At 49.7% G+C, this 284127-nt stretch overlaps 1 protein-coding gene, 3 long non-coding RNA genes and 1 other non-coding gene across 6 annotated transcripts; 2 read left to right on the top strand and 3 right to left on the bottom strand.

The window, feature by feature from the left end:
* Positions 1 to 22836: 22836 nt before the first annotated feature.
* On the bottom strand, positions 22837 to 58488 carry LOC144317556 (uncharacterized). Of its 2 annotated transcripts, XR_013383552.1 has the most exons (3): positions 58105 to 58488; positions 57815 to 57927; positions 22837 to 23743 (listed from the first exon to the last, which is right to left on the bottom strand). It is a non-coding gene; the product is annotated as an uncharacterized LOC144317556 (long non-coding RNA). The 2 variants fall into 2 exon arrangements; XR_013383551.1 differs by having other exon boundaries at positions 57815 to 58488.
* Positions 58489 to 59138: 650 nt separating this feature from the next.
* Positions 59139 to 237138, top strand: LRFN2 (leucine rich repeat and fibronectin type III domain containing 2). Its single transcript, XM_077904129.1, has 3 exons — positions 59139 to 59669; positions 197785 to 199209; positions 235446 to 237138. The coding sequence occupies exons 2-3, from the start codon at positions 197810 to 197812 to the stop codon at positions 236422 to 236424; spliced, it is 2379 nt and encodes a 792-aa protein (XP_077760255.1). The 5' UTR covers positions 59139 to 59669; positions 197785 to 197809; the 3' UTR covers positions 236425 to 237138.
* LOC144317914 (U6 spliceosomal RNA) lies at positions 222244 to 222347 on the bottom strand. The gene has a single exon (XR_013383799.1). It is a non-coding gene; the product is annotated as a U6 spliceosomal RNA (small nuclear RNA).
* Positions 237139 to 248393: 11255 nt separating the features above from the next.
* On the bottom strand, positions 248394 to 251304 carry LOC144317558 (uncharacterized). Its single transcript, XR_013383553.1, has 2 exons — positions 251016 to 251304; positions 248394 to 248907 (listed from the first exon to the last, which is right to left on the bottom strand). It is a non-coding gene; the product is annotated as an uncharacterized LOC144317558 (long non-coding RNA).
* A 21224-nt stretch (positions 251305 to 272528) lies between these two features.
* LOC144317559 (uncharacterized) lies at positions 272529 to 280287 on the top strand. The gene is made up of 2 exons (XR_013383554.1): positions 272529 to 272656; positions 275924 to 280287. It is a non-coding gene; the product is annotated as an uncharacterized LOC144317559 (long non-coding RNA).
* Positions 280288 to 284127: the final 3840 nt, after the last annotated feature.

Below are 284127 nucleotides of genomic sequence, written 5' to 3' on the forward strand. Positions count from 1 at the left end.
AAATCTCAAGCATGTAACAATTCATAAAGAAAAGCAAGTTTTAGAAGCATTCGATTATTATGCTGTTCCTATAAATCATGAGAACATGTAAGCCAGTGCTCTGTGTTGTTTATGGATATGTGACTGCAGAGCAGGCAAACCCACACAGGAGTGGGTACGATGGATGCCAGATTTGGGAGTGTGGCCAGGGTAGGGATCAAGACTGGGTCAAGTTTATAAGGGCTTCAGCTGAAACTGGTTGTCGGCTACCTGATGTTCACTGTATTATTAGTTATGTTTTACGTCCAAAATATTTTATTTTAAAAGATAGGAGATCAAAAGAGAACTTAAGGTGTGTGTTTATCCAGAATTCCTCTGTGGTCAGAGTTAGGAATCCTATTGGAGGCAGTATTTCTTCACTTGATTTGTCTTCAAGTTTCAGGTAAGTTATATTTTTTTTTCCAGATAAGAATCTTCCATTTAGAGAAAATGACTGGAGTTTCTTGCAGAAGATGGCCATGATTGTCTGTGAGGCGTCTGAATCCTTTCACTCCTGTTTGGCTTTCAGTTTGCTTTGTTGCTAACCGGTGCTAACACTACAACAGCCAGTATTTCCCGCCTGGCTGAAGTGCGTGGGATGCATGGCGTGGGGGATGAGTGGTGTAGGAGAAACCTTTTCCTGTGGCTTCTTGGCTGGCCAGGAGGGTGGGGCCAATCCTCTTTGAAACCGAACCTGTAAAACCCTTCCATGTGTGCAGTCTCAATCCATCATGCCAAGTGCAAAAGCCTGCAACCTGACTTGTGCCCCAACTGGCATCACTCCGTGTCCCTCCCTCACTGGAGCGCACCGGTCCAATGTCCCAGCCCATCCGTGTCCTGCCGTCTCCCAGGGCACCTGGTGAACTAATCCTACCTAAGGATCCTCATGAGGACAGCTTCTGAAGGTATGGCCTTATAGAAAGTGGAACAGACAGATGTGGGGTGTGGTCCTGGTCTTGCCTCCTCCGCCGGGGTCCGAGGTTGAGGATTACATTTACCCTCTCAGCTTGGCTGCCAGACAGTTTGGGGGATAACAAGGGGTGACAGGGAGAAGTACATTGAGAGGGGCCCTGGTTACTAGGGAGCTCCTTCTGCTGCCCCCAAGCCCGCCACTCACCCACCCTTCTCCCTCTGCTACCAAGAGCCGTAATCCATCTTCTGCAGCCCCTCACATTTTTGTTATCAGTGAGCATCAAATCTGGCAAAATGGCAGGAAAAGTGCTTGCATGGGGCTTTTCAGCAAAACTCAATTAAAGTGGGAATTGGACTTGAAAATGAGCCACTTTGCTCACTCCTCTACTCAGAACATTCCCTTCCTCTCCACATATGCTGGGCACTTCCACAGGGTCTCCCAGGCCTGGGATGCAAACAGCAGTCATTGAGAGAAGCTCTGGCACCTGCACCCAGTGCTATGCACTACTGTGATGAAGGGGCTGTGAGTTCCAACTTTCTTTTTGATTATTATTATTTTATTTTATGTGAGTTCCATCTCTCAGTAGGGAAACTGTGGCATGTACCCATTAAGCACATTGCCGAAGGCTGCACAGCTGGTCAAGGGCAGAGCCGAAATAAAAATCTTAATATGTTTGGCTCCCCAGCACAACATGCTATGCCATGCAGCCTTGAGACTTTTCTGTCCTGATCTTCTGGGATCTCAACCCCACAGAAAGCTAGGCTTCCTCTTGCCATCTGAGCAAGACAAGCGTAGACTCAGCTCCACTCCAGAGTCTGCCCCCCAAAAGGACCGAGTGGCTCTCCCAGGGGTGAGTGCCACCTAGAACTGCTAGTGCTCAGCCTGGATGCCTCCATGGACAGAGCCATCTCTTCCCTTCAAGCTATCTGAGGTGGCCACTATCTCCCCACTGGGGAATTTGCAGACTTCTGTTGAAGATCACCTTCTCTGAAGTCTGGACAGTGTCAGAACATCAGTGGTAGCTGCAACTTCCTAACTCCTCCTCCTCCAAGCTTCCATTGTCACAGCAAATCCACTGTTTCCATTTTACTCTTGGGTGTGCTGAAGCTCAGGGAAGTGCTGTGCAGGGGTGTGTGGAGGTGGAGGGGGGTGCAGTTACACAGCTAATGTGGATCAGGAATTCAAAACCCATGCCTATCAGTCTTGGAACACCTGAACAGCACTGCCACTCTGTTCCAAGGGTTAGGTCTGTGGGGACTGCCCCCCTTCCCAGGGAGGAACTGGCTCATCGTCTATGCATCTTCTCTCGTCCTTGTCAAGGCAGCCTCCTGGGTATAAAGTGCTGTCCCTTCCACACATCCCAACACCTCCCAGGGCCCTGCAGACCAAGTTTCTTCAAGTTCCATCTGTTATTATCCCCACCTGGAACAAAAGAAAAGAAAGTGTCAACCTGTGCATGGGGGAGTTTTCTATAGGATATTATTAGAATTTTGTCTCCCTGGGAAAAGAGAAGTCATGTGATTGTATTTAGGGTTAGATAGTGAATATACTTTGATTTGAAATGAATCACAGTTAATTGTGTGTTGGTCATTGAGACCTGGCCCAAAGAATGTTTTCAATCCTTGGTTATTACCAAGGTGGCCTTCCGAAGTGTGGGAATATAGTTACTTCAGTGCTGATTGGATCCCCTGCCTTACTCGGTTTTAGGAAGAAATAAGGCAGTGAGAACTGATTTTGACAATTTTTTTAGACAGTAAAGGGATCAAATACCTGGCCAAAGTGGTTTCACTCATAGGGGTTTATTCAAGTCACATAACCAGAGGTTCACATGAGATTTGGGGCTGCTCAATGATATTATCAAAGCCCAGGCTTTTCCTGTCTGTCCACCTACCCGCTGGCCATGCCTGCCCTTAATATTGCAAGAAGGCTGCCCAGCTCCTAAGCAGCCAGACTGGGAGGAACATTCCTTCTGAGGAGGAATATATTTCTCAGTGTCCCACCCCTGGCAAGCTTCTTTGAGGTCTCATTGGCCAGAGCAGGGTTACATGCCCCATCCTAGACCAATCACTGGCAAGAATGGCACAGAATGGGATTATCACAGCTGAGTTGGACCAAACAGATCTCCTCCTCTGGGGCTTGGCATAGTCCCATCCAAAATAGAAGGGAAGAGAAGGCAACAGCTGCTGGGGAGCCGTGAACAGCAGGGTGTACCTCAAGAAGTCAGCATCTGCTTCTGAGGGAGCCAGCAGAGCTGGTCTTGAAATGATAGAATGGCAGCTGCAGATGGAGCTGGAGACCAGGGCCTGGGGATGAAAGGGGTCTGGGCACAGCGGGGTCTGATGCCTTTGACGTGTTATAGCTACCTTGTTCAAATGATGTGCTGGGATCCAACCCTACTCCCGAGTCTCCCCAAGATGGGAGAGGTGGAGACTCACAGAAGAGCCAGATTTCAGGGAGGAACAATGTCATGTTTGTGGTGTGCTGTGGTGGTGAGCTATGGAGCTGTGGTTTGGGTTTGAGTGGGCTGTGTAATCCTGGGCAGGTACATTAATTTCTGAGTGCTTCCGTTTTTCTCATCTGGACGTGGGGACAAGAGGATCTCCCTTTTGCAGACCCAGGAGGACCGCACCCTGGTTTAAAATTTCTGCTTCTCATTGCAAAGCCCGTGGCATTTGATCACTTTGTAGAACCCCTCAGCAAACAGTTTTCCCAGAATGAGTCATGTCTTCTCAGAGTTCTGGGAGACAAGTTCATGCAACCCTCCTCTTGCATGCAGCCTTCCTGGATTGCCTCAGGTGGTGAGCCCGATACCTCCTTGATGATCTAGACATGGTCCATTCAGCTCTCTTACCCTTCTTCCTCATCTCTGAGTGCTGTCCCTCACTTAGTGATCCCCGAGAAAAGCTCATGTTTGCACAATTGTGGACGGTTGTAGTAAATGTGTCCATGTGTATTAATACACTGAATCCCCGCAACAACTCTATGACATAGGGATATGTTTATACAAGAAACTGAAGCCTGAAAAAACTAAGCACCTGGTTCAAGAGGTGGACTTGGAATCAGATGGAAAGAAATTCAAGCTCTGTAAAAGTAATAAACCGCACGTATGTACTGTTCACGATATGCCAAGCCCTTTTCTGTTATCTCATCACATCCTCACAGCTCACCTAGGAGGTAGGTGCTATTATTAGTCCCATTTTACAATTAAGAAAACTGAGGCACAGAGAGGTCAAGTAAGTTCCCCAGGTTATCACAGCTTGTTGGTTCTGGAGCCAGGTTTCAAACCCAAGCCATATGATGCCAAACCTCATGGGCATAACCATTATGCTACACTCCAAGCCTGGTGTACCCATCATTCCAGGTTATGGGGGGGCTCCGTTTCTCTATTACCCACCCTTTAATCACTAATGCCGGAACAAAGGTGCCCTTCCCTTAGGCTGCTGCACGTTGTGAGTTATTCACCGGTCAGATCACATTCCAGGCCTTTCAGGACTTATCTCTCGACCCCCCCTGGCCCGTCCACTTCCATTTGGCTCTTTGATGCATTCAGTGATGTATTCTTGTACAAAACACATGGGCAAGAATACGATCGATCTGACCAGATGTCTGTACGCCATGCTACTGAGAAACCCATTGCTCAAGTCTCAGGGTTATCCCATCAGATTAGGGAGTCTCAGAGCATCATCAGAAACACTTAGGAGCTCCCTACCACCCTTGGCTTGGCCCAGGGGGAACCCCATGGCCTCATCCTTGATCTCAGCCACTGGGGCCTCCAGAGAGCGTCAGCCCTGTCCCCATAGCTTGACCAGTGATCTCTGCTGACCCAACCGTGGGAATGGGGTATGTTGAGGCTGTGCCCAATCTGCCTAGCAGGACAGGGAGACCCCTGCCATGTCATCTGGGGGATAAGGGATAACAGAGACCTTAAAGAAAATCTGGTCACAGAGGGGTCTGATGTCTCTGACATGTTCTTGCCACCCTGTTTGGATGGCGCTCTGAGGTCCAACTGCTCCCCAAAGTAGGAGAGGCGGGTATACTTGCAGAGGACCTCCAGGGAGGGGAGGCCATGGTGAGGCCAGCCAACACCTCCCTCTGTCTTTGCCTAGCCCCTGGACCTGCTCCAGATCACCTCCCCTGGGGCGTGCTTTCCCTTGCTCCCTGCTCTCAGAGCTGGAAACACACAGGAAATCCGAGCCAGTGTCCACTCTTCAAGGTCAGCCTGAAAGGCGAGTTGAGCCGGGGAGGATGACAGGGTCTCTCCCAGCATTCCTCCCCCTCCAGCTTCTCCCTGAGTGGCCTGGTTTTGGCTGGCGCTTTCCCTCACCGGCCTTTCAGCTTGTTGAGAAGAATGAGCCGCTTGAAGGACACTTTACAACTCCATAAATAATCAGGATGTTGAGCACACAGGATGGGAGTCGCACCCTCCAAGTGGGCGGAGGGGGCTGGGCACTGGCTGGGGTTCTCATCCCAGGGCCCATTGTCCTGGCACTGTTTCCTCCAAGGAGCTGCCTTTAGCTCACTGGGGGGTGTCAGCACCTCCTCCCATCCCTGGCTGATTTTCCTCCTGGGGGGCGGAAGCCAGTGAACAGCAGAGCTCTTGTTGCCCAATGAGAGCCAGCGGGTCCAGGCCGAGTGGGGAAGCAGCCACTTTACAGAGTTTTTCTGCAGACGCAGAGATGGATGCCCAGGAATCGATCCCTTCTGAAGATGAATCACAGCGAGATGCACAAAGAAAACCCCTTTGGTCTGAACAGCCAGATAATGTTCCTGACAGGGCCTCCACTCCGTGTCAATTTGTTGTGATTGGTGGGAGGCGGGGTGGGGGGCGGGTGGAGAAGGAGAGGGAGCTCCAGATAGCTGGACAGTGACAGGGCTGCGGACTCCCAGAGATGTATGCATACGGAGAGACGTTGAGGCAGTGAAGCAAGGACGGGGGGGAGAAGGAGAGACAGAAACACAGAGAAAATGCAACAGTCGTGAGCAGATTCAGAATGGAGGGCAGAGGTGTTTTCTTAGATTTTTGGTCGGGGGAGGGAGTGTGTTGGGGGCTGGCAGACTCTCAACCGTTAACCAGGCGTTCAGGTCATATTAGACTGTGTTCATTGCTAACGATTAATTAAAACAATTGGTCAGCTCTCAATTACCAGTGAACTGCTCCAGGGTGTAGCTTCTCCGTGGGTCCATGGGGGTCTCCCTTCTATTATAGATGCTTGTGTGGGTGGGGGAGAGGCGAGACAGACAGAGAAGGAGATTCACGGTGCATGTGAGGGCCAGCCAGATTCAGTCTGATTCATCTTTTCCTTTGGAATTAGCAATGCTTGCCTATACTGTTCAGGTAATTAAGAGGTAACTGGGGGAATTCATAGCGTGCACTGCCTATCCTTGATGCACGACAAGATCAGACTTTTTCTAATTATAATCTTAGAGCTGGAGAATCTCAGAATGTGGTTTATCAGAGTTGGGCAGAAACCCTACATGTCTTCCAATTCAGCCCTCTCCATGGTATATAGATGGAAGGACAGATGCACAGGTGCCTTCTGCGTCTACCTCACAGGTGAAAGATGGAAGTGCCCACGTCCTTCCAGGGGCAGAGGGAGAGCATTCCCATGGCAAGGCTTTGTCACTTCAGAATCCTCCTCTCTATGCTACCTCTCGCTGAACCAGTGCTAGAGCTTTTTATTTCTAGCCTCTACCAGACCCTGCAGTGTGTCTGAGAGGAGTGGATCCCAGACACAGATGAAGAAAAGCATCTGTCTTTGATGTCTATACAAATTGTCTCCTAGTTGGTGCTATTGGAAGTGCATCATCACACCTGGAGAAAGGGTGGAGGATACACATCGAGGCCAGCTTATGAGGCGCATCGTATTGAGACCCAGGCAGGTAGAGTGGCTATTTCTATAAACTCATTTCAGGAAGTGAATGGCCCCTACAGCAGTGATTCTCAGCCATGGGCAATTTTGGCAATGTTTGGAGACATTTCCAGTTGTCACACTGGGGGGTTCTATTGGCACCTAGTGGGGAGGGGCAGGTGATTCTACTAAGCACCCTACAATGCAGGATCAGCCCCCACAACAAAGAATTTTTCTACCCTAAATGTCCCCTCCATCCCACTCTGCTTATCTGACAGGATGACCCATCCAAAAAGAAGAGATTCATTTTTCAAGCGCACAGCAGGAGTTGACTTGTCCTCTAGAACCCCAAACTAGTTCCCCAAGGTCACTTGTAGTAGACATGTTCACTAATTGGGGTGGCTCTCAGTGAGGGCTGTCCCTTTCTACTTGAGCTCAGGAGTGGGGCAGTGGGGTGGAGGTCAGCCTGGATGTGCTGTCCTCTTAAACTGCTTTCCTCTTCATTCTTCCCTTTTACAGACTTACCCTCTCCTCCTCCTTATCCAAGTTCTTTTGTTCCAGCTCCTTCTGATTTAGGTCCTTGCCAAATGTTGTCTGATTTTCTTGACAACTCTCTCTTGCCCAAAGCTTAAAAAAGCAAAAGGTTTCATCCTTTCTCCTTGGAACTTAGACCCCACATAGAAAATTGCCATTCCCTACAGTTTGGTGTATTGTGTCAAGAGTGCTGAGATCCTGATGAAATTGGCAGGGTCCCCAGCACATCCCTCGTGCTCCAGAGCATAGCCCCAGGGTGGCTTCATGGTGCTGACCCTTCCCCTGACCACTCCACCTGTTGACAAGAAAGAGACTCAAAGAACAGAGGCCATAAACATGAGATATGTGGATCGATGGTTATACTATTTACTGGCATGTGTGACTCAGGCAGCAAGAATGCGAACATTTGTCACATGGAGTGGCAAAGGGATGGCTAGATGGGAACAGTTTTTTTCTCCATCCTTGTGAATACAAAGTCTGCTTCCACCAAAGGCAAGCTTGGTTGAGAAGTTGGAAGAATTGGTATTCGCACAGCTTAGACCCAAACACTCATTTTTGCTCATTTTTTATTCTGGTCAGGGCTATATGATTCCAGAGAGGTGGCTTGTGGAAGTAAAAAGAGCACCAGGAGGAGCGATGTGGGGAGGAGGCACTTCCCAGGAACCTTTTCATACAACCAACCAATAATGAGTATCTTCCAACTAATAATGGATATTCAGGTAAAAAACCTAGGGACAGCATCCAGGAATCTCCTGGCCTTTCCTTCCCCTCTCTCTTCTGCCCACTGTCTCTACCTCCCTGTGAGATATACCACCCTATCCTCATCACTTGTCTTCTTCTAAGGTCCTCTTCAGAGCCTCAACTGTGTGTGTCTATATGCATGTGTGTGTTGATAGGTATATGTGTATGTGTATAAAAGCAAATGCAAAGGGCTCCCTGGAAGATAAATGGGCTTTCTCCCCTAGACATGCCTGTGTGTGCAAACCTTACCATTTCCACAAGGGCTTTTGAGGGGGAGAATGAAATGAAATTAAATGGAGCACAATGTAGCTACATTCTATCATGCAAATACCATATCAGCTCACACAATGCTTTCATGTTTAAGCACCAGAACATCCTGTGAAGTACTCTTGTTAACTCTGAATTACAAATAGGGAAACTGAGGCTCAGATAAGATAAGCCACTTTGCCTGAAGATCCACCACTGGTGAGTGACAGAGGTGGGCCTGGAGGCCACCTCTTGTGACTACCAGGTAGAAACTCTTTCTGTCACACAAAGAGTTGGTAAGAGCAGAGGACTAGGTGTGCCCAAACATCCAGGACAAGAGAGCCTCTGTGAGTGAACCAGGAACAAGCTTCCATTTGGAAAGCCCAGACCAATGGCTGGGAGAAGGGAGGGAGCGGGCAGGACAGTTTCTGAGAGTAGAAGGGCAAGAGTAGTTGTGGGGAGCAGGCATTAGGAACATAGGGGCTTTAGGAAAAAAATGTGAAAGTCCAAGGGGGCTTCAAGGTAGAGCATCCTGGAGGAATGAGGATAGGGAGAGATGCCTCCATCTGCTCCCTCTAAGGGCCTCTCTCTTTCTATCTTTGCCTCCTTTTCTTGGTATTTGTCCCTCCTAGAGCTGGTCATTGGCACCTCCCACCCCAGATGCACATACTTTAGGAAGCTCTCTGGGGTGCTGGGAAGATCACAGGAAGCATGAAAATGCCTAGTCCAAGACTCTGGCCCAGAGCTCACGCTCTCCCATCATTCACTCCTGTTCCTCTGCTCTCTCCACCCTGACCACCAGCTTCCTGTGGTATGACCACAGGAGACCTCATCTACAAGGACCACAGAATGATACAGGTCATCTGGTCAACCGTCAGGACAAAGCAGAGGAAATAGACCAAGAGAGGGGATGGGGCTTGCCTGAGAACACATACTGGCATGGGGTGGGGGGGGGGGAGGTGTTGGCATACTGGTCCTCTGAACCAGGCCAGACTCTTTCCCTGCTGCAAAGGCAGGGGCTGGGGACAGCGCTGGCACTGCCAAGGCACAGCCAGCAGGGCTACAGCTTGAAGCACTGCCTGCATCTCCCAGAGTTGGTCCCAGCCACTCTGTCTCCAGGGGCTCCCCTCCTTCCCTTGTTTACTGTTTAGTGTTCTTAAAGCACATCTCAGTTCAGTGCTTTGTGACAGTAAATATCTAATAATCATTTCAGACTCTATTACTTGTCTCACAAAATAGTGCCTGGAAATGATGCTTATTTAATTGTGTGCTGAGAGAGAAAGACTCAGAAAAGGCCTGCAAAACGCCTGTCTCATCTCAAGTGGGGTTACCTATTTGTGATCCAGAGAGGAGGGCTGGCTCTCAGACCAGCACCTGGGGCTGATGCTTGTTCTAGCTGTGAGGATATTGGTGCTTTTATTAATCAGATTCAGCCAGCTTTGCCCCTCACAAGAGCTGTTGAGATAATGTGTGAGAGTGAGAGAGGGACAGACAGAGACACACACAGAGAAAACTTAAACATTTATGATTAAAGCAAATCTCTGACTGTAAACAGAAAAGCATATATGCCGCAAGTCACCTCGCTGGTGTGTGTATATGTGCACATATATATGTATCCATAAACATAATTGTGTCCATGCTTTTCATTCACAACCAACTAGTAGTCCCAGAAGTGGTGCCTGCAAAGGAGAGCACAGCTGGAATGACTGGTCATACCTATCATAGTTTGCTTCACCATTTGCTCTCATATTCACTGTTTCTTTTGAACCAACATGGATATTTTCATGCCCATTTTACAGATGAGTATCCTGGGGCTCAGAGAGCTCAGAGAAGAGACTGTAGAAACCCCCCCCCCCTCCTCGCCCTGGGTCAACCATGAGCTCACTATATTGGCAGTCCCCAAACCCTTCAGTCACAGGACACCTTTGCACTGTTGTATGCTACCGAAGACTCCAGAGTTTCCACTTAGTGAGTTACTTCTACTTTCCTCAACTGAGAAATTTTAAAAATGTCTATTATTTTAAAATAGCAAAGGCAAACCCATCACTAGTTAACATAAATCATATTTTATGAAAAATAACTGTATCTTACAAAATAAGTTTGTGAAAAGAGTGACTGTCTTGTACATTTTTGGAAATCTCTTTAATGTCTGCCTTATTTTGAAGACAGCTGGATTCTCCTGTTTCTGCATGCAGTGTGCTGTGAGATCAAATTTCACACAGCCTCTGGAACACATTGCTGAACATTTAAGAGAGAACAAGAGTGGCAAAGGCAAATCACATCTTAGTTTGACTATAAAAATAATTTGGACCTCACAGTTCCCCCAGAGGTCCCAGACCATGCTTTGAGAACCCCTGTATGAACTGATCACTGAGCTCCCTCCCTGCTCAGGCAGGCTGTACTTCTCTACACTTCTGTGACTGTCCCTGAAAAATTAAGATTGACTAAGACAAACGCAAGCCATTGCTTCCTCAGATTTCTCTCCGGCAGCACACGCTCATGGGCCTAATATTGATAACTAAGGTTTGGTGACTTCTAAGCTGAGCCATCAATTGTTACCAGCTACTCTGATGACATCCACCATTGGCCTCAGACTGAGGCTGTTGATTGATTGATATGATATGCTGTGTCTTGGATGATGCACTTCGATGTAAGAAACAGAAAATCAAGCTCAAAATGATTGCAACCATAAGTGAATTGATTATATCACATAGTGAGAAGTCCCAAGGTTAGGAAGTAGTAGAGCTGCTCGTTTCAGAGGCTCAACCATAATCATCAATGCCCCGGGTCCTTTTCATCTTCTTTCACCATAGGTTGATTGTATCAACCTTGTGTCTTATTTTCACAAAATGGCTGCAGCACTCCCCACCATCACAGGCAGACACAACAAAATCATCATCAGAAAAATCCTTCGTTCCTTGTTGTTTCTTTGTATTTCGCCCAGCCAACTTTCCTTCTGATGTTATTGGCCCAAATGGGATCAGATGCTGGATCAGTTTCCTAGGGCTGCTGTAACAAACGACCACAATCTAGGGGGCTTAGAAATACATTGTCTCATAGTTCTGGGGACTAGAAGTCTAAAATCAAGTTTCCAGCAGAGCCACACTCTGTCTGAAGCCTGTAGGGGAAGGATCCTTCCTTGTTCTTCCAGCTCCTGTGGCCCCCACCCTTCCTGGGCTTGTGCAACATCTGTCTGATTTTCACATGGTCCTCTCTCTGTTGCTCACATTGTCTACCCTCAGTGCATTCTGTGGCTATGTCCAAATTTCCCCCTTTTTACAAGGACACATCACACTGGATTAGGAGCTACACTAACAACCTCAACTTAGTCATTTGCAAAGACCCTATTTCCAGACAAGGTCACATTCACAAGTATAGGGTGTTAGGATTTCAGCATATCTTTTGCTGGAGACACAATTCAACCCCTAACACCTGCCTTCTCTTAAACCACTGGCAACAGGAATGAAGTCATTGCTGTTGGCTTCTAGTGACCCTCAACCAAGACATAACAGCTTCACTCAGGGGTTTGGGGGCACGTAGGAGAGTTTTTATTTTTTTATTTTTTATTTATTTATTTTTTCTAGGAGAGTTTTTAGAAGTCCTAACATCTGGGGCCTCCCTGAGCACACAGTCCCTGAGGGAAGAAATGCTTCTCATCCCGTAATTGGATGCCAGTAATGCCCCACTGAGCAACGCTGGGGACCTAGCAAGGGCATGAGGCATCTGCCCTGTGCACTGGCCCCCTGGGAATAGGGCAAATATGGGAATAAAAGTTCTGCCAGAGACACAAAGAGGGGAACAGATTCAGGAAGGCCATTAACAAGGCCTGCCGACTGTTGCATTGATTTCATGGTGTGTCCTCCCAAAGGCCTCTGACCCAGACCCAGAGCATCAGATAAAGCAATAATTATCTTCCTCTCTTCCTCCTTTTCCTCTTGATGAGGGTGAGGGAGAAGGGCAGGAATGATTTTCTTATTTGTTTGAAATGCCTCTCTCCCCTTCCTCACCACGTCCACACTTACCCTGTACCCTCAGTGTTAATAATGTGGCTGATTTGGGGGGGTGGGAGTGGTGGTGGAGAGGGAATGGAAGAAAAGGAAAAAAAAAATCACACATAGCTTCGAAACACAGTCACTATTACTTTTTAATTTAATTTTACTTTTTAGATGTTTTGCCATGTGTAAAGTTTTGCTTACTAAAAATTAGGATTCTGTTTGTCTTGAAAACTGGGCCTACTACTTTTAGGAGAAGAATGCCTATTGTTCTAATAAAATTGAGGGGATGCAGAGAAGTATAAATCACAATTAGCCACACTTAATTCCCCAGTGACAACCACTGTTATTCCATTGGATCTGTTCTAGTTTTATTTTTTCCTCCCTAAACATTCTAAAATAAAATATTTGAAATTATACTACTATATACATAGGTTTTTGTTTGTTTGCTTGTTTTTACCCGGGTTAACCAGTACATTTAGAAGTTCTACAAAATGATAGTATAAAAAGTGTCTTGGTGGCATAAAAGATCTGCCAGTAGACTCTCAATTTAAAAATATAATGATTCAGAGCGTTAGTGCTCCAGTTGCTGGAAGTGATGGGGCCTCTTCACCCAGGCAGCGTGGTCTGCTTGGCATCATGTGACCCCGTGGGATTGTGGGGAAAGCCCCAGGCCCAGGTAGAGGCAGGCGCTTCCTTCTCTGGGGTCTGCTCTGACTGTTGTCCTGGGAGGCCTCCAGGACAGAAGTGACAGGTCCAGGAGGGTTGTCCACCATGCCCTCACAGAGCACACTCTCACCCTGTTTCCTTGGGCACCCACCTGCTTGCACCTCAAGCAGGGGAAGATGCCGCTGGTGCTGGTTGGGTAACTGACCTAGGAAAGCGCCTTCCTGGCACTAGACCATCTCCTCCTGTGGAGGAGGATGGAGATACAGACCTTCCTCTTTCCTCTGCAGCTCTGTTCATCTCTCTGTCCTCCTCTCTGCTCCCAGTTGAAGGCAGAGTGACTGTCAGCACCATCCTTGCTTATGGCTGCCTCTAAAGGCCCCTCCTGAGCACAGAAGAACCAGGCTTTAGAGCCTCCAGACAGGCTCTTGGACTGCAGATTGTCTAAGCACCCACTTGCCCAGCCCTCTGGGAGAGAGAGGGCAATGCTGAGCCCCAAGGAGATCATCCATGGCTCTGTGGGGCCCTTGGACCACCCTGGTCACACCAGCTCCCTTGTCTTCTAATGCTGTCTTGGAAATGCTTGCCCCTGCTCTGCAAATCCTGCTTTCCAGGCTCCCACCATGCTGCTGTGCTTGCTCCTGCTCCCTCTGCCTCCCCCAAGGCATCCTCACCGTCCCTGCGTGGTCCCTCGTCCACTGCCCTAGCCTACACCCCTTTCCTTCCTGTGTGAAGGGAAAGGTTAAGTGGAGACACGCTCACCCTGACTGTTGCGATAGAGACGTGGCAACTTTCTCCCCTAATCAATCTGTCAGGCATGATTAGGCTGCTATGAGACTCAGGCCAGCCAGCTCAGCAGGCTGATAGCTCTGGCACTGCCCACCCAGGTGCATGCACACCTACACACCCCCACACCTGCACACACCTAAGTGTGCATACATACGCACTCACACACGTACAGACATGCACATACCTACGTGTGTGCATACACACAGGCACACCCTGGGTCTGCAGCCTCACTTTGTGACTGGGAAAACCTGTTTAAACAGAGAAGACACCCCTCAGGGGACAAACCACCACCCAACCATTTCTTCTTTCACCCCACAAGCATGCATGGAGTGGCTCCCATGTGACAGGTCCTCCTCCAGCAACTGGGAAGTGCCTGGCCTCAGGGATCCTGCAGGCTAGCAGGGAGCACACACAACCACTGGTAAGCTTAAAAGACAAGTGAGGGTTGTAGCATGGCCAAAGATGCTCAGAGCTTGGAGGAAGGAAAGGTGAGAGTGGTTACTGGGGTGGCAGGTGGTAGGGAGACTCTGAATCCCCTGTTACCACCAGGAGCAGACAGCCTGGTGCAAGTATCCTCTGCCACTGGTAGCTGTGTGACCTTGGGCAAATCACTTCCTTTCCCTGTTCCTCAGTTTCAGAATCTTTAAGATGGGGTTACAACCACTATTAGGTGGTTATGAGTTAGTGTGCATGAGCTGCTCAGGACAGAGTCTTGTGAAGAAGCTCAGTGAGAGCTTCCCTGGGATTGATCCAATTAAGGAATTGTCTCACCAGCAGGTGATCATCTGGAAGACTCAGTATTAGCATAAGGTGGCACAGACTAACAGAACAGGGCGCTGAGGTTGGAAAACATAGGGCATGGAGAACAGGCAGGCTACACCCTGCAGTGGAGGGCCTAGAGAAGTAAGGCCTGTAGCCAGAAACATGTCTTACCCACTTCTGATTTGGGCCAGGCCAGGCCTCCAGGCAAAATTGAATTTCATCTTCCAGAAATATATCTTGTACCAAAACCTTCTTTATAAAAACATCATGCAAAATGGCACAACTTGGCCCATATAGCTCTTGTGGGAGCCTGGGAACTGGGGGGTCCAGGGCACAGTTCCTTAGCCACTGTCCTGGAGACCCTCCTCTCTTTCCTTCTCTGCCCCACCCCTCTTTTTGCTCCCCCAACCCCTGCCCCCACGGAGATCCCTAGATGTGCCTGGACCACAGCCAGTAACTCACTCAGTGTGGATACCTATAAATAAGTCAAGTGGAAAGTTACACAAACAGAATTAGGACATCCTCAGTTAACACTTGGACTCTGCTCCTCATCAGTCCGGGTCAAGATCCCAACCTCCCTATTCTCCAGTTCCCAGAGCTCCTCAAAGTTCCCAGATCTGACATAGGATTGTCCAACCTAAGTTTTCTGCTACAGCTGCCCATGCTCATGACTAATATTGGGATTGTTGGGAGGGGGAGACACAGTCCTGTCCTCAGGGACCCCAGTCTGTTGGAGAGATTTTATTTTAGTTTATTAATTTTTTGTAAAGGTTTAATTTATTTATTCGAGAGAGAGAGAGAGAGTGAGAGATAGAAAGAGAGAGAGGGCACAATCACAGGGAGGAGCAGAGGGGGAAGGAGAGAGAGAATCTCAGGCAGACTCCCCAATAAGTGTGGATCCTGACATGGGGCTCCATCTCAGGACCCTGAGATTAGGATTTGAGCCCAAATTAAGAGTCTTTAGCTTAACAAATCGAGCCACCCAGGCACCCCATGCAGGGGAAATTTCAAACAAAGAAATAAACAAACACAAGAAAGACTAGGACATTAGAAAAGAGTGGAGCATTTCTGGAGAAGAACTTCCCAGAACTTCTGGAGAAGAACTCGGTGTTGCTTTGGGAATTGGGAGAGGCAGGAACAGGGATCTATATCTCATCTCACCTAGATAGAATCCCCATCATGAGAGCTGAGAGCAGCTGCCCTGGAGAAATCAGTACGCTCTTCATCCTTTCTTTTCACATTGAGCTTCATTCTCTCCTAAGGCTTTTCATGCCCTTTATGCTGTTGAAGCTTTATAACCCCTTTATAATAGCTCTACAAGGCCTGTGAGGAGGGCAGACAAGGCACCATACAATGGTAAAGGGAGGGGAAACTGAGGCTCTAGCCCTGTATACTGACCAGCTTGGTCCAAAGCTGGGCCTGGAATCCTGGATTTTGGCCAAAGGTCTTCTGTGCCAGCTTCCCCCTAGTGATTCTATGTTCTCTTTCTCAAAGTGGAAATAGTTGCAATCTTTAGCCATTGTAGAAACTGAATGCATCATGCAAGTCAAGCAACTCAAGAGAGACCTGGCATATTGTGAGTTCTCACTGTGCTATTACCACTACTACTTGTTATGTTTATTCAGGGCTCTACCCAAAGTGGACCCTAGAACAAGGGTTTGGATGCCATTAGTTTATTTGGGAGGGGAGCTCAGGAAGTGCCAGCAGGGGCATGGGGCAGTGACCCAGGGGTGGGGAGAGAGCCATTGTTGGGTGTTAGTGAGCAGCTACCACTAAGGAGAAATGGGTCTCCATTGCACTGAGGTCCTCTTGGCCATGTGTAGAACAGGCCACAGTAGTGGTCCCACCTGAAGGCAAGGAGGCCAGGAAATTCACCCCCCAGCTCCCACACAGCACTGCCCACTACTGCCCCACTAAGGCCCTGGCAGTTGAGGCCCATCACACATGCCAGGTGAAAACCCCAGGCCAACCCACAGGTGCTATCAGTGGGGTCTCTTGGCACAAACTGGGACAGTGAGTCCCGAGAACACCTACCTCCACTATTTACACCTCCAAACCCCCTCAGGGAAATGTAACTCTCCTTATTGGATCACACTATACTCAAAAGAATTCTATAAAAACTTCTGGCTGAAGCTCTCAAGGGCAGGGACTTGATCTGCTTTGACCACTGCTGTTTCCCCAGTGCCCAGCACACCACTCTGCACCAAACAGATGCTACAAGAAACATCTTTTGGAATATGAAGACTCCCCCATAATAACATTGTATGGTACATCTTCCCTTCTACCCATGCCTCGCAATTTCACATGCGCACCCCTCTAGGACAGGCCTGGGACTGTGTGCCCTTGTGCCTAGCACTGTGCCAGGGACATGGCCAATAGGTAAAACTCAGGTGTTGACTGAATGTGGATTCCTGGAATCCAGGGCATAATAGAGCTCCATAATGGGCAAGACATAGAGACCAGAATCCAAACCACTTAACGAGCACAGAAGCTGGAATGGGGGGCAGACAAGGTGTGGAGAGCCATCCGGAGAAGGCTGATGGATGAAAGATTACAAGTGTCAGAGCCACCTGGAAAAAAGACAGGAGACAACGTGCCCTTCCTCGCCAAATTGGCTGGCCTGTGGAACTTCCAACAGAGCGGGCCTCTGGCTTGGGGAAGCTTCCGTGAAACCCATGTTGTACAAAGAGAGAATAAATAGGAATTTTTAAGAAAGGAAGGTCTGCAGAGGAGGCTTTGTGAGCAACAAATGAGGAGGCCCCGCCAGAGAGTGTGCAGCTTTGGCAGTAATAAGGAGTCTGAAAATAGCAGATAGGGCAGGAAAGTTGCCACAGCATGAAGGTGGATGGAAGCTGATGGGCCGGGGGAGGGGGGGGGGCTCCTGTGGGCTCCTTCAGTCTAGTAGGTGATCCATGGGGGGAAAACCACAGGAGGCAGGGAGGTCCCCTCGAATGTCCTTTCTGTAGTGCCTTTTCCTCTAGACTAGGCCAACCTTGCAATAGTGGCTGACTCCCTCCGCAGGATGTGGTTTGCAAGGTGTCTCAGTAGGGCATCATCACAATGATGTTGTATGAGAAGACCACCCCGAAATTCACTTGTCTAAGACAAGAGTTATTTACTTTCACATTTGTTTGTTTATTTTGCTTCTTACATTTGTTCACATTACTCCACCAAGACATGGGGTCTGTGTCCTCTTCTCCTTGAATCTGAGCTCAACCCAGGGACTGCCTGTAACCACCTCTGAAATGGCCTATCTCTAATTTTTGTTGTACAAAGTATTAGTTTAATTAGATATTCTAGTACTGACAGCTGAAAACACCCTCTTAGGTGCCAAGATACTTCAAGAGAATTTTAGCCTGGGAGGCGGCTATCCCCTGGGGCCCCAGAGACAGGCCTCCATAGGCCAAGCTGTGGATTCAGGAGAAATACGTCTTCTCTCTTACTGCCAGTCCTCAAGCCCCGCCCCCCCATCTCCATCTCCAACCAGCTAGAAGAGTCTCCTGTTCTCTCTCACCATGACTTGCACGTCTAGTCCCATATTTAGGAACTGTAGTTGCACCAGCGTCCCCTCTCCCAAACCCAGCAGGGTTGTCCAATTCAGGGATTTAGGGAGGATTGTTGTTCTGCCCTTGGAACCTCGGGGAACCACCACCCAGTCGGCGCTGTTGTTCTCATCTCCCTCCCCATGTGGGCTTAGCCCCACGCACCTCAGTTCTGATGGTTAAGAAGCGTCAACCCCAGCCAAGTGGGTCTGCATGCAAAATTCACAGGGATTTGGAGAGTTACTCATCATACCCTAGCACAGCTACCAGGACAGGGGTCTGGAGCAAGGGAGAGGAGAAGCAAAAGGCTCTGGACCAGTGGGCCCCGCAGGGGGTGCGGCCAGGGGATCCGAGTGCTGGAGAAGTGGTCATCTGTTTCCCTGTGCTGTGAATGACTCTGTCATCCTTCCCCGTGTATTTATAACTTGCTCTGTGGGCACAGGATGCTGTTGCTCCCTCTCTCTCTGCTTCGAAGGGCTCTCCTTATCTTCACTTCTTATTGGGCGTGTGTGTGTGTCAGTTGTTGTCACTTCGTGTGTCGCTCTCTCTGTACCTGGTCCCTAGTAGTCTCTTTTCCAGCAAAGCATTTGCTGACCTTCTGGAAGTATGTGTTTGTCTCTACCAGGTTTTCACAAAGGCCTTCAGTTTTTAAACTCAGAAACCCCTGAGATCCAGGGGTAATAACACAACTCCACATGGCATTTGGAGGGCGGATGACATTTTCTTCTCACAGCTGATAAGTGCTTCTCCTCTTCTGGCCATGGCAGGACACAGGTTCCCTTGTCTCTCAGAGCCATGCTTTGCAGCTGAAATTGTGCAATGGATTTTCCCTTAACTTCAACAAATAGAATACATTTGCTTGTGGGCTGCGTTGAGGACTTGAGGAAGATTATGCATGGCCAGTCACCAAAGGCAATGACTTGCTTTCACCCTGGGCCCTCCCCAGCGTCAGGGGCCGGGCCTGGGGCAGTGTTAAGGTCTCTGACCACCACCCACACTTCCTCCAGAGAAGGTAAATGATGAAGGGCTCACCTCCCAGACATCTGCTCTATCGGCTGATTGGCAGTCGTCCCCCACTCCCCTATCTGGGAGCTGAGCTGTCATTTTCTTAAACATCCCGATGACTAATGTTGGAGCAAAATCCTCAGAGAACTCAGAGGGGGCGGGGCAGGAAACTTTTGAGCTTGGCCCCCTGCCCCATTCCCTGCTAGGGGGATGCAGAATAGCTCTGCAACATCTGCATACTGGCTTCCTTTGGCAACATTTCTGCTTGCTTCATGGAGCTAGAACGTTCCAGTTAAACCTGTGGGGTTCCAGGGTCTCCGCCTGGGTACAGTCCTTGACCCCTGGACGTGGGTGGGGAAGTGAAGAATGCATATCTTCCCCGCATCCCCATCCCCAGCCGGCAGAGCAAATCCAGAACTGAAGGTCTTTGGGGTTCAGCCTAGGGTGCTAAGAATCAAGGGCTGAGAAAGATCCCTGGGCAGAGGGGAAAGCTGGCCTTCCCTCATGTGTTCTTTGCCTCACCTGGTTTCCTAGGCAGGAGAGCTAGGAAAGGACAGGCAGGGAAGTCGGGCTTATAAAATCAGTATGTGCTCCCTTCTCTTACTTGAACTTCAGCAGAGGCACCATTTGACCTCCATGGAGCATAGAGACTTCCAGGCCCGAGGGGACCTACTCTGGTTCCATCAGCTGAAATGGCTCTGCCTTGACATACAGTACTCCTGGATGTGGGATGGGGATGGGGGACATGGCTGTAGCTGTAACAGGTCTTCAGAGGTCCATAGTGGCACCTCCTGAATGCCAGAGTCGCACAGAACATAGGCTCTTTTGTCCCACTCATTCATGTTACCCTAGGGGAAACTGAGGCACCACCACAGATCCAGATAGACTCCACAACTCACATAAGCACATTTGTGGAAGAACTAGTCTTCTGAGCTTACTGCCTATGACTCCAAACCCCCACCCTCAAAATCCAGGATTCTCTGGTCTGGCTGCATGTTCGAACTTTAAAATACCCATGCCAGGGCTGAAGCCCAGACTAATTGAATGAGAATCTCTAAAGGTAGAGTCTGGGTATTGAGTTTTTTTTGTTTTTGTTTTTTTTAAGATTTTATTTATTTGTTTGAGAGAGAGGAGTGAGAGTGCACGAGTGGGGGGAAGGGGCAGAGGGAGAAACAGACTTCCTGCTGGGCAGGGAGCCCAATGGAATGCAGTCCCAGAACACCAAGATCATGACTTGAGCCAAAGTCAGACCCTTAACTGACTGAGCCGCCCAGGTGCCTCTGGTATTTTTTTAAGTCTGTTTATTGAATAACATCCTTCTAGAAAAGTCTATAAATCCTAAATACACACACTTGACAAACATTCACAAAACTAATATGCTCATATAACTAGCACCTGGCTCAAGAAACAAAGCATTGCCGGCTACTGGGAATCCTCCATGTGCCCCCTCGCAGTCTCCCCCTAAAGTTAACCAATAGCCCCACTTCTGATGTCTGAGATTGGTTTTGCTTGTTTGCGAACGTCATGTAAATGGAATACAAAGGTACGTACATTTTTGCATGTCTGGCCTCATTCAAGAGCATTGTGTTTGTGGGAGGCATCCACGCTTTGCCTGTCATTACATTTGTTCATCGCATTGTGCTCTAGAATCTCATTGTGTGAATGTGCCAACTCTATCAGTTCTCTGATTGATGGGCAGAGGAATCATTTCTGGGTTGCCTCACTGTGCAGAATGCTGCTATGAACATGTTTGCATGTGTTTTTGGTGGAGCTATGCATGCCTCTCTGTGGGTACACACCTAGGCAAGTGCTGGGTCAGGAGGCATGTACGCCACTTAGTTGAGATACTGCCAAGTAGTTTTCTGGTATGATTGTACCACTTTTACTCCCACCAGCAGTGTATGAGGATTCTGGTGTCTTCACACCCGGCTAGGACTTGGTATCATCTGTCCTCTTCACTTGAGGCAGCCTGTGGGGTGTGCAGTGGAATCCCGCTGTGGTTTGTTCCGCATTTCCCTGATGGCTAAGGAAGCTGAGCACCCGGACATATTTATTGTCCACTTAGGTAGCCTCTTTGGTAAAGTGCTCGGTAAAGTTTTTCTCCAGACATCTGTATTTTTTTAAAGTTCCCCTGGTGATACTAATACATAATCAGGTTTGAGAACTTCTGTGTCTTAGCCATTACAGTAGGAAGCTTCTGGCTTGGGGAGACAGAATTGGTGAAGCTGGGGCAGGCTCTGTGCACGCGTGCGTGTGTGTGCGTGCGTGTGTGTTTGTGTGTGTGTAGGTGCAGCAAGGGCACCTATAGAAGCCATAATCCTGGAGTCTAGGATGCCCCTTGGGGGCAGCTGAGCTGGAACATTCTGGAAGGCACACTTACCAAGAGAAGGTAAGATACTCCCATCCAGGGGAGAAGCAAGGACCACGTCACAACCACAGAAACACGATGCAACCATGGCCAGAGCAGCAGGTGGCCAGAGCCCCACAAAGCTGACCCCAGGAGTTCCTGGCTGTCCCAGAAGTCTCCCTCTGATTTAACACCCTCTGAATTAAAGGGCTTGTGGCGGGCTCGGCCCCACTGGAGCCATCTTTATTAGGAACAAAATAAAGGAAGGTCATTGAGCCACATAAACCAGAAAAAGTGACATCAGATATCGACTGTAAGAAAGGGGGATTAATGATGGTTTGTTGACAGGAAGGCAGGAGCCGGCCCCAGTCGCCCCCCCAAGTAGGGACCTGGAAGCAAACATTTCATTTTGACGTCTGCCAGCATAGCCCAGATAATCAGATTTCTCTGGGAGGACAAGGCGAAAGCATCAATAAAAAAGGGCAGATTTATCCTCCTAGCCTCCCAAGCTTAGTATGTATGTACTGGACCACTTATCCAATCACAGCAAGACTCAGATGTTGTCACTGTCACCTTCACTCTCCCCGGTGCCCCCTTGGCTTGTTTGTGCAGTGGGCAGGGTGATATCACAGACCCCTGCCCTCCTTGGCTCCTCTGGGAGCTTGGGGTCTCACCCCAGGTCACAGCTCCTCAGAGCCATCTGTCTATGCCCTGGGCACCCCGTGGTCCCTCACACTAAGACCGACTAGGGCTTGATTATCCCATGAGCTCTAACAACCGTGCTCCACAGAGTGAGGACCCATCACAGGACAAACTCCAGACCAGGCAGCAGTTGTCAGCTCAGAGAGATGAAGCCCAGGACGCCGTGTCAGAAGCACCTGAGGACTCCCTGGGCCCGGACTTCTCCCTTTGGACTTCCCAAATGACCTCCCCCACAAGTTTTACTCTGTAACCAACTTGCAGAGAAGTTTTGTTATTTGTTTGAGCATGTTGAAAACAGTTGTTGATTGGGTTTCTAGTTGGAAATGTTTCTAGAAGGATTATCTAGTCCCTCCCTCTCACTGTGTATCATCATCACAATGATGCTTTTTGCAGAGAACTTGATATGTGCCAGGCACTGTTCTAAGTGCACGCCACACTTGAGTGTATTTTATCTAACAATAATCCTACAACATAAGTGCTTTTGCCAGGGCCCCTCTACAGATAAAAAACCTGAGGCACAGAGAGGTGATATAATTTATCCATGGCCACACAGCCACAGTATATAAAGAAATAAAGACTTGAAAAGCACAATAATATTGTCATCATAATTTACTGAGTGCATATGTTAATGTCAGAGGTTTTATGTATTTTATTCTCAAGTCTTAAAAAATTCCTGTAGGGTGGTGTATTAGTTTGGCTAAGGCTGTCACAACCAAGTACCACAAACTGGGTGGCTCGAACAATAGAAATTTATTGTCTCATTGTTCTTGGAAGCCAGATGTCAAGGTCAAGGTGTCAGCAAGGCCGCATTCCCTCTGATGGCACTAAGGAAGGGTCTGGTCTGGGCTCCTCTCCCAGCTTCTGATGGTTCCTGGGCTCGTGGCAGCAAAACACCAATCTTCATATGGCATTCTTCCTGTGAATAGCAGTGTCCAATAGTGTCCTTTTATAAGGACACTAGTCATATTGGGATTAGGGATCCACCCTCATGACCTCATCTTAACTTAATTATATCTGTAAAGACTTCAGTTCTAAATATGGCCGCATTCACAGGGGTTAGGACTTCAACATCTTTCCAGAGCACCTCAATTCAACTATAGCAGGTGGGCATTCTCCTCTGTTAGCAATGAGAAAAGTAAGATTAAGAAGTGAAGTGACTTGGCCCAGGCAGCAGAGCTGGTCGGGGGTGATGCCTACACCCACACCCAAGGCTGCACATGGGGCTCACATGGGGAGCTTTCAAAAGCACTGCTCCCTGCTCCATTTGAAGAGATTTATTGCTGCCCTCCTCCACCCAGTGTTCTATGTGTGGCCAAGGTTGAGGCCATCAGAGTTCAAGCCTGGGCAGCCTGCCATACTGGTGTTGCCTGTGTCTTGGGTTGGGGAGTGTCAGAACTGCCCGGATGGCAACTTGTTGGCACCACCACCACTATCCTCTCCCGAGTGCCTTTCTGCATAATTCTTCCATTAGCCAGCTCTCTGGGGACACCTTTAGCTCATGTCTACCATCCTTAAGTGCCCTTTGCTTTCCAGGTGGGTGCTTGGCTCTGCGGTTTAAAAGGAAGCTCAGCACCTTTCCTCCTTTTCCAGGGAGCTGAGGCATCTCTTCCTTACTCATTTCAATGATCTCTTAAGACCTACCAGGATATCAGCACAAAAGTACAGGATTAGTGTAGAGAGACAGTCATGCAGTAAAGATGCACAGAAGGCATCCTCACACCAACCAGGGGATGCCCATCACAGGCAGAATGGTAGCTTCTGTCTCATAGGAATGCAGGGAGATTTTCCTCCTCCCGAAGACTGTCACTAAGGAGTCAGTGAGTTTGGGGTTCAGGTCCAGCCGGAACCACAGCACAAACTAGAGTTGTAAAGAGCTTTACCTGTGAAGAGCCCTCCAACATCCAGTCCTTTGTGCAGAAGGTCTGTAAGGCAAATCTTGCAAACTTTGCTGTTTAGGTAGATGCTTTAGAGATGTTATGTGACTTACTTCCATTACAGGTGGTATTCGTGGGGATAGGGTAAGACCTGGGATTCCTTCTCCAGTTCTTTATGCTTATCTCTCATGCAAAATACTATATATATATATATATATAGTAATTAGGAAGCACAGATAAAGGGGAAAGGGGGTAAAGGAGAAAAAACTAGGGGGGAAGGTTGTAGCCGAAAGGTACCCTCTTAAGCCTGGCTCCTCGTGAAACAAGGTCTGGGGACATTAGCTCAAGAGGTGCTCTTGGGACCATGCTTATGGAAGGAAAGGGCAAATGGCAGGATGGGACAAGAGTAGAAGCTGGGCCAGGATTCATCACTATAACAGGAAGTGGAGTGAAAATGGAATTGGGGCAAGGCCAAGCTGTTCCACTCCCACATGGATTAGTCTTTGGGTGTGAGCTACTAGGGGGAATGGTGTGACCTTGGACAAGCCATATCTCTTTGGCCCAGGGTAGAATTGTTAAGTTGAGCAAATAAATATAAAAGATGCCCAGTGAAATTCAAATTTCAGATTACCAACAACACCTTTTTAGTGTAAGTATGTCCCAAATATATCACATGGGACATACTTATACTTTTTTTATTTTAAAGGATATGTTGTTCATCTGAAATTCTAATTTAACTGAGTGTTCTGTATTTTATCTGAAAATCCTAGGGGAAGATTAATTTGTGAGCAGCTAGTCCATAACACTGAGCAGCTAGGAGAATGGATGTCTGAGCCCTGGAGGTAGGATCTGCTCAGCACAACATTGCATCTACTACAGGTGCTATACATTTGCAGTGATGGAGTCCAAGGCCAAGTCTCAGTTTCCTGGCAGCCAAAGAACAATACATTTTAACTTTAGCAGTAGCCTAACATTTCTGAATCTTGGGACATTTTGCTTAGGAGAAATGCAGATTGTTTTGGTCATGAAACTTCAAAAATTTCTCCTTATGCTTTGTCATAGTGGGAATAAGGTGATATAGTTACTACAGTCATTCTAACTCCAAGGGATGGTGGTCTGGCTAACGTTACATCTTGCGAAGGACAAGGTTTATTTATTCATATATTTGTTCAGCATATATCTATTAAGCCCCTGCTGAGACTCAGCACTGAGCTGGATACCAGACATTTAGTGATGAACAAGGCAACTATTGCTCCTGGTCTCAGAGAGGTGACAGTCTACCCACCTGGGATATACAGCTTAAATCAGGATGACAAATAGGTCTCCTTAATGAAATGCTAATCTGTTGGTGGAGGCTGGCTGCATCTCTGAGGTGGGAAGGCTTTATAATCAGTCAGAATTCAGGTTAGACCACTGTAGCAAAGAGAACCCAAAATATAGTGAGTTAAATAAGACTGAAGTGTATTTGACAGTAGGTCACCTGGGGGAGGTGAGACTGCCTTGTGTCCCTCGCTCCCAAAGTTGCCAAGGATTCAAACTTCTTCTATCTTGATGCTCCAAGATGACAGCTCACCAATACCTCATCTGCATTCTAGCCAGAGGAAGGCAAGGGGAGCTCATAACTCTTCACTGTAAAAGCATTATAAGAAACTTGCACACATTCCTTTTCTCCACTTCCATTGGGCAGACCTTAGTTACACAGCCACACCTTCCTGCAGAAGAGGTTGGGAAGTGATGTAGCCCTTGTCTGCGAGGCCACCTGTCCAGCTAAGGGTGGAGTGGATCTATTTTAATAACAGATTAGTAAAAGGAGGAGGGAGTGGCTACTGGGGACCACCCACAGATTCTGAGAGGAAGGAAGTGCTAGGTCTTAGTGATATCTGTCATGGAAATAAGATATAGAATTAAGGTGTTTATGGCACCTGCAACTCACAGTGCTGAGGCTCGCTGGCCCCAGGTTCCTGATGTATCCTCTGATACTCTACTCAAGTATTTTCTAACGCAGCCAGGCTATAAGAAAGGATCACTTATCAAAGGCTAGTGAGGTCAGATTCTGATGGCTGGGGTGAGGGAGCAGGGGCCAGGAAGAGCATACCTCCATTTTTGGAGCTCTGTCTATTCATTAAATTCATTTTGACGGATTATCAGACCTCAGGATAAAGCTGGCATAGGGCGCAGGGGCCACAAGAGAAAGGTAACTGGCATTTTTTAAAAAAATTGCATGTACCAAGCTTTATACATTTTTACATATTTATGTAATGCTCACAAGCAGCTCAAATTTTGTTTTTGTTTTCAGTCCCCTGGTCTAGGCAAGGAAAACAGAAGCAAAAATCAGAGTTGAGTTTGAAATAGCGACCACCTTGACCTAACTGATATTTATAGAATATTACCTCCAACAACCGTAGAATGTACATTCTTTTCAAGCACACCAAGTATGTTGTACAAGATGGAAATGTTCTGGGCCATAAAATAAGTCTTAATAAATTTAAAAGGATGGGAGGTATACAGGATATGCTTTTTGACCACTATAAAGCCAAATTAGAAATCAATAACAAGGGGTGCCTGTGTGGCTGGGTACATTAAGCATCTGCCTTCGGCTCAGATCATGATCTTAGGGTCCTGGGATCAAGCCTCACTTTAGTGAGGAGTCTGCTTCTCCCTCTCCCTCTGCCCCTCCCCCTGCTTGTGCTCTCTCTCCCTCTCAACTAAATAAGTAAAATCTTTTTTAAAAAATCAACAATGAATACAAAACTATAAAGATTTAGAAGTTGAGCATTTTTCTAAAGGATCATAAATTAAAGAAGAAATCATGGAGGAATTACAAAATACTTCCATGAGTAATAAAAAATACACCATATCGAAATCTGTGGGAGATAGCTAATGCGGTTCTTAGAGGGCGGTTTATGGCTCTAAACGTTTATATTAGGAAAAAAGAAAAAAAAAAGGAAAAAAGAAATGTCTGAAATCAATTATGTAAGGTCCCACCTAAGAAAATAGAAAACAGGGGCACCTGGGCGCATAGTTGGTTGAACGTTGGACTCTTGATTTTGGCTCAGGTCTGACCTCAGGGTCCTAAGATGGAGCCCTGCATCAGGCTCCACTCTCAGTGTGGAGCCTACTTGGATTTCTCTCTCCCTCTTCCCAGCGCCTCCTTCTCTCTCTCTCAAATTAAAAAAAAATTTTTTTAAAGAAGCTGGAAAACAAAGCAAAGCAAGCACAGAGTAAGTAGAAGTGAAAAAAGAATAAAGATAAAAGCAGAAATCAGTGAAGTCAAAAACAGATGACAGAAATAAATCGCCTGTCAAAAACTACAACAAAACTTCTAGCCAGATTCATTAAGGAAATAAATACAAATGACTAATCTCAGGAATGAAGTGAGAACATACTGTAGATCTTAAAGATATTAAAAAGATAATAAGAAAATATGAATAACTTTGTCCCAATAAACTTAACAATTTAGATTAAATGGAATCATTTCTTGAAATAATCAAATTGCATAGCTGATTCAAGAATAAAATAGAAAAATGTTAATAGCTCTGTATCTAGTAAAGAAATTGAATTTGTAATTAAAATATTTGCATAAAGAAAACTCCAGGTTCAGGTGGTTTCATTGGTAAATTCTCTCAAGCATTTAAGAATGAAATAATACCAATTCTACTCAAATGCTTCAAAGGACTGAATTGTACCCCCCAACCCCATCCATATGTTGAAACCCTGAGCCCTAATATTGGTATTTGGTATTTGGGGATGGGATCTTTGAGAGGTAATTAGGTTTAAATGAGGTCATGAGGGTGGGGCCCCAGGATGGGATTAGTGTCCTTATAACAAGAGACACCATAGATCCTCTCTCTCTTTCTCTGCCTTGGGAGGATGCAGAGGAGACGTAGACATCTGCAAGCCAGGAAGAGAGTTCTCATCAGAACCTGAAGAACCGGACCATGCTGGCACCTTGATTTTGGACTTCCAATCTCCAGAAATGTGAGAAAATTAATTTCCATTTTTTGAGCCACTATGATATTTTGTTATGGCAGCTTGAGCTGACTAATATAAACTTATCCACACAACAAAGAAGGTGAGAAAACTCTCTAACTGATTTTATGAGGTCAGTATTAGTACCCTAATACCAAAACCAGAAAAAGACAGTATAAAAAAATGTAATGGACCAATATCCCTCATGAACATAGATTTCTTAACCAAAAAAAAAAAAAAAAAAGATTCTTTAAGATTCTTTAACCAAATATTAGTAAAATGTGTACAGCGATGCATACATATTTATGTGACATCATGACTAAGTAAGGTTTATTCCAGTAATGCCAGATTGTTTTAATATTCAAAAATCAATCAATATAATTCTCGATATTAGCAGAATAAAGGGGAACAAATGACCACATCCAGCAGATGCAGACAAAGCATTTGACAAAAACGCAACACCCAATTATGTTAAAAACTCTTAGCAAATTGAAAATAGAGAATTCCTCAATTTGATTAAAAAACTCTGGGAAACAAACTAGGGGTGGTGGAAGGGGAGGAGGGCGGGGGGTGGGGGTGAATGGGTGACGGGCACTGAGGGGGGCACTTGACGGGATGAGCACTGGGTGTTATTCTGTATGTTGGTAAATTGAACACCAATAAAAAATAAATTTATTATAAAAAAAATGTCTACCAAGGGCAGTCCAGGTGGCTCAGCGGTTTAGCACCTGCTTTCAACCCAGGGCACGATCCTGGAGTCCTGGGATCTAGTCCCACATCGGGCTCTCTGCAGGGAGTCTGCTTCTCCCTCTGCCTGTGTCTCTGCCTCTCTGTGTCTCTCATGAATAAATAAATAAAATCTTTAAAAAAATGTCTACCAAAATCTTATAGCAAACATTATACTTAATAGTTAAAGATTTAATGCTTTCCCTCTTGTCAAGAAATATGAAGCATATGAATTTTACTCTACTTGCAAGCTAACAAGTTAGCCTACCACAGTCTTATGGATATTGTATTGGTTGGCTGGTGCTGCCATTAACTATCACCCAATTGTGGCTTAAACAATAGAAATTTTTTTTCCCCAGTTCTGGACGATAGAAAGTCCAAGGTCAGTTTTTTTTTTTTTAAGATTTATTCATTTATTCATGAGAGACACAGAGAGAGAGGCAGAGACATAGGCAGAGGAAGAAGCAGGCTCCCCGCAGGGAGCCCAATACTGAACTTGATTCCAGGACACTGGGATCACGTTCTGAGCCGAAGGCAGACACTCAACTGCTGAGCCACACAGGTGCCCCCAAGGTCAGGTTTATGGACTTACTGGCTTGTGGAATGTACTTGGTCCTCACATGGCCTTTCCTCTGGGTGTCGCAAAGAGGGGGCGGGGGAGAGATAGGGAGGGAGAATGAGAGAAAAGATGAACGAGGGTGGAGGAGAGAGAGAGAGAAGCAAATTCTCTGATGTCTCTTCTTATAAAAAGACTAATCCTAAGGTCAAGGTCCCATTTTTATGATCTCGCTTAACCCTAGCCATCTTCTTATAGGCCCTATTTCTAAATTCATTGGAGTTAGTCATATTGGGCTTTAGTGCTTCAACATATGAATTTTGGGGTACACAATTCAATCCATAGCAGATGCTGACAGATGACATGACCTCTGTGTCAGAAACAAAGAGCTTAATTCCTCACAGCACAGCAGGTGGCAGGAACTTCATGTTCTCATCATTGTCCCCCAGGCCCTATTGGGCCCTATTGGGCCTAAATGGGTATTTTGCACAAAATAGTTTTGTGTCACAGATGAGGAATGCTAAGCTTAGGGAACTCTAATCTTTTATAAGGTGTTGCATGCAAACTTGCCCAGCTTTTGCCCTGAAAGGATTATTCTGGACAGCAAACAGATTGTTCCTCTTTTGCAAATGGAGACACTATCTCTGTCTTCCTGGGCTATTTACAGTACAAATACTCTTGAAAAGATAATCCAGAATAAAAGATAGTCCAGAAGCTTGTATCTCTGTCTGCCTGCATTTCTTTTACAGAAGAGAAATCTCTTGCACAAATGTGTAAAATCCATGGAGAATTATTTTCCAACATTCCTCAGATAGAGAACATGGGAAGGATACCCATCTCACCACTTTAATTCAATGATGTACTAGACATGATGGCCAGTGAGGAACCCAAGAAAGGCATAGAGATTGGAAAGAAAGAAATAAAAATGGATGACCATTTGTAGATCATCTGGCTGTTTATATAGAAAATGCCCAGGAATCAGGATTTGTACTACAAAACAATTACTAGAATAATAAATGACTTTAGAAAGATAACAAGAAGTAAGGTCAAATACTAAAAGCAACTAGATTTCTACATAGCAATAAAAAAAAATTCTTAAAATTCTACTTTTAATAGTAACAAGTCATAAAACACTTAGGAATAAATTTAAGAAAATAAATGCAAGCCTGAAAGGTACAAAACATGTCGAGAAAAAGTCAAGAAGATCTAAACAACTGGAATGATATTCCATGTTTGTGAATTGGAAGACTCAAAACTGGTATGATGTCAAGTCTCCCTGAATTAAATTCTCCCCTTAGATTCACTGAAATCCCAATCATAATCCCAACAGGTATTTTAAAAAGGTACTGACAAACTAATTTTAAATTTTATATTGAAATGCAAAAGACTTAGAATATATAAATCCTTTTAAAAAGAACACAGTTGGAGGGCTTATGCTATTTGTCTCCAAGACTTATTATAAAAGCTATAGGAATCCAAACGGTATGGATTGACATGAAGATCAGCAAATAGGTCAATGGGATAGCAGAGAGAGCCTCAAAATAGACTCATGTATCTGTAAATATTTGATTTTCACCAAAGGCACCAAATCAATGTAATGGAGAAAAGGAAAGTCTTTTTAGCCAACAGCACTAGAAGAACTGGATATTAACACAGAAAAAAATAATCTCAGCCCTTGCTTCAAACACACACACAAATTAATTTGATATGGATCATTAACTATAAAGCTGCCAGCAGAAACTGGGAAAAATATCTTTGTTACTTAGGGATAGCAAAGGTTTCCTAGACAGGATTAAGGAAGACAATAACCATCAAAGAAAACGTTAAATCAGATTTTGTGAAAATTCAAAACTTCTGCTTATCAAAAAACACTATTGAGGGGGAACCAGGCAAGACCCAGATTGAGGGAAATATTTGCAAAACATATATCTGACAAAGGACTAGTGCCCAGAATATATACATCATTCTGCAACTCAATAATAAAAAGACAAACAATCCAATAAAAATAGGCAATGATTTGAATAGACAAAGAAAGATAAATGAATGGCCAATAATCACATGAAAAAGATGCTCAATATTGTTAGTCATCAGGAATATGTAAATTAAAACTATACTGATATACTACTGCACACCCATCTGAATGCCCTGAGTTAAAATAACTAACAGCACAACTGTTGGTAAGGATGTGAACTGGAGTTCTCGTATATTGCTGATGGGAGTGTAAAATGGTACAATTACTTTGGAACATTTTGGCAGGTTGTTGTTTTGTTTTGTTTTGTTTTGTTTTGTTTTGTTTTTATGAAACTAAACATATATCTAACCTATGACCCAATAAGTTCATCTGTGGATATTTATCCATATGAAATGGGAGCATATGTCCACAGGAACTGTTGCTCATAGCAGCTTTATTTATAATTGCTCAGAACTGAAAGCAGTCTAGGTGTCCATCAGCAGGAGAATGGGTAATCAAACTGTGATATATTCATTCAATGAGCTACTACTCAGCCATCAAAAGGAATGATTTACTGATTCACCCAGCATGGAGGACGCTCAGAAACTAAGTGAAAAAACCCTTATGCAGAAGAGTATGTACTGTACGCTTATGCTTCCATTTACATAAAATCTGGCAATGATGCTATGGTGAAAAAAATCAGAACAGTGCCTGTGTTGCAAAATTGACTGGAAGAGGTAGGAGGGGACTTTCTGGAGCTATGGCAATGTTCTAGGACTTTGGGTTACACAAGCATGTGTATTTGTCCAAACTCATCAAATGGTGTATTTAAGGTTGAAGCATTCACTGTATGTAAATTTCACCTAAAAAGAACTGTAAACAAATATCAAACTCTAGTTAGTGACATGTATACTGAAGTATTTAAAAATGAATTGCACCGATGTCTGGAATATGCTTTCAAATGCATAAAAAATAAGATTTATTGATGGATGGATAGATGATAGGTAGATGAGAAACCAAATATTCTAAAATATTGTAGAATATAGGTGATAAGTATATGGTACTCATGATAAATCCTTTTCCCTTTTCAGTATATTTGAAATTTTTCATTTAAAAAATATGAGGAAAATACGAAGAAAGTATCATTGAAAAAGCATTTGCATATGCCCCCAAATTTATGGAGAATAAAATTTTTTTCCTATAATGATATATGCAAGGAGGCTTAGCTTTTAAGCAACAGATTTGCAGCAAAAGGCTGCCCCAAAGAACAGAGATGACATGCATTAATTAAAGAACTTTCATATAAACGTATAACCTCAAGGCTAATCTTTTCGGTTTTTAGTATGATAGTCTGCCTTCATCAAAGTCATTAGTGGGAATGAGAATGTGATTATGTCTCTGCACGTCTGTTTGCATTTCACAGCTGCTAGTGAGGCTCAGTCAACACTCTCACGTGCTAATAATTGTAATCAACCCATTTGTTCATTTAAGACAAACAAATGATTACTCTGTGAGAAAGAAATACCTTGAGTCCTAATTTGCTAATTATTAGTTCTTACGAATATTAGCCAGTTATTCTGCTCCTCTCCTCAAACATATAGAACCTTGAAGCTATTATTTTTTTCCCTCCTGGAGGATTGTTCTGGGAGTTTTTCTATGTCCCACCTGGTTTATAAATGCCCAGTTAAAAGAAATATGCAGTGGTTATTTTATACACATGTGCATACACACACACACACACACACACACACACACACACACGATAATGGAAGGGAAAGCCTTTAAAAGTACACTGTAATGAAAATCACAATGTGCATGCTAGAGCCATGTCAGGTGGTGGAAAGGACACCCAATCACATCACATCTGAGGATTGATGCACCCATTCTGCTGTGTGTGGGCCCTGTCCTCAGGAGCTCTGTCCCTCTATGTGAAAGGTCCAGGTTAGAAGATACATATCCTTCACCAACTTGGAAACTGGAAAAGAACCCCTTAATCAAAGATGTACATGTATCTCATTTGAAAGTGAAATGAAGACTAATGGAAGGTCATTGAAACTCCTCCTTTTGGTCAACTTCATGTAAAAGGTGAGCTCCAAGATCAGCTGAGAATGAGAAAAAAACACAGGAACCAACAAAGGGAGGAAGAGGTTGCCCTGGAAGGCTATGCATGAACAAGAGCATAAAGAAAGGACATAAAGACACTGACTGTCATGCATGTCGGGGAGATGGCACATCTTCCCACACACACCAGCTCACTGTAAGCTCCCAAGTCCATGGTATCCCTCTTCACAGCTGGGTCTTCACTTTGAGGTCCTCTGGGATGAGCAGTGGGCAACCTTGATAAACTTGTAAGGTCAATGTCACAGGCCCCATCGCCCTGGTCAGAGCACTGCTTCTCTAGAAGATAGTCAGCTTCCTCTTCTTTCTAACACACCTCTCATGGGTGCTGTGAAAGCTAGCATTGCTTGGTTTCAGCATTTGTAGGCTGTGGCCCTGGGGATGTTATCTACCCACTGATTTCTCTAGTACGCCCCCTTTAGCCTCTATGCTGGGACAAATGCTAAACAGGAAACTTTTCATTCAGAAAGATGCTTAAAGAACAAGAAGGGAGGTTGGGAACCAGGAGCAAGGAGCTCCTAACAGGTGAGACAAAGCCATTCTCCAGGGTAACCAACTCGTCCTTTCTTGCCTGGGACTTTGCCAGTTTTAGCACTGGAAGTCTCACATCCAGGGAACCTGCCCCTCCACCTCAGTCCTGGGCAAATTGGGATAGTTGGTCACCCATAGCTTTCCTGTGCCCTCCAGAGGCCAGGCAGGACATTACTGTTCTACCTACCTGGGGGATTCCAGACAGAGCAGGAGTGGTATAGCTAAAGTTCTCTTACACAGGAGTGCCGGATTCCTGTCTTAAAGGAGTCCAAAATCTCTAGCTTAGAGCTATTCCCTCCCCTTCCCTCTCCACCCCAGGTCTGTCCTGGAGATTGAGGAAGGGATAGTGATTCCTGCAGTGGAGGGATCTGAGAAGTCACAGTTCCACCCGAGCTTGGGTCACTTTGCATTCTGGGCAGTTGTTCAGAGAAGGGGGCCTTCCATTCTGGCCATCCTCAAAGATCAGCCCTAACTGCTTGGCAGTCATCCTCACAGCTCCTCAGGGTGCCTGGCAGGAGTGTGACAGTTATGTTAGCTTCGTGTCAGGCCCGCCTCTCTGGCTTTCTACTCTGACCACTGCAGCAGCCTGGAATAGTGCTGCAAGGCACCAACAACCTGGAAGCTGGCATGCAAGAGAGGGGCGCGATACTCATGGAGACACACTGTCTGGGTGTGCCCCCTGCCCTTTATAATATAGCCTCCATCACCTCTTCCACCCACCTCCAGATACTCATCATCTTCTCTGGTTCAGGGTAGTGAGTGACTTTGAGCCAGTGTCCCAGGCTTTCCCTGTGCCAGCAACACCATCTGGAAAATGGATTTGTAACCTAATAATAGAGGGCTCAAGAAATGAGCTTACTGATGGGAACTTTGGGCTGTAGAAGCTGGGATGTTAAGCTGTGTACGAGGCCCAGAGCCACTGTGCTAGCTGATTGTTATGGGCAGGTTTACAAATCACAACATTTGGTTATAGATATTCATTTAACTGACATCCCAGTAATGGGGCACCCAAAATGTGCATCCAATCTGAGCCCGGCGGAAGAATCACAGGGAAGTAGAATTTGTCTTTGGCAACCAACAATTCCCAGAAAGTAGAGTGGATCTAAAGCCAAGAGGTAGAGATTGAGATTTTGTTAAGGACTGGTACAGTACATGGCATGAATGGGGCCCTCTATAAAAAGGCACCATTATTGTTGCTTTAGAGAAAGTGTGAGAGGCAGAAATTGACAGGAGAGTCACAGGAGGTGGGAAGAAAAGGGGAAGGGGAAATGGCCACCAGGCAGACATTTTAGAATCCTGCCAAGGGCTTGCTTAAGGGAGTAACAGTTAAAACTTTTCATGGTGCCTCTCTGGATGCAGGTTACTAGGAAAAGACAGGAGAGGACACCCCATTTCATAGATAAAGACGCCGGTTCAGATTGGAGCTGGGATTTATTGTTCATTAGCCAGACCCTTAGCTCCAAAGACCATTTGCCTTCCCTCTCTATCATATCGCCCTGTAGTGTTCTTTAAGTATTGGCTGAGGGTGCTGTTAACCTGAGAACGCCTTGAAGGTAGGGGTTGTGTTGATTCCATCAGACAAGAAGCTCTTTGAAAGTGTGAACTATATTGGCTCCATCAAACTGGGGAATCCTTGAAGCCAGGAACTGAGTCTTCCTCTTACATTCTCGGCTTGTGGCAGCTTGTCACAGAAGGGGATAGAAGGCAGGGGTGGTCTAGCTTGGCCATGGAAGCCACTCCTGAGCTGGGCTCAATTTGGAGTTTTTTGTTGGTTTATTTAAATATTTTATTTATTTATTTATTTATTTATTTATTTATTTATTTATTTGAGAGAGAGAGAGAGCAAGAACAAGGAGGAGGGACAGAGGGAGAGGAAGAAGCAGACTTCCCGCTGAGCAGGGAGCCCATCCTCATCTGGGGGTGGGGGGTAGGGCTTGATTCCAAACCCTTGAGATCATGCCCTGAGCTAAAGGCATACACTTAAGGGACTGAGCCACCTAGGTGCCCTAGGGCTCAGGATATTTGAACCCTCTTTGTGTAGGGATGATGGAGACTGTCCTTGGTACTGGCCAAGTGGTGGGACTCAGTCACACCCCAAAGGGAGGAGATAGGTGTGACAGATAGGGAACAAAGGATCAGGTCACAGCTCTGTCACAACCTGCTGCTTTCACGCCCCTCAGGGTTATTTTCTGAGTCTTATACCTCATGCTCAGTGCTCTGGGAGCAGGCCCTGCATGCAGGAGGAGCCGGCCCCAGTGAGCTCCATGAAGACTACAAATAAGTGTGTTGTACTCCCTGCTAATGCCTGAATTATTGCTTTCCCTTCTCCTCAAATGAAAGGAGCATTTTATTGGCTTGGGTTTAGAAACAAAGCATAAAAAGTGGCTTGTTTTTCTTTTCTGACATCATGAAGCTCAGGCTGGAGAGAGAGGTACTGTGGAAGAATAAGGAGTTTTGAGGGAGAGAAGCGGGAGGGAAGGGAGGTGGGGCCAGTTAAGGAGAAGAGGAGGAAATGATGGTGAGGAGGGCAGGAGAACTCTGCAAGGGATGTAACCTGCATTGGAAGAGGAGAGAGGAGGTATGAACGCAGCACTCTAGGACATGCATCCATCTCCCTTCCCAGGGTGGGAAGGTGCTAAGAGCCAAAGGCAGCAGAGTCAGTTTCAACTGAAAAAGCTTCAACGCCCTGGAGACATTGTCCAGCTCAGGCACTGGGGTTACAGAAAGTGGCTTGGAGGTCAAGGGAAGGGGAGTGTTTTTCTCAGCTCATTCTGGTCCCAGGCCACCACTCAGGCTTCCGCAGGGTTTTGTTTGTGGTTTGTGTTTGTTTTTAATCCCTGAACTGGGATTTGAAGTCTCCAGGGATAGGGCTTGATGCTTCTCTCATTTTATGAAGCAGAAGGGAGAGAGGTTCTTAATTTAGGGTGCCTTAAACTGGTTCTTCTCCCTTGATGGGCTAATAGTGCCACATGATGTTGGGAGTGGAGATGGTGTGCTGTAGAGATGAAGGGGGGTGGGGCGAGACTCTCCCTGCACCCATTGCTGCCCTCCAAACCCAATGCACTCTCTCAATTTTCCCTGACTTTCCCACACTGCTCCTCTTGCTGATTGCCATCTCATGCCTTGATGACCTGTCACCTGCTGGTCACCCTTTCTGTATTTACTCAAACTTTGTGTCCTTTCTGGAGTTTTTCATGCCACCCCTGGGATATGTTCCTACCTTACCCTCTATTTATTTTTTATCCTTGTGTCATACTGTATGTATTTTGATTATCAGTTAATGTTTTCAGTTAAGCATTAACTGGGAGGTCTTTAAGAGCACCAACGGAGTCCTATTTACCTTTGTATGCTTAGCACAGGGTCAGAAACATGGTAAGCATCCATTTGGGTGCAAGGAAAGAGGGAAGGCAGGAGCTGCAGGAAGGCTACAATGTTATTGGTGATACATAAACTTTGGGTTGAGACAGCTGTAGAGGGCAGCCCTGGTGGCTCAGCGGTTTAGTGCCACCTTCAACCCAGGGCCTGATCCTGGAGACCCGGTATCGAGTCCCACATTGGGCTTCCTGCATGGAGCCTGCTTCTCCCTCTGCCTCTCTCTCTCTCTCTCTCTGAATAAATAAATAAATCTAAAAAAAAGAGAGACAGCTGTAGATGAATATCTTTCCTTTGTAACTTATAAGCCATGTGGCCTTGAGAAATTATTTTTCAAGATTGTCATGATGACTAGATGTAACACATATAAATTACTTAGGATATAGCCTGGCACATAGTAGGTGCTCAATAAGTAGTAGTGATTATATGTCAGTTCTCCTGAGTGCTTGAGTCCATCCTTAGATGCAATCCTACAACCGCTTTATCCTACCATTAGGTCCTTCCACAGAATCTCTGGACCATTTTTTTCCAGGAGCAGACACGTTTTTTTTCATGGGAGGAAATAGTCTTCCTGCATCTTTGCCAGCGTTGTCAGCGTGTCTGCCACAGGACTGTTGATAGGAGGTGCAAATGTATTTCCTAATTTGAGATGATGGTGTTTGGAATGCCTGGAACTGGGCTATATTTAGCTCTGAATTCCCCAAATAGCAGCATGGAGGAAGAGCCTCCCATCCAAACATCCCATCCAGCTGGAAAATACAACAATCATAATGATTATTTTTATTATTGTTATCATTTATTGACTAAATGAATTAATGGGACTTGGATATCCACTGGCATCAAGAATAATGGGGTTTTATTTTTTATTTTTATCAGTAATCTCTACACCCAATGTGGGGCTCACAATCTCAAGATCAAGAGTCACATGACCCCCTGACTGAGCCGGCCAGGTGCCCCTAGAATGATGGAGTTTTAAAATACCAAGTCTCTTGGGATCCCTGGGTGGCGCAGCGGTTTAGCGCCTGCCTTTGGCCCAGGGCGCGATCCTGAAGACCCGGGATCGAATCCCACATCAGGCTCCTGGTGCATGGAGCCTGCATGGAGCCTGCTTCTCCTTCTGCCTATGTTTCTGCCTCTCTCTCTCTCTGTGTGACTATCATAAATAAATAAAAAATTTAAAAAAAATAAAAATAAAAAAATAAAATACCAAGTCTCAGAGGCCTTCAAATTCCATACAACCAAAGATAGTGTGCTCTACAAATAAGGAAACTGAGGCTGAAAGAGATCATGTGATTTGTACACTCAATATCTGAGTCCAGACTAGACCAAAGCCAGATCTTTGGACTCAATGTAATGGTTTTTGCTATTAAGTTTAAGGCATTTCATCCAAGGACATTAAACTGGCTTTGACCAAGAAGTTACTCATTCTCTAGTGCATCTCTATGTCTACCTCTGCCCTTAAAGGCTTTCTCTCAGTGCTATGAAGGACCCGTGGAACATGGGGTGGAGAGTCAAAAGACTTACATTTTAGTCTCAAATCTGCCCCAAATTAATTGTGTGACCATGGGTAGGTTATTGAACTTCTCAGGGCTTCTGTTTCCTTATTTGCTGCCCATTATTTATCCATCCATCCATCCATCCATCTATCCATCCAACAAGTGTGCATAGAAAACTTATATGCAAAAAATAAATAAATAAATAAATAAAAAGGGGGAAAAAAAAGAAAACTTATATGCTCAACTGGTGATGTTTAGGGATCCAAAGGAAGTACCAGTATGATTCCTGCCTTCCAAACCTACATATAGCCATCAGTAGGTGGTAGAGAACTATCTGATATGTTCACAGAAAAGAGTAATGAAGAACTGGCCACATTAAGGAGGGGCAAAAGAGGCATGGAAAACCCAAAGTAATAAACATCCTATAGACCCCTTCTCCCTAGAATTTAAAGGTAATGAGAGATGGCCAGTGGACTTCTGCTTGCCCAGTGTGCTCATGTGAACACACACACATGTGCACACATACTCCTGACTGTCCCTAGCTGTCTTTTATGAACCTGAGTAGAGTTAAGAAAGGAAGGGCCAGAGTTACATCTAACCTAGAGCAAGCGTGCTGCTGGTCATGGAAAACTGATGCTGCAGGCTGCTGGAAGGAGTGTGTTCATTGTCATTCAGGTGTCACTTCCCCGGTGGTCAGGGACTATACTGCAACACTCCTCCAAAGCTCCAAGAACATCAGGCATGGGGCACCTCACTATGTGTCAATGATTTATTGAATCCAACTAAGTAACCTTGGGGAAGCCTATTTCCTTCTTGGGCCTCCAGTTCTACCTCAGGAAAATGGAGAAGATGCCACTTGAGGCCATTCCCAACATTAAGAATCTGCTATTTCATTAAAGAGTAATTCTCAAAGACCTTCCCCTTTGACTCTTAATCTGATTTTTCTTTTTATGTTTTATCTTCAGGTTCCAAGATTTGATGTCCCAATCATCTGATCCTTCATCCTTGATCCTCCATCTTCCCTTATTTATTGTCTCTATCCCAATCCCCTAACCTCCCAGTTCTGCTAACTCTAGTTCCTTTCTAATCTCCTAGAATATGTTAGTCAAACTAGAGCTCTTCAGCTATGGTTGGCAGGGATGCACTGGCCCTCCCCTCTCTGCTATGTGCACATATACACCTAAACCCATCTGTGAAATGCAATGAGCCAAGGGTCCCAAGAGGGATTCCAGCTCTTGTCCGAGTTAATAGGAGAGGGGATGAGAAGAGAGGGACTGAATTTCAATCACAATGTGATTATTGGCCTTTTTGAAGTTTTTCTGAGTTTTTTTCACCTGGTTGGCTCGATATCACTAACCAAATGCTTGTCTCACAAATCGGCTTTGGCCGCAGTTCAAATTTAATTACATTCTAGCTAAGTAAAAGCAAGAAAGCAAGTGCGCGAGAGAGAAGTAGGGAGGGGGGGTGTATAGCTTATGTTTATAGACCAGACAACTCTATCCTAAATCTTCAAATCTTCCCAAGTGCAACAGTCAATGTAAGCCAGACACAGATGGGTCAGCCCTGAGATAGATGTGAAGCAATAACAAGCTTCTTGTAATTTGAAGCTAGTGAAATTACAATGCCAAGACTGAAAGAAAATTGAGAAGTTGGCAGAGTTTGGCTTAAGTGTGCCAACTGCCTGGTTCTGTACCTAGGAGTGCCTCTTTGTTCTCTGTTTAGCTACCATCTAAGGCACTCAGCCTTTATCCTGTGTCCCTTATCATATTCTGTTAGTAAACTCATTCACACTAAAGTGTAAATGACTAAAGACAAATTGCCTTTTTGCTGCCTAAAATTGTGTTTTACTAAGGCTAAAACAAGAACAGACAGCCAAACACACATGCCAGCACCTAAGAATCAAATTAACAGCAAATAAATTAAACAGCAAATAAATAAGGATGTTTTAGGCAACGATGAGAAGAGGTACAGGGTAACTACAGACTTATAACCTATGAAATATTAGTATAGGAAGGCATGGGATAGAAGCAGGGGTGACTCAAGTTCTTTGCTATAGAAAATAAGAGAAGAAAGCCACTTGTGGAGGAAAGGTGATGATTTCTGTGGAGGATAGGATGAATTTGAGGTGCTTATGGGCATCCAGTGGGGATATTCATAGACCTTTGTATATTCTTGTCTCATTTAGAGGAGAGGGCTGTTCTGAGTCATGTGTTTGGGAGTAATTAACTCAGGAAAGAGCACAGGTAGGTTTACCCAGGAAGAATTCATAGAGCAAGAAGAGAAGATGATCAAAAGCAGGAAGCATACTGGGGAACACCAAAAATTTTGAGTGCTCAAGAAACTGAGAAGGTATGATCCAAGAGGTAGGAGAAAAACCGCTGTGGTCACAAATAAGGAAGAAGAATGATTTTTAAAGTAATAAAAAATGTGAAGCAGTGAGGAGAAACTAAATAAGAAAATGATTGTGGGGATTGGAGTGCACTGGACATTGCAATTATGAGGTCATTGGTGTCTTAAACAAAGGTGGTTTTGGTGGAGTGATTTGGCTATAACCCACAAGCAGTGGGTTGAGGGATGAATGGGGTAAATGGAGGTGTGAATAGGGAATGTAAGTTACTCTTTAAGAAAATGCGGTTTTCAAAGACGGTGAGAAAGAAAATGTAAGACAGAAGGAGCCTTTATAAAATGGCAGAAACTTGAACCTGTTTCTGCACTTAAAGGGATGTCAGCAGGAGGGAGAGGTTGATGAAAAGAGGTTGGATTATTGATAGAACAAGATCATCACAGAGATAGAAGGAGAAAGGCTCTACATCATGGATGGAAGGGTTTCCCTTGGGCAGGAGAAGGAACACTTGCTCCTTTATGAGAGAAGGAAAGAGGGAATGTATAATTGTGAGAGCAGATGGATTTTTAATGGGGTCGAGGGAATCCATGTCTGATGACCTGTTCTTCATTGTTAACAGGGATACCTTATCACTTACTGAGAGGAAGTTGGAGAAGTTTAAAGGTTTTCAGAAAAGTTGAGGGAGGTTAGCACAGTCACTGCAGAGAATGAGAAAAGGAGATTACTCAAACCCAAGTCTCAAGAGGGGATAAGGGGCCAGACTGAGGCATGAGATCCAAACTCTGGTCCCGGTTCAGCCTGCACATATTCTCCCCAAGGCTCAGCAGCAGTTATAGGGGAAAATGGTTGAATGGACCAATTTGAAGGATTTCAGAGTGCATGTGTCAGACTGGCAAGGAGATGAGGATGTTGGAGATTCCAGAAAAATGTGGTGAATGTGACACTTTTTGGAAGCTAGATATTAAAGCCTTGCAGAGTATGTGTGTGTGTGTGTGTGTATGTATGTGTGTGTGTGTGTGTGAGATGCGCACGCGCATGTGTATATATGTGTAAGGCAATATTGTAAAGACTGGTGAAAAATACAGTTGTATTAATGGAATAGTGTAGTTTACCCCCATGTAGACTTTCTACAGGGCCTCCTTAATCCTAGGCTGGCTACTTCCTGACTTTTCTCCCTACCTTTTTCTTTCTCTTGACTCATTCAAGAAGGGCTCAACATGATTACACAGGTACACCTGCAAACCCTTCCCTTTTTTCAAAATGGCTTCTAATTCAATTTGCGCTCAAAAATAGAAATTATTTTGTATTACATACTATTTGGAATTCTATGAGCTTCCTTTTTCCTTCCATTGACACAGGTAATCAAAACCAAGTTATATTTGATCTTCTTAAATAGCAAGTATAATCATGCCAATGGAGCACTCCCATCCCACCCCCCACCCCACCCCCCAGTCTCACGTATCCCACTTGCACTATAAGAGTAGTGAAATAAGTGGCTCCAATTCTCCTGTCCATCTCTGATGATGTTCTGAGCCTATAACTCCTATTAGCCTAGTCTAGCTCAACCCAGTCCAGGCCACTTAGCTAGACCAGCCTGAGTTCCAGCACCAAGACTAATCCTCAGTAGCACCAGTGGCTGCTTGAAAATGTCATACAGCAGCCAGGACATAGATGCAAAACTTGTTTTAACCTCTCTGGTCCCAAAGTCTCAGGAGAGCTGTGTCACTAACCTGGGTTGGTGCTGTAGATCCCAATTGCCTATAACTGCCCAGATATGCAGAATGATGTGAAATTGTTGACAAAGTATAGGGGTGAATCATAAGGAGATTTATGTGGTTTTTTTGCACTCACTCACTTGCCCCTTGCCCTCCTTACTCCACTCCCCAACCAGTTCCACCAGTTCCTGGTGGTACATTCCAGGAATAGCTGCCAGGGTCGCAGGAGGGATCCCAGGATGGAATGGAAGCTGGATTAAGAGTTGGAGACATCTGTGGCTCCAGCCCAGCTCTGCCAGGTGTGACCCTGTACAGGTCACCTCCCTTTCTGGGACTTAATTTAGTCATGAGATGGTTGAGACAGATGTCCTCTAAGATTCGAAGCAGATTGTCTTAGTCTGGCTTTCCCCAAAAGCAGACACTGAGTCTAGGATTCAAGTGCAAGCAGTTTATTTGGGACATGAGCCCAGGAAGCACCAGTAGCAGAATCAGGAAGTGAGATGGGGAAAAAGCCAACAAAGTCTGTAAATGAGCAGTTTGCCACTGTGGACAACAGGGGCTCAATTTCAATGGGAACTTTTGGGAGATGGTGTAGGACATGTGCTCCAGAGTTGTCCCTCGCTAGGGGTGACAAGGTAATTAATCACCAAATCCCCACTTGTCATTCATTGGGGACTTCTCTCAGGGTGCTAAATCCCTATCATTTACAGCTTTTTCTGGGGTTAGAGAAGAGGGAAGCATGATCTCACGGATAGAGAAAGCCCTCAGGCAGGGAGATGCAGGTGCTTGCAATAAGAGACTCTCAGCAGGCACAGAACCAGTGAGTGCTAAGGGGATATAAGCAGGACACTGACAGCATTTGCCATGCATATTTAATATCCTTAAAATTCTATGACTTCCTTTGACCAAACCAAGAGTGAGAAGAACCATCCATCTTGAAAGGACTATTAGGAGAACAGTTCTTTTTTGCTTTGAATATCTGACCCTCCCTTTCTCTAAAGCTAAAAGCTCACATATTCTGAGAATCTTTCCTATGCTAAGAAGGCTGATAGCCCATGTTATAGTCTCAAGGCTACTAGTTACTAGGGGAGAATTAGTCAGCCTCCATGAGCTTCAACTTACACCTCCAAAGAACGAATGCTAATACTTACCTTGAAGAGTTGTCGTTATAATTCACTGTAATGAGCAAGTGGGGAAAAGAAGGTCTGAGTTGGGTTGGGACTGAGGGAACTGATGGGCACACATTTAATTTTTCCAGTAGAATGTCCAGTGGTCCATGTTACAGCATAGGAAGCAGACTCGGGAACAGGAACTGGATCTGAACTGAACCATGTTCCTTTTTTTTTTTTTCTTTAAAGATTGTATTTATTTATTCACGAGAGACACACAGAAAGAGGCAGAGACATAGGCAGAGAGAGAAGCAGGCTCCCTGCAGGAAGCCTGATGTGATACGGGGTTCTATCCCAGGACCCTGGGATCATGACCTGAGCCAAAGGCAGATGCTCAACCACTGACCCACCCAGACACTCCCTGAACCAGGTTCTATATCCAAGGAAGCAACCAATGTGATGGTGGGACACAACAATGGGAGTTTGTAGCAAAGGAAGTACACTAAGTTCTGTGAAAGATATACTCTTGATCTAGATAAGACTTCTGCTTTGGAGCATCAGACATAAAACCAGATAAGCTGATAAGGGAAACAGAGCTTAGACTCAGAGAGAGGGAATCACCAAAGTTGGGAAGTAATTTCCAGGATAGTCTCAGGAAGGAAGTCAAATACGAGTCATGATCTGTGGAGTAACTGGAGGAACTCTAATGGTAGTGTGTAGGGCTCACATCAGAGACTTTCCTTAGAACTGCCACAGAAATATTCATTCCAGACCTTACTTAATAAAAGCAGAAGATGTGTCATAAAAAGTATGGCCATTATTGGTGAAAATTGATCAGTCGGGAATCAGGGTCATGCAGAGGAGTAACAAAATCACTTTGACTAAAAAATTGTCAGAGTAGGGATAAGGGATTCTTGTGCCTTCTTATTGCATGCAGGGACTTGTATGGACCATGAGAAATTGGTAGCTTGAATGGAAGGACCTAGAAGAGGGTGTCTATCAGAGTGACCTAGTAGATAAAAGGAAGTGTTTGAGTTTTCAGAAATAGATATGTCCGTAGAGTACACAACTGAAAATGGTTGTCCAAAGCATCAGGTCAATGAGGACAGATAAAAAAAAAAAAAAAAAAAAAAAAAAAAGGCAGTAACAGGATACCAGCTGGTGAATGGACAGAGGAGAAAAAGCAAGACAAACGGGTAGAGGATGGAAAGGTTTAGTACTTGCCAAGGGGTGAAGGAGACTTGTGTGTAGACCTCTGGGCAAGAGGGAACTGTGATCAATGCTGAACCAGTTTGGTTGCGGTTGCTGCTAGAGACTTCTATTGTTAACTGAGGCCTGCTTTGCCGATTCTACTACCTTAGCACCAAGCTAGCCCAAGTGTCATTGTGCTGAGGTCAAATGTCATCCCACCCTCACCATGTGTTGTGATAAACAATCCAACTCCATCTCTTCAAGGAGTTCCCTCACTTGCTGCAACTACAAACCACCCTCAGCCTAGATGGCATCTGGCAGCTAGAGACAAGAAATGGAGTTGGGGGAAAGGAGACTCTCTGATGAGGTGGGTGGTGGTGGCTACTAAAGTGGAGACAGGTGGCTAGGGAGAGAGAGAGGAAGAAATTGGAGAAAGAGGAAGGCAAAGAGGAGAAGAGAATACAAAGAGAACCATTGTGGTGCAGAAGACTAGGTGGAGGGAGCTCTTTCGGCAAGTTAGTGGTCCCCGGGGATTCCGTGATGAATGAGCAGAGCAATTATCGCTCCACTTGGCGGCATGCTATATAACGCACAGATGGAGAGCTGTCCATGATACCGAGGTAACTGTGCATGAAAAACCCGCGTGCAGCAGGTCCACGAGAGTGACACCCTGCCCAAGGGTGGCAGCCATCTGCCCCACTGTATGAGCACACAGCATGAGCCTACACATCTGTGCTTCCATGGCACTCAGCCTCACACCCTTGCTGGGGCCCTTATCACTCTGTATTACAGTTAGCTGTCTGCCTGTCTCTGAGAGTAAGGCCTCTCTGAGAGCAACTGCCTTTTCTTATAGATTGTTTATCTTGGAGAAAACTAAGGTCTCCCTGGAACATAATGAGTGCTTTGAAAGTTTAGGGTATAAATAAGTCATTTGTGCACAGGGATGCTGGTGTGTGTGTGTGTTGCACAGATGTGAGGGCAGGGCAAAATAAAAAAAAATCAGAGAGGTGCTCTAATACAATATTTCTCAAACTCCTCTGACTCATTTGGGAGAGTCAACCAGGATACATACAAAATACACACTTTGAAAAAAACAAACAAAACAAAATACACACTTTCCTAGTGCTGCCCCTGAATCAGAACTCCACAGTTGGGCCTGAGAATATGCAGTTTGTCCCTTCCACAGGTGATACTGATGGTCAGCCAGGTCTGAGAACTGCTGCTCTAACAGGCCTCTATTGCACTGATAAGCAATTGATTGCTAGGGGAGTAGTATCCTGAGGGTCCTTTGGCAGCAGCCAGAACAAATCCACACGTTACACATGAAAAAAGTCGAGGCCCAGTGAGGAGACTGGCCTCACCCAACTCCCCGCTGCGACCTGGTGCTTCTTCCTGCTGCGGAGAGGTCGCCCAGATTTCCCCCATCCCCCCCCAGCAATCGTCGTGGTCTAGGGGGTCTAGGTGCTGTGACTGCTCGGGGAGGTCCTAAGAGCGGGCGCCCCTGGCCAGAGCGCTCCGTGCGTTGTCCAGCACCGCGTGCTCCCGAAGCGCGGCGGCCCCCGGCGGCGGCCAACCCCGCGCCGGGCAGGGCGGACGGCGGCCCGCAGTGCGGACTGCAGCAGTGCCCGCCCGCAGCGCCTTCCGCAGCGCCCCCGCCCCGCCCCGCCCCTGCACCCGGCCGCGCGCCTGCACCTCCCGCCTCCCGCCTCCCGCCTCCCGCAGCCGCAGCCGCAGCGCCCGGGCCTCTCGCCGCCGCGCGGTCCCCGAATTCAGGCCGGTTCTAAAGGACTGCAGCGTGGACACGGCGACCCGGGCCCTGGCACATTAGCTCGCGGCTGGCTAGCCGATTCCCCTGGTAAGGGAGCGCGCAAGCAGAGGAAGTAGATCAAAATATCATGTATTGCACTGAAATGCAACGCAGTGCTGTACATAATATTCAGCCGGGTCTGCATATTCACGTGCCCCCCTCCCCCGCCCCGTTTTTTTCCTGGAGAGTCCCGTCGGCCCTTTCTTGTTAAGCTTCTGTCGCTGTCGGACAAAGAAATTTAATGACTTGAGGGGCTGGAAGGGCCTTCAAAATGTCATCTACCCAGCTCTCTGTGTCTGGACCAGGAATATTGAAATCCTGAACTCTGCCCTTAAACTTGGTGAAGAGGGAAGAAGGAAGGCTGAAATGGACCTGTCGGGTGGTTTCCATTTCACCTTTGACCCACTCCATTGTGTCTCCTTCTGGCTGGCCTTTCATCCGCAAACCTCCTCCTTTGGGCTAGGAGAAACCAGCTGGACTTTTTTATTTTTTTATTTTTTATTTTTTTTGCTCTCCTCCAACCCCCTCCCTTACCTCTCCCTCAACTGATTTCCTGGCCTCAGCAACAAGCCCCACCCTTCTATTTTCATTAGCATCCTTCTCACTTGATTGGGAGCCCAGCTTATAGGGGATAATGTTAGATAAATGCCGAGTCCCCAGAGGCTTCAAATGGTGGTAGGACAAGTACCTGAGAAAAGAACTCAGTGTGTTGAAAAGAATGACAGCCAAAGAATCCCATTTAATTTGATGGCGCGATGAATATTTAAAGTTTTATAAAGAAATACAGGAAAGCAATCAGGCTTATTCAGTCGTGTGCTCCGGGGAACAGAGTACCGCTCCCCATGTGTTGGCAATATGGGGATGGGAGATGAGAATGAGGGTGGGGGTGGGGGACATACACATAAATAGTCCATATTCTCCGGATTCATTGTATTGAGGTGAAAAAGAGCTTACCAGTGCAGTTCAAGAACAAGCAGGGGGGAAAAATCCTCTCAGATAATTATCATAACGTGCTGACACCCTAAACAGTTCCTTTTTAAAATTGAATTTCTAATATCATCGCTTTGGAGATTATAATATTGAGACATGAATCCCTTGGCAAATGATTCAGGAACCATACACGCTGTGATAAAGGCACCTGCCAGAAGAACAGGAGGGGCCATAAATCTCCTACCTTGTGTGTGGAGTGCCTAATGGTGCCACCCTTTTGGCAGAGTGGGGTCATCAGAAACCTCCAAACTGCCATTCCAAGAGCTGTTAATTCATTATAAACATGTACTAGATATTTTCATTTTGTATCAGCCACTATGCCGAATCCGGTTATCAGGGAATTAGCAGAAGACACAATCCCTGCCTTCAAAAAGCTCCCAGTCCTCTTGGAGACAGGTGTGTGTGCACAGGACACTGTAATGCTAGTCCAACACAGAGCAAAGAGGACAAGCTAAGGGCTAATGAGACAGGGAGTGTGGAATCTGTCAATGCTGATAGTGGGGATAGGGGAAGGCTTCTTATTACTCACTGTGCCAGTCACGGTCGTTGCCCTGCTCTTATCTCTTGGACATTCAACCTTTACACAACTAAGTTGCTACTATGAACACCTGAGACTATGTCTGAGGGTTTTTTCCTGGCCAAGGGAGTCAGTTGTGCTGGAGAGTTAATGTCCCTAAAAGCCCTCAGCCAATGATGGATGGCAAGTAGATGGCTAAACACTCCACTTCCTCACCCCTGGAGGGGGCAATTCAGAGTGTGTTTCATACTGTAACCCACAGATTCCGAGGGGAATGAGCTCCAATTGAAAATACTTGCTTGATGATGCGTCCTTTTGGGGTTATTTCCCTTTCTTCACTTCTGACTCCTCTACTGACATTTTCTGGGTCACCTCCCAGATCAAATACTTGTACTCAAACCACTATCTAAAGGTCTGTTTCTGGAGGAACCTGAACAATACCAATAGCTACCTTGTGTGAAAAGTCAACCACGCCAGGTGCTGTACTGGCTTTTCTACTGTGTCTAATCCTTACAATAATCCTGAAAGGCAGAAATTATGTTTTCATTTTACAGATGAAAAACTGAGACCCAGAGAGTGAAAGTGTCTTTTTTCAAGGTCACAGAAAATGTTCAGACTTTGAGCCAAGGAATTTCCTAAGACTCATCAGTGACCGTTCTTTCCCTTTCCCTAGAACCACACTCAAGGTGAAGAGAACAAGGATACCTTTGAAAGTGTGATAGATGTAATAGTCTCTCTCTCTCTCAAGGGGAAAAAGACCATACACATATACATGTGAAATTGGCTACACAATTTCAGGTGGGTCATAGTCCCCCTTAGAATCACCCATGGGCTCCAGATTAAGAAAATCTTAAGAAGGAACAAAATTCCCAAAACTGTGCAGACAAAATACATTCCTGGTGATTTGGGTAGGTGGGGAAACTAGAAGGTAACCTAGTTTGCAAGGGAGAGTGGATGACAAACATATCACAGTTTGATCCATTGGTGGATCCCATAGGAGTACAGAGGAAGAAAGTAACTTGGGGAGCTGGGTGGAAGGAGCGTGTTCTCTGGTTCAGTGAAAGCTGGGAAGGTATGTTGGAGGAATCTTCAGATATTCCAATAGAATCCAGAGCCTGGAGGAAGGTGTGAGAGTTCCTCTCTAGCCTCAATTACAGATTCTTATGCTTAGCCTTTACTTCCCTGGTATCTCAGTTATTTGACCTCAGTACTCTCCCTCCCAAGGCCTTTATCTCCTTCATCTCTTAACTTCAGCCATTCATACAACACATGACATCCTGGGCTTTCCAGCAGGTAAAACTGTATCACCTGGAAAACAGAAATCACCCTAGGTATTTCGAATAGAGGGGAATTTAATACAAGGCACGTGTATTCAAGGTGTTGGTTGGATTTTAAAAAAACAAAAAAAAAGAAAGAGTTTGACAGCTTCAAGAAGCCATTACTGCCCCTACAGCTGAAAGAGTACGTAGGGGGGAAATATCACATTTCAGATCCCAGGGTCCTGCATTCTCTGACATGGTGGTGACATGGCAGAACCACCACTAACACTGGGAAGAATCCCTGAGCCCACATCCCTGCCAGTGCTGCCACCAGAAGCAGAAATAGCTTCCACCTTCTTCATGCCTTCTAAGCTCACTTGAGTGCTTCCCATCAGTAGACCCTATGTGGAATCCGGCTAGCAAGGGAGTCTTGGGAATGAGTTTTGTGTGTCTAGACCCCTGTGGTACAGGGGGGAGTAGGAAAGAGCAGGTTTGGGTCTCTTGCCAACAGGCAACATCCAGCACAATCGTAAAAACTTTAAAGTCTGTATTCTCCTTTGCTCTGGCCACAGATGTTTATCCTTCCACCTGTCACTCCAAGTCTGTTAAACCCCAGTTCCCCTTCAAAGCAAGCCCACCCCACTCCCAATCCTATCCTTACTAGCCTGCTTATCCAGGACCCCACAATCCATCTTTCACAAGGACTCCAAGTTTACTACATAGTCGATACATCCCCACTCCCTTCCTAGAGCACATACATGCTGGTTCTTTCTGCTGTTTCCAGGTTGTTAAAGTGCAGGACAAAGTCCCATGCCCTCCTTGAGCTTCCCACCATAGCAAAATAAAAGCAATGGGCTTCACTTCTGCCTGAAATACCTATATTCATCGTCTGGCAGACTGCCAGTTTCATCCCCAAGGGGCTGCTCCAACCTCCCTCTCCCTTCAAATCCCACTTCCTCTCTCTGTACCATGCAACTTACAAGATCCAGACCACATATCACTTCCCTCCACCTCAAAATCGTCTCCTTTTCCTTTGTTTATTTCCTCTGGTCTCTGCAGAAGAAGGACCTCTTTCTCTTTCTAAGGTTCATGCCTGAACCTTTCCTGCCCTTCCCTTCCCCCAGGACAATCTCTTCTTGCTTTCTCTCTACACCGGCTGCTTCACTCTGGCTTACACCCAAGTGTTTCCCACCCCCAAGAAAGTCTTTCCTCCATTCTCATTTCTCCTGAGCTTCCATCCCACCTTCCACCCTCCTTTCACAGCTAAACTTCTCGAAAAAGTATTATATGCTCACCGCCTCTACTTCCTCACCTCCCACTCAGTCCCAACCACTAGCAATCTGGTTTCCATACCCATAACACTGCAGAAATTGCTCTCTTAAAGGCCACCAATGACCTCTGAATCGCCAAATCTAAGCTCTTGACTTTACTAGTTACCATCCTCATACATCTAACCCTTTGCCAGGTCAGATATACCATGTAACCAAATTCTGAGCCAGTGGTCCTAGTCGGTGTGTCACAGCATATGGGTGTGCTGGATATTGGTCACAGGCAGGCCAGAGATGCACCATTCAGCCATGTGGGTGATTAAAATATGGAAATATTTCTGAACCACTGCCGGAGTCCCCTTACCCCCACCTGACTGCCAAAGCCCCTGGTCTAGGACCCTGAGACAGACCTCGTCATTATGTAACAATGAGGCAGAACTATATCTGGTGTGGCAGGGGGCTTCTGCTCCTATTGGTTGATACCCGTGTGTACTAGTTGTTAGATATTTTCAATATTACCATGCTTCATGCTGTGCTGGGATATTGATTACTTCAGTACTGGGAACAGCAATGTGGAGGCAGAGGGCCGGTTTCTGAGGGGAAATCATCCCCCCCCCGCCCCATGAAGAACAGCCTCTCTGTTTACCCTCCATGTGCCATATAAATACCATTTCCTATGTGAGCTTCACATGGGGGCATTGAGAAGCAAAGCTCTTAGCCCCTCCCCTTCCTTGATTCCCATGATAGGGGTCTGTTCTTCTACCCCTCTGCAGGCTGCTTCTCTATTTCCTTGCCTGACTTCTCTAACAGAGTGACCTTGGACAGCTACTTAATCTAGTAGAGCCACAGCAATTTCTGCATAACATGGGGCTATCAGATTTCTGCTTTGCAGAGAGGATTATGGGTAATACGTATAAAATGGGTAGTGTAGGACCACATGTGGAATAAAGCTGAGTAAGTGTAAGTTCCTAACCCCCACTCCTTCTCACTCTACACTTTCTCCTCTAGGGATTTGCTCCACCCCCATGACCTTCCAACTCCATTCTACAGAACTCTATATCTTCCAAACCCATTTATTGCATTATATCCAAGGGTCCCCACACTTCCAAACTCCAAACACCCAGTGTGGAACTCATCATTCCCTATCTCTCACTTTCTCCCATCTTCCCAATATCTCTCGAGGATACCAACCACTCTTCCAGTTGAGTAGTCTTCATAACATGAAGATGGCTTTGACCACGATCCTCCTTCCCCTCAGAACTCCACAATCTTGTCCCCTCTGGGGTCTGGTCCATTCTACATCCACCGTCTTTTATTGTCATTAAGATAGCCTTCGATCTGACCCCCTTTCTCCCTTCCTGGACTATTTCAATACATTTATAAATGCTTTTCTGTTGTTCAGGCCCTTCCCCCATCAGTTCAACTACCAAGCCCTTACATGGATCTGTTCAAAACACTACAGTTGTTTACATAGAGGAACCCAGATCCATTATCTTCATAGCCAAGTCTGCTCTTTCTCCTGCTTTGCTTTTATAAAATAATAACAGTAATAACAACAACTAACACTTCTTAAACACTAGTATGTGCCACTCTAATATTCTACAGTTGTGTATATCATTCAGGCCTCTCTTCCAGCTTGTGACATTGTCACTGTTTTAATCTCACTTTACCATTGGAGAAATGGAACCACAGAGAGGCTCGGCAACTAGCCTAAAGGCATTTTCCCTACAGGCAGGGGATTTGAATTTAAATCAAGGGTCTATATGCAAGAGCCCGCATTTTTTACCACCGTGACTTCTGCTTTTGCTTTGGTTACACCAGAAAACCCACACTCACTTTACTGCTCTGCCTCCCTGCCTTCATCCATACTCTTACCCCTACCTGGACCTCTTGTTTCTCATCTCCTTAAAATGCCAACCAACCTTCAAGTGTCATTCAAACGTCAATGCCTCCTCCAAGTCTTGTCTGATTTCCTTGCTTGCAAGTGATCGCTGTATCCTGGAAATAGAGAATTTCCCCAAACTTTTCATTTTTACCCTATTCTCTTATAGGATAAGCATTTGAAGACACAGCTGGTCAGCTCTGTCAGAGTGTAGAAAGGGGCCACAGCTGTTCTTTCCCTTAATCCTTCTCTGTAGTTTTCACATGAAACCTACAAAGGCAGTTTTATCAGAGGAGGTTGAATTGTTGTCCTGCTCGGGACCAGGAATGGGTCAGTTTCTGCTCCACTCTCCAAATCCCTTTGAAAGAAAAGCCAAGGGCTTGATGAAGGGACGGAAAGAATTTTGTAGTCAGTCAATTCCTGCTGCGATAAATCTCTTGGGTGAAGGATGCTAAGTCAGGAACATAAATGACAATAGCTATGCTTCCACAGTTGACTGGATTATAAAACAAACCACATACTTATGACTATATACTCCAAACAATACATAAAAGAAAGCAGTTAGAGATACTAAGAAGTGGTGTGAAAGCAGGAAGTCTACTCTGTCCATTTGGGAGCTTGGGATGGTGATTTTTCCTTACCTTGATTCTCCTTAAACACATTTTTTAAAATTTTTTTTTAAATTTTTATTTATTTATGATAGTCACACACAGGGAGAGAGAGAGAGAGAGAGAGAGGCAGAGACATAGGCCGAGGGAGAAGCAGGCTCCATGCACCGGGAGCCCGATGTGGGATTCAATCCCGGGTCTCCAGGATCGCGCCCTGGGCCAAAGGTGGGCGCCAAACCGCTGCGCCACCCAGGGATCCCCTTAAACACATTTTTATTTTACAACCAATCACTTCTAGTACAAGGTCTGGAGTTTGAGTGCCAGGGTTAGGATGCTGGCTCTGCCACCTGCCAACTCTGACCTAGCAAGTTATACAGCCTCTCTGTGCCATGGTTTCCCTATCTGTAAAATGGGAATAACACTACATGCCTCATAGGGTTTTGTGAGAATTAAATTAAAAAAACCATTATTCAGGCAAAGAGGAGTGGCTGGCACACAGTGTGCCATACGTGTTGCCTGGGAAGCCTGCTGTTATATGCCTGATGGGAAGAGAAGAGGTGGGGCTGGGGGTGCAAGATGGTCCCATGAAGCACTGGCGGGGGTGGGGGGTGGTGGCGGTGTGCTGGGGCAAGTGCCTGGGTGGAGTGAAGAGCTCTGATCCTTCCCAGGTCCCATCGGACACTTGCCACAGCCCACAGAGTTTCTGCTTCAATACTACCCTTAGGGTTTGGGGATTCCTTACAGGAGGCAAAAGCCAGGGAACTCAATGGCATTGGTCCACTATCCACTGCCCATTGAGTCAAAGCAGCTCGATTCCAACTCTGGTTGACTATTTTCTTTCTTGTTCTTCATCAGTTCCTAGAGATCATTTAGCCCTGATTCTCCCATTTTAGAGATGGAGAAGCTGAGTCCCAGAGAAAGGAAAAGCTGCGCAAGGTCACACTAAGGAACCAGAATCCAGATCCTCTCCCTTCCCTTCTGGTGCTCTTTCTCCCACACTATCCCACAAGCCCAAGGCCTCTTGACTCTGCATTTGCCAGGGTGGTTCTCCCCGACTGAAAATCCCCACCTAGCTGGCCCTGGTTACCTTGGCCTTCCCTTTGCCAGGTGCCTACTGAACCTCAGACTGAACCAGAAAATTTGTCCCAGAATGGCATTCAGGGATTGCCTGAATGAAATGCATTCAGAATGGCATTCTCTCAGTCTCAGAGAGGCCCCTCTGTACAAAGGAAGGGGTCTGGGATGTGGAGTCAGGTGATGTGGTCTGCAATCCCAGGCCATCCATTCAGAGCTTCAAACTCTTGGAGCCATCATGTTCCCCATATAGGACTTAGTGTCTTTGTTGGTAAAATGGGGATGATGATCTATTTCATGCAATTGTTGTGAGGAACAAGTGAGGTAGCATTTGGGAATGCTCTTTATAGACTGCAAGGCACAGTGCCAGAGTTGGTTTGTGTCCTTTCTCTCTGGGAAGAGACTGCCTTCTCCTTCCCTCCCTTCTCCCTACAATATTTAGCGGAGGGCTAGGTGGTGCATAGGGATACTCAGGGAGACATCTCTGTTGATTGAATATGATCTCCCAGGACCCTCTGACCTGTGGATGCCTCAGACACCCAACCCCAGACCTGGTGTTGAGGCAAGAGGGTGAGGCTGTGAAGGGAGCCCATGGGAGTAAACAGAGGGCTTGCTGATGAAAAGTAAACTGGATTTAGAAAACATACTCGAGCTAATGGCTGTAGGTGGTGTTAGTCATGCTGTTAAGGAATTTGGGAATACATATGCATACTAATAGGGATTTATTTGGGCTGCTTCTTACTCTAGCACTTGGGAAGGGAGGAGGGGTAGAGGGTACTGCAGGATTAAGATACTGGTCTTTGACTCCAGAAAGTACACTCCTGGTAGGGGTTGGGCCTCAGCTATGATGATGCATTTGCCCAAGTTCCACAGGCCTGTGGGATAAGCTGGGGTCAGGCTGGCTGTTGGTCCTAGGGGAAGCAGAGTGAATGGGGTGCTGAGAATTTAGGAGTGGTTCCCTGCTTCCAGCCCCTTAGGGTGATAGACTATAGTGGAGGGGGATCTCATGTCTTTATGAGTCTGTGCGCCAGTATCTATCTTATTCCCCTAGCCCACAAAGTCACTCTTTAGGCCACGATGTGCCATGGGAGACTCTGAGAAGTGTCTAGTATATTCTTGGGATTACAGATTGTACCTCTTTCATGGAGCAGGCTCCACGGTCCCTACCCTGTGACTTCATAGGCTCAGGTACCTGGCTCTGTCCTGCCATCTAATCTGAATCCCTCACTGCTACTTACACGGGTTTCTTCTCTCTTTTTCATGCTTGGTGGGTAGAGAGAAGAGAGGCTCCCCATGGTTCTTTGCATGGGGGCCCTTCTATTGGTTAGGAAGGCCTAGGCCAATGTGGCCTTCTCTTCCTCATGCTGGAGGCCTCCCTGCTCCAGCCCCTCCTGAGAATTCTTCTGGTCAGGTGCTGTGATCCTACCCAGCAGCGGGGTATGGGAAACCAGCCATGTGCCCAGAAGGGTGCTGGTGGTGGTGGTGGTGGTGGTGTGGTGTTGGTGCCTAGAGTCCAGCCAGAAAGCCAGGGGCTGCAGATAATAAGGTGAGGCTGGTCACAAGTGCCCAGCAGAGCAGGGGAAGATGAATCATGGCTGCAGGTCAGGGGGAGCTTGGGCTAAATACAGTTTGGGCTATTGGAGCTATATCCAAGGGCACAGTGTGGCTCTGCTACGCAGCATGAGGCCCAAGGCACAGTCACCCTCTGCCACACAGAGACATAGAGAAAGAGCGCATGAGAATATCCTTAAGCACCTGCTGCGAGCTCTCTGGACTCTCAAACTGAAACAAAGTAGTATGTACCAAGAGCCTGAAATATATTCATGCCCTTTGGCCCAGTAATTCTACTTCCAGGAATCTAGTGCAAGCAGAGACACAACAAGAATGTGGGTGGAGAGTCAGACACAAAGATGTCCATTACAGGGTTATTTAGAAGAGCAAAACTGTGAGAAGTAGAAGAATCCCAATGCCCATCATTAGAATGGCTTGTGTACCAGCTTTCTCTTCTCTTTGTTCCTTCAGCCCTACCCCCACCCTACCTTTTTGGGAAGCCCTGGCTCTCCTCTGTGGTCAGCAATCAGTAAAAGCGGCCAGGTAGTTGGCCCAACAGTACCCCTATCCAGCCCTTCTGGGTTTGCTCAAGTAATCAGAAAAATCCACCATCATTCACCTTTCCATTATTGAGATGCAGATTATATTCTGGGGGTTTTCCACTGTGAATGGTGACTGCAGACTGACTTTCTCTTGGCCTCCCAAGGTACATCTGGGTCCCCACCCTGCTCCAACTGCTGAGGTCACTCAGGGGTTCCTAGAGCTGGGCAGCTGTATATGAAGGGAACTCCTCTGAGGGGAAGGGACTGTTATATGGCTTGTTAATACAAAGCCATCGTGAGCATCCAAGAACCTGACTCCTAGTCCCATGCTTAGCGGATAGGTGAGGCAGACATAATTTGAAAAAAAAAAAACAAAAAACAAACAAAAAAAAAACACTTGTCCTCAGAATTACCCAAAGTGCAAGAAAGGAACCATTCATTTAAATAAATTCCATGCATATGCATTAAAAAAAAGACATGAAATTATCCAAATCCTGGCTCTTCATGAAATGTCCATTCCCTTCTCCGAACTGCAAAAAACTTTCTGATGAGGCATTGGGTTCACTTTGGAGCAGGGATTGGGGCATCTGTCCAGAATCCCTGGGCGCACTGGCCCCTCCTCCACACCATCCTAATGCTTTAGGGGTCTCCAAGAGTAGCTCCATCTCGCTCTGGTGCAGCTGGGTCCTATCCCTGCCACTAGATTTTGGTTTTCTCATGGGTGACTGTAGGGTAGAGAGGTAACCTAGCCCTCTGCCCCGTTCTCTTGGGGCAAGTCAGAGACTTGAGCCTGGGGTATAGTTCCTCCTTCCAATCCTAAACTCCCTCCCGGGAAGCCCCTACCTGTGGTGTGCAAAACCACAGGTAAGCAAGGGAGCAAACTCTGGCCATGCTCATCTCCCCCTCCTTGGTCTTTCCCCCTTCCTCCTCCCTTCCCCCTCTCCTTTCTACCCCCTATCTCCTTTTAAGCACCTCCTCCTTCCTCTCCTTCTCATTTCTCCTCTTCTCTATCTCTACCCCCTGTGTCTGCCCTTCTCTTTTGTTAAGCCAGCACACTCTGATATACCTTGACTTTCATCCTGGTCATGCCCTTCTCCCCATCCCCCTCCCTCCCCAGGCTTTCCAGAATCTCTGCCAGGAAAGGCCTGTTTTTCAGGGTCTGCAGTAGGCTGATCTGGCAGTTTCCTCGGATGCAAGCATGGAGAGGGTGCCCAGAACATGGGCCTCGGTGCCTGGGCTTCTGCCAATCTGTACCCACCTGTGTGCACAGACAGGTAGGAGGCAGGGTCTTGTATTACAGATTTATCCAGCTGAGCCAATCCTGGGCTGCAGAGACACATCCACATGCCACACGTGCCTCCCCGTGGGTATCTAGGACAGGTGCATGGAAGGTGTGAGCCACTAGGAGAGAAGAGCTGGATTGAGACATTTCCCCTGCCCCTGGATCTATAACCAGCTAGAGTACAGGCAGGAATCTCAAATTTTTTCTTTCTTTCTTTCTTTCTTTTTTTTTTTTTTTTTTTTTTTCAGTGGGACAGGTGCATGTACCTCTTGGGAAGCCCAGTAAAGCAGAGCCCAGTCCAGCCCTGCCAGGAACTGGTTGTTGATCCTAGTGGGGTGGACGACGAGAGCCGGGCCGGACCCAGACCCTCTGCGCTAGGCCCGCGGTCGGCCTGGGGTAGGGAGGCCCTGGCCCGTGCCGCCCACAGGTCGCTTCAGTCTGTTGGTCCTCGGCTCCCTGCGCCGTCAGACCGGGGTTGCCGGGCGGATCCGACGAGGCCGGAGTTGCAGAGGTGCTGCGCGGACGGCGGGCGCCACGGCACAGCTCACGGAGCCCGCGGTACTCACGGAAAGTCTAAGTCCGTGTGTGCGTGTCCCCGGCGCTCGTTCGTCCCGGGTCCCCCGCCAGGATGCGGGGCCGGCGGCTGGCCGGCGCGGGGCGGGGCGGGGCGGGGCGGGGCGGGGCGGGCGCGACGGCCCAGCGCCCACCCGAGCCGGGGCCCGCCGGCGGGGGTCGGTCCTGCGGGCGGCGGGCCGAGGGCTGAGGGCCGAGGGCTGCACGGCGCGCTCCGCACGGGAGGCGGCAGCACCGGCGGCAGCGGCAGCGGCAGTGGCCTCGGCGCGGTCCCGGCCGCCGGCTCGCCTCGCGCAGGGGCCGCCGCGCCCGCCCTCCCGGCTTCCGGGGCTCGCCGCCCGCCCCCCCGCCTCCCCGCCCGCCCCCCCGCCCCCCCGCCTCCCCGCCTCCCTCCCTCCCTCCCTCCGCGGCGGAGCCCGCTGGCCGGCTCCCGGCGTCTCCGCGCCGCCCGGGGGGACCGCGAAGCCCTGCGGACCCGCGGCGGTGTAGGTCGCGCGGAAGGGGCTGCGCTGGGGCGGCGGGCCCGGGGCCTGCAGCTCCGCCGGCCGCCACTGGGGGCTGCGGCGCGGCGAGCTCGGCGGGGACGGGGCGCGCGGCCCGGGGCTCCCGGGCGCCGCCGGCCCCGCGCTGTCCCCGCCGCCGGCCCGGCTCCCTCCCGGGTGTGCGCGTGCGGTCGCCGCGCGCGTGTGTGTCCGGGGGCGCGCGTGTGTGCGCGCGCGGGGGGCGGCGTGCGCTCGGGGAGTGCGGGGGAGTGTGTTTGTGTGTGTGCGTGTGGGTGTGAGTGCCTGGCTCGCTCTCGCGGAGACACACACGCGCGCGCGCACACGCACACGCACACACAACCCGGCTGGCTCGTCTGAACTTGAAGACACCCCACATTCCGAGATGCCCCAGGCCCCTGGGAATGCCCGGGGTTGCTCGATCTGGAGAATCCTACCGGCGTCTTCCTAGGGGGGAATTATCTTTTCCTTGTTGTTGTTGTTGTTGTTGTTGTTTTAACCTGGAGGAGAAGAGAACAAGTTGTGCTTTTTCCTCCCTTCTCTTCGCTGAATGCCATGGATATAACAGAATAAGCGGCTCAGGGCTCTCCCCGCGCGGACGTCCGAGGCCACCATCTGCCTGCGTTCGCCGGAGCCGGAGGGCTTAGCTCGAGCCCGTCTCGGGCGGGGAAGGATGCGTGGCCGAGCCGGGGAGCCCGGGCGCCCCGCGGAGCCGGCCTCGGAGCCTCCCAGCCGGGGGTAGATGCTGCCTCGCCCAGGTGAGTGGCCGCCGCCGCCGCGTCTCCGCGATCCGGGTGTTTGCGGGGAGCTCGGCGCGGGGCCGAAAGCGCCCCCGGGGGCGCGGGGGAGGACCGGGAACTTTGCATCCCTTTCTCTTTCACTTGAGCACTCCCTCACCCAGGCACTCCTGCGGGCACTTTCTCTTTTCGCCCATCCTTTCCTTTCCGTTCTCTCATTCCCCGGGAGTGGGGGGTGAAACTCTGGCGAGCAGCGGGGAGCGTGGGTCCGTGCGAGGCCGGCGAGCCGGAGGGGGAGACGGCAGCCTCAGGTGTACCGCAACGTTGAAAGCAGCAGGAGAACTTTGCCGCCAGACCACTCTGTTGCATCTCCCCGGAGGAGAGGCCTGGCTCGAGCTGTCGCTGGGGGCTGGGTCGGACGCCAGGGCTCCCTGCGCTCCGTGGGCTGGGTGGGGTGGGGTAGAGCTGGGTTGGGTGCCGAGGGGTTGCTTCAGCGCTCGTGGAGGGAAGGCAGGCATCGTTGCAGTTTGGGGAGGCAGGGGGGGCAGGCTTAGGGCCCTGTCCTGGCCTCAGGCAGAAGGCGGGGAGATCAGGGGGGTTGTGTGTGAGCAGCTAGGGGCATCAGAATGGCATGATGAAGCAATATGGAAACTGGCATTAACCAAGCCTGGTTGGTAGGTCTGTCTCCCACCCAGCCCTACCCGGGTTCTGAGGTTGGCCTGAGTGGGGAGGAAGGAGAGGGATGGACTGCTCTGTGCTCCAGCACAGACCCCAGGTAACGCCGCCCGGGAGGTGTCCTGCTCCTCTTCCCCTCACCCCAGTACAAAGGACATAGGCAGCAAGTTCAAGGGAGATCAAGCCCCCCGAAAGCCAAAGCCTGAGAAAGAATGAGGAGTGAGCCTGAGCAGAGACTGCAGAGGGACAGAGCCAGGCTGACAGCAAGTGCACACTGGGAATCACAGACACCACAGACAGACAGACAGCTAGACATTTGGTGGGGAGAGGGAGCTGGAGTCCAAGGCAAGGCTGTCGATGCCGACCCCCTGCCTTCCCACAGTGTGTGTGTGTGTGTGTGTGTGTGTGTATGGGGGGTGGCGCTGTGGCTGCAATGGGCTGATTGGCCTTGTGGGGCTGGGGGAAGGTGCAGGCTGCTTCTGGAAACTGACCCCCGCGTTGGGGAGGAGTAAGGCTGGGGAGGGAACTGCCAGGCTCTGAGCTATGAAGTTCCAGGGAGCAGGCGTGAGGTTCTGGGTGGGCTGTTGTTCATACGGGGGGGATGGGGAGCCCTTTGGAACTAATGGTAGGAGGCTGAGGGAAGGCACTGTGCAGAGACTGGGAGTGTGGGTCCCGGGGTCTTGAGGTCTTGGGGTTGTTCCCCCCAGGCTGGTTGCCGCCCTTGGCTTCATAGAGTCACACACATGGTGGAACCCAGCCAGCTTGGGACTTGCGTGTGGGGTACTCTGGAGGCTGAAGAGGGTCAGGCTTGCACAGGAAAGCTCCTGAGGGCCTCCTGGTCTTGGAGCTGTCAGCCTCCACGGACCACACCGGCTGCCGGACTGCCCGGCTGCCCGGCTGCCCCGCTGCCCGGGCCCTTCTGCTGATGCTGGGATGTCGTCTTTCCCTTCTGACTCTGGCTGGGATGCTGCCTTCCGGCAGGCTCTCTCCTCCAGCTTCTCACATGTGTCTGCTCAGACCCCCTGCCCAGCCCTCAATTTAGAGTTTCTGGTCGAATTCCTGTTCAGGAATATGGATACTTATCTTCCTGCCGTCACCCTGGGGAATACAAACAGCAAACTTGGCATTTGGGTCTCAGCCTCTGGCGCTGCTTCTGCACGAGGTCGGCTCCCAGCTGCAGCTCCTGGCCGGTTGGACTGGACGGGGTGCCCGCCTGGCGGCTGCTGGGCCTCAAATTCCCTGCTTCTCTGAGGCACCAGTTTCTTCCCCAGGCCCAGACATCTGGGAAGCTGGGGAGTGTGGCCTTTGAAAGGGTGAGCCGGGAGCTTTCCGGAGGCTAGACTGAGGAGGGGTTGGATGGGGTGGGAAATGCAGATGAGGTAGGTGGCGCCACTGGGGAGATTTGGCAGCCTTTTGGCCACCCAAGCTCTGGTTTGGCTAGAGTGGGAATCCGCTTTCTTGGCTCAGCGGCAGCTCTGAAGTAAAACCAAGGATCCAGAGGTTCTGGGCCCCAAGTGTCAGGCTTGTCCAGTCTCTCCAGCCAGCAGATAGAGGAGGGCCTCTCCTCCCTTCGGAAAGGCCCTGGGCTAAGGTGGAGATGAGCACCATTATTGGTATGGGGGGGGCGGGGCATTCTCTATCTGATGGGGGGTGGGCCGCCAGACTGAAAACAGAGATGAGGAGCAAAATACCCACCAGAGATAGCCAAGTGGAATTGGACCCCTGACAAAAGCAACAATTTGAGTGTTTTGTGATTTTCCTTGGGACACTATTGATGTTTTTAGGGCCCAACTTATTTGAAGGGATAGAGTTGGTGTTTAATGGAATGGAACCTTTACCTAGAGGCCCTGGGTTCAAATTCTGACTCTGCCACAACTTCGTTAACTACTGGAGCCTCTGTGTTCTCCTTTGGTGAAAGAAAATAATAGTACCTTGCTCGCAGATGTGTTACAACCTCATATTTGTCCCTGTGCTCCCCAAGCCCCTGTTCAGATCTGGAGGAGGGTTTGGTTGGAGGGGAAATGGGCCCTCAGAGACATGAGGGTAATACCCCTAGCTTTCCCCAGCCAACTAGCAGCCAGGTTTTATGCCATCACCTGTAAACTGATCATTGAAAGACTCTAGAAAGCCCTCCAGAAAACTTCGGCAATTGATATTCGGAAGGCGAATTTCACCTCTGGGGCTGTGGCACCTGCTTCTCTCTCTTCCTTGTTTGCTGTGGATTTTTACAGTCATGCCCGTTTGCTCAGGAAGCACAGGCTCTGTGTTTTACAAGTGTCATCTGTCATCCTTCTCTACCCGAGGCTTGAGTGTGAAATATCTCCAAGAACCTGCCTGGCCCCTGCCTTCTCTTCTCTGCTTTTGCCTCTTGCTGTTCCAAGAATCACCTCACCAGGATAGTGTTGGGTCCAGACCCAGTGAGTGGGCACAGCTCTTGCTGAGGTCTGTACAGGGCCTATGATTTGACCTGGGTCCCATCCGCAGAGTTGGGGTCACATCCAGGCGAGGAGAGAGGCTCAGACCCAGTATGTATTTAGCAGGGTCTGACTAATAAACCAACTAGATTAGGAGTGGAGAAGAAGCTCTAACCATAATGCGCATGCCTAAGGAAAGGTATTTTCAGGGAGCAAGCAGTCATATATGAAGATGGGGACCAAGGAGATTAGCCATGTCCAGCCTACTCAGAGTCAGGGCTATCAGGAGGGCTCCTTGGAGGAGGTAAGGATTTCAGGAACAGCAAAAGCCCATAGAAGTCCATAGAAGGCAGATTTTGCTTTCTCTTATAGTCTTAGAGGTTATTGGGGATTCAGGAGGCTTCAGGAGTAGGGTACTGAACAAGCAGAATGAATATTCTGAGAAATTCTGTCAGGACCAGATCCTTGAAACAATTTCTTGGTTGCTTATTATGTGCCAGGCACGATGCTAAGAGCTTCATATTATTATCTCATTGAATTCTCCCAATTCTAGGAATTTGCCGCTATTGCTGCCTCTACCTTACAGAGGAGAACACTGAAGTTCAGAGAAGTTGGGACCTGCCAGGTCATTAATACATGACAAGAGTGGTCGCTTGACTCTCATGTCTATCTGAATTCAAAACCCACGCTCTGAACTCTTCTGTGCTGCCTTTCCCTGCAGGTGAGGCACAGGGCACCATGGGCCCATACCTCTCCAAGTCCTGCTGGCCTCCGGGGGAGGCTGGCTTCAGAGCCACCATTGCAGACCCTGTGAGCCCAGCCTGCTCTGTGGGCCTCTCTGCCCACTCACTCCCACTTGTTTATAAGCTCCCCTGAAACAGGCAGCACCGTCCTTGTGGGTAGGACCGAAGATGGGACCTTAGAATGAGCACCAGACAGAGAGTCAGGGGACTCAACTCTGCTGTATGTGTGACTTGAGCGAGGAGCAAATCTCTTTACGCCCTGGGGCCTCATTTCCTTACTGATGAATCGGGATGCTAATGCTTATGACATGTGTGAATGTACTTCATACAGTGAATAATAGCTTTGGCACTCGGGTTGTATTTGTGACCCCTTCCTAATTGAGACCAAGTAACTAAAATGTTACATGTAATACTTCTTAGGGAATAGAAGGTGGGCTCTAGTGTATCAGTTTCATATGGGACTAGGGTTAACCAATCAAGCCACAGCCCAGCCAGGTGGGCACTGTGCTTTTTGGGAAAAGGGAGGGTACAGAACCTGCAGAAGGGCATGTGGTCCAGAAGGGATCAGTGGCAGGCAGCTAGGAAGGGACACACTGACAAACACTTCGTTTACTTTTGTAATCCACCAGCTATCAGTGTAGCTTTGGCATTGGATTAGACAGAAGGCATTTTCCTTAAGCTGATGTTTCCAGACCTTCTTTTTACTATTCCCCTCTCCGAGGAGCCTTCTGAGGCATTTTTTCCCTAATTGCACCTCTGCATGCATTTTAATACCACAGGTATACTGTATACTGTATATGTGTTTATGCACTGCAGGTGTCTCTGTGCCTTATATACAAAAAGTAAATAAAATCTATTTCACCCCTCTCAAGAACAAATTTTTCCCCCTTGGGGGCGCTGTTGCCCCCGTTGAGAAATGCATGCTTTAGGGCTAACAGACCAGGATTAGAAAAAAAGTGTATTATAATGAGGCTGGGAGAATCCAGGAGGTGGTGAGGAAGGCAGATTCACTGTGACAGTCACTACTCCAGGTGTGGCCCATGGGCCAGAAGCATCAGCCTCTCCAGGGAGCAGGCTAGCAATGCAAACCCCATCCCATCCCAGATCTCCTGAATAGGCATCTTTATTTTATCAAAAGTGGAGGTGGGGGCTGGGTTGGAAAAAACTAGCCAAACCCAAGGCTAGTCTTTGAACAGAAGGCCAAAAGATGAGAAGTAAGAAGGCAAGGAGCAGAGACAGCCATGTGCTGGGTCAGTAGTTGTTAAGCCATCTAGACCAAATGCAGCAGGCAAGTTTAAGGAGCAACATTGTCTCTATCTGTCGTGATCTATCATCTTTACTTTTTCTCAGGTGATTTCCGTGCATTGTATCTGCAGAATGTATAGACGGGGTGGAGGTCCTGGAGAAGAGACACAAGGCTATACGTGGCCTTGCTTCCAAGCAACAGAAGGCCAGGATGCCTTAGGTTTGAACAGATCTGTGCTTGCTTTCTTGAGTGCCCCTAAGGGCCAAGGCTAATGGGGACCAGGTCAGCCTGAGGGACAGACTGAGACTGGAGAGACAAGGCTTAGGTCTTAAAGCTGTGTCAAGCTGGATTAAGTAACTAAACTGAGCTCTTATAATTTATCAATCTGCATAGGATTGTCTGCCGTAGACAATGGGAATCCTTGCAGCAGTCCTGTAGGTACGGGGCCACGTTGGGACATGAGAGGCTGCAAAATCCCAAAGTTGGGCTCTTTAGAGTTCAATGTGTTTATTATCAGCATGTCCAGCATTAGTCTATCCGCCGGAAGGAGCTGAGCGCCAGTCAGTCTGCCCAGGTGCATCCAACAACATGAGAAGCAGGATGCTGGGTGTCTCTCTTCCTCCCTTCCTCTGGGTCATCTCTCCCAACCCATCCTTTGTTCTATCCCACTCTGCCCTAGGCCAGCACACAGTGGTCTTCCTTCTTGTCTGAACTCAGATCCCCAATATCACTTTGGTCCTCCCATCTCTCCTTCCCTAAGACTCACTGCCTATTCCCTCCTCCAAAGCTGGTGCTCACCTCACCTACCCCTCCCAATCTAGTACCCTGTTAAGGCAGCTTTACTAGAATAAACTAGGGGAGAGCATTTATTTTGGTTCCCAAGTAAGTCTGTGAAGGGGATTTACTTTGGTCCCCCAAAGGAGTCTGAGTACCTAGTATAGCTGACCCTGGAACAACAGGGACTCCAACTGTACCAGCCTGTTTATACGCAGATTTTTTTTCAATAAATATGGTATAGTACTGTAAACATATTTTCTCTTATGAGTTTCTTAATAACGTTTTCCTTTCTCTAGCTTTACTGCAGGTATACAGCATATAATGCATGTAACATACAAATATATGTTCATCAGCCATGGATGTTATCAGGAAGGCTTCTGGTCAACAGTAGGCTATTTGTAATTGAGTTTTGGAGGTAGTCAAAAGCTGTACATAGATTGCCAACAGTGTGGCGAGAGAGTGCCCTTAGCCTGCATGTTGTTCAAGGGTCAACTGAGGCTGTAAATGGGGTCTTGCTGTTACATGACTCTCTCTGGTACTCAAAATGAGTGACATATGGTCACTCAGCCTGTAGGACTTGGAGGAGCTGGGGAAGTGAGCTCAGCTCAGGATCCAGCTTAGATCTCAGAGTCTGATGAAAGAGAGATGTAGGAGTGTCCAGAATGATGGCCGTGAGGGTAAAGGCATTGTTGACTCTGAGCTCCTGGACCCCCCTGGAAATTCCCAAACAAGGGCCATAAGATGAGGCCCTGCCCTTCTAAAAAGATATTGAAGATTGCAGGGTGGGCAAAGTTGCTACCTCGATTCAGTGTCCTCCCCACCTTCCCCCCACACACATATAAAGGAGCCATCGTTACACCACATAGGTCCTGCTGGGGCAGAAAGGCAGGAGGGTGGATAGTGACTGGGGTCATGGGGTTAAAGGTTAGAGGTCCTCTTATAGCACAAACACCAGGGCTGGTCGTATCAGACTTCCCACTGAGCAGGGGAGCCTAGAATGAGTTTTCTCCATTCAGACCTGCCAAGATCTTGCCCAGTGACTTGGGCCGCCCATCTCCCTTTCTGTTCTTGCCTGTGTGATGAGGCCTGAGGCTCCTCTAGTCCCTTATGGTTTAGGTATTTGATCTTTTGATTTATAAGTCCCTGGATCTGCCCGAGTAAAGATACCTCTGCTGAGCCACCCAGGCTCTGGAAATGACTTGTCCTCCAGCTTCCTTCTCATGGGGAGCTCACAGATAGTGCTGACCTGACGTTTCCCTCTGCCCGCTGCCCTCTGCCTGCTGCCAACCTGCCCCAAATCCCGTTACTAGGTTACTGAGTTCAGTGCTGAATAACCAGGATGCCAGGGCTTCAGTGCGAATGCCAGTGCCTCCTTCCTCCCCTACTCCAGCACATGCATGCGTGCACATGCGTGTGCACACACACACTCTCTCCTGCATACTCACATGTGTACACACAACCACAAGCAGGCCTGCTTATATGCACACTTGCACATACACTCTCAAAACACTCATACATCTGCACACCTATGCATTCACACACATAAACGTATGTGTGTGCACATACAATGCCATACTTATATATACATACAAATGTGCACACACAGACACACCTGCTGTGCACGCATTTACATACATATCTGCACATGCACACATTCATACATGTTCACATTCCCACACTCGTACCCATGTACAGACATGCACATGTATAGACACACATTAGCATAAGCTCCCTTTGTCTACTGCTGCCACTTCTCCATCAAAGACACGGACACAGGCCATCCAGTGTTGGCAGAGCACTGGCTACTTGACAAAGAACATTTCTGTGCATGGTCTCCTGTAGTCCCTATGGGTCTCTGAGCTGGGCAGCACCTGGTTTTGCCCTCCTCCCTGTTTGGACAAGGAGCGAGGCTCAGAGGGGGAAGGCCACAGGGCTAGTCTCTCATCTCAAGATGAGAACTCAGACCTCAGATGCCATGCAACATTTCACTGTCACAACAGAACTGCCACAGTGCACTCACATCCATCCCTGTGCCTGCTGTAGGACATCCCTGGGAAACAGAAGGCTCTGTCTATCCCTGAGTGAACCATGGAAAACGGGGTCCCAGGGATGCTTACATGGGGTGATGGAACTGGCACTGGAGCACCCTGTCCTTTGCTGGGACGTGTGTGCACTCATGTGGCTGTTCACTGATCCGTCCTTCACCTGTCAGTCGGCTCTTAGGAGCTTTGGTTCACACAAACCTCCAGCAATGGACAGTGGCGCCCCCCATCAGCCTCATGGGCACATCAGCCCCCATCTGCCTCTTTTCCACATAACTAGGAGAGGGGGCAGGATAGAGTCCCAACTCGCTTGCTTTTGTGCTCCTGAGGCTGTAGGTTCTGGGCTTTGCTGCCTGCCCTGGGAATGAGGCTTCCTTTCACTTGTTCCAGCGTGCCCCTCCAGCCCCCTCCAGCCCTCAGGTGAACCTGGGAATTTAGCATCTGGTGACCAAGCCCATGCTCAGTCACCCAGCCCTCTCGTGTCTGGCTGGTCTGCAGTCCTCGCAGATTTCAGTGCAGTTCTGCAAGTGGCTACTGAACGCCTACTGTGTGCTGCCCAGCAGGCCGGGTGCTGCAAAGATGAATCATCTCTCCAGCTCGCATGTACACGCAGCCCCCTCACGTCCGCCATCTGAGTGATCCTCTTATGCTTTTTCCAGCCCTGCCTGTGACCTCCAGGATGCAGTAGAGATGGGGGGGGGGTGTCCCAGTCTGGCTTCTTTCTCACCTGCATTCCCATCACATGTGTGTGCACATGTGTGTGTCTGCATAGGACTCAGCTGAGGGTCACAGGTGATCTACACACCTTCAGACCATGATGATGGTGATGGCGGGGTGGGGGGAGGGTGATGAAGACCACTTAAGAAATGTTCTTTGACACTGAAAAGAAAAAAATGTTCTCTCGCACTGCTTTCCCAGACCCCTCCTCCGCCCCATGACCAAGCTGACATCTTACCATCTCACCCAAATGCAGACTAACTGGATGAAGAGATTTGGCAGTTGTGGTCCTGTGTAGGGGCAGCTGGCCCGAAAGGAACCATGTAATCTTCCTCCTGGCCTGCTTACCTGCGTCACAGGGGCTGAGCTGGCAAGAAGGGGAGGTGAGGAGAGGCCTGAGAATAGACATAAATCCTGGACCCTCTGTCTAGTCACGGCTTCTAAGCACATGACAGATGAGGGCCATCACACTGGGGGGAGGACAGTTGCCCAGCCTTCCATGGGCAAGAATCTGGGCATTGACTGCTGGCAGTAAGGAGCACAGAAAGAGTTGCAAGTGGGCCAGGCAGCTTCCTTACACTTGAGAAGCCTTCTCCAATGGGGAAAGGCCCGCTCCTTGATCTGGGGCTGCTTGCATCAAAGAGGAGGAGGCTGGAGCAGATAAACATGGCACCTTATGTTGGGACACTTAGCCACTACACCATGGGGACACAGCATCCTTTTTGTGTAGGAGCATGTGTGTACTTGTCCCCCTCCCCCATCCATAGGGTTTATGCTATATCCTGTTTCCTGCTTGTGTGAACTCAAGCTGGCTCCTCTCTGTCCCTCGGTTTCCTCATCTGCAAAATAAGGGTAATAATAGTACCCACCACATAGGGTTGTTAGGAACGTTTAACAGATTACTATATGTAGAGTGTTTGGAGCAGTGCCCAGCACACAGTGCTGTAGAAGTAGATGTCATTATTCATAGTGGGTATAATAATGGCATTCTCCTAGGAGTGGAGAAGAACACTATAGACCAACTTAATTGATACTCTTTTCAAATGAGCGCCCCTTAAATATTATAGCAACTTGGGGAATTTCATAATACTCTCCGCATGATCCCATGGGACCCTCCTGGAAACCCTACTAGGCAGGCAGGACAGACATTACGATTATAGCCATTTCACATGAGGAGAAACTGAGACACAGAGGTTACTAAAGTGGTTGCTGGTCCAGTTAGGGGTTTCCATTCTACTTCATGGTCACACTGTGTTCAGCTGAGGGGTTAGGGGAATTTGGTGGGGGAAGGTTTGGGTGAAGATGGCTAGTGGGTTCAAAACTGGACCTCCCACCTGGTCCTTATAGGTGTTGGGATCAGATCACCGGGAAATGAGGCCCAGTGTGGGGTGAAGTTCACGTCATGTTCCATGCCTGCATGTTAGACTGGGTCTACATAGCATGGCTCAGGGGAAAGCAGATAGTATACCTCAGGGGATGGGAGTTAGTGGCAGGGCCACAGGACATACTTATTTGGATCTTTTTGAGACAGTTATGAATGCCCTGGGATGGGATGGAGATGGGATCGGATGGGAGTCCTAAGGGGTTTGTGGAGCCTGGATTGGGGAAACTTCTGTCAGAAGGAGACCCTTCATTCAGCCTGGTCTATATGTGAAGAGAAAACCCGAGAGAGACACTTCCCTGGGCCATGATTCTTGTCCCACCAGCCTCTGATACCCATGCCCCACGGCCCACCCTGGTAGTAGGAAGAGGGAATCTCCTGGATCCTTTGGTCTGAAGGAGCTGGGAAAGCATGTGGGGCAGGAAAATGAGTCTTGAGCCCAGATACAGAAGAATGAATGAAGACTTCCAGCGGGGAGAAACCAGCCCCAGAGGGATGCTTGTGAAGTGGGGTTTCAGGAGCTCTGGGGAGGTTGATATATGGGAATAGTTGATGGGGTCAGTGTCTAGAGTGGGACATGGGATGATGGTGGGGAGTGGGTGCGTGACCATGAGGAGGGGATGGGAGTCAAGGAGGTAGTGAAGGCCAGCAGGGGGTGAGAGCCTCAGGAAGAGAGCGGGGATTGGAAGCCAACTGGGGCCTGGGCCTCCGGGCTGCTCCTGCTGCAAAACCTGACTGCCTAGAACCAAAGCCCCATCCCAAGCCCCCTCTCTCCAGGGAAGAAATCCAGGCCCCAACCTCATTTCTAGGCCTATGTGATCCACTGGGTCCATAAATCATGTGCCATGTAAATATGGCACATAATTGGGAGGCGCTGCAGGTGTGGATGGATGGTTCCAACGTGAGCAGGGAGAGAACAGTGGATCATGAGTTTCAGGGGAGGCTGGCGGGGCACTGGTGGCTGGCCCAGCTTGGTCTGGGAGGACTCTCAGGCCCGCCACCCTGCCACATGGCTGCTCTGTGGTGCCGGGCTGCTATTTACTGTATATTAGTTTTTAAATTACAGTACAACATTGATTCCCCGATCTTCAGACCCAGGCCTCTCTGGTGGTCCCTCTCTCGCTCCGCCACTCTCTGCCTCTCTTCTTCTGTCTTGTGTCTTTCTGCACCTGGTTTTTATTTTTTATTTTTTTAAAAGATTTTATTTATTTATTCATGAGAGACACACAGAGAGAGGCAGAGACATAGGCAGAGGGAGAAGCAGGATCCCTGCGGGGAGCCCGATGTGGGACTCGATCCCAGGACCCTGGGATCATGACCTGAGCCTAAGGCAGATGCTCAACCACTGAGCCACCCAGGTGTCCCCTCTCCACTTGGTTTTTAATGAAGGGTATTACCTTACATCATATTGTTACCTGCTAGTATTATGTTCATATTACCTTATATTTATTAGAGCATATACTGTATTCACCCCTGCCACATAGACACGGCACTTGATAGTTTTTAAAGCTTGGCTTGCAGCTCTATTTATCTGCTTTGGACCCCACAACAGCGAGGAAGTACGGCAAGCAGATCTGTCTCTACCTTAAGGTGGGGAAACAGGCTAGTAGAACGACCAGGTCATGCTTGGATTGCATTATATGACATTATACCATCAGGATAATGGCTTCTGGGTATTGAATGTTTAGGATGGGCCTGGCATTGTTCTAATGTAAGCTTTATAGACTCGTTTTATCCCCCACATTGAATTCTGTGGGGTAGGTGCTGCTATTAGTTCATTTTATGGGTGAGGAAATGGAGGCCTGGGGAAGTCAAGTAGCTTGGCCAGGGTCAAGCAGATGAGAAGAAGGCGGAGCTCGGATTTGAGACCAAGCACACGGCTCCTGAGCTTACACTCTTGCCTGCAATTCAGGTTGTCACATGCTGTGATCCCTGAGCTGGAGGGTGGGGACGGGGGTGAGGTGGCTTCTCCTTGTTACTAGAAGCGTTCGTGACCTCACACACCTTCAATTTCTGTAATCATTTTGCTGCACCTGAGGGAAACACAGGGACCCTCGCGGCACCTGGAAATGCCCCCAGAGTGTGTATCTGTAATTTGGGCTGCCAGGCGAGGGCAGGAGGGCAGGAAGGCAGGAGGGCTGGAGGGTGGTGGAAGCCCCGGCTGGGTGGCTCACTGGCTGCCTGCCTTCTCTTTTTCTGTGTTCCTGGAAGCAGGCTGCCATCCTGACCTCCATGGGCCCTGATCGACTGCCTTTGTGCACTTATCCTCCTGCTTTGGGCTTCAGCTCCGATCACAGGCAAAGCTGCTTGGCGGCCAGGCCATCTCCACGCTGGACCTGGCTCTCAGGGGCACGGCAGGCCGGCAGGCATCGGAGGGGTTGCTGGTAGTGCCGGGGGGCCCTGCATGTTCAGCTGCGTCCAGCCCCATCCCTGACTGGGGGGCTGCTGCTGAGCATTTCCCTCTGCAGCCTAAGATTCCTGTGTGAGCAGAAGTTTAGAAGGTGTACAGGCTTTACTCTGGACTGCAGCCACAGGCCCTTCTTCTCCAGACTCCTCATAGTTCCAGCCTCCTGCCTCCATCCTGAGGGGATACTGCTGTGGCTTGTGTCTGGGTCACATGGCAAAGCTGGCCAAGGCTGGGAAGCTCAGCTCACTGTCCCCACTCTTTCTCATGAGGAGGAGGAGGCAGGCTTTCTAGGACAAGCACAAGTGCCCTGTGCCATCTGCATCTACATGGCCCCTCATAGGGGCAGGGAAGAGAGTGAGCAATGGGGCCTGAGCCTGAGGATGTCGCTGTGACCTTACTTCCTGGGAATAAGCTATCCCTGGGGGAGGGCGGCTTATTATTATTATTATTATCCTCGGGGGAGGGCTTGCCTGCACATCTGCCTTTCCGTGGGCCTGCTGTTTCAAAGCTGAGCTTTGGGTGCCAGGACCGCTTTGCCAGGTTTCACACCCTCTGCTCCTGCTAAGGGCCCTCTAGCAAAGGAAATGTCAAGTATAAGGTAAAGGGATCTTTCCCTTCCCTCCCCTGGGCTCAGAATCATCAACTCACACCCCATACTGAACACAAACTGGGAACATCATTCAGAGGGGTGATGCATTTTTTTTCTTATTTATTGGTATAATTTATTGAGCACTTGTTACATAAGAAGAAGCCTAGCAGAGTGATTGAGGCCCAGGAGCCAGACAGCCTGGGTTCCAATTTCAGTGATTGCACCTGTGAGCTGTGTGACCTCGGGCAGGCCATCTCCCTCTGAGCCGTTTTCTCCTCCATGAAATGGAGCTTATACCAGCATCGAATCCTCAGGGTTGTGGCGGGTATGAAATGAGTGAAGAGCTTCAAAGCACTATGGTGTCTGGCCTAGGGCGTGTATTAGGTGTCTGCTGGTGCCGTGCTCTACATGGTTTCTCTCCATTGGTTTCCTCACTACCTTTCCAAAGTAGGTATTACCACTCTTTTTGTGCGGATGTGGAAACTGAGGCTCAGAATGGCAACGGGGTTGTTTGCCCAGGACTGAGGAGATTTCCGGGATGCAAGACTTTCACTTCTAAATCTGGGGAAGTCCCAGACCTACTGGGATGAGTCTTAGGTCCAGAAGAAACTGCACGGCTGAGCCAGGATTTAAACCCAATTGTGTCTGATTCCCACTGCCCTAAACAACCACACTAGCCTCCCTTGGGGCCAGTGCTTCTCTTAGCTGTTCACATTTGCTGAGCTCTGGCAGGTTTTGGAGGCAGTCTTCTATTTGATCCTCACCTAACCTTGTGAATTAGATAATCTTACCTGAAGTGTAGCAAAGAGGAAACAGACAGACACAGAGAGGTAAAGTGACTTGCTCAGGGTCACTCAGCCAGGAAGTGGCTGAGCCAGGATTCGAGCCTGGGCTATCTGGAGCCAGTGCCCTATGCTCCTGGCCACTCTGCTCCTCTCCCCTTGTATCTTTTCTTAGTTCCCTCCATGGTGCATGGTCTCGTTTCTTCATTCCAGTGGCCTGTGGAGTAGACAGAGTAGGTACTTTTGCCCTGTTTACGGGTCAGAACACAGAAGTTCAGAGAGGTCAAGTTACTTAGCTAACGTCACACAGCTTGTAAGTGACAAATGCAGGATGAGGTTTCATCAGAGGTTCTCAGCTGGCACTTCTTGTTGTGGTTTCCTTGTTCGATAAGTGGGAGGAGGCCCCCAGCCGAGCCGAGTCCTGTTCGGATTCCTAGAAAGCAAGAGATCTATGTCATCACTGGGTCCCCACATGCAGAGGGCTGGTTCTCATGCTCAGGCTCTGGGATGTCATTTGATGGCCTTGGCAGGTAGAGGAGGTGGCCTACCGCAGGGTGGACACACTGCCAGCCACACAGCTCCTTCCTCTTGCCGACTGGGGACTGAATGCATCACAGGTTGTGTTTTCCTGGAAGGGCAGCAAAAGCTCTATTAACCCCAGGCTTGTTTCTGAAGTAACTAAATAAAAGAATTGGGAAAGACAGTGACAAGAGTCTATAAATTCGGAATGATGTTCAGGAAAGTGGCCTGAGCCTTAGAGCCCATAAAACCCGGGCAGCCTGCGGGTTGGGGGTGATTTATGGGACCCTTCATCTGCCTTGGGGTCACCTGCCCATCAAGCTTCCTACTTGTGAGGTACTTTTGTTTTTAACTTCCAAGCTCTTTTCATAGTTCTGGGCATTTTGTGGTTGTCCTCAAGCCATGCATAGGGATGAATTACTCCCCCATATAACAGATGGGGAAACTGAGGCATGGATGGATTGGTGAATAGCCTAGGTGTGCATAGTGACCCAGGTCCCTTGATTCTGTCCTGCTAAGTTCTTACTAACATTTATACTGATTAGCCCTTACTACCTGCCGGGAATCATTCTAAGCAGTATAAGCTTATTAACGCATTTAACCCTCACAACCACCCTAGGACACAGGACTATTGTCACTGGGGTTTCTCTATTGTAGCTGAAGCAGAGACCGTTTAATAACTGGCTTAGAACCACACAGCTGGGGTGTCGCAGGGCCAGGACTTGGATCTACAACCTTTAGCATCATGCCCATTAGCAAAACATAAATGCAGAATGGCCTGTGAGGGTGAGAAGGGGCCTGTGCTGTCCCTGGTGGAGCAGGCTGGCTGGCTGCCTCTGCCTGGGAGGTGGTGCTCTGTGCTCTGGGCAGTTTCAGTGCCATCAGATAAGAACATTCCTAAAGGAGCAGTGAGGGTGGGCAGGTGCTCCGAAGAGTGGTGGCAAAGTGCCATGGAGAAAGCCCTGGGCTGGGAGTCTGGAAGCCTGGATGCCTCGCCCCAGCTCTGCCACCTGCTGGCCATGGACCTGGGTGACCCCACTGTGCCTTTTACCCCTTTGTCTCTGCCCTCCTCTGATCTGGACTGAGGTGGGACATCACATGGTTTTTGGGACCCCCTTGCAGTGGTGATGGCGGCAGCAGGAAGAACACAGAAGCTCCAATGCCAGACCTGGCTCTACACTCACTGTGGAAACCCAGAGCAGCAGCCGGTGTCCGAACTACCAGCTTAACACCTGGGCTATTTAAAGTGTCTGGCACTGCCTAGAACTTTGAGGTTCTATTCTTTTAGGAGGGGTCTGGGCTGGGGCCACCTCCCTCCACATTGCCCTGCTGGAGATCGAAGGGAGAGATGGGCTTGGCCATTGCCGATTACCTATGGTGCTAACACTGCTTCCCCATTGGGTGCTCATCCATAAGGGTGGGGTGAGGGGCTTTGCTGGAGGAAGTGGGGGTACAACATCCTCTTCTTCTGGTCAAAGTCTATGAAACCCCAGATCTATGGAGGAGAAAGCAGAGGGACCTCTCCTGGTTCCTTTCCTTCTTTTTGACCTTCTTTGGCACGCGGCCAGCCTGGCATGCCTCCATTCCATTCACTTGCAGATGACAGGTGTTTCCTGAGCACCTAGTATTGGACAGGTGCTGGGTTACACGCATCAGCTAGACCTGGTCCCTACCCTTAGGGTGCTCCCCGTCTGTCAGGGGAGGCCGAGAGGTAAACAGGCAATTATAGTACACTGTAACAGAGCTCCACTAGAAGTGAGGAACCAGGGGAGCTTCCAGGAAGAGGTGATTCTGTTCTACTCCACTGCCTTTCGCTAAATGGCCACAATATCCTCCTGAAGGCCCTGCCTCCCCAGGCTCCCCTAGCCCACCCTAGACAGTGAGCATGCCTTGCTGAAGACTCATTGACCTCAGGATAAAATCCTAACTTGTTAGATGCCCCTCAAGGTGCTGGTCCCATCAGCTTTCCCTGGTCTGTGCCCACCACCCCAGCTCCCTACTGGACTTCCAGAGTTCCCAGAGCGCATCATGCTTTTTCCCACTTTTGAGCCTTCGGATTCACTGGGTCTCCTGCCTGGAACACCATTTCCCCACACCTGGCTTGGTTGGATCCTTCTCTCACTTTAGGTATCTGCTGAAATATTGCTCCCAGAGGATGGTCTGATCCACTCCCCACCCCAGGCTAAAGTTGGTTCCTTACTGCTTTCATTCAGAATGGCTCCCCCCCCCCGCCATATATTTTTCCCCACTTGGCATTTGCTTGTTTGTTTATTGCTTCTCTCTTGCAGCCTGTGAACAACGTGAGAGCCACAGACTCGTGCTTAGACCGCCAGCCTGCAGGTCCTACTGCAGGGCTCACCAGCTGTACAACCCTGGGGAAGTCACTTCCCCTCTCTGTGTCCCACTTTCTCCATGTGTAGATGGAGGTGGTCTTTACCTCACAGAGGTGTTGTTCTGGTTTAATGAGTTAATATATGTAAAGCCCTTAGAACAGTGTCTGGCATGTGGCAAGTGCTCAATAAATATTAGCTATCATCATTATTTTTATATCCAGTGCCCAACTCAATGAATATTTAATGATTAGATGAGACACCTGGGCTGAATCTTCAAGGGAGTAGGTTGGGCCTGGTTAAAGAGAGAACTGGCGATGTCGGTCCTGGCTATGCACCGAAGTCACCTGAGGGGCTTTAAAACCCAGGATGTCTCCACTCCGGCTCCCAAGAGAGTCTGATTTCATAGTTCTGGGTGTGGCCCGGCCATTGGAATTTCAAGCTCTCCCAGGACTCCGATTCTCAGGGCTTCAAACCTTGGAGATGGGGAGAAATGGGCATTCAGAGCAGCGAGGATGTTCTGCAGCTGGGGAGGCATTGCAGGGCGAAGGCTTTCAAGAGGGCTAGCAAGAGAGGCCCGGGGCAGGGAGTTGGATGTGCCCCAGGCAGGCAGGGCCAAGCCAGGATGGGCCCCCACCTGCCATATGAAGGAGCTCAGGTTAGGCTTGGTGGGGAAGCTGGAGGATGGGGCATGCCTGGAAGGCTTCTACACTGGTAATGACATGGTCCGATTTGCCTGTAAGGAAATTGGCCTGGGTGGATGTGTGGAGGATGAATTACAGGGAGTGGAGTTGAAGGCACGCAGATCAGAGTGCAGAGGGCCGTCTGCCACTGCAAGAGCAGTTCAGGGCCTGGCTTGTACAGGGAAGGCCACTTACTTGTCCCCCATTTAATGGCTTAATCCTCCTTGGCATGTCTGAACAGTGAAATCTGGTCGGTGCAGGATTCCTGCCTGTCACCCTGCCCCTAGCTACAGCCACATCGCATGTGGATGTAACCCAGGCTGATGTAAATAATTCCTATCTCCTGACCAGTGAATGGCTTCTTCTGTCTGGGTTCTAAGGCAGACTCCCAGGACATCGTGACAAGTCTCTATTCCACAGCCCCTGGCGCCGCCCACCCTCATCCATGATGCCCTCCCAGCCTGCGATCTGAATGTACCAGTTTTTGCTCACATTCCAGGCTGGTTCACTCTCAGAGCACCTGACTCCCATCCTTGAAGCTTCTCAGCAGCCCCTCGAGCAGATGCCTTAGTCTTCCCTTTACCTGCTCTGTAGGGGGAGGTCAGGCTTCCCGACTCAATGCCCTGGCCACCGCGCTGTTCCCATCCTCATGTTCATTTGTCCTCCTGCAGGTGGATGCAGGTGGATGTGGATCCCAGAGCTGCCTTTGGATGGCAGGGCTCTCATAAAGTGATCCACGTCCTTCCCACTGTATCATGCTGTATGCCACCCAGTGTAGCTGGGTGCCCCAACCTGGCTCCTTACTGGCTATATGATCTTGGGCAGGTCATTTGACCTCCCAGTGCCTCAGTGTCCTTCTCTATAAAATGGGGTGAAAACTCAACAAATAGTCCAGAGCCCCCAGCCATGGTCATGGGTTTGAATTGGCTATCTGGGTTCAGAGGATACAACAGGCTTTATTTACCACCATGTTTCTTACTGTTAGGGAAGGATTCGGGACAGAATAGGATATAAAGCATCTGCATTTTCATCTTGTGTGGGGCCCTGCAGCTGCCCATGTGAACAACTTTTTTTTTTTTTACCCCACACCTACATAGCAGCCTGTCAGCTGCTATGGCTATGAGTTGAGATACAGGTGAGTCTCTGTGCTACAGAGAAGCTGCAGCCTCAGTTGTCCACCATCTGTATACCATCTTAGAGCTCCAAGATCTGCCTGCTGGCTCATAGTCCCCTGGTCCCATGGATCGGGGGTTTCACAGTACACAACAGACACCGCAGAGTGGGGTCTTACCTGTGCTGTGGAAGGACAGCCTGAGCTGTTTTCCCAGGGAGGCCTAGGTCAGGCCAGCTGCTGGCAAGCCTCTGCTCTATCTGTACCTGACACTTCTTGTAAGACTGGGACAGTCAGGAGACTGCTGTCAACGACCAAGGTAAGAACTGGATTTATAAAAGAGAGGAGAGAGGGAAAATAGCAGAACACCTGGCAAGAGTGAATCTTGTTTCACATTGTGGGGGTAAACTGATCAGCTGGCAGCTGGCAGACTGGTTAGTCTGGGCATCTCTGTTCCCGAGCAGGTTGTCTGGGGCACTGAAGAACACAATGGCAATTGTTAGGGATTTTCCAGAAGAACCCCAGGATTTCACCTGGGGTGGGAGCAGAGTCTTTGGGGGATGCGTGCCAGTGGTCCCTCACCAGCACCTCCACCATAGCCAGGCTAGGCTGCACTCCCTCCCCACCCCCCGCCATGGGCCACTATAGGATTAAATGGGTCAAGGCACGCAAAGGCCTCAAAACAGTAAATAATCAGTGCTCACATGGAAATAAGTGCATGGTATGTGTTTAGTAAGTTCCACCTCTTTCTCTGGTTTCCATATCTTTGGCCTCTCTAGCTGCTGTTGCCTAATGTCCCACATCTCTTTTGGAACTGAGATCAGGAGGGGAGAGGAGGAAGATGGGGACCCAGAGAGGATGCCAAGAACCCAGACAGCTTTGGAGCAGTTGGTTTTAAGCAATAAAGTGGTCAGGTTCTTCCCCTGGAGCCCTTTAGGACCTAGAATTGGGGAGAATTTCTTTTGTCTCCTTTTGGCCAAGGCAGCCTCAATCAGCAGCTCCCATAATTTCATGCCATTGGCCAACGCAGGCTGTGTCCATCATTTTGTTTTTCCTCTCAGCATGGAGGATAACTAGAAGTCTGGAACCCAGAGAAAGAGTGTCCTGCTCTCTTCTCGCTGGGACGTGGGGAAGAGGACCCTGGTGGCAGGACGCTGTTCTATTCCTGAATGTTTTACTTCTGTACTTCCTTTTCTCTAGAAAGTCAGGTGGGCTAAGGGCTGGGGTCTCAGAGGCTGACTGTGGAGCCTGGCTGTCCTAGGGACTTGTAGTATGACATTGATCAAGAGGAGACCCTCTTCTGTTTCCTCATCCTTAAAGCTGGGAGCTTTAAGGAGATGGGCCTACTTCTTTCTACTCTAAGCATACTCTTCATGTTTCTCTTTAAAGCCACTCTCAAAGGTCATTATCCCAAGGTTTGGCTGGAATATAAGTGTTAGGGGGTCCACCCTTCAGGTGGCCCTGGCTGTTACACATCTAGTCTTGGGGCAGGAAGAGCACTGCTTCCTTTCACTATGGGTTGGGAGCTTTTCTTAGAGATGTGGGAAAGCTAGAAACTCCAGATCCATCTTGAGGCTTTCACTTGAACAGACAGATGCCATGATGATGTGTTTCTGAGTCCATGTCTCAAATGGTTAGCACTTTGATGGTGGGGTGCTTGTTTCCATTATTGCACATAGCACCTGGCGTGGCCACACACCTGGAGGGGGTGTTTTAAGACTCATGCTTCTGTGATGGTGAGGGCTGCAGTAATGGGAACAAAGGTAGTGGAGGAGGTCAGGAGGATTGTGGGATGGACATTATGATTGCAGGGATGATGGAGATGGTTGCTGAGGTCATGGGATAGGGAAAGGCTGGAGAGATGATGTAGGGCATTAGAGGCAGTTAAGAAGTATTTTTGCTAGGAGTATGGAAAAACTCATTGAAATCTTGTAATTTAAGGGAAGGGGGACCAGATTTATGTTTTGAAAAGCTCACTGCGGACAGCCCGGGTGGCTCAGTGGTTTAGCGCCGCCTTCAGTCCAGGGCCTGATCCTGGAGACTGGGGATCAAGTCCCACGTCAGGCTGCCTGCATGAAGCCTACTTCTCCCTCTGCCTGTGTCTCTGCCTCTGTGTGTGTGTGTGTCTCATGAATAAATAAATAAAATCTTAAAAAAAAAAAGAAAAGCTCACTGTAATTGCATGGTGGAAAGCTGCTCGAAGGGATGGTGGGGGTGAGTGATGCAGACCAGTGAGGAGACCATGGGAATAATTCAGGAGAGACAGAATGGTGGCTGGGACTGGGGTGGTAGAGGTGGGATACAGAGAAGTGGGCAGATGCTGGAGCTGCATAAATGGTGGAATCAACAGGGCGTGGTGATAGTTACACAATACCTGGATCAGATTGGAGGCACAGTGAGTGGGAAGGTCTCATCAGCGATACAACTTAGGAGTCTGGCTTGGGCAACTGGATAGATCATAGATTAATAAGATCCATGGGGCCAGAAGCTTTGTCTTGTCTGCCTGTATCCCCAGGTCCTCAGGCAGCAGCTCACAGAAGGTAGGTCCTCAGTAAATGTTCGTTGCATGACTATTGCTGTTGCCTCTTGGTCATGAGCATGATGGAAAGCATATATTGTGTGTCCTCAGCTGGACACCAGGCACTCTTGGAGCTGGCTCACAGGATGGTTGATGGCCATGGGGCTGGACCTAAGAGTCAGATAAACCTGAATTTGGATCCTTCCTTTACTGGCTGTGTGATTTGGGAGAGTTACTTAACCTCCCTGAGCCTCAATATATTCACCTAACAAATGGGGACAAAAAAGAGGTCTTACCTCACAGATTACGCTGATGAAATGAGGTCCTATAATAAGATACATTGTACAGTGCCGAGCCCAGCTCCTGGACCTTGATTGCCAAGTGTGATGGTGGTCATTTAATAAAATTACTCACCTGAATCTCATATCCAGCACCTTGCTGGACACAGTGTGGGGTGACGGGGAGGAGGTGAGTGAGGGCAGGGGAGCCGTTGAGGTCAGGACTGGACATACCATGGGAGAACTGGTGCTCTATCTGCAGCCATCCTATTGCTTCCACTCTGATTTCTATTCTTGTTTCTTGGCAGTCCAGGAGATGAGACTGTTTGTGACATGGCCTCCAGGGTTCATGGCAGGCCCTCAGTGCTGACAGGGAAAGCAGACCGTCTGGGGACTCAGCTGCTTCCCTATCTACCTCTGCCTTGGCTTAATCCCAGCTTAGTCACAAAGAAGTGTATTTTAAAAATAGCAACAGGTGCTGTTCATCCAGATGGAACCCCTTAAAAACCACTGCTCCCTAGTGGTCTTTGCACCTTGATAAATGACTACAGATTGACAGGGAGCCCCTGGCAGCGGCTGATCCCTGCACTTTTCTTCCCTTTGATAAGAAAGCAAGGACTCAGCAAGCCTGAGGACCCTCGAGGGCCCCCCAGAGGAAGAGGCAGTAGGAATTCACGGGCCCCATGGCTGACCCTGCTGCTGTCTTCTTTGTGTGTCTGGGCTAGGGGGAGAGGGAGATAGAATCACAGACCCTGAGCCATTGATGGGATGCCGAGTGGTAGACATTGCAAGAGCAGGAGAGAGAGAGGCCCCATCTGCACCAGGGTCATCTGTGGGTACTGTGCAGATGTCAGGGAGGGGTCTCTACAGAGTCAACCCTTGGGGAGAGACAGGTGGGGCCAAGAGCGAGTTGGTGGGCAGGTCATCAGTACTTGGTCAAAATCTAGACTTAGGCTATAGGGAGACACCCATATGATACACACTCCTCCACATACAGAGACCTGTGTACCAACCCTCACACCCTCCGTGGCGAGCCCCTCCGAGACTCATCTGCAGTCCCTTGATGGATGCAGCCAGGGGCAAGCTCCACCTTGGGCCTGATGGGGTAAGTGTGTGTGTGTGTTGCATGTGTGCGGGGGCCTTTGCATGTATAATGGAGGCTTAATGTCAGTTCCTAGAAAAGTCTTTACTTCTAAGAGGTGACAGAGGCAGACTAGACTTTTTTCCAGAGCTTTCTGGAAAGGCCAGTGTGTCATCCCTTCTGCTTGATGCAGTGGCTGAGGTCCTTCAAGCCTCAGAGGCAGTAGAGGGAAACTCCAGCAAGCTCTGCCCCTGGCTGGAACCACAGGGTCCTGGTGGAATAACACCCTCTCTGGGTGGACCCTGTGATGATGACCCTGGGGGCCGTCAAATTGGAAGCCATGCCTCTTCTCTTCCTTTGCACCTAAATGAGCTGCGCCTGAACTCTACCTTCCCCTAATCTCTACCTCCAGGAAGTCCTCTTGATTGGTCCAGCCCAGTCCAGCCTCGCCTCCAGCTCCCACCTCATTCCTCATCTGTGCCTCTTACCTGTCTCTCATCATATGTTCAATTTTAAATGATTTTCTCCTACTTCTCTGTCATCATGCCCAAGCTGGGCTATCCTCTTCCAGAGGGCAAGTTCTGGGCTCCTTAGCCTCTGCTCTGTTCATTCATTCATTCATTCATTCATTCATTCACTCTCATTCTTCAAATACTTCTTGAACTTCCTGTCTGATAGGTAGGTGCCAGACACTGGACTGGGCCCTGGGGCTATGGAGGTAACCAAGACTCAGGTTTCCTGCCTAGGGGCTCCTTGACTCCAGCAGGTGGAGAGGAGACACCCCAGACTCCCTGCAACCCGAATTAGAGAATGGAGGTGTGGAGGAGGCCTGCTCTGGGAGAAGGGTTTACCATAATCTGGGAAAAGTGAGCAGTTGGGGTGGGCCCCCCAGGCCTGCCGCAGCCCGCCCCTTCCTCCGGCCGCTTGGCCTGGCCCAGCTTGTCCTCATTGGCATTGTATTCCCTGTCCATCCTGACTCTCCTGCCCGGGTTAAATGTGGGGCAGGCCAGGGCTCTGGTTTTCCTCATATCTGAAAGGGCTGTGCATCCTTTGCCCTCATTTCAGCTCTTCCATAACGATCAGCCTCCTGCAAACCCTCCAGCTCTGGTGCCTCCCCCAGAAAGTGCAAGAAGAGACTAAGCCATGAATCCAGGCACTCCCTGGACCCCCTGAGCTGGCACTGCGTTTGGGAGCCAGCCCCCAGCAGTGAGAAGGCACGGCTGTGTAGCCCACTTGCACCCCGCCATCACCAATGTGCCAGCCCCTTGGGCCTGGGCAGCAGCGCGAGCAGTGCTCATAGGGAGTTTTTAGGAGATATGGAAGCTTTTCCCAGGTCTGCTCCAAGCCAGCCATTGGACTGCCCTCTCTGGGGCCTCAGTTTCCCCATCTACAAAATGAGGGTTGCTGCAGAAGCTCCCAGGGCCCCTTCCAGCCCTGAGTCTGTGAGGGAAGGCCTGGATTCAGGCCAGCTCTCCTGCAGCCCACACAATGCCCTCCTTTCCTTCTGGTTACCTGGAAGGCAGAGGAGGAGTTCGAGTGACTGCAGAGGGCATCAGAGGGGCCTGGGGCTCCCAGCTGTGCTTTTCTTGGGACCCGAGCTTCTGGCACCGCTTCCTGGCCCTGGGGGACTGTATGTCCTGAGATCCCGTTGAATGTGTCTCCCTGATGAACACACTCTGCCAATGACACCGGGTGGGGGGCAGCTCTGCCCTGAGGCAGCCGTTGGTGCAGAACATCCCTTAGCTCGGACAGCCACTCACTCCACCCAGTTGCTCAATCACGTTACAGAAAAGGAGGGAGCACACATCAGTCAGGGTCGGGTGGATTTGGGGGTTGCTCGGGATCATCTAGGTTAGTGGTTTTCAAGCTTTATGGACTGGAATGCACAGTAAGAAATGTATTTTGTATCACAACCAGTTTGTACACTTGATGCATACAATACTCAACACGTGTGTAATGGAAACAAAGTATTCTAAATCAGCCTTCTTACTAAGTACATGCCCTGTTCTATCCTCTCCTCTCCTATTCTCTTCTCGTCTGCTAAGCATGCTGGTTGTGACCTACTGCATTGATTGCATGACCCACCAATGGCCCGTGGACTACGGTTTGATAAACACTGATCTAGAGTGATCGCACAGATCTGGCGTGATGGGTGTCGGGAGCGCCTGTCTGTTCTAATGCACGTTAGTGCGATCAGCTTTCCTCCCCGAGTGTCTTCAGGCTGGCTGATCCAGAGAGCGCACCCTGCACTTGGCAGCGTGCCTCCATCGCAGCCCCTTTGCGCACGGGAGTCACGCACCCCTCCTCCTGCCCTCTCTGCCCCCGGTACTTGTTGGGGCTCTTCAGGTAGCTCTGCATTGGTGAGGGTCCCTGGCCTCACAGGAGCTGCCCCACCAGCGATGGTGTGTCTCCTGCCTCGCGGCATCCTGGCCAGCTCCCAGGAAGAGCCTGAAGCACGTGACCTCTGAAAGGGTGGGGGGCGGGGGCCCCTGCTGCTGGCTGCAGTGTAGTCCCGGTCAGAGAGGGCCACCCGGACTGGATTCCATTCAGCCCACAAACACTTATTAAGCACCTCCCGTGTTTTTCACGCTATAGAACATCCAGGCCACGGCAAGGAATATTCTCTCACCGAGCGTGGACTGAGCTTACTCTGAGCGCTGGGCCCAGGACTGGCACAGGACAATGCAGGGATGGAGACACCACCCTGCTGTCCGAGAGCTGGCGATCTGGCGGGAGGCGGGCGCGTGTGCACAGATGGAGAAGGCTGTCCTTGGCGTGGGAAGGGCCGAGTCAGGACTGAGCCCGGGGAAATGGAGGAGGGAAGGAGACTAGCCTGTGTGTATCAGCTGCTCCCACATGAGTGGGACTTGGGAGCATAGCAGAGAGGGAGAAACAAGGAGGATTTGTGAACAGGACCCCGGGAGCCTGGCCGGCATGGGGAGGTAGGGGGTTTGCGGGGTCCCAGGGGCGGAGCCAGTGATGCTCACTTTGGGAAGGTGCTGGGGGCTGGGGTGGAGTTGGCAATAAGGGGAAGACAGATCTGGGGGAGGGGCAGGCTTGAGTCCCAGCCCACCAGGCCCCTCTCGGATCCCTGCCCCCTCTTGGATCTTGGAGGCTGGTACCTCCCTGGGTCAAAAGTCTAGGTATTACAGCAGGGGCTAAGTCCTACCTCCCCACCCCGCCCCTAAAACACTTCCCTCCCCCCTTCCTCCACTTTACCCCAGGCCTGGCCAGGCAGGAACAGGCTCCCCACCCCAACCCCCCTCCCCTTTGTGCTCCAGCCTGGGGTGGTCCCAGCCAGGCCAAGGATTTTGAAGGTGAGGGGCTGTTGCCCGCGCAGCCCCTGTCTGCTCTAGTCAGGGTTTACAGTGGCGGGAGTCATAAACTAAATTCGAGTAACAGCTCAAACAGTGGCATCGGGCAATAGACTGAGCGCTGGAGGCGCCGTAATGGGTTTACTTAGGAGCCCTGATTTACAGCGTCATCAGGAAGCCTCCCAGCCCTGCTCCCGCAGGAGGAACGTTTAGAGGCTGATCCCTCCCCGGCTGCCTGCCGACTCCCATTCTACACTTGACAAATGCAGGAGACACCGAGCAGCGCTCCCTCACCCCCACCCACCTGCCAACCACCCCACCTCCACCGTAATCAGTGGCTTCATCTCTCACCATCTTGACACGCTTTCCTGCTTGGATCTGCACCCCAACATATGCTCCTTTCCTTGTCCTCATTAATCCTTATTGTCTTCAGAAGTCACTCCTGCGGGCTGCCTTTCCAGCCAGCCTCCTGCCATCCTTCACCCTGATGCTGGCACACCTGGAGGGGGCTGTGCTGCTGGCATGCTCTGTTTCCCTGCACCATGTGGGGTCACGGTGCTGCCTGGCCAGTGGCCCCTGAGCTGCCTCCCACTGCTGTGAACCTTGGGCAGGTTACATAGCTTCTCCATGCCTGGTCCTCATGTGCAAATAGAGGTGCTGATGACATTCCTCACCTGAGAGTGGGTTTTATGGGGATCGAATGACAGGATGCAAATGCTTATAATAACAGTGTAGGAGTTCTGTAGTCATAGGAGTAGGAGCTATTATTAATAATACTAATAAACTTAATGATTCTAACATCACCATAGCTCTTGCCTTCCTGTACTAGACCCCAAACTCCACAAAGTCAGGGACCCTCATCCCCATCAGATGAAAGGCTTCTCTCCCTTCCTTGCCCTCCTGTGACCTGCTGCTTCCCAAGGTCAGCTCACTGATCCACTGACCGTCTAAACCCCACATGAGCCGAATAGCCACATCCACTGCCCACCCTCCTTGCAGCCCCTTAGCAGAGGGCAGTGATGACCCAGGCCTTCATCAACCCAGGGGAAGGAAGTCCTAACTGTTCCTCCACTGGCCACAAGCTGGCCAGACCAGAAGAGAATCAGTGCACTGACCCTTTGGGAGGGCTAAGGATGTGCGTTGATTTCCGCCTGTTCCCAGGCTCCGGGCCAGCCACTCCTATCCAGAATCTCAGGGGCTGAAGGTGGTGTTGGAGGGGCCTTCTCGGTGATCAGAGCAGCTTCCCTTAGGACCTCGGCTTACTCAGACCTGGGAACCAGGAACTACCCATCCGCTGGAAGGCACCTCCTCTCCTCCACCTCTTCATGTGGGATGTCAGGACCCATCACAGGTCTCCACTGCTCACTGCTGGACTGTGTTACTTCTTTCAGGTAAATGGGCAGGTGAATCTTTGCCCAAAATATAGAAAAGTCTTCTGTGCAATGAGATAACTTTGTCATCACCAATATCGGTAATGATCATCTCTCACATCGCCCTTACTGTGTGCCAAGTGCTGTTGTAAACGCTTTGCAATATTAACTCACCTAAACCTCACAGTGATCTTATAAAGTAGGTGCTGCTTTCATTCCTATTTTACAGATAAGGCACAGAAAGGCTAAGTAACGTGCCCAAGGTCACACAGCGGAGCTGGGATCTGCACACTTAATCACAGTGTGTCACGGTGTGTAGGAACATCCCTGATGTGATGGCTTGGGTCCCAGCCATGGCACTTCTGCTGCCCCAGTTTCTCTCACTGGGCACAACGCACTCTCATCTTTATTTATAGATGTCTGATTGGGTCCTCAAGGCCAAGGCCTGTCCCTGAACCCAAGCCCTCCTTGGAGCACAAGATGCTATGGATCTTATCTCCTTGGGGCTCTCGGGGATGAAGGTCAGTAGCGACAGCCATGGCCCAGCCTCCATCTCCATCATCCTTATCCCTTCTCTGAAGCCTCACATCTCTGCTTCCTGCCCTTTTCTGCTTTTTCTGTGGCCAGATGTCAGTGCTTGGGGCGGGGTGGGGGGGCAGGTTCGTGTCCTCTGCTTCCTCGGAGCCCTCAAAAGATTAGACATGTGCTGGCCCAGGGGGCGCTTGCCCCAGAGTAAAGGAGGGTCTGATGAATGGTGTGACACCCTCAGTCATGAGCTCACAGCCACCCCATCCCAGACTGTACCGGCGTGCTGGCTGGGGTGCAGCGTGGAAGGTAGCAGGATGGCAGATGGGCTGCAAGATACTCATGGAGGGCGGGGCACCCAGGGAGGCACCTGACAACTGAGAGCTGACTGTGATCCTGGTTATTATTATGTCTCCTGTATGAGTTGCTGTCTGAGGTGACAGAGGTTAGGCAAATTGAAGCACACCTTGGGCAGGATTTGGACTGGAATTGTATCTTCAGAGATTCAAGCACTGATGACCATGGCCTCAGGAATTCTGGACACAGGCCAAATTTGGGGTCACTCAGATAGGAAGACATGAGTCCCAAGAAATGTCTCATTCAGAAGAGGGCCCTGAGCATTAGGGTGTGTGTGTGTGTGTGTGTGTAAAAGAGACTGGGTTCTAGTTCTCTCTCCACTGCTAACCAGCTGTGTGACCTTGTGCCCACCACCTGTTCTCCCTTCTGGAAAAACCTGCCATCCTTAGGACGAGAGCGTGGCCTCTGAATGACTGTAATGGTGAAAAGTCCTGCAGAATTGGGGCATAGGTGATGGCGTCCTGTGAGATTGGTCACCCTGTCCCCCTGCTCCCACCCTTTGAGAAGAGCATATGGGCTCCAAATCTTTTCTTCACTGCTCTACGCCTCCGGGATAGGTCCAGATGACATTAGTCCTTTTGCGTAGAAGGGCTCTTGGCCAAGGGTGAGACAGATCTGTCAGGGTGTCAGGACCCGGACAAGGGCCTGAGTTCATACAAGACTGGGTCCCTGCTGTCACAGAAGTGCTAGACAGGAAAGCTGGCCATGCAGCCTGAGCCCACGTTAAGGAGCCCTCCCACCGGTACCCATGGCTCCTTCCAGGCTCCCGGACCCCAAGTTAGCCCCTGGGCTAATGCTAGACCCTCCAGCTGATGGGACCCTTTCCAGAGGGCTCAGGTGGGCAGGGTGGGTGGAGCTCAAAGAGAGCAGGTCTGCAGACAATGAGTTGAGGTATCCAGAACACGCATGGCAGAGAGCCTGGAACAGACTATGTTCTGAGTGTATTATTACTTTTAGGGTTATCCTCATTTTTATTACATGTCTTGCTTTTAGGGAGCTCCCAGGCGAGATGACATGGAGGCCAGTAGGAAAGAAAGACATAGCACAGGAAAGCAGTCAAGGCTGGGTGAGCAGCTCTATGGACAGGTTGTATGTCAGCAGTAAGTGTAGGTGGGGTGGGTGCTCAGTGGCAGGGATTCAAGTCAGGGTAGAGAAGGCTGGAGCAGAATCACCACCGGCTCCCATCTATTCAGTACAAGGAAGCTTCCTGCCAGTGGGGAGGCTTCTGAAGCCCTGAGAGCATGAGAGAGAAGCAGGCTGGGGAGCATGGATTGGGGACAGAGAATATAGGATTGCTCTCATAATGCCAGTTTCTCTAGACTCCCCTCTTTGCCCCCTTGGAGTGGTGGCCTGTAAGGAGGGGGCTCTGAGTAGCAACTGCATCTGGCTCGTACCTCCCGGATGGGGCCCAGACAGCCCACCAGTGGCCGTCACTCATCCCTGTGTGATCAATACTCCAAGAAAGGTTTCCTGCATCCTGCCAGCTCAGTTTCATGTGTGTGGGGGAGAGAAGGAGCAGGGTCCCCTGACCTCCTTACCTCCTTACTGGTGGGTGAGCTCATCTCCGGCCCAGCCTCCCTCTACCCCCAACATGAAGGAGCTAGCAGGAAGGCACCCCCCCCCCCCGCACCCCCACCCTGCAGCATGCATTTAACTGTGTTGGCCTTTCTGAAGTTGGCAAAGACAATGCCTTACATTCCCAGGGAAAAGCGAATGGGAGAAATTATTTAATCAACTGTAAAGAAGGATGGAGTTATGTTAGATGTCAGGAGGAACTTTCCACCAGCATGCAAGGAAAAGGCCTTTTTTATACATTATAATTAATTATACATTATTGAAAGTGGCTTTGTTGGAAACAGAACGTCGGCCTCACCTCCTGCTTTTGCTGTGGAAACCACTGTGCTCGTAGGTTGATTTACTGTGGGGTGACTTTTAACCAAGAAACAGGCTAGGGCAGAGATAAAAGGCAGTTGAAAGATATGTAGGTGAAAGTCAGGACAAGAGGGATTTTTTTTTTCAGGGAGAAGAAAGAGGGCAGAGATTGGGAGGCAGAGACAGATTAAAGAGACAAAAGCTAAAAGACAGTATTTGAGACTTTGGGCTTTTTGACTGACCCCCTTGGGCCTCAGTTTGCTCATCTGTAAAAGGGGGCCTCATTTTAGCTTAAACAGCCAGTGGTCTATGAAGCTGTGATTATGACTTGACAACCAGATTACAAAGCGATGGTCTGGAGAGCTGGGTCCACTTTACCTTGAATTAATGGTTGTTCTTGGGAAAACTGGCAAAGAAAAGAATAAAAATATTCATCTATTTCTTTGCAGCCTTTCTGTTTCCTGTCAGTTTGTCCATCCAGACTGCCTCCTATCATTTTTTTCTGCCTGCCTGTCCATTTATGTATCTCTCTACCCATTGACACCATCCCCTGCCCCATTCCTCAGCCCCTCCCATCCATCTATCCTATGCGTCCACCTGTCAGTGTCCTCATCCCTCTGTGCACCTTGGATTCTAGCTTATTCCTGGGTGGAACCAAGGTAGGGAACACATGACTCCGGAAGGCTCAAGGAGAAAGGCCCCTCAGGAGACAGTGAGTGTCCATTGGACAGAGGTCACCAGTATAGAGGTGATCTCATATGGTGTCCTGGGTCCACTTGCATCCTCCTACCCAGACCTCTGGGCATCCTATTCTTTGACAAATTCCCTTTTGCTTCTGATATCTCACAGTCCTCTAAGGAAGGGAGCAGGAGAAAGGAGCAGAAGCTTGTGTCCAGTAAGAAAGCCCTGATTCTCAAGGGGGTGGGAATGGAGGGCCCCCAATGGGTAGGTAAGTTAGGGAGAGAGGGCATTGGAGGGTAACTTATTTTTTGAAGACCATAAAAAGTCAGCCAAGACAAGAGAATCCTGCCTGGAGACACAGGAGAGATAAAAGGCGTCTCTGGGTCTCTGAGCCACAGTATCCAGGGCAGAGGGATGTTTGTGGCCCGGGGTGTGATCTGCAGAGATGACCTCAGAGGGAGAGGAATAGCAGTGGTCCTGGCCCTCCTCTGCCCGCCAATCCTGTAGTTCACCTAGCACCTGTACTCCTCACCTGAGGCCACTTACAGAGCTCACACATGTGTATGCAGCTCATCTTGATCACTTGATTGTATATGGGCTGGTTCCTGGCCACTTAGATGTCCACTCATGTATTCCATTTTGTGAGCATTTGCTGTGTGCTGGCCTCTCTGCTCGTGCAGGCTTAGGGTCCAGGACACCTTTGGGAACCTGCTCTTCTTCTGGTTAGGGATGGGGTGTCCCCATCCTGAACTTACCGATTTGTCTCCTCCCCTAAATGTCCTATGTGTGTGTGTGATGCCTCCCTTACTTGGAACAGATCAGGCTTTCCTTTGATGTGACTCCATTTCCACCGAGGCTTGAAACCCCTCAAATGTGTAATCATCTTGTTTTTATCCCCTCTGTGTAGCTTTGCCGATTATTTTTTAAAAATCATACTAATAGGTTGTCTTGAACTCCTAATTGCTTTGTTTATTCAGTCTGCATCGGTTGATACTTACGTTAGCCACGTATCTCCACAGAGTCAGGTGGCAGAGATGGGCAGAGATGGGCTTCTTCCTCCTAGGGCTGTGGGTGAGATAGGAGCTAGGAATGGTGGAGGAGAGCCATCTGTTCTCCCCCACTAAGAGGCAGAGGAAAGTGAATGAGAAGGGAGGTGTACGGTTGCTGAAAGAAAAGCCAGAGCTGGGGGCACACACCTGTGCTGGGAACCAGGCACGAAGCAGTGCAAATTCAAGGCAGTGTAGCTCTAGCTAACTGTTGACTGGCTGAGTATGTTAATGAAGTGATTAAGTGTGGGTTTTTCCTGATTAAGATTAAATGGTGCTAGTATTAGAGCACTCCCGTACAGAATTGTTCTAGTCAAGAAAACCCCCGAGTACATGATAGGACTTGCTTTTAGTTATTTTTTCTTTTTTAAGGATACTTATGAGCCAAGATTGGGAGGATTATGCAAATATAAAGAAAAATAGTTGCTGAGCCAGGGTGATTGGAGTATGAGTTTTTTCTTCCTTTCCTTTTGTAAAAATCTTTTAATGATATTACTTTTATAATGAATTTTTTTTTTAAGTGCGAAAGAAAAGGTTTGAGCCCTAGGTTTTATTTCTGCATGATCTAATGATTTAGCTATAAATACATCTCCTTATTCATGGTCTGTATTTCTCTGGGATTTTACTTTTCCAAGTCCCACAAGATCGTGTCTGCTTAGCTACCTCTATGAGAAGTTTCAGTTTCCACAAATGAGGGGGAACAGATGCATGATGATGTTTTAATCTTCAGAGTATTGCTCTTTGAACCGTGGGCCGTGGCCAGCAGCATTGACGTCGCCTGGGAACTAGTTAGAGATGAAGAGCCTCGGCCCTACCCCAGACCTATGCAATTTGAATTGGCGGTTTAAGAAGAGTCCCCCGGGGAACTTGTGTGCGCATTAAGATTTGAGAACCACCGTTCTAGAAGAGTGGTTCTCTGGCTTGAGAATTCATCAGGATCACCTAAAGGCCTAAGTCAACCTGGGATGGATCACAGGGCCCACTTCACTTTCTGATTCAGAAAGTCTGGGGTGAGACCTAAGAGAATTTGCATTAACAGATTCCCAGGTGATGCTGAGTGACAGGTTGGAGACCACACTTTGAAGAGCATTGTGCTCAAGGATAGAACAAATAGCTGGGGTCTTGTGTGTGGGAACAGGATGGGAATGGTGTGCATCTCACCCATCTGAATGGATGTGGGGGTCTTGTCATGTCTTTAGGCTTCAGTTTCCCATCAGTCCAGTGAGTGACTTAAACTTGATGAACTGGAATCCTCCTCCTTCCACCTCTGATCTTTTCTTGATTGTCATATTTGCATGTCAGAGCTGATCAGAGAAACCACTTTTTTAAAAAAGATTTTATTTATTTATTCATGAGAGACCCAGAGAGAGAGAGAGAGAGAGAGAGAGAGATTGAGAGAAGCAGAGACACAGGCAGAGGGGGAAGCAGGCTCCACGCAGGGAGCCTGATGTGGGACTGGAGCCTGGGACTCTAGGATCACGCCCTGGGCCGAAGGCAGACGCTCGACTATGAGCCACCCAGGCATCCCGAGAAACCACTTTTATAAAACATTACACTGTTCTTACTGAGCATGCTCTGTTAATTCCCCAATCGTCCTCCATTGCTAGCCTCATGACACGTGTACACTCTAAGGATTGCGGCCTCTCTGGCACTGTGCTGGAGTCAGTCCTCAGCAGCCACATCTGCTCATATGTTTTGTAGTTGTCTAGATTTGTTTATTCATCCAACACCCATTACCAGTCACGGTCTAAGCTCCTGCCACTGGTTTAGCTGCTATGATGGGATCCAAATAAGTGGATTAAGCTCGAGATTCCTGGGATGCCTGGATGGCTCAGTGGTGGAGCATCTGCCTTTGGCCTAGGGCCTGATCCTGGAGTCCCAGGCTCCAGTCCTGCATCAGGCTCCCTGCATGGAGCCTGCTTCTCCCTCTGCCTGTGTCTCTGCCTCTCTGTGTCTCTCATGAATAAATAAAATATAATCTTTAAAAAAAAAAAAAAGCTCTAGAGATTCCTGCACAGCATATCTTTTAAATACAAATAATGGAAAACTAGGTTAAACAATGGAGGATGTTTATCGGTTCATGTGTTTGGAAAGTTGAACAGTAATATGGACTTCAGGAGCAGCCTCAGGCTCCATTTCTCATGGGCTTTTGGTGTCTCATCGTCTTTATGCCAGCATTGTCCTCCTCTGCTGACTTCCTTCCTGGCCTCACATCTGCATACTGTGCTTTCTTGAAAAGTATGGGTTTTTGGAGGGCAAGGACCATGTCTCTGTTGTCCTTTTTCCCCCCTTTTTTTCCTCTTGTTCTTTACAGTATCCTCAATTGCCTACAACAGTGTCTGGCACAGAGTTGGCCTCTGTAATTACCTCTTACTGGGGGCTTTGTCTCCAAGAGTCCCTTTTAATGGACTGACTTGGATCCCAGGTTCCTTGAGAACTTGTCTTTGTGACTTGGGTCATGAACCATCACTAACTTGCCTGGTGTCAAACCAGGCATACTTCTGCCCTGGAGCTGGAGATTGAATCAACTTCCTCAGACCCATAGGAGAGCCTATACAGAAATTGGAAGCTTTTATCATGGACTCTGTAAGGCAATGCTAATGTCCACCACAGTCCTCCTACCTCTTTGGCTGCAACACCCACCCTTATTTTGCACGCGTACTTTCAAAAACACCCCCACACTCACAGAGAGCTCAATTCACACACAGCTCACTTCACACACAGCGCGAGGCATCCTGAGACCTCACTCAGCTGCAGCTTATGGCTCCCCATCCAGCTTCTCTCAGTGCCTCGTACCTTCTTTCATCCCATCCACATAAGACTTGTGATGTTTCAGGCTCTGATTTGTTAAATGGGAAGCTATCTATGCCTCAGTACACCTCATATGCACCAGTGGAGAACTATAAAAATTAAAAATCGCAAACAAAAAACATACCCCTTCCATTTGGAAAGAGTAGAAGTGGAAAGCCACATTGTGGTCAGTGGCCTGTGGTCTACAGCATGTACTTCTGGCAAGGTGTGCCTTCCTTGGTTAGCCATTGGGTGGGTGGGGGCTTCCTCATCCATTCTCCTCTCCCGACCCCTGTGATATGGGCAGTGTGGAGCTCATCTCTTCTGTCCCTGCTTTCGCGGTTGCCTCCTGTTAGATGACGCTGGGAACTGGGGCACTGCCTTAAGGTTTGAGCAATCAAAAGCCATTACCAGCCAGACTTGACAATGTAACTCTCTCTCTGAAGACCTTAGATTTCCAGTCTGTTTACTTCCCAGTCAATACCATGTGCCAATAACAGCAGCCAAGAGATATTGCTGAGTCAGTCTTAAGACCGCGAATTGTCTCCTGGTGATCCCCTTGTTCTGTTCATTCCCTGGCCCTTAATGCCCTAGCTTCTGCCTCCCTGCTGTGCCTCCCAGGGACCTCCTCCTCTTCCTTCTGGGATAGGGATGCATTGCAGAGCTGCTCACTGGCTACACTTCAGGTCCACCCTTCTAACAACAACAACAAAAAGGATTGTCTTCATGCCAGGAAGGGAGTTTATTTGTGGTGGTCAGGGGGTTCAGACATCCTACTGATGCCAAATTTATGTTCCACTCTGCGTCCCTATTACTTACCTTTGCTCACTCCCCTACAGCATCACTTTTCCCTCTGCCAGGCTCCAGATTAATAATCTCAAAAAATTTGGGTTTCAGATCAAAGATAACAGCCTCTCTTAACAAAGCCATATATATTTTTCTCTCTCTCTGTTCTCAGTGGGCTACCTCGAACCAAAGATCATCTTTGTATTGCAGGACCTTACATGTTATTGGAGGCACACGAAGTAGTCAGTGTATTCCAACAGCCTAAGTTGTCTTACCGCCAGAGCCTTATCAGCCACAGGGGCTGCAGCCTGAGGAGAGAGGTCCAGTTTAGCCATATCCTTGCTGTTGCATCTGCAGTGTTCGCGTCTGCCAGATGGGAAGCGACAGCCTTGTTGCTAGAGCAGTGGACACCTTTGTGCTGATTAGAAAGAGCCTCCCCCTTCTTTTTAATTTTATTTATTTATTTATTTATTTATTTATTTATTTATTTATTTATGATAGTCACAGAGAGAGAGAGAGAGAGAGGCAGAGACACAGGCAGAGGGAGAAGCAGGCTCCATGCACCGGGAGCCCGACGTGGGATTCGATCCCGGGTCTCCAGGATCGCGCCCTGGGCCAAAGGTAGGCCCCAAACCGCTGCGCCACCCAGGGATCCCAAGCCTCCCCCTTCTTGAGTCACTTTGCTGCCATTGCTAGAAAGTTGACTTGTAAAGATACAAATTTACAATGGCTGTGAATGTCAGCGGTGCACCCCCCCCGGCGGGGGGGTGGTGTGCAAGCCACAGATCATGGTGGCCCTCACTGGATTGCAACACTGCACTGTTTGCCAGCTTGTCTCTTTGGCTTGATGCATACGCCCTGCTGGACATTGTAGAGTAAGTTATGGCTACATCCCATTTCAGGCACAAAGTCTCAATCTGTTGGATACAATTGATTGCAAGTAGACAAAAACCTAATTTGATCTGACTTCTAAAAATGAATATTATTGGCTTGACTCATAAGAAAGTGGTGTGGACTCCAGGCATGATTCACCAGAGTTTGGCTTCATTTCCATATTCTCTTTGAGTTGGCTTCACCTTTAGGCTGGACTTCTCATGGTAGTGAGATGGCTGTGGCAGCTGCATGCTGTATGTCCATAGTCCAGGCCATCTAGAAGGACAGAGAACACATTCTCGCAACAATCTTAGAAGCAGTTCTGAGTCACACTCTGATTAGACCTGCTTGGATTTTATGCTTCTCTTGTAACCAATCATGGGGGCCTCTGGAATTAAATGCACCCATTGGAATGGTGTGGGTTGGGGTAAGGGGGATTGAGTCAACTTTCCAGAAACACATAGCTTCCCTCAGACCACAATTAGAGACTGTGGGAAGATAGCCACACATGCTCCTGATATAAATATAATGTTAATCATGCTGATGGCATCATTTATGGAATCCTACTATGTGCATTGGATCAAAATAACTGATAAGGTAAGTACTATTTTTACTCCTAATTTTACTCCCATGTAAACATAGATGAGAAAATGGAAGTTCTTACCTAAGTCACATGGCTGGTAAATATTAGAATGAGATTAGACCAAAAGTCCGCCAGACTTCAATGGAAACGATGCTTTCTGGCTTTCTAGTTGAAGCTGCATATTGGTCAGGATGCCATCAGGAAACAGAAGGCACACTCAGATGGGGATGTGATATGGGGAAGCCATAGGGATTATCCAGTGGTACCATGGGACTAGTGACAGTGGGGGGGCTATTGCCATCTTTAAACTTGAAAGGGTGAAGGGAAGGGGTAGTTCCTGAAACCCAGAGAGCATATGAGCTCAAGAAGGCTGCCCAGCTGGAGCTGTCACCTCCAAGATTTGAAGGTCACAACCAGACTCGCAGGGAGGGAGCTGTGTGTTGGGTGGGGGTGGGTGGGGGATGTGATAAGTAGTCTGAACCCACCCTCCTCCCTCTCATCTCCTTCTGGTCTTCCCTGTTGACTGGGCAGTAAGGGAAACAGAAGGCAATCAGCATGGTGGTCATTGATGAGGAACACATGGAACAGTTTCCTGGGTCGGGATCAGGATGGAAAAGGCTGGATGGCGGATCTAAGGGGAAATGAAGGTGATTAAGAAGCTAAATAGTGTAACAGATTGAGAAAGTATTATGAGAAAGTATTTGCTTTGTTACCATTTTTACCATGGAAATATAGTCTTCAGTCAGTAACATATAGTCGCTGCACTTTATGAAATACCTACTTTACCAAGTACTTGGTAGATGTTATTTCAAATCCTCAGTAACTCTAGGAAGAAGATACTATTATGAGCCTCATTTGAGAAAGGGGGAAACCGAGGCTCAGGAAGCTCAATTAAGTAAGTGATAGAAAGGGGTGCCTGGCTGGCTCAGTCAGTAGAGCCTGCCACTCTTGATCTTGGGATCTTGAGTTCAAACCCCACGTTGGGCGTAGAGATTACTTTAAGAAAGGTATATAAATAAGTGATGCCGAAGTTAAGAGACAAGGATGTGCAGGCCGACTGCCTGAGTTCGAATCCTGCTGTTACCACTTACTCTTGACCTTCTGCTTGTTGCTTCACCTCTCCGTGCCTCAATTACCTCAATTACCTTCTTTAAAAGGGGGATAACAGTAGTACCTGCCACATAGGGTAGTGAACATATATGCAGAACACTTGGAACAGTGCCTGAAACATCAGCTCTTTCTGTGCACTAAGGGGCTTGGGTGGCCTGGCTTGGAACTGCAGAGCTGGGGTTTGAATCCAGCTCCAAAGCTGGTGAGTGCCACCTTATCATCTGGTCTGTAAGACAAGAATTGGCCATGCCAATGAAGGCATGTCTTCAGGACCCCTCCTAAGCTCCCCACTAGTGTTGGCCAGGAGGTGGCTTACGGACTTGGGCCTGGCTCCTTAATGAGCCCGAGTCTAGCTGTCCAGAGTAGGGAGGTGTGCAGACGCCGCAGGGAGTCTTGGGATCAGTATCAACAGGTCATTGGGGTTAATGTTCTACCATCTTTCCCAGGAAGGGTCTGGTTTGCCACAAACTCTTTGAAACGTGCCACACCTTTAGGACCAGTAGACACATCAGAGCCACATCCTCAGCTGAGGTCAAGGCACGGTCTCAGCACCTGCCACCACAACCACCCATTGCCTACTAACTGTGGGCTGGCCTGTTGAGATCTCTCTACCTCCCTTCTCTCAGCCCTTCCCTTTATCTGCAGCCAAGCTGTGATCCTCAAAATCAGCCATTAAGATTCCGTGGAGTCACCCGGCACCTCTCCCAAGTGCTGAGCAGAACCCATGGGAGCCGCCAGGCTACAATCTGCTAGCTGGTTCTCTGCACTGAAGTATTTTCATCTAGCAAGTAGCTATTGAATGGGCTGCTGGGCATGCACAATTTCAGGACCTGAAGATACAAAGCTAAAAGCAAAATAAAAAGAAACAGTAACAAAGAGTCCTTGCCCTCAAGGAGCTTACATTTAAAATAGCTCTCACTTGCAGGCTAGGGGATATTTGCAGAACTTTTGAATTGTGTAAATTAGCATTTCAGCTCAAGAACCCAGGTGGTGGGCTGCACTTCCTCCCCACTCACCTCCTGCTCCTCCCTGTCCATCCTTTTTGCTTTTCCTGCTTTACTTTATTCATCACATTACCTTCTCTCTCCTCCCTCTAGCCTTCCTCTCTTCTACCTTTCCCCTCTCCTCCTGGGGCTCCTCCTCTATGTCTCTTTCTCTCCTTTCCCTTCTGTCCCCCAAACCTCCATGCCACTGCAGACAGTGACCCACTTAGCATGCTCTGGGGGTTGCCCCACTGCAGTAGGGGTGTGTGTGTGGAAAATGGGAGAATATGAAACAATCAATTTGTTTCTGATGAAGGTAGCCCATGCTCTCCTCCTCTTTTGCCTAGGACCAGTTGTAGTGCAGTGAGGCTGGGGCTGCTGGGCTCTGCATTACCCACGAGCAAGCCGTCTTGCAGGAGCAGCAGCCCTTCAATGCCCTGCCCTGTCCAGGGACCCCACCTTCGAGGTGCTCCCCAAGCCTCCCCCACCCACCCCACTGCTCAGTTCTTCAGAATTAAAAAGCTAGTCTCCTTGCTAGCTGGTCAATTTCCAATAGGAAAAAAAAAATGCTACAATTTAGTGAGCATTTACTGTGTGCCAGGCCCTGAGCTAAGCACTGTGCATGAATTAGTTCATTTGATGCCACAACTGTCTCATGAGGTGTACCGTACAGAAACTCTGGCTCAGAGGTGAGAAGTGACTTATCCTGGACCATCTGCTAGTAGATGGAAGAGCAGGATTTGAATTCAGGACCCTGTGGTTCTAACGCTATCTCCTCGTCATCCCCTGCCCCTGATGACAGCTCTTGTCCAGTTAACATCCCCGAACTCCTCACAGCTGCAAAAGCCCTGTCACCTGTTTGCCCTAACCCTCATAAAGGTTCAGGTTTGAGGTCCAAAGAGGGAAAGTGACTTACTCGAGGTCACCACGGAGCCAGCACGGAGCTGGAACTTGTTATCTCTGGCCAATATCACTTTTTCTGCACCTTGAAATGCAGCTTATCCTCAGTTTTGCTGGAGCTTAGGAGATGAGCCAACCCTTTACGCTGGCTGGCTGGTTTATTGAAGAGGACGGGGCAGGCATGAGCTTGGACCAGTTTTCTTCCTCCTCATCCATCAGGGGGGAAGCTACAGAAGCAGATGGCTTCCTAGCTCTTTCCCTGCTCAGAGGTCTGAATCTGGGGTTTGGGAGGAAGAAGAGATCTGGGTCCACAGACCTTTGAAGGCAAGAATGAGTGGCCGTCTGGGGGAACATGGGATAATACATGGCTGTTTACTCAAATCCACCTTGAACTGCTCAGCCACAGAATGCCCAGCCTGGGGCTTTCATTTCAGCCTCAAGTTGACTCAGACTCTTGTTTTAAATAATAAAATAAGAACAGGTTCTCAACAAGTTAGCCTTGGGTGGGACTTTCAGGTCTGGCGTTTGTGAGGCACTCTGTAGACTTCCATGGGCCAGGAGGTCACTGTGCTCGTAGGGAAGGAGGGTTTGAGCTCTGACTGAGAATAGACAATTCTAGTTTCTCTCCTCCTCTCTTTCCTTCCTCCCCCCTTTCTTTCTCCCAGCTCACCTTATTGGACAGGCTCTTCCAGGCGTGGGGTAGAACTAGCTAGCTGCACCCTCAGGTAAGAGATTGTGGATGGCCCAGCAATTCATGGTGGGGATGGTGGTGAGTGGGAGTTGTCCTTGCCTGGCCCCTGGAAGGCAGTGGGGGGCCAGCAGGGTGCATTCCAAGGATGTGACTGGGACAGGAGGAGCATGTCTGGGCCAGGTCTCTCTGTGGCTTCTGAGCTGAGCGCTTACAGCCTAGGTGCAGGCATTTGCTACACCAAGGACAAGGACAGGAGACACTCGGTGGAGCCTGGCATTTCAGAAGGGCAAGATGGAGAGCCCCAGAAGAGGCAAAAACCCAGGTCGAGTCTCTTTTTCAGTACGCCTCTTGGATGCCTGTCTCTTTGCTGATACAAAAGACGCCCAAGCAAGGGAAGCCCCCAACGCCTGCAGCTGCTTTCCGCTCAGGGCTTGACCCGTAATTATAATCCCTCTCCTTTGATTTTTCTCTGTGAAAACAGCAACATTCCAGCTAGCCTTCGAGCTGGAAAAAAACACTGTGCAGAGCTTAAGAGATTTATAAACACGATGAAAAATCAGTCTTGTTTTCCCACAGCTTGTTTCCCTAGCTGAGTAGAGAGAGGAGGGGAGAAAGGACAGCGGAGCTCGGGTGGGGGGTAGTCAGGAATAAGGGCGGGGAGGATACAGATGTGCAAGACACCTGGGTGTGCACGGACCAGAAGCTGAATGGAAGCCAAGAATGTGACTCAGCTGCCAAAAACCTAGCTAATCGTTTCTGGCGGCAATGAGAGAGGTACGTACGCATAGATGTGTATGCATAATATGCAGGTGCCCCAGGCTTCATCCAGAAAGGATTTATGGGACAGGTGTAAGCAGGGAAGCCAGAGCAAGAGGGATGATGATCCCCCTGGCCCCTGTGTGCTGATGGGCAGGGACTGAATAGGTTATGGAGATGCCCACGCACTGGAGAGGGAACAGATGTGTAGTCTTTGCAGTGTGCCTGATAATGTCTGAGGATCCACCATTCAGAATCAATCCAGAATATCCCAGCTTTTAAAGCTGGTAGGGGTTCTAGAAGTCATCAGACCCAATCACTTACTTGGAAATGGTTTGCTGCCCATTTTGCAGATGGGTCATCCAAGTGGCAGGATGGGAGACTGGGGATTAGCACTCTGATGCCTAGAACTCATTCACTCTGCAACCCTGCCTTCACCTAGAGGGTGCTTTGGCATTAGGTGCCCTCTGGGAAAATGTGGATATGCTGGCTCTGGGGTGCGCAGTGCTTGTTGCATCCACACAGACCTTGGGGATTCCTCTTAGGCAGAGAGAGCAGCTGGGGGAGCCTGGCCCTCTGGGGATGGGCTCAAGGTCGATGCCTGAGGGATCCACATTCTGGCTGGAACTAAGAGGGCCAGGGGCCTCAGAGACAAGGCATGGTCAGAGTTGGGGACAGGCCTGGGTGCAGAGAGGGTGAGTAGGCCTATTTAGCATCTTCCATCCATCCCGCCCTGCTCAGAGGCCACCCTGTGCAGGGTACCTTCTGTGGCCCGAGGGAGGGGAGAGAGCGAGGAAGCCGCTGCTGCCCAGGGCTGCTGACTGAGGCCGGGATCAGCACTCTGCAGATGCTACAGAGCCATCGGAAAGTCTTTCTGTGGCTGCCGTGTTTCGCTGCAGTGCCTCCTGCCTATCCATCCATATGCTGCCCCCAGTCCATTCCTCCTCCTCGCCAGCCATGCCCGGGCTGCATGCTTTAATGACCCCCTGCTGCCACCACACATCTCCGCAGGGGTAGCGGGGGAGGACTCGTGGTTCCTAATGGGAAAACTCATAGCCTGCATCTCTTGGAAAGGCAACCTGGGGCACGTAGGAGGCTCCCTGCAGAGTGTGGGCCTTCCTCCTGACACTGTCTTCTTTCTTCACCTGTTAGAATGGACATGAGTGTGCTGGCCCAAGGACCCGGGCCAAAGCAGCAGCCTGCCTGGAAATGGAGTGTGTGCATGTGAGTATGTGTGTGTGTGCGTGCACATGTGTGTGCTTGTGTTTGGATGACCAGTCTCTGGACTCGTGTACACATGAGTGCAGGTCTGTGTGATTGTGTCCTTGCAGGTGGTTACCAGGGTACAGACGTCTGCTGGGCATGGCAGTGTGTACTTGCATGTGGCACGGCCCTCCATGTATGTGTGGGGGCCACATTCTCAGCTGCATGTTTGCGTGTCTGAAGGAATTCGTGTGCCTCTCTGGTTTCCATGTGCAAGCTGGGCTGAGCCTCTCGGTGCCCATTTGACAGTCTGTGCTGCTGCAGCGTCTGGAGGGTGCATGTGTTTGTGTAACATAATAAGAGCCTCTGGGGGCTGGGCAGCCAACTATTAGGTATGTTTTCTGTGGGAGTGGGTGCTGCAGGACTGGGGCAGGGGCTCTTGGCTGCCCTGGGTGAGGCTCATGTTTTAGCAGGCCCATGTTTCCCAGCATCTTCTGCAAGTGAGACCATCCCCACTCACAGCAGCTGAGACCTGCCACCTACAACATCTGTGGTTGGCACGTCTGGGACCTTGCCAGTGAGCTCCTCAACTTGCACCCTGAGCCTCGCACCCTGAGCCTTCTCTCCACCATCCTCACTCTCTGGGTGGGCAGAGGAGACCCCGGGGGCTCCCCCATACCATCAGCTCCCCTGTGTCTGCCTGTCATTCCCCCAAGCCCATCACATTCCATCTGGGGTCCCAGGAATACCAGCTCTCCCCACCAGGGGCCCTATCATTTCTTGACATCTCAGTGGAAAGGGGACATGTGGTGAACCAAGTTCTCAAAGAGTCCTCAGCTGTCCCCCAGGGGACACACATCCCTGAGGTCAGCTGTTTGCTCACTGGGGGTACAGCCTGGCACAGATAACTCTTCTTGGGGAGCACAAGGCAAGCAAATGAATGGACAGGTGTGCCAAACACCCACGTGGATGCTCAGGGAGGTGTCACTCAGCACAGGTGGTGGGGGGACATATTTGAGGTGCCAGTCTTGCAGCAGCATTACTTGGGCCATTCAGGCTGGGCAGAACCATCCCAGGCTGAAGTGCGTGCTCTTTGCAGAGAGCCTGGAGCCTGCTGCTGGTTGGCTCAGAAAGAGGGCCTGGATGTGATGGTTATACCAGCGATGTGGGACATCAGTGGCAGAATTAGAGCGTACTCCGTGTCTGAGCCAGCCCTGGTCTTGCACACAGTCTTGCTGCTGTAGAACCAGGGGAGGAAACCGGCAATCAGGGCACAGTGTCGACCCAGGGCTGACAGCACTCCTCCTTTCCTGGGAGAAATCTCATTCCCTCCTGATCCCAGGGGCCTCCTGTCACCTCAGACAGGTCCCTTTTGGCCCAAAGTGGGAGCTGAGGAGGGACTTTAATTTGCAGTGCCCTGTTCTATCACAGAGAAGTTTGCCTCCCCGGGGCTCAATAGACCCCTGCTGTGCTCCTGGGGCCCCTGGAGCACCCTGGGGGCAGTGGTATAGGTGTGTCCCCAGGACAGCCTGCTTCCTCCACCGCCGCTGCCGGGATGAGCTGCCCTGCAAGCTAGGAGCGAAAGGAGCATGATGCTCTGCAGAAGGCACAGCCTCAGTCTGCATTTCCTTTCTGGTAATGAAAATGCCATTATGTTTTCTACTTTCAATAATACCATAGCAGAGGCAGCTGGCAGCCCCTTGAGGCGACATCCTCTTTCCCCACACTGCCAATCACAGCAGATCCACAAAGAGAACCATATCATCTCAAACCTCTCTGGTTGATTCCTTCTCCCCAGCCAGGGTACCTGGAGTACAGAGATGCTCTGGGCCTCTGTGCTGACAGAGAAGGATTAGGCAGGTGCTGAGGCTCTGGGGCTGGAGCCCCAAAGGAAGAAGCCCCACAGCTTTACAAAAGCTTGGAATCCAGAAGGGAACTTGGATCCAACCTGCTTATGATAGATGGAACCCCAGAACCCTAGAGGAGGGGTGAGCTCCCCCAGGGTCACCTGGCAAGCTCATAACCAGCAACTTATTAAGTACAAGGAGCTCTTCTGAGCATGTTACTTATAGTAACACTAGCAGGTGTGGGATATCATGTTCCCTGCACACCTAATGAGGAAACCGAGGCACAGAGAGTATTTGAGCTCACACAGCTAGGCAGGGGTAGAGCTGGTATTGTGACCAGAGTCAAAGTTGGCATCTGTTCTCTCAACTGCTGTACCCCACAGTGTGTGGCCATGCCAGGAACATGACCCTGGCTCTTGGCCTAGTGCCCTTTTTTACATGGAGGGAGACTTGCCATATTTTAAGCATTCCAGCATCTGTTCTCTCCTGGTGGCTCACAGCATCCCAGAGACGTGATGGAGAAGGGAGAGGAGGAGTGAGGATTATCCTCTCCTGGTCACAGAGGGGAAACTGAGTCAGAAGTCATTGCACCTACAGTGAACAGGGCAGGGACCACACTCAAACTAAGACCCCAGCTTCCCACACCCATCTAAAACCTCTCTGCTCTACACAGAAGTTATCTCCCCTTACTCTTTGCTCCAGACATAAAGACACACCAGGCGATTATCCTGGGCTCCCAGCACCAAGGGCCCTGAATCCCGTGCTGACGAGCTAATGAGAGGGGTGACATGGGGCGAGGTGGCAGGGAAGAAGTCTGTGCTGCGGACTGTGCCCTGAACAGGCGGGGATGCTGCTTGTTTCCCTGCTGTATCCCCAGCTCCTAGAGCAACTCCTGGCACATAGTGGGCGCTCAAGAGGTCTTTAACTGAACAAATGCATGAATCGAAACTGGGAGTTTCCCAAGGCTGCTGAGAGTGGCTCTTTTCTCTACCACTGAGAACTCTGTCTTTATTTATTCTTCTGTTCTCCAAACAGTTAGTATTGGCTCACACTGAACCCCTGTCAGTGGCTGTCAGGGAAGAAACATCAAGATGATTAAAGTTGGGAAAATAGTACCTCTGGGGCAGTGTTGACAGGATGGGGGTCAGTGACCCCTGAAAAGAGAAGACAACCTTGGAGCTCTGTTTAGGAAGGCTTGAGATATCTGTGGCTAACAGCTGTTCATCAGCCTTGGTCCCCTGAAGCCTGCCCCGGGGTTGGGGGAGAAACGAGAGGCTCACTCCACACGAGAAGTGGTGGATCTGGGGCTGGGACTGGAAGGGGGCGAAGCGAGGTGGAGCCTGTCAGCTGCCTTGTGTCCTCAGAGAGGGAGGGAGGATCCTGGAGGGAGCCCAAGACTTCCAACCATAGGGAGTGTGCACAGGGCAGGAGTAGGATGAGGTACATGCCTTGGGTGCAAAATTCAGGGGAATGCTATAAGTAATTGAGGTAAATAATCTCTTAATGGAACATTTCTTTAAAAATGCAAAAATTTATGCTGAACAAGGAAAGACAGGATCTAATGCTTAAGATTTCATGACTTACCTTGCACCCTCCTGCTATCCTAGTCCTGGGTCTGACACAGAAGGGAGTCAGAGAATGAGGTGCCGCGGTGGGGCCAGGATTCAAGAGGAGGCCTCTGGGTTTGAGACCCGTGTGGTTGGGGAAGAGCAGGAGCTGTGATTGGGGGAGGAGAGGACTGGGGCCTGTGGTGATGGGGTGTGAGGATGGGAGACACTAGCAGTGAGATAACATAGAGGCCACTGTGTGTGGAGAGAACGAGGGCTGTGGATGTGAGGGCTTCTCTTCCTAAGCCAGGCAGTGTCTCCACCTAATTAGACCCATTGTGTTTATGATCATTCACACTGGGGTGCAGGAATCCTGAGCCCAGGCGGGGGTGCTCTCTCCTCTGGACCGAGCAGCCCCCAGGGAAGGCAGTGGGTGGCTAGGGGCCATGTGGAGCTCCAGTGGAGTGCAGAGCCTGAGGCCTGGGAGTAAGGGAGCCTGTTCCTAAGGGCTTCCCATCACTGCCACCAGCACCAATCCCGTTTCCTCCCCTCGCCCCAGGATGGTAACCCCTCACTTCCTGTCCCTCCCCAAAGCATTGAATGTCCAGGCTTGAATAATTGTTTCTCCAGTTTCACTTTCTCAGAAATAGCTAAGAAAGAACTGGAAGAGGCAGCCCTTACCCTTGGCACCCAAGGCTCCGAGTAGAGAGGGGGTGTGTGTGGGGGGAAGGGAGAAGAGTACCTGGAGGGGGTTTCTTCCATCCATAGTCCTCAAACCTGAGCAGGGTGGCGCTGGAGGCATAGGGAAGATGACAGAGCACAAGAAAAAGGGCCCCGGGGTCCTACACACCCCGTCAATCTCTGGGCCCGGGGTCTCATACTTGCAGGTGGAGGGTGGCAGGAGTTGGGGTAGGTAGGGTTCCAGCCTCCCCACCACTGCATCTGATGTCCATCCGTCCCCAGCGCTGAGCAAGTCTCCTTTGTTCCTAATAGTAATGCCAAGGCTTTGAGGGCTGAACAGCAAGCAGCATGGGGCCGGGTCTTTGCCCCTCAAGGGGGGTTTTTGGTCAAGTGGAAAGGTGGACCACCCCCACAGACAGGAACCACCCCCTCGGGTGTGGCGCAGGACCAGGGGTGAGGTGAAGACGCTGGGGTCTGCTGGGGGCTAGAGTGGCCAGGGATGCTTCCTGCAGGAGGGGGCTCTCAGCTCTGATAGCAGCCCCTTCGGTTCCCATGGTACTTGCTCCCTGAGAATTAGGAATTTCCTTGTTCCAGTTTCTGTCCTTGAGGCTCTCTCCAAACCCCATTTGTCTGTGACATGTGCCTAGAGCCTGTGGCTGTGCTTTGGCTGTGGCCCATGAGCGAGGGGATGTGTGCCCTGGAAATGATTCTACTGGATAAACGATCATTCCACAGATATTCCTAAAGAGTGCGCTGTGCCGGACACTGTTCTCAGCGTTCCGGTTGCTACCCTCACGGGCCTTGTGTATCTAGGGTGATGTGCCTCTGCTACATGCTTCAGATTATGCTAGAAGGTGCTCCAGCCAGAGCAGCCTTTTGAAAGGTAGTGAGCTCCCAGACATTGGAAGCAATTAAACAGAAACTGGATAACCACCACGTCAGATCTCGTGGGTTCTGATCCCAGCGCTGCTAGGTACTAGCTTCCGGATCTCTGACAGTTTCCTAAACCCTCTCTGTGTCAGACTCCTCCTCCTCTGGCAAATAGGAATAGTAGAATACCTACGGCCTCTTGTTGTGAGCTTTGAGTTTGTGCGTGTGACGTCATGAACTGTGCCTGGCCACAGTGGGTGCTCCATAATGATGCTTTTATGCTAACAGTAGTACTTGTCTGATTATCCTCGGGGGTTTCTCTTGGCCCAGGGCTGAGGGGAGAGTCACAGGTTCAGGGGTTCCACCCAGGCTGAGGCACTGGCCTCTTAGCCGCTCTGCGGCAGGGCTTCTCCCGGGTGCCGCCCTCTGGGGAGCAGGACTTCTTGCTCCCCAGTGGGTGCTGCGATGTGGACAGAGCCCTGCAGGCCCACTCTCCCGGCCCCTGGGACAGGTCTCGAGTTGCCCAGCTATTACCTACCGCCCAGGGGCTCCCAGCCGGGAACAGGCCGACACGTCCTCCCTGTTCCTCTGTATCCACTAGGACCCAGCCCTCTGTCTCCTCACTCTTGGCTTGTCCTTTCATTTACATAACTCAGTGCAGTTGGGGACGTTCCATCCGCCCCTTAGTCCTCATTCTGTTCAGTTCTGAACACACAGATGATACACACTGACCCTGGGGGACAGTTAACATGTACGTAATATGAGTCCGAGGTTTCTCTTTAGCTCTTCTCTCCGGTTAAAGGCTCCATGAAATACAGGTTATTTCCCTCCCCTCAGACTGGGGCTCCCTGGGGGCAGGGCTGTGTCTCCCTCACACTGGGGCTCCCCGAGGGCAGGGCTGTGTCTCCCCTCAGACTGGGGCTCCCCGAGGGCAGGGCTGTGTCTCCCCTCAGACTGGGGCTCCCTGGGGGCAGGGCTGTGTCTCCCTCAGACTGGGGCTCCCCGAGGGCAGGGCTGTGTCTCCCCTCAGACTGGGGCTCCCTGGGGGCAGGGCTGTGTCTCCCTCACACTGGGGCTCCCCGAGGGCAGGGCTGTGTCTCCCCTCAGACTGGGGCTCCCCGAGGGCAGGGCTGTGTCTCCCCTCAGACTGGGGCTCCCTGGGGGCAGGGCTGTGTCTCCCTCAGACTGGGGCTCCCCGAGGGCAGGGCTGTGTCTCCCCTCAGACTGGGGCTCCCTGGGGGCAGGGCTGTGTCTCCCTCAGACTGGGGCTCCCCGAGGGCAGGGCTGTGTCTCCCCTCAGACTGGGGCTCCCTGGGGGCAGGGCTGTGTCTCCCTCACACTGGGGCTCCCCGAGGGCAGGGCTGTGTCTCCCCTCAGACTGGGGCTCCCCGAGGGCAGGGCTGTGTCTCCCCTCAGACTGGGGCTCCCTGGGGGCAGGGCTGTGTCCCCCTCAGACTGGGGCTCCCTGGGGGCAGGACTGTGCCTCCCCTCACACTGGGGCTCCCTGGGGGCAGGGCTGTGTCCCCCTCAGACTGGGGCTCCCTGAGGGCAGGGCTGTGTCTCCCTCAGACTGGGGCTCCCTGGGGGCAGGGCTGTGTCTCCCTCACACTGGGGCTCCCTGAGGGCAGGGCTGTGTCCCCCTCAGACTGGGGCTCCCTGGGGGCAGGGCTGTGTCCCCCTCAGACTGGGGCTCCCTGGGGGCAGGACTGTGTCTCCCTCAGACTGGGGCTCCCTGGGGGCAGGGCTGTGTCCCCCTCACACTGGGGCTCCCTGAGGGCAGGGCTGTGTCCCCCTCAGACTGGGGCTCCCTGGGGGCAGGGCTGTGTCTCCCCTCACACTGGGGCTCCCTGGGGGCAGGGCTGTGTCCCCCTCACACTGGGGCTCCCTGAGGGCAGGGCTGTGTCCCCCTCAGACTGGGGCTCCCTGGGGGCAGGGCTGTGTCCCCCTCAGACTGGGGCTCCCTGAGGGCAGGGCTGTGTCTCCCCTCACACTGGGGCTCCCTGGGGGCAGGGCTGTGTCCCCCTCACACTGGGGCTCCCTGAGGGCAGGGCTGTGTCCCCCTCAGACTGGGGCTCCCTGGGGGCAGGGCTGTGTCCCCCTCAGACTGGGGCTCCCTGAGGGCAGGGCTGTGTCTCCCCTCACACTGGGGCTCCCTGGGGGCAGGGCTGTGTCCCCCTCACACTGGGGCTCCCTGAGGGCAGGGCTGTGTCCCCCTCAGACTGGGGCTCCCTGGGGGCAGGGCTGTGTCCCCCTCACACTGGGGCTCCCTGGGGGCAGGACTGTGTCTCCCCTCACACTGGGGCTCCCTGGGGGCAGGGCTGTGTCCCCCTCACACTGGGGCTCCCTGAGGGCAGGGCTGTGTCTCCCTCAGACTGGGGCTCCCTGGGGGCAGGGCTGTGTCTCCCTCACACTGGGGCTCCCTGAGGGCAGGGCTGTGTCCCCCTCAGACTGGGGCTCCCTGGGGGCAGGGCTGTGTCCCCCTCAGACTGGGGCTCCCTGGGGGCAGGACTGTGTCTCCCTCAGACTGGGGCTCCCTGGGGGCAGGGCTGTGTCCCCCTCACACTGGGGCTCCCTGAGGGCAGGGCTGTGTCCCCCTCAGACTGGGGCTCCCTGGGGGCAGGGCTGTGTCTCCCCTCACACTGGGGCTCCCTGGGGGCAGGGCTGTGTCCCCCTCAGACTGGGGCTCCCTGAGGGCAGGGCTGTGTCCCCCTCAGACTGGGGCTCCCTGGGGGCAGGGCTGTGTCCCCCTCAGACTGGGGCTCCCTGAGGGCAGGGCTGTGTCTCCCCTCACACTGGGGCTCCCTGGGGGCAGGGCTGTGTCCCCCTCACACTGGGGCTCCCTGAGGGCAGGGCTGTGTCTCCCCTCACACTGGGGCTCCCTGGGGGCAGGGCTGTGTCCCCCTCAGACTGGGGCTCCCTGAGGGCAGGGCTGTGTCTCCCCTCACACTGGGGCTCCCTGGGGGCAGGGCTGTGTCCCCCTCACACTGGGGCTCCCTGAGGGCAGGGCTGTGTCCCCCTCAGACTGGGGCTCCCTGGGGGCAGGGCTGTGTCCCCCTCAGACTGGGGCTCCCTGGGGGCAGGACTGTGTCTCCCCTCACACTGGGGCTCCCTGGGAGCAGGGCTGTGTCCCCCTCACACTGGGGCTCCCTGAGGGCAGGGCTGTGTCTCCCTCAGACTGGGGCTCCCTGGGGGCAGGGCTGTGTCTCCCTCACACTGGGGCTCCCTGAGGGCAGGGCTGTGTCCCCCTCAGACTGGGGCTCCCTGGGGGCAGGGCTGTGTCCCCCTCAGACTGGGGCTCCCTGGGGGCAGGACTGTGTCTCCCTCAGACTGGGGCTCCCTGGGGGCAGGGCTGTGTCCCCCTCACACTGGGGCTCCCTGAGGGCAGGGCTGTGTCTCCCCTCAGACTGGCTCCCTGGGAACAGGCTGTGTCTCCCCTCAGACTGGGAGTTCTTCAAGGACCTGAGTGTGTAGACCGTGGCCCAGGCTCCTCCTCTCCTCCTGGGGGCCTTCCCAGGTCTCCTGCCGGCTTTGCCTCCGCCTGAAGAGAGGCCTCCCGTGACTGGTCACATGCAGCTGGCTCCCGGCCTCAGATTCCTTTATTCCGTCTCCTCACCCGACTCCTCCTGGGCCCGCGGTGCATTGCTCGCATCCCTACTGGGGCCAGACCCATCTGCTTCGACATCGCTGAGCCAGCTGCGAAACCAGGTCACCCTCCTTCTCCTTGTCTTTCTTGTCCTCTTTCCCTAATCGAATTATTTTTCCTCTGCAATGTGCACAAAGCTTCGAGAGACGTGGGTTCTGTGCCCTCGCTGGAAACACGGAGTCCAGTGAAGAGCCGGGCCTGAGAGCAGTCCTGCTGCCGACTCAGCACCCTCCCCACCCGGGCTCCCTCCCGCCGGCCTGCACCTCTAGCAATGCAGCTGCAGGACCAGGTGCTCAGTAGCTGTGCTCGGAGTGGGTCTGCAGGGGAGCAGGAGGGCACCCCGCTCACACTCCCGACACCTGCTAAGGGGGTGAGCGGAGCGGGGGAGGACAGGTCCTGGTGATTAATAGAGCCCATGTCTGATGGGCCACAGTGGGGTGCTTCCTGACCTCGGGCGGTTCCTGTCCCTCCTGGGGCTCCAGGGCAGTGGCAGGGATGGCCTGGTCCCGTCCCTCTCTCCTCTTTGGAAGTTCGGGTCCAGATCACAGCCTGGCTTTCAGGCCGCCCTCAGCTGTTCCCGAGCAGTCAGGACACAGCTGCCCGCCTGTGACTCCGGGTGGACAGTCATAACAGTCATGATAATGATAATGATGCTAAGCGTGCAGCCTGGTTGTAAATGCTCCAAAGGCCTCCCAAAGGGCATTCCCTTCCATCAACTCATTTGACAGGCAGGCAGGGTGGCTGAGACTCAGAAACATCAAGAGGTTTGTTTATGACCGCAGAGCACGGCAGTAACACCCAGGTCAACCTCCTTTCAGCCCCTTCTTACTTTCTGGGGAGACTCTAAGCCCCAAAGCCTGACCTGTGGCTCCCCAAGGGACTAGAGTGGTAATTAGGGACCTGGGCTTTGGAGTCAGACAGACCTTGGCCCCAATCCCAGCCTGGCCATTTTCTGTCGTGGGCTTTGGGCAAGTGGATTCATTGCTCTGAGCCTCAGGCACCTCATCCATGAACTGGGATGATGGTACCTCTAACCCAGGGATTTTAGAAAACGTGTACAGGGCACCTGACTCTTGGGTCAGTAGTCAATGCGTAGCATCTGCCTTGTTCTTGCCTGAGGGTAGGATTGCCCCTTCATTCTTCTCTTCCTGACTGACCCGTCAGGATGGCCCCTAGCCTGTGCCCAGGGCTCCAAGGAGAGTGACCACAGAGGGGGGTCCAGACAATAGTAATTCCCGATGCATGTTAGACTCTTCCTCAGTCCGGACCCTGTCCTAAGCTCTTTACATGTATTCTCTTAGCAAATTCTCATAGAATCTTTATGAAGTATCTATAATTATGAAGCTCGCTTTTTAGGAAGGGAAACTGAGGCACAGGGAAGTTACACGGTTGGCTTCAGAACCTGCCTATCTCACTGTGACCTACCCAGGGTCCAGAGGGACAAGGTGACATAACTAACACTGGACCTCAGGCCTCGCAGCGCTCTCGAAGTTTCGGGAAGTTGTCAGAGCATAGGCTCTGCGGTTCAGACTCCCTGGCCCACTGTTTGCCAGCTGTGCAACCATGGGCAAGCCCTTAGTCCCAGGGCTTAGTCCTTAGTCCCTCTGTGCCTCCATCTTCTCATCTGAAAAATGGGAAGAGTAGTTGTAAGAATATTTACGCCACGGGGTTTCAATGAGCGAGACCATATGAAGAACTTAAGGCAGCGCCTGACACACTCTAAGTGCCTGGTGAACTGGGGTATCCATCGTATTCGTGGAGTAATATCAGTATAATGATGCCTTGCTGCTCCCGCATCTCCCGTGCCTTCTTGCTCCCTTCCGCTCTCCTTCCTAATCCAGGCCAATACTGAGGGCCACGCCCTGGCTTCTAATAACCCCATTCCTCCATATGATTCAGCAACCCACTTTTTTTTTGCAGGTGCAGTGCTTGTTAACCAGGTCTGTTCTATCAGGATAGCAGGTCCCCGCATCTAGGGGCTTCATCCATCCTTTATTTTTTTGTCCAAAGAAGGGATGTTCTGTGATCTACTCCTGGGCCTTTCTGCCAGAGGCCAGGAAGTTGTACCTAGCTTTGGTGAGGATGAGGTGTGGGAGCCAGAGGGTTAGTGGCAGAAAAGAGGGTCCTTTAAAGAAAAGGAAATCTGATCTCCCTCCCTCCTTATGTGTGTGTGTGTGAGCGCGTGTGTTTCAAGCAAGAGAGCAGTAAAGTAGAAAACATCCCACTCATATACTTTTTAGAGCAGGAACAGATAAAAAAAATTCAGTTGGTACAACAAGTAATAGAAAATGTATTTTGGTTCTGGATTTTGTATTTTGTCCAGTTAAGGGAACGAGAAAGAAAGGACAAGGAGATGGAGAAAAGGCAAGAAAGAGAAGGAGGGGAAGGTTGGGAGGGATGGAGTGAGGGCCACAGAAAACAAAACAGAGACTCATGGGATGAGCCTAGCGAATGGTCTCTATCTAGGACCTTCCCAGAAGCTCCAAGATCGTCCTCAGTCAGAGGCAGTTTAGGACTCTGGCCCCCAAGACCTTTAAACATTCTGTTGCATTTTTACAACCACAGGCAGCCTGTCATCCTACGGTCCTTAACCTGCAGTCCAGGTGAAGTAAACCAAGGTTTGGATAAAGCCCACAGACGGGAGGCCTTCATCATTGTCTTGCTGTTACTATTCCTGTCTTAGGCTCAACACCCACCTGCCTGGGGCTCAAGGTACAAAATTGACAGGGTTCCGCCCTTAATGAGCTCCCAGCCCAGTTGGAGAGGCAGACATGTAAATAACGATTATAATAAAAGTCAGGCTGCTATAATTACTATAATAAAAGTTCAGATGAAGTGCATGGAGGAGAGATTAATTAATTCTGACTGGGAAATCCGGAACTGCTTTGTAGGGAATAATGAGGCATCTTGGATGAGGTGCAGGATTTCCATAGGCAGATCGGTGGAGGCAGTGAGGGTAGGATAGGTTTTGCATCAGGCAACTTGCATTTCATTTCTGACTGTGCCACTTCCTAGCTGTGTGCCTTTGGGCAGGTGACTTAACCTCTCTGTGCCTGTTCTTCATCTATGAAATGAGAAGACCGTCCTTCTCTCTTAGGCTTGTCACATTAAAAGATAAAGCCTGTGTTGCTGGCTTGTAAGATATAAACTGCAAACAAATGTAAAAAGATAGCATTTGTGGGACGCCTGGGTGGTTCAGTGGTTGAACGTCTGCCTTTGGCTCAGGGCATGATCCTGGAGTCCTGGGATGGAGTTCTGCATCAGGCTCTCTGCAGGGAGCCTGCTTCTCCCTCTGCCTATGTCTCTGCCTCTCTCTGTCTCTCATGAATAAGTAAATAAAATCTTAAAAAAAATAGCATTGGAGCTTATGATTTTCATAAGGGTAATACAAGCTTGATGCCTCTCCCATGGAGCTGAAGGCTTGGTAGCAAAGCCAAAGGCCGGCTTTCCTGGGCTTCGGGTGTACAAGCGTCTCTGAGACCATCTAAACAGAGTGAGGATCCTCTGTGGCCCTTTGAAAAGCTAAAACTGGACCTTTGGTGGCCTTTGGTGGACCTTTGATGTACCTGTGGCCTCTCAGATGTTATGAGAGATGTATTAGCTTCTGTCCTGCAGTATTTGAGCACAAACTATAAATCAGTCATGTTAGGGTGAAGGCACGTTGCCCTGGCAGTGGCTCCGTTCATGTCTCCCAGCCCCTTGGGAGTGAACACAAGGCCATCTTATTTCACTCTTGAGTGAACGTGGTGAGCTGCCATGAACTGGGAATCCGTTCTGCTATCTCTGGATCTGGTGACCTCGAATAGGATCAGACTACCCCTGCCTAAAACTATCCCACAAGGGGAAGGAATTTCAGGCAGAGGGCAAGGCACCTCCCACATGCCTAGCACACGCTAATACTTGAGCAACCCCGTGGATGCACCCCAGGCAGCTGTCCACTGCTGTGGGTTCCTGAGGGGAGCTTCAGGGGATGCGATTAGAAAGGTAGGTGGGGGGGATCCCTGGGTGGCGCAGCGGTTTGGCACCTGCCTTTGGCCCAGGGCACGATCCTGGAGACCCGGGATCGAATCCCACGTCGGGCTCCCGGTGCATGGAGCCTGCTTCTCCCTCTGCCTGTGTCTCTGCCTCTCTGTCTCTCTCTGTGTGACTATCATGAATAAATAAATAAAATCTTTAAAAAAAAAAAAAAAAGAAAGGTAGGTGGGGCCAGAATGGGAACTGGATCATCTCAGGTGTCTAAGCACTGGATACATGCCAGGAGCCTTGTGAGTGCTGTGCAGAAACACAGGCTCCTGCCGCAGGGTGGTCACCGATCTAGGCCTGGTGACTTTGCGTTAGGCCCTGGGGTCTAGGGGGTCTGGAGCAGGAAGTGGCCCAGATGGGTGTGTGTAAGGCATCAGTGGGAGGTGGTGGTGGCCCGGATTGGCTCCAGAGGAAGCCTGTGATAGCTGATGGCCCCAGACAGGCCAGGAGAAGCACAGGAGTAAGGCAAAGGCAGTGGGGCTGGAGGGGGGGCGGGGGTGCATGGAGGGATTAAAAACCTATTACATGGGTAGAACCAGCAGGACCAAAAGCGCAAGGGAAGCAGCTTTGTAAAGGGAAAAACTAGCCCACAGATAAGACCTCTGTAAGGCTCCTTGGAGAGGAGGCAGGAGGGAGGACCAAACAGAGCTCCCAGGGCTCCAAGGACTGCAGTTCTGTGCTGCTGGAGGAAGGATTTGCTGGCACAGACACTCAGGAAACCCTCAGCAGAATTGACCACAGCTGTCTATCTGCCCACTCTGGGCCCCGGGAAGCCCCACATAGATGGGCACGCAGCAGAAATGCGCCCAAAGGATGCGCTTCCGGGCGTTCGCTGGCAGCACCCCGGGATTCACGATATGGCCCCAAGTGGACACTATACAAACGTTGGCCAGCAGCGGGGCGGGGGGAGAGGACTCAAGGGGCACTGCACAACAAAGCAGGGACAATCCGAAGTTCCATTGCACCCAGTCCGGGAATCACCTGTCACCTGCTGACATGGGGAAAAAGCCAGACAGGAAAGAATACAGACTGCAGGATTCCACTTATGTCGATTACAAGATCCGTGGTGATAAAGGTCCCAGGAGCAGTTACCCTCATGGGAGTGGCTGGGGGGGCAGGACGGGCTTCTGGCAGGGGGAGGGGGATCGTTCTGTTTCTTGATCTGAGTGCTGGTTCTGTGTGTGTTTATTTTATTTTTATTTTATTTTTTAAAGATTTTATTTATTCATGAGAGACACAGAGAGAGAGGCAGAGACACAGGCAGAGGGAGAAGTAGGCTCCATGCAGGGAGCCCGAAGTGGGACTCGATCCTAGGACCCCGGGATCACGTCCTGGACTGAAGGTAGCACTAAACCGCTGAGCCACCCGGGCTACCCTGTGTGTGTTTATTTTGGACAAATTCCTTGAGCTTGTAATATGCGGCCTTTCCTCTCTGCGTCTCACATTTCAACAAAAACTTTTTTTTAAGCTTTCAAATCATTTATTTAAGAGAGAGTGAGGGATCCCTGGGTGGCGCAGCGGTTTAGCGCCTGTCTTTGGCCCAGAGCGCGATCCTGGAGACCTGGGATCGAATCCCACATCGGGCTCCCGGTGCATGGAGCCTGCTTCTCCCTCTGCCTATGTCTCTGCCTCTCTTTCTCTCTCTGTGTGACTATCATAAATAAATAAAAAAACTTAAAAAAAAAAAAAAGAGTGAGAGAGAGAAAGAGAGAGAGTAAGCCAGAGGGAGAGGGAGAGGAAATCTCAAGCAGATCCGTGCAGAGTGCAGAGCCCAATGATGGGCTCCATCCCACGACCCTGAGATCGTGACCTCAGCTGAAATCAAGAATTGGGCCCTTAACCAACTGAGCCATCCAGGTGCCCGTCAACAAATGACTTCTAAGGAACATTCCCCTTCTTTGCGAGCCCTCTCTCCCTGCACCCCCCCCCCCCCCACTCCCCGGCAAAGGAGTGAGGTTTGGAGCAATCTGGCAAACAGTGATGACAGTAACCCAGGCGGGGAACATGAAGGTAGCAGCAGGGGAGGAAGCAGAAGGGAATTTGGTGTGGGTTTGCCTTGGGTTCAGGGTGCCGTGGGCAGTTGGGAGCAGATGTGAACAGGGTGTCAGGAGTGTGCCCTGGGGCTCGGCCTGGTGAGCAGATGGCAGGGTGTCAGTCTGGCTGCTGTAGGGAAGTCACGGCAGGTCACCAGCCCAAGTACAGACAGTAAGGAGAACAGCCAGCAGAGGATGGGGTCCAGGGGGAGCCCCAGGGGCCAGGGGCCAGCAGGAAAGGTGGTTAGAAGGAGAGGGTAAAATCTCAGAGCAGGGGATCCTTGGGTGGGTCAGCGGTTTGGCGCCTGCCTTTGGCCCGGGGCGCGATCCTGGAGTCCCGGGGTCCAGTCCCGCGTCGGGCTCCCGGCATGGGGCCTGCTTCTCCCTCTGCCTGTGTCTCTGCCCCTCTCTCTCTCTCTCTCTCTCTAAATATATATATATATCATGAATAAATAAGTAAGTGAATCTTAAAAAAATTACTATAAAAAAAAAAGCCTCAGAGTAGGAGGTTTCATGGAGAGTGTGGCCAGGGTCGCGTATTGTGGAGAGGCCGAGCATCCACCTCGTGACTGTCCCCATCACACCACTGACCTGGTTTCCTCCTTCTAGGACTTAGCTCTCATAGTGAGCTACTACTGCCCAGTTACCCTCCCATGCTCCACACCTCACCGCCCACCCCCACTCCACACGTTAACTTTTTCATTTCTGGAACTGCTCGTGAGCCAGGGCTCCCCAGTCCCCAGGACTGTTGGGCAGTCGATTGTTCCACCGCCAGTGTAGAACTTCATACTCATCCCTCTTAGACTCCACCTGTCTGTGTGAGCCACGGGGGCAGGTGGACAAAGGGGAGGCTTCCCTGTGCAGGGCAGGCTTGCGTGTTTCTGTTCAGGTGGCCCAGAGTCCAGCGTCTGGGTGGGGTAGGCAGCTGGCACCCAGACCAGCTCCTCAATGTTAAAACATGCGTGTCGCCTGTCACATTCACCCATAGGGACCACATGTTACTTCTAGCCAGGGAAATAAGGGAGCAAGCAAATGAAAATCTGTGCTTCTCTTTGGGTATCTCTGATATGACACTAGGAAGTTCAAAACAATAAGAATCCTTCAAATTCGAGTAACTATAAGAGCTATCCTTTATTGAAAGCTGCTATGTGCCAGGCACTGGGCCGAGCATGCACGCAGGGGATATGATTGAATTATCACATCAGTGCTGTGGGCAGCATGCCACTCTGACTCCTGTCTTAAGGCTGGGGAAATCAAGGCACAGAGAGGTTCACTGCTTTGCCCATAGTCACTCAGCTAGTAAGTGGCAGAGCTGGGATTTGAGCTCAGACAGCTCAAACTCTCCATCACCTTTCATGAAGCAACATTAGTGAGGTGAACACAGGGAGCAGTGGCAGAAATGATGCATAATCTAAATCCATAGACAATCTTTAGGCCCTTTATTTTGGGTTTGGCTTGGCCAAACAACTTGATGGCTTGGCCGCAGATTTATTTCCTTTCTATATTCCATTTGGTTTAAGCAAATATTAAAATGAATTACATTTCCCTTAAGCCCAAGTTGACCAACGACAGGAAAATATGTGGAGAATGGAAAAGGCAGCTGGGCTCACAAATGTAGGTGGGCAATAAATATCATACTTTATTTTATTTCCACTGCCATAAATATGACCCTGAGCCCCACCTCACACTGATGTGGTGGGAATTTCTGTTCTGTTGTGATTGGACTTTCTGTTCCTGTTCTGTCCCGGGTTATGCAAAGGTCCTGGGGTCCTTTGAAGTGCCAGCTGACTTCCCACCTCTTTTCAGTGCCTTCAGAGCTGCTGTGCTCTGCCTTCTCCCCACTTCAGGACACTGCAAATAATTTCATCACTAAGTCCACTCTTTTTTTTTCTTCTTCTTCTAAAAAAGACAAAAAGGGCAGTAACCTCAGCATTTTTTTTTATCCTGAGAACATTTCTGAGGTCTGGAAAAAAGACAAATTAGCACATGCATGCCCCTGGGGAGCTCCTGCTTACCAGAAGAGCAGGAGCCATCCATGCAATGCTGTCCCCCAGACACACAAATGACCTGAGCCCAGAATATGTCCTGGGACTGGTGGGAATGGAGGTAGGGGTACAACTGGTTGGGGTGACCATTCTAGGAAGCCTCCTGGAGAATCCACAGGCAAGGATTCCTGGAGAGAGGATCAGATAGCCCAGAAGACTATCTGTCTCTTGCAAGATTCTGGCTTCCTTGGGGAAGGAAGAAGTATTAGCCTGAGTCCAGGGCCCTCAGCTTCTGGAGTGAGCTGTGCCTCTTGGCTTTGGTGGGGTTCCACCTGGCTCCTCAGTATAGCAGCAACAGGACGGCTGGGAGGCACCTCTTTGCACACAGAGGGGTTCTCAGACAAAGTAAGGAAGGCAGAAGCGTGGGCTCCCAGGATTTGAGTGCTAGAGGGCTTCAGAGTCAGCTCGTGCAGCTTCGTCATCCAATGTCCTGAAGGGCTGGGAACGTGCGCCTTCCGGTTGAGTCACTTGGCTAGGTCCGCATGACCACAGGGTGTCCCGAGCGCCTAGGTCCAGGCCTTCCTGCCGGATTCACCTGCTCCACCTAGCGCAGCTGTGTAGCTCCACCTCGGCAAGAGGAGGCTGGACCTGGGACCGAGAATCTTTATCACATTAGAGTTCGAGGGTTGACAATAGGACATTAAAGGTTTCCTTTAAGATACCTCTTTAAAAAATAGAAATAAAGAAGCTAGGCTACAATGTCGGGGTTACCTGTGATCTGGCACCAGAGAAAACTGGATTTCCATTCCAGCTTTTGCCCTAACCAGCTGTGTGACCTTGGGCTGGGCAGGTGCCTCTCTAAGACTCCATTTTCCTCTCTATGGATGGGAAGAGCAGTCACTCCATCGGGTTATGAGCTCGTGCGTTTAAAGTACTTACAGTTAGTGACCACATATGGTAGCTATTACAGTGATGATGATCACTCTGCCTGGTGGCAGGAGGCTCCTCGACCTCCTTTATACCACCCAAACTACAAACTGGACTGTGCCCAAAATCCAGACTCTAACTGTGTAGTGTCAAATGCCTTAAGGTGTTTTCATTTTAATTATTTTAAAAATAGCGTCATTAAGCAACCATTCATGGGTAGAATAATTTATATCATAATAAGATTTTCAAACTCTTCTCTTTAATCATTTACATTTTCAGTGTATCTTTAGCCGGGTGGATTTGCATGCTCTCTCTAAGTGATCTGGGCTTTAGCTTCCTATTCTTTTTTTTTTCTTTTTTTAGATTTTATTTATTTATTTGACAGAGATACACAAGGAGGGGGAGCAGTAGGCAGAGGGAGAGGGAGAAGCAGGCTCCCCACCAGGACCAGGGAGCCCAATGTGGGTCTTTATCCCAGAATCAAGGATCCTGGGATCATGACATGAGCTGGAGGCAGATGCTTAACCAACTGAGCTACCCAGGTGTTCTCAGCTTCCTATTCTTATTTCAGATTGGCACATCATCTGTAGTAGCTCAGACATTTTCCTTCCGTAACTGAAGGCTTGGGGTGCTGGAAAGAGTCCAGCTTTGTGGTTAGAAAGATCAGATTTCAAATTCTGACTCTGCTCTTTGCCTGCTGTGTGGCTTTAGATAAACCTCTTAACCTCTCTGAGCCTATCTCCCTGTGTATGTATAACAGTTTGTTACCTTATAAAGGATGGGGTCAATCAAATAAAATGAAATCTGCAGACCTTGGGTATAGACTAAACATCAATGGACGTTAGTGTTTCCTTTTCATTTTTCTTCCATCTTTGTACCTTGATTTTAAAGATTTTATTTATTTATTCATGAGAGACACAGAGACAGAGAGGCAGAGACACAGAAGGAGAAGCAGACTCCCTGCAGAGAGCTTACTGCAGGACTTGAACCCAGGACCCCAGGATCACACCCCAAGCCAAAGGCAGACACTCAACCACTGAGCCACCCAGGTGCCCCCCATCTTTGTACCTTTGGCTATTCTGAAATATTGTATTGTTGGATAAGGGACTGGAAAAGAAGCCTTAGCCTGACTGCAGTTCTAGACATTTCCTTCAGGGAGCTCCTGGAGAACTGCTGTCCTCTGCAGGAGGCCAACTTTCGTTTTACTTTCAAGGGCGAGTGAAATACTCGTCTTCCAAAGGAATTCCTAAAAGTGCCACAGACGAGATGTAACTGGGCCCGCATTCAGGGAAACTTCTCTTAGCCCACATTGGTGATACAGCCTTGTCTCACGGAGCACCTGCTGACAAATCCAAGTCAATGCCCTCAGTGGGACCTTTTAAATCAGAACGTTGAATGAAAGTTTGAGGTTTTATTCTTGGTAGAGATATATGGCCTTCATCAAAACTCTGCTCACCTCCCCTTCCTGCAGCCCCTCTCTGCCAGCAGCACATAACTCAGCGCTGGTGTTGACAGAACAGGGATTTGGTAGGCCGGCAGGCTTCTTGGACTGCATTCCTGCCATTCGTTACTGCTTTGGGAATATGTGGGTGCTCAGAGATTATTCCCGTGGGAGAGGAATCCCAAATCTTTAATGGTGGGATATAAGGCCGTGAGGATGATGGATGGGAAAGATAGGGGGATGTCCTTCTCAGCCCTTTAAAGGTCACCCAGCCTACGCCATGACTTATCCTGTCTAAAGATGGACCTGGTGCCAGACCCAGCTGGATTTGAGCCTGGCCGTACCCTCGCCTGGATATGTGATGCTGCTTCACTTGCTGGGTGTCAATCTGCCAACCCCCTAGTGCAGAATAATAGTCAATGGAGGTGAGTCCCTTTCTTGTCTCCATCTGTCACATTTTATAGATTTCATCTATAACGTGTGGGCTACTGGTACCTGGGTGGCTCAGTTCGTTAAGCATCTGCTTTTGGCTCAGGTCATGATCCCAGGGTCCTGGGGTGGAGCCTCATATCTGGCTCCCTGCTCAGCAGGGAGTCTGCTTCTCCCTCTCACTCTGCCCCTCCCCCCACTTGTGCTCTCTTGCGCATGCTCTCTTAAATAAGTAAGTAAACAAACAAATAAAAACAATTTACAAAAAAATAAAAATAAATAGAGTGTGGGCTAAGAGTGGTTCCTGAAGCTTGGAGTGAGGGCTCTCACTCTGTGCAGTGAGAAGAGGAGTGGCAGGGCCTTGAGTGGGTAGGGGTCTTCAGAGTCCTGGGTGCTCTGGGGGCTGCTGATGACATGGGAAGAGCTGGCCTTGCCTTGACCTCCCAGAGGACAGGTGAAATCAGACATGGAGCAAAGTAAACGCTATGTTGTGGGAGGGGCGGGCTCCGGGAGCTCAGGAGCAGGGAACAGAGCCCCAGCCAGTGTGAAGAACAGGTGCCCTAAAGATGAGTCTGCCATGAGATCCGCTCAGGATGCCTTCCTGCGAGGGCAGGCTGGAGAAGGCTGTTGTGTTCCGTCTTTGCTAAGATTTGTTTTGTGGCCCCTGAGTGCAAAAAGGGGTTTTAATTCGGATTCCATGCCTTGGAATGACCTTTTGTACTCTAGGTGGTTTTTGAGACCGACTCTGGACTGCACTGCCTGGATTCAAGCGCCCCTTCTCCCGTTTTGCACCAGTGTGATAGATGACGTCTCTGAAGAAGGCTTGTTCCCCTCCTGTGTCCCACCGTCCCTCTGAGGCTGTCCCACACACAGTTCTCAGAACGGCGCCCTGCATACAGAGATGGAAACATTGCTGCTGTTAAACCAGGAGCATCTTGAGGATGGGGATGTTTGATCCCTCCCTCTTCCCAGCAGGGATCCTGCTCCTGCATGCCCAGTGTCTTGGTGGGTTAAAGATGGTGACTTTTAGCTGGTCCTTGGTAAATCTCAACACACAGAGATGGAGAGGAGACCGATGGTGGGCAGGGCGAGTGGAGACTGTCAGGGACGGTCTTGCAGGCAAAGATCCAGGGCCAGAGAAAGGCAAGATTGTGTATAAGGTAACAGCGAGGGCGTCTGGGGGGAGGTCTGGCTGTGTAAGGAAGCCTTGGGAGGGCAGGTGAGCTTCCTGGAGGAGGTGAGATGGGTCAACTGGCATTAGGGAAAAGTGAAAGGGAAGTGTGGCAAGAGGAAGGAGGCACCAAAAGAGCCAAGGGGCAAAAGGTGGGTAGAGAGTCTGTATAAATCTCAGTTCCCTCTGCTCATAAAGTTCTGCAGACGCATTTTTCTGTCAGTTTTATATTAACATTTACATAACAAGTAGATTGAGAGATTGCATTATTTACATATATATGGAGGCCGGCTGGAACTGGGGATCTTCGCGCCTGTACATGACGTTTTATTGATTAATAAATTAGACACTTACAGATCAAGCACAAATCAAATGCATCCATTTTAGACACCCATCAGGTGCAAATGAATGTAAATTGGAGGCCTCATTTGCATACGGAAAGCGCGCCATTCAGTCATCATTTGTCATAGGCACCCTTGAGAGGCTGTAATTTGCCTTGTGGAGTCAGCCTGCAGCAGGGCCACCCCTGAGCTCTGGGAGCTTTCTGAGACTGGAGGGAGGTGGCCTCTCTTTAGCTCCCCTTCCCTGTCACCAGCACAGTCCCAGAGGAGGGCCGTGGAGCAGAATCAGAGCCACGTGGCCTGAACTGGAAGAAATCTTGAAGTCCATCAATACCAATCCTGTATTTTACAGATGATGAACTAACTGAAGGCCAGAGAGGGCAAGTGACTTGCCTAAGGTCACACAGCAATGTGGGCACCATGTCAGGACTAGAACCTAGCTCTCCTCTCCTCACCTCACCTCAAGGGCAGTGCTTTATCTGTGATGCCATTATGGTTCATCCTAACAGGACGGAAAGGAACAGAGTCTGCAACTTCTAGAACCGTTGGCTCCTGATTTCCATTTTCTGGAGCAACACTCAGAAGGGGGGTGGTTTGCGATAAGGAGGAGCTGCTGCTCTCAGGTTGCGCTTGGCTTGTTTACAAGTCTCTGCTGAGGCCTAATTTCAGGGCCCCTCAGGGCCTGGAGGCCCCTCTCTCCTGACAGTATCTCCACCACCCTGCTCTGACTTCCCAAACTCTTTTATTGATGGAGAGGGTGTTTCATTATGCAAGAAAAGATGGTTTAAGGGCTGGCTGGGCTGAAGGCAGAGAGTGAACAGGAGAGCCTTGGTCCCCTGCCTGGATGAGTCAGGCCACCAAGAAGGATGGAAAAGGCACAAAAGAGGGCACCAGAGGCCCTGCCTCCCTCCTTTACAATCAGAAGGAGAAATGGGCCACAAGGATGTGTGCGTGTGGTAGGGCTGCGGGTGGGATTCAGGGCAGTGCGGAGGGAAGGCTTGACCTGCAGGGAGAGTTATCAGGGCCTTGGGGGAGTGGGTGGGCCACAGCAGGCACCCAGCTGATCTGTGCTGTTACAGGACACCCATTGGAGGCAGGGGCTGTCTGAGTTGACCCCAATGGGAAATTTCTATTTAAATCTGCATGTGGTTAAGGCAGGTTAGGGTACCAAGGTTTGGATGTGGTTTTATTAAAAAAATTTTTTCTCTCTCCCATGTGCTAAGAAAACAGGTGAAAGGGGACATTATCCCCAGGTACTCCTCATGCTTGCAATTATGAGGAAAACTGTGTGTGACTTTCCTGGAACTTCTGAAAGGAGACACACAGCTTGGGCTAGCCTCCCCAGCTCTTCTTCCTGCTTCTTGTGTCCTTTATCCCAAAAACCCAGCTGGGTAGCAATGTGAAGGACCAGCTTGGAGCTCCCCTTTCTGTCTAATCCGCTCTGTGACTTGGGGCCAGGCAACTCACCTTTCAGTGCTGTCTGTAGAGACAGAAAGAACTAGAATTTATTCAAGGCCCTGGGATTTACATTCCTGCCCTGTGGTGGGAGGGGCCCCACACCTGATGCCTCCAGCCTGTCACACATTGCGAAGAGAAGCAGATACTGAGGCAGGACTCAGGGAAACCATCATAGGCTCTCATCCCTGATTCTAAACACTGTGGGTTCCCATGTAGATACTGCTGCCTTTCTAAGCCAGTGGTTTTTAAGCTGTAGTGCTCATAGGATTCCTGGGTCCTACCCCATAAGAGCTCTCAAGTGCTGAAGGCCGAGGGCCCAGGGATTCTGAGGCAGGTGGATGGTGAGCTTCACACAGTCCTCTCACTGACCCACCTCCTCGGGTTCCACCCCAGCTCCCAGCGGTGAAGTGGGTCACCCGAGCTTCAGCTGGAGAGGAGGACAGGTGGGGAGGGCAGTTGTCTCCTTAAAGATACATGCAGGGCAGCCCGGTGGCTCAGTGGTTTAGCACCGTCTTTGGCTCAGGGCCTACTCCTGGAGACCTGAGATCGAGTCCTACGTCGGGCTCCCTGCATGGAAACTGCTTCTCCCTCTGCCGTGTCTCTACCTCTCTCTCTCTCTCTGTGTCTCTCATGAATAAATAAATAAAATATTAAAAAAAAAAAAGATACATGCAGCCTCCCCGTCTCACCTCTGGCTCCACATGGGAGTGCACACTCGCATGTCTCTGCTCTGGCTTCCCAGCAAGCCTGTGCTTCAGGTGGTAGGCTGGGGCCCTTGGCCTTCTCTTCTGGCAAAATTGGCTGGACTCAGCCTTCTGGCTCCATCTGCTCCCTCTTGGAGCACCAGATTCCCTTGCTTGTTGCCTGCATGGCCACATGACTCACCTTCCTGGGCCCCCTCGAGGCCCACCCTAACTTGTTCCCTCCTCTCAGACTGGGCAGTTGGTGCTCGGTTAGCATGTAGTTTTTCCATGTTTCTTTCTGTACCAGTGGGCTTGCCTGAGCTTCCTCCCCAGCAGGCTCTTCCACTATGCCTTGTGGCTGGCGACTGCCACCCCCGCACCACCCGGGCTCCCTCTGCCGTGAGGACCCGTCTGCTTTGGAAGCTCTTTATTTTCCCGCACCTCCATTGACTGAGCAGCAGCGCCTCAGGACCCCATAAGGATTCCTTCCTTTCCTCCCGGTCTCAGGTTGGCCTTCATCCCCAAGATATTCAAGATACTCCTCAGCCAGCCCATTTCACAGATGAAAAATCTAGGCTTAGGGAGAAAGGAAGACACCCTTTGTCTCCTAGGGGGGCCCTGTCTAGAAGGTGGTGGAGCTTTGCTAGAGGCCCTCCTGTGAGCTTTCTTTCCCCAAACCTGGGTGTCCTGACACTCTACATCAATATCTTTATTCTGTTCCATCCCTGATATAAAAGATGGAAAGGAGGTGGGTCAAGGTGAAAGGTCCCTTGAATCAGCACACAACTCAGTCTTCCTGTCTGGACACCTCTCTGCATCCTGGCCCAGCCCCCACACAACACCCCAGCCTCCAAGTCCCTCAAGGGCAGAGCCCCAGAGCATCTTGTTGCTGTTTTGTGAATCTCGAATGATAATTATATGTATAAAATTCGACTGCTTAAACCGTTCAGGATTAATCGGCACCAACACACAGAAATGCGCCTTGCCTGTAATTAGCGATTCCCTGGCAAATGCATTTTGCAAAATAGCACTTGATTTTAATAACAGGCTGTTAGTATTAGAACACTGTGCCCATTTTATTTCAAATTGTCAAAGCAGCCCCCTCTCTCTGGTCACCCCAGCCTCCACCCGCAGGTGCCTTGGGCTCTGAGATCCTGGTTGGGGGCCTGACGCCCCCTGGGAACCATGTCTTGGTGGTGTCCTGGGTCCTGACCCATGTGAACAGCTCCATCCCGAGTAGGAACACGCAGCTGTTGCAGGTGGGAATGAGAGTCTCAGCCCTTGCCTTAGTGATTTTTCCCCTCCCCCTCTTCTCATGAACACTTGCACTTCTGCTACCACTTCTTCTCTCTCCTCTCCCACTGGCTCCAAGGTCCCCTCTGACTTAAGTTCTGGCTCTCTGCAGGGACAGCGGCTCTACATCTTCAAAGGCCTTGGGTGGGTCCCCCACCTGGCACCCTCCTCTCCTCACTGCCTCTCTAATTCCTTCTCCCTTCTCTGTTTGCCCCTATGCATGTGGCAGTCCTCGCCTGCCTTGGCCAGAACTGGGGAGGATGCTCTGGGCCCTGGTGGCTGAGCGCTGCTCCTCTGAGGATGCTCTGCGCTCCGAGGGAGTGGAGGCCCGGGGCTGGCAGCCTCCCTACCCAAGCATCTGCCATGAAGACCTGGTTGGGCAGGCCAGGGATGGGCGGAGGGGGCAGGCTCAGCTGCTGCTGGCTGTTTCCTGCCCCTCCTCCCCCTGCTGCTACCCTGCCCCAGCCTCCAGAGGCCTCTTGCCTTTGCTGGCACCACATGTCAGCACAAAGGCAGCTGCTTGTCCTAGGAGCATAAAGACAGCAGTGGCCAATAGAGGTATCTTCTTAGGGGGTTGTGGGGTGAAAGGACAGGAAGGTCAAGGTGCCTCTGGGGGGTCAAGCAGATGGTTGGGTGGTGGGGTGAGCCCCAAAGCTGCTAAAAGGGGTCCCTCCTGCAGTGTGAGCATAATCCCAGATTTTTTCTTTCCCCCACCCGCAGAACTGACCCTCCTCCCATCTTCCCACCACCATCCACCCGGTTGCCCAGGTTGGAGACCAGGACATGGTCCCTTCCCCTCCTCATTAGTCCATACCCAAAGCTACCCACTCCCCTTCTTCTCTCCCTTCTCCACCCACTGTCAGTAAGAAATGCAGCAGAATCTCCTCTTGGCTGGCCTTCCTGCCTATTGCTAACCAGTCCTTATGGTGGCCAGAGAATTCTGGCTAGAACCAAAGCCAGGTCTCATTGCCACACCACTCAAAATCCTTCAGGGGGTCTCTGTCTCCAGCATAAGGCCCAGACTCCTCCACCTGGCCCACCCACCTGCCCTTGTGGCCTCATCTCCTCTCCTGTCCCTGTATGCTCCAGATATGCCAGCCTGTCCCCACGACCACCATGTCTTTGTGGATGCTGTTCCCTCTACCTAGAGTGCCCTTCTGTGTCCCTTCTCCTGCGAAAAATCCCAGGGCCCAGAACTGTGCTTGGTGCACAGTACATGCTCAGTTAGTGTTTTCTGAATTGAGCATTAGACTTTACTCATCATCTAGCCCCAGTTCAAATGTCTTCTCTCTGGAAGACTTTCTACCTGCCCCAGGTTTACCTGCATCACCTGTGTGCTATTTGGACACCTTTTATAAGTCACTTTTCCTACCTGAAATGCAAACAGACCTGTTGTGTTTGTCAGCTATTGCCAAATAACAAATGCTCAAACTTAGTGGCAGAGAGCATTGATGTTGAGCTGGGCTGGATAGAGAGGCTTGCTGGGGTAGCTCTGTTCCCTGTCTCTTTTCCTATATCTGGAACCTGGGTGTTAGCCCAGGCCGACTCTCGTCATGGCAGTGGCAATGGTGCAAGAAGGCAGGAGGAACTCTAAGCCTCTTAACACCCAGGCTCAGGGCTGATGCAGTATCATTCTATTGTATTCTGTTGGCCAAAGCAAGTCTTATGGCCAGAGGCAAAACCAAAGATAGGGCAATAGATTTGCCCCTTTATGGGAAGCACTTGAAAGTCTTATAGGAAAGAACATGAATCTGGGGGCTGGCTGGGTAGATCTGGGCTCACACCAATGCTCGAATCCTCATCTCCCTGCTTATCAATATAGAGTCATGTCACCTCTCAGAATGTCTGTTTTCTTGTTTTTTTAAGAGCTGTTATAACCATTTGAACAATTCATTTATTCACTTGGTGCATATTTATTGAGCACCTACTATGTGTCAGACACTGTTCTAGGTACTGAAAATACGGCAGTGAACAAGGCTGATGATCCATGTAGAATGCTGCATCTAGCCCACATAGCGAGCCCCCTTCCCTCTACCCTGCCCTGCAGAGGCAGTAGCAGTCCCCTGATTAGCACCCTGACCGGTTCCTGGCTGTCAGGCCTCATCCACATCTCCACCTGCATCCCGCCACTGCCCTCCTGGGACTGTTCGGGGCAGCCATCCCGAAGGCGCTGGACGCCACTGCTCCTGTGCTCTCCGCTTCCATTCCCTCTGCCTGCAATACCCTCACCCCCTTTCACCTGATCCTGCCCACTCCCTGGCCTCAGCTCAGGCACTGCTCCTATTGGGTAATGCTCACCACTCTGTGTTGTCATACGGTAAATCTTCCAGGGTAGACCTGTTCATCTTCAGGTCCTCAGAGCCTGGAATCCAGTAGATGGCCAGTGCAAGTCCTGGGGGAAGGAGAGACTAACGGGGTGGATGGGGGTATCCTGAATTGTCTCGGGGACGGTGTCCTGTGGAGCCATCAGGGAAAGACATCAGAAAAGGAGGCCAGCTGCCTTTCTGCGAACATTTGCTAAGTACTCGCCCTAGACCGTGCTCGGGAGTATGTTGGAGCGACACGCTGCCCCTGTGTGATGTGTGTGGTCAGTAGATCATGCAGGAAGGGTGAGTGAGGATGCTGGGTTAGAATCCAACTGCCCAGATTCAGAGTCAACTAACTCACTTACTCGCTGTGTGTCAGTGTCTCCCTCTGGAAAGTGGGATTATAACAACACTTGCTTCAGAAGGGTGTTGGAAGAATTCACAGAACAAAAAATTTATTGGCCACCAACTATATGCCAGGCACCAGAGAGAGAGAACAGGGAACAGAATGGAATCTTAGCACCAGGCTGAGTGCATAGTGCACACTCAGCCAGTGTTCACCACGGTTCTTCCGTCAACTAGTCCAATCCTGTCATTTGACACATGAAGAAACGAAGGCCCAGGGAGGGCCAGGCGTTGGCCCAAGGTCACACAGCAAATTAGGGATGGGACCGGTACTAGAAACCAAATTGTCTGATGCCCAAGCAGGGCTCTTTGTACTTTCCTGCTGGCTTTTCCTCGGAAAAGGTATAGCTGGGAGATGAGTAGTTTGCAAAAAAGGGGACGGGAGGCAGGAGGTCTAGACTGGCCTGATTGTCCTTGCTCCCTTGAAGTGCTTGTGAACCTTGATTGAGTGATTCAATTTCTGTTGTCATCCCCAATTGTCCGCACTAATGGAGCAGAGATAATCCCAAAGTGCAGCTAATCCCATAGCCCGTCCTTCCCGACTCGGCCGCACAGACTCCGTGCCATCATGTGTGTGCTGCAGGCCGGTGTGTGTGTGAAGGGAGCTGGAGAGTTGACCCCCTATTTAGGCTTTGCACAAATTGATATTGAAATGAGTCTGCCTCCTGCAAATGCACATGCTCAGGTGGTAGGGAGACATCCTGGGCAGGAGGTTTCTATTTGGGATGAAGGTGCCCAGAGACAAGCAGAGAAATCCACATGCACAGGTGGAAGGGAGTTCAAGAAGTTCCTCTTCCTGGGTCTGTGTCAGAGAGCAGGGCCTGATGCTCTGCCCAGAGTGAAAGACAAATGAAGCAGTGTGATTTTTGTCATAAGCACCTGAGATTGGATTAGTGGGGAGGTGTGCGTTTTAGATGGCCAGCCTGAGTTTTCTCTGTCTTGTAGACCCTAAGTCTTCCCCTCGAAGCACACCTTCATTCCCCTCTGCATCACAGGACAGTGGTGACATGGCTCTCACTCCTTGATAACATGCCTTTTACTTGACATGAGGTCTTTTGGACACCTCGTGTCAAATCAATTGAATGGAATCAGATGGGGATTTGGGGCACTCAAAATCTGGTGCTGGGGAGGGAATGGGAAGTATCACAGCTGGGGATGAGAGGAGCGGGCTGGTTCTCTCATCTGGATACCTGGGTGACAAGTCCTTCGGTCACAGGCAGAGCTGTCCTTTCCAGCAAGTGCCGATTTCTAGATCTAGAACAGAAGCATTGCAATAAGCAAGGACTTTTTTCTGGTTTATATCCTAGTGTATCCTAAGCACCCAGACGTGGGCCTGGTACAAAGCAGCCGCACAGTGACAGCAGTTGGGGCAGAAGTGAAGACCTCATCACGGAAGACAGTGTTCCTAGCCCCAGGGTCCTTTCCCTGATCTTTTCTTAGATGAGGAGCTCCAGAGAGCTGGAGGTGTCTTCCCAAGATGACCCAGGGAACAAGGCTCATCCCTGACTGCTTAATGGGGGTTGTGCCTCTCCTGCCCACCCCATAATCTTGCAGGAACCTGAAGACTTGAGTGGGAATAGGCCAGGAGCAGCGTGTAGGGTGAGAGAGGTCAGCAAGACCCCTAGCAGATGGTAGGGGGAGAAAGCCTTTGGCAGGTTTTTTGCCCCCATAAGGAGACCAGGTGGCATGATTCCTATGGTTCCTACCAGTTAAGTCAGATGACTCCCTTCTGGGCCTCCCACAGCTATGTGTGTGTGCGTGTGTGTGTGTGTGTGTGCATGCACATGCATGTGCACAGAGCCTCCTTGGCTGCCTCCTGCCAACTGAAATGTCCATCCTTTCTCTTAGCCATTCATTGTCTTGGGGTCTGTTTCTTTGTAGATATTTTGGTTTCTGTGAAGTCAGGTAGGAGACTCTTTATTCCTGACTTGGAATAAATGTTTTTGGTGCAGACACTGACCAGAGGTTTACTTAGCATCTGTGGCCACCACTGTAACCTTCCATAACCCATAGAAGACCAGATAGAGCGGGGTCATGCGCCTTGTCTCATGCCTGGGAGACAGAGATTCAGACCTTGCTAAGTCATTGTTCCCTGGTCACCCAACCAGGAGATGCTCCCGCTGGGTTTCTTAGTTTGGGTTCCCACAGAAGCAGACCTGGAGACAAGGATTTGAGTGGAAGCAGTTTATTTGGGAGGTTGGCTGAGGGCACCCTGACTCGTGGTGAGGGAGGGAAGGAGGCAAGGCAGGGCAGAAAATACAGCCAATAAAGGCTGGGTTTTCGAGTCACTTATCCCTGGTGGCAACTGGAGCTTAATCCCCCCTGGGGCCCGTTAGGAGTCAGTGTAGATGCAAGCCTCCGAATTGTGCCTCCCGAGGGGTGAGTGGGCTGGGGTTTTATACCCTACTTCAAGGAGCATTGGTGAAGATCTCTTGTGCTGGGGAGTGCTAGTTCCCTGGTACTTTGGGCCTGCCATGTGGGCAGGCAAAGTGGCTTTGGTACAGAGAAGCCCTCAGGTGAAAAGATGCAGGTGCTGGCAGCCTGGAGTTATGCACATCATGGAAAGGGTAAGGATTATGGGCACAGCAGCCCCACATCTGCCACACGGGGCTTCAAACCTCAACCAAGTATGACTCTCAAGCTCATGCTTTTTGCACCAGGTCTCACCAAAACCCACATTCTGCTCATTTTTGTTCTGGGGCTCCTGTTTTCATGGACCAGATCAGCACGCAGTTTCCAATCTGGAGGGCTTTCCAGCATGCAGTTGAGGAAGGAGACACTAGGCACATCGTGCACGAAATTCCCCAGCCGGCTTCCCCAAGCATCTCCCCGGGTCCCCTTCCCCCTTCTTCACTCAGCATGTTTCAAAAAAGCGAGCTCTTTTTAGCATGTGGTGAGTGAGGCCAAATTAGGAAGGTAAGGCTGAAGTAAAAATAAACTCACTTAAGCATGCCCAAAATAAATGGCTTTCGGATTATCTGCTGCTTCGGATCATGCCATCTCCACGGAGGGTGACCAGGCCTGCTGCATCCACCAGCTGCAGGCTGGGGCTGCCAGGTAGGCTAGGCAGAGAGGGTTGCTGCTGGGGAGTTCTAGAGATGGGGCCTCTAGCAAGGGACAGGATGGGGGTGGGGCCTGCATCTGGGAAAAGAGCCGGGCTTGGGAAATGGGTACTGATTGGCAGCACTTCCCTCAATCTGCTGCTTCTCCAGGAAGTTCATGGGTATTATGAGGGTGTGGGGAGAGAGAAATGAAAGAGTTGTGTGGTCAGGTTAGGTTGCAAAATGCTGGAGTTGACAAAGTTGAAAGTTTATTAGAGGACTTCTCAGGTCCTTTACCACACAAATCAGCATTGTGATTTTCCAAAAAACAAATGGGAGCCTGCAGGTACACATGTATATCCATGCACCTGTGTATATACTTAGTTTTTTGCCAAAACTGTTTGGATCTTGGAACCCTTTCCTTCATGTACAGTTCTTAGGACTTGTGCAAATGCCCTGTGGAAGGTTCTTTGGGAATGTCATGTGACACATTTATAGAGCTTTTTTCATATCCAGTTCACATTGGATCCTGTTACAAACAGAAAGCAGTTCATCACATCTCAGCTTTGGATTCTCAAGATTCCTCAGACCTGTCGGATGATGCTCAGACTCCTTTAGCCAGATGTGCTGACCCTCCATGACCTGGCTGGGCCCCTTTCTCCTGGAAGCTCCCCTGGGAGCCCTGAGCTTCCAGACCCATGGAACTTGCATATCTGCTCTGTCTCAGGAAGGTCCTCCCTTTAACTCCTTCTGCTTGGTGAATTCCTGTTCGTGTTTCAGAACTCAGCTCAGACATCACTTTGGGGGAAACCTTCCTTGATCTGGGTGCCATCTAATGAGCCTTCCTGACCACTCTTAAAATTGTAACCCCTGACCCCAGAGTGCCCTGTTCCCCTCCCCTGCTTTATTTCTCTCCTTGATACTTTGCACCTTTGCCCAAATAATGTCATTACCATATTTGTTTTGTTTATTATTTGTGGTCTGTCTCCTGCCTCTGGAATGTTGGCCTCACAAGGGCAGGGCTCAATGTCCATGCTGTTCTCTGTTTGCAGGCCCAGCACATGGTAGGTGCTCCAAAATATTTGTTAAATGAGAGGCCATGGTAAGCACTTCCTCAGCTGTTCTACCTCAATATTGTAAATGCACATTGTTACCAGACTATTGGGCCTGTAAATAAGTACTTGCTGCACTGTCCTGTCTCCTAGGCACACTGGCTTCTCCAGGGCACCTGCTCTGGGCCCCTCCTCTGTGTCCCAGCAGTTAATAAGTCCCTGCCCTAAGGATGCACTAAACAAATCACCCTTTATAAGCACCAGTCACAATGTTTATAAAGAGAGAAGCTGGCTAGGCCCTCTCCTCCTGGCTAAGGTGGGGGACAGAGGGACTGCATCTTGTAGGCCCTGATCCCCTCCAGCCCAGGGGCCTCTCTCTGATTTCTCTCTCATCTCCCAGCAATCTCATCCCCACCACATGGGGATGTTGGCTGGAGTTGATTCCTTCCTATGCAGAAAAGTAGCAAGGATTTTCTCTCCGCATTAAGAACAGGGCCCTGGCCTCCTCCCAGTGGGTTTGTCTTGTCCCAAGGTGGCTCAGAAAGTGGGTCCAGATTGCTGCGGAACCATGGTGGGGTCTCAAGAGGAACCCAGGTTCTGCTGTGTTTGTTTTCAGAGTGGCTAAATCTGCGTTCCTGGAGGGGGAGAATCCAGTGGAGCTGAATGGGGCCCAGAGCACAGGCTGGCGTCCCACAAACCAGGACAGTGGGGCCCGGCCTGGGACGCAGACGACAGTCTCCGCCACCACGGTGTGTCTGAGATACTGAAGGGGATGCCTTGGTATTTCATTGCATCTAGGGCTCCTTGGATTAAAAAATGGGCTACTATTTTTTTCTATATCCTTAAGAAAGAAACATTGCTGCTGATTAAACTTGGATGTGACATTGATTATAAGGTGCATTCCAATTTCAGAGATGTTATATAAAATCTTAAGATTAATGGAATGTAGCAGTGCTATCCTCGGGAAGTGGGGGCAGCGGGAAGTCAAGTAGCCGCCTGGGCACGTGACACAGAGCAGCAGAGATTTGTTCTTCTCTGCCCATAATTAAAGCGTGTGGGGAGTAAGGTCTCCCCGTGGGGGCTTGGAGACTCTGGTCAGCATTCACAGGGCACCGGGCTGGGACCGGGAGTCCCCTGCCTTAATGATCCTGAGATCCCGAAGTCTGACTTTAGCCAGACCCTCTTCCATTAGGAGCTCTATTACTTAAGAGTCCCGAAATGCCTTCTCAGGCTGCTCACCCACCCACTTTGCCCACCTCTGCGTGTCGCTTCCTTCCTTGTCCTCCTCTCCCCCTTCTTTCTCATCATTCCCCCTCTTTCCTTTTCTCTTTGTCTCCACCTGTCCTCCCTTCTTGTCAATGACAATTATAATTATTGAAACCTATACCGCTTGCATTTCTCCTTTGAGAAGATCCTGCCTAGGGGCGCCTGGGTGGGTTGGTCATTTAAGCATCTGACTCTTGATTTTAGTTCAGGTCATGATCTAAGGCTTAGATCATGAGGTCTAGCCCAGAGCTGGGCTCTTCATTGGGCTTTGAGTTGGGTGTAGAGCCTCCTTAAGATTCTCTCTCCTCTTTCTCTCTCTTTCTCTCTCTCTCTCTTTCTCTGCCCCCATCCATCTCTTCCTCTCAGAAAAAAAAAGGAAAGAAAGAAAGAAAGAAAGAAAGAAAGAAAGGAAGAAAGAAAGAAAGAAGAAAGAAAGAAAGAAAGAAAGAAAGAAAGAAAGAAAGAAAGAAAAAAAAAAAAAAAAAAAAAGACCCTGCCTATTCCTGGAAAGGACCATTGTGTTAAAACCTTGGATCATGGTGTCATAAATCCTTTCTTCTCTCTCGTCCCTCTTCTCCTGGGCCTGGACTGGCTGCTACATCACCACTCCACATCTGGCTCACCGTCACCCTCCCCGTGGCTTTTCCCTCTCCGGTGCTTCCTGAAACACCTGCCACGCCTCCTCTCAGAAACCCGCTGTGCCTCTCTACCCTGGCATCTCACAGACAGGCTGGTGTAGGACACAACACTCGCCCCAGCCGCACTGGGCCTGGGTTCGAATCTCCCCCGCCCCCTGCCCACCGACTACCAGCTGTGTGACCCCCGGCAAGTTACAAACCCTCCCGCTGCCCCACCTCCCTGTGGAGAACAAGGATTCAGGTCTCATCAACTCTAAGATCTTCAACGTCTCTGAAACCGGCACGCCTCCTACCATCTATGACATGTCAAAGTTTAATTAGCAGCGACATGTCTTTCTTGAGGGTATCAAAACAATCTCTCTCTCATCCAAAGAGCCTTAGATTTGATGAAATGTTGTCGTGTCTGCTTCAAGTGTTGTAAGGATTACATTAGCTCACATGACAAATTCTTCACATGGTTTCTGGCACACAGCAGGTGGCTCCTGACTGTTGTTATTACTGTTGACACGAGAGCAAACTCTGTCTGACCTTCCTGTCTCCTCAAAGTCCCTCCTGGTGGTCCAGGAGGGCACAATGACTGCCCTCTGTGCCCTCCTGTGTGGGGCTCTTCCCTGTGGTCTCACCCATCCTGCTCCACTGGACTACCCCCTGGACCCCTGTTTACCCACACACAGTGCCGGAAGGGATGTTTGGCCACACTTGGACTTGCTCTTTCCGATCTGTAGTGAGTTCTACCCCCCAACCCCCACATTGGCCTAGGTATTTGTGCAGCTTTCCTCTATTTCTGCCATATAAGTCTCACCTTCCCGATGCTCCTGGGAACTGAAAGCCCTGTCATTGTCACATGCTTACCCCCTGTACTCTGCCAGCCACTGGGCTGGCCAGGAAAAGACCATCAAAGTGGCCACCCAATCTGAAAGAGCATCCCTATCTGTCCTTGGCCCTGCTTTCATTGCCTTCAGCACATTCCCCAGCCTGTCGTTCTGGGCACACATCTGCTGGTTTATTGTCCGCTTCCCATGCTGGATTGTAAAGTCCCTGGGGCGGCAGCCATGAGCCCTAGCTGAGGACTGGCATGACGTAGGTGCTTGATTAATGTTCATGGAATTAATATGCATGTTCTTATTCACTGATGGTTTGTTAACCAATGGAGGGCACAGGGCTTTGGGTGGGGTAGAGGGAAGGCTCAGCGTTTCAGGGACTGAGGCTCAATGATCAGGAGAGGGATGAGGGCTCCAGACAACCAGCGGAAGCGCCCAGTTGGGATCTCCAGTTCTGCCTGCTTTGAGGCTGTTCTCCTTTTGTCCTCACAAAATCCCTTCCTGCTACGTGAAACTTGAGCCCAAGAAGGGAAATCATGAGCTCTAAGTGTGTGACTTTCAAGCTTCTTTAACTCTGTTCTACAACGATGGGTGCCGTTCACACCACATATACACTCATGAACACTCACCCTGTACCCTAAGCAGGATGCTTTATTTTCTGTGTCATTTTATTCCACTCTCTGCTCTTTCATTATGTTTTATTTTTTTAATAATAAATTCATGTTTTGTTGGTGTTCAATTTGCCAACATACAGAATAACACCCAGTGCTCATCCCGTCAAGTGCCCCCCTCAGTGCCCGCCACCCAGTGACCCCCACCCCCCACCCTCCTCCCCTTCCATCACCCTTAGTTCGTTTCCCAGAGTTAGGAGTCTTCCATGTTCTGTCTCCCTTTCTGATATTTCCTACCCATTTCTTCTCCCTTCCACTCTATTCCCTTTCACTATTATTTATATTCCCCAAATGAATGAGAACATATGATGATTGTCCTCTGATGGACTTATTTCACTCAGCATAATACCCTCCAGTTCCATCCACGTCGAAGCAAATGGTGGGTATTTCATTATGTTTTAATGCCAGACATGACCCACTACACTGAGTTCATAACCCACTAATGGGCTCCTGGAGCTACTGAGTGTGGAGGGTGACCGTCACCTCAACCTTGCTGGATGCAAAGTCCGTGCTCTTTCCAGTGAGCAATCCTGCCCAGGGAGGAGAGGTACAGAAACTCACGTGTATTAAGAGAACATGATTATTCTGGGAATATAAGTGGGAAGTTCTATCAGAGCTCAGAAAGGAAGTTCTGTGGGTGTGTCATCCCTCACTGGGTCATATTCAGGAAGAGAGAGCCCACCTTGCCTGTGGTTAGGCACTCCAGAAGGTTTGTTGACTAAATGAGTGAGGGGGTGAGTGACTGAATGAATAATCCCCTTCTCCACACACCTCTGGCACCGACCCTGCAGGTGAAGGGAGAATATGCCTCACCGGCTGTCATGGTCCTGAGATAGAAGGGACCCGGCGTGGAAGGAACCCTGGAGATCATCTTGTCTACACTGATATTGTACAGATGAGGCTACTGAGGTCCAGAGAGGAGACAGCATATCAGAGATCATGCTGGGGTCACTACAGGAGCCGGGCTGGAACCTACCATGAGTTGGCCCCCAGGCCAGTGCTGAGACTATGTGATGAACACAGAGAGTCCAGGCTTTGGGGTCTGGAATAGTGCTCCACCATTAATATTATTATTAGTTATAGCAGCATCTTTGAGTGTTTATGGAACACTACGTTCATGACAAACAGGGTTTTGAGTCCCTTACATGAATGGTCATTTTCTCCTAATGCAAACCCTGTAAAGTAGGTGCTCTATCAACCCCTCTCTTTCTGGAGAGGAAATTGAGGCACAGAGCAGTAAAGCAGCTTGCTCGAGGTGGCCCACTAGTTGGTGGCAGAGCAGGGATTTATTTGGATCTAAGCGGGCTCTGGAGCTGTGCTGCTGGAGGCGTGGTTGGCGGGGGAAACCGAGCATCTCTGAGTGCAGGCAACATAGCCAGGTCCTCCCAGGTGGGTGACCCTCCCTCATGGCACATCAGGCTCCTTGGGAAGCCCCCGTAGCTCAGGCATGGCTGATGGTGCAGCTGACAGTAAGGGGCCGGGGTGGGGGGAGTGGACAGGCAGAGAGGGGCCGTGGAGTAGGGTAGGATGGGATGGCCGGGCAGGAGGCCAAAGGTGGCTTTGCCCTGTCCCTTGGCATGTCCTTGGCAGGAGAAACAATAGCTGTTAAAAACCCTAGAATGGTACTAGGTGCCAGAACTATGCATGGATTTTCAGATCTAAGCCTAAGAGGAAGTGGGGGCCCAGAGGGGAGGTCACTAGCCCAAGGTGACCGCTGGGGACCAGAGCCAGGTGTGGGTGCCAACTCCCCCCAACTCTTGAGCCTCTGCTCTCAACCCTGGCCCGTACTGCAGGTTATGGCAGTTTCCAGTGGAAAGAGAGGGTCCCACCTTGACTTGTTACAATAGCTGTCAGGGGTCTGGTTCCTAAAAGGCACACACGTTTGTTAGCTATTACTCATCTCACTGTCATCATGGCATCAGAATCAGAACGTCTGACTCTGAGTTGTGGCTTGAGGTTTAATCAGATGCAGATAGAATCTGAGACTTTTCAGGGCCAAGGACCTGAGCATTTTGTGAGTAGCTCATTCCGAATCCACTCAAGGCATGACGAAAAGACAAGTCAAAACAAAACGAGATGTCGCCAGCATCTCTTGGCACTTGTGATGTGCCAGGCACTGGGCTGGGGGATTTGCTCCTTTATGTCCTCATTTCCCGTCAAAACAGTAAGGGAGAAACACTGCTCAGTTTTCAGATGAGAAAACCAAGATTCAGAGGGTCTCAAGATAGTGCTCAGTCCAGTCTTCGGAGAGGCCATTCGGCATTGTGGCCAGGAGCACGGACTCCCTGGGAACCCTGCCCTCGGTCGGCCATGTGGTTTACCCTTCTGGGCCTCAGTTCCTGAAACTGGAGCCTTTCTCAGCAAGCTGTTGTGATTAAATGAGATACTGTGTGTTCAGGATCTAGTGTGTGTCTGACACAGGCTAAGCACTCAATAAACGGTAGTCACTGACATCCCGTCTGTGTTTTATTAGGGCACAGAGGGCAGGGGGAAGAAATCCCTCTTTACATCATGAACTCGACCAGGGCAATATTAGTCTGGCTTAGGGAATAGGAAAGGCATTGATGAGCGTTTATGAAGAGCCTACTGTGTGCAGGATGAGTCCGGGCCCTTTCGGTCCAGCTGAGACGCTGAGTGGAGCTGTGTAGGCATCGAACCCCGGCTAGTGAGTCTAAGCCCAGGGCTCAGGACTCCTCCATACAAGGAGGAACGGTAAAATCAGTACCTTCTAGGCATCACCACCTGGCTTATCACCGCAATGCTTTCTAAATTAATAGGGTCTCCGATCCGTTTGGTGCTTTATAATTTGCGAACGGCATTCCCTTTTAAAGTACAAGACTTAGAAATCCCATGGTCTTTTCCTTCCAGCTTTATACATCCCTGCCAGGCAAATTAGGGACAGATAGTCCCATCTGGCATCTGACAAAGCTGAGGCTCAGAGTGGAGTCGCCCGAATTCTCCAGACTGGTTGCTGGGAGTGTGGGGGCTGGAGCTCTGATCTCCTGATCAAAGTATTCTCTCCACCTGATCCTGGGATCCTTCTCAGAGGAAAGCATGGCTGACCCTGGCTTTGGGGACAGTGACATCTGGGAAGATGGACTGGGACAGGGTGGCTCAACAGTTAGGGGCAAACTGTCCAATTTGCAAGGCATATAGGAACGCGCATGGTGAGCCTCCAGCATGCTGGCACCTTCCCAGAGACTAGACATAGTCTTACTCGAAATCCCAAACACCAACTGAATGCAATACCCGTTAAGCTTGGAGAACAGTTCTGGGCTGTACTCCTGCCCTAGCTACATAATTTTAGAATATGCAGGATGCAGGTCTGGCTCCAGTGCACACTGTTTCTGGGGGGGGGGGCGGTATTTTTTTTTAAATAGTTCCATTCATGCTTCAGAGAGCTAGCAGATTCATTCTGGTCAGAACTCTGCCTTTGGTTCCAGTCCCTGTACACATCTGTGCATGAACAGAGAACAAAAATGCACTGGATGGTTTTCATTCTAGTTGGCAAGGTGTCTGGATGAAACCATGGTGGACCACCAGATTGAGTGGGAGATATCCTCTGAGACAGGAGGCTGCGTGTCCACACCTGTTCTGCTGTCCGTTACTTGAATGGCCTTGAATCAGGCATCTCGCCTTCATCTGCATCTGCTCAGTGAGAGTGCTAGAATAAGATGTCCTGGGTACAGTTTCAAGCAGTGCCCAGGCCCCTGGAAAGATTTGGGCTTCTCACTGGGGCCTTTCAGGCCTAGCCTTCAGGATCCCGTGTATGGAGATGGGAAACAGTTTGCTCCAGTGGTCACTTGGCCCCAGACTGTCTTACATATCTATGCATCTTGGGGGCTATACCTGAGCAGCTGGCAGAGTTGGCCATGCCGAGAGGCCCATCCTAGAGATGCACAGCTGGGGCCCTCAATCCCTGTTAGGAGGCATGAAGTTAAGATGGGAGTGAGGAGAGATAGGTCATCCCTCTGCAGTGTGAAGTCCCAAAGCCACCTCTGTTGAGCGCCGCCTGAGAGGCCACCAGCACAGACTGTCCAGTGGTTTGAAATCAGTGCTCTGTCAATCAGGGCCCCTGGAGGTACAAGCTTCTCATTCCTCTTCCCAACCCAGGCAAGGGAAGGCTTTTGTGTGGCGACTTCCTGATTTCATATTTTAATTTTCAAAAAGGAAATAAATTCTCTCCAGCCGTAGCTGTAATTGACTTTGGAGTTGTGACTTTATCATGCAAATGGTTATTTGTGGACTTTTAGAAACCTGCGTCATGGAGCGAAATTATATACTTAGAGACTTCTGAAGCCATGGATTGCGGTCCCAACAGATCCTAATGATTCTCTGGGTGCCATTAGGGTATAACGCGGAAATGCATATTTAGAGGATGATTAAAAACCAAACGAGCACGCACAGTGAAATTCCTTGTGGAAAGTGGTGATTAGACCTACCGCGAAACTATTTGCTCATGTTAGGGATCTCACTGACCAGCCCCCGCTCCCGCCCCTTGCCCCCACAGAGCCGCCAAGGCTCTGTTGCTGGATTGTAAAAAATCACAGACGCAAGCCTGGAGGAGGAGAAGGAGGAGGGGGAGGAGGGGAAGGAGGCGGAGACCCACAACACCTATCCCCTCGCAGAGGGAGTCTGCTGGCTACTTGGCTGCAGCCACCAGAAGGATCTGGGACTGTCCTCTCCAAAGACCTAGGTGCATTTTCTGCACTGCTCCCCACCCCCTACCCCGACCCAGGCCACCATCACGTCACATGCTGTGGAGATAGTTCAGTATGAAATAGCTTTCACAGTAAGTGAGGGGCTCTCCCACCCGGCTGGGGGGCAGTTTATAAGGACAGGAGCTTTAGTCCTGAGACCTGGTTTCAGACTCAATGCTGCCACCCTCAAGTATTGCCAGCGTGTCTTTGGTCACTGTAACTCACACACACATGAAGGAGATACTAATATCAAATGTAATTCTGTACCTAAAAGGGTTTTAAAAGAGTAAAGGGCTGGAGGGTGAGGCTTGTCATGACTCCCTCCACATCTGTTTTTTGGTCTTGGTGAAAGCAGGTACTTTCTGCCTGGGGCTCCAACTTCAACCCCTGAAAGATGGCAGTCCCTCACTTTCTGGCCTGTGTCCTTCCTCCCTTCACTGTCCTGAACTCAGGTGGATTCCCATGGGAAGGGAATAACTCCTCAGTGTGCCTCTTACCTCATTCCTACTCCCACTCTCATAAAGGATCCCCCCCCATCCTGATTGCCTCAGAACCCCGCTCTTCTCCTATGGCAGTGGATGGTTAGGGACACGCTTTACTGAGCACTTAGTATGTACCAGGCACTGTGCTAAGCACATGCTATGTCCTTCGTCTCATTTCGTATTTACAGTAGCCCCATGATTATTCCAATTTACAGATGAAGAAACTAAAGTCCAGAGAAGTTAAGTTACTTGCCTAAGGTCACTCAGCCAAGTGACCAAATCCAGGACCGATCTCAAAATTCCAGCTGTTAACCTTCCCAGGTATAGGCATCTCACTTGTGTCAGACACAACAGCCAGCTTTGGAGAGTGGTTCTCTGCAGGTTTTTCTTGCTGTGTGCAGCCAGTGTTTCCCAGGAGATGGCTGGAGGGTGCAGCGCCCAGCACATACATCCTGGGTCCAGAACTAAGTCTTCCCTCTCTAATCCCACAAATTTCCCTATATTTCTCCATCTCTGCACACACATCTTAGAGTTGGCTCTTTTCTGCCTCCTTCCCTTGACTCCTTCACCCATTTTGAATCGCTGTTCACTCTACTCTCCAACATAATGGCTCTTTCCGGTGTCACCAGTGGCCTCTGTGTCTCTGTCTCCAATGGGCTGGCTTCTGAGAAGCATTGACTTGAGTACCCACTCCATCCTTCTCAGCACATCTTCTTCCCTGACCCCCAGTGACATACCCTGTCCAGATTTCCTCCTAAATCTCTGGCCACGTCTTTACAGACTCATTGATGTAGGGGGCTCCACAAGGCCAGGTCCTGTGCCCTCTGTCCCTTGAAGATCTCATCCACGAGCAGCCTCCATGTTCTGTCCACATGTGGACTATCTTCAAATGCATATTCCTATGAAGGCCTCTTTTGAGCCCCATACCTATATATTCAGCTGCCTGTTCAACATCTCCTCTTGGCTGTCTCAAAGATACCCCAGACTCCACCTGTCCCCAGCAGAACTTGTGACCTTCTCCAACAATAATGGTCTTCTTCCAGTGTTCTCTCCTAGCCAGTGGTACCGCTGTCCACCCTGCTGCACAGGGATGAGGCTAAAGTCATTGTTGGCAGTTCCCTCCACTCCTGCTTATAGTCAGTCCATCATGGCAGTGGGTCGATTCCACTTCGCAATTAGCTGATGGATTCATGCACTTCTCTCCTGCTCCTCCACTGGATCCTCTGACTGGTCAATCCACTTCCCATACTACCACTTGAATCATACACACCCCACTCTCCCCCCACCGGAAACACCCTTGTTTTTCTGTTGCTTATGAGATCATTTCCCAAATCTGTGACAGGGCCCTGAAGGCCTGTGGGCTGGCTATGTCCACCCTACAGCCTTGTTGCCCATCCTCATCACCCTCTTGCTCTCTGGGCTCCAGCCACACAATCCTAGGGCCTCTCCATCCCTAGAGCTCACCAGGCTCCTTCCCTGTGTACTTTTGGACTACATGAACACCATGCTTTCCCTGTTTGGAACATTCTCTCACTGTGTGGCCACCCCCGCACCTCCCATCTCGGCTCTTTTGTTCTTTTCTCTGATAGAACCATGGACCTGTCTTCTGAGCTCTTCTTTGTCTGTAAGCCTCGCCCTTTGGTGTGTATGTTGACTATTTCTGTCATCTTTGCTGGCCTCTCAGCCCCACAGAATCCAGTACCACGTCTAGTGCTCCTCTGCCATCCCAGTACCAGGCACAGAGCATTCAGTCCCTCAGACTTCCTGAGGGCCACCATGTTCTAGCCATGGTTTTGGGCTCTGGGGGACGTGAGAGTAAACAGAACAGGCATTCAAAGAGCACTCAATGGGTGTGATTGAATGTCCTCTTTTGTGCTTCAACTCCCAATTCTCTCCCACCTCCCTTCAGGGAAGGACAGAAGTCAAGAGCCTCCAGATGGAGGGATGGAAAAGATGAATGGCTGCCACCTCCTGTGTACCTGGGCCCATATTTTCCAAGGGCTTATAATAGCAGCACTTCTTCTCTGCCTTGTCCTGATAGCCCAGCAGACTTCTAGTCTGCCTCTGAAATTCCTCTCCTCCTTCTAGTCTCCTCTGACCCCTTGGGCATGACCTACACTCCTTGGCTCTCGGCACTGATGCTCTGCTGTGTCTCATACTGTAGGCTGGTCCCGAGTGACTCCCTGGAGTTCTCTGGGCTTCAACTTCCTCTTCAGGAAGATGGAACTGATGATGCTCACCTAGAGAGCTGCTGTGGGAATTAAATGAAGTCATGTGGGTGAGGCTGTTCAGAGCCCATACAGCCCGAGACAGATGGAAGTGTGGTTATTTTCACTGTATTGTCATGTAACACTGGAGGGTCATTTCCCCTGCACGTGGTATATCCTGTCTCCTGAGCAGGTCACACCTGCTCTGGGTCTCCACTGGGCTCAGCAAAGGACAAGGCACGTAGAGTCAAGATGTGCTGGCAGGTATAATGGGAAAACATGTATCAATGAGGCAGAAAGTTCAGACTATCTGGGGCCTCCCTATTTCTCTAGCCTCACACCCCTTGGATACCTAGCCTCATCTTTCCATGATCCCAATGGTGGGGACTCACAAGCCAGAGTATTAGGGGCAGAAGGAGGCACATTGGCACAGGGCTGAGTCCACACCTTGGTATAGTTTGGCCTAAAGTGTCCTAAGTTCTCCCAATTAAAAAATGTAATTTGATTATTTGAAAATCAATGTTGTTATAAAAATTTCAAAAATGCTGTTAAATGTAAATAATCTTTTTTATTGGAGTTCAATTTGCCAACATATAGCATAACACCCAGCGCTCATCCTGCCAAGTGCCCCCCTCAGTGCCCATCACCCAGTCACCCCAACCCCCCGCCCACCTCCCCTTCCACTACCCCTTGTTCATTTCCCAGAGTTAGATGTCTCTCATGTTTTGTCACCCTCACTGATATTTTCACTCATTTTCTCTCCTTTCCCTTTATTCCCGTTCACGAATTTTTATATTCCCCAAATGAATGAGACCATATAATGTTTGTCATTTTCCGATTGACTTATTTAACTCAGCATAATACCCTCCAGGTAAATGTAAATAATTACTTAGCATCCCATCACCCCAGATAACCTCTGTTAACATTTTGTGCTTCCTTCTGTTTTTTTTTTTTAATGAAATTTCAGATATAATAGTAAATAATATTTAGGCTATGTTAGATATTTACATATATATGTTTAACATTATATAGAGAAATGGATTTTGCTTTTTTTCATTCAAACTTTTATGATATTTTTCTATGACATTAACTCTTGAAAAAAACATCATTTTTAATAGTTGTACCTGTACTATCAAAACTTCTAATCAAAAGAGTAATTTTGGGGGTGCCTGGGTGGCTCAGTCAGTTAAGTGTCTGTCTGCCTTCAGCTCGGGTCATGATCTCAGGGTCCTGGGATTGAGCCCTACATTGGGCTCCCTGCCTAGCAGGGGGTCTGCTTCTTCCTCTGCCCCTCCTCCCAGTCATGCGTGCTTTCTCTCTCTCTCTCTCTCTCTCTCTCTCTCTCAAATAAATAAGTAAATCTTAAAAAAAAAAAAAGAGTAGTTTTTGCTTACAACAGAGAATGCAAAAAACCAAAACACCAATACCCACAGATATGTACAAAGGGATAAAATAACCACCATCCATAACTCATATATCCAAGGATAACATAGTTGACATTTTGGAGTATGTTTTTCTAATATACTCTCTTTCTAAACCTGTACGTGTTATTTTTGATGGCTTCAGGCTGTCCCTAGTCATTGAGACCTGCTGTTTTTCTTGGAAGTGTGTAGTGAATATTCTCCAATATTGGTGCCTATTCTTGTACTTGTCATTATTCTCAATAGTTGCATCCCAGTGCCCTGTCTGGATGATTCACCTGATGCCTGATGGTGGGATCTGTAGGTTTCTCCAACTTTTTGTCATTATAAACAACACTGTGATGAACATCTTGGCATGAAAACCTTTAGGTACCGCTATGATTACTTCTTTGTTCACTGTTGCTGTCACTCCCCTCCCTCCAGAATATTTAAGGAAGGAGCCATTTACAAAGGCATGGACACAGTTGACAGAATCAGCAAGGATGTTGAAGCACCCAAAGACTGGCGATGCTGGGAAGCCACAAGCTCCCTATCCCTGGTCCGAAGTGATAAGGTGAGGAAACAGAATGGAAGCACCAAAGGCAGAGAGAGTATGAATAGAAATATTCAACTTCACTCTCCTCCTGCCTCCTAACCTTCTGCTGGTACATCCCAATGGCCAAACCCAACTGGAAGTGGGAGAGCATGGGAGCCTAGGGACGCGGTCTGCAGAGGCCAGCCTCCCAGAGCACAGAGTGGGATGAGGAGCTGGCGGGGCAAGCAGAGTAGTCAGCACAGCCAGGTCCACTAGTACCCTGTGGGGAGACCTGCAGGCCGAGGAGGGCTCACCCTCCACTCACCTCATAAGCGGGGAGCTGGTGGCTCTGTATCTGGAGATAAGGTATACAGATAAGGATGAGAGGCTGACAAGAGCCAATATGCTCTGAGCATTTGTCAGGGCCCCCTCTGAGGGGAATCTATATACTAGTCTAACACAGAATATATAGATTTATGTAATCCTTACAACAGTCTGAGGTACGTGCTATTTTTTCCCATTTTACAGATGAAGAAACTGAGGCAAAGAGAGCTTTTAAAGACAGGTGCTCCCATAGCTAGTAGGAGGGAGAGCTGGTATCCAAACCTGGGACCTGCCTGGACCACCATCCCAATGGGGTCAGCCGGTCACTCAGCTCATGCAGGGACAAGTTCCCCGCCCAGCATTCCAATTTCCCCTCTGCCGACTCTCTGCTGCCGCTCTGTCCAGCAGGAGGATAAAAGAGAAACCACACGCAGCCTGAAGTGGAGCCCCACAAAGCCCCCTAAATCCACTCCAATTGTATTTTCTCTCTATCCCTTGGAAAAGAAAAATTGCTGAGCTCCTGCTATTTTCCCTGAAACTATGTAGCAGAAATCTTCTCCTGGGCTCTGACCCTGGGAGTCAGCTTTCCGCCCAAAGCACATTTTTACAGCCAAGTTATTTCTGATTCTTTAAAAGCAAAAGCAAAAGCAAGAGCAAAAAAAAAAAAAAAAGTGTCTGGAAGGAGCAGGCTCTGTTGTAATGTAATGTCTCAGCAAAAATCCCTGGCCCTGGGCACACGCTTGGCTCCTGTCCTGACCACAGGAGGCTGGGAGGAGTCTTAGGCGGCATGGGGCAAGTGCAAGGCCACGGACAGCCCTTGGCACTTTAATTATTTCAAGGACGTGCTAGCGAGGAGTGGAGATGATGTGGTATTGAAAGGAGAAGAGCGCACAGTCAGGGAAAGGAATGGATAATTTACAGATCTGACTTTGAACTTGGAAGGGACCCACTCCTTATTCTAAATGAGCTACTCCCTGGGGCATCATAAAAATGCTTTGACTTTGGATTTATACTTAAAAATATCAAGATCTGCATGTGGGATTTTGTGTGTGTGTTTGTGTGTGAAGTTGTTTGGCCTGTTTGTGAGTGTGCCTTTATGGGTCAACATAAGGGCAGGACCCACATTAGCTTTTCTTACTTGCATATCTCCAGCACCAAGCCTGCTTCCTGGAACGAAGCAGGTGCTCAATAAATGTTCGGAGTCTCTTTGAGCACCTGCTTATGTGTGAATGAGTCTGTGTGCAGGGGTTGGAGAGGACTTGTCTGTGCATCTCTGTGGACACAGCACCAGAATGTCATCTCTGGAGAGATGACAGAGATCTTGCTTGCTTCCCTATCCTGGCGTACCCCAGTTGCCAAATGTAGTGCTGGTGTGCGGCTGCATCCCCACTGGGGGAGGGAGCTGCGTATGAGAGATCATGTGTGAGAACCGGGGCCTTTGGATAGCGTGGGTTGGGTGTATCTGCGATTGGGAGCAAGCGTACATACTTGTTTGTTAAGAAATGGGGAAAGGCATGTGTAGATAGCCACAAGGTCAGTTACTAGAAGGAGAAACAACAGAGAAGTATCTAGAAATATCTTCATAAATATGTCAGGATTCTCTCCTGCAGGCTCTGGCCTCTCTGCCCATGGCTCTGGCGTGTTTGGATTTGGGTCTTAATTGAAGACCCTTCAACCACGAAAGCAGCTTAGATTCAATTATGAGGAAGGGCCCGAGGGCAGGAGACTGGACTTTTTGGCACAGACACTCATTACTCACTTCCAGCTCTGGAAGAAACTTCGGCTGCCTCTCGTCTCCCATTCCCACATGCAATGCCATTTTTTTCCTCCCACTAGTCTCTCCAGGCTTCTCTGCAAGGACAGAGCCTTTGGTGTGGACACAGGTCTGTAGGCATGCCATCATCTAGTCCATGTCCCCTCAGATGGTCTGGACCTCTTCCCTTTGCCTTGTTCCCTCATGGCTTTGGTTCCCCAGCACCCCGGCAGCGGCCCCTGTGATTCTCTCCTTCCTCAAGGTCAGCTCCATCTCAGGACCGCTCCCCACCAGTAAGGATGACAAATGGCTGTTGTGGTCTGAGACTGGGGAGGTGACATTTCTCTAGCCTTCTAAGAGTCCCCTGTGTGCCCCCTGTTGTTGTCCTGATCTGGGTTTTTTTTATCATTTGCACTTCCTGGGGAGCCCAGGGCCCTCTCTGCAAAGGCCATGCATCAATCCTGGGGAAGACAGGAAGGCGGGGTGAGGGGAGGTGTTATGGAAAATCTAGGGCATCTGCACTGCAGAGCCTCCTCCATAGAGCTGTGGAAACTGAGGCATTGTCTAGCACTCAGCTTCCTTTCCTCGCCCCATCCTTGTTCTGTTTTAAGTGTATGCTTTCCTGTCTCCCAGAGACATGATATCACTGTGCATTCTGTGTGGCACAGGGACTTATCAGATGCTAATGTGGTAGTGGGGGACTCCCAGAAAAGGAGGAAAGAGTGCTTAGCCGGCTTCCACCGGGAAAACAAAGCCACAGCCTGGTTTGGAAGCAAGTGTCTGGGTAGGGGCAAGGTGGAGGGGAAGCTAGACTGAGGATGGAGCAGAAAAGACCAGAAAGGTCCTTGGGACAAGCAGAGATTGACAGAGCAATGGGCTGGGCCTCAAAGGCTTGGAGGAGACCCTGGAAGAGTGGGGTGCTGGGGTACTCAAGGGTGAGAGCTGAGGAGGAGTCTGCTGGCCAGGGTCAGGGTTAGGAACACCCAGAAGAATGCAGAGGAGGTTCTCTGAGGTTGGGACAAGAAACAGGGGCAAGGATGAAAACGAAGGAGAATAGACTTCTGAGCTAGACAGGCAAGTGGGAATGGGACCGGAAGGGTGCCTTTGGGGTGCTATAAACTTGTCTCCTTTTCTGCAGAGTGAGGTAGGGGCCAGAGACTTTGCATGCTGCTTTACAGATTGCAAAGCTCTATCACATCCAATAACCTTGTACTGGCCCCTGGAGGCACATAGGTATTAGAGCTCTTACGTTACAGATCAGGAAGGCACAGAGGGATTAACTGGCTTTTCAAGGTCTGTCAGCAAAGAACTGGAGGTCTGGGACAATTAGTGAGGTCTACTTAATAAGCACCTACTGTGTGCTGGGAGCTTTTTAGGTGCTGGGGTTAGAGTCAGAACCCCGCCCTTAAAGATCTTATATTCTCGTGGGAGGAGGCAAAGAGTGACACACGGTCAGTAAGATGCTTTTCAGTACCTGTAGAAGATAAAATAGATTATGGAAGGCGGTGGCAGATGGTGGGGTGTGTCTCCGGGGAGATGACCCATAAAGTGAGATCTGAATGATGACGGTGGCATTTAAAGATGGGGCAAGGGGAGGAAGAAGGGTGTGAGCAGAAGAATGATGAGTGCAAAGACCCCAACGCTGGAATGAGCCATGGCCAGGGTATCCGAAGCCTCCTGACTGAGGGCAGAGCTGGGTGAAGATGAGGCTGGAGGGGTGGCCAGGGGCTGAATCACACAGAGCCTTGCAGCTTTGATCCTCAGTGCAGCAGGAGCCTCGGAAAGGTTTGAAAACAGTACACTGACCTGACCTGATTGCAGTTTAGATAGGTCTCTCTGGCTGCTCTGTGGAGGATAGGTTGGAAGTGGGCCAGGAAATCATAGGAAGGAAGTAAATGAGGGGATTGATGTCACAGTCCAGGTGAGAGGTGATGGTGGCTTGAGACAGACAGTAGCGGTGGAGGTGCTGAGCAGGGATGGGATCCAGAATAGATTCTAGAGGTAGAGCTGAGAAGATCTAGTGATGGATGGGATATTTGGTGTGAGAGAATGTGAGGAGTCAAGAGCAGCTGGATGGGTGGTTGGTAGAGTGTTTTGGAGATGGGAGCACCTCTGAAGGAGGCAGATGGGGCATGGGAAGAGAGGATTTATTGTTCTCTGTTGGTTTGAGTTGCTCAGTGGTCATCCAAGTAGAGATGGCAAGTTGTTAAGCTGGCTGTGCAATTCTGACCAGTCCAGGGGAAAGGTCTGGGCTGGAGATAAAATTTTAAGAATCTCCACCAAATGCAAGGATACAACTATTATGATCAGCTGGGAAGAGGGTGTAGACATGGGAGCAGAGGGCTGAAGGACAGAGCTAGGGGCAATATGGCGGTAGAGGTCTGGGAACCAACACAGGAATTGGAGAAGGGGCAACGTGTGAGGGTGGGGTCAAACCAAGGGAGTGTGAGGCCAGGAGAGCATTTTGGAAAGAAGGTAGGGTCAACTGAGTCAGATGCCACTGGGAGATTGGGTAAGGACAAGACAGAGAATTGGCATTTGGCTTTGCTTTATTAGGAAGTCATTGATGGCTTTGATCAAAGCCTTGGTCTTGGAGAGATGGGAATGAAGCAGCAGAGATGAGATGAACCAGTAAATCTTATGCTGTGGATGGGGGGGGGGGTTAGCCAAGGAATAGAGGGGCTGGAAGATAATGTGGGGTCAAGGGGAAGATTTTTTCTTTTACGATTGAACTATAAGACACGCTTATCAAGGGGAATGACAGAGAGAGAGAGAGAGAGAGGTGATGCAGTGGGACAAAGGGAATCATTGCAGGAGAAAGACCCTGAGAAGATGAGACCAGAAAGAATCCTATTCACAAGTAGAGGGCTTGGTCTCAGAAAGCAACAGGGAACTTTCTTCCCCTGTTTCAACAGAAAAGAAGGCAGGAAAGGCGAGAACAGATGCAGGTAGGTGGGTGAACTAGGGGTGAGAGGAAGAGCTGGGTTTCTGATTTCATTGATTTGTCTACGAAGTGTGCATCAAAGCTGTCATCCGGTGAGGGGGGACCAAGCAGAGAGAATGATGATTTGAGGAATGCAAGAAAGTTTTGAAATAATTTTCTTGGATAGTTAGAAAGCAAATTTACTAGGCAAGTACAGTAACATTACCTGGTAGCAAAAGGTATGCATCATCATAAATCTGAACCAGTCCACAGGGACGTGTGATATTCTCTATAGGCTTCTAGAAGGCAGTCGGCTGACGGGCTACAGGTGCCGAGTAAGTGGATGGTTTGGTTTAGCCAGGGTTGTGGTCTGTGAAATCTGGGCTGAGTAATGAAGGAAAATCAGTGTTTGGTTGATAGTGAGCAAGGTGAATGTGGACCAAGGGGTTTCAGCAGGTGGGAGAATTGTTAGCATAGGAGTAGGATCCTTGAAGTGAAGAATTTAGAGGAGAGGCAGTTATTGGTGATAATGAGGTCTAGGATGTAGCCAGGTGCTGGGAAGGTTGCGAAGGAAAGGAAAATATTTGGGGGGACACCTGGGAGGCTCAGTGGTTGAGCCTCTGCCTTCGGCTCAGGTCGTGATCCCAGGATCCTGGGATCGAGTCCCACATCAGGCTTCCCCCCAGGAAGCCTGCTTCTCCCTCTGCCTATGTCTCTGCCTCTCTCTGTGTGTCTCTCACCAATAAATAAACAAAATCTTAAAAAAAAAAAAAAGTCTTTGGTGCCGGAAGGCGTGGTCAGTGAACAGACCAGGGTGTCCAACAGATCATCTGCCGGGGCACTAAAGGTGTTGAGAATGATGGCCAGAATAGCAGTTGGAGACAGAGAGAGAGTACATACACCAAGAGTTGAGGTTACCAATTGGCTATTGGAATTTCAAAGGCATCTAGTAAAATGGTTTTAAAAGGATTTGGAAGCCTCTCACCTCTTGTTTGGAGGAAGCATTTTGAGGCAGCTTGGACAAACAGCAGAAGTGCAAGTATAGCTACTGTTTTGAAACAGGGTTGAAGTAAATAGAGCCTCTTCCTCTCACCTCCACCCTGGGCGGCAGGGCGGGCATGGGGGGGTACGGCTTTGAAAAGGCTCCGTGGAACCTTCCATGGCACACAGTTAGAAAACCACTGATTGGATCCAGTGACCCTTGTTTTACATATGAGTAATAAGAGTGCTGTTTATCCAAGGTCCCCTGGGTGGCTAGGAGGGGAGCCAAGAACAGAGCCGGGTGTCCTGCCTCCCTCTGGACCTGGACTCCACCACCCCTGCACACCTGCTTTCCCATTCTCTGCTGCTTTTCCTTGAGCTTTCTACCACAGCTCGTGAGCACAGGACTGGCCACAGCATTAGCAGGAAGCTCCTCACCAGCCCATCCCCAGGGTGGTCCAGCTCATTCTGACTGGCCTTTCCTGAACTACCGGATAACACTGTCCCATCATCACAGGCCAGGTGGTTGGGCTCAAGTGAAAGCTGTGCAGAGATGGCTGAGGGACACCCAGCTACAGGGTCTGCCCTTGAGGGGTCAGATCTGGGGCCAAAGATGATCTGCAACCAGGGACTTGGCCATGATCAGGCTCCTAAAGCCTGGGCTGGATATGGGTGCGAGAGGATGGACCCACAGGCTGGAAGTCAGTGTCCAGGGGCGAAGCCAGCTCCCAGCTAAGTGGACTGCCCAAGCAAGACATCATTGCAGTCAAGAGACAGAAGCCCTCTTTGCAAGGCGGTGGGAGAAAAACCAGACTGCAGGAGATGGGAGAATCAGGAGGAGGTAGGGAGACAGGGTTGAGGATTTCCAGAGGTGCCACAGAGCACGGGGGATTTTATAGGTCCTCCTGGGCCTCCCCTGTGGTAAGGAAAGTGCTAGACAGGACTCTATGGGGGAGCATATCTAGACTAGCAGGTCAAGCCTAGTAAGGGGAGACATGGAGGCAGAGGGCAGTACTCAACACCCACTGGACATCCTCTCCTGATTCTGAGCCCTCTGCTGCTGTACAGTGGAACCCCACCCAACCCGGTATGTGGGAAATAGCATCTGTGCCCCTGGGGAGGGGTGGTAAGCGTTAAATGGGCCTCATGCTTTCTGTTTCCTGGCAGCACATATTAGCTACTACTTGATGTCTTAGAGGGTGTACATTGCCTTACTATCGTCCACCTTCCATAGCAGCCTTAGACAGGACGCTCCCCCAAGGCAAGGAGTTTGGTTTCCCTGTGCTTTCAGATCTCCCCGGCTGGGCCCCCAGCAGAGGAGGCGGCCCTGACCACCGGGCTGCCTGCTGTGATGCTCGCACCCTCCCTGAGAACCTGGCTGTTGCAGGCCCCAGGGCTTGTGAGCAGTGCTGGGCCCCTGGAAACCCCAAGCCGGTCGTATCAAGGCCGATAAGCTTCAGTAAGTGGCTCTAAAGATAATCAATTGTTTTCATTCTGAGTGAAACAACGAGTTCCAAGGAACCTCTATTTAAAAACCGCACACATACGCCAGATCTATCTTTTGTTAAATTGTTGCACATGCTGATCTGATTTGACCTGGCAGGTTTAATATGCTTCCTCTGAGTGCCAGAGAACAGGCTTGGGGAGGATGGAGGGGGATGAGGAGACAGCGCCAGGGGGGTGGGAGGGGCAGCTGAGCAGGAAGGAGAGGAGGATCTGCAGCTGACAAGGAGGCAGGAACCTCACCTTCTGGCTGTACCCAACTTTGGGACGCAGGTGAGGGCTCCCCTCCCCTGTGGGAAATCCTACCCTCTTGCTTCTCCTTCTCCTCTTCCTCCTCTTCCACTGGTCTAAGAGAATTAGTGGCCTGGCTGGAAAGGATCTTAGATCAAAGGGTCCAAATCCTTGATTTTCCCAGGAGGAAAACAGACACTCAGGGTAAGCTGCTTACACAAAGTCACACAGCAAAATAGTGGCAGGGTGGAGCCAGGGTCTGGGACATTAGAAGTCTACCTGGTGCTCTTTCTAGGAGTTGCTGGGGTGAGGGAATCTCATCTCTTCCACAAGGTGGAGACCTGGGCAAGGGCAAGGGCAGGGGCACATCTTTCTCCTCCCTGACTTCCAGGCACACCGTGAGATGGGCACCCAGTGAACCAGTGAACGTTGTTAAATGAGTGAAGAGAGAGGTCCATCGGGTCCCGGGATGGGGATGGAGATCCAATGGGCAGGGAATGGAGCAGCCTGGGCAGATAAGGCCCCAGAAAGAACACGGGAGCAGCAGTTTTGAAGATAAGGCAGGTCGTTCCCCTTCTCTGCTCCAGATCCTGCACTGGCTTCCGAGTTTGCTCACGATAAAAGCCAAAGTCCTAATGATGGCCTGCAAGGTGACGAGAAGGGAGAGGGGTGGCAACAGGCAGGGCAGGATCACGTAGGGCCTTGCTGCCTCCCACCCCAGCCTTGTGGGCAGAGGAGGGAGCCTGATGCCCATCATCTGAGCCAGGGAGCGGTGGGTCCTCCGATGTTCCTGTCCTGGCAGGCCTAGGTGCAGTGGGTGGCTGCCCAGGGACCCTGCAGAACCAGCCCTGGTGCATTCCAGAAAGAGGGCAGGGAGCAGGCAAATACGGAGAAGCACAGGGCTGAGGAGGGCCACAAAAACAATTCCTTCATGTGACAGGTGGGAGTGTCTTGAAGCTCAGTCCAGGTACTAACAACTCCACAGAGGAGCTGCAGGTGCCCTGGGGGGCCGGGGCTTGGCAGGGTGGGGTGACCCCTTCCTCTCTCCCCCGGGCCGCTGTTGCTGTCTCTGTGCCCCTCCTCTATCTCCCTACACCTGCGCTAGCCTGAAGCATGGACACGCCATAAATAACAGTAATAAAGAAAGAGTCCGGGCCGAGCGAGATGATTTTATGAAATTACATTTTTGAAAAGGTTAATCCTTCCATCTCCCCACTTGCACTCCAATCTGGAGAGGCAAATGTGGATTAATTGGTCCCATCTCCTCCCTGGCCTCCGCGGGACACTGACAAGACGTTGGCTCCCTCTGGGCCTGGCCCGGCCCGCAGGCAAGTGGGAAGCAGCCGGCCTGAGCCCTCCCCTGGCTCCTGGAGCCGGGACCCTCCCTCCCCGGCAGGCTGGTAGGCTCGGGGCCAGCTGGAGCCCTCCCTTCGCTGCCCGTGCCATCCCGACCCCCACGGCTGCGCAGTCCCACGGGTGGCTTCGCAGCTTCCCTGGAAGTCCTGGCAGACGGAGAGACAGACAGGAGGGACAGGAGAGGGGGCCCCCAGAGAGGTTTCGGGAAGTGGCCGCAGAGGGCAGCATGCTGGAGGAGCAGATGTGGGTGAGGTGGTCCAAGTGGGGAGCCTGAAACCGGGGGTCCCCCGGCACATGCGTGGAGTGGGCAGGAGGGGTGAGTCAGGGAAGGGAAACGAATGGAGACAGATGGACAGACAGATGTGAGGGAGGAGTCGGGAGCCGGTGGGCAGACTTTCTTCCTGGTCTCTCTACTTTCCACCTTTTCATTGTGATTTTTCCCAAATCAGGCAGAGGAAGTGTGTGGGGGGGGGGACTGGGTGGGGGCAGACCCTGAGGGAAGTCATTTACCTTGACAGGAGGCCAGGAGAATGGGAAAGGAGCGTTTCCTTGGAGCTCAGAGTGTGACCTGTGTCCTCTCCCACTTCTCTCCTTCCCAAGGGGGCCTTCCCTGTGTCCTCCTTGTGTCCCCAGGGCCCTCCGTGGGCTGTCCACCTCTCCTCCCCTCCCTTCCTCTCTGTCTTGAATGCCTGGCCTCCTCTACCAGGCGAAGCTGGGCTGGTGTCCCCGGCTGCCGCTCTTAGATATGCCACCTCAGTCAGGCACTGCCCTACTCTGGGCCTCAGTCTTCTCATCGGTGAAGCGAAGAGGTTGGACAGGCTTGTTTGAAGTTCCTTATAGCGCTGAAGCGCGGGGAGTGTCGGGTGTTTGGGGAAAGGGGGGTGCTTTGGTGTTTGTGTGGGGATTTTATTTTGGTGGGAGATCATTGCTGGTTTGCAAGTACTATAAAGTGGACCAGCAGGGAAACAGAGAGGGCAGCGGAATGGAGGCAGGCTGCGTGGGGGTGTCTGTCTGTCTGTCTCTGGGCGCTGTGAGGTGTGTGTGCCTCTGTGTGTTGCAGGGTGCTGGTGGCAGGGGGAGGGGGGATGTGCCCCAGGTTCTTTTTGTGTGGCTAAGTCCATCCCTTTCTTGGGTTTTCTCCTAGCATTTCACACTCCCCAGGGTGAGTCTGTATCCTAGTCATGACCTAGCCCACCACCCTGAAGCCTTGGGGGATATGGAAGTGGACCTGCTCTCAAGGAGACCGAGGAGGTGAGACTCCATACAGGGAGTGTTTCACCTTCAAGACCAGACCAGGGAGCTTGTGCCATAATTGGAATTACCCCTAATCTACAATGGTACAAGGAGGAAGCATTTAGTCCACCAGAGGGTTGAAGGGATAAAGGGGGGCTTCCTGGAGGAGGAGACATTGAAACATAGATTGATTATGCACTACGAGCCACAGGAGGCTAGACAAATGGCTCAGTCAAGAGACTGAGTGACAGGCAGGTGCCGCAGAGATGGGGAGACAAGTAGAGGGTTGATCCATCATAGGACTATGCTTCAGGCAGGTATGAGAAGAGAGACTTCCCTTACAGGAAGTGAGACTGAGAAGAGGGGTGGCTTTGTTTCAGCAGAACAGAGGAGGCAGAGGAGTGGTGTCAGGGAGGAACAGGGCATAGGGAATGGCAGATGGGGCATGGATGGGGAGGGGACAGGCAGGCGGCTGTCAGATAGAGCCCCTGCTGCCTGGTGGTCCTAGAGAAGGAAGGGGTAGGCTGGAGAGAATATTCAGCCTCCCTGGCACCCTCTTCTTGTGGCTCCTGATGGGGCCAAGCCACCTATTTCCAGACGTGGGTCCCCTCCTGACAAGCGCTCTCCCCGTTTATTCCTGTTCAAAGAGCGGGGAAGACCTATTTCCCTCCTGAGAGCCTATTTATTCTGCTTTCTCATTTTCCAATCCAGTGACTTTACAGCTTTTTTTTTTTTTTTTTTTTTCTGTTTGGCTTCATCTTCCCAACAAGAGGAACTATTCCTTTTCCTTCTTGAGCCCCAGCTGGGGAAAAACTAGGGCTGCTACTCTGGCTGGGAAGCCTGGGGCCTGCTGTGCACCAGCCAAGGGGGGTCTGGGGGCCCCATTCTCCATTCCAGGCTCTATAAGGCTGAGATGTTAGCTTACACCAGAGCTGCTTACCCTCTCACTGCCCTGCAGCACCAGAGCCATTGAGAAGTGGGGTTTGGATGAGACAAAGAGAGGACCTGAGGTAGAGAGGAGCGGAGAGCCGGGGAGGGTGGGTAGGATTCCCAGTATGGCAATGGCTGGTAGGCCTAGGACCTCCTCTGCTCTGCTCCTATCATCTCTCTTTCCCCACTTCTAAGGGCCATCCCTAATCCTCACCATCCCCTGATCCCACCACCCTTGGATTTGCATTAATCGGTGGGATTTGAAACCCATTGATTGCTTGCTACATATATCATGTTTCCTTGGGCTTCTGGCCATCCCTTCTCACTCTCATCTTTTAAAAATAAGTGGTTCTACACCTTTCACAACTCTCTGCTCACCATTCCTCCCTTCCATTGACCTTCTCCAGATACATTCATTTTGCAGAGGTGGAAGGGTAGCCTCTGTGAGTTGTCATTTCCTGGGATGAGGAGACTTGCAGAAGCAGAGGCTCCTGGGGGGAGGAGGGTTGCATGTTTACGACCCTGTTAGGTGTGGGATGCCTGTGAGATATCCTGCTGAAGATGTCCTGAGAATCCAATTGTGACGCTGGAGCTCAGGGTGAGGCTGGGTCTGGGGACATAGACTTGTGATTCATCAGCATACGATGGTATTTCCCCAAGGGAAAGGGAATAAATAAAGAAAAGAGAGGGCCCAGATGGGCCTGAGATACTAAAATGTTTCATTGAAATACCCAGAAATGAGACTAAGCAAGACAGGCCAGAGAGGAAGGGGCAACCAGGAGCCTGTGGCCTCTGTTTCCAGTATCTTCTCAATGTGGCTGGTCCCTGGTGGTCTTCAGGTCACTTCGCATTTTGGGCTCATATCCTCATGGAACAGACGAGACAGAACACAGACTGAATCAGAATCTCAGCCCCACCCCAGCTATGTGGCCTGGAGCAACTTATTTTGCCCCTCTGAGCCACATTTCCTCATGGAGCATGCAGAAAATTCAACAAAACCCATGAAACACCTGGCACCTAGTAGCCACTCCATAAATGTCAGTTCTCCTTCCCCTCCTTACTCTTCTTAAAATAAACCACCGTGGTATGCATCATCTCAGAAGGAAGTCCTGTAGAGTTTGAGATATTTGTCTTTAAATACACTATCTTACACTTGCCCACACCGAATCTCATCTGTCACTTTCCTGCCCACTCACACACACCCTTGTGGGATTCTGTAGTGTGTATCCCCATTGGCTTGACATTTCACTTCCCCCAAAAAACTTAGTGCCATTTGCAGATTTCCAGCTCTCACTGTGTACGCCGTCTTCCAGATGATTTATTAAAATTTCAATTGAGATGCTCCTTCCTAACCACGGGGCACCTCTGTTGGCCATTCTCTACCCAGAGAAGTGCCTGGCATGTCTCCAACATCCTGCTCATTTCTAACCCAGGAACAGTTCCACTGAAATGCATGCCTGCCACCCCAGAGGCCCTCTGTAAACCTGAATGAATCCCCCTAGGAGGCCTTGTTACCTGCTAAGTTCCCCAAAAAAGTCCTTGCGCTTTGGGGATTAGGGGTCCTACCCTTTTCAGGGACGCATCCATTCTTCTTGTTAGGATCAGAAACTGAAACTCATTAGTCCATGGGTCTGAAGTGTCTTCTAAGATTACTCTTGTGGGAATTGTAGTCTTACTGGGTCTTGCTTATTACCCCCTTGACTCCACCATTTCAGTTCATAACTGCTTCCATCACCACCCTCTGCATCTTTGGTTTAAGGGTCTTCTCTGGCCACTGGGGCACACTCTGCCCAGGCAGGTACACAGGCCAGAAGTGCTGAGGAATTTCACTGTGAGAACAGCTCTCAAACGCTGACTGGTGGGCCCTCCAATCCCAACGCCCTAACCCCTCAGCAGGGAGAGCCCTGACAAGGTCCCAGTGGGACCAAGCTCCAGTTGTCCACCATTGCAACATGCTTAAGAACACACCTTTTATTAGCTGCCCTCTCTTCCCTACCTCACTTCCTCGACACCCGCCCTATGTTTTCAGGGACCACCTCCCCAATAAACTATGTGCCCTTGAATCCTTATCTCAGAGTCTTCTGGGAGAACTTAACCCAAGACACTCTGGCTCATTGGCTCGTGATAATCAAGGGTTTTTGAGCTGCAGCCAGCCTTATTTCACCTTGTGTTCTTTCCAGGGCTTAAAGTCCAGCCCCTGGGCATACTCTACACCAAGAGTTCTCCCTAATTCTGGTCCGCAACCTGCCTTGGTCCATGACCTTGTGGAGGGCTGGACTAGACTTCTCCTCTGGGTTGGGGCATTTCCGAGTGTTGCTGTCAATGTTGGAAGAGTTTATCTTGTCACTGGCTGCATTGTCTGCTGATTTATCTCTATCCAGGGGAGTGGGGCCCAGCTGCAGACAGCAAACATATTGAGTAAATTCCTAATGAACTGATTACTCAGCTTAGCATTTTAACTGCAGCATTAAGCACCCTCTCACCCTCATAAACATGTTGAACTACTGAAGGGATTATGGCTTCCAGGCTGGCCACTCTGTCACTGGGAAAAATTAATCTTGAGATTTAATCAAAGCGAAGACCACAAACTGCGGTAGGGATGGGCCTTTTTCTTTCCATGATGCCCAAGAGATGGTAGGGAATTCATAGATTCCTCTGACTTGCTAGTGACCTTGAGATGTCATCTGCTCCATCCTCCTATGTCTGTGTGTGCATAGACTCTCTTGGCCTGATGGTTGAAACCTTTTCTAGACATGATCCAGCTAAGAAGTACCCTTTTATGGATAGGAGAGTACACCCAAGTGGAAGAAGGTCATGACCTTTCCTACAGCAAATTCCTAAGGTTGGAATGCAGTGCAGAAGGCAAATGCAAGATTCTTGCCTATTCTTAGCCCCTTCTGTTAGAGATTCACTGTGACCCTCAGATCCTCACCTGGGAGCTTTTAGAGTAGCCAAGCCTATATTTGGACACTCATAGCATCCTCTCCAGGCTTCCCCACCCCTCCTAACCTCTGTCAGGTTCTGTGTATTCAGGCTGAGGAGTGAGTGTGGATGGCAGAGCGTATCTGTGCAGCTCTCACTTGGGCACACTTGTCAGTGTGTGAGGCCAGAGGGGTCTGCGAGGACTGTGTCCTCCAAGAAAGGAACCAGATGTTGGATTCCATGGCTGGAACTTCGTGGAGTTCAAACGTGCTCATGGGTAAGCCTGAGTAACTGGTAAGCAGCCGCTGAGAACAACTGTCTGGTGTCTGGTTCCCGAAGGAGAAGAGGGCCTGGGGCAGGGGAGGATATGTGGCTCCAGCGAGCCCTAGGTCCTAGACTCTGCCAGGACCAGGCAGTCCTGGTCATCTAGGCTCTCACTATCTACAGGTAGTGTTGGGACAACTAGGAATGCAGCATCTGTGGCCTCCCTCAGACCTCCTGTAGAAGGACCTTTTTCCTGGAATCTCATGTGCTTGGAGCGTGCACCTAAGCATCAAGTGTGTGGGCCGAGCCATCTAGAGAGGCTGCTCTGAATTATGAAGGTGGCGGTGGAGCCAGTGAAGGGCCATCCCTTCGCAGTTAGGACCTGTGGTGGAACAGCTGAGAATCAGAGTAGCCAATAGCCAGGGACGGTGAAACATTGATGAGCCGTCACGGGCAGAGGCCTCCGGAGATGAGAGTTCTCGGCCAGCTCTTTCCCTCGACCTGTCACCACACTGTGTCCCTGTCAGGGCCTGCTGTCTGCCGGCTAGTAAATCCTTGCTCCGGAAATGCGAGCGTGTCCTTGGCAGTAAGGAGGCAGTTGGCGTAGCCTCTCCTCTCTGCTTGAGAAGGGGAGATGAGAGGGGTAGCCAGGCCCCGGCCTCCCGGAGATGGCACGGGCAGCAGGAAGCCTCTCACTGAACCCCCTGGTACAGGTTGTGCCAAAGGAGGCAGAGTTGTGCCAGCTGCGCATGCTGAGACAGCCCCACGCCTGGCAGGGAGAACCGAGAAGACAGCTATCCTCCCTGAGTCAGGCGCCCCGATAGACTCAGGAGGAGGGAGATGGGAGAGACTGTGGGTAACCCTGTCCTTGGGATATAATGGGAGAACCTGTCTCAAAGCTAACAGAGACACTAGCAAAGGAAGGAAACCCAGACCTCTGAGCTCCCAGACCTCCTCTCTCCCCTCCCCCTTCTGTGTCACATGCACGTCATCGAGTGGTTTTCCCTCGTTTCCTGCCACTCCTTGGTTTTTGGAGATGCAAACTCAGGATGGTGATGGTAAAGGGTCCCAAGGATGATAAAATGAGCTGATATGTGGAAAGCTTCTCAAATAGAGTCTGGCACACTGCAAGTGCTCAATAAATGCTCTCCCTGGCCATCACTCCTGTTCTTGTGCTCTCACTGGCTCTCCATCAGAGGCCAAGGCTGTCCCTTCTGGAGACGGGACCTCCCCCACCCACTTTCCCATGAAGCCCTGTGACCCTGGGAAGGATGGAGGCCGTGCGGGTGCTGCTGGCTCCGCTGGCTGAGTCAGCAGTGATGCCGGGGGACGCAGGAACAGAGGGAGGGCTGTGGAGAAGAAGAAGAGAAGCCAAGTGGGTTCACGGAGATGTGGATGACAGAAGGGGGTGGAAACAATGGGAGGCAGAGAGGAAGGAAGGAATGTCCCTACAGCATCTAGTGTGGACCAGGTTTTGCACAGTGGTGCCCCATAGCTAAGCCTTAGTCATCCATGTTGTGGATGGGGATGTGAGGCTCTGAGAGGTGAAATAACTTGCCCCAGGTCAGGGTAACCAGGTCTCACAGAGTCTTCCTTCTCAACCACCCTGGAGCCTTCTGGGCTTGGGAGGATGAAGAGAGAGCTCCAGAGAACAGAGGAAGCTGCAGCAGGGACAGGGAGCCAGCGGTGCAGTGGGTATGGCCCCTCGGGCGGCTCAGGCACGTCCCAGCGCCCCTGGCAGGCCCATGCCACCCGGGAGCTCATTACTGTCACTTAGCCGCCTGTGTGCCGGGCTCCTCTGAAGGGCTCCTCCACCTGAGCACAGCAGGCTCCCACTCTGCCCACCCCTCCTGCAGGAACAGGACCAACAGGAGGCTGGGCTGGGGGACCTGTGAGGGCCGGCAGAGGTGGGGCGCTGAGATGGGCAGAGTGAGGACCAGGCAGAGGGCCAGGCAGGCGAGGGGGGTGGGGAGGGGGGAGGCTGCCAAGGCCGCTGGAGGGAGCTGAGACTTCAGAGAAGCTGGCAGGTGTCTCCATGGCAACCACAGACCAGTGACATCTTTGAGAAAGAAAAAGGACAACAAGTTTGAAGATTTTATTTGCTGTTTTTGTACTTTGCCAGGAGAAGAAGGCTGGGTAGGCAAGTGAGGTGGGGTATCAGAGGCAGGCCCCCCCCCCTCCCTGAGGAAAGTAGCAGAGGCTCCTTCACGTAGGCTTCAGGACCGCCAGGCTGTGGTCTCCCCTCCTGGTGCTGGTCCCTCTGCACTCTGGCTTCTAAGTCCTGGGTTGAGATCTGGACACTCCACAGGGCTTGTCAGCCAGGTCTGTTCTAAGCAAAGTAACCCACAGAGAAGCCCACTTCAGACGTAGGCCCACCAGGAGGAGGGAATTACAGAGGTCAAGAAGCGTTTCCACTTCTCATCCTCCCTACCCCTGCCTCAAAGTACCCCCTTCATCTACACAGCATTTGACACGCATCCATGAGGGATGACCACGGGAGACCAAAGTTCAGACTCCAGACTCACACTGCCTGACTCCACAGCCCCATCATCCCTTCTAGATGCATGGGGAAGCTAGTTACCAACTGTGCCTCAGTTTCCTCTCTGGGCAACCAGGCTAATAATATCTACTTCTCCAGGTTGTTGGAAGGAGCAAATGAGTCAGTGTAAGTAACACACTTCAGATGGTTTCACTGCTTTGGCCTGACCCGGGGCTGCATGGCTTCTGTAGTCTCAACTTTGGGGCTGGGGAGCTGAGCCTTTGGATGGCTCCCCTGTGGGCCTGAACTCCCAGCCACCCCTACCTTCCCGCCCCCTGCATAGGGACCTCTCATACCTGGGCACTGCCATCTTGATCTTGCCCAAAGAGCCTCCAGCACATTCACTGGCTATCTGGAAGGGAGAGGAGGAGAGTCCCTCTCCCTATGCCTGCCTTTCCAGGCTACCCTGGGCCCTCATGCACACCTAGAGGTGCTGAGCATTGGGTTCTTCGAGCGGCTTTCCATCCCTGGCATTGTGAAGATTCTGAGCAAGAAAAATCCGCAAAAAACAACCACATACTTGATTTTGATCCTCAGAGGAGGACCTGTCTGCACTGATGAGAGTGTGAACCAGAGACTGCCTTTCAATAAGTAGTTTCCTTCCTCCCAGACCCAAGCCCTCAGAAGACTTGTTTTCTTGAACAGACCCAGACACTTGTCAGGGACCTATCAGCGACTGACCACTCATTCAAATTAGCATGGCAGTTGCAAATAACATGTAAATGCTCTAGAAAGGGTCTCTATGGATGTTTTCCCCATAATTTTTTTTAATTTTACTTTTTTAAAGATCTTATTTATTTACTTGAGAGGCAGAGAGAGTGAGAGACAGAACAAGCAGGGGAGGGGTAGAGGGAGGAGCTGACTCCCTGCTGAGCAAGGAGCTTGATGCAGAACCAGATCCCAGGACTCTGGGATCATGACCTGAGCCGAAGGCAGGTGCTGAACTAAGTCACCCAGGTGCCCTTCCCAGAATGGTTTTAATCTTTCCCCTCTAGTATAGGGGATATTGTTTTAGGCTCCATCTTAATTTCTATGAATTTCAGAGTAATTAAGTTTTACAGTCAGTGCCCAACCAACAGTATGCTATTCCTCTAAATCCAAATAAGAATTTCATTTGGTGAGTGCTTATATGTTCCACCAGGCTCCATCTGAGAGCTGGGGGTCTATGTTAGCCATAATTCCTAGTCACAGTTCTGCAGTATAGACTGTCTTATCCTTATTTCCAGGGCAGGAATATGGGGCCCAGGGGCCGTGGACTCATTTAAGATCACACAATGAGCAGACCAAGGAGTCAGGCTTCAAATCTAAGGCCACCCAGCATCTTGATATGATCTCTGACTTACAGGGCAGCCTACATGGTGATTAAGAGCCTGCACTCCTGACCAGTCAAGTGGGACCAAATCCCAGCTTTACCAGCATCTAGCTGTAGGAAACCACCATTTCTTCATCTGAAAAATCAAGGATAAAACTTCTAACCTGGTGCCGTTAAAAAAGCAAATGAGTGAGTACATGCAGAATTCTTAGAACAAAGCCTGGTATACAGTAAGTGCTGAATCAGTGTGTGATTTCATCCTTCCTCCTAGAGCATGAGGCTTCCATACATGGTTCTGGAGAAGGGAAGTGGCTACATCAATTCTTAAGAGTCCTTGAAAATTTCCTAGAAGTAGGCCTTTAAAAAAAAAAAAAATCACAGGTTTTAAGCCAAAACTATTTTCCCAAACTTATTTCTCAGCAGCACAGATTCTTGGGCTGGCAGGGCCTCACACGGTAGAGAGAAGAAAGAATGTACAGCCAGATGGACCAGGAGTAAAACACAAGCTCCACCCTTCACACAGGCGTGACCTTGGCATGCTCTTGCACCTGCCTGGATCACCAGGCCGGCTCAGGGACGAGGACAGGGTCAGCAGCCCCCACCCCAGACCAGTCTTCCACGAACTTGCTGAAATCTTGCCCTACCTCTCGGCTTCCTTACCTATAAATCAAAGAGCTAGCAACCCAGGCCCAGGCTTATGCCCCCATCCCCACCCCAAAGCGCCCCTAACCCAGAGTGACTCTCAGAGTCCTGGGTGGCAGCCCCAGATGCTCCTGGCAGGAAGGAGATAGGAGAGAGACTCCTAGCAATTATAGAAAGTGAGAGCTAGAGGAGGTCTGAGAAGGTTGTTATGTGGTGCGCTCCCCATTTTACAGATGAGAATGCTGAGACCACAGTCAGGGGCAGGAGGGTGTCCCTGTCCAACGTGAGAGCTGGAACCAGACCCTCTCTGTTCTGCCTTGTAATCTCAGTGCCCTGGACACTATATCAGCTCGGGAGTGTGAAATCTGACACCCCTCCTGGGTTTTTACTACTTGTCAGCTTGAGCAAAACGAATCATCCCCAGCGTGCTTCGGCACAGAGATTGAGAGACACACGTCTGATTAATTGTAACGCTGCTGCTGATGACAATAGCTCTAATTTACTGAGCGCGGTGTGTCAGACATTGTTCTAAGTGCTTTATATTCATTTCATCCGGTGAGGTGGGGACTGCCCTCAGCTCCTGTTACAGTGAGAAAAACTAAGGCATGGAGAAGTTAAGTAACTGGCCCAAGGTTTCCCAGCTGCTACATGCAGGAATTGGTCTTGAGCCAGACAAAATTCTAAAGCCTGCCCTTCAACTGCGTGTCTACGCTGGCTCCTTGGGTCTAATTTTTCTGCATTTCCAGTCTATAGAAGCCCAAAGATGGGACTTGTGCTGGATTCAATTCAGTTTAACTCCATTAGTACATTTGTCAAGATCTACTGTATGATCAGCTGGCTAGCCAAAAACTGTGGCTGGTTCCAAATAAAATGTACCAGTACAAATAGGTTTCTGGATTCAGCTCTCAGACATATGTGTGCATGTGCACACATGTGCATACACACACAAAGAGAGAGAGCGCAAGAGAGCATGCCAAGGGCATGGTCAAGCAAAGCTGTTTGGTGGGTTACTTTGCCTGCTCTGTGAGGGTTGGGACCTCATCTATACCATTTGCCCCCAAGTTTCCAGTTGTACTCTCTCAGCAAACGAATGGATTATTTCCTCACTTCTGCTTTCTAGTTGCGTGACTTTGGGCAAATCAATCAATCTCCCTGTTCCTCAGTTTCTCCCATCTATAAAATAAAGATAATAATTTTACTTACTCCCAGGATTGTTGCAGGATTAAATGAATTGACATGTATAGAGGACTTAGAGCTCTGCACAGAGTAAATACACGCCAGTGTTAACTGTGATGGTGGTGGTAACAGTGATAATCTGATTACTGTAAAATGGGCCAGTAGTAGCTCTTAACTCCTAGGGTTAGTCCAGGGGCCAAAGAAGATAACAGCTCTGCCTCCAACTCACATCACAGGTCAGGGACAGAAGAAGGAAGGGTGTCCAGGATCCTGGGACACCTTGCCGCTCTAGCCGTGAGGAAGAGGACAGAGCAGGCTGCGCCCTGGCCTGGAGTCTTGTCATGGTAGCAGACGGGACATTTCTTTCCCTTGCTTCACCCCATTCCTGTGACTTCCCACCCCAAAGCTGCCACTTTGCACGTGTGACCCAAACTGTCTCTTTAATTATCACATGGAGGAGGAGAAGCCGCCAACAGGTTTACGATATTCACGGTTTGCTGCGTTTTGTCACATCCCACACCCATGTAAACATCCTGTGGCATTGTCTGACAAATTAAACATCTCCCCTTTACCCAGGCTTGGAGAGGAGCATTGGGTCCCCAAAGAGCGGCACGGGTGACTCAGTGCCTCAGCCGTCAAAGAGTTTGCTTGGAGCATCTAGAGCTAAAAGCTGGGGAAGGGACAGGGAGTGGAGAGGGCCCATCCCTGCACATGTCTGTTTACTAGGAGGAGGCAATGAGATATGCCCAGAGCCTGCACTGAGAGCAGGCTGGGAGTTGTTACCAAATCCTAATACCTCTGCAGCCTCCGAGGTGCTCTAGCACCACACCACCCTCAGACTCTTCATGTCCTCTAGAAGGAGCCCCTCTGTCCCAGGCCACCACTGAGTCATTTGTTCAAAGAACCTGACATATCAGCTCAGCTCTGCCATCCGCAGGCTGTGTGACCTCGTGTCAGACACTCAGCCTCTCTGGGTCTTGTTTTTCTCTGGGGCCACAGACCATGAAGACAAACTTGTCAAAGGCAGGCAGCTGGATCATACTGTCCCTTGAGCCCTCCCAGCAGCTGTAAGAGCCACCGGCCTCTTCCCAGCCAGCCTCCACAGGGATCCCTTGACTCAAAAAATAAACCAACATAGACATCATGAGAACAAAAGGGAGATACCTTGGATGAGAAAACTCATCACCCAGATGAGTTCTTTTCCACCCCCTGGTAGTTAGAACTCACCCAAAAAGCCTTTTTAAAATTACCCAAAATACTGACCCTGGGGCCATTCCTAGCTTTTCTGATGCAAGAAGTGTTCAGCTGGAAGCTCAGGCTTTAGAATTTTGTAAAAGCTTCCCATAAGTCTAACGTGCAGCCAGGCTGGAGAACCACTGGCCTAAATAATTCATTCCCCGTTAATTAAGAATTGAAGGTGATTTTAATTAATGGAGAGGATAGGAAGAGATTCCGAGAACCAGACGTCTTGGCCTTTTGGCAGCCTGACCTGAGATGTTCCTTGGGGTCCAGCCCAGACAGGCTGGTGAAAGGTCACTGTTCCTGACTCCTGAGTGTGGGCTGGGGCTGGGGTGGAATATGTCTTTGGACCCCCCAGCGACTCCTAGGCATAGGCTGGGAACTGGAGAGAGTGGGCGTAGGGAGAGATGTGCTCTCCACCTGGAAAGCTAAAGGAGGGCTTCTGGAGGTGGAGGCTTGACCTGAGGCTTTGAAGAAGGCTTACAAATGTTGCCAGGTGAAAAGCAGGAGAAGATTGCAAGATTCCCCAGCAGGAAAAGGAAACAGCAAGTACTTAAGTGCATGTGGCCTAAGGACTGTCCTGCTAACGCAACACTCAGAGGGCTCCGTGTGCCCAGATTCTTATCAGGCTTTGCTGGTGTGAGTGGGAGGCTGGCCCGCAGGAGAGCTTGGACCCCTCCCTTTAGACTTAGAGTGAGGCGAGGAGACACAAGGTTCAAAGGGAATTTCAAGAGAGTTTGTAGAAAGGGAATTCCTAGTGAGGGCTCCTCGTTGGCCTGCATTATAAGGAAGGTTACTTGGAGAAGGAGAGTCTGGAGAAATGCATATGCATACGGGAGGCGGGTGACATCTCAGGGGACCGTGTAAGTATGAGGAGGGAAAAGCCCTACTTCTCCAATGATCCAGCCTCTGCCATGGCCTGGGGTGTGGGTAGGGAAGGGAGCCACATGTGACTGAGATATTGGAAGGGAGACAGCCTGAGCAGAGCAAAACCAGGCCAACCTGGGGCTGAGCAGTTAAGGGGCCCCCAAAGCCATGCTGGGCTGGTTGGAACCATTCTGAATTTGGGGGGTTGAAGAAAACATTTCAGTTTTTAATTCAGTCTGGATTATATTCATCTTTTTTTTTTTACCAATATAATCATAAAATGTAATTTTTAATATCTTCTTATGGAGGAAGGACCCCACAAAGGCAAACATGCCTAGGACCAAGGAAAATCATGTCACCTTGAGGCTGGGATTCTAAATCCCTGGATGCTTTTCTGAGCCCACGTTTAATTAGCTGGGTGTTTTGGGGCAAATCACCAAGCCTCCTGGAACCCTGGTTTACTCCTCTGTAATCTGGGAGCACTAAGCCCATCTCAGAGGCAGCATCTTCTGAGGGTGCCATCCACCTGGGGGTACATGGAGAACCATGCCCATCAAATGTCCAACAGGACTGAAGGACTGGCAAGAGTGACAAATCCTCATTTTGAAAAGCAGCTCTAAGAAGAACCTTGGTCTTAGCACTTGGGAAGGGATTGGGGCTCCTCACTCAGCCTTACTGTCCCATTTGCTGTGCCTCCCATCACATTTTCCCACCGAAACGGAGAATCTCTGGATCACCTGTGCTGATGAAACCCTTTGTGGGAACAGCCTGCAGAGCTCTCTGTGCACCCAACCTGTGTGCACTCCTGGCTAGTTAGAGACACCCACCAGTCCCTAAGGCTGGGGACCCCATCTTGTCCATCACCACCCTCTGGCCCAAGCGATGCAACTTAGCTTCTTGCAGGAGGAGTCGGTGCTGTCAGAGTGCAGGCCATGCTCGTCTGTGGTACTGAGCCTGATCCCCAAGCCTTCCTTCTCCACCTGCCTCCAGGGACCCCACGGGCTCACCTCCGGGTCTCTCTCCCCTGGGATGCTCTAGTCCAGCTGCCTTCTCCCAGCAGGACAGCTACAGCAGCCAGCCCCTGTTGTGCTGGGTCACACAGAGTCTCAGTACTGGGTCTGGGTTCCCCAGCCGAGCTCAGACTACATGCTGGCTTCCCACATGCGCTGGGGGCCATGCCGATCTCTGGTGGCTCCTCTTCCACTCAGCTGTTCTCTCATGAAGCCCCAGTCCCCAGCAACCATGAGACTGAGGGCAGCTCTTTCAGGCTGTCTCCACCACACATCTTCCTGCCAATGGCACAATGTCACCTTCCTCGGAGACCCAGGAGAGCACAGGCACTTCTCACATCATCCTCGCTTTGTAAGAAGCAGCAGTTGGGTTGAATAGTGGCCTGAGGAAGATAAGTCCACTCACAACCTCAGAACATGACCTTGTTTGGACTATGGATCTTGAGATGAAGTTATCCTGTATTTTATTTAAGGTGGGCCCTGACCCCAAGCTGGGTGTCCTCCTAAGAGACAAAAAAAGGAAAGATACTGGGAAGCACAAACAGCCATGTGAGGACCGAGGCAGAGATTGGAGTGATGCAACCATAAGGGGGTGCGAGGAGCCACCAGAAACCGGATGAGGCAAGGAAGGATTCTTCCCTAAGGCCTTCTGAGGGAACATGGCCCTCCCAACACCTGGATTTCAGGTTTCTGGCTCCCAGACTGCGCGAGGATCAATTTCTGTTGTTTCAAGCCACCGGGTTTGTGGCAATTTGTTATAAACACAGCAGCCCCAGGAAGTGAAGACAGAAAGGGCATGATTTCCCCAGAAGTGCTCCTGCTCCTCCTTTTCGAGTCTGCTGGTTTCCCTCACTGCATCCATTCCATCCATTGGCCTGCCTGAAGTCCCCGTGTCTAAATTACCAACAGCGGTCAGACCATCTTGCATTTACTGAGTGCCCATTCTGCACCAGGGAATGGGTATTCACAGCCCAAGGACCACACAGGGTGAGCGTGAGAGGCAGCTTGTGATAGTGATTCAGGGCGAGGCACGGTTGGACGGCCACTTTGTAGTTCTGTATCCCTGGGAAGTGATCCAACCGCACGGGGCCTCGGCATCCTCATCCATAAAACGGGGATGATCATAGCAATGCCCACCATCTGGCTTGTCGTGAGACTACCTGGATTAACATCCCTGAAGCCCTTGGCAGCACACCTGGTACTCTGCAGGCATTGGCTGCTGTCACTTCCCCGTGGCTCAGGTGAGGAAATGAAGCCCAAGTGGAATATGTCGCTTTCCTGGCACAGCCAGCAGATGGCTGGGCTGGAGTTTCATCCCAAGTTTTTCTGACTTTAAAGCAGAAGCGTGTTCTAGTCTGACACACACTGTCTCCTTTCCAGGAGCTTCCCAGAGACTTGACATTTAAGCTGAGAGGAGGCATGATGTTACCTGAGATGCTTAGACAGGGCTTCTCGCCCAGGGGTGGCAGCTGGGGGCTGCTTATAAGTTCACAGCCACCACTCCTGGCCACCAGCCGCCAGGGAGCAGAGCCCGGGAGTCAGGCTGGAACCCCGGAGGTCACCTTTCTTAAGGAGAAAGAAGGCAGAGGAGGAGACCCGGAGGCATGGGACTGGGAAAACAAAGTGTGAGCTGGCCCTGGGAAGCAAGGAGCTAGACACAGAGGGGCAGTGGTGTGTGGCGTGTGCTTTGTGTCCTCTGGTGGCACAGGAAGGGCCTCTGTCCCAGCATCTCACCGAGTGAGACCCATTTCTGTAGCAGCCTGACAAACAGGTGTGTAAGTAGCTGCGGAAGGGAGCTGCCCAGAGGGAGCAGGGGTGTGAACGCTGGGGTGGAAAGAGACAGGACATTGCAGGCCAAGGAGCATCAGTCATGGAAAGTTGGAAGCCAGTGAAAATGAGGGTTGGGCAACAGCACGGTGCTTGCCTGTCAGCCTGCCAACGTACCTGAAGGTGGGGGGCACAGCCCCAGGCAGGAGGGAGGCCGAGGGGAAAACCGATGCTGTTGTGTCAAATGATGCACGAAGTCCTGACACACCTAGGGCTCCCCCATTGGATCGCCCTGGCACCACAGGATGCCGTTTCTTACATGATTTGTAACAGCACCAGTGTGGGAGGAGGGAAGTGCCTGTATGCCTGGAAGAAAGTGCATGTGCGCTGGCTAGGCTTTTGGAGGATCAAGGCTGTGGGTTCATAGCAGGGAAATCTGGAAACTGTATGGGGAGAGCAGGGGCACTTCGCAGACCCTTCGCAAAGATCATTTGGCAGGACCCCTGGGAATCCTTATTAGGCTAACTGGTCCTTCTGCTTCCCGCAAATCCTCCCTCTCCTGATGAGTCAGAGTTATGACCAACATCTGGGGTCTTCAGATGCCAGCTCAGCTAGCAGAAAAGTGAAAAGTTCAGGCAGACAATGATGGGTGCTCGCATTGCGAGAAGAAATCCGCAGATTCCCGGTTTTCACCGAGCCCCACTCGCTAGATTCCGGAGTTGGTAGAATCAGCCAGTTGTTTTGACCTAGACACTCATCCAGCCCTGGGGAGGAAAGAAGAAATGGAGGGACCGGAGAGAGGGCAGAGGGGAGATGGGGAGCAGACAGGGAAGGGGCAGGGGGGCCGTGGGGAAGATTCAGGTTTTTCATTACGACAACCTGCATTTCTTTCTCCTCTGGGCACACAGAAGGAAGGAAGGAAGAAGGAAGCTTACCTTCAAGTCCCCGCATGCGGGCTGGGAGCATCTGTTTGTCAGAGCTATTGAGTCCCTGTGACCACAGACACCAGCATGTGGGATACCTGGGGGTACCATGGTCACTAAGTGTGAATACCCAGGCCTCACTGTTTCTGGGCACTCGGGTACCCTCCTGGGGGCTTGCCTCGCAGGGATGGGGTCCCCCGTTCACCTCCTTCCTTTAGGCAAATGTGTTCTGTCTACAGGTGTGGAGCAAATCATCTCACAGAACACATCTCTCTTAACATTAATCAGCAATGAAACCCTCTCTGGTTGGTCAGGAGGATGGCTCCCGCCAGCCTGGGTGGCCATTCTGGTTGTGCTCCCATAAAGAGCAAAATCTGAATAGTAATGATGATAGCAAGCACTTAACCTATTACCTGCAGCATCCATCTCTGCAGCAGCCCTAGGAAGGGGGTACTGTGATTTTGACCCCCATTTTATAGCAAGGGACTTCAGTGAGCTGTGTCCCAGGCCATACTGCTCATCAATAAAAGAGCAGGGGTTTGAACTAGGGCCAGCTGGCTCCCATCCATGCTCTCGACTCTACACCACAGCACCCCTCCGAGGGCAGCTCGGGTGTGTTAGGGAGATGTTTTCACAGCCAGAGTAATGCATCCTTTACAGAGTGTTCTATGACAGCATTGCTGAATCGTGATGGTCCCAGCCTTCACTTGAATATATCCAGTGACGGGTGGCTCATGACTTTGCCAGGGGTCCAGATCCACTTTTCAACAGTTTGAATATTTGTAAAAGTCATTTGGATGCTGAGCCCCAAACTTTGTGTCCCTCTGCCCTGCTGCCCTGGCTCCATTTCCAGAGCCAATGAAGAGTTCCATTCCTTCTGCATGGTAACCCTCAGATATTTGCAAGGCAGCCCCATACCCATTACTGCAGACTTGGATCGCACAAGCCTGGGGTCCCCTAGCCCCTCATTCCTCTCTCCTTCTTTGCCATAAGCTCCCATATCCCTCACCTCTCAGGCCCAGACCCACTGGACACACTCGTGCTTGCCAACATCCTTCTCAGCCTGCTCTCCTTAGGCCTGGAGACATCCTGGTGTGACCCCACCACTCCTGGCCTTTGGCCTCATCTGCAGGGTGAGGGGCTGGCTCAGGAGCCTCGACATTCTGGGTTGTATCCGGGGTGCAGCACCATCCCCTCTGTCCTGTCCTCTGTCTCTCATGCTCCACTTCCACCCTGGTGTCCTGGAGATGGGCCACAGTCCTCTCAGAGCTGAAGAGAAAGAGCGACAGGAGCCAAGGCCAAGGAGGCTGTAAGTGCTGAGATGCGGGGAGCTGGCATGGGGTGGGAGACTCACAGGCCCAGAGCTGCTGGCTGTGTGGCCTTCTGAATTTCTCGCTCTCTCTCTTTCTCCCTCCCTCCCTCAGGGAATTCCTCTAAGCACAGACAGGAAACAGCCTCTTAAGTTGTTATTAAATGGAAAACACTTGGCACCATTTCACTGTTGGTTTCTATTGCATAGGAGTCAGAGAGGGAGGACATTGTGTTTCCTTAGATGGAATGAAATAAATATGCACAAACCCACCACCCAAACATCAGCTTGACTGTCACCTACATCTGAGTTCAATCCCATCCCATCCCACACCTCTGACCCCCTAATCTGAACCTGTCCTCCCTGCCCTTTCTTCCATCCCATCCAGCCCATCTCTCCCTTTGGACCACTTCTGGGCTTCCCCTCAGCTCTGCAAATTGGGAACACCATTCCCTTGAGCCTCCAGATTCTTATAAATTTGATCATCTTGGGCACTTAATTGCCTCAAAGATCCTGAAGCTGTAACAGATCTGGGCCAAATCGTAGGTGGGTCAGGATGGGCCAGATCTTTTTGGCCAGATATCTCTCTAGTCCCTCCAACTAATTAATTTCTTATGTTAGGTTGTTCCAGAAGCAAACCAAAGCAAGGATTTCAGACAGATAGTTTATTTGGGGGTGACTTTAGGAAACACCAGTAGAGAAGTGGGGAAGTGAGAATAAGAAGTGCAGGAAGCCAATACGGGGCAGGTTAATGGGCAGATTGCTGATCTGAACAACTAGGAATCATCCCACTGGACCTCCAGGAGGTCATATTAGTTTCCTACTTCTCCAGTGTGACAGATGACCACAAACTTGGTGGTGTAACACGACAAATTTAGGGTCTACATTTCTTTAGGACAGAAGTCCAAAATGGGTCTCCCTGGGCTGAAATCAGCCTTTCTGGAGGCTCTCAAGCAGAATCCACATCCTTAGGCTGTCCAGCTTCTAGAGGGTGCCTCTCCCCTTGGCTCATGGCCCCCTCCTTGAGATCCGGCACACAGGTCCTGTTCTTTCCAGTGTTGCACTTGGACCTCTTCTTTGGCTTGTCTCTTCCACATCTAAGGACCCTCTTGATGACACTGGATCCATCACAATAATCCCGGATGATCTCTATTTTAAAGTCAGCTGACCAGCAACCTTCATTCCACCTGCAGTCTGAATCCCCCTTTTACCATGTCAACTAACATATTCATAGAGGGTTCTTAAGATGTGGATAAGCTGGAATCCTTATCCACCAGCTCCCACCCAAGATTTGTTGCAGGAGGAGGTGATTTCCCAGGATTTCTGATCTGTCCAGTTGAGCCCAGGGAGTTCCTGTGCCCAGAGAGCCGTTAGGCAGATTGGCAGTTGCTTAACAGCAGGAAGCCATCAGTATATGTGGGGATGCTGAACCCTGAGGGGAATGGGCAGTGCACCAGCAGGATCTGCGATAATTAATTAATCTGTTTGTTCATCAAGAATTGAATGTCTGGTTAGGCCAGGTCTTTACCAGGCCCTGGTGAGAGAATGATGAAGCAGACACTAGTCCTTGCTCTGAAGGCTTTCACAGTCTAACAGAGGGGACAGACGCCTATGGGATAATTATAATGCAGTGTTGTAAGAACAGCAGTAGAGACTTAAGCTGGGAGTTTACAGTCTGGGGTGGGGATAAGGGGAGGATCTGAGAAGGAGTCCAGCAGTGTAAAGCCTGAGTTAATATTGAACGCTGTTTAGGAGTGAGTCAGATGACAGGGACAGCTCGTTGTTCTGGACAGAGGTGTTGGCGTGAGCAAGTAAACACCTGAGCAAGAAATGGTGTGATGCACACAGCAAGCGTGGAGTGGAGTAAGTAGCCTGGCTCAAAACATGGGGCGAGGAAGGGTGGCGATCCCTCTGCAGAGCTGGGCAGGGACGTCAGCATGGACATGGAGCATTAGCACCCACAAGATGCTGCGTCCGCTTCTGTTCTGGGACCAGGCCAGAGTTAAGACTCATGGCTTAGGCCCTGTTTTTCTCTCCATTGGCAAATGGAACCGTTTCTTGGTTTTTAGCCGAGGTACCCTCAGTTCTTTATAGTAATTATTGCTCGATCAGTAAATGGAAAGGTTTTAATTTCACAAGGGTATGTGCAAACTGCACGTTTTGCATTCACTCAGCCTTAATCAATACTAGAACAGGATTAAGAGGCCCCAGCAAGTCTTGTGATTTTACCTAAGCTAATAAAAAATGAGCCTACATAACTACAGACAAGGTTTTAGCTAATGTACTTGTAGATAGCTGGTGACCACATTTTTCTGTCTTGTATCAAATTTTCTCCAGTTTATTCAGGTATTGACTAAGAGAGTATGTTTTCTAGAGGCAGGGCCACTCCATCATTGCTACTACAGTTTAAGATTTTATGTCATCTTCTTTCAAGTCACCCAATTACATTAAATTTCGATCTCAAGCCCGATAATCAGCAATCTCCATCTGCTCCCCTGCTTTATTTTTTTTCTCCTCAGCCTCACTACCTTCCATTATAGCCTTTGTTTTATTTGTGTATCTCATTTGTTTTCTGTCTCTCCAAACTAGAATGTTGGCTCCGTGAAGGCAGGGATTATTTCGTTGTTGTATTGTCTTGTTTGTTCAGTGCTGCATTCCCAGAGCCTAGAACACTGCCTGGCACATGTCAGAAGCCCAGTAAATTATTTGCTATTGAAAGAACTATAATCACCTGGTACAGTTGTGATACACACAACTGTGTAATTTCTAACCTCAGTTTTTGGCTCTCCAATTCTGTGTTCAAGCACATATTCTTTGCCCTCTCTCTCCAGCACATGGCCTATTTTTAAAATAGCATTTAATGACCATCACATGAAGATGCCACTGCATCAGCGCTGGCCCGGAGCAGCTGGGAGATGGTGAAGCCCCCTGTCTTTTCTGTGGTGATCCCTCCAGGGGGGGAACACAGAGGAGGGTGCTTTCTGGCCCAGCTCACCTGCCTTATTTGTAACCCAACTCCCTGGATAGGATATTCTTCTAAATACACCATCTCCCTTATCTGTCTCTCCTATGGTAATGCTCTTGCTACACAAGCCAGACAATTAGAGGTAATTGGGATAATCGGCACTTATTATGGCAATTTGCATTTCTACAGCAGGCAGCACAGAACTTACCACCCGGCTTGGGAATGTGCTTTTTGGATCAGGGCTGAATTCAGCTCTCCATTCTAAAGCACATTTTATAACCCACAGGATTTCTCTCTTCTTTGCTCACAGGAGGTCCTTAGGATGGCATTAGGTGTGAGTCTCACCAACCAATCAGAGAGGAGGATGCAAATTAGGGTTTGGAAATGACGGCCTCCTCCTTCTGTCACCTGGGAAAAAAAGAGTGTACTGCCTGGAAGGAGCACTGGGTCTGTGGCCAGACCCCTGGTGACTGATTTTTTGCTACATTGACCAGATGTTTGACTTAATTGACAGAATTGTTTCACTGTCTCAGCTGAGTAACTCAAACCTCATGCCTGCTGTTGGCAGGAACCTCAGCAAAGGAGCCCCTGTGATGAAAGAAGTCCACACAGGAGCCTCCACAGGGGCATCTGACCTGGCCTCTGATCCCATCTGCAACCCCCTTCTCTTGCACCCAACTTGGACGCTTCCCTTATGCCCAGCTTCATGGGCCCCTGCTTGTCCCTCTCATGAGTGAAGACAGCATTGTGCCCGGATTATAACTGCAGCTTCCAATGTTGGAATCTCTGCTCTAACAGTTAGGTGGGTGACCCTGAGCAAGTTACTTAACCTCTCTGTGCTGCAGTTTCTCATCATCGAAGTGGAGATGACAATTGTACATGACTTGCTGGGTTGATATAAGAAGCAAATGAGGGATCCCTGGGTGGCTCAGTTGGTTAAGTGTCTGCCTTTGGCTCAGGTCATGATCCTGGGGTCCTGGGATCAAGCCCCATGTTGGGTTCCTTGCTCAGTGGGGAGTCTGCTTCTCCCTCTGCCCTTTCCCCTGCTTGTGCTCCCTCTCTTTCAAATAAATATAAATAAATAATAATAATAAAGGAGCAAGTGAGATCACATATGTGAGTCCCCTTGCAGAGTGCCTGAGACAAACGTTAGATGATCTCATTCAAAGCCACCCCAGCAAGCTTTGTTCTGTATCTTCACCAGCCCATCTCTATGTTACAAAGCACTAAGTGTCCCTGGAGAAGCCCAGATAAAAGTACTTAGGGAATTTGGAAAAGGGAGTAATTGATCTGGTCAAGCAGGACATGCAGGTTTTCTGAGGGGAAGAGGTGGGCATTTGTTTTGGGCCCCGGAAAAACTGATCAGATGGGACCTGCAGAGATGAGGTGGAGGCCATTGGGAATCAGGAAAAGGTGGGGTGTGCATGAAGAAAAGTTTGCTGCAAAGGGCATAGGTTTGTATCTGTACCTGAAATATCTCTATTTACATGAAAAGGCCATGCTTACAATTTAACTGCAACCTACAAAGGACTTCTACATCACACACAGCCTCCCAGAGTCTCTTACGCTATCTCATCTCACCCTAGGCAGGAAGACTAGGGAAGCCTGTTACCCTCTACAATGGCAGCTCCTCTGGTCCAAGACTTTATTTCTGTGACAGCCCCATCAGAGACTTCATCCACTTTGTTGATAATGTGGTAGCCAAGGTGGAGAGATAATTTCCTTGGATTGCTGAGGAAAATGAGGATAGTTAGGTGGTAGGGCCCACAGATTGCTAGATCTTTCAGGACCCCCCTGACCTGCCTGCCTATACTCCTTTCAGCCAGGCTCACAAGCAAGAAAGGTTGGTTTTGCTGTTGTTAGTCCCTTGAGTTCTTGGACATCATGTGTGAAATAAACTAAAAACATTGGCAGCAGCATCATTTTATCCAGTGTATTCATTAGGATAAAGGTGAAGTTGCTGTAACAAAGAGTCCCAAAAGAGAGTGGTTTAAATAAGCTGAAAATGTATCTTACTTTCAAATAGTGCTAGCTGGTTTAGGCTAATGGGGCAGTCGTGATTGACAAAGTCATTCAGACTCAGGTTCCTTCTGTCTTGTGGCTCATTCTCCCCTTGGCATGGTACTCCTCTGTGTGGCTACAGCTTTGTGGCTGGCACATTTGCTTTCCATATGTGAGGGTGTAAAGAGGAGCATGATTGCTATTTCTTTAAACCCAGAGGTAAAAGAGTGACACTCATGATTTCTGTATACTCCCCTTTGAAGAACACAAGGTCACGTTGACATACCTAATCTTATGAAGCGCTGGAACACATAGTCTCTGGCCAGTGCTTTGTGCCCAGTAAAGCCTTGTGGGAAGGATGGGGTCTAAGGAAGCAGGGTGCTTAGTGTTTCTGTTCTGACTGTTGGGGGAGTAGAAAAAGTTGGGAATTATTTCATGTTGCTCTGGACCATCACCTACCAATGGAGCCAGGACTTATGACCCAATATGTAGATTGCAGTGACATTTCTGGGCTGAGCACTAAAGAGAACATGTGTTTCTGAGCTCTTTGGACTTTTACTGTTCCTCAATAGCATGTGGTTTCATGAGAATGTTCACTGCCCAGCCTTCCTTGCCCCTCATGCTCAAGGGCCATCCTTTCTTGCATGGAGAAAGAGCATCAAGTAGCAACAGAAGCTCCATGCTGGTGACGTACCTGCTCATTCTCTGATCTAAGCTGACACATGCTCATGTGTGTAAAGCAGTTGTCTGTTGTTTCATCCATTCCTCACATGTACCCTAAGAGGAAGACTGGACAGCTTTCCTCCACATGTTAAAGAAGACAAGACAGGCTCAAAGAAGTTCAGGGATTTGTTAGTTAGAACAAGCTAGTTACACTTTAGTAACAAGCAGCCCCAATCTCAGTATCTCAACACAGTGAAGGTTTACTTCTTGTCCTCAAAAAATCCACAGAGGGGTAAGTGACCCTTCAGGGCAACCATCCTCCATGTAGTCTGCAAAGAACCAGGCCTATAATGGCTCTGTCTTGTTGTAGCTTCACTACCTGAAATATACAGCCTCCTTGGGACTTATGGTCAGGCAAGAGAGAGACTGGATAATCATGTCTGACAGTGACACACATTGTCTGCTCATATTCCAGAGTTTACTTCTTAGGGAGTGATATTATAATCTTGACTAGTGATACCATTGGCTAGTATGGTTTTGATAGTGGATATGGTTAATTCTGGATCATTGTTAGCTTGGGATGTCAACAGGATCATGGGAGCAGATCAATGGCATGGTTGACCCCGGAGGTGGTTTGCCTTGGACCTCTGATGTTGACCAGCTGTGACTCTGGCCTTGAGAGCAGCTGCCACCATAAATGTTAAGCAAGCTGGCCTAGAGATACTCTGACATGTACTGCCACATTACATGGCAATTCTGGTCTGCACCCTCCCTACCTTCTGTTCCCAGAGGACTTTCACTGGAGAAGACACCTTGGAAGTCCTCCTGGAGTTCCTCCTAATATTTCTTGTCTTTTTTCCTATGCCCCTGTTTCTCCTTTATAGAAGGGAAAACAGTGGCAATGTGGTGTGTCTATAATATTGTTTTCACTAGGAGTGGTATGCTTGGAAGGGACAAAACGAAGGAGTGATTGTTTCCGGAAGGTTGTCCATGCAGCCTGTGGAATTACTCATTTTAATATGGAAAGGAGAAGTGATATGTCTCATCATCATTGTCTGCAGTCAGAGTGTCCAGTCCCAAGGGCACATCCCAACAAAGACTTCTTCTTGTGATTTGGGGTCTCTTACAAGGGGCTTCTTACCACCATTGGTCACGCAAGAGCTAATTGTGAAACTAGGGAACGGAAGAGAGCCTATATGCTTTGAATGAGGTGAAGCTCACACAAGTATGCTGCTTGGTACTCTGGCTCGTTCTCGTAATTGTCAGGAAACCAGGATCAACATAGCACCACTGAATTCTGGTAATGAAATGTCTGCTCTCCCCAACACAGGCCTCGTGGCCAGTCTGGAGAGATACTGATTAAGTGAAAAGGCTGATAATTCATTCACTGCAGGGCCAGGCATAAGCAGGAGATGCTTCTTCCCTGAGGAAGAGTGTGCCTTGCTCTTTCCCCCCAGTTCACTGCCTCCTGCTGATCCCCCCACCCTGAGCTGGGGCTGGTTCAGCCTCTCCAGATAAAGGCAGGTCTCAGGAAATAGAACTTGCACAGGAAGAGTAGATACAGTCAGGCAAGTAATGGTCTGATATCTAGTGAGGCTTTACTTCTCACCAGTAGAACAGGGGTTCCACTTTGGGGGAAAATCGCCTTTACCTTAGAGATCTGATGAAAGCTGAGGACATTCTTTCAAAAAAAAAAAAAAAAAAAACCCATGGTCACACAAAATTCAGCACACACTTTCAATAAATTCATAGGCCCCAGAAATTCTGCTTATGCTAGATTATGTCCCATATATCTGGCTCCCTTAGGGGCGCTTCCCTTTTATTTGGGAGGAGCAATGATAGGAAAGCTAAGAGTAATGTGAGTGGACATGCCTCAATGCTATCTTTTAGATGAATAGCATCTTCAACTCACTTCTGTGCACATCTAAATGTTGGACATCTTTCAGGCCTCATGGCAAAGCCTCTGAAATTCATCCCTGGTCCTCCTTCCCCCTCCATTATCTGGGAACCCAAAGAACACTGCACCCCTAGTGATGATGGGCATTTTCTTCTTATGTTAGATGTTTATCCACCTTCTGTGCACTCTAAAGACCATTCCCAGGAGGTGAGGACCAGCCATATTTGTTTCATTGCTGGCTGTCCCATAGCACCTCTTACGGTCTTTTATACATAGTGAGTGCTCAGTAAATGCTCCCTGGATGAATGGATGTATGACGAATGAGTGTCCTCACCTGGGACTGCCTAGTCTGCCCAGTGGGATGCAGTTGGACATTGACAAGCACCACCCACTTGGCCTTCCTTGCAGCCCTCGGCACAGTTGAATCTCCCAAGCACACCTATTCAGGGACACAAACAAGTCTGTCCCTATGAGAAAATGCTCCTCCCTCCCTTGCAATATGCTCAGGGGCCTTTGACATTTAACTCCAGCACAATTTGTTTGTTTTCGCCCGAGTTGAAAATACCAACAAATGTCACCCGCCTTCGCTCCTCTCTCCTGACGTGTGACTTTGATGGGCCAGGAGCTTGCAACACTAATGAGCATCTCGAGTCTCCATGAACTAGCAGGGAGATGCATAGCTCTAGGTAGGGAAGAGGTGGGTGTGGCGATGGCTCCGGCAGGAGAAGGGCAAGCACAGAGCTAGCGACGGAGGCCAGCATGCCTGCAGAAGTGGGTGGTGGAGCAAGGAGGTGGGAGAAGACAGCTTTTCTATCAGCACCTTCAAAGGGAAAGATGGCTTGGTAGTCTACTGCCTCTCACCATCCTAAAAGACTTCTCCGCATGGCCCAGAGATTGTCTGATTGTTCTCTGCATCCAGGCCAGCTTGGCTTCTGCCTACCACCTACCTTTCTCAGGATGGAGCTGCGATGCTACCTTATTATACTTTTTGGAAATCATACCAGTTAGAAATAGATTTCATCGTGAGTGATAAAACAAAACAGAACAAATAAAAGTGGCCTAAATGAGAACGACTTGTATTTCTCTCTCATGTAAAGGTGCGGAGTAAGTTCTGTATTTGAGTGAATAGCATTGCACCAGGGTTGATTTCCTATTTTGACCATATACTATGGGTAGGCAAGATGGGGAAAGTGTGGTGGACAGTATATGGGAACTCTTATAATTAAAAAAATTATAATTAAAACAAAATTATAATTAAAAAACAAAACGCTGCAGGGAGTCCAGGGCTATGTGGTGGTGCCATTGTACCCAGGTTCCTTCCATTTTGTTGTTTTGTATCCTCAACTCATGGCTACCAACTGGTGAACCAAGATAGCTGTTCAAGCTCTATCTGTGCATCTACATTCCAGTCCTTAGGAAACAGAGAAGGACAAAGAAGCGGGTGCCTTTTTTTTAAGGACTTCACTAGGATACCACGGACAACTGGCTTACTTACAGCCCATTGGCTAGAACTTGTCACATGATCACACGTAGGTACGAAGGAGACTGGGAAATGTAATCTCTATTCTGCATGGTTTTTAGGGCAAATAACACCTGAGGATTCTTACTGGGAAAGGAGAGAATGGATGTTAGGGGGTAACTGGGAGTCTCTGTACTTAGAGGAAGAGCACAGCACTGGATGTCAAGGAAGACCTGGTTGATTTGATTGCCTTCCCGACTATCCAATGTGTGTTCCCCATTACCTCTCCCAATTACACCAAGAAGTTGCCCTCATTTCATCTCTTTAGCAAAATAGATTCAGTTCCCCTTCCTTGGTCTACTGAGCTGCCACCCTATCTCCTCAGCAATTCTTGGGAACTTAAGTCAGAGGCATTCATCTTCCCTGGCTCTGCTGTCTGTCGAACAGCAGGAGGCACTTAGGTAATGTGAATTAGGAGAAATGATTAGACTCTCCCAGCCTCACAGTATCTCCACATACTGCCCCATGAGTCAGAGGATGGTGCCTAAAATTTCATTAGGGATTCTGTTCCTTGGTTAAGACAGTACAGAATTTTTGTTTCATATAATCAGACATTAATATTTTAACCATTGACTTATTTGCTCTTTTGGAATGTTGCAGCAAGATAAAGATCCCAAAAGGTTAGAACCAGAAGAGAATTCAGAGATCTTATTGCCTCCAAACACCCTTCCCATTGTATATTTGAGGGAGTTGAAGGTAGGAGGAGAGTGTGGACAGCTGTAGTCACACCCTGTCAGAGGCAGCTCCCTTTTGGCTTCAAATTCCTTCTGTTCTCTGATTATCAGAATAATATTTTTTTCACCCTACTCAATGCTTGGTGAGGTAGGGTCTGGAGGGGAGCACTTGCTTGCTGAGTTCACTGAAGTCCAGGGGTTGCTGGAGAAACACGAACCCCACTGCCTCAACCAATCCCTGATCCTGTTTCTCCATTTGATAGCAGAAAAGTATAAGCCCCTACCCCAAATCATCAAGCCCCCTGAATCCTGAGGCCCTGTGATACTGTGAATGAGAGGAGGATTCTCATTTACTCCCTTCTGCAGTGGGACCCATGTGAAGGTTGCTGCTCCAGAGCATGCAGCCCCCTGATCTCTCATCGGCTTGTGCTGTAATACTGGGAGCACCCTGACCTTTGAAATGTCAGTGTGAGGCCCCCTGCCCCGAACCTCTGGGGTGATCTCCCCATTCCCTCTCCATTAAATGCCTGATAAGAAAGTGCTCTGACTATTGTTTGGCTAGAGCCTTCTGCAGATTTTGTTGGTTGACTCTCCTGGAGGACATAGGTGGTAAGTTCTAGGGTCCCGAGACTGATGATGCCCGCAAAGCTCCCTGAGAGCCCAGACGGACCACTGAGCACTTCTCTGAGCTTCACTTTTCTTACCCGTAAAATAGGGATATTTACCATACTCCCTGCATGCCATGGGGGGGAAAGTGAGAGGTTAAAGCATAAGGTGGTTAGCAGGTAGTGAAGAGCTGATAAATGTTCACCACTAGGTTATGGTGATTCCATCCATATTTGGAGACAGAGTTATTGAAGCCAAACGGGGTGTTTAGCCAGATGAGAAGTCCGCAGAAGAGTAGAGGTTTGGAGGCCAGCTTTTAAAATGTTCCTTAGGGGCAGCTGGGTGGCTCAGTCGGTTGAGCATCCTACTCTTAGATTTCTGCTCAGGATGTGATCTTGGGGTCCTGGGATAGACCCCGAGTTGGGCTGCACACTCAGCGCCGAGTCTGCTTAAGAATCTCTCTCTGTCTCCCTGCTCCTCCTCCTACTTGTATGTTCTCGCTCATAAAGAAATAAATAGATAAATAAATAAATAAATAAATAAATAAATAAATAAATAAACATTCTTTCAAAAATAAAATAAAATAAAATTCTCTAATCCCTGATCCCCAGTTAGTGCAGGCAGAGCACATCACCAGATAGTGACAGTGTGCATGTCTGTGGTGACGCAAAAGGTAGTCAAGTCTGGGGGAAGAAGAGAGACTTGGGTGAGGCTTACTACTGTGTCTCACTCCACATCCTAACTCATAGCAACTTTATTTTTTTTTAATTTTATAAAGAGATTATTTATTTATTTATTTATTTATTTATTTATTTATTTGGAGACTGAGCATAGGCATGTGAGGAGAGGGGCAGAATCTTCAAGCAGACTCCTCACTGAGCCTGAGCCTGAAGAGGGGCTGGATCTCAGGACCCTGAGATCATGACCTGAGTTGAAACCAAGAGTTGGGCACTCAACGAACTGAGCCACCCAGGTCCCCCAACATTACAGCAACTTAAAAGCTAATTAATGCCCATATGTACACAGGGGAAACTGAGGCACAGGGTGGGAATGTGCTTAGCCTGAGGTTAATGAGAAGTTCAATGAGGGTGTTTACCTCTTACAAGGAGAAAGTATAAACAGTGTTCCCAAAGAACTACTTTCATGGTGAAGAAATAGAAGACTATTTCCAGGGAGCCCCAGTCTGATGGGGAGACACAGCCCTGCCCCCAGGGAGCCCCAGTCTGAGGGGAGACACAGCCCTGCCCTCAGGGAGCCCCAGTCTGATGGGGAGACACAGCCCTGCCCCCAGGGAGCCCCAGTCTGAGGGGAGACACAGTCCTGCCCTCAGGGAGCCCCAGTCTGAGCCAGGGGTGGGGGGTGGGAGACAGCTCTGCTTATTTGTGAGTTTGAGTTTGAAGAGGGAGGCAGGTGATTTTGCTTTTGTCATCTGTCATCTGTCCCCCACACTTCTCCCTCCTCCCTCAGTGCTGGTCTCTCTGTCTGGCCTGTAATAGATTGCAGTCTCCTAGAGAACAGTGAGGAACTATTTATTCAGACTCTGTATGGAGCCCAGCGCAGCGGTGCTCCATAAATATTTATAGCTGCTGAGGATTTAGCACAATAAATACACATAACCTAAGTGACAGAAGTGTAGGGAGCATGGGACAAGCAGCTGTGTGTGTGGCCATTGGTGGTTAGGAACGGGGTAGAGGAGGAGTTAATGATAAACCGGAAGTGATCAAAGAGGAGTGGAAGGCCCTTCTCTTTTGAGGTCCGCAGGGTGAGTGAGCAGAGAGTACCCCCAGTACCCTGAGCAGGGCTTCATTAGGACTTTCAAGGGTCTTAGAGAATTTTGCCTTTGAAGGCTCCCTCACTAAAGAAAAAAAGTCTGCCTCTTTGCTGGACCTGGAGGCATCCTATATAGCCCCAAACTACCCGGAGCCTAGCCCTGGAATGGGAGCAGCCAGGTTGGAGGAAGATTCAAGTGTTGCTTCCTGACCCCAGCTTTACTTGCATTAACCTCTACCCATGTGACCTACAACAAGAGAATTTCTTCAGCTAGTGGCAGAGATCCCCGGGGGGGCAGGGGTGGGGGCGGTTGCTGAACTCTGGAATATGTTTTACATTTTGGCTTTTTATTTCAGTGGCAATCTCAGATCTGTTCTTTACCAAAGATTCTTTTGAGAGCAGTCCATTGTGACTTCAAGACAGTCATAGAATAAGAATTATAATGGGTGACCCTGTTTTGCGATTTCACTATTGTACTTAGCACTGCTTAAGTGTTTTGCGCGGAGTGACCTAGTTAATCTTCACAACGCTATGAATTATCCAGTTTCACAGGCAAGGAACTGAAGGCACCGAGAGGTCAAGCAACTTGCCCGCAATCACACACTAGTAAGAGCCAGGATTCAAGCGAGTGGGGTGGCTGGACTCCAGAGACTGTGTGCTTCCCACTAGCCACCTTCCCTCTAATCAGGCTTCTTAGGACAGCACTTCTCCTACTGGGACTTCCGAGAGGGTCTTCTTTTGAAAGATTTCTATAATTATTCAACTTTGTTAGACACCCCTCTGACTCCCACAACACCTTGAATCTTTGTCCTTCTAGAACATTCTCATTAAGACCACCTTCCTTAGCGGCGGAGATACTACCACCTATCATTCAAGGCCACAATGAGTGCTACCCCCTTAAAGAAGCTTTCCATCTCTCTAATTAGGAGGAGTGTCCCCTGAAAAATCCCCATAAGCATTTTGCCATACTTCTCCCTACTCTCAGTTTTTCTACCTGTAAAATGGGCAAATGGTATTACACTCTCAAATGGTATAGATACCTGTAGAGATAACAGGTAGAGATACACTGTAGACACTGCCCCTCCTCCTTGCTGAGTTGGTTATCCAGGTATTTGTGAGCTCCTCCTGAAGAGAAGGGGAGATGCCCTGTCCAGTCCTGTCCGCCCCGTGTCCTGCATGCCCATGGGCAGTGGGTCTCAATGGAGGCGTGACTGAGTCCCTGCTGCTAAGTCCAGCAGCTCTGTGGCTGTGGGGGGTTGGGGAGGGGTGGGGTGAAGGGTTGTAGGAGGGAGAAACTGGCTGCAGTGTTCCAGAGATCTCTACTCCAGACAGTGTCCAGGGTGGAGGACAAAGGTGATAAAAGGAGAGGACGGAGAAGACAGGCAGAGGCAGAGGGAAATGGGGACAGGAGGGAAAAGAAGATAAAGGGAAGGACAGATGAGTTTGTTAACTTAAAAAAGAGAGAGAGAGAGAGAGAGAGAAAACCCTGTGAGGTTTGCAGACTACAAGACCGAGACGATCCTCTCATCCATTCCCCACACTCAAGGGGGCTGGGGTGGGAGTGCCTAGGGTGCTCAGGTGGCCTGAGTCTTCCTTACCCACATCCCCCAAATCTCATTTAATGGACTGGAAATGGACCAGATTAGATGAGCCCCACCCCCTCCCCACCACACACGTGCACACAGAACCAAACTGCCCAGATGTAGAAACTGAGGCACAAAGAGGGGAAGTGACTTGCTGAGGTCCGGGGCAGGGCCAGGATGGGGACCCAGAGCACAGAATGCCGGCTGGAGCACCAGCACGCTCTTCCTGCTCCGCTGGTCCGTCGCTGGCGCGAGTTAGGACGCTCACATCCCAACGTGAAGAAAGACAATATTAGGAATGCAGAGAGCAAATCCCAGGGTAATGGAGCCTGGTGTTTGCAATAAAAATTTAAATGTGCCGTCCTGGTGGTGACAGTGACTTTTATCTGATCAGCCTGTCAGCGCTTAAGAAGGCCGGCTCTGTAAATGGCAAAACCAAATTGAATTCATATTTACTGCCCTTGAGTCTGTGGGGTTTATTGCCTCCAATGGATTCCTCTCTTCTCTTTCTCTTCTTCCCGCCTTTCCATCCCTCCTCCCTCTTCCTCCTTGTTTTTCTTGCGCTTCCAAGTGGCCTGATTATCTGCCAACTTGTTGGGAACGTTGACAACAGTGAAGGGTGCTCCTTCTGTGAGCAGATTATTTTCCCTTTGCGCCTCCACGTGACGTCTCCACAGCCCTGCTGCGTGGCCCTGGAGGCTGACCTTGCCCTCTGGCTTCCTGGGTCTGGTTGCAGGCAGGTGCCAGCAGCAGGAGAGAGACAGACGCTAACTTCCTTGGGGCGGCTCCCTCCCAGACTGCAGTTTGTCAGCACATGGGTCCTCCACTCAGGGCCACCACCTCCTGTGGGCAGCTCTTTTCCTGTGGCTGTAACAGGCCTGGGGCTCCTGAAACCTCTTCTTTGCCCCTTCACTCTTTGGGACAAAAGGGTAAAAGCCTCCCCTCTGTAGCTGGAGCCTGGGAGCTACAGCCCCCCCAACCCCGCCCACACACCTTAACCCGGTGCACACCTCTAACTCTGCACATCCCTAACCCTGCCCACACCCCTAACCCTGCCCACATACCCTACCCCTGTGCACATCCCTAACCCTTCCTATACCCCCAACCCTGCCCATACTCCTAACCCTGCCCACACACCCCTAACCCTGTGCACACCTCTAATCCTGTACACATCCCTAGCCCTGGCTACACCCCCAACCCTGCCATACCTCCAACCCTGCCCATACCCCTAACCCTGCCCACACCCCTAACCCTGTGCATACCCCAACCCTGCCCACACCCCTAACCCTGCCCACATACCCTAACCCTGTGCACATCCCTAACCCTGCCTACACCCCCAACCCTGCCCATACCCCTAACCCTGCCCATACTCCCATACATTGTCCCATCACTAAACTGCCTTCCAGTAGCCATTCCACTCTTGTCTATTTCCTCCCAGGACCCTGAGTAATAACATGTCTCTGCCCCTCCGCCCCTAGAGCTGGGAGGACACAGGAGAGCAACATAAGGAAGGAACAGGCAGGAGGACCATGTTCCCTTTGCTTATTACAAAGTGGGAGGAAGCCCTTTTTTTTCTCTTATGACTTTTCTCTTATGCCTTATGTCTGCTAGTGAATTTGTGGGGGTTATAAAACAGCAATGGTAGCCCCAACTGATAAGCCCTCTTGCTTTTGTGGGTCACCTCATAAGTCTAGGTTGGCCATTAGCTGAGGATTCAATTCCCAGGCCAGAGAAAGACCAGGCAGACCTTGAGGGTGCAACATGGGGTTCTTTATACCCACGTTCCTCTTTGCAGCAAGCAGCGCCGGCCCCGCCACCACCAACAGGCTACATGAAACAGGCAAAAAAAAAAAAAAAAAACCCAAAAAACAAAAACCAAAAAACTCCCATCAAGAAGCCAATTTGATTGTCTAAATTCTTTCTGTTTTGATAATCAGAGATGTTATTAGGAGCCCAAGATTAAATATGCCATGCTTGATGTCCTAGCAAACACATAATAACAGGGCAGGGTAATAACCACAGGCCTTTGTAATGAGACCTTCTCAGAGTAGCCTGTGAATTTTAATGGTATCCTGTCCTGGGCTGCCCAGCTGAAGCCCCTCTGCCTACCCACGGGGCAGGGCTGCTTTCCGGGAGGCCTGGTCCTCACTAGGACCCCTAGGAGTGGGATGAAGAGACCAGCTGTGAGAGCAGCAGACCACTGGTAATGCTAGCTTCAACTTCCAAAGGCAGAACTGTAGGCAGATGCATGGGATATAGAGATTACGCACAGCCCAGCCCTCATGGAGCCCCAGTGTGTGGGGAGACACAGCCCTGTCCCCAGGGAGCCCCAGTCTGAGGGGAGACACAGCCCTGTCCTCGGGGAGCCCCAGTCTGAGGGGAGACACAGCCCTGCCCCCAGGGAGCCCCAGGGAGACCTAGTCCTGTCCTCAGAGAGCCGTAGTCTAAGGAGGGAGGTTTAACTCCTATCTCCAATGACCTTCAAGTCTGATATTCTAGTCAGATATGGACCTTAAATTATGTTCTCCAGCTGGAGTGAACTTTAATGCTATCCAGGCATTGCCCACCTTGTAGCCTGAATGGCTTGAAGAAGAAAAGCCAATTTTAATTTTAGCCTGAGCCAAACATAATGAGGAGAGTAAATCATAGTGTGAACCTTCCCTAGCCAAATGGAAATGAGTTTTGGATTATCTGCCGTTTTGAATTATCCACCCCACTGCTCCTTTCATTAGCCTAGTCCCAGAGAGGACCACACACTGAGGTTGCCCCCCTGAGTGTGGGGCCCAGGGAAAGGTCAAGGTGCTTGGGGGTGGGTGCTGGTGAGTCAGTGAACCCAGAGGTGCTCTGTGATTTAAAACAGGGAAAGATTAAGGGTTAAGATGGCAAGGACTGGGTCCTTGGACATGCATCTGTAGGGTGGGCGGATTTGGGCCAGGGAGAAAGGACTAGGGAGGCCCTGGTGCCTGGAAATGCATCCCTGTGTATCCATACCCTCCACTTTCTCCCTCTGAGGTACAAAAGGAGTAGTCCACCCAGCTTCCCAGAGTACGATCCTTGCTTGAGGCTTCAGGTGATAGATTCCTAAAAGTGCTCGAAAAAGGGGCAGGGGGTATTTTAGAGAAGGAATCTTGAAAGTCATGACTGAATCAAAGCAACAGTCTCTCTGTGTGAAACCAGAGCTCCCACACACTCACCTGAGGGCTGGAATAGAGGCTGACAGGCAGGGACAGGGAGGAAGGTCGAGGCCTACACTGATGCTGAGAGCCGCCAGCCCTGTGGGCTGTCTGTGTCCCCTAAGCAGGGACAGATCACAGGCAACCATGGAGATTAATGCATCTGTAGTTGACAACACGGCAGCAAAACAGCATTTGTTTCCATCAAAGCCGAACAAACAAGCTGGCTCCCTCTCTCCTCCTCACACACCAAGGGCTCACGGGCAGTCTCATTCACATCCAGGTCCTCATTCGTAAAACTGGGCCCTCCTTCACCCACACAGCCAGCCCTCCATTCAGACAAACACACCCTGTTCACTCACTCTACTCACTTACCTCCATTCATGCAACACTCCCTCACTCACACATGAGGCGCTTCCAGGCTTGTGATCAGTGAGACGTGCCCGCTCCCTCACACACACACACACACCTCTCCATTCACTTTCCAACCCTGACATTGATGCTCCACTGTGTCTGCACATGGGCCTCCCTTGGTCACACTCACTCACATGTTGACTCACAGCTATCTTCCGACAAAAGGCGCAGTGCTCCATGGCCCTGGTCGTGAATACATTGGGTGGAAAACAATTGCCATTCAACTCTTACTACCAATCCTTTGTGTGGGAACTCAGGTCTCCTTCCTTCCCAGAGTTGCTAGTTTTTTTGTTTTTTGTTTTTGTTGTTGACAAGAACGTGTGTGATTTTCGTATCATTTTTTATTTCCATGTATGCGATATTTCCACAGTGACCCAAACTCAGTTGGTACCTTACGTAGTGAGAGTTATAATTAAGAAGTTTGCCTTGAGCTGGATTTCCCAGAAGTGGACTTGAGACAAGGATTTGAATGTAAGTGGTTTATCTGGCTGGTGATTGCAGAACATGTGGGAAGAGGTGTGGAGGGTGGGGAGGGGAAGACAGCTAACACAGTTTGTGAGGAGCAGGTGACTGCAAAGGACAACTGGGCTCACTGTCACCGGGGACCTCTAGAAGACTGAAGAACAAAGAACATGTCTCAGTCATCACTCCAGTGGAGGAGGAGGGAGCTGAGGTAGTTATCCTCCACCCCTCTCATGGGGAAACATTGGTTAGAGCCTGCTCTCTGGTGCATTCTCCAGCGCGCCTGGCCTGCCCCAGACAAGGCAAGCATGCTCCTACAAGAAGTCAGAGTGTGCAGGGTGGCAAAGGTGCCAACGTGTCCATCTGATCATGCGAGAGCACTCATTTTCAGCTAGTCATTCATTCATTCTCTTATCAAACATGTCCCCCGATGCCTACTCTGTGCCAGGTACTGAGCTTGCTACTGGGGATTCAGAGCTGAACAAAATACAGTCCCTGCCAAGAAGGGGTTCCCAGGTGAATGGGGTAGGAGACAGGGAAACACATAATTACATTGCAACACAATAAAAGCTATCATGGATGCGTTAACACGGAGGCATAATGCTGTCATTGAGAACAGAGAGGAAGCAGCTCTGAGCTTAATAACTTACTTATGATAACAACTGCTTATCTTGCACAATAGAAGTTTAAACAGAGCGTAAATGGGCTCATTCTGCCCTTTTGATGTCTTCAACATTATTTCCCCTTTTTGTTCCTGTTGCCCATGCTGTCTCAGGCTACTTTTTAAAATTAGTTTATGCAGAAGTTTGGGGATTTTTGGATGTGGTCTCTGCCTCCCTAGTTTTGTTTAGGGACAGCACAGGGAATGTTTTTGCCCATCCTGTGTGAGTATCTTACTATGCCAAGAAAATGGGACCTTTCAGAAGGGAAGGGGCTCCCTTGGGGATTTGGCTTTCTCTCTCTCTCTCTCTCTCTCTCTCTCTTTCTTTCTTTCTTTCTAGCCTCTGTCTCTCTGTCCCTCCCCTACCCCTTCAACCTAGAAGCTGTGACTCCAGCATCAACATAGGAGAAAAATAAAAAAAAACAACATAGGAGCTGAGCTGCCTGAGGTCCAAGGTTGTGCCTCTCCCATCAGACTGGGAACTCTAAGGTCTTGGGCTATTTCTCTTTCCAGCACATACTCCTTCAGCTTGCTTCTTTCCGTCTTTCTCAGGATTCTAGAAGGATCTCTACACAGGGCAGCATCTGAGAGGGGGTTTGGGAAATCAGCTCTCTAATGCTAACTTGTTTTTCTTATCCTTAGAAGGAGCCCCAGTCTGTTATTTCTGGAGGATCTGGGAGATGGAGGTGCTGGACACGGGGCTGAGAGGGCCGGAAGCCTCTTGCTGGAGCCAAATGTGGGATTGGGGGCAGGGCCACCACCTGCCAACTTCTAGGCCAAAAAAAAAGCAGCCACATCAGCTCTTGTCTGGAAGTCAAGTTTCCTTTCCCTATCCCCTTGCTCCAGAGCCGGTCCCTCCAGGGCTCGCCTTGAGTGGAATGATTTATGGGGAGCAATAAGTGCTCTGGGAGGGCAAGTCTGGAAAGAAGGTGCAGGCAGCTGCCTCTCCTGACAGATCTGAACCCCTCCCACTTTTATTAATTCACACTTTCCTGGCTGGGAGCACCCTGGAGGGGCCATTTCTTTTTACCTGAAGCAGAGACAGGCATCTTACTTGATTTACAGGCTCCAGGGGCGGGTGGCTCCTTGGCTGGTTGCTAAGGTATCTTTTAAATGGAAATCAGGGTGGAGAGATATCACATATATCGTGCCAGCCATCTGCTAAATGTTGCCTCTTCTGTCTGGAACAGCTCGAGGTGGTTCTGACAGAGAGGCAAGGCCCAGGGGCTGGAGGGAGTGGGGAGGAAAGTCTGTGGTCTCACCATCCAGTGAAGGAACAGGAACTTGCATTTTCTGCCGCCATGTCCATTAGTTTTCTGCTTTCTCTCTTCATCTTTCTTTCTCCCTTTTGTTTTAAATATAAAATCCCATCTGGAGACTCTGATTACAAACCATCAGCCTAGTTCTACACGCTATATTTATTGCCAGTATATTTAAGTGTGTGCATGCATGCGTGTGTGTGCATGCACGCTTGTGTGTGTTTGTGTGTGTGAGACTCACCACCACGAAGCTTGACAGGTGGGTCTTTCCGAGCTGGTTAGGCTCCTGCTCCTGAGAACCCCATACCTAAGCAGGAAACACAAGTGCCCAAATTTAGTCAAACAGCTGGGCCATCACAGGTTACTAAGAATCCCATGGTTGCAGCAGCCAGTTTCTCCTTGTACACCAGGCACATGGAAGCCTCTGGAGGGGAGGGGAGGCGGGGGCTCTGGGTGGGAGTTAAGGGTGGCTGCTCTACTCCAAGGACAGCCTAGAGCCAGACAGTCATCAGTTATTCTTAGGGTAGCTGGGAGAGTTTGGGCCATGCCAAACCTCTTTGAACCTCATTTCCTAGTGGTTGAAGTGGGGTTAGCAATACTCAAGGCTAAAAGGTATGGGAAGGGGATCCCTGGGTGGCACAGCGGTTTGGCGCCTGCCTTTGGCCCAGGGCATGATCCTGGAGACCCGGGATCGAATCCCACGTCAGGCTCCCGGTGCATGGAGCCTGCTTCTCCCTCTGCCTGTGTCTCTGCCTCTCTCTCTCTCTCTCTCTGTTACTATCATAAATAAATAAAAATTTAAAAAAAATAAAAAAATAAAAATAAAAGGTATGGGAAGGTAGGTTGTTCACTGTGCAAGGTTGTCCAGTGAAGGGGACCTACAAATGCCCTGCAGGGACACCTGTTCCTAATTGCACAAGAGTACCTTATGGACCAGTGGTGGCGTTCACCTGGCAGAGCTGCTGGGAAAACTGCCTGAAACCCAGGAAAGGAAGAAACACTGTTTCTAACTAGAGACGCATGGATTCTTGTGGGCACTGCAGGTCCAGTTTTCTCCTCCTTTCTTGGCTCCTCCGTCTGCCTCTCCAGGCAGGTCCCCACCCCCACCCCTCAGCCTGGGCTCATAGACATTCCTAGCAGACAGGCTCTTGCTCTTCTGCAGATGGATTCCTCTGCATGAAGGCTGATGCTGACATTTGATACCAGCATCCATTTCACAGCCTCGCTTCTGATCCCCCTGCACCTCTCTCAGCTTTGCCCACAAATGATCCCGTAGCCCCTCCTGCCTGCTTTCATCCACTCTTTTGTTCCTGAGACCAGAACTCTACTCCTATCTCCACCTCTCCTTGCTCCCCTCTGCTACCTCCCCCATGCAGACATGCTTAGAGGGACCTAGTTGCTCCTTCCTGCTCAGGAGAGGGAGCCCCCCACTCTGGTTGTGCATATCCACATGCTCCCCTCGCCTCCCTCCTAACCTGGGGTTTAAGCTGCTTTTTGTTTGGCTGTGAGAGTAATATATTAAGTGACAGTTCTCAGAATACAATTTTAATTAAGATTCAATAGTCACTTCTCTGTCAGTAATCTTCCATGCTGATTACTTAAAATATATTTACCCAGCTCTATTATGTCACGGCTTTGAATTCATTAGATGTTTGTTAATCCTTAACAAACTTTTAAAAAATAATTTGCAAGGACAAAACTGTTTGAAACGATGGGCCCTATGCAGGGTATACACCCCAGAATATTCAGGTCCTTCCTGCTTGCAGAAGAGGGCAGGAGGCAGGATTGAGGATGGCTAGCCCCAGAGGATGCTGTAGGATGGCACAGTCTGTCCATATGGCACCATGCAGCCCAGACAGCCAACCTTCCAGGGCATAGGGCAGGATCAGAGAGGGTGGAGGAAGGGATGAAATGAAGAGATCTAGCATGGGCCATCAGCAAGCTTGGCCTTGGACTCATAGGAAACTGACTACCTTACCATTTCCTGTGTGCACCATGATGCGAAAATGCTGGAAGTGCTACTTAGCCTTAAGTCACTTCAGTGTTAACTGACAAGAGCTTATAAGGAGAATGCCTTTCTCTTAGGGCCATAGGCTTTCAGCACACTACCTCCCTCTCTACCCATGCACACATGCATGCATACAGCTGCCTCCAGCTTAACTAGAGAGGGACATCACTGGGTGTGACTGGCTGTCCCTAAATCCCCAGTGGGTAGAGGGGATACCATTCATCTCTACTTGAGCAGACATGGTAGCCAGAGAAATAGGGACTCCCTGACTCTACCACCATGGTGAGTTTACAGTCTAGGAAGGCAGATAGATAAGTAAGTAAGAAATTATGATTAAAAGTGCAGTGAGCCATCTGTAGGACAAGGATAGAATAAGGGGCACCTAGCAGCAAGGCCAAATTTGGTCGAAGTTGTAGAGGGGCTTCCTAGAGTAGGTGAGGTAGAATAGGAACTTGGCCAGGTGGGAGTGGAGGTAGGGAGAGAGGCCAGGAAGAGCCCAGAGCATGTTGGCAATCCTAGAGGAAGATCAAGCATTGCATTTATAAGCGAGAGACATTGAGCTTAGCTGGGACATGAAGAGCAATGGGGCCAAGAATGGTAAGAGAAAAACTAAGATAGTGGCCAGGAGCAGTCCTTGCAAAAATGTATCCTTGTGTTAAAAAAATAAGAAGAGGGTCGGTGCAGATGGAGAAGATTCCTGGTTATCAGGCTCCAGCTAAGTACAGACCTAAAAGACCCAAGCACATTTGAGCACAGAGAAAGTGGCAGGTGGAAAGCTTCCATATGTAGACATGTCTGGGTTGGATGTCCCTGGTGGGACCTGGGTGAGGGTGGGCCGTGGTAACCCTCAGGTCTGTGAGAGCAAGGACTAACAGGGTGGGTGGTTGCTCATGGGAGCCCAGGGCAGAACTGTATGCAATAATGCACTTGGTAAGGGCTTTTAATCAGGGTGACTATAATGGAGAAGATGAAGAGGGAAAAAAATCCTCCACAACAGAGGTAGGCAAACTTTTTCTGTAAAGGGTGAGACAATAAATATTTCGGGCTTTCCTGGCCACATTATATCTGCTGCAACTACTCACCTTTGCTGATGTAGTGCACACATACACACACACACACACACACACACACGACATATCTGTAGATGATATGCAAATGAATAAGCATGTACATGTTCTAATAAAACTTTATTTCCAAAAACAGGTGGTGGGCTAGATTTGGCTCTTAGCTATAGTTAGCTAACACCTGCTCCAATGATGCTGCCCAGTATGGTAGCCAATAGCCACATATGACCAGTGAGCACTTGAAATGTGCTCTAACTATTAAATACACACTCAATTTTGAAGACTTAGTACAAATAAAAGAATGTTAAATATCTCATTGATAGTTATATATATTGATAAAGTGCAAAATAATATTTTGGATGTGGTGGTTTAAATAAAATATATTATCAAAATTTATCTCACTTCTTTCTCTTTTTATACAGCCATGAGAAAAATTTTAAGTTACATTAATGGCTAGTAATTATCTTTCTATTGGACAGGGCTGATCAGAAACAACACTCTCTCCAGATGAAATACGGATTAAGTCTCTGACCCTCCCTGAAGGGTCTTGGTGGGAGATTTATCCTGAAAGAGAAACAATAACAGAATTCATACCTTCACAATAAAGTAATATCTGATTGGAATAGTCTTTTAAATTTATCATATATCCTTTTAAATCATCTGGTTATTTTTTTCTGCACCTGTGCTTCTCAAACTGGGAGCTCTAGAGCCCTACTTCCTCGAAATATTAATGGTTGTTGCTTCCAAACAGGAATATCTTTAGCTTAAAAAAGGGGAGGCAATGCAGAATTAAACATTAATCCATTTTCTTCACTGCGGCAGAATTCCTCAACCCTTCTGCACTTGCTAATGCATACAGAGCTTTTGCAAGAGCAAGAAAAAGCAGGCAGCGCATCCCGACTCAGTGGCCTTAGAAGGCCTTTCTTGCAGCATGCTGCTTTGGGTGATGCTACGCAACCGGTGTGCAGAATTTTCAAAGGTCCAACTCCATTGATGTTTTTAGCAGCACATAAATAGAACTACAGTTAGTACAACATGGAATAGTGAGAAAACTAAGATTTGGAGGCACAAAGACCTGAGCCAAAGTCCATTTCTTCTTTCCCTAGATATTCATTCATGCAAAAGCACCAGCTATGCACCAGGCATTGCCTTAAGCCCTGAGTATAGGGTGGTGGATACAAACAAGTCCTTATGTAAATTTTGGGTCTTTGTTGCTAGTACAGAAGACAAGTAATAAACCAGATAAGAAGGTAAAATAAATATACAGTAAGTTTAGATCATGATTAACTCCAAGGAGAGAACCCAAAGCAGGGAAGTGGGATATGCACAGTTGGAGTGGGGCCTTGGGGTGAAGGTGACTGTTGAGTGAGCATCTGAAGGAGGCAATTCAGGAGTGGACAAATCCTCATCTGTATGTATGGATAAGCCCTTCCTTGAAGGGTATTCCTGAAACCCAAATGAGATGATGTACGTGAGGGTCCGGGCAGAGGGCCTAGTACATAGTAGAGTGCTCAGAAGAAGTTCATGCCTTTTGCCTCCTGTCTCACCCCCTTCTTTACTTCCCTGAACTCCCAAAGTTTCATCCACTATGTAGATTCTCCATGGGGTAACTTAACTTCAACTAGTTCCCCAATAACTCTGGCATCTCCAGGGGCCAGCTCTTTCCTTGTCATGTCTTTGTTCCTAAGGAATGCTGGTCCAATTTGATTTCATGCCAACATGAAACCAATTAAGATAAAACTGCTTCAAAATATATCCATAGCACACTTTTCAAATCTGATGAGTATCACATGAACCACTGATATGGAATCATCCATCCATTCATCCAACACACTTATGGAGCACCTACTGTGTTCCAGGCACTGCTAGATGCGTTGGATGTAACAAAACAAACGAAAGTACCTTCCGTTGTTGCAGCTGGCATTCTAGTGGGGGAGATAGGAAATATTCCATAAACATAATTAATGAGCAAATCAAGTAGTCTATTAGAAGGTGATAAGAGGTAAGACAGAAAAAACAGTAGAACTATGATAGAGGGGTTGATTGGTAGAAGAGATTAGATCTCACATAAGCATAGGCCATTCTCTGCTGCTCCGTAAGGCAGGGGTTAGGGTGATGGATGACGCCCCAGTGGGGCATTATGAAGCTGCCTCTTGATCCTGACCTTGTGTCCCTCCCTTCCAGGCGCCGTGGCCTGAGTGACCAGACCATGGAGACCCTGCTTGGTGGCCTGCTGGCGTTTGGCATGGCGTTTGCCGTGGTCGACGCCTGCCCCAAGTACTGCGTCTGCCAGAACCTGTCTGAGTCACTGGGGACCCTCTGCCCTTCTAAAGGGCTGCTCTTCGTGCCCCCTGACATCGACCGGCGGACAGTGGAGCTGCGTCTAGGGGGCAACTTCATCATCCACATCGGCCGCCAGGACTTCGCCAACATGACGGGGCTGGTGGACCTAACCCTGTCGAGAAACACCATCAGCCACATCCAGCCCTTCTCCTTCCTGGACCTCGAGAGCCTCCGCTCCCTGCACCTCGACAGCAACCGGCTGCCCAGCCTTGGGGAGGACACCCTGAGGGGCCTGGTCAACCTGCAGCACCTCATTGTGAACAACAACCAGCTGGGCGGCATTGCGGACGAGGCCTTCGAGGACTTCCTGCTGACTCTGGAGGACCTGGACCTGTCTTACAACAACCTGCATGGCCTGCCCTGGGGCTCTGTGCGGCGCATGGTCAACCTCCACCAGCTGAGCCTGGACCACAACCTGCTCGACCACATCGCCGAGGGCACCTTTGCCGACCTGCAGAAACTGGCGCGCCTGGACCTCACCTCCAACCGGCTCCAGAAGCTGCCCCCAGACCCCATCTTCGCCCGCTCCCAGGCCTCCGCCCTGACCGCCACGCCCTTTGCTCCAGCCTTGTCCTTTAGCTTTGGGGGGAACCCGCTGCACTGCAACTGTGAGCTGCTCTGGCTACGGAGGCTCGAGCGGGACGATGACCTGGAGACCTGTGGCTCCCCAGGGGGCCTCAAGGGCCGCTACTTCTGGCACGTCCGCGAGGAGGAGTTCGTGTGCGAGCCGCCTCTCATCACCCAGCACACGCACAAGCTGCTGGTTCTGGAGGGCCAGGCGGCCACGCTCAAGTGCAAGGCCATTGGGGACCCCAGCCCCCTCATCCACTGGGTGGCCCCCGATGACCGCCTGGTGGGGAACTCCTCAAGGACCGCCGTGTATGACAACGGCACCCTGGACATCCTCATCACCACGTCTCAGGACAGCGGTGCCTTCACCTGCATTGCAGCCAACGCCGCCGGGGAGGCCACGGCCATGGTGGAAGTCTCCATCATCCAGCTGCCACACCTCAGCAACAGCACCAGCCGCACCGCTCCCCCCAAGTCCCGCCTCTCTGATATCACCGGCTCCAGCAAGACCAGCCGGGGAGGCGGAGGCAGTGGGGGCGGGGAGCCTCCCAAAAGCCCCCCGGAGCGGGCTGTGCTTGTGTCCGATGTGACTACCACCTCCGCCCTGGTCAAGTGGTCGGTCAGCAAGTCAGCGCCACGTGTGAAGATGTACCAGCTGCAGTACAACTGCTCCGACGATGAGGTACTGATTTACAGGTGAGCCGGGGGCTGCCACCAAGGCAGGGGAGGTGGCTGGCGGGGAAGGAGGAGGGGAAGGGGAGGGTTTTGAACTGTTCCCTCCCATACCCCTTCTCCCCAGAGGTGCCTGGGAGATTCATGCAGTGAACCATGCCCTCTGTGCAGGTAAGAGAACATAGAAAGCATATTGCCTAAAGTTTAGGAAGAAAGGAACTCCCGTGGACAGCCCCAAGAGATGAATATGTAGCAGGACCAGGCCTCCCAGGGCAAGGCTCTGGCAGGTGGTCATGTGGCTACGAGCCTCTGAACTTTCTGTTTTGAGCCCCAGGTGGAGAACAATGAGCAGACCTCTTGGCGAAAGGATCTGACTCCTCCAAGGAGGGATGAATCTGGCCTTCACCTGGACTTACATGCAGTCATGCTTTAAGGCTTTAAGGTCCGGAAGAGTAGAATTCAGATCAGGGTCCTGCCACTTGGTACTCATTTAATTCTCCTGGCCTTCCCATCTGTCCCCATTTGTAAAATGGGAGAGTCTGTACCTGACTTAGGTGGGATGCTTGATTGCAGGTAATTGAATGCAATCCAAACTGGCTGAAGAAAAAAAAAAGCGGGGGGGGGGGCGGGAAAGCAAGAGATAGTGTGTTGGCTCGTGTAATGTAAAAGCGAGTCCCCCCACCAACATCCTGTATTCCCCTTTCTTCTGGTTGGGCTCATCTCCACCAAGTCTCTTCCCTCAAAGCAGCCCTAGAGTCCCTTTGACCCTTTCTCAGTTGATTTCACAGAAGCCCTGGATGAACTCTGATTGGCAAAAGCAGGTCACGGGAGCTGCCTGGGTATTAGAGGTGGGGTCATTCTGCACCCCATGCAGAAAACCTCTGGGCACCAATCTCCTTTATCTGGAAACAGAGACCATGATGTTGACCTTGTAAATTTATAAGATGAGGGTCTAGGGGTCATTTCCCGGGCTTGGTAGAGAGGGAAGTTAAAACTAAAAAGCTATATAGAATTGCCTCTGTCATTCAGAGGGAGGAGATCACGGGGTGATAGATCCAGGCCAGAGTGTCCAGGATCCAACCACAAATGAGTTCTCATCTTAAGACAGCCTCGGTTTGCAGTAAACGTGAAGCATATGGCCAATAATCTTACTGCTCAAGGAATGCCTGGATTCTTCTAAAATTCAGGTGTTTTAATGTTTTTATTTTATTTTTTCAGGGAGAGAGAGAGAGAGTGAGCCTGAGAGTGAGTCGGGGATGGGGGAGGCAGAAGGAGAGGAAGAGAGAATTTTAAGCCGACTCCACACCCAACATGGAGCCCGATATGATGCTTGATCTCATGATCCTGAGATCGTGACCTGAGCTAAAATCCGGAGTCGGACACTTAACCGACTGAGCCACCCAGGAGCCCTTCTTTTATACATTTAAAATTATTATTCTGAGAAGGGATCCCATTGGCTTCATAGACACACAAAGGGTCCATGGTGCAGGAGCAGTCAAGAGCGTTTAGAGTTCTTCGAGCTCCAATCTCCATTGAGAAGTCTCTGGACGGGAATGTGTGAAGGAGAAGTGCTTGTAAGGAGGGCGTTCATTCACCAAATGGAGTCCCTGAGACCGAGGGATGCATTATGGAACCTAGTGGAAACCAAGGCACTTCCTTGACCTGGCACATACTTGGCTTATCTGGAGAGTAGCTTTGCTTCTCAGTCTTGTGCAAAAAAAAAAAACGGCACTAGAACCTAACTTAAATGTATGCATATATACATATATAAAGAGATCTATAGGTATATCATTAAGCCTAAATATACATGTATGTATTTTTCTAATTATAAAACTAATAGTCTTTATAGAAAATTTGGAAAGCAAAGAAAATGACAAAGAGAGAGGCACCTGGGTGGCTCAGTTGGTTAAGCATCCAACTCTTGGTATCAGCTCAAGTGGTGATCTCGAGGTTGTGAGATCGAGCTCTGTGTCTAGGTCTGCGCTCAGAGCATAGTCTGCTTGGGACCCTCTCTTCCCTCTGTGCCTCCCCTCAGATAAATAAATATATATATATATTTTTTAAAAAGAAAATGACAAAGTGACATAAGAATTACCTGCAATCCCACAACCCAAAGTTAATCAGGCATTTGGAATCTCAGTTTTATTTCAATTCAGAAAAGGAGCACCTGGGTGGCTCAGTTGGTCAAGTGGCTGCCTTCAGCTCAGGTCCTGATTCCAGGGTCCTGGGATCGAGCCCCACATTGGGCTCTCTGCTCAGCAGGGAGTCTGCTTCTCCCTCTGCCCTTCCCTCTGCTCGTGTTCTCTCTCTCAAATAAAGAAAATCTTTAAAAAAAAACAACAAAACAATATTTATGATCAGTCTAGTTTGTACTTCTTAATTCTTTACACTCAAAGTTATACTTGCTTAGTTCCCATGGTGTCCAAATATTTCCCACTTGTCTGTACCACAATTTCTGTAACCAGTCTTCTATTGTTGAACATTTTCAACATTAAAAGTAGTGCCTCAATGGATTGTTGTACCTAGATATATTTGTGCAAGTTCAGTGATTTCCTTAGCTTATTTTTCTAGGGGTTGAATCACCGATTTAATGAGTAAATTATAATCTTTATACATTGCATGTAAATATTTATTGACCTCATCAGAGGAAAGTGACAGTGCCCATTTCGACCACACCTTTGCCCATGATTGAGTATGTAAATACTTCCATTTTTGCCAATTTTATAGATGAGAAATGGAACTTGTTTTAATTTGCATTTTTTCGATAACTTGTGAGGTTGACCTTTGGAAAATAAGTATATTTCTTCACTTGTGAATTTATTATGTGGTTTGACTTTGATAAAAAGTGTAAAGGCGAAATGCTCCCTGCTCTGAGGCTCACACCGGGCGGAGGCAAGGCAGAGGAATGGGGGCGGTGGGGGCTGTTGGTGTCCAGGCAGCAGCACGCCCATACGGTGCCCCTCCCTGGGGGCCCCAGAAGCCCAGGCAGGGGCACAGGAGGGGCTGGGGCTCTGCTTCTGAAGTCACTCAAGATGGGAATTCAAACTGCTTGCATTCAGTGAGTGAGAACCTGGAGATAGTAGGTGCATAAAAATAAATGAAAGGAAAGCACCAGAAACCTTGGAATTAAAAAACAAAACAAAACAAAAACAAAAACCTGCTGACTTCCTCTGAGTACGGTCACAAGGACTGGAGGAGTCAGAGCTCAAGAAGCTCATAGATAGTGTGAGCACACAGCTGGTGTTTGAGGTACATGCTTCATGATCATCATTGTTAGTAAAAGTAATAGTAATGGTGAGAGGAAGACCATTATCTTGTCGGCTATGCTTAGGGGAGGAAATGAAAGAGGAGGGTTAGGTACACAATTCAGTCATCAAGACAGAGTTTCAAAATCTTAGAGAAGAAGTTCAGAGTGAGTCTGTAACCAGATGATTAGGGACAGCAGTCACTAGACTGCTGCCTGCTTATTCTGTGTCTGACTTGTAGCTGCCATCACTGCCTGCTTATTCTGTGTCTGACTTGTAGCTTTTCGGGCAATGTCCCATTCAGGCCCCCCTCCCGCAGCATGCTGAGAAGTAGAAGGGGCCGAGAGAATTAGAACGCTCTCCCAGGTTCACACGGCCAGAAATAAGCGGGACTGATTTGACCCCAGGCCTTCTGTAGTCTACGCCTTAGATTCAGCTCTGTGGCCACGCCGCCCAGCACCCTAACAGCGACTCTGGCTCCAAAGAAATAGGGGACTGCGATAAGGAAACAGAATTTTTAGTATAGGAATTGTCCCCGTAAGAAAGAAAAGACACCAGTGGCTTCACAGTGTCTCCTGATGTGCACAGACTTTAGCAGCAGTGTACAAAAGAAAGGAAGAAAGGCCCGAATCCGAAAACAAGGAGGAGCACACGCTGTGCGGAGACAGAGCTAAAGGCTGCCAAATGGGGCTTTTGAATCTGTGTTGGGGGCAAAAAGGAAAAATGACAACAGCTTGCTGGTTGGGAAGGAGGGTGCAATGAGATGAGACAAGAGCCAGCCGGCCAGCCTGGCCGTTTCTGGTTTGCCCCCACAGCAACAAGCAGGCAGGGCCACAGATCTGCGCTGACAGCTTACTGGTGCTGGGCGCTATTCTCAGGGCTTTATGCCAACCAACTCATTTAGTTTTTACGATCCCCAGGAGGTGAGAACTATGATCATTCCACTTTCCATATAAGAAACTTGTCCGAGGTGTTATAAGGGGTAAGAAACAGAGACAGAAGTAGGATCCAAGCCGCCCAGGAAGGGCAAGACCTACACCACAGAAAAGGAATCGAAGAATGTGAGTCCTGATCCCGAGGCCCCCCAGGGTCATGTCCAGGACTACAGGAATGCTAGGTGAGCTTGCTGAGCTGTGGGAGTGGTCCTGAGGCAGCCTGGACGGAAAGACAAGTGCTTCAGATGGGAAAAGGGGCGGATATTCTGCTTTTCCAAGAATAGACCGCGTAAAGCATAGGATGCTAGGCTGGGCATGGAGTCCCTGCCAAATTCTAGAAAGGATTTCACAACAGATGGCGGTAAGCCCTCGGGAAAGAATGCTGATTGCCAGGCCCCAGCATGGGTTCCCAAGGAGAAAATCCTGCCCAATTACCGATCTGTCTTCAGGAGACACTGTGGACCTGCAGCTCAGACATGTGTGCCTCCTTGTCATTCTCAAGGGCAGCACCTCTCGGTCGATATCCTCCTTGCAGAGCGATTCTCCACCAGATCCCACCCCCACCCGTCCCCACAGGGAAGTGAATTCGAATCTCTCGGGTGCTCAGTGCCTTTGGAAAATGTCCTAGGAGTTTCCATTGGCTATGACTCACTACCATAAACAGAGCTTATCAGAATTTTATAGGACATTTGACAAAATCTCACACTGTACTTGGGACAAAATGGAGAAATGTGTACTGGTGAGTGTGCTTGAAATTGGTCAAGTAACTAGACTGATACATTGGTGTGAGCATGCACATGCTGTGCCTCTTCAGCTTCTGCCCCCATTTCTGTGCTGCTTGATCCATTTTCTTATTGTCATGGATAACTACATGGAAGATGTGCATTCCCTCCCCTTGGGTCCAAGGACTCAATTCAACAAGCACAAGGTGGGGAACATCTGGCTTGACTGGAATTTTGTATGGCATAGGCTCTGAGTTTTCGTTGATCTCAAGCACATCATGGCCACAGAGTGATGGAGCTGCTAAGCCTCCTAACGTTTTTGGTTGTGTTAACAGAAGTAAAATGCTCAGCTCATGAGAGATTACGAGCCACTGAATCATTCGAGCTGATCAGAGCAGAGCTGTAGAATGTGTAATACAGGATGGCATGGTCGTAAGAGTCATTTTACCAACTGCAACGTGTCCAGAGATCAACTGACGAGAATGGGATTCTGGAAGCTCCATGAGATGGAGGAAGGTTACCTTGGAGATGAGGCAGCTTAGAAAAAAAAGACCTACTCCCCTTAACTTATTCAAAGAACTTAGGAGTAGAAGAGAGGAAAACACATGCACGCACATGCGCACACACATATGAAAGTAGGCATCAGCCCATTATGAGAAAAAAGCCCAACAGCAACAGCTTTACATACCTCTCTCATTGCTCTCCATCTGGCCATGAAATTTGGTTTTGTATCTTTCTTCCTTTCCAGTATGTGCTTTCCATGTGTACTTATCTCTGTACCCCCAGCTCCTAGTAAGTCCTGGCCCACGACAGCTACTGGTTGACATTCGGTGAACTGAACAGAATGGAAATGAGCTTCAGAGCTGCCCAACAGCAGAATAAGTAAGAGCTGCCTCAAGTAGTGAGCCTGTGCCAGAAGGGTTCAAGCACAGTTGACTTCGTGCCAGGGACACTGACTTTAGGCAGGTATGGAAACATTTGACTTAAATGATCCCAGCCCTGATGATCTCTGATTCTGTTTAAGACCTTCATAATCCCATGATTAAGGCAATATGGTTATCGCTCTTGCTAAATCCACCTGTTTTTGCCAGTTAGAGCCACTGTGGCAACTTACCTCCCGGGGTTAGGGTATGCTATCTCCTAGGGGTTTGAGCCCCAGGGCCTGAGGTCACAGACAGGGACTTTGGCAGAGGCTCAGATTGTCCAACCAGAATAGAACACGAGTCATCAATAGGTCACCCAATGGTGACAGAAGGCCTGGGAGCTGTGAGCAGTGTCTGAAAGCAACAGCTTCTAGTCCACATACCAGGAAGGGGGAGCGGCCATGGTTAATCCCAAATCATGGATACCTCAGGATTTGAATATGACTATGAGACAGGGTCTTGTTCTTTTATCAGATAATTAGCTCCCTAATTATCTAATGGTTCTCGCTGACCTCAAGGCATTTGTCTTCCCTGCATACATGCGGCTCAGCCCCAAGGCAGCCCAGCATGTTTCCCACATGACTGGGGGAGGGCCGACTCTCCCATCTCTCTGCCCCAGAGCCTGCCCTTTCAGGAACTGTCTAGCACTAATGAGGACAGTGTCAGAGCAAGGAGGGGTCACAAGGGGAAGAGGAAGGGTGGTGGGAGAGGAGTCAGCAAAAGGGAAGCCTTCCTCCCCACTGGAGAAGGCAGCAGCTCGTCCCAGCTCAGCCTCATCCCTGGTGTGACATGGAAGTTAAGTGCCCTGCATGTCATTATCAGCCCAAGTGACATTCACAAACACTTGTCTCCAAGAGTCATCAAGAACATCTGTCACCAGTCGTGATGTTGGAACCGTCCCCAGGAGGGCCAGGGGAACAGCGAGCATGCTTCTAAAGCACAGTGTGGAATTAGCCAGGATGCCGCCTTGCCTTCCTGTTGCTTATTATCCTGTGGCCATCAACATGTAGCGCAAGCAGGGGACTGAGAAGAGAGACCTCAAAGTTGGGGGAAGAGAGCAGCCATTCCAAGCCCCACCCCTGCTCTATCTGCAGGCCTCCCTTCCGTGCAGTCTTCTTCCATGAATGTCAGACATCACACCATCTCCCCATTCTGGGGAGACTGGACCACCCCACTGAGCTTTGCATTGCTGGGGAGGGGGCATCTTCTACTGTTGGTCTGCCTTCCATCTAGGGAAAGGATAAGAGGGCCAATTCAGCCAGGTTCCACCCCATCAGCATCTTATCAATCAACACTGAAGTGGAGATCTATCTCCTCCCCAGGGAGAGACAGCCATCTGCACCATGGGGTGGAGGGGAATTAACCAATGAACCTGAGACTTTGTGGATATGGGGAGAAACTGGTAGGGACAAGTGTTCCCTAGAGGGAGAGGGAGCCCAGGTACAGGACCTGCTGTCTATGCAGGGGGAGGTCTTTGACTCGGCTGCTTCCCCAGACACCCTAGCTTTCACTGAAAGGGTTGATTAAGCTCCCACAGGTGAAGGAAGAAAACGGTGTGAAGGAGGAGACGGGAGTGGATGGGTCAGGGGAAGTTCCCTAGAAGTTTGCTAGTTGGAGCCAAAATCAAAACCAGCCTGCCTCGGAGTTTATGTTTTTCTAAATTTCTTTCACACTATTAAATTATTGAAACCAGAGAATGCATGAGCCTGCATGGCTCAGCAGTTGAGCGTCTGCCTTTGGCTCAGGGTGTGATCCCAGAGTCCCGAGATCGAGTCCCGCGTTGGGCACCCTGCATAGAACCTGCTTCTCCCTCTGCCTGTGTCTCTGCCTCTCTCTCTGTGTCTCTCATCAATAAATAAATCTTTAAAAAAATTATTGAAACCTGACATCCACAAGGGAGAGATGGACAGGACAAATATTATGCTCATTTTATAGGTGGTGAAACTAATTGTCCAGTGAATTGAGTAGATTTCCCAAGATTCCAAAAACTACAGACTGTAAATATGGTCTCTCATGTTCAATGCTGTGGGGCACGTCTCAGTAACAGCACATGGGTTTCTGTCAAGGCTATATAAACTTGGGCCAAGGAACACCAACTATAACTTCTCTTTCTGGGAAGGATGGGGTAACTCACCGGGAGTCTGCTGGGATTGTCTCTCCCAACTTTAGTTGCTTCCCCCACATTTCTAGGGCCTAGCAGTGTTGAGAGAAAGTAGAACAGGAGGGCCAGTGTGAACCTTGAGTCCCACTCAGAAATGGCATCCTGGGACCACCTAGCAAAAAATAAAGGCAAGATGAGAATTTCTACGCTGTACCAGGTGAGCCGCTCTAAAGTAACTTAGTTACTAGAGGCAGCCCAGAGAATAATGAGTCTGGAGTTAGAAGTCCAGGGTGCCAATTGGGATGAATAGAAAACTCAATGACTTAAACTCATTAGGGTTTACACGTCTCTCATGTAAAAGAAGTCCAGTGGAAGAGAGTTTAGGTCTGGTTTTCTGGGCAGCATGGCCACTGGGGGCCCAGCGCCTTCTAGCTTTCTGCTCTGGCATCTGCAGCACAGTTTCTGCCCTTAAGGTCACCTCGTGGTGCAAAATGGCTGCTGGAGCTCTAGCAGGAAAGATGAAAAGCAGAAAGCAGGCGGGCAAAGGGAAGTTTCAGAAGCCCCAGCCAATAACTTTTGCTTACGTCTCATTGACCACACCTGTCTGCAAGGGAGGCTGGGAAACGTAGTTTTTTTTTTTTTAAAGCTAAGCACAATGTATCCCATTAATATAGAGAAGATAAGAAGGCAGCTAGCACTTCCAGAACTTGTTTGTGCCCCACCTCCACCACATACTAGTCCTGGGACCATGAGCAAACCATTCCATGTCTCTCAGTCTCCATGTTCTCATCTGTAAATGGGAACAGATATTCCTCTCTGCATATTTCCTGGGATTGTGGTGCAGAGAGAATGAGATCATGTATTTGCAAACACATCTTTCATAGTCAAGTGTGCAGTGCTGGACACATGTAAGTACTTATTGTTGTTAGAAGCCTACTTGCTTTCCCTTCTTGCCCCTCTTCTTGGCTCTCTTCTCCAAGATGCCTCTTATAGCGCCAGTCTTCAAAACCTTACTCTAAGAGAGTTGTAAACTTGGAAGATGATCTAATAGGGTTTTAGGAGATGAAGGAACAAGATGTAAACTAACCCTTTTAGAAATTTTTGCAGTTCAATTGGGAAGACCCAAAGGAATGAATCTCTAATGGTGGAATTTCAAAACCCACAACACACCTGTGCATAGGGAAGACATTTTTCAGGGGTGCCTTCCAAGAGTGTTTCAAATCACATCACTACCTTCTCATCCTTCCTTTCTTGCTCTGCACAAGAAGATGACACCACTCACATTCAGAAACCTTCAGGGCATCTGCTCAGAGGTGACTAATTTCTCTACTTGTCATTCCCTCTTCATTCTCAAAAAGCTCTGGCTGGAGACATCTCCAAAGATAGAAATAATTAGCAGGAGTAAAGGGATTAGAGTGTGTATCTGGTCTGCCTTGCTTCTGAAATGAGGCTCTTCCCCCTGTTGGTAAGGAAGAACAAGAGAATCAGCCAATTTTATATACCTAATTTTATATACCTTTGGTTAGTCTGTGGGTGGAAGTGGGGATATCATTTATTTCACACCAGGAAAACACCAGAGAAGGTTCACAAATGTAAGGTGCTGAGGGTCAGTGTGGGAGGTCATCGGTCATCATAATGCCACCAAACCCTCATCTGACAACTTGCCCAGGTGGGTTCACAGCGGCCGGCTCCTTTCAGGAAGAACCAGGGGTGGGGAGAGTGTGAAATCAAGGCATCCTGACCCCAAATCCCACCTCTCCAGTCTCCCCAATCCTGGCGACAGGCTGGAATCTTTTGGGGAGTTGTATCTTCTCTCCAAGAGATTCTGAGTCAGCTTGGGGTGGCGCCCAAGCCTCAATGTTTTTAAAGCTCCCCAGTGACTCTGACGTGCATTCCGCATCATGCCACATGCCAGTGAAATCAGATGTGTGGGCAGCACACTGGTGGGCAGAGCCGCTGTGCATCCCACGGCCGGGGTTTGGTCTCCGAACTTCCGGTAAAGGGAGAAGCTAGAAGACCTGCTCATCTCACCTCTTGGAGACTTTGCTTCATCCTTAACATTGAAATAAAAACCCCTTAGAATGGGGTTATCTTCCGAGAGATGAAGTATGTGAAACGCACGGGAAACTAAAGCAGCTTGCACACTTCGGTTGCTGGAGTCATTTGTTCTTGTCCTCCATTTGAGCCTGTGTGAGGAATACAAGAATGGACTCGGGGGCCCCAGGCATGGGCTCTTGTCTTTCCTGCTCTGAGCCTCAGACTTCTCACCTGCAGGATGGGAATACTAAGTGTCCTGCCTACATCACTAGGTGCCGGTGAAACGGAAGGAGCTGTCAGTAGGAAACAAAGAGCATTTTCATAAAGCACCAAGTGCTTCTAGTGGCAGAGATGGGACTCTAGTGGATTAATCAAATTTGGAGGTTTTGTTTTGTTTTGTTTTTTTTCTGTCATGTAACAGAATCCCAGTAGGAGGTAGTTCAAGGCTGGTATGGGAGTTCCTCAGTCCTTGGACTGGGGCTTCTTCTGAAGGTCAGTGGCATAATCCTGAACAGGTGGCTCTTGTCTTCTGTGCTCGCTGACACTTCCATCTGGGGACTGTCTGGCTTGCCCAGCCCACAGGTATGGCAAGCTGAAGTGCAGGGGAGCTGCAATCGGCAGGAGGGGCTCAAGTGTCTGACCCTGGGAGTTGGAGAATTCATACCCTAGCTTCCTCTTCCTTGGAGGAAGGCGGGTGAGGACAACTGAGGTGTGTTCTGTGCCACCTCCAAGAGGGTCCCAGTAGGCTTGAGCTCCAACTGCCCACAGTGGTACCCTGCTTGGGACCCCCCTGTAAGGACTTCCTTCCCCATCTCCTAACCAGATTGTCCTGGGCCCACCTCCCAGATAAACTACTGGTATTCAAATCCTTGTCTCCAGTGCAGCTTCTGGGGAACTGAACCGTCATCCGGCACTGCCTCCTGGAGGGGTCAACCCCTGTAAAGAATCCCCAGAAGCCCCACCTAATGATTCTGCCGGACACTGAGAAAGGTAGTCGTTTGTTAGGCACATCACTGCCCCAAATAAAATCAGGGCTTTGCCGGGAAGCTGGGAGAGGGGAGAGGCTGAGGGGGAGGCATACAACCACTGCAAAGCTGTATGGGTGAGAGCTTTGGTGTCATTAACGCTTCTTGGCACCTTCCCACACAATCCCAGAAACCAGTAGCCAACATGTAGCTGAGGCCATCCTGGGAAAGATGATCCAGGCTGTTTTCCTGCCTCTCTCTGAGTGTTCTTTTCTCATCTCTGGAGACAGTGAGACAGAGAGAAGCAAGAGGGATGTCTTTGTTCTTGCCAATTAGGCCTATGGTCTGGCATGTGCGTGTGTGATGGGAGTGGGTACCCTGTGGGGGACAGAAGGGTTCAGGACACGAAGTCAAATTAATGCCCATCATCTTCAAAGTTGCTGAGGTGGTGGGGGCGGAGGATATGTAGGCAGAATCACACAAACCACAGACTGCAATGTGCCAGCCCAGGGTGAAGGCAGGGCCACGGAGACGTGCAGTATGGATGAACGAGCTCATTAACTATTTACAAAGGGGAGCTATTTCTAGCTGGGGTGGGCTCCAGAGATGGGCTCCAACTCGTTCTGTGGCTGCGTGTTGGGCTGATGCTGTGGGTGGAAGTACTGATCCAGATGTGGGAACTGACTTCTATGGCATCATAAAGGAGGTAAGTGTTTGGAAATTAAACATCACAGGGAACTATTAAACACTTAACCTTGTAACATGGTAATTAGTTAGCGATGGTACTAAGTTAAGGGGCCTTTCAGTGTAGTAATTAGCCACCTAAAAGGTTAGACTCTAAGTGAATAGCTTGGTGAATTTATCCACTCCAGCTTTTTTACGAGTTAAGTGAATTTGCCTGCCTGGGTCAGGGCAGGGTGTGTTCTGGGGAGTGGGGCTTCTGGGAGTAGGTGGAGTGGCGTGTAAGGTGCATCCTGGGAAATAGTTGGGATTCGGAGGGAAAAGGGGAAGGTGTAACTTTTAGGTGGAACGGATAAGGACAGAAGCAGAGGCAAGAGTGATCAGTCCTGGTTAAGGACCTATAAGGCCTGCTGGTGTATTAGCTGCTGCCACAATAATGCTGTGTGACAAACAACCTCAAAATCTAGGTGGCTTACAACCACTCACATTTCATTTTCTTACTCATGGGTCTGTAGATTTGTTGGGGTTCAACTGGTCTTGGCTATCCTGGACTAGGCTGGGCTGGGCTGTGGATTAGATCCTCCCTATATATCTCATTCTGGAACCCAGCTAGGGGCAGTGGTTGTTCAGAGTGTGTTCTTCTCATGGTAAGAGCAGAAATGCAGGTAGGGCAAGCCCAACAGAAGAACCACATGCCAAGCTTGTGGTGGCATCACATGTACTAAATCCCATTGACCATAGCAAGTTACATGGCCAAGCCCAAAGTCAGGGAGACAGGCATGCACTTCGCCCACCATCAGGCCATGGCAAGGCTGTGGAGGTATCATTTTATTATGGGAAAATGAAGAAACAGGTCCAACAACTCAATGTTAGAGGAGCTGTCTCTAGGGCAGGTTCTCAAACATGAACATGCATGTGAGTCATCTGACATACTTGTTAGCACACAGCTGCAGGACCCTTCTGAGTTTCTGACTCAGTTGGTCTGGAACAGAGTCTGACAATCTGCTGTTCTAATACATTTTCCCGGAGGTGTTGATACTATCAGTTTGGGGACCACATTTCAAGAAGTTCCGTCTAGGAGTTTGTTTAAAGAGGATGGGAGAGGTCAGTCTGTTGGTGTCCTTGAATGTCACACAAAATAGCTACATTTACTGAGTCCTTCCTACCTTCGAGTTACTGTTCTAAAGACCTTCTGTGTGTTCTCTTCATTAGTACATTAATCCTGCAGGTGTGGTATTGCCATTTGACAGACAAGGACTCTGAGCCATAGCAGGTGACGTGACTTACGAGGCCCCACAGCTCGGAGGTAGTAGAGCTGGATCCTGTAGCCAGTGCTCTGTCCTGTCATGAAAGTCAGGCTTCATCCTATTGACAGTGGGGAGCCAGGGTAAGTTCTAAGGGAAGGAATGACCTGCAGTGGAGACAAATCAGGATTTGGATCTGGATGGTCTAGGCACAAACCACACTTAGGCTTTCAATAGCTAGATTTCAGGGTAGCTTGATCTGTTTTAGGGTAAACCCTGTCAAGACTCTAGGGTTAGAACAAGATAGGCCAAGTCCTTACATTCTTAGGAGTGAAAAGGACAAAAACTGTAATATGTGCCCTAAGAAAAAAATTAATTAGTATAATGGACACAGAATGAGGGGCTACTGCTTTATATGGGTGGTCAAGGATGGCGCCATTAAGGAGTGATTTTGGAAGACCTGAATGGACCAAGAAAAAGAGCCCAGAAGAGAAATAGCATGTGCAAAGGCCCTAGGGTAGGAACAAATTTGTCTTGTTGGAGAAGCAGCAAGGACTCCAGTGCATCTAGAGGAAGAGTAACCGTAAATGATTTTAGAAGACCGGACAGGGCTGGATCATGTATGGCCCTATAGGGCTTTATGCTGAAAGAGATGGGAGCCACGGGGGGGCGGGGGGGCAATTGCAGGAGAGTGACATGATCTGGTTAAGAAAGAAGGAATCTTTCTTAACCTGCTGCTAGGTAAAGAATAGACTTCAGGGGTGGAAGCAGGGAGATCAGTTACAAGACGGTTTTTGGGGTCTTAACTGTATCTTGAAACCCTCCTGCTCCTTAATGTTCACCTCCATAAAGTCGGTGAAGGATCTCTTTCATCTTTTCCCCTCAGTATCCTTAGAGAGGGGAAGGAGATTAGGGTGTAGTCAAGGAGGTGAGCAGGAAATAGGGGACAAAGTGGCACAGGATTCGCGGCCCTGGTCTGCCTGGCTGGGGAGCCTCGCTGAGGCCCAGCAGCCACTTGGAGTGGTGAGGAGTTCCCACCTCCCCCTGCAGAGCAGACATCTCACGCATCACTGTCCCAGCTCCGCAGTCAGCGTCCCCCACCTTCTCCACCCTCAGCCCTCTCACTCTGATAGGGAGTAATTATTTATGTTCTTGTTTAATTAGCTCATTAGGCATGTGCTGCAGTATTTCTGATAATAAATCTCCTCCTCTAGTGGCTCTCAAGTGCGTTTTTGCTGGTGTCTGGCCGTGGTGATGGAGGTGGCAGTTGCAGATGTGAAGCTAGCTGGTGGGCGGGGCTCGGTGACCTGTGTTCTGTCCCCCGGGATGTGTGTGGACAGGTGGGGAGGCTGCCGAGGCCCTGGGCGAGGAGACAGGATCTTGGAAGCTGAGGCGGCGGCAGCAGCCGGCACTGAACACCAGAGATATTTTTACCACCCGTCAAAATGCCACCATGTGTGAGCCGGTGCCAAGGGCTGCTTCCCAAGGCTGCTTTGCTCTCCTCCCCCAGCCTTTGATTGTCGCTCAAAAGAAGGTCTGAGTGAAGTAGGGAGACTTTGAAAATTCCAGGGTCGGCTAGGCTGGTGCCCAGCAGTCCTTTCCCTCTGGCAGGGGCTGGAAGAAAGCTTCTGTCCTACAGTAAAAGAGAGTGGGTGGGAGCTGCCAGGAAAGTGCAAGTGCCAAGATTTAGACCCAAACCCTACTCTCCCGCATTCTGTCAAGGGGGGCCTACGAATAGGACCCCATCCAAAAATATTTCCTTTGTAGAAGATCAAAGGGCCTGAAATTCCACCAATAGAGATGCACTTCTTTGCACTCACCATAGGCAAAAACCTAGGTGATGCTGAAGTGGTTTCCTCTGGGACTGATCGACAGAGGATGTGGGTCTGATAGGGGCCACAGTAGAGGTCCCAACAGCAGGAGGAGGGAGGTGGCCAGGGAGAGTCATAAGGTGACCTCAAAGCCCAGTTTCCCTGTGTGGACGTATTGCCAAGGACTCGAGAGATCTCAGGGAGAGGGAGGGAAAGCCAAGGTCTTGGGACCGGTCCAGCTATTTATTTGTCACAACTCGGATTCTGTTCTTCTGTCTACGTGAGCATAGTTCTTGCTACTCTCACAGACCGGAAAAGGTTCAGAGTCAGAAAGGAACAGTTCAAGGTCATCCAGACCAGCCTTCCCCTTTCTTTGTGAATCCTCATCATGCCCACTACTCTCTCACCTATCACCCCCACCGCCCCCCCCACCCTTACCCCTTAGGGTATTAGCTGGCCCTACGTAGGAGTAACTGCCACACACAAGAAACTATGGGATCCCTGGGTGGCGCAGCGGTTTGGCGCCTCCTTTGGCCCAGGGCGCGATCCTGGAGACCCGGGATCGAATCCCACGTCGGGCTCCCGGTGCATGGAGCCTGCTTCTCCCTCTGCCTGTGTCTCTGCCTCTCTCTCTCTCTGTGTGTGTGTGTGACTATCATAAATAAATAAAAAAAAAATTAAAAAAAAAAAAAAGAAACTATCCCCTCCTTTTTTCCCCCTAGATCCCCAACTACTGTTGGATGCTCTAGCTGAAAAGATTTTCCTTATTACAGGCCTCTGAACTCATCTGCCTCTACTTCCTGCCCTTCCATTCTGCCTTCATCCTCATCAAGAAGAAAATGAATTCTTGTTTCAAAATATGTCCATTTAATGTTTGCAGATAATTCTCATGGCTCTCCGAATGCTATTTTTTTTTTAAATTTTTTCCAGATTCAACATCTTCCTTCCGTGCCTTCTTCCCTTTCTTGCCTCTCACCTTTAGTCACTGAAGAGGTGTTTATTTCATGCTGCTAGGGTCAGGTCTGGGCCACTCACAGGGAAAGCGGCCAGTCAGAGGGCACCCCTGCCCTCCTGCAGCTCACATTTCCCAGGGAGGTAGACTTAAAGGACTCCGTACTTGTGTGGTACCTGATTCAGTTACTACAGCTGGGATGAGTGCTGTGCAAGCAGCAGAGCAGGTCCTGGAAAGGTCAGGGAGGTCTTTCTGGAGGAGGTGACCCAGAAGGTCAAATAGGAGTTCTGTCAGCGAAGAGCCACAGGAGGCATTTCAGGTAAAGGGCTGGCGTGCTTATCTCTGGAGCAAGAAGGGAGGGAGTGTGCATTCTATGGTGCATCTCTTGCTTCCTTGCCTTGGAAGCGTGCCAGGTTGTGTGGTCCCTCTGTGTGGGGGGCATCCAGTGGGCAGTATGCTGGATGTGGCCTGGCCAGCCCAAAGTGGACAGAGGTAGCACCCCCTCACCTGAAGTATGATCAGTTCTTTTGGCTCCTGGCGTCCAAGTCCCACGCAGACTGGATGCCCCTAACAAAGCTGCTCCTTTGACATTTTTCTGAGACCATCACACACACACCCTGCTCCTCCCTAGACTCTTCCCAAGATAGAATGACCCCAGGGCCACCAGGCAGCTCTGTGGGCATGCCTCAGTTACACATCACAACCAACCGTCCCGGGGTCCAGGGCCTCTAGCTCAAACCTTACTGATCTCTGATCTGCCACAAAATAGTTTAAAAAATTTTACTTGTCTCATTTTATGTTTTTATGTGGCAAGTCATCTCACATCTTTGGTTAGAAGTAAGTGGATTATAAATCACGAAACCAATTGATGGAAACGAGGTCAAAAGTGCCAAATAAATGTGGGTGTTTTTTTTTCTCCAATAATGATGATGATAATAAGAACCAACCTTTTGGAGAAATTCTTGTGTGCCAGGTACTATTCCAGTGGTTTCCATTTATAAGCTTATTTAATTCTTTCAACATCTCGGTGACAAAGGTCCTGCTGTCAGAGGGCTTTTACAAATGAGAAAACCGAGGCACAGAAAGGCTAAGTAGCTTTCCTGAGGTATCCTGCCTGGGATTCAAACCCAGGCGGGCTGGCTCCAGGATCTGTGCCTCGGTGCCTTAATAATACGGAGCTAGTGTTTGAGCACTTGCCTAGTGCACCTTGCTGCACCAGGCATGCGCCAGCCACTTGAAAGGCAGTTGCTTACTATTACGCCCCCTTTCCGGGGTACGAATCTCCAGGATCAGAGAGGGTAGTTAAGCTGCCCCAGGCTCCCCAGCTTGGAAGTGACAGAGCCAGCATTCAAACTCAGGCCTGCCATGCTCCAGATAGCTCCTGACCGCTCTTCTTCCTCCCAAGACAGGAGGTAGGGTAGAGAGGAGTCAGATGGATGTCTTGGGGTCACAGGTAGTATCTTCAAACTGTGGCTGGTTCAGTAGGTCAGGGTTGTGAGTTCAAGCCCCATGTTGGATGTAGAGCTTACTTCAAATAAATGGATAAGAAAAAAACTACAAACCAATGACCCCATTTCCCTCCTGGATCATCCCGTTCCAAGCCACCTAATTTTTTAACAAACCCAGAACCATCAGCCCGCTGCCACTCAGAACCACCATGAGGGGAAAGGGAAACACATCCCCCCCCCCCCGACATGTAAAGAGGAATCAAGGGAAGGCAGCGGGGTGCCATAAAGAGGGATCTCAGCCAGACAAGTAGAAGTTTGGGGCAGTGATGGTGATGTCTAACAAACAAAACCGTAGCTTCTTTGAGAGCAGAAGGAGGCCCTGGCGGTATCAAGAGCCTGGAGGATTTCATGTGAGGCCAGGAAGCTGATGCATGCCCTTCACCGCTTCTCCAAGCTGAGAAAAGTGATGGCCATTCCCTGGGGCGTTCTGATGTATAACTTGCCAATTGAACCGTGGCTCCTTGGCCTCCCCATCACTGCCTCCTCCCAGGACTGAAATGAAACGTGGGTCACGGGTTCAATCCTAGTGATGGGGTGTACTCAAGAGAGAGAGAGGAGATTTATGGCTTGGTCTCTGCCCTTAATGAGCCATCATCCCCCAGAGCCACCGTGGCCACTGCCTTCCCAGCCCGGTGAAGCCCAGAACCAGTGCTGAGGGGCAGGCGGGTGTGCAGGGCCGGAGGATGGTGCCATGAATCTCTGACAGCCACAGGGCTCCCTGGCTCATGGACATCCGGCGGAGGGAGCAGCCGATGGATCACAGCTGGGCTCTTGACCTTGAGTCTTAAGCAAAGTGAAGAACAAAAGGTCATATTTGTTCCATCAGAGCCACAGGAGCTATAAAACATCTGAGTGTGAATAAAGACAGTGGTAAATCACTCATCGCTCTTGGAAACTTGGGTGATCACTTGGCTGATCTGTCTTCTGGCCCCATCACCCACTGGACAACCTGGGGATCGGTGTGCTCAGAGATAGGGAACTCCAGGGGACCCCAAAATGGTGCTCTCCCTGGAACGCAGAGGTGCCAAGAATTGCTGAGATTCATAGGCTCCTAGAATGTAAGATGTCTCTCACTGCAAATGTGACCTTCTCAAGGAGGTTTCCCTGGCCACCCCACTTAGAGAGCTGAGCCTGCCCTCCCCACGCCAATGTTTTTACCTTCTTTTGACCAGCTATGCTTTTATTTTCTTCCATTGCATGTTCCATTTTATGACACAATCATTTAACAATTATGTGTATTATTTATTTTCTGCCCCCTGCCACCCAGAATGTCAACTCCACAAGGTAAGGACTTGTGTCTAGGGGTCACTGCTGTATCATCAGTACCTAGAGCAGCACTGGCATATAGCCGGTGCCCCAATAACATTATGGGGATGAACAGACCAGCCTGGAAAGACCTTAGAAATGGGCTAATCCCAACCCCTCTGTGTGCCCAGGAAGAGCAGAGACCCAGACAGGGGGCATAGGACTTGTCCTGGGTCATACAGACTCTTAGGGGTTGCCAGGCTAGGAGAAGAATCCAAGCATCCAAATCCTAGGCCAGAGCTGGGGTCCTGTGTGGTCTGAACTGCAGCCACACCTGTCAGAGGTTGTGCTTGCGGTCACATTCCACTAACCACCTATAGGATCAGGAGCTGACGGCCCAGGTGGACAACCCGGGTCCTCCTTGCTTCCTGTATTGATTTTTGAAAAAAGGTTATGAATATAATGATAACTAATTTCCTGACCCAAAGGGAGTCTAATAATATGGGATCCAGGACTGTGGGAGGTTAGGGACTTTTTACAAGGTGGGTAGGAGGACAGTAAGAAGTGTTTATTGAGCACCTTCCCCTCGGGTGACCACCAGTGTGTGGGTCCTTCACACGGATCACTCATTTTGCTCTGACTCCCAGCTGTGATGGAGTGTAATAATAATAGCCAACATTTATGGAACTATGTGCCAAGCACTGTTCTCAGGGCTTTTAGGTATTCATTCATTTAATCTGCCCTGACAACTCTATGAAGTGGAGAGCTTCTATTATTGTCCCCATGTTACAAATGAGAAACCAGAGGCAAATATGCCAGAATATAAATGCTTCCATTCTGGGTGCTTGGGATGCATCAGTGAACAAAACAACTGAGGATCCTTGTCCTCATGGGGGAAGCAGGCAACGAGCACAATAAATGAGTAAATCATCTAGGTATGGGAAGGCAGTAAGTGCTATGCAGGGTACAGCAGAGCACGGGAAGGGGCTTGGGGCAGTGATAAGGTGCAAGTTGAAACAGGGCGGCCCGAGTGGGCCTTCCTGAGAAGCGGAGGCCTTCTGGAGGCTTGTAGGAGATAAGCCAAGAGGATGTCTGCAGGAAGGGCATTCCCGGCAGGGGGAACAGCCAGGGTCAGGCCTTAAGCCCAGAGCTCGTCTGAGGAGCAGTGAGTGGCCTGGGTGGCTACACCTGAGAGCGAGGGGCAGAGTCTAGGCAATGGGGCAGGGAGGGAAGGGGGCCAGAACGGAGGGGGGGGGGTGCTTGCAGATCCCCTCAAGGACATCTTCTCAAATGCTCTGACTCATTGAAATGCTCACCTCATTTAAATGCTCACATATGCTCACGGCCTCAAGCCAACACCCTCTTCTCTGCTAACACACTGAGGGTGCTTCCCACATCAGCCAATAGCCCCACACTCAGGCACACATTGGCCAGTTGACACACACACACACACACACACACACACACACACACACACACCAGCCAATGGATGCACATTCACATGTTCACACTGGCCAGTAAACGAACACTTACACAGCCACCCCTCCAGAAGCTTCATCCTCCAACCTACCTGTGTGTGAGGAAGAGGGGCGGGGTGGGGGGGCTCATCAGCCTTGCTCCATCTGCAGCCCAGCATGGCTTCTCCACAGCTGGACCAGGAGAAGGAGGAAAGCAAGCCAATTCCTGGGGCTTCAGACCCATGCACCCTAATAAACAATACTGGAGAGACTCCCAGAACATTATAAACCTGAGTCTGTAATGTACTCACACGTGATGTTCCCACATGATTACTCTCATAGAAGAAGATCACAGACACACATGGCCATCCTCCAGGGACACCAAAGTGCATTTGGTGGCTCTATTCTGTGCTTGTTGCCTCCACAGGAACTATTGCTCCAGGACTGGGTGGGTGGGAGGTGCTCGGAAGGGAGAGGATGGTAATCCTGCTATTTGTAGGTATTCCCAGGTAGATCCAGGACGGGGCACCTCTAGACCAGGCTGGCCTCACCTGAGAGCTCCTGGCCAATGAATAAGTCCCACAGTAAAGTTCATCTTCTCAGCACTGAGCCCCTGACCCCCAAGACGACCTACCAGTGCCCCCAGAACACTCACCTTCTGCTGCCATAAGAGCTCCTGCAGGGACATGGGCCAGTGGCATGGTGTTAGTGTTCTCTATGAAAAAGATGGTAATGATGAAGATCAATAGACAGATACATAGAGATAGATGGAAAGAGAGAGAGAGAGAGAGAGAGAAAGAAAGAAAGATGATGGAAATGATAAAGTAGGTAAGCATTCACTATATTCATACATGATCTATTGAGTATATATCGTATATCAGCGTTTTGCATACATTATTTCTAATCCTCGTGTGACCTTGCAATTTAGATTTGCAAACAGCTTTTACAAACAAGAAGACTGAAATTCTGGGAAGTTAAGTAACAGGGTAGAGATTAGGCAGCCAGTAAGTTGTGAGTCAGGATTTGAGCTCACAGCCCCAAGTCACATGGATGCCAAATCCTAGGTGTTCTCAGGGTTGGGAACCTAGGGCCTGAGCTCCCACAGCCCTTTGCTGGCTGTACCCCACCTGCCTTCCTCCTGCTTCTCTCTGGCTCCTGTCACCCCTCCTCTGGTGATACTCTTGTGGAATTCTAGAATGTCAGAGATGGGCATTGAAGCACAGAGAAGACAAGTAGCTTGCCCAAGGCCACACAGCAAGTCCATGACAAAGCCTGGAGCCTCATCCAGCCAGCCTGGATCTGAGGGTATTTGATGGATGGGGACCGCTCTGTTGCCCCATCCTCCCTCCCACTTGGCTGAGCACAGTAGCCCTCCCACTGTGTTGAGGTCTCCCTCCAGAGCTCATTCTCTTCCTCCCCCCAATTAGTTCCTTCCCAGCCACCCCGCTTGTGAGAGGCAGAGGTGTCCAGGGGAGGATCAGCAGAAACACAGTCCAGAGAAGTGCTGAGCAGGCTCCTCCAGCCCACCAGCTGGAAAGGAAAGTTCTCCACTGGGGGAGGTAGCAGTAGCATGGTGCTGCCACCTGGCCAGCCAGATGTCCTGCAGGCCACTCGGTCGTGGGGTCCAGCCTCCAGGCACACAGCTTGGAGCAACCCTCAAGGAAGAACCAGGAAGTTTCTATCACTGGTTTGTGCACAGCTGAGTGTGTCCCGCATTATAAAAATCAACACCTCACATTTGTAATCACTTTACCACTCCGTCCCAGGAGACTCACATCTTCCTAGGTTTGCCCAAGGGTCCTCTGGGGTAGGTAGCAGTATTATCAATCCCATGGGACAGACGGGAAAGCTGAGATTCAGAGGAGTAAGATATCCCTGTTCAAGACTGCTCAGCTAGCCAATAGTGGGGCCAGGAACAGAACCTGATCTCCAGATGCCGAATCCAAACATCCTTATGGCTGCTTTCTATTGCACATACATGTCCTAAGCACAGTACCCAGGACTGAATGAATATCGTATTTAATATACACAACGATAACATGTGTTCAATAATATTAACCCATTTTACAGGCAGGAAAACTGAGTAAGGCTTGGAGCTGTGATGTGAAGTGACTTACCTACACTGCACGGTCAGTGTATTTTTTCCACATAGCACAAATTCCACCTAGGGAGTGAGACAATTCCCTTCTTCAAGGAGCTTCTCATCAGACAGAGAGAGGGGATTAAAACTGGGGGGAAAGGCAGGACCCCAAAACTCATCCATGAAATGAATGAGGACTTCATTTCATCTTGATTTCTTCTATCAAGGGTCAGCGTCACCTTCCCCACCATTGTCAAAACAGAACCTGGTGTTTCCTGCCCAGGCATCTTGCTGAGCGTTTAGCACACTTGACCTCATTTCATCCCGAAAGCGTTCCTACAAAGCAGGGACTAGCATTCCTACTTAAGTCAGGCAGAAAGGGTGACATAATCCACCTGGAGTCAAAGTGGGAACTGAACCCAGGCCCAGCCAACACCACAGTGGATACCGTGATGAACCACCACGTGTTTCCTTCTGCAACCTCTTTGCACACATTTGAGTCACGCCAAATTCTGCTCCGGAGTTGCCCTGTTCTTCAACCATCAGGACAGATGTAGAAGCCCACCGCCAGGCCCGGCACTACCGTCTCCCACCCAGGCTCCTCCCCAAGTGCTGCCCACCATCCCTGGTCTGACAGGGCCGATGGAGCCCGGGGACCACGGAGCCAAGAAGGCCCTGCCAGTGGTGACCTCGCCAGAGTGTGCATCAGCTACACGGACTTGGCAGATTTGTTTCCAACACCCTGTCTTCGTCCTACCCTCCTGGAAGAATTTGCTTTGTGAGGGCATTTAGCAGGGGGGGCATTTGTGTGTGTGTGTGTGTGTGTGTGTGTGTGTGTGTGATACACATGAGATTGATGATTTTCAGCATTTTTCAGTGTGCAGTTCAGTGACATGAAGTACATTCCCGTTGTTGTGCAGCCACCCCCACCCATCATCCCACATTCAAACTCCGCACCCATCAAACACCGACTCCCCTTCCCCTCCCTCCAGCCCCTGACAGCCGCCCTTCTACTTGCTGTATCTATGAACTTGACCACTCTCAGTGCTTTAAGAGGAATCATGCTGTATTTGTCCCTTTGTATCTGGCTTATTGCACTTTGCAGAATGCCCTCAAGGTTCACCCATGCTGTAGCCTGTGTCAGAATTCCATAAAAATATGGACTGCTCCATGAATTTTCATGTCCTCCTTGTGCAAGGGCTGTGCTAATCTCTCTATCATCCCAATTTTAGTATATGTGTAGCTGCAGCAAGCACTGTGATGACATTTTTAAGGAGATGGGTACCACAGGTGACTTTGCCCCTGGGTGGCACCCCCATGAAATTATGGATCTGTCAACCAGGGGAGCTGTCCAATCAGGTGGTGAGGTGCATCATTGGGTGGCACGGACCTGGGGCCTGCTGATTGTTCTGGTGAACGCAGCTGGTGGGGAATCTTTACTTTGAACACTCCTGTGTTTACAACGAGGTATAATTGGTCTGACACCTTCTGTGTTTTTTCTGTAAGTGATGACTTGTTAGTGAGCAAGCTTTTCTCAGCTCCTCAAGGAGATAAAAGGCAACTATCATCGTCATCATCATCTTCACTGAGGTACCAAGTGGCCCTGGGAAGGGAGTGGAAGGGGCGGCCATGCTCATCCCACTGCATTTAATTTTTCACACTCACACAGGAGGTTGACACTGCTATCCTCATCTCACACGTGAGCAAAGAGGTTCAGAGACAGAAAATGATCCGATCCGGAGTCACACAGTTGGGGGCTGAACCGGCCTTCAAAGAGAGACTTCTGCTTGATTCTAAAACCCACACTTTTTCCTCTGAGACATGCCAACCCAGTCCTTGGGGGCTGGGAGCTAAGGACAAGTAAACACTGAGAAAAGTTTCGCATCCTTGGAGACTTGGATGAAGGGAGAAAGAAAGTTAAAGGCACACACCGAGAGAGGCCTGCCGTGCGCTGGGGAGCTTGCCTGGGTCAGCTGCAGTGGCAAAAAAACAAGCCGGCAATGGGAGAAATGCTCCTCTAGGGGAACACAATGGGAACAACAGGGCTTAATAGCAACCCTGGGGAAATCACAGGGCATTTCCATTGACTGCATGCTCAAGCGTGAGCCACCAATGGGATGCTGCTTCCAGAAAGTTCAGTGAGGTCTTGGGCACGAGTAGGGGAGGCTCAGGAGAAGTCTGATGTCTGATTGGGGGATAGTGGGATCTGACTCCATTCTCTGTCCCCAGACTGCCCTAGAGAGGAGGGCTGACCACAAACTGGCCTGTGACCGGAGGGGAGCAGCTGGGGGGCAAGTGAAATTGGGGCTGGAGGAAATGTTGGAAGGAATGGGAATGTTAATTCTGGAAAAGTGGAAACCAAAGGTGGGATGGGAGAGCTACCGCACAATCTGAGAGCAGCACCAATGTGTCCAGACAAACAAACCAACAAACCAGCACCTTGTTCTGTGTCCCCATGGGGTTGGCTTGGGGCATGTGGGAGCAAGCGGCAGCTCTCAGGCCACGGCCCCATGTGAGCCGGGATTGTCTTCCATACACACTGGGGGTTGTGCAAAGCTGGATCGGCTGCCCGGCCTGTCCCTGACCTGTGTGAGCGTAGTACTGACAGCTAGAGGAGCCTGTTGCAGGGGGACCTGTGCCCCTCTCAAGTGGCATTCCTGAGGTCTGAGTATGGAGATGCCAGAGGAGGTGGACAGACTAGCAGACACTGGGGAATCAGCCAGACAAGTGCCTGGACTGCTGGGTGTCAGGTACCTGGCCCTGCACTGGGCCGCATGCCTGCCTCTCTAGTGGGAACTGAATCTAACTTCATGCCTGCTGGGTTCATCGCTCGGCCCTGCCTTGGGACCAGAGGACACCCTGGGTCACCAGCTAGCTCTGCTGGACCCTCACTAGGGACCAGGCACCATTCACATGACAGGTGTTGATTCATTTAATCTTACAATGACCCTGTGAGGGAGGCTCTATCATCCATCCCCATTGACAGAGAGGTTGAGTGGCTTGTCTAAGGTCACACAGCCAGTAAGTGATGGTGCCGGGCTTTGAACCCTCATGACCCAGGACCAGAGCTCTCACCCTGACCTCCTGGCTTTGTCCTCTCCATGAAGGAGCACCGTGGAGCAACGGACTAGCACTGTTGTTCCAGCCAAAGACGGGGCCTGGCAATTGCCCACATCCTTGCCAGGCAGCTGGATGTGCCATGCTTCCTGAGTCAGGGAGCAAAGGAAAGGTCTTGGCAGGTGAGATCAGACCCTTACCTATCACCAGGTAAGCCTTTACTCTGGGGAGGTGAGCACAGAGGCACCCTGCTGGGGCGTGGCTCACCTTGGCCCAATTTTAGTCATTTCTGCAATCACTCAGCCAGGGTTTAACTAACACTATCACCATGTGTCCTCTGAATAAAGCTTCTTATAGTCACATGGAGGGGTGGGAGGACACACATCCCTGCAGTGAGTGTTGCAGGCACCATGCCTCCCTGCCTGCCCAGCCAGGACCCAGGCACAGCACAGGTCTCCTCCTTTCTAGCTGGTGTGAGGCTTGCCAGCTACACATCCCCAAAGCTTACATTTCCACTGTAAGAGATCTGTTTCTTTTGGTTCAGCATCGCCAACTCCTTTATATAATAGATCCTCAAAGGAGTTTACTTTGTGCCAGACGCTGACCTGGGTTCCTGGTGAATCATGACTCATTTATGTGACCCTATAACGCACAAACTTATAAATGCCCCATTTTACAGAAATAGGGTATTTTAAGGTAACTAAGGCCCAGGCAGGTTAAGAGATTGTCCGTGGTAGGTTATTACAGCCGGTAAGCGGCAGAGCCAGTATTTGAACCCAGCAGGCTGGCTCCAGAGTCTGCTCATCACCACGACACTCTGCTGCCTCTGCACCTTCTCTTTCTTTCTAACAGTAGGTGTTCCTGGGAGGCGTGACATTTATCACCGGGATTGGATTTACCAGGGATTTTTCTTAATAGAGACTTATGCAACAGAAGTGTAACTAGTAGATGGGAAGTGGAAAAGCAGGAACGAGGATTTAGAAACAGAGAACCAGAGGGGAGCTCAGAACCTCAGATTGGCAAGGCAGAGAACCAGAGCACTCCAGGGGCAGAGGAGCTTGAGCCAGGCCCAGGGGAACCCCGCAGAGACCCCACTGAACCTGAGGTCCGAGGTGAAGCAAGAAGAACGAAAAAGATGAAGCTGTCCAAAGTCACTGAAAGATCTTGTGGGGAGAAAGAGAACTCAGAGTCCCTCTAGAAACCTCTAGGAGTGGTCCCTGAGCTGGTCAGTGTTCCTCAGCCTGGCCCCATCCGTTTCGGGTGCCAGGGCTCACACAGGAGAGGACCTACCTGCTACTGGAGTGCTCAGCATGCCCTGAAAGAGCCCTGTCCAACAGGACTCTGGGACGTTGGGGGTGCTCGGTGGCTGCCCTGTCCCGTGTGGTAGCTTCTAGCCACATGTGACTGGCGTGACTGGGAAACTGAATGTTTAGTTTGATTCCATTTTAATTAATTTGAAGTTAAATTTAAATAGCCACATGTAGCTACTGTGTTAGGTGGTGCAAATATAGAACATGCATTTCCTTCACCTGCCCAGCAAATGTTTTTAAGGGCCTACTTTGTACCAAATGTTGTTCTCCAGGCTGAGGAAATATCAGTGAACAAAACCGGCAAAAAAACCCTGATCCCCAGAAGGAGAGCTGAGATGGCTTCTACTGCAAGGAGAGAATGCTAATTAATAGTAAGCATAGTAAATAAGCAAATGATAGCATCTTTCAGGGAATAAAAGTTGAATGCGGGAAAGACAGACCAAGTCAGGGGCATGGGGGAGCCAAAATAGAGATGAGAGGAAGCCCGCCACATTAAATAGGTGGTCAGAGAAGGTAACATTGGGGCAGAATTGAAGGTGAGGTAGTGAGCATAAGGATATCTGCAGGTAGAACATTGAGGCAAGGGCAATGACCAGTGCAAAGGCCCTGAGGCAGGAGCACCTCGGCAGGTTTGAGGACTGGTGTAGAGCGATCTGGGTAAGGAGGAAGAGAGGAAATAAGAGAGGTGAGGTGCAGATCACACGGGGCCTGTGGGCCACCCTAGGGCTTTGACATCTGAGACAGGCCTTCCTGGGGACGTTGAGCAGAGGAAGGATTTGATCTGACTTGCTCTTAACAAGATCCTCTAGCTGCTGGCACAGAGGAGGCAGGGGGAAGGAGAGCAAGAGAGTTCCCCCAGAGGCCAGTTCCACGAGGGCTTTGATGACCCACCCTGCCTGCTCTCCTGGGGGCTGTGGGAATGGAGAATGGGCGGCTTTGCCTCAGAATCTCAATCATCTTGAATGTGGCTTCTTTACTTGCTGACAGGGTGAAGTAACTGCCAAGATGACAGAGGGCCACGGGGCCCCCGGGGGAGCCTGTGTTCTCAGGAGGGGCAAAGGCAGCAGAGCCTGGTTCCTGGCCCCTGGCCCTGGTCAGAAGTTGATGAGAGGCTTCTGATTCTTGCAGCCCTCGCTCAGTCACGCCGGCTCCATGATAGTCTCCTAAAGAGCAGCCATGTGCCTTCCCCTGTGACCACTCAGGGCCACACATTTAGGGAAGGCCAGCTGTGTTAGTAATTCCAATAATTCTAACAATTCCCTGTTCTCTAGACCATAAGCAACGAGACAGGCTCTTGCAGGCCCGTACCACTCTGTCCCACTGAATTTGAACATGGCCTCAGAATCCTTCTCAACCCTGGTGCCCAGCAAATACTCAGAGTCGGAGCATAACACTGAACGTATTTGCAAGCCTTCCAAAACCTGGCTCCTGGCGGCAATGTTGGTGACCTCATCTCCTACCACTCTTCCTTCCCATCACTGTATTCCAGCCATACAGGCTTCCTCACTGTTCCTGCCTCAGGGCCTTTGTAATGGCAGCTCCCTCTGTGAGGAGACTGCCCGCAGATATCCACGTGGCTCCTTCACAGTCTTCAGATCTCATCTTCAGATCTCACATGAGCGTAAGGAAGCAAGCACCAGACAACCCTCATCACTCACTAAGGTCTCATCTCCACCCCTAATTAGCTAGAAAACCGCCATTCAGTTACTGTCTCTAAAATGGGAGCATAATTATGAAAGGTACTTCTCAGGGTGATCATGAGCAGTGATGGAGGTAATATGAGAGTGCTGGGATCAAATCTTGGCTAGGCACAAACATTCTACGGGACCTTGGGCAAAGCACTTCTCTGAGCTTCAATGTATTGATCTGTAAAATTAGGATAATAATAGTGTACCTCCCTCATAGACTTGCCATTAGGATTAAATTAGTTTAATACATGAAGCATATTCTGAAGAGTGTTTGACATATGGTAAGTGTTCAATAAATATCAGCTGTCATTGGAGTAAAACATGATTTTTAAAAAAAATTTCTGTCAGTTTGCCTGACTCTTAAGACCTGCTTGCTGCTAAAATCTGATTCTGCTCAGTTCAGTTCAGGGTAATTCATATAGGACAGATCGTGGTCAGGGGCCTGGAAGGCCTGGCTAATAACACCTGCTCAGCCACTGTGCAGCTCTGTGCCCTTGAGCAGGTGACCCATCTGCCCGAGCCTCAGTCTCGTCATCTGTAACCTGGGAGAATTATTCCCACCTACGCAATCAGTGCACGGAATCAAAGAGCCTGTGCCTGTCAAGTGCCCACACGTGGGAAGTACTCAATAAGTTGTATGCCAGAGAGAAGCAGCCGTGTCTCCCCTGTACCTTGCGGTTTGTGCAGGGTAGCGAACCAGCCCCTTTGGGGGCTTGCAGGAATAGGGAGAGGCTGGGAAGCCACAGCCGCTCGCCTCTGTTTAATGAGGCTGTTTCATGTGCTCCGAGCTCCTGCAGCCGGCCAGAGAGGTTGGCAGGCTGGTGGTTCTGTGAAGAGCCGGTAATGAGGGTGCAGAGCCGGGGAAGTGGAGTGGGGCAGCTTGACATGGCTTCTCCAAATTACTGCTGGGGCCCAGCAGGCAGCTGTGGTGCATCATGGATGGGTGGGGGGGGGGCGGTGCACCTAAAAAGTAGTGGTACCGGGAGAGCTGAAGGGATGGGGGCTGGAGATAAAAGATGTGAATTTACTGACAACTCCAGGAAAGCAGAAATTGCATCTCCTGTATCGACACCAGTCCCAATTTCTTCCTCTTACACAGATACACGCTCAGTCCTCTCACCCTCACACATCTCGGGGTAGCACGCTCCCTGGGCCAGCCTCATCTGATCTGAGGCCTGTGCTAGTCAGGAGAGGCCAGCACTGCTGCAAATGGCTGTGAACACAGAAAGGCTCAAATGCAATCTTGGGTCTCAAATTGGGTCTCACTGTCCTGAGTCCAGGGCAGTGTACCGGCTTAGTCAGGATGTCTTCTGCACCTGGAGACACAGGCATCTGGCTTCTACTACCCCTCAGGCTTCTCTGTCACCTGTGTGATCAAGGCAGGTCACCGCACTCTGCATCTGGGTGCAGAAGGGAGGGAGAATGTGGGGCAGGCAGTCTGGCCTTTTGAAGGCCTAGCCCAGGGATGGCCCACATTCCATTTGCCAGAACATATCACTTGGACTCCCCTAACTACAAGGAAAATTGGGGAACGTGGTCTGGAGTGAGCCCAGGAGTAAGGAAGTGGACTATGGTAGGCAGCTCCCAGGCTTCGCCCTGAGGCCCAGGCAGACTCAAGGTCTCCCCATTCCCATTCCTGGATGACCCCAATACCTTTAATGGGAGCAATTAGGAAGGAACAGACCTGGCCTGCAAGTGTCTCTGGGAGAGATCACACAGTCACCTCAGGAGTGTCAGGGGACATGCAAGAGTGGCTGGGTGAGTGGAGGCCTAGGTGGAAGATGGGCAGAGCAGTGACTAACATTGCCTGGGCCCAGCATCTTTGCATACCGGATATATGTGAACACCGACACACCCCCACCCACCCACCCACACGTACACACACTCAGTTCTCAGATGGTACTGAGATGACACACAGACATGCCCCACACAGTTTCACACATGCACACACGTGCCCCTCCATACCCACACTCACACGTCCCAAACAACTGTCTATCTACATGTGCATCCATAAAGGTGCTCAAGAGGCCATGTGGTGAGCCTTAAGGATATAGAAAAATATCTCTCCAGAAAGATCTCGGGACCGGCCGCTGTCTGCGAGTCACCATTAGCCAGCCATCATATTTAAATAAGATTCTCTCCCATTTGTATAGGCCTTAACATTTAACAAAGCACTCTTTCATTCACTCAACTGTAGATAAATATTTACTCAGCAGTGACTCTAGGCCAGATAACATGATTGGCAGTGGAGCTACAAAGTGAGCAAGACGAGGACCCGGTCCTCAAGGGAGTCTGTGCATAAGCACAAACAGAGAAGGGCTCTAAGGGAGAGGAGTGCGGTGGCAGAGGGGGGCAGGGGCAGCTCTCGGCGGGGGCTTGACGTGCTGTCTGGGTCAGGCCTCAACGGACGGACACAGCCACCAGGTGGAGAGAGAGATAGGTTTCCAGGAACTGGGGTGGTTAGATGCAAAGGGGTCAGGGTGGCTTATGTGGGGAGTGGAGAGAGATTCAGAGAAGGTGGCCAAGTGCTTCCTGAGGCTGGCGTTCCCCCAGGTAAGGCCAAGATGTGCTGCTACTGCTGCTGCTGCTATGAAACCAGGATGGTCTTTTTCCCAAAGTGCGAGGGGAAAATGAGAACAGATAGGACATTCCCATCATGGGAAAGTCCCCTCCTGTGCCACTCAGGATTCAATCAGGAGAAATAAAAGCATGCTCTAGACCTAAGAGGAAATTCAGCACAGGGGTTGGGTTACACAGGGGATGGAATCGCTGGGGCTTCAACCAGGGGGTCAGTGAGGCATCGGAGTGATGGGCCACAGCAGGCAGCCATAGCACTGTCCCACCGCCCCCTAGGAGTGAGGACACAGGAGATGACATGACCAGAGCCAAAGATCCAAGGCCATGGCGCAGGAACCGGAACGCCGGGAGCTGGGATCACAGAGGGGGCTCGGGAGCTGAGGGGAAGCCCCCATGTGAAGCAGAGAAAGAGGCAGATATGGCTTGGCCTCTCCCCTCCTCCCGCTCTCCAGCCTTCTTCCAGCGCTCCCATTGGCCAGCTCTTCCTGGAAGCCCGAGGCCAAGGAGCCTGGGAACGGGCAAGGGAGCCTGGGAAGTGCAGTTCCTCGGCACTCAGAGTGGGGACAGGTGAAAGGGAATACAGACCTGATTGCAAATAGTCAGGCAACCACTACGCTCCTGTGACTCTTCCTAAAGCTCTGACGTCAGCGGTAGACATCAGCTGTAGATTTGTCTGATCGTATTAAGCTGAATGAACGAATGCCGGATGAATATTAATAGGGCAAAAGAGAAAACTCAGAAGCAGCCACTTACGTTTGTTTTGTTTTTTCCTGGCTAAGTGCTTGGGGTTGCAGCTTTAAATTGTGCTTTAGAGCACGTGAGCTTAATTAAATTTAACGTGTTGGAGCAATTGAACTTAAAATAGCAGTTCATGTTTTCTACAAACAGAGATGTCTCCGGTTTGTGTGATAGACAGAAACCTATCAGGATTTCAGGACGTGTCTTTCACAAAAAGGGCTTTGGCCCAATGGTCGTGCCAGGTATTGCCCGTTGCCTCTCCACATGCACTCCTTTGTGCTGCCGTGTGCCCTGGAAGGCTGACCAGTGTGCAGCCATGAACTGTAGCTTTTGGTGGGGTTCAGCTATGGGGAGTAACAGCAGAAGATTGGGAGGAGGGAAGAGAGTGAGGTGAGGGTATTTACTTGACTGGTTCCCCTGCCGTAAGGTTGCCCCTGGCTGCCTGTCCCTCGAGCAAATTTTCAATGCCACTGTGTTGCCCCCAGAGGATATCTGGCAATGTCTGGAGACATCTTTGGTTGTCACAACTGGAGATGCTACTCACGTCCAGTCAGTAGAGGCCGGGGATGCTGCTAAACAGCCTGTGGTGCACAGGACGGCCCCAACGACAAAGGATTTTCGGCCCCAAGTGTCAGTAAGGCCAAGGCTGGTAATTCCTATCCTAGATCAGTACTTCTCTAGCTAGTCATAGCGAGGGATCATGCTGTTTCCCAATCCGTTGCAGACCAATGCTTTTATAAGAATATAATGGAAATAAATTATCAGGAAAAAGATGATCATGCACTTGGGTGTCACACCAATGCCAAATTGCCATAAAACTGTCTTAATGCTATTCTGAATTTCTGTACTGTGTGATCATAGACCAGGAATAACCAGCACATGGACCAGCGGCCACCTGTGGGCCACACCCAGTGCAGCGCTGCATGATCTGCATGAATCTTTCCTCTTCCTGCGTCTGGTGACCTCCCCTGGTATGCTCAGGGCTAGATTGGGTAACAGCTCGGCTGCTACCAACCCTGGGTAATGGCACGTTCCCCTGTGGCCCCCAACTCCAAACCTACCCCTTTGTAACAAAGTCTCTTGTAAGCAAAGGCTTTAATTATCCCTCTGTGAGTATTATGCCTTCTGCCACTATTGAGCGGTGTTTTCCCAAAGACCGTGGGCAAAGGTCAGAGGGTGCATGGGTGGAGGGACAAGGAGGTGATGGGCTGCCTGGTTTGGGAGCCCAGCTCGGGAGCTTGGACTGTCTTTTGTAGAGACTGGCTCTAGAGGAGTGTTTCGGTGGACAAGGGGCGGGGCAGAGTTGTTCTGGATGGAGCACTCTGGGGTTGGTGGTGCTGAGCATGGACGTGAAGGGGCAGAAGCACGGACAGAAACACGGGCAGAAGCAGAGAGGCCTATGTGGAGGCTGCTGCATTCATCCACACCAACGATGGTAAGGCCTCAGCAGAAGTGTGAGTATGGGGCAGCGCCAAGTCCAGAAGGTAGAACCTTCCACCAGACTGCCTGTGGGACATGGACAGGCGTCAAGGGGGGACCCAGGCTCTCCAGATCCAGCCCGGAGGATCAGTGGTTGGTTGTGTTGGGGAGCATGAGCGGCTGGACAGGGCCGCACGGGAAGAGATTAATTTGATTCTGTCACTAGGGTTTGAATAGTGCCCGTTTCTCATGACTTCCTTATGCCGTTTGTCTTTTTGGTTGCCCGGGGTGGGAAGCAGCCTTGCTTATGCCTAGAAGTGTGGGCTCCGAATCCCAGCGGATCCAGATCCGTTCTCAGCTCCACCACTCCCCCGAGGGAAAGTGACAACTGCTTAGCTTCCTCCTTCCCTAAATGGGAATGAGGATAATGACTTCCTCCAGGGGTTGTCAGGCGGGTTAAGTGAGATAACTTACACAAACTTCCAGGCACAGGTTTAGTGCTCAGTGAGCACTGGTTATTATTGTTTTTGCCAAAGGTGGGACTTGACTGCCAAGGCTGTCTGGAGCCAGCTGGCCCTGGCTTTCCTGTAAGTACACACACACACACACACACACACACACACACACCTAGGAACCAGGAGCTGCTTCCCTGATCTTAATCCTGCGCAGTAAGTCCTTTCTTCCAGCCTTGTGTCTGATGGGCCAGTTACAGTGGGAAGCTTTTCCTAGCCTGCCCCCTCTCACCCCTGGTGCCAAGAATCAGTCCTGTTCTGATCAGGCCCACTGTGGCTTCATCACATTCTGATCTGCCCCGACTTGGGAAGGAAGGGGGAGAGTGGCCAGGCAGGGTCCCACACAAAGTGGCCCCTCGGGGCTTCAGGAAAACAGGGCAGCGTCTGAGAGGCAGGATGGTACAGTGGTTGGGAGTGGAGGCTCTGAGGCCAGACTGCCCGGTTCAGATCCCAGCTCTGTTGGTTACTATCTGGGTGCCCCTGGGAAGCCAGCTGACCCTTTCTGTGCCTCTGGTTCTTGTCTGTAAGATGGAGGTGGTGATTGCTATTATGAGTATTAACCCCCTTTAAGATCTCAGAACGGTGCCTGGCACATAGGAAGCCCTCACTTGACTTTAGATCCTCTTCTTTATTATTAATTAGCAGCAGTGGTAGTGTCTGCTTTCCAGGAGAAAACAGCTAAACATGGATAGGATTTCTGGGCTCATGGTCCATCCCCCATGTCCTAGGATTGTTGCAAAGGTTAAATGTGATGCCAAATATGGGAACCCTGTCACATAATAAGTGTTCAATAAACAAGCTGCCCCAGCTCCCCCTTGAATGGATGTGCTCTTACACTGCTCATGCTGCAGTGAGGTGCGGGGACAGTGATTTGGAGTCAAATCCCAGCTGTGTAGGTTTGCTTCTCACCTCTGCACCTCTGCCTTCCCACCCGCAGGGTAAGGATCCCAGTAGTGGCTGCCTTGGAGAGTTGCTATAGGACTAAGTGAGTTGCTAGTCGTGGGGCCCTTAAAATAGGGCCTGGCACACAGGTGACACTTGGTGTTTGCTCTTACTATTGTCACTGTCTGGGTGTGTATAGGTCCTGCCTCTCCAACTTATATCATTAGCTCTGAGGGGGAATGAAGTGGGCACTGGCCACATAGGACTCCTTGGGCTCTGCCCGGTGGGTGGCCCAGCAGGCCAGAGATCCTGCTGGTGGAGGGATATGAGCCATGGTGGGCTCTGAGCGCTGTTCCAGGGAAGGGGTGGCTGACAGGGACAAGAGTTTCAGTGAGATGAGGCAAAATGCCCCAAATTTATCACTTGGTTAGGAGCAAACCCAGATTATGGATGTAGAAACCACTGTTAAAGTCCAGTGGTCCAACCTTGCAGTCCCAGCTGTGTGACTTCAGGCACATCACTTAACCTCTCTGAATCTTGGCCATTCCTGTTCTGTGCCATGAGAGCACTAGTCCGTACCCTCATGGGATTGCCATGATGCCCAGGTGAAACAGATAGCCATAAGGGGCTGGCCTGCAGGCCCTTGAGGAAACTGCCCCCAGCCCCAGCCCCAGCCCCAGCCCCCACCTCTTGCAGCTATGGGCTAGCGGTGGGGTTGGGAACCAAAGTTTCCTCCACTGTGGCTTCCCCATCAGCAGAGCGAGCTGGGAACGTGAGGAGGGAGGGAATGGGCCTCTTGTGCTGCCCACTGATGGGATGTCAATAAAAGCTTGTCAACTCCAATCCTGTGCGAGGAGTTCCCAGGTGGAAGTTTTCAGGCTCCAGTATTTCATAGTTGAGATCTCAATTAAGCTGCCTGGTTCTGGGCTTGAGGGGTTGGCAGGCCCTGATAGAGCCCTTGAGTAGTAGGAGATGGAGGGCTCTTCATGAGGAGAGGCGGTGGGAAAGGCAGAGAGGGACATGGCCCCTCCAAGACGAGGTGACTATCTCTGCAGGAGTGTTGATGGGACAACACAGGCATTGTCTCTGGAGATAATACTAAGGCACAATACCTAGACAGAGATCAGGGAGTGCGCCCAGGCTTCCTGAGGATCCTGGCAAGAGAGGCCCAGGACAGCGGAGAGGCCCCAGCTGTCCCACTAGGCCCTCCCCTAAGGTGGAGGGACCAGTCGAGGCCTCCTGAGCAGAGACTCTCTTTCCCCACGTCTCTGGGTGAGGCTGGCCTGCTAGGCCCGTGAAGGAGGAACCATCCCTTTCCTCAGGGAAGCAGAATTGCCCTCCCATCTTCAACACTGCACTGTCCCCCACCCCTCCCTGCCTCCAGCTGTCTTCTGCTTAGACCTCTCCTACCCAGTTTGCAGTAGCAAGCATTTTCCTGCCAAGCCTGAGAAAGCCATTTGCAGAGGACGATGGCATAGGCTCTGAGGGCAGGGCCTCATGGGGGTGCTCAGCCGATGTCCATGAATCTCCAGGACACAAGGGGTGAACAGGGTCTGGGGCATCTGAAGTGGGGGGCCTGGGCAGGCCTGGCTCCCACTACCTCCCAGAGTCTGAGGGAGCCAGGGCTGGAGTCGGGCTGGATATCGTGAGGGATCCTTTTGTTTAGACTCTGCTTCTGCAGGCTTTAACCTCTCTGCCTCTCCATGTCTCTCCCTCTGCCCCTGCCATGGTCCCTCTCTCATCTTGGCCTCCATAACTTCTCTTCCCATCTCTTTACCCTCTCTCCACTGTCCCCTCCTAATTTCCTTCATCTCTGCACTCCTGGTCTCTGTGTTCCTGCTTCTCCTGGGCTGGTTGGGCACCTGGTCTGTGTGCACATCTCTCACTGACCCTTCCACCCCCACCTGTCTTTCTCTGGCTCCTTACCTGGGCCTGGTGGGACTCTCTCCCCATCTCCTACACCCTGTTCCTGTCCCCCACCCCTCCTATCTCTCCTTGGATCCTTTTCCTGTCTCTGCACCTGTCCCTGTCTCTCTCCTGCTCCACCTCATTCCTTCTGTGTCCCTGTGTCTGTCCCCCTGCCACCACCACCACCCTTTCCTGCCTCTGTCACTCTATTTCTGTCCCTGCCAACCCTCACCATCTTCCTCCTCTGCGTCCACCCACCCCAGGATGATCCCAGCCTCCAACAAAGCCTTCGTGGTCAACAACCTGGTGTCAGGAACCGGCTACGACCTGTGTGTGCTGGCCATGTGGGACGACACAGCCACGACGCTCACGGCCACCAACATCGTGGGCTGCGCGCAGTTCTTCACCAAGGCTGACTACCCGCAGTGCCAGTCGATGCACAGCCAGATCCTGGGTGGCACCATGATCCTGGTCATCGGCGGCATCATTGTGGCCACGCTACTGGTCTTCATTGTCATCCTCATGGTGCGCTACAAGGTCTGCAACCAGGAGGCCCCGGGCAAGCTGGCGGCTGCGGCAGTCAGCAATGTGCACTCGCAGACCAACGGGGCCCCACCACCCGCTCTGGCCAGCGCGCCCAGTGGGGCCCCTGTGCAGGGGCCACCCAAGGTGGTGGTGCGTAATGAACTCGTGCAGTTCAGTGCCAGCCTGGCCCGGGGCAGCGACTCCTCTTCCTCCAGCTCCCTGGGCAGCGGGGAGGCCGCAGGGCTGGGACGGGGCCCCTGGAGGCTCCCACCCCCAGCCCCCCGCCCCAAGCCTAACCTTGACCGCCTGATGGGGGCCTTTGCCTCCCTGGACCTCAAGAGCCAGAGAAAGGAGGAGCTACTGGACTCCAGGACTCCAGGCGGGAGAGGGTCTGGGACATCAGCCAGGGGCCACCATTCGGACCGAGAGCCACTGCTGGGGCCACCCGCGGCCCGAGCCAGGAGCCTGCTCCCCTTGCCCCTGGAGGGCAAGGCCAAGCGCAGCCACTCTTTTGACATGGGGGACTTTGCAGCCGCAGCCGCCGCAGCCGGAGGGGTGGCCCCTGGTGGCTACAGCCCCCCTCGGAGGGTCTCGAACATCTGGACAAAGCGCAGCCTCTCTGTCAATGGCATGCTCTTGCCCTTTGAGGAGAGTGACCTGGTGGGGGCCCGGGGAACTTTTGGCAGTTCCGAGTGGGTGATGGAGAGCACAGTGTAGGCCTGGGGAGGGGGCTTCCTCCTCCCGCTCACCCTTGCAGGGTGGATGAAGGGGAAAGAACTGTACTGGCAAGTCTTTGTGGAGTTTCCATGGTGATGTTTACATCTAGGGACAGTTTCGTCTCCCTCAACGCCCCCCTCAACACACCCACACCACCTTCCAGGCCTGTCCCCCACCACCCAGCTGGGGTGTGCTCAGGGAAAGCGGACTCGATCGCTAAAATGTCGGACTGAGCCCTGAGTGCTCGGAAAGGCGGACTCCCTCCTTTCTGATCACGAATGTAGCGTGTAAGCAAGCGGCTTTGGAGTGCTTATGGTTCCAACGTTGCTTTTATTTCCTAATTTATTTTTCCCACTTCCCAGACTCCTCCTCTTCATTCACACAGATCATGGAGAATTTACTCTTCATGTGACAGCGGGTTCCCAGGAGCCGTGCTAGTGGGAGATTATTGTCTGTTGACAAGAGAAGGTGATGATTCTGGTTCCATGCTTGTTTGGAGGGAAGGCTGTGGCATCTCCAGCCCAGACTCCCCATTATTCCCAACCGTCCACATGCTTGGGAGGGATGGGCAACCACCCCCACACCTCACCCAGCTTCCTCTGCTCAAACGTCATGTCCCATACCCATCACATCAGCCTGAGCCAGAAGGGTAACTGCCAGGACTTCTTATGTATGGGAAAGGGATGAGGACATAAAGGATGTTCACTTTTGGAATTGCTGTAGGATTTTTACTTCTTTGGGGGGAAGCTGGGGCAGAAAGTCCCCATGAACCTGTGGCAGGCTAAGAGGGCTTCTCTTGAGGAAAGCAGAGGGGGGTGACTGGACTTGGAGTCCAAAGCTCTCAGTTTGGGTCCCAGAGCCACTACTGAATAACCAGCTGAACACATTGGGCAAGACCCTTTCCCTCTTTGGACCTCAGTCTCTTAATTCACAAAATACTGGATTGTACCTGGTCTTGGATTCCCTTCAAGTTCTAAGGATTAACGAACTCTTCCATGAATCTAGGTGTTACGGTTTCCAGATCAGCAGTACCAGTGGCACAAGCTGGTAAAGCATCCCTCTTCTTCTGACTGGACACAGAAGGAGAATTCTAGAGGTTTTGGAGGGGGAAACCGGAATCTTTATACAATGGTAGAGTTTTGAAGTTTGAAGAGGTGTTTGCAATCATGTCATCCTTAACCCTCTCTCCCTCCCCACTGCCCCAGAGTATAAACGACTTGCCCAACATCACACAGGGAGTTAGGGACCAAATCAGGGTAGGTGCAAAGGCCACCTCCTGGGATGGTGTTTGGGATTCATTATGTTGTCTTCACCCTGGCTCGGACATTTCTGTGTACAAAGTCCATCCTTTGTGCCTGAGGAAGGTGGCTCAGGGTGGGACATGGGCGATGCCTCTCCTAGACGCCAGCTTTGATGAGGATCCATACATGGAAATGACAGATGGCAATGAGAGGGCTCCCATGGGTTCCTTTCTATTGGAGGATTAACCCTATACCCCAGACCATGTCAAGAGGGGGCAGAGGAGACATGGGCAAGGAGAAACTGTTTTAGAAGCACCTGGAGGGCTTTCCCCTGCATCTCTGTCTCTCCCAGTGTCTGTCTCTTCCAGATCTCTCCTCACTGCCGACATACTACCTCTCCCTCAGTTTCCCCAACCCATTCTTTGCTCTTCTGAGTCTGTGCCATTGAACTCTAGCTTCTCTCCTATTCTTCTCCCTCCTTCCGCTTGCCAACCACACCGCATACCACATCCAGGTGAGTCCCAGTCCCCTTGTGCTGAAGGGTTCTGATGGGCTCGGGCCTGAAGCTGAGGTGGTGGCCCCCAACCCCCACCTGGAACATACAAGGAGCTGATGGGGAACTGTCTATGCAGGACTGCCTTCTGGCTCCAGTTCAGAAGGCCTGGAGCCTCCAAATCCCTTGTCTTTATCCTTCTTCCTCCCACCCCCCTGCCTCCTCTCACCTTCCCTCCGCTCTCCTGTCTTCATTCTTGGTCTTCCTGTGACCCTCTGACTTTCCCAATCCCTTTCTGGTCCTGACAGTCTTCAGCAGCCCAGGCCAGTCTCTTCCTGAGAACAGTTAATTTCCCAGGCTAGTCCCTGAGCCAGAACACAGGCCTACCCCAGTCATGGTGGCAGCCACGGAATTGGGCGACTTAAACAGAAATCTCTCTCTCCCTCCTTCCCTCTTTCCTCGCCCCAGCTTCTCTTCTCTCCTTTTCCTCCCTGTCCTTTTCTCCTTCAGTCTTTCTAAATGTAGCCATTGAGGAAGTAACCCCAAATGTAGCCATTGAGGAAGGGACCTGACCTTTCTTTTTGCCTTTGGGTTCGGACACCCAGAAGGAAATGGTGGACACCAGAAGGGGAGGAACCAACCGTATATTCTGGTCAGTGGCCCCGAGCTCTGTCATGACATGATATGTACTTGCACTTGTATTTTTCATGTTTCTGACTCAGAATTCTGGAAAGCAACATCCATGTGGTCAGAATAAAATTGCCAACTTTCTTTGCTAAAAAAAAAAAAAAAAGTACAGTAAAATGTACAGTTTAAAAAACAAAACCAACCACACTCCTTGGGAGAGAGAGAAAAAAAAGAACATTCTCATATCTATGAATGTCTGCTGTTCATTTCTCTGGAAACTGCGGTTTTCTGAAGGTGGCTTTGAAATGGCATTTTCTCTTGCACCTGTGTTTGTTACTGCCTAGTGGGAACCTGCTTCCTGCCAAGTTCATGTGTAAGCTGGGAGCCTTCTGAAATAAGAAAGAGCAGGGTCGTCCTTCTGAAATAAAGAGCAGAGGAATCTGGAGCGAGGCTCCAGGCAAAGAAGGAATGGTCCATCCTCAGCTGTCCTGACTCACCTGGTGTCTCATATACCTGCCTGGCCTCCTTTCCCGTACTGTGGCCACCACCACACTCAGCCAGTAGGGGCGCACGGATACCTCCCACCCATTTTCCATTTTCCTTGAGCCCCCAATGACACTTTTTCTAAAGGGTCTTTTACTGGGGAACTGGGACAACAAACCAAAGCATAAACCCAAAGTCTAGAGACGAATAACCTCTGGAAACAGCTTCCCAACCCTAGCTACGTCTAACGCGAGACTAGCACTGTCCAATAGGAATCAAGTGTGACCCACACTGTCATTTTAAGTTTTTTCCCAATGGCTGCATTAAATCAGGTAGAAACAGACGGAATTAATTTTAATAATATATTTTCTCTAATCCAGTATATCTGAAATAGTATTATTTTAATGTATAATCACTATAAAATTATTGATAAAACATTTAAGATTGCAGGGGGTGGGGAGAGTTTTTCCCCTTCTTATGTTTTGGAAATCTAGTGTGTGTTTTACACTCACAGCACATCTCAATCCAGACTAGCCACGTTTAAAGTGCTTGAGAGCCACATGTGGCTAGTACAGGTCACCATATTGGACAGTGCAACTCTAGACAGAATGATTGACTTGCCAGAGCACCTTTTGGAAGGGGAGGGAAACTAACAGTTATTGAGTACCTATGGTTTCCAGGCCCTGTGCTGGTACTAAACAGGCATTTCTCACTGCATTTCTCACTCTCAAAGTAGATATTATTATGCTGATTTTACAGACCAAGGGCCTGAGGCCCAGAAGAGGTTAAGCTACTTGCCCAAGGTCACACAATAAGTCTGGCCTCAAAGCCTTAGCTCTTACCATAACATCACCTCCTATTCTTTCTTCCTCCCTTCAACCTGTTATAGATTGTATTTTAGACTCTTGGAAGTACTCAGATTTATAGCCTAAGCTGGAAGCTCTTGGTTTGGCCTCAAGGTCTGGTAAAATTCTCAGAATGTTGACTCCAGGCAAGAGCCCCTTGGTTAAGTGGTTTCCTCTGACCTCACACTGGCCTTTCTGGCTCTTCTTGGCCTGTAATACATCCCCTCCCCTCCCCTGGCCCTAGGCTTCAGAAGGTCCTGCTCAGACCACCCTTGTGGTCAGCACTTCTCTTGGCCTGGGGACTTCTAGGAAGTCCCTTTCTTAATACCCTTCCACCCCTAGCCTCGCCTTGTCCCTGTCCCCTGAAAGCCTGTGACTTTATCCCCATAAGATAGAAAGCCCCACACCAGCTCACTCCAATGACCAAGCCCATCTTCCCACCACTGCCTATTCCTTAACTCTTGTCCCTATCAGGAGAAGCACTCGCCCACCCAGATTCTCTTTCCCAATTGAGAGAAGCTTCAGTTCTCTGCTCTTTCACAGAGAAGAGGTCACTGATATGCTCTGAGCCCAATCAAATTATTACACTTTCTGAGAAATAGTCTAACCTCCTTTCCCCAATTTCTTGATAATGACACATTCCTCAGTTTCCCCCTCAGAGGAGATGCTTTTCATTTCACCATCATAACACTGTTGAAATTCTAAAAGAACTTACACACATATTTTTTTTTAAGGGATATAATTTCTAGCCGGGGAAATGGAAGGTCATTGTCTCAGGTTTCCCTAGTCCAAGACAAGGAGTAACTTTTCTCCCCAGGTCTATAGGTACTTATTTTTCCTAAGCACAGCCTGGGTATTTCTGTGTCTTCTATTCTCTGCTCCCTGTGTGTCTGCAGCAGGGGTCTCAGGGCTTGAGCAGGCAAGGCAGGGCTTCCCCTGTTCTTACAGCCATCGTGGTCTCCACAAACAGCTGCGGGTAAAATCGACACACTTACTCAAAAGATAAGACTTGGCAGACAGCAGTCAAATCCCCAGTACGTGGTTTTAAATAGCACACCTAGATTCTCAAGCCCAGCTGCTCCACGCGATGCAGCTGGCAGCAGGAAGTCTGTTGTGACGAGGCTTCTCCCAGGTAAATACCTGAGGTTTCTACCTTTGTGTAATAGAATCAGACCCACCCAGGTTGCTCTCCCAACATCTACACAGAACACTGCTGCCCTCACAATTTAAAAATACCTATTTTTGCTTTCAGACTTTACACCCAAGATCTTAGTTTCTGATCTTCCATGATCTCATTTAAGATCTCCCACCTCATAGCCAGCAGTGTTGACTACAAGGCTCAGGCTTTTCCTTCCCCGCAGCCTTTAGCAGAGGAAATTGTTATGCTTCCTGGAAGACTGAAGAGGGGAGCTGGCCTTCTTCATGTCTCAGGCTATCCTCCGATGCCCATCATAGCCATGCAGAGTCTTCTGACAGGCCTGGCCGTCTTGCCCAGTGTCCTCGTTTTGGGCGCTCGGCATCTTTCTTCAGCTCACCGACTCTAAGCAAATGGGCACAGATTGCAGGCTCTTGCCTGGCTGTTATCCTCTTCTTGTTGGGATCATTGAGTTTTTGGCTCCTTTAGCCAACAACTGTGCTCCGGGACAATGAGAGCCAGTGTTCTCCTCTAGCACCTTGTGCTGGAGTCTCTGCAGGGCTGGGGCAAGGAAGATCTCATTATCTAATCCCTTCCTGAGATAGTGCATCCTTCAGGCTCCCCACTTGGTTCCTTAGTGATGAGGGGGTGAAACTGGAATTTCACCCATCTCCATGGGATCCCCAAACCCATCTGGGCCACAGCCAGTCAGCCCACTGACCAGCCTCCCACGGCCCCAGGTCATTTGGTCCAGCTGCCCATCTGGTTAAGTGATGATGAGCACACCCCCTCTTCTTTTGCCACCTCCTCTGTACCATGTGTTCATTGGTGCTCCCTGGCACACCCAGCAGCGACTGGAGCAGGGGTGAGTTTGCTTTCCCTTGACATCTCCTGTGCCGTATTCAAGATGTCTCCTGTTCCCCAAACCGTTTACCTCTGTTAGCTGAACTTCCTGACACTGTTTATACTTTCTCACGAAGAAAAACCTCAGAGCCTCACACCTCCATCACCAACTCAGCACGTCCTGACAAGAAGCAGCTATCTCATTCACTGTCTGAGAAGGAATGTTATAAAGAAAAAGAGTTAAGTCCAGTTATCCCTAACAATCCTGAATGCTTCCTCCTGGGTTCTCTGTCACATTCTCTCTACCCATTCCCCTGGGGACCTCTCGAGGATACAATTCTGTCCATCGACCAAGGATGGGCCAGTTGCCTTATTTACCCAGACTAATTATGGGAAAGTTTCATCCCTTCATTAGGTTGACACAAGATTAGCATTTTCCAAGTGGGTATTGAACCGCAAAATTAAATTGCTAATAATAGCTGACATTATTGAAATTTTCCTATGTGCCATGCACTGTTCTAAGAGCTTGGTATAATCTCAGTTTATCATCAAAATGACACAATGAAGTAGGTATTGTTATTAACATTCTCATTGGAGAAGCTAAGGTAGAGAGGGGGTTAAATAACTTGCCCAACATCACTTAGTTCGTGAGTGGCAGAGTTGGATAAACATTCAATAAATGGATTTGCACTGAAGTTTCCTGCAGCGCTGCTGAGGCAAATAGATACGCAGTTCTCTGGGTTTCATGTCAAAGGCCTGAATCCTGGCGTGTGAACCTTGAGTTTGAGAAGACTGAGCCCAGCAGAAAAAGTGAAAGAGGTGGAGAAATTGGCGCCGTATGCATTCAACATGCATTTGCTGACCTGCTGTGTGCCCCACACTGTGCCTGGTTTTAAAAAGAAATAAAAATAAAAGCGAAGGACACTGTGCATGCCCTTGAGGGCCTTACATGTTTCCCGGAGGGGGCAGGGGCATGAGCTAGTTTCCAGATCTCTGATTTTACAAAGATGAGTCCGTTTTCATTTAGTTCAAGATAATGTATAGCTTTGGGGAACCTACTATCCAGGAGGAGATGGATGGGTGGATGGATTGGCCAGAGCCACAGGCCCAAGTGGGCACATCTGGCTGGAAGAAATCACTAGATTTTAAGTTCCAAAGGAACCTGCCATGAGGATGACTTAGCTTTGTGCCAAGCAAGAGCCAGGTCAAGACTGAAATCCTGTGCCTAGGCAAGCAGGGGTGGAAGGAGGCAGCTAGCTGTCCCAGGAATTTTCTGCAAGGGTGGTAGTGAGAGGTAGGATGGATACAACAAAGGGGGCAAGGAAGAGGAGTTGTTGAAGAGAACTGGGGGGTCCTGAGTAATCCAAGGCTAGTGCAGTTGTTCCTGTGGGTGAGGGGGCCTGCAGTGGGAGGAGCTGGATTCCAGACCTGTTTCTTGGCCCTGTTTCCTTTCTGGTAAAGTATCAATGGTAAGTTTTGACTTTGGTAAGTATGCCTAAGAAGTACCATGTAGTTCTATAGATCATATGTCAGATTTGAAAAGGCAGAGTGGTAGTCATTATTATTAATGATACGCATCGTTGAAAACATTTTTATAAATTACAGGGAATTAGTGATAATATTAGGTCTCTCAAACTCAGAGAATCTCAGGGCTGCCAGAGCTATCAGAGGCCATCCACTCTAGCCTCCCTCAATGGGTATTAGAATCTTCTGTTCAATATCCATGAAAATTATTATTAATCTTATTACAAGCAAGACTGTGCATGATGAATTTCAGAATTCACCCTAGGCAGGAAGTGGATCCCTGTACTCCAATCATCAAATCAAGGCCTAATGGTTATGGCTCCATATTCCTGGTGGGCCTATGTAGAACCATCATTCCCACCTTCACAAGAAATCCAGAGGCCAGACAAAAAGCAGCTCTCAGAGTGCCGTGGGGCCAAAATCATGGTAGGAAACTAGGTACAGAGCCAGGACCTTGGCTGGGAATATCTCCGAAGGGCAGATTACAGTTCCCTTGCCAAATCAGCATTGGTCTCCTTGACACTGAGGAAAGGAAGGAGGCAGCAAAGGGGCAGAAAGCACATGGGAGCCTTTGTAGCCCCTGATGCTCCTTCATGTTCTGAGATCTACAGTCCCAGTAGCAGCAAGGAGGACCCGGAAAATTCCCGATCTCACCCCTGGGCTCCCTCACTTATCGCTTTCCTGATCCCTGCTCACCCTTTATGCTTGTTCCAGGTCTGGCATAATAACCAAAATCTAACAACAGGGCTCCAGAATCACACAAATGCTTCCATCAAGCCCTCCCACTGGTTTCCTCCATTTCTCTGGGTTAATACACGTTTTCCCTTCTAGGCTGTAAATGCTTGTGGGAAGACTCTGCCAGATGCCAGATAAATCACCCAGTGGCAGGCTGGCTCATTTGAGTTAGGGCGTGGTAAGGAGGACCTGGGGCAGCCTAATGACCAGCCCTCTCCACCTCTCCTTAACATTCTGGTCCCTGTTAGCACAAACACCACCCACCTGCTTGAGGTGGGGAGATTCAAAGTGGCTTCCAGTATGATCTTTACTTCTGAATCATCACATTAACCCCAACTGGAGTGAAGAAGGAATGTTAGAGAAATGTACCCTCCCCACCTGGCAGTGCACAGCTGGGCAGGCCCTTGGGTAGAGCTGACACTTCACAGTTGCTTCACGGAGAAGTGGGGTACAGCAGAATACGTGGCTGGGGATAGGGTGACCTGCACACAAAGAGCCTGGCTTCCATGATGTAGGTAAATGGAGATGAGTGCAGGTCCCCCCAAAAGTCTGGGAGGACATGGGGAGGACCTCCAGAGCCATCAAGCAAAGGGATCCAATTCTTCCTTGATCTTCAAAGTTCAAGGATTCCAAGGAATCCTGCAAACAGCTTTAGGTTAGTTTAGCCTTGGCCAATATCACTAAGGGAACAGAGGTTGGGACTTCTCTGGGACTTTTTCTCATGAGCCCTAGGGCCTTCCATCTCCCCTGAGGTATGGAAAACAGGGAATGGGGGTCTGTGTTGGGCATGAGAAAGTAAGATACTCTTGGCCAAGCCCCTCCACCTTTAGTTTGGGATAGAAAACAAGATGGAGGGGAATGAAACAAGAGTATCTGATTCCGTGGGTGGTCAACCAGGCTTTCTTCCCTACATCTAGCCTTGACCATGGAGTGGTGGGGGAGGAGCTAAGTGGGGACCTTTGACATCTATACCATCAACAGCCGAGCTAGAGAGGCTGGACAGCATCCTACTGTTCCAAGTGAATTCTTTCACATGGATTATCATTCCTCCCATTCCTTATCTAATAACTTGGATTTACACATCACTGCTTTCCCCATTTTACTAATTTTCCAATCTGAGGATGCAAGTTTGTTTTTTTCCAAGTTCTTACAGAGTTTATGGAGCAGAAGAGGGTCTCAAATGAAATCTTTGGACCCCAGAATTTGTGTTTCCATCACCCCCCATCCGTAACTGCCACCCCCACCCCACCCCAATCAGCTATTACAGTGATGGCTGCCTGGTACAGCAAAATAGAAGTGAGGCCCAGAAGGCAGCCAGAGGAAGGAAAGAAAATACTCACTAGGCAGGAGGACAGCTAAGTCTAGGAGAGGTGAAAAAGGATATAGGGCCCTGGAGAGTTGCAGCATAGGGCTAAGAAGGGTGGCTCTGCCAGGAATTCTACATGGGCATGAGGCTCTCTCAGCCATCCACTGTCAAGCCAGCTGGAACAGGGGTCAGAGACCATGATCCACTGTTGGCTAAGAAGGCAGGAGGTGAAAAAGATCAAGCAAGCATGAGTAGGGAAGAGGTGAGGTGTGCAGAATCAGAGGAACAATTGGGAGGACACAGCTGTGCAGGACCAGGGTATAGGTCTAGTCTATCTGGCATCCACATCCAGATGAGGGCAAGAGAGCAGAGGCCTGAGATAGGGCTCCATCTGGAGTGTCCTTGTGGGCCCTCTACATAGTGAAGTCAGGAAGTAAGCAGGGTCCACCTAGAAATTGAGGTCGTTTTCAGGATTTGAGTGTTTGTGCTGTATATGTCTTAAGGCTCTCTTATCCTTCCCTTCCTGACCCAATATAGGAAGAGAGGCTTATTGGGAAATAAAAGCTGTGTCTACACCTGGACTTTGAGGTTTAGTGAAGGAAGAAAGGGCTGGACTCTCCATGAATACCAGAGGCTCTACAGCATGGACCCACTATCAGATCCACTTGTCTTTTCTAGGTCTCCATGGAAGGATGACTAGACACTACATGAGTGGAGAATGACTGAGGGTGATGAGCCCCTGGCCTTCCAGATTGTTCCAGGGTAAATTCATTGAAGGGAGATCTGTGGCACAGAAGAGTAGAAGTCTTTCAGAAAGTTTTATGTAATCTGGGTTGTCTTTGAAGCAGCTAAGGGGAGACTCAGGACTCTCCCCTCTGGGTTATAAGGCACCACCATGAAGAATAAAGCTCTTCATTGAACACAAAGGACTGTCCAAGCAAGGAAGAGGGACCTCATGTAATTTTCCAAACAGCACAGTGAGCATCTTATATACTTCAGGTGCTACTCCCCATAATCCTCACCCATGACAAGTGTTAGATCATCCATTTTACTACCAAGAAAACTGAGACACGAAGAGAATAAACAACTTGCTGCAGGTCATATAACTAGTCAGGAGAATAGCTGGGTAAGCAGCCACTCGATAATTGGGGTTGCCCCAAAGTTACCTAAGAACAGCAAAGGACATTAGAGTCTCAATGAATTATCTGGAAGGAATCAGAACATGTGAGCGATGAGAGTTAAAAGAGGAAATATAACATTAAAAAATGGAAGACATGGGGAAATCTATTGACTAAATATTTATTGGCTTCTCTGCACCCTGTCCTAGTGCCTGTAAGGTGAGAAATTGAAGGCTGCCCCAAAGGTCCTTAAATGTCCTCACAAACTGAGGATTAAACAAGCTCCAAGGTCCTATTTGCTTTTTTGGTTTTGTTTTCTAAAATGTGGGGTTGTAGATAGTAAGCCAGCAGGCCCAAGAGGGCATGTGCATTGCAGACTCCCTCCTTCAAGGGAGTTGAATCTATTTCCTGATTTCAGTATCCTCATCTGTAAAATGGCCATGGTATCCCTCTACCTCCAAGCATTGCCGTATTTATGAATCACAGAGCTCTACATAGCTACACAAATAACCCATAGCATTTGAGAAGTCACCAATTCACAATGATTAACAACATGGATCAATGATAACACTGTTATAAATTATAGAACACTGATGATTATTATATGGGTATTAGGCCCAGAGTCTCAGGGCTGGAAAGATCAGAGGTCTCCAAACAAGCCCTCCTCTGCTCATCAATATCCCTGCCAGGCAGTATTATTCTGATTACAAATGATTCCATACTTTTAATTTATAAGTCCCTTATAAAGAGAAAATGTGAATTCATTCCCTGTGCTCCAATGAGCTCCCTGCTTAATGATTGTAGCTCTAGCTTTGTATAGACTCCACCATTCCTACTCCTTAGGAGACCCCAGAGTCATTACAGAAAACTCCCAGAATATTCTGTGGTCATCGATGAAGTAGAAAAACACAGAGCAAGGGCCCCAAGGTGGGAAGTAAAAGGGAGATCTGCTCTCTTACCAAATCAGCTCCGGTCTCCATGGCACAGGGGCAAAACAAGAAAGGAAGAGGGGGCAGGGTCCTGGGCAACCTCTGAAGCCCCAGCAAGTGAATGCTTTGTTTTCTGCAAGGACTTTCACTACCAACTGTGAGATCCAGAAAAGTTGCCCGCCACCTGCCAGGTGCACAGCATAGGCCCATTGACAGGATCCCTGTACTCTTTGATCGATTCCCTCCCGCCAATGAGGTGTTCCTTATTCTCCCTTTATCCTTAATCAAGGACTAAGAGAACAAAGTTATAAAAATAGTAACTAATAAAATTCCAGGACCTCAATATGAATCACTATTTACTCCCTTTTACATCCTTCCTAGTGATCTGACATTCCGATGGATAAATTTGTTCCTTTGGTTCTTACCTATCACAATGCAGATGCTCAGAGAAAACCCTGCCAAGTGTCTAGCAAACCCATTGGAGTCAGATCCCTTCCTGAGATAATGAGGAGCATTTTTCAAAGAGGGAGGAGGGAGAGCCAGGGATACCCCTTATAACAGCCCTCCCCCACCTCTTCTCATTGCCCCTTTCTCTGTGGCACAGACACTGTGAGTTTGGATGAAAAAAAAAAAAAAAAAAAGGACCATCCAAATCTTCTGACTTGGCACACCAATCACAGGTCCCAGCAGTCAAGTACATAAGCCTTTATTAAATTGGTCTACCCGACCTGAGATATGAGAGGCTCAGTCACCTCCGGGTGTGACTGGCCGGTCCCTTGACTACACAGGCCTCCTTCCTGGAAGGGCAGTTTTGAGGAACAAGATAATGCACAAAAGAGGGTGAATACACCCACATGAAGAGCCAAGTTTCCATGTTGATGGTAAATGGAAGAGCCTTTGGGTCTGAGCTGAGCTCAAATGGGGGAAAAGATAAGGGGAAAGGACCCATCCTCTGCACTGATACAAAAGCCCACAGTGAGTGGGTGGTGCAAGGAACAAAAGCCCCAGGTCCTACTAGCAGATCTTTTCCCAGATAGCTAAAACTTCAGTAAAGGCTGGGAAAGGAGGAGTGGAGAAGGTCCAGCTGGGATGGGGACTCCAGAAGGGTGGGTTCCTAGTTCCTAGAAGATGACTGTTTTCGCAGAACGACAGCCTCCACACTCTTGGTTATGGCTTGACTGATGATCCCAGGCAGCGACCAGTCCTGTGAAAGTAAAAGGAAATCATGGCAAACTTGATACACGGAAGTGGAGGCAAAGTGGGGGCAAAACCGACCAAGTTAGAGCCACAAGTTAGGACCACAAGCAATGTGCAGCACACTTGTTTTCAAAAGACATTCACTTCACCCCCATTCTCACCGAGCTTCTAACCCAGGCCTTACTATTGTGTCACGTTTCAGGTGGGAGGACACCTGAAGGGGTTAGTGTCCCTCCCCCTTCCCCCCCATCCAGGAAGGGAGCCCCTAGCCCTGCAGAGGAGATTTCCTGCTTCCAGGTCTGCAGTTTTTTGTTTTTTTTTTTTTAATTCCCATCAACTATTTACCCATCCCCCACCCACCTCCCCTTTGGTAAACATCAGTTCTCTGTAGTTAAGAGTCTGTTTCTTGGTTTGCCTCTATCTTTTTCTACCCTACGATTTCTACCCTACCCCTTAAATTCCAAGTATGAATGAAATAATATGGTATTTATTTTTCTCTGACTGACTTATTTTGATTAGCACAAAACTCTAGTTCCATTCACATTGCTGCAAATAGCAAGATATTCATATCTATCTATATCTATGTCTATCTATCTATTTATCTATCTATCTATCTATATCTCACCATTGTGTGCGTGTGTGTGTGTGTGTGTGTGTGTATACCACTTCTTTAGCCATCTAGACTTTTTTTTCTATAGTTTGGCTATTGTGGCTAATTCTGCTATAAACATTCCTTCAAGATGAGTATTTCGATTTTTTGGGTAAATACCTAGTATGTGCAATTCCTGGATCTAAGGATAGTTCTATTTTTAACTTTTATTAAGGAAATTTCATGCAGGTTTTGAGAGTGGCTGCACCAGTTTGCATTCTCACCAACAGTATAAAAGTGTCCCCCTTACTTCACATCCTTGCCTAAAGCTGTTGTTTCTTCTTAATTTTTTTTCTTTTTCTTTTTTGGGGGGGTTCAATTTGCCAACATATAGCATATCACCCAGTGCTCAACCCGTCAAGTGCCCCACTCAGTGCGGGTCACCCAGTCACCCCAACCCCCCGCCCACCTCCCTTCCCACCACCCCTTGTTCGTTTCCCAGAGTTAGGAGTCTCTCCTGTTCTGTCTCCCTCTCTGATATTTCCCACTCATTTTCTCTCCTTTCCCCTTTATTCCCTTTCACTATTTTTATATTCCCCAAATGAACGAGACCATATAATGATGTCCTTCGCCGACTGACCTCACTCAGCATACCCCCCAGTTCCACCCACGTCGAAGCAAACGGTGGGTGTTCGTGTTTCTCACGGCTGAGCACTATTCCGTTGCATCCATAGACCACCAGCCCAAGCCCCCTCCCTGGCCGTGGGACGGGAGGCGAGAAGGGAGGAACGGAGGAGGAGCAACATCCCCCCAGGCTCGTCCGCTCCTCCGAGGCCGAGCTCTCCCGGCCACCTGCAGGCGGAGGTCCCTCGGGAGGGGGAATGGCATCCTTCCACAGGAGATAAAACCACAGGTAGCGGGAGAAAGGGGCGCGGAAATGCGAGGGTGAGCCCGCGGCAAGGGGAGGGGCAGGGGCTCCGCGGGGCCTCCGCGTGGCCCCCAGCGCCCGGCCGTGCGGCGCCTGGAGGGGGAGGACCGGACCCGGCGGTGGCCTGGGACGGAGGCCGCCACTCGTGCACCCAACCTGGGGTAAGCGAGAGGGGGCGCCCGTTCCACCGCCGGGGCCGCGGGGGCTTTCCTGCGTCCTAAAGCAGTTCTGATCTTCCTTGGAGGAGGCGGCTGCGCCTGAGCCGCTGTGTCAGCTATGAAGTCAACTCAGAGCCACCACGGAGAAACTGAGGCAGGCGCTGCTCCAAATTAACCGCCTCGGCTCCCATCGCCCCCTCCCCGCGACCCTCCCCGGGTGGGAGGCCGCCCCCCCCCCCCCCCCCGGCCGGCCCCGCCTCCAGAGAGCGCGCAACCCGCGGGCCGCTGGGGCTCGGGTCAGGGGCGCCGACAGGAGCGGGGGCGGGGCGGCCCGGGTCGGTGGGGTGCGGGGGGCTGGGAGGGGACCGATCCCGGGCATGCCAGAAAGCGGTCAGCCCCGGCCTGGCCTCCCAGGGCAGTGTCCTTCGCTTTATATTTACCAGGCCTTGGAGTCCCGGGCTGCCTGTGCTCCCTGGAACTTTTATCCTCCCTCGGAGGAAAGCAGCATCCAGAAGGCCCAGGGCACACACAAGATTTAGGGCCAGAGCTGCAATTCAGACCCTCCTAACACCAATTCCTGAAATTTTCCAACCAACCAAAGACCTTTCACCAAAGAGAAATGCGTAACCAGCCTCATGGAGCTCCCCAGATCCCTAAAGAGAGCTTGGTCATCGTCCCTGGCTTCCTCGCTGCCCTGCTGCAAGGGCCGGGCTCTCACTCAGAGCCTCCTCATCAAGGATCCAGCCAATGGGAGAGGGTTGCTGAGCTGATGAGAATGCCCCTGACCAATGAGAAGGGGGCAATGCCTTAGAGGCTAGTTGGAGGAGGCTCACTTGTTAATATTTCCCCGGCACTTATTTTGAAAGACTCACTCCTGGAAAATTCAGAATGCATCATCATATCTGGGCATCCCATATTCCCTTTTTAAAAATGCACATAACGTAAAGTTCACCATCTTAGCCATTTTAAAATGTACGATTCCGTGGCTTTTACTACATCCACAATGTTGTGCAACCATTATCACTATTGAATTCCAGAACATTTTGTCACACACCCACCCCCAAAAGAAGTCCGTACATGCTAAGCAGTCACTCCCCATTCTTCCTTTTCTTTTCTTTTCTTTTTTTTTAAATTTTTATTTATTTGTGATAGTCACAGAGAGAGAGAGAGAATGAGGCAGAGACACAGGCAGAGGGAGAAGCAGGCTCCATGCACCGGGAGCCCAACGTGGGATTCGATCCCGGGTCTCCAGGATCGCGCCCTGGGCCAAAGGCAGGCGCCAAACCGCTGCGCCACCCAGGGATCCCCCATTCTTCCTTTTCTTTAGCCTAGAGCAATGCACTAATCCGTTTTCTCTTTTGACGGATTTGTCTATTCTGCACATTTCGTGTAAATGGATCACACAACCTATGATCTTTTGTGTCTGGCTTCTTTGACCCATATAATGTTTTCAAGGATTCTCCATGCTACAACATGTAACATTCTTTTTAAGGCCAAATAATATTCCACTACATGAATATACCTTATTTTGTTTATCCATTCATGTTGATAGATATTTGGATTGTTTCTACTTTGGGGATATAATAACTCTGCTGTAAACATATGTGTACACATTTTTATTTGAATTTTTGTTTTTAATTTTTTTGATATGTACCTAGAAGTGGAATTTTTGAGCCATGTGGCAACTCTATGTTTAGCTTTTTGAGGAACTGCCAAAAGGCTTTCCACAATGGCTATACCTTTTTACATTTCCAACAGCAATATATGAAGGTTCTGGTTTCTCCTCATCAATGCTTGTTATTTTCATTTTTAAAAATAGTTTATAGCCATCCTAGTAGGTGTGAAGTGGTATCTCACTGTGGTTTTGATTTGCATTTTCCTTCTTGTTTGTTTCATGACTGTTTTCAACTAACTTTGTGCAGTTTGTATCCTTTCTCATGTGTGATCATTAAAGTCTGTTCTGTTAGATTTATGGTCAGTTAGTGATTTCACAGAAATTTCTTTAAATACTTGGAACTAAAACAAAACAAAAACAAGCTAAAAACTTCTAGTTTTAGTGGGTGGCCTGTGTGTGTGTGTGTGTGTGTGTGTGTGTATGAGTGTGTGTGTGTGTGTTGGGACATGCATGCAACACTTATCCAAACATTTTACAGTTTTACCTTATCCTTTACTTCCTGCTTGTTTAGAGCCCAAAGATCAGCCAGAGACAAGAGCTTAGGACCTTCTCAGGTCTTTTCGGAGCATGTACCCAGCCCTGGGTATATGCATAGCCTTCTGGATTCCCAGAAATATGTGACAGCATTCCAAAATCCTTATTCTTCAATGAATCTCATTCTCCAGCCTTTCCTTTCCAGGCTTTTAGGTCAGACTATTGTTTCCCCAACTGTTAGTCTTTGCCTGAGGAAGCAGCAGCTAACACATTTGGTATTAAGTATTTTTGACAAATTCTCCCTGGGTAGCTGCTTCAACCCTGGGATAGTTCTGAGTTAGGTGAAATAAAATAAGCTCTTTGAGACAGTTCTTCAAGAAGCCATTAGACAGGTCAAAACAAAACCCACAATTGTTTGAGAATAGGATCTATTCTGTTCCGTCTCATGCCAGGTACATACTGGGAATACCAGTTGTTTTCCTCAGGCCACTGTCAAGCTGGGGAGTGGGAGATGGTACCAGGTAGGTCAAAATGTCACATTTCACTGAGACTCATATGTGTTTTTCTTGATTAATAATGCCCATGCTTTGCTGTATAATATTGATTCGATTCCAGAATCCTGAAAATGTTGATTCTCAGTTTTTGTCACTTTATTCATTGCTTTTGTGGAAGGGCAGACTTTTGGAGTTCTGTACTCCACCATTTTTGCTGACATCACACTCCCTATTTCTCTTTTAGGTAACTACTCATTAGGAGCTAACTTCTGAGAAGCTTAGTTACCTGCCCATGTTGTATCCAGTAACAGTAAGAATAAGGATTGGAACACAGATCATCTGACTATAGCTGGTTTTACCCAACTGTAACATGTATTCACTCATTCAAGAATATTAATCCTCCATCTACTAAGTGCTAGGTATAGTCCTAGAAATTCAGGATTACCTCACTCTACTAAATAGCCAATTCCTTTTCCTGAGAGCTTATATTTTTATGGAGAGAGATTCATAATAAACATTTATTAAGTATTTGATATTAGAACTTAAGAAGGGATATAAAGTAAAGAAAGTGGGATACTTCTTGTGAATAAGGACTATTATGGGAGTGAAGTGAATATAATTTTTTCACATTTTTTTGTGTTGGTTGCAAATTTTATAGAAAAGCTGTAATAATAGTACATGATTTCCTAAATATTCTTAAGCAGATCTATTCATCGTTAACATTTTGATATATTTGCTTTCTCTCTCTCTCACTTGGTAGTAAGTTGTATTACATTGTGCCTGTTTATTCTTCATAATTAACTATTTCTGAAAATAAGGAAATTCTCATGTAATAGTTATACAGTTATCAATTAGGAAAGTTAACATCTATACAATACTATTATCTAACCAACAGCTTATATTCTGATTCTAAGTTATATTTGTCCTCTCAATTGATTGATTTTCATGTGAAATTACATTCTTTATCTCTGATAATAGTCTTTGTTCTGAAATCTACCTAGTTTAATATTGGTATGGCCACACCAGCTTTCTTTTTAGTTGTAGCACAGCTTATCTTTTCCCATTTCCTTGCCTTAATGTATTTGTGTCTTTGTATTTAAAGTGAGTTTTTTGTGGGCAGCAATAGTAGAGATTGCTTTTTTATCCATTTTAACAATCTCTGCCTTTTTATTGGAGTGTTTAGACCATTTACGTGTAATGAGATTATTGATATGGTTAGGTGTAAGTATACCATCTTGCAGTTTGATTTCTATTTGTCCCATATGTTCTTGATTTTTATTTTTCTTTATCTTGCTTTCCTTTAAATTAATTTAACATTTTTCTCTCTTCTGTTGGCTTATGAACTATAAAGCAACAGAAAACAAAACTTTGTTTTGCCATTTTAGTGGTTGTTTTAGGATTTATAGTATATGTCACTAACTTATCACAATTTACTTTCAAGTAATTTTATACTTCATCATACATATTATAGGAAGCAAACCTCTCCATGGTATATTTCCGACTTTATGCTATTTCTGCCATATATTTTACTTTCACGTATATTATAAACTCTACACTACAATGTTTTTTACTTAAATGTTACTATCTTTGAAGAGATTTAAATAAGAATAAAATCTTACATATTTATTCATATAGCTACCATTTTCAGTGCTCCTTATTGTGAAATTTTATATTTCCATCTGGTATCATTTTCCTCTGCTTGAAAGACTTCTTTAACAAACCTTGTAGTGTGGCTCTGCAAGCATGAATTTTTTCAGCTTTGGCCTGTCTAAAAAAAAAAAAAATATATATATATATATATATGTATTTGCATTAGTTTTTGAAAGATACTTTCACTGGGTATTGAATTCTAGGTTGACAATTTAGTTTTTTTCAGTACTTTAGAGATGTTGCTTCACCATCTTCTTGCTTGCATTGTTTCTGACTAGAAATCTGGTAGTGTCCTTGTCTTTTTTCTTCTTTATGTAAGGTATCTTCTTCTCTGATTGCTTTTAAGGTTTTCCTTTATCGGTGGTTTTGAGTAATTTTATTACTTGGCTTAGAGTGGTTTTCTTTGTGTTTCTTGTGCTTGGGGTTTATTAACCTTCTTGAGACTGTTAATAGTTTTTATCATATTTGGAGAATTCAAACCAGTACTTCTTCAGATTTCTTTTTTTAATATCTCCCTTTCCTATCTTCTCTGCTGGGATCTCCAAATATAGGTATAATACGCAGTTTGAAGTTGTCCTATTGCTCACTGATGATGCTCTTTTCATTTTCTTTTTTATTATGTTTTCCTGTGCATTTCATTCTAGATACCTTCTATTGCTATGTCTTAAATTCACTAATCTTTTCTTCTCCAATGTCTAATCTTAGTTGTTAGTCCCATCTAGTGTGTCTTTCACATGAAGCATTGCAGTTTTCCTCTCTAGGTATTTGATTTGGGTCCTTTTTGCTTCTTCTTTTTCATTAAACTAAATTTTGAACATATGGATTACAGTTATAATAACCATCTTAGTGTCTCTGCTAATTCTAACATTTATGTCTACTTCTGGTTGGTTTTAATTAATTGACTTTCCTCCTCATTATAGGTTATATTTCCCTGCTTTTTTACCTGCCATGTAATTTTTTGTTGGATGCCAGACATTATGAATTGTAATGTATTTTTGTTCCTGAGCTTTGTTTTGGGATATAGTTACTTGGAAAGAGTTCAGTCCTTTTAGGCTTTACATTAAAGATGTGTCATAGCCAAAGCAGTGTTTAGTCTAGGGCTAATTAATCCCCAAATTTGAGACAAGATCCTTCTGAGTACTCTGCACAATTCTGTATGAATTATGAGGTTTTCTAGTTCAGCTGCTTGGAGCAGACACTACTCTTGGTCATGTGAGAGTACCCAGCAGTATTTCTTTTCAGTATTCCTTTCAGGTGGTTCTTTCTGTGGTTTTGGGTAATGCTATGGTCTGGATGTGTGTTTCACTCCCAAAATTCATATGTTGAAATCCCCCAAAGATGATGGATTAGTAGGTGGGGCCCTTGGGGAGTACTTAAGTCATGAGCAGTTATACTTAGCCTTATAAAAGAGTCTCCAGAGAAGCTCCAGGCCCCTCCCACCATGTGAGTACTACAGTGAGAAGTCTACTACCAGAAGAGGGCCCTCACCCAACCATGCAGGCATCCAGATCCCAGACTTCCAGCTTCCAGAACTGTGAGAAATAAATTTCTGTTGTTTATAAGCTGGCAGGTAATGGTACTTTATTCTAGCAGCCCAAATGGACTGAGGTAATTTCCTCACACATATGTGCTGACTGGCATTCTTTTGAATACTTGAGAGGGACTGTCTGCAGTTGTCCTCTCTCTTATACTCTATCGTGTGAACCCCAGGTCCCTTGATTGGCTTAGGTTCTCAACTCCTCAAGTCAGGCAGGCAGTCCACTGTGTTCCCTGCAGTGGGCCTGGAATTCTCTGCAGGCACTAAGCAGATGAAATTGTAGAACTCATCTCATTTGTTCCCAAGTCTTCAGGATCACTGTCCTTCATGGCTTGACACCTGGTATTGTTTCATATATTTTGCTCAAACTTTTTATTATTGTACTAGGAGGGAGAATGAAGTCAGTCCCTTTTTCTCCATCTTCAGAAGAGCTTTTTAAATGTTTGCTTTTATTTCTACTTTTACTGCATTGTGATCAGAGAATTCAGTTTATAATATTCCTACTATGGAACCTACTTATGTTTCCTTTGTGATATAATATATGATCAATTTTGATAAATATTTCATGTCTGCTTGAGAAGAATATATATTCTTTATTAAAGGGTACAGCATTTAATACATATTTATGAAATCTAATTTATCATTAAGTTGATTAAGTCTTCTCTATCCATACTTATTTTTTGTTCACATGCCCTTCTTGGCCTGAGAATGGTGTGTAAATCTGTCTTATCATTATTGTTTCTATCTATTTCTCCTTGCATTTCTATTCATAGAGAAGTGGTTTCTGTGTAATCTGGTTCCATAGATATTAATAACTAATAGATTTTATTGTAGATTGTGGTTTTTTGCATTGTGATATATTTTATTTGTCTCACTGGATGCTTTTTGGCCTAAATTCTGCACTAATATTAGTGCTACCATTCTTTAGAGTTATTCTATTTAGCTAGCATCACTTTTTTTACCCTTTTAAAAATTTTTATCCTTTGAATCACTTTGTTTCAAGTGTTTCTTTTATATATATAGAAGGGACTGGGGTTTTGTTTTGTAAGATATTTTGAAAATCTATTTCTTTTGCTGGGCAAGTTAATCTCCTTCACATTTATTGATACGACTAATATATAGGTGTCAGTTCTATGTTATGTTTACTTTGTTTCTCTTTATGTTTCCTTTGCTCTTTTTCTAAATTGCTTTGGTATTTACAAAAGGGTACAATTTTGCTCTAATAGTTACCTTTGTATTGATATCTTTTATAATATCCTTATTTCCCTTTTTTCTCACTTAACTATGAACTATCTGCACTTCTATAGATTTTCGATTCTAAATGGTGTCATTGGATTCCCACCTATTCCCAATGCAATGACCTTATTCTACTTTGGTCTTTCTGTCTTCTTTCTTAGTTCAAGTCTTAAGTTGCATTCTTTCTACTTGGTCAGAACATATGCCATTTGCAAATTATCTTCCACCTTTGTCCCTGATCCTTGTTTAATGTTTAGATCTACGTGCTCTAAATATACCTTAAATACACTACACACTCACCATCATTCTTTTGCCAAAAGATGCCCCAACCAGTCATCTCTTGATTAGACGGAGTTTATCCTCTAGCAGGTTATCTAAGAAGGGCTCATGTTTACAGAATTCTCACTCTTTGCATATATAGTTTTTCAATAGCCTTGATAATTGAATGATAGCTATGCATCAGAGAGTGTCCTTGACTCACAACGTATTTCCTTTCTTCTAAAAATAATCCTCCATTTTTTGCCCTGCGTTGCAGGTTGCTCTTAAATATCCTCATGCCAATAGTATTTGAATACTTTTGTAGGTATTATGACTAGTGTCTGAAGGCCTTGAGTAGTGCTTCTTTGTCTTTAATAATTGTATAGGCTTTGTCTCTGAGTTGATCATTCTCCATTTTTCCAAGCTCATAGTTGACCTTTACATAAATTCAGGTTTTCTCCTATTTCCATAAAGAGTTCTTGAATTCTGCTTTTAAAATATTAGTTCTACTCCATCGTTCCCTCCAGTTTTTAGGGACACTAATGTTCCTGAACATGGGAGAAGGGGTGAGATATAATAGAAAAGTGAAGGTACTGGTTTGAGATGGGAGCACAGATAGTTCATTTACTACAATGGGCAAAAAAGGAGAGTGTGGACATGGATGCTAACAGGTGGTGTCTAAGGAAGCACACTTCTAATTGCTTTGGTTTTCTCGGTGATAAGGAAGCAAGAATACAGCTAACTCTCTAATTCTCCCCACCTGAAAAAAAGGATGGAGACAAGTAGTGCATTTTTCCAAATTTAGATTTGTGGTCTGAATGTGAATCATTTACCAAAATTTGTGAACTATGTTTCAGAAGGAGCTCTACCCAGTGGAGCACCCACAGCTGTTTCTTTCTTGGGTTTGTTCATGTCCAGAGGCATTGAAAGCAGCACTGATAAAGGATGTGAATGGAGGGAGAAGCAGATCTTTACCAGGAATCTGGAGGATTGTCTGTAACAGGTGTGAACACCTGCCCTGTAGTGCATCAGGAGCAGTGAGAGAAAGACACGGGGACATGGGCTTTGAGTGAGTACAAGAAAGAACTTTAAGGGGCTGGGTAAGGCTGTTGTGTGAGGCAGTGAATCCTCTTTCCTAGGGAGTATTCCTTAAGTGGCTTAACATCATGATGTCGGGATATTGGCTTGGAGATCCCTGGGTCAGCAGGATGATTGCCAAAGAGTCTCCAGAGAAACTCCAAGTTGACTATTCACTTTCTCTCTTTATCAGCCCCTTCATGTCAACAGCTCTTGTCCACTCTACCTTCGACATATATTCAGAACACAACCATTTCTAACTTCCTCCATCTGATTGCCCCCGCACCAATAAATACATGGTTTTCTCTCTCTGAATTATTTTAATAGTCTTCTAGAGGATTTCTCTGCTTCCTTCTTGGCCTCTACCCCCCTACCCCAATCTATTCCAAAAACAGCAGTCAGACTGATCCCATTAAATTATAAGTCAGATAATGTCACTCCTCTGTGTCAAATTCCACATTTCCCCAAGTCCTAACAATGGCCTTCATGGTCACATGTGATCTTTCCCATGGCCCTCTGCCCCAGCCAACCTTTGACCTCATCCTCAACTGCATGCCTCCTTGCCCTGTGCTCCCTTATGTGGGCCTCTGGTTATTCCTCAGACATACCACACATGCTCTCTCTGCCCTCAGAGAGCCTTGGCAATTTCTTCTTCCTGGAATACTTCTGCCTGAAATATTTAGAGAGCTCACTTTTTTTCTACTTTCTCCTTACATTTCATTACCTATTCAAAGAAGTTCTGCCCGTCCACCCTTTGTAAAGAAGCATTCCCATCCTTTTGCATTCCTTTATTTTGCACAATAGTTTTATCACCTACATATTATATATTTAATTATTTGTTTATATTCTGACTGCTTTGTCTGGCAGTGGCTTTGTCTATTTTTCATTGCTAAACTCTCAGTGTCTAGAAGGGGCCTAGCACAGACAGCACTGGTGCTCAAGAAATGTTTAAGAGAATGAATAAGTGAATAGGTGTGATTGTGTTTTCATGAGGAATAGGACAATGTGACAGTCAGCCAGGACTTGTCTCTTTCCTCTTGGAGGCAAGAGAAGGACCAAGGCTTTTATAACTCGACAAAGCTTTAAAATCTTATTATGTTCCAGTTCTCGGTAGGATGCAGTAAACACGTGGCCACCTCCCTCACTGGGTATAGAACCTGGACAGAGTACCTGGTGCAGCTATGTGAAGTCTCTGAACAGTAAGTACTTGCAAGTGGACTGGGGGCTGGGGGAACCAGGAGTCCAAGGACCACCAAACTGGTTGTGAGTGGGGCATATTTTGTACTTGAGGCTCTGCTGAGCAGAGCCTGAACTTAGCATAGCCTGAAACCTGAAGTCAGCACTTGGTGTAGACAGAAAGACACAGAAGAAACCTTCTGGTTTCTTCTGGTTCTGGTTCTGGTCAGAGCAGTGAAATTGGGAACTCCTATAAGGCAGGGAGGGCATGGGTGGGGGGATGGGGATCCTTGATTTTTTTCCTTTCACTTTTCTCCACTTTTGTGTCTCAGCCATCAGGGAGTCCATGGTAGGAGCAGAAGTGGTGGCAAACATGGCTGTCAATGTAAAAAGGCAGGGGCAAGGTCTCTCAGCAAGGGAAGCCTCTATTCTGTCACATGAAACCAGTCAAAAAGCCTGGACCCAGAACCCACCACCATCCCACATAGATATTTCATGTCCAGGACCTGCCCATCACCCCACCTAAGCCCTGGCCTCTTCAGATGAGGATCTGGGCTGGCACACTGGACTAGAGTACAAAGCCGGGAGCTAATGAGCCATCGGTCTTCTAAAAACTGTCATGGTCAAATACCCACCATTTGCTTTGACGTGGTTGGAACTGGAGGGTATTATGCTGAGTGAAATAAGTCAACTGGAGAAGGACAAACATTATATGGTCTCATTCATTTGGGGAATATAAAAAATAGTGAAAGGGAATAAAGGGGAAAGGAGAAAAAATGAGTGGGAAATATCAGGGAGGGAGACAGAACATGAGAGACTCCTAACTCTGGGAAATGAACTAGGGGTGGTGGAAGGGGAGGTGGGTGGGGGGTGGGGGTGACTGGGTGACGAGCACTGGGTGTTATTCTATATGTTGGCAAATTGAACACCAATAAAAAATAAATTTATAAAATAAATAAATAAATAAATAAATAAATAAATTTATAAAATAAATAAATAAATAAAAAATAAAAATAAAAACTGTCATGGTCTCTGAGTCAGCCATGATAGCTTGAATATGGAAAGTGGGTGGGTAAAGCTAGAGCCCAGGGGGAGGAGACAGAGGAGGAGCTCTGAGATCTGACCTTACGGAATGTTTTTTTTTTTTTTTAATTTTATTAATTTATTCATGAGAGATACACAGAGAGAGGCAGAGACACAGGCAGAGGGAGAAGCACAAGCAGGCCTCATGCAGGGAGCCCGACGTGGGACTCAATCCTGGGTCTCCAGGATCCCGCCCTGGGCTGAAGGCAGCACTAAACCGCTGAGCCACCCGGGCTGCCCTTTACAAAATGTTTCAAGAGCACTGGATGGGCCAAGCCATGGCATCTGTGATGAAAGATGGCAGCCCAGGAGCTAACCTGACTTGATCGCTCAGAGGCTGCATAAAAAGGAAGGTTCTTAGCAGTGTAAAAGGGGCGAGTGGGGCAGGGAGGGACTTGTGTTTCTTTACACAGCTCCCACTAAGCACTTTTATGCGCTGTGCCAGTTAATCCTCACTAAGCCTGTGACATGGGATAGGACACCTATTTTCCAGGGGAACAAGCTGGAAGATTTACAGTCCTGGCAAATTGACAAGGCTGAGTAAGCCTTCCATAAACACATTTGCCTCCATTGGAATTGATATGAATGGAACCCAGAAAATTCCTTAATTCTTAAACTTTTGAATCTCAACACATGGGCCATGAACTTTAGAAGGCAGAAGCCAGCGACAGTGTGAGGGAGATGAAGAAATCAAAACAGTTCACCTCAAGTGGTTTGCTGCATACAAGACACCCTGCTCAGTATCATGAGAAATGAAAGAGTACCAGCCATGCCCCTGGGGCCTCCATGGGTCTCCCTGGAGGAACTTATCTCTGGTTGATCAAAGACTGGTGGGTTTTCCACTCATCTCCCTTGGCCTCTCTGTCTCTGAGGAATGTGCTGCCAGTCATAGATGGACTGGCCAGAGTTCCAGGCGGGCCATGGTAGCCCTCTCAGCCAGGAGAATTCATGGCGCTCTCAAGGTTCTCAGGCCTGCAGGAATCACTTATCCGAGAAAGTAACTAAGGGGAAGAGATTTGTTCTGAGTCCAACTAGGAATCACTTAAGACAGTCTGCTGTTTCTGAGGAACAAACCCCAGCTTTCGGGTTCTGGGGTGATGGTCCTGTGGGCTCACTGGGGAGAGCATGCAGAGCATGACTCAGGGCAGTGGGCCGGGGGCAACATTTTTCTTCAGAGGCCCATGCCGAGGGGGCCGCTTGTCTCTTCATGAGTGAGTGGCCTCTGTTCTTTAATTGGTAAATGACAATAAGGAGAGATCTAGCTCAGGGGGCTGTGTATTTATAAGCTGAGAAGTACAGAGTTATTAAATACATCACACACAGAACTGGGGAAACGGAAGTGCTAACAGCTTCCTTTATATTAATTATGTGTGCCACTGAGCACAGTGTCATCAACTGCTTCATATTCACAATACTATTCAGCATGTTGGATTTCAGAATCACTAGATGGGCGCAGTCAGAGTCTCGGAGGCCATCCAGCTTAGTCTCCCTTATCTGATACTAGAATTCTCCGGCTACTCTTCATGCCAAGGAACACTGATATTATCTTGAGTAGTAATGAGCATGCAGTAATGAGCAGAGTCCATCTGGAGCCTGGAGGACGGCTTCCCGTGCCCCTCCCCCTCCACGCAGCCTGAGCCATCGGATCCGTTCTTGCCCTCTTGGATGCCTGAGTGCAGGCAGATTCAGCACCCAGCCTGGTCTGTGGGTCACCATCCGAATAGGAAAAGCTGCTCTGGATGAAGACGTGGCCTGGGAAACATGCTGTGGCCTCTGCTGTCCTCTCAGCCCAGTGTTGAGGGAAGAAGGAAGGGTAGGCAGGCCCAGGGTGTGAGGGTGTCAGAGTGGCCCAATTCCCCAGGCCCAGAAGGCCCAGCAGGGAATGAGCCCAGCTGTCCCAGTTATAAACTAAAAGACCTCAAAGAGCTGTTGGTATCACCCTGGAGCTACACGTGACAACACAGGGGGGCCAAGTCCCTGTGAATCCCAAATCCCCCACTGCGATGCGGATCACACCACTGCCACATGCATCTGTTACCTCAGAGTCCTGCTTTCCCACAGTTCTGGGCATAATCGCTAAGAAGCCACACCAGAGTGGAACACTGCCACACCGGCCCCCAGCCTTGCCCAGTACTTGGCACTGGTGGAAGGTCCCATTCCCTCATCTTAACAGAATTTCCACCACAAAAAGTGAGGATGCCCAAGAAGGCGATCCCACTCCTTTGAAGGGCCACTGCTCTGGGGGCATTGAAGCCACACAGCAGGCGGCCACTGCTGAAAGGGGAAGTGGGAGTCCCTCAGGCAGCCATGGGCCAAGCCCCCTCCCCTTTGATTCTTACCTTATCTCTCTCCCAAGTTCAGTCTGCCTGGATGGGGTGGAAGGTAAATAGACAGCAGTCAATTTCATCCCCTAGACACAGCTGAAGCAGTAAGGAATAAGATATAAAAAGGCCCAGGACCCCTGGGTGGTTCAGTGGTTAAGTGTCTGCCTTTGGCTTAGGTCATGATCCTGAGGTCCTGGGATCGAGTCCCACATCGGGCTCCCTGCAGGAAGCCTGCTTCTCCTTCTGCCTATGTCTCTGGCCCTCTCCCTGAATCTCTCATGAATAAATAAGTAAACTCTCAAATATATATATATATTTGTCCCTTAAAGAAACCTGTTCAGCCCAGCCTGCTGTCCTCAGCTGTGGGTGAAGCAGGTGTTCTGGGTGAAGCTTCAAGGCATGCCACAGGGGTGCCAGGGCACTGGGACCAGGGTGCAGGAGCTTGTCCACTCCCAGAACTTCAGGTCACATGGTTGTAAGTGGAGGTTGGAGCTGAGCTATGGGACAGGACAGGGAAGGGAAGAAGTGGAGGTGGGATGGTGGGAAGAGGCCTGCAGCTGTCCCTTCTGAGCAGTCCTGAGGATCTTCACCAGAGAAATGAGGAGGAGCTGGGGCTCTGCTGCCTACTTGAAGAAGGGGACCCTACAGCATGAGATGTAGAGGGGCCCCAGGTCCTTTGAGCAGGTCCTTTCCTGGGAAACCGTTGCTCAGCAGCATAGGGAGGAAAGAGCCTGGGAAGGGTGGATGGTGGCTCTCCACAACTGGGAACAGCAGCTTTTCCACATCCATCTCTCTGAGGGGGGTGCTCTTCTGCTCTGTGTTCTTCTGTGGGCTCTGATTCCTGTGAAAGAAGATGATGATCAGGGGACACCTGGAAGGCAGGTGACAGCAGGGAGAGCCACGGATGCAGGCTCCGTGTCAGGCCCAGCCCATCTCCCTGTCCCCTAGTGAGGCTGCCACCAGATTCGGTCTCTCCCCAGAAATACCAGGTGGGTGTGCTCTTTTGAACATTTTAAAGGAGAGGAAACGGCAGATCAGAGAGGTCTGGTCTGCGTGTTTGGTCCTGGTTCCTCCTAAACATAGATGGGAGCCCCTGGCCCTGCAGAGGAGATCTCCTGCCCCCAGGTCTGAAGTTTGGTCCAGCCCAAGCCCACCTGTCACGGTGGGAAGGGAAGTAAGAAACAGAACTAAGTAGGAAACCACAGAACCACATCCCGTAAACCCCAGTGGGGAGTCAGCCTCAGGCTCAGGCTGGGGGCTGGCCGGGCAGTTCCACCAGGCTAGTTCTCGTCCTTGGAGTCCAGCACCCTCCCACCACCTGCAGGTGGGGACCCCTCAGGAAGGGGGAATGGCATCCTTCCACAGGAGATAAGACACACAGGTAAAGGGAGAAACGAGGGCAGAAATGCAAGGATGAGCCCGCGGAAAGGGGAGGAGGCTCAAGGAAGGCTTTGGGGGTAGCCCTGCTAACTGGCCATCCCTGCCTCGATGGGAACACCCAAGGTCAAGCCCACAGGTACCAGAAGGCTCCAGGGACCATGAAGATAAGGGGGGGGGGGTTAGGGGAAGGGCACCACAGTTCCAATGGCCGTGGATCCACTGAGCCCCAGCCTGTGAGACCAGATGGTGCTGGTGTGACTGGGTGGCCCAGGGCTGTGGCAGAGGTTCCACTGGAAGTAGGCAAGGAGAAGACTGCTGTCTTGGGTAGTTCAAGCTGGTAGGAAACAATCACAACAAATTTTGGCCATTTTAGGTAATGCCAACTTATGTTTTCCAAAAAGAGTTAAGGAAGAAAGAGAAAGTAAGTATGGCAATTAACGCTCACACATCTTTGTTGTTTGGGTTGATGCCATGTGCTGGGTGCTCTGCTGTGGTATCTCACTCCATCCTCACAATTATCTGAAGGGGGCATGGCTGTCCCATTTTATAGATGAGGTCCCTGTGCTGGAAGGTTATTGATAGTCCTCTGATAAGGAGACTCTCAAGCCCCAGATTGGGCACCCTCCAGACTGCCCTTCATCTAGCTTCCTACCTCTGGCCAAGGCTTCATAGCTTCCTGAGAGTCCAGGGGCAACATCGCATGGGGTGGGGGTACCAGGAGCTCCAGGGACCAGGACTGATAAAGAATGAGTGCGTGGGGCATGTTGGCAGTTGTAACAGGAGGGATTTTAGAGACAGGCACCCTGGTTTTCCTAAATGTCTCAGGGTGGGCTCCTTCTGCCTTCTGCCCTGCAGAGCTTTGCCCAGCCCTTTCCATTCTGTGTGCTACTCTGGAGGTCTTCACATGGAAGCAGAGGCTTTGGAGATCTTGCAGGCCAGTGAGGACTCATCCTGCCCCGTGTCACCAGTGCCAGCTAGAGTATGCCCCCACCTACATCTCCAAGCTCTGCTCTGTGAGGACATCATACTTAACTTTGTGGTCTCTAACCATGAAGGGGGTGGGTATTCTGCTACTCTGACTATATGGATCAACACACACACACACACACACACACACACGGAATTGGAGCAGCCTTGAAATTAGTAAGACCTGAGTGCCATAGAACAAGGGTCATATACATTAGAGTTTGGTGGTACCTCAACCACCATAGACCACACACGGTGCACAATCCTGCATTTCCTAAATACCTCTTGTCAGAGTGGCATGTCCAAGTTCAGGCGAGGCCAGAACATTCATAAGCTTGAGGTCCCTCCTCCCATCTCGTTGTCAGGGCAAAGATGGCATCCCCTCCCCTGCAGATGGGTCCCGACCTGTGAAAGATAAGGTGAGGGCCAGGGAGCCTGGGTGAAAAGGGAGCCCCTGAACCCTGCTTGATCTCAGACCTGCCTCAACGGTGCCCCATGTCTGGCCCAGCTATATTTAGCAAGCTCAACTCTGTAACTAGAGCGACCGGGTCACCCCAACCCCCTCCCCTTCTGAGGACTCTGCAGGGGCCAGTTTCTCACACCTTTTAATCAAGTCTTCCATTTCTCCAGGCAACCAACACAAAAGGCCTGGACCAGGTGGTGGAGATGCTCTGGCTCCTACACAGAGGTTCTATTTTCTGTTCTGCATTCTTCCAGGCTGGGTAATTATGGATCTGTCCTTAGAGACATTCTGTTTCTTAGCATTGGCTGTTAGGAAGCCCATCTATGTTAAGCCGGTCTTGCCACTTGTATCTGGTGTTACACTGCAGAGTACTCTATCACAGACACGCGGCTATTTGTGCCCATGTGAATCCACTCGAGTGCACACTCTAGCATATGGACAGAGTCTGTGAATGCATGTGTGTGGGGGGACATTGTTATGTGACCAGAGTGCTCATCGATCAATAGTTAGGTACCCACTATGTGCCAGGCCAAGGTGGTCTGGGTGCCGGGCACACTGCCATCAATGATGGCTTCATCTGGGGTTTACATTTTAGTGGCAGAAATGGTAAACCCTGAAGTCAGATCATTTCAGGGGATGAACGATGCTGAAGGAAATAAGCAGATCGATGCTACAGAATGAAAGGTGCAGTGGTCTAGCTATGGGTAGCTACTTTGGATAGGGCTGTCAAGCTACCCTCTCCAGGGAGGCATGAAGGTCTGGAGGTCAAGCATTCCAGGCAGAGGGAACAGCAAAGACAGAAGTCCTAGAAAGGGATGAGTGTGGTAGAGGTAATGACAGTACTTGACAGGTAATGACAACTCCTTTAGGGAGTTGTGATGATCCAATGAGTTAACAGAGGTAAAGGGCTTCCAACAACGCCTACCTCATAGCACATAGGTGTTCTTTTCAATAAGTGTTTGCTATTATGAGCAGCCTTGTTTTTATTACAAAAAAAAAAAAAGGAGCTAAGGTTTCAAGAGATGGACATTTGTCTACTGGGACAAGTTCTGGTCTGGAAATTAGGGGAGACCTGAGCCTTACTTTTTGTTCTGTCTTCAAGTCCCTTGGTGTCCAGTTCCTCTAAGTGGGTTCCAGGGCAGTCTTGTGGGGCCCAGCTAAGCAGTTGGCATGGCAGTAACCTCTAAGGTTTCATAAGAAGATAAGATTTTTACCAGAAAAGGAGTTCAGACCTCATCAGGAGAGTGCCATAGGCAAGCTAAACCTCGAAGGACACACCAGTCACCTGAAGCAGGGACAGGAGGCAAAGCAAAGAAATGAGAGGGGGTAGGCATGGGGCTGGGGGGGATTGGAGAGAAGGGCTGGCTTTCCAGAAGCCATCTTTACCGGTCCAGACATCGGCAGGCACTATGGGGGTGGCTGGGATGAAGGCCCAAGGTCAGGTTGGCACTGGGCTTTTCATCTTTTAAATGAGGGAGTTGGTTGAGATGATTAATAAGCTCTTTCAAGACACTCCTCTCAAAACATCCATGGGAGGCTGAACTGCTGGGGGGCTAAGAGGGTATAAAGAGAGCATCCTTTGAGTGTAATGAGCCCTGGGTCTGTAGTAGTCTTGGGACACACTGTTTGGTTTCCTTTTTGCTAGCTGGGGGTGGAGAAGGAATTAATGTTTATAGTCCTGGGCTAGGGTTCCACTCTGTGATCAGACCTCGAAGGTATGTGTTGCCAGCCAGCTCTGGGGAGGACTTCCATTAGAAATGCCCACCCTTCTCCCCAGCTGGATGAAAAGAAGGCACTGACAAGTTGTGCACATTTACAAACACACACTCACACTTCTATTATGGACAGGTGTTGGAAAATTTACAGGTAAATCAGATTTCTGTAAATGAAATTTTATGTTCATTGCACTTTGGCTGCTTACTGTTTAAAGAAGCCCTGTTGCAAGTCCTTTTATGAAACAAATATCTCTCCTCCCATAGATATCAATGTTCATATTTAGGCTTTCAAGTATGGAAGCCCCTGTCTGTTCAGGTGTGTGTGTGTGTGTTTGTGTGTGTGTGTGTGTGTGTGTGCATTTGCATTCATTCTGGCACATAAAAGGATCCATGAATAAAAATGTTTTCTTTCTCTCTCAGGCTTTGTTGTGATACGTTGCTGGAAAAAAAGACACACTGTTTAAGCAAAGGGCAGACCCTGAGCAGCTCAGATCTCTATCTGAGTGTGCTCCCCATCCCTTCTGTGTCTGATTGCTGCTCCCCAGGGTAGAACTCATGGGCCCACCTCAGGGCAAGGCACAGAGGGAACTTAATAACTTGGGGAAAATGGAAAATCTGTCTGCTGCCTGGAATGGGGCGGGGCAGGGGAGGCAGTTGTGGGAAGCATAGAAGAGGTAATGGGGAATTCTAGAATTCACATACAAGATTGCATGCTACGATCAATGGTTCATCAGGAAATACCCAGGGAGCCACCATTATATTTGCTTTCTGCGTGTCTGCAGGACCAGGGCAGTGGCCCTAACATTTGTGTATTTCAGTGCTCCAAAGAGGGGCTTTACTTCCCCCTGGTAAATCCAAGGCACCTTCCTGGGCTTCACGTCTTATCTCACCACCCCACGCCTCTGACTTCTGCATGGGGAAGGGTCCCCTTCACTCCCCAGCCTTCTGCAGGCTGGCATGGGGAGGGGCCCAGGAGCCTCCAGAAAGACTCTCCTTCATCATTTATTAATGGTCCCTGGCCTCTTCCCTGAGATAATTAGGGTTGGGATATTTTCATATCATGCAGTTAATTGCCATCTGCACTGCTTAACAAGTGAGGGCAGTGGGTAGTAATCTGGAGGCCCACCCAGGATGGGACATGAGTCACGGTGTTGGCTGCCACAGCCTTAGGGCGAGGGAGGGGAGGCAGGGAGCCCACACTGGGACGTGGGAGGTGCCGGACTCACAGTTCACAGGGAAAGTGTTAAGAACCAGGCTTCTCCTTCGGGAGCAGGAGCGAGAGATGAGATCCTGGCAGAAAGCTAGGTTCTCACCACAACAGACACCCACAGGATGTCCCAGGAGCTGCCTCAAGATCATATAGATTTGGGATCAGAAGTCCTGAGATCTAGCCCTTGGTTCCCTGAAGCAAAGTCTGAGCTGGGGATTCCTGTGTGTGTGTGTGTGTGTGTGTGTGTGTGTGTGTGTGTGTGTCTTGTTGAGGGAGCAAGAGAAGACTGGAAAAGAGAAATCTAGGCCAAGATGCCACTTGAGCCAACATCTTGCCTGAGCCTGATCCCTCAGGGAACTCTGGAACCTGAGTGGCCCCTTGGAATTTGTTCTTAAGACAAAGGGGCCAGCTTTGATGTTCTGACACCAGTGTCGTTGGCAAAAGGCTATTGGGGCGGCAAAGCATGTGACACAGCTCCCAAGGAAGTGGCTTCTATCTTGCCAAGTAAAGACAACCCATCAGAGAAGGCATAATTAGGAGCCATTAGCAACCAACACACCAGTAGCTAGGTGATGGAGATGTGGCGATAGAGATCTGACCCAGCCTTCCAAGCCGGAAGACCACAGACATCTAATCTTTGAGGCCCAGTTCCTGCCCATGTGGAAGAGGATCCACAGCCCTCTGGGGCTCTCTCACAGTGCAGAAGGGTGGTGTGGAGGGCATCTTATAGCTGCCATGTGCCATCTATGTACCTGCAGGTAACACTATTCTGTGAAGAAGAGCGTGGATCCAGCTCTGAGTGTGGCTGGAGAGCACAGATTGGTGCTTGTCTGGATTTCTAAGGCTTCCCTCATCACCCTATGGCCTGGCCTGGGTGCCTTCCATTAGACAAACACTCCTTTGGGAAGTCATAATCCTTTGGGATAATTTACAGAGAAAGCAGAGAGGGGCAAATTTTTGGTCCTCAATCATGAACACCAATGTGAGTAAGAATCCTTCCTAGGCCATCTTAAACTAGAATCGGGGAGAGGGATGAGGGCTGAGCCAATGGCCATTGAGGCGACTTCCCTCATCTATCTGGGGCAGGCTGACTTGTAGGCTAGAAGGGGCTGAGCATTCAGGCTGGTGACACTCTTCTCCTCAGGGAGGACAGTGAGTACACAGGAAGCCTTCCCTCCCTGCCCCACTCAACCCCTCTTTCCCTATGCCTTGCCCCAGCTCATAGGAAAAAGGGGCTCCCTGCCAGAGGTGGCTTCTGTGCCATAAGCCAGAAGGAGAGGTAATTACTGGGGGAGGTGGTGCAAGAAGCAAGAGGAAAGCCCTCTCTCCATTGTGGCTACTGGGGACACAGACACCTTGGGGGTCCCAGCAGGCCTGTGAGGTAGAGGAGGGGAGGGGTACGGTATCAGAAGAGCCCTCTGATGAGCCCCAGGCTCCATGTTGCTTGCAGGACAGCAAGTGATAATATTGCCAAGGTCAGAAAGGTTGACCTGCTGTCCATCAGACCTTTCTGGGAGAGAACAAAACAACGACACTCTGGTGCTTCTTTCCACCTCAAGAAATGGGCCGCAGTGCCTCAGCAAGATCATCACCCCCACTTCCTCCCAGGAGGCACCCTGGTGCCCCCTCAGCAAGTCACCAGTCCTCCCTTCCCTGAGGGAGGAGGGGTTCCACTCTTAGGCCCCAATGCCTGGCCTCCTGGGTATGTCCCGCCTCCTGGGGGACAGGGCTGGGCAGGCTGGCCTATTCCTCTATTGGACTGAAAAATCCAGAAAATGGGAAAAATGCATTTTAGTTGTCATTAGTGGGAATGTGACATTTTTTCTTGGGGGAAAACAGTGTGTGTGTGTGTGTGTGTGTGTGTGTGTGGTGTGTGTGTGTGTGTGTGTTGTGGGCTGGGTCACACTGTCCCTCATCCCGGGAATACAGACTCCTGCTTGAAGGAGGGAGGGCAAGACCCAGCAAGGAAAGGCCTGCCTAAGGAAAGCTTTGGCTTTGCTGCTGTTCACACAGCATGAGGTTGGCTCCTGCGTCCCTGCGGTGGGCAGGGGAGGTGAGCGAGGCAGAGGCCCTGCTTCAAGGTCCAGAGAGTTGTGTTTCCTCAGGGGAAGCCCGATAGGGTCAGGCCTCAGGGACCAGAGAGGAGGCTAGTGCAAAGTCCACCAAAATGATTGGCTGTGTGGAAGAGGGGAGGCTGGACAGAAGTGCAGCATTTCAATTGGGGTGAGGGAAGAGGAAGAAAGAGAGGGTGCCAGGTGAGCAGCTGTGCCAGCCAAGTATAGAGGCAGGAAGCAGAAAAGGAGACCTGTCTGGAAGAGGATCTTGTCCAAATAAGTATTATCATTAGCTACTAATGATGTTAATACTAACTGAACACCTACTATGTACCCAGCACTATGCTTAGAGCTTCCCATGTTAACCTCTTTAATCCTCACAGTGACCCATGAGGTAGGTACTACTATTCTCATTTTAGGGAGGAAGACACTGAGTCCCAGAGAGCTTAAGTCATTGGCACAAGGTCACTCAGCCAGCCAGGGGCAGAATCAGGATTTGAATAAGTACATCCTGACTCTGGGGCATCTATCCCTAATCAATAAACCTTTCTGTTTAGCCAGCACATACTGAGTGCTTCTTATGTGCCAGACACCATTCTGAGCCTTTTATTCTTGGAATCCCTGTTGTTAATCCCATTTTACTGAAGAGAAAACTGAGACACAGAAAGTTTTGCACAAAATTACTCTACGTCACCCAGAGAGCAGGGGAGCTCATGCTGGGCCGAAGCAGTCGGAGTCCTTAGTGACTCCACGAGCAGTGGGTGGGGAGATGGTGTGGGTGAGGCCCTGGACATCGAACCGTGGGTGTGTGGACTTGCTGTCAGGCCCTAGGAGTTTTTGCATGGGCTGATCACCAAGAGGGAGGAGAGATGTAGGCAAGATGCACACAGATGGGCGATGTGCCAAAGGGCCACTCATGAATGGGACAGAAGATGCAGCCCAGAGACAAGCTTATGGGCACAGGAAGCCCTTTCCAGAAACCCCACTTACCCAGGGGTGGGGCAAGTTTCCTAGCTGGGGCAGAGAGGCTTTCTTTTCCGTCCCTAACTGGGGTTCCACTTCCAGGGAGCCTTCAGAGGCTGGGGCAGGGGGCAGGGCCTACCTCCTCTGTGGCTGGCTCCCATGGCCTAGTTTCCAGGCGGCTGCCAGGTACAGGGCCCTGGCAGACAGGTTATAAATATCCCCGAGTGACAGGAAGGCCTTCACTGACGCTGATGTGGATTAAGCTGGATGTGCAGCCTCAAGGTCACTGGCACAGCTGTGGCTTCGACTGCTCTCGGAGGATCTAGGTGAGGGGGCTGCCTAGGAGGTAAGAGCAAGGGGGCAGGGGCCCAAGCCTAGGGCTTTCAGACTTTCCTCCCTTATGGTCCAAGTTCTTTACTCCTGCTCTTACCTGCTCAGTCTCTCTCTAACCTTCCCCTACCCTGAGCCTCTTCTGCCCTCCCTGAAGCCTGCCCTTAGGGTTTTCTCAGCCCAGTCTGGGACCCAAGGCCTTAGGACCCCAAGGCTTTGGTGGCAGGATGATTGTCAGGTGGGGCAATGGGTTGTTAGGTGGGGGAATGGTTGCCAGGTAGGGGATCGATTGTCAGGTGGGGGTTAGGCTGTCTGGTAGGGGAATGGGTTGTTATTGGGGGGATGGATTGTCAGGTTGGGGGGATAGGCTGCCAGATGGGGCATGGGTTATCAGGTGGGGGGATGGTCTGTGGGGGGGAATAGGTTGTCAGATGGAGGGTGAATTGTTGGGTGGAGAATGGGTTGACACGTGAGGGATGGCTTGTCAAGTGAGGGATGGGTTGTCAATTGGGGGGTGGGTTGTCTCGAGGGGGATGGATTATCAGGTTGGGGGGATGGGTTGTTAGGTAAGAAGCTGGGTCATTAGGGTCAGAGGGTGGGTTGTCCAGTGGGGGGATGTGTTGTCAGGTGAATGGATGTGTTGTCAGGTGGGGGATGGTTTTCCAGTGGGGGATGGGTTGTTAGGTGGGAGATGGGCTTGACTAGGGGAATGGGTTGTTAGGTGAGGAGGTGGGTTGTGAGGGGAAAATGGGTTGTCAGATGGAGGTTGGGTTGTCAGGTGGGGGATGAGTTGTCAGGTGAGGCATGGGTGGTCAGATGAAGGATGGGTTGCCAAATGGGGGCAGTTCTTGTCCTGTTCCACCTTGTGTTTCAGCCTCACCTCTTCCCTCAGCACCGCATTTCCCCCACTCTTTCTGAATACAGTTGTACAAGAATTCTGGGTTGTGCCAGCAAAGCCATCCCCAGCTCCCTGGGGATGTCACATGTGCATGTGCATGTGACCATGTCTTTTCTGCTTATAAGGTAAGATTTAGAAATCTCAGAGAGTCACCACAAGGTGGGACCTGAAGGATGACTGACTTTGACATGGAGATTGAAAGGGCACATGATGAGGGCATGGCCACAGCCCAGGTCTTCTGAACTTTCTGACACCCAGCCTAGTGCTCTCCAGTGATTGTCTTCTGATCCGGCTCCATGCTACAGGAGCCCCAGGAAGGTCCAGGGACCTAGGCTTGGTTAACAGGACACCAGTTAAGGAGCTGACATGGATAGGGAATGGGGCAGGGCACCTCTGCCCTGGCTGAGGGGTGAATGGCCACTGGGGATGACCCAGCAGAGGCCAAATCTGGGGCAGCAGTCTGAGCAGTGCCCATAGGCTGGGGCAAAGCTAAAACCAGGTCAGGACTACAGGGGAACTGATACCCAAAAGAGTGCTGGGGATGCTGGACATGATATATTGGTCCTTGCCATCCATGTCCACCTCCTTCTGTGGTTCCCTCTGTATCACGATGGCTAGAAGGCTTAAAGTGACATTTCCCAGAACCTCATGTTGCTGGAATTCTGGCTGTGATCTAAGTTTTGCCAACAAGTGGCCTGCCCTTGGGATACGGAAAGTGGCAGGAGCCAGAGGCCATCCCTGCTGCAATGGTAAGGGAAGGTGAGTGGGCTGCAGCCAAGATGAGGATTTGTAGCCATGGTCTTGTCACCTGCTGCCTGGTGGGGGCAGCTGTGTCAGCATCAATAATCCCAGCAGTGGCAGCTGCTGTATCCTGGTCTTAGGCTTGCAGCTGTGCACAGGTGACCTGAAGCCAACATCCTAGCAGTCATCCTTGATCTCCATTCATCTGGCCCATCTGATGGATCTGGAGGCCCCTATTACCCTTATATTTTTGTGTCTCCCTTCCTTCCTTCCTTCCTTCCTTCCTTCCTTCCTTCCTTCCTTCCTTCCTTCCTTCCTTCCTTCCTCCTTCCCTCTCTCTCTCTTTCTCTCTCTCTCTCTCTTTCCCCCAGGTGTTCCTATCTTCTACATGGATTGACACACAGGATGTAGTGGGGACAGGTGGATGCAGGGCTGAATGGAGGAGAGCTGGACTGGGGCCTGATTCAGAGGCCAAGGTGGATGCCGAGCCTGGCATCTGTGACAGGACACGATGTGGTAGGACAGAGCAGCAAACTGCAGGTGTCTGCAGAGCCAGGGTCAGAGGCTCTCTGGGTGGCCTGGGTGGCCAGGGAGGAACCACTAACTGGTCCGGATGCTGGGGAAGACATGGTAGGAATCCCAGCAGACCTCTTCAGAGACAACCCAGTGCCACCCTTGTTCAGAGACTGAGGGCTCTTCCCTCCTCCATAGAGTTGAGGGAAATGGGAAAGCAAATGCAGACACAGTCACTGGGAGCCCTGGGGGGCTAAGCTGGGTCAGGCTGCCGAGACAATTCTAGCTCATCCAGTGGAGGATGTAGTGGCAGATGAGCAGGCCCTTTCAAGAAGGCTGGCTGGAGAAAGGCACAGACTGTCAGGAACATTTCCTAGGGAACTTGCCCAGGCTGCCTTGGCCTTGCAAGGCTCATCTCGACCTCCTCAATGCCTCCAGGAAGCCCAGATGCAAGTCAATCTTCAAGGTGGAGGTGCTGCAGTGAGGGGTTAGAGGGTGGGTTGTCCAGTGGGGGGATGTGTTGTCAGGTGGGGGATGGTTCCTCCCCCCCCCCCCCCCGCCAACTGCCCTTTTGCTGAGGGGGAGGTCCCAGGCTTCAGTCCTGCCATGCCAACCTGACTGAGGCCCGCAGCCAAGGGGACGAGGAGCCGGAGGCTGTCAGGGGGGTCACGTTCTGGCCAGACTCACATCTGAGTGCCACACACTCCCCCTACAGAATTAAAAATAAGAGACTGTCAGAGGCCAAAAATGACAAAGTGGTGAGCTGGGCATGAGCCATGCTATTCCTGCCTCCTGGCTCCTGACATATCGGACTGGTCTGGATGCCTTCCCTCCACCCAGGACACACAGACTCCCCCACCCCATCCCCACCCCGCCCAGTTCTCGGGGGTCTTGCTGTCTCCTCCCTCTGTGTACATTCCCACCTGTAAAGTAGGAGTAACAGTGATACCCGGGCATGGGGTCATCATGAGGGTTAAACCCCAGGGGTTAATGTGAGCGCCCTGGATCTGTGAGCTGTTGTTAAAGCTACTGTTGTTAATTGAAACTGTTAATCAGATGATTGCCCTAACTCTCCAAGTTCACGACCAGTAAAACTATACTATATAAACATTTTCTGGTTTTCTTTCTCAGGACACCAAACCTCACACTGGAGATGAAAGGCAAAGGCTTAGCGTTCCCACCCTGCACTGAGCGGCCATTCCTGGGCAGGTCCAGCCGAGCACAGACGGCGCCTCCAGAAGTTTGTGGTGGGCAACCTTGCAGTGGGTAGAAATCAAAGATACTGTTTGCCGAGTGTTGCTGCCTGTTGAGTAACAGGCACAGTCCTGTTCAGTGCTAAGAGGAGTTATCACCACCACATTACAGATGAAGAACCAAGCTCAGGGACTTGAGGAAGGTTCCCATGGTCCCAGAGCTAGTTGGAGGTGGAGCTGGGATTTGAACCTCGTCTGTCTGGTGGAGAGCCATGGGTGCACTGCCCAGTGGAGCCCCTCCTGTCAGACCCCGTCCATGCTACCTCGGCCCTCTCCCCACCTTGCCCTGCCCCTGCCCCCTCCCACCAGCACCTTCTGACCTGGGCAGGGCAGCCAGGGGTTGGATGTGGAAGCACAGGGCTGAGCCAGGGCTTAGTGAAGCCCTCCCAGCTCAACTTGATGGCTGCCGGGTGGTTTTCTCCCTTCTTTCCTTTCGTTCAGTTTAAGTTCGTAGTGGCCATGCTGCTCCAATATCGTCCACTGGCGTCCCAGCACTTTCTCTATGGGGAAAGGACAGGACTGGTCTTAGCTTGTGGCAAGAGGAGAAGACCACCGAGCTGCAGGCCTTCCTGGCAACACGAGGGTCACCGTCCCTGTGGGACCTGCTCCTGGGCTCCCTTTGAGAGGAGCAGAGGGGAGCTGGCTCCCTTTGCTGGTGCTGGAGACTCAGAGCCACTCTGGAATGATCTGAAGTGTGGTCGGGTTGAAGGGGGACAAGCTGCGACCCCATCTGTGCTCAGCCCTCAGCCTGCAGTCCCATTATCCTCAGGGGTGGCAGACTGGGGACCTATGGCCACATGTTCTCTTTGGCCAACGCAGTGTCTCATGATTTTGAACTTGGGTGCTTGTGCTCCTTTATTCTTCCCCATAACTCCCACTTGTTCTACTTACTACGATCAACATTTGCCTTCTTGCTACCTGGTGAGTATCGCCCTCCCCACACTTCCGGGGGATGCCAGTGGCCCTGGGAAAGGTGGAACCTCTTCATTGCCATGAAGGAGCTATTTGCGCTTAGCCGCCCTCTGATAACTCCAGTCAGCTAGGGTCTGGGCAGCTTGGGGGCAGGTTGCGTCATTTCGGGGCCTGGGGCACTGCCCTGGAGTTGTGCAAGGGAACCCAAGGGACAAGTGCCCTGGTCAGGGAACAGTGGGAGATTCTTGGCCATCTTCACCTTTTTTTCCAGGATGGGCCTCCATGGGAGTATCCTAGCCACTATTTTCTTTAAGTACCTCCCACGGGCCCAGGATTGTGTTAGATGCTTCAGAGACATCATCCGAGTCAGCTCTCTGATGTGAGGGTATTATCCACGTCACAGACAGGACAATTGAGGCTCGTAGAGGAAGGGTCACTTGCCCAAGTCGTCACTGCGGACAAGAGGCCACAGGGGTCCAGAGCTCATGCGTCTGCATGGCATCGTGGTGACACATCTTTACATGTCAGCAGCATCTCTTTTTATCAATTTCATCAAAGTGGATTCATGGAACGTCTCCTTCTTGCCAGGATCCAGGCTGGATGGCTATAGTCCAAGCCCCTGACTACTTCCTGGGCTGACGGGGGAGAGGCAAGATGAGCAAGCAAGAGCCTTCTAAATCACAGACATGACGTAGTGCCGGAATATTCCCGCCACCGCCACCAACAAGACATCCAGCAACGTTTCCTGAGGGCTAACTGTGTCCCAGGCTGTCCCCGGGCTTCATGGGTATTAACTCTCTCAAGAGCCTGAACGAGCGGGGACAGCCACCATCTCCATTTTAGACAGGAGGTTACTGGATCACAGAGAGGTTAGGTAATGTGCCCAAAGCCACACAGCTAACAAGTGCAGGGCCAGCGTGTCTTAACCATGGTATCGGCCAACAGAGCTGCAAAGCACTGCAGAAACACAGAAGGTAGAGCAACCTCACAGACTACCTCACTGGCCGCTTGCCACAGGCCCACAAGTGAGACTAAGTGACAGACTCGGAGGAGGTCAGTGACACACCTGCCCAAGATCTTCAGCTAGTAACTAGTGGGGCTGGGTTTTCAACCCAGACTTCATTCCTGCCTTTACCTCGAACTAGCTGGGAAGGACTCATTAGCTGACAGAGAGGAGGTGATGCGAATACTGCAGAACGGGAGCATCCTTCGAAATTCTCAGCCCTGGGGTTGAAGCCTTCCGTAATTCAGTTGATGAAGTGAAGTGCCTGCTGACCTGGCTCTGTCGGAAGGGGCTTTGCCAAAAGCCTCCGTCCCCTGTTTGAGTTGTGCAGCCTGCCTCTGATTGACGCCCGCTCAGCCTCTCAATCCCCGAGAGTGATTCCGTCTCATGGATGAGAGCCTCCGACATCTGTACCTGTCGGGCGACAAATCCAGACGCACACTCCCTGTCTGGTTAGAGATGCATCAGGCCTGATTAGGCCTGTGAACCTGCCGGCTGCTCTCAAATCCCTTTAGCTGAAAGTCTCAAAGATAAATGGAAATCGGGGGCAATTCTCGCCAGGAAGTTGCCTCGTGACGTGGAGTGAAAGGTCTAGAGGAGCGACATGGGGGAGTGGGCAGGAGGACCCCTATGTGATGCTGGGGTGGAAGAAATGGCCGACCAGCAGGTGCATGGCAAGGAGGCCCTGTCCCTCTCAGATGACCTCAGTAAAGGCCACACCGGCTGCTGCCCGCCCTGCCTGACTCTCTGAGCCACTCCTTTGCCACCTACTTTTCCTCCACCTTTGCTCCCAAACCTGTCCCAGCACCCCCTCTCTTTCTCTCCCTTGGAAGCCCCTGCCTGCCTGCCCACCTCTCACCGCTCTCCTGCTGTGGGGACCAGGGTAGCACAGCAGCCTGCAGCATGTCCACTGCCCCCAGTAGGCACCATCACTAGTGCTCAGGGGACAGGCTGATGATGCAGGCCAGGCAGGGGACAGGACAAGGCAAGGAAGGGAGGGCAGCACTGGAGATGGGAAGACTCAGCTCAAGGACCTCTGAGATCCAGGAGACATACCTCCTCCCCTCCTAGGATGGGGAGCAGGGGTTCCAGCACAGAGGCTGGGGACAAGGGCAGAGGTGGCCTGTGGGAGGGATGCCTCTTCCTCCAGACTCAGGATGCATCTGCTTCCCTCTTTCCCCTTCCATCTCTCTGTTCTCCACTCTAGCTCTCTGTCTCTGGGCTTCTCTAACTCAGCCCCTTGGTCTCTTTATATCTCCAGCTCTATGCAGTGTAAAGGATGAGTTGGAATAACTTTTCAGCATTAACCACCGCTCCTGTGTGGGGGAACATTATCTTAATTGAGTCTCAGCTTGTTCACAGCCACTCAGCTGCCATAAATAATGGATGTCCAAATGGACTGTAAACCAGAAGAACTGAACAATGCTGCACGTTGCCATTGCCACTAGCTTCAGCCTTCTGCAAGGAGCCCAGCCTCCCTCTTAAGAAAGTATGGCCCAAGCTTGTCACAGCCAGACATCCAGAGGTTCCCAATGAGAAGTCCTGTAGTGGCATGGACCAAAGGGAAGCTGTAGGGAAGGAACTGGGAACTTGCCCATCCTCTGTTCCTTTTAGTGCGAGGGCAGTGAGTGTCCCCCAGAGATGCAGGTCTTCTGGGCAAACCATCCTGCCCACGATATCGATAAGACACCGAAACCGACCCACACTTTCCCATGTGCACCAGCAGATGGTCTCTTGGTCTGTAGCTTTAATCCTGGAGTATGAATCCTGTGGCCGTCTGCTTACCAGGTCCCTGATGAATACACCATCCTCTGTGCATAAAGCAAGCTGCTGTTTAGAGAGTCTGAAGCTATTTAACACTCTTGTGCTGTTTGCAGAACCTCCTTGTTTGTAGAGCCAGCCAATGATTGCAAATGAGGGCTGTGTGCAGATTCAGATGCTGTTGGCTGCCTCTGCCCCTGAATTCATAGTCAGAGGCTTCACTCATTCCCAAATCCCAGTTCCCACTTGTTCTCCCCCTCCTTTTGACTGCTCTGCCTGCCCAGGGTCTTCACCGCTGCCCGGTGGACCACCCATGTCAAAGGTATCCCCATCCGCTGTCTCCCACACTGCTGCTGTGCTCAGAAATAGCCTCTGATAATAGGGCCCCCAAATTCCTTTCAGATCTTGAGGTTTTCGGGTTGGGGGGGTTGAGAGCCCTCTGGAAAGGCCACCCTGTGCTACACAGCAGTGCCTGGTAGGTGAGGTTCTCGGTGCCTCGGGGCTTGCTTTCAAAGCTCTGGGCAAACACAAGCTATTAATAAATCTCAGTGTCCGCTTTATTCTAACACATTCTTGTTGGTTTTGTTTTGGATGCCTGTGGGGTGGATGATGGGAAGCAAGCTGTGGTTGTTTAGTGGTTTTTAACTTTAATGGCTTTGGTAATGTAGCTAAAGCCTGTTCAGCTTCCGTTGTTACTGGTACCTGAATGCTTCAAGCAAATCATCACCAGCCTTCTGGTTATCTCTTTAATAGGCCAGGCTGGAGGAACACAGGTCATTGGGATATTTGGGGTCCGCAGAGGAGCAGGGAATGGTCCCTCTGTGACCAGAGTGGAAAGCAATTGCTTCTGTCCAGTGCCATGCCTCCTGATGAGATGATTTCCCCTTAGTTTCCCCTCTGTGTCCTGGGACTCATTTTGTCATAGGCAGGTTTTGAAATTGCTGCTATAGTGATGAATGACACTGCTAATAACACTTAGCTTTCGTATAACGCTGGGCAGGTAACACAGCGTTCCACAAACATTCCTGCGCTAGATATTCATGAAGCAGATGAGGGAAATGAACTTCAGAGACGTGTGGGACTTCTCCAAAGCATAGACCTCAACTCAGCCGACACCACATTCAAGTTGGCCTCTCTGTACCGGGGTTCTCAACTATGGGACAAATTTCAAAGAGACCTTCAGCTCCCTCAGGAGTTTCTGTGAACGCCCTTAAGTTGTTTGCAAAATATTGCACAGCGAGTGTGTCTACAGCTCCTTTTGGGGTGAGGGTCTAGTGCTTTCGCGAGATGTGCCCAAAGGTGTGGAGGTACTAGGACCGTGGCTTGACTCCCACGGCCAGCCTCATGAAGCCAGGGCTTCCGTGGTGCTCAGTCACTCGTCGGCACATGGTTATCGAGTGCCACAGGTATAGGCACTGTTGTGGGCACTGGAGGAACAGATGATCAGCGTGGGCAAGGTCCTTGCCCTCAAGCAGCTTTGGTTCTAGTTGAGGAGACAGGCAAGAGAGTTAAAATAAAATAAATGAATAGGGAAATATTAGTGTGTAGAAGAGGCATGGGGGAAATAAATAGGACAATGACACAGGAAAACTGGGAAGACAGGTGGGGAAGCTTGCCCTGTGATGATGACCTGAAAGAGAGTCTCCCTCATCCATCAGACTGGGAGCTCCCCGAGGGCAGATGCTGTGTCTCTCCCATCAGACTTGGAGATCCGGAAGGTAGGGAACCATGAAATCCCCTGACCATGGGGGTCTAATATGAGACATGGCAGGTAGCGATGCTCAGCCATACTGTCATCTTGAAATACTGGCAAGTCTGGAATGTCCTTTTAACTTGGGTTTTGTTCATTCAGCTTATTTCACAAAGGCCTTCCCTTTGTGAAAGGGATCACTCCTGGGATCTCCAGCCTCAAACCCTGATCTTCCTCTCTCTTTGAAAAAGGATCACATCCTTTTCAGTCCTTAGGATTTCTTTCCCAACATCATATTCCAAGAATAGAGACACAGGCTAACGCCGGTCAGACCCCTCCCCCGGTCCTCCCCCCACCTCTGCCCCTCGCCCAGCACCCCTTCCTCCCAGCCACCCTTCCCATGTTTCAGAAAGCTTCAGCAGCCTGTCCCTCTCCCCTTCACAGCTGAGTATGTAACCAAAATTGGCTGTTGTAATGGCAAACTAAACGATGCCCTAATACCCAGATCAATCTTCCTGTGAAATAACTCATTATTCAGGCTCCAATTGCGGGGGATGGAATTAAGACAAGAACAGTTAAAGGAGAAACTGCTGCATCAGGTAGCATTTGGGAATTCCCAGATGAGGTGCAGGGGAGGAGGACAGAGAGGGAGGGGCTGGGGATGGCTGGGCTTCAGGGGAAGGGATGTCAGGCCAAGACACTTCCCCTTAACTTGAGAGGACAGGAAGCTGAACAGTGGGCCACTCCTATAGTTTAAAAGAAAGAAAGAAAAAAAGGGCAGATTTAGCAACAAGCTGTAGGGTTGCAACAGAAGTCGCTTTGCTCCAGCTGACTACAGCTTGGCCAGAACACAGGGCTCTGAGTAGACAGCGAGCCACAGAGGCAAGAGCCTGGGCCATGACTCCCAAGGAAGAGACTTAATCTCAGAGAATGGCCTCAGATCTCTAAAGGTCATGCCATGGAGAACAATGAACATGGCCTCTCCATACACAGGTGCCCGTGAAGGGAGAGCATGAGTGGGAAGAGGTCACAGGTGGATTGGCCGTGACAACAGGAGCAGTGGAGACTGGATCTCCTCTGGGCACTCCTTGGCACAAAGGGTCTGTGTCTTCCCCCACCGCTTACTTATGTTGGTGGGACAGGAGCCAGCAGGTCGCTAGGTGCTCCAGGAAAGAAGGGTGGTATTAGAGCAAGTCTCCCTCCCAACTCATTTATTCATTGATTCACCAAACATTCCATGATGTTTCCACCAGTCAGCCTCAGAGGATGCCATAGTGGAATGACCTTTTGGCCAAAAGTTGAGAAGCCTGGGTTGTAATCCTCACTGCAGGACAGATTGCCAGTGCAAAAGAAAGACAGGCTCCTCAGGGTCTCCCGGCTGTGGTATTCTCAACTGAAGGGTGAGGAGGCTGGAAGAGAGTGGGGACAGCAAAGTTGGAACTGATGCTGGAATGTCCATCCTTGGGGTTGAGGCTGGCTGAGCTGGGCACTGAGCTGGGAGCAGAGTGCTGTGCATGCTGGGCATGGGTGGCTGGGGGAGGCAGGTGCCAGTCCAAAGGTTGAAGTGGGTTGGGCAAGTGTTTGAAAGAAAAACAGAGCAAGAGTGGTGCATAGAGAGAGAAATATGGTGGAGAGAATGAGAGAGAGCCAGACAATAGAAGGGAAGGAGAAAGGTACGGGAGAGGTGGGGAGTGGGTTGTCATCTGAGGAATGAAGAGAAAATCCTATTCTACACAGTTCCTTTCAACAAATTCTTGTTGGAGTACCTACCACATTCCAGGCTCCATTCTAAGTTCTTGGGAATAAAGGCCAATAAGCCAGCAGCTCACTGCCTTCGAGGAACTCCATGGTAATGTGGAAAAGGAGCAAAATAACACAGCGTCGGCATTTTCTATGGGGATCTTAATCTGGAATCCATGGAAAATAAAAGTGATAGCTAACATTCTAGTTTCTAACTAACTTAATATTTCCAGTAACCTTATGAGGTGCGTACAGATTAGCATCTTTTGGAGACGTGGGGAATCTGAGGCTTGGGCAGGATGAGCAATTTTGCTAAGGTCACATGGTCAGTCAGTGGTAGAGCATGGATTCAAACCAAGTAGCCTGGTCTCAGAGCCTATGCTCAACCATCACTCTGTGTGGACAGATGGAGGGCCTGGCTATGGTAAAATGGAACCTGCCCTCCCCTAGGCTGAGGCAGGGTAGAAGCAGCTCACCTCCTAGCAGGCAGCTTCACCCCAGAGAGGATTGATTCTTTTCCCTACATCTGCTTTGTATGATGATAAGGAGAAGTCTGGTGCTTCATAAAGAAATGCACCTCCCAAGAGAAGAAGGGAATAGATCTTTGCCCAGGTGAGCTTTGACTCTTTGTCCGCAGTCAGAACCAGCACCTGGCCAGGTTGGAAAGCATGTCAGGTTTTCTCAGAAGCTTTCTAAACTCTAAGTGGTGGTGGAGGGGTGGCTTCAGTCTCTTGACTGCAGACTAAAGATTAATTCTCTCTGAAACTCGGTTTTCCCATCTATACAGTGAGTGGTTGAATGATATCCGTGCACTCTTAATTCTGTGTCCTAGGCCCCTTTTCCTTCCACTGTATTTCTCCTGTCTTTCATTCCTATCAGGTATCACATCCATAAATCTTTTTTTTTTTTAATTATTATTTATTTATTTATTTATTTATGATAGTCACAGAGAGAGAGAGAGAGAGAGAGAGAGAGG

The sequence above is a fragment of the Canis aureus genome, chromosome 7, assembly GCF_053574225.1.
Source record: "Canis aureus isolate CA01 chromosome 7, VMU_Caureus_v.1.0, whole genome shotgun sequence".
Taxonomy (NCBI): domain Eukaryota; kingdom Metazoa; phylum Chordata; class Mammalia; order Carnivora; family Canidae; genus Canis; species Canis aureus.

Excerpts from the sequence above, each read along its gene's own strand:
- LRFN2 (XM_077904129.1), top strand. The coding sequence starts at position 197,810 with ATGGAGACCCTGCTTGGTGGCCTGCTGGCGTTTGGCATGGCGTTTGCC. Across the intron at positions 199,210-235,445 it reads GATGAGGTACTGATTTACAG|GATGATCCCAGCCTCCAACA; the intron begins GTGAGCCGGGGG and ends CACCCACCCCAG.